Raw genomic sequence first — 288,358 nt, 5'->3', positions numbered from 1 at the left:
ATTGACATAGTGTTGAGTAAACAATATGTTAAAATTACATGTAAGTTCTTAACAACATCCTGTGACTATTTCAATGACATTTTCACAATTGAGGTACAAAACAGTTTTAGGGGGTTGTGCAGAGAAATCTTTTATACCTTGGTGAGGAGTACTTGTTCTTTGTGTTCTACGTAATAGGGTATGTGTGAGTCCATGCTGACCAATCTATCCTTGTTGTTCTCTGCTTATCTATTCCAATTTGTGTGTGTATGTGAGTGTGTGTGTGTGGGTGTGTGTGTTTGGGAGGGGGTCTGGAGCGACCCTGTTGGTCATTGTAGAGGGTGGGGACCATGAGTTGGAACTATATATGGACCAGAGAAAGCTCCTCTCCCTTGTCCTGAAGGAAGTTTACTGTTCTTCTGATTCTGAGGACTGCTCAGGGTTCCTGGCTGTTGTTCTGATGACCTTGGATCCTATGAGGAAGGATTCGGACTTCTTCCATCCCGTGTAGCAGGCCCAAAAGGGGAGATGGATGTCCTCTGAGTTCTCGGCCTCTGAAGGCATTCCAATTCCCCATGGTCTCTTTGGCAGTTGCGATGTAGTCCTTGGTGCCCGTACTGATAGTCCTTGGTGGGAATCCGGAAGTCTCTAGGGTTGGGATACAAGCCTCCTCCTGTCCCGCTGCTCCACTCTGGCCGCCTCCCCTATTCTGTGCATGTGACCTCCTGTTAATAGATTGTTAGGGTCGCTCATGATTCCCCCTGTATGTCTTTGTAGTTTTACTGTTGTCTAATGCTGTTTTGAATCTATTGTCTATAAGTTACCTGTCATGTTCCTGTTAGGTTACACTACACGGCTTCCTCGCACATTCAAAGGAGATGGAAGATTTCTCTGCACTCCCACCCCATTTCTCTCTATATATCTCAATCCTCTTTCTCACTAGTTTTTTTTTTTTTATTGGAAAGGCGGATATACAGAGAGGAGAGACAGAGAGGAAGATCTTCCGTCTGATGATTCACTCCCCAAGTGAGCGCAACGGCCAATACCATGCTGATCTGAAGCCAGGAGCCTCTTCCGGGTCTCCCACGCAGGTGCAGGGTCCCAAAGCTTTGGGCCGTTCTGGACTGCTTTCCCGGGCCACAGGCAGGGAGCTGGATGGGAAGCGGGGCTGCCGGGATAGAACCAGCACCCATATGGGATCCCAGCACGGTGGCACAGTGGTTAAGGTCCTCGCCTTGCATGCCCGGGATCTCACTAGTTTTTTTTTTAAGTTGTATTACATGTTCTATGTAACATGCTCAGTGACATGTAATTATTACTATCTATGTGGTTAATATGCACTAATGACTGCTGTGATCCTGTGTGCTGTAGCAACTCAATCCAGTCTCTATAGAATGAAATGGGGAGGACAGATGTCATTGTGTACTCAGTGAAGCCCTATAACTCACAACTAAATTATTGTGTGAGTGCTGCATAAAGATTAACACTGTAGAAACACAACTTACACAGAAAATCTATTTTTTATAAACAAAAGCTTTCTATTGAGAAGCCAAGAAAAAGTTGGTGTGACAATTTGGACAAATAAGATTGGTAGCTAAGTGCTAGGCTAGAAGCCAGGAGGCTAATTACAGACTTGCAAATTTTATTTTTTTCTACAGTAGGTCAGTTGAATGGGAACAGCAAAGGAGGGAGCGATGGGAAGGAATTGAGAAGAACAAGATTTAGGGCTCTGGACATGTTAGTAAATCGGAAATAGCAGAGAGGAAATAGCTGATGAAGCAGGATCTGGGAGAAGCAAGGACAAAGCAGAACAGGAAATTTCTAGGTTAAAACAGGTTATGCACAATCAGTTTTATGCCTTGCTAAATAAAGCTCAAGAAAGCCATTAAATACAAATAGATGTAAAACCACATGGATGGGGTAATGGAAGTGAAGACAAAAACACAAGATTTTAAATGCTGGAGAGCATTCATGAACAACTGGAAAATTGTCTCAGTGGATCTAAGAAAGTTGAAACCCAAGATAACTTGGATTTATGGAGAGCCAAAAGCTGGGAAACCACCAAGTATGCAAAAGGTCCATGAATTGGCTTCAGTTACCCAGGGAGCTAGGTAAAGACAGCAAAGTAAGATGGACTAGCATGAAAACTGAGAAGTAAGCACCCTGGGTTTCCTTCCTCATTCAGCAAGGTCAATCAGCTGCTCTCCAGCACACAGGCAGAAGTCCCAAGGTTTAAATGCTAGAAACAGCAAAGCCAAAAGAGTGAGTACATTGACTGTAGATAAACCAAAACTTAGATTGTAGTGCTGAATACATGCCCACCCTTTAATGCCATGGGACTCCTAGTGTGCATGCACCAAACCCATTCCTTGCACACTCGAGATTGGTAGAATATTGCTCAGAGAAATTGTAAAATATGCATGCTAGGGATTCCCCAACTAACAGCCTACACAAATCAATTCAAAGATCAAATTGACAAGTCCTGTTCATCTATGCAGAGCTTCCACCAGTGTTTTAATCGGTAAACGCTAGTTACTGGCAGACAGCCAAGGGTCACTAGGTACCTGAAGGAATTGTCTGAATTGGAAAATAAAGTCCAAAACAAACAGAGGAAACAGTGGTTATGCCAGGAAATAATCACTTAAGAAAAAACTCTGGGGTTAGTATTCTCGGAGAAAGATGTACCGCCCGTACTTCCAGAGAGCAGAGCAGAATGTCGTGACAGAAGCGCTCTCAGCAAAGAATGTTAACGGCAACCAAAAGGACCTCCTGGGGCTCAAAATCTTTGGACAGATCATGGAAACTTTGGTGAAGAGTTGAGGAATACATGGAGAAAATGTCCCCCAAAGTAGACCAAAATGACAAGTTGTGAACAAGGGAAATATTTAAAAATGAGCTATTCATCCAAATCTGAACACTCTAAGTCCTCAGAAAGTGTAAACGGAGACATGGAAGGAATCCACAGGGTCCAAGAAAAAGTCAGAGAGCCACAAAGGAGGAGCTGTCAGGTTCAGCAGTCCCTCCCAGCTTACAAAAGAAGGCCCATGCCACGCTATTTTTCAGAGATTTCAAAGCACCGGAAGTAAAGAATTTTTTTTAAAGGTTCTAGAAAGAAAAAACTGGGCATATATGTAGAAATGGGATTCAGAACAGCTTGAGATTTTTCCAACAGTGAAACATAAATTCAATCTAATTACAATAAAAAGTCCAGTATTTTAGAAGCATTTGTGGATGTTAAAGGGTCCAAGAATGGATCCACTCAGTTCTAGATGGATGAGCAAAAGGGGAGAATTGCTCTACGGGCTACAGACATACCACAAAGCTGTAGTAATAATCACAGCAATGACATGATAAAGCACAAAGGGAAGGATACATTGATTACTAGAAGCTTTTGAGGTTAAAGAGACTGTGGTACATCTACTCCATGGAGTATTATTCAGCTATTAAGAAGAATGAAATTATTCTATTTACAACCAGGTGGTTCCAACTAGAGACCATTATGCTCAGTGAAATGGGTCAATCACAAAAAAAAAAAATAAATAACATATATTCTTTCTTATATAAGGAAGCCAACATGGAAAGTGTAACTCCGATAGTCCAATCCATACTGTTGTTTGATTGTTTGTTTGCTCTTTTGGCTGTATCTAATATGTTTTGATGTTTTTATTTGAGTTTGGTTCCTTCTCTTTTTCCTCTAGTGGAATTCATCACATGCTCATGAATTATACGATAGCATCATTTTTCCCAAGAGACTTCTGTGTTTCCTTTTTGTCACTCATGCATTGGTTACTCAGTGGAGCGTTATTTTTTTCAAGGTGCTATAATTTATTGTTGATGTTGTTGTTGATGTGGCAGTTTTAACTCATACCGGTTGTTGACCTTGTTACATGGCTTCTCACTTAGGGTAATGTATAGTGATGGCGTGCTGGGGTCTATCATATACAGACTTGGGGGTACAATGGAGCATGCATCCCTGCATCCAGACAAAAGATGCATTCCCAATGAAACTGTTGGACAAGTGTAGACAATGGGACGTTGGACTGTCTGACATTGTCTGTACCAACAATATCGGGTACACTTAAATAAGAGACTGGTAAAGTTAAAAGGGGAGGAAATTAAGAATATTATAGACACATACATCTAGCTGTTCAAACTAATAACATACACAGAAAAACTCAAATGTATGAAAAATTTGAAGAATATTTTGAAACAAAAAGATAAATTTTCAGTTGTACATACAATAAAAAACTTGGAAATCTACACTCTGTCTTAACAAGTCAATATCTGAACAGACAGAAACATCAACAGCTTTTCTTTGATCTGTAATAGAAGAGAGGACATAGGGCAAACTCCTGCTTCCAAAATTGGAAGAAGAGGCAGACCGGTAAATACTGGCAGTCACAATTTGCCAAAGCAGAGACTCATGAACAAAAACCACCGCGAGAGCTAGTGCCCAGGTAGGAAATCTCAACTGTAATTGACAAATTGCTGCAGGCTCTGAGAATTAAAAATTCTAGTGGGATCCAAGCATAGCAGTTCCCCTTCCACCATATATGAGACTTACCTCTAGGAGCTCAACAAGATCATTACAGTAGTATGAGGCGAAAAGCCCCTGTGCTTCTGGCAGGGCAAAGGGACATTTTGAAATGCATGAGATCCCTCTGTTCTTAGCCAGGCCTGTGTTCACTGGAGCCTAAGCGACTGGAGTATAATCAGAGCCTAACTGACCTAGGGAATGGAAATAAAACTTCAGCCCACTCTAATCATCCTACACACCCAAACAGCTGCGAAACAGTCCAGCATCACAAAGTCCCTCCAAGCCTGAGACCTTCTTGTAGGACTCTGGGATGCTTCCTAAAACACCCTGGTATTACTATTTATTGCAATTATTTTGATCCAGTACATCATGCTTTGGTATCAAGAAAAATTACAAGGCATACTGAAAATCAAAGAAGCATAATGCAAAGACAGAGAAGAGGCATCAAATCTTAATGTTGAAATTATTAGCACAGGAATGTAAAATAGCTATGATTAAGTATGCTAAGGTTTGTAGTGGAGAAAGTAGAGATCAAGACAGAACAGAAAGCTAGTGTAAGAAGAAAGGCCAAAAAACTCAAGAAAGAGGTGAAGAAAGAAGGCTGGAAATAGAAAAGCCTGTACCAGAAATGAAGAATACTTCTGGTGGACCTACTAAAAGTGAGGGAAAAAAAATCTTGAGCTTGAGGTTATATCAATAAATAGATCTCAAATTGTAAAACAAAGAGAACAAAGTTGGAAAACATGCATAATACAATAATCAAAAACTGTGGATTATTACAAAAGTACAATGTGCAAAAAAAAAAACAGAAAAGGGAATATTTGATCTAGTAATGACTGAGAATTTTTCTCAAAATGGTATCAGATCTTAAATCACAGATCCTCAGAGGGCACCAAAAGAGATAAATACCCACTCCTTTTTCTTAGAAAAAGTACACTTAGACATGTTTTAGTAACACTATAGAAAACAAAGAAAATGTTAAAATACTATAGAAAACAAAGAAAATGTTAAAATATACTGTGACAGGCCCAGTGCAGTAGCCTAGTGGCTAAATCCTTGCCTTGCAAGTGCCAGGATCCCATGTGGGTGCTGGTTTGTGTTCCAGCTGTTCTGCTTTCCATCCAGCTCCCTGCTAGTAGCCCGGGAAAGCAGTCGAGCATGGGCCAAAGCTTTGGGACCCTATACCCATGTGGGAGATCTGGAAAAAGCTCCTGTCTTCAGATCAGCTCAGTTCTGGCCATTGCAGACAGTTGGGGAGTGAACCAGCAGATGAAAGATCTTCCCTGTGTTATTCTCCTTCTCTCTGTAAATCTGCCTGTCCAATTAAAAAAAAATTAAGAAGAGAAAAATGTCTACAATATTAGAAACACACATACAAAACAAAACCAAATCCATTGTGACACATTTCAGCAAATGCTCCAGTTGGAACGTAGAATTGTATTGAAAATTCAACATTTCTGCTTCCCCAACTACATGGGTTGCTAAAATCGAGAGAGTGAGTTCTCTGAGCCCTTAGACCGCAGTGCGTGCTCTGAGACCATGAAGCGCTTGCACTATTCAGGGAAAGTTTTGGTGATCCCCAGCTGCCGCCCTGCTCCCTTGAGAAGAATTCTCTTTTGTTCCTCTTTCTGTCTCTTAAGAGACCACCAAAACATCTGTGCCATCTGGTGGGTAGTTCTTAAACCCAGTTTCATTTCATCTTTTGAAGATTATATTTAAAACAGGTTTAAGCCCAGCATGACTGTGCTGTCCCCAACTCCCTTCTAACAAACTTGTCCTTTCCCTACCTAAGGTGAGCCACACACAGGAGTCTACTCTTTGAAGAATAATCTAAACTTTGTGATTAGCCATGAACTAGCTGTGTGTGTGTGTGTGTGTGTGTGTGCACATCATCTAAACAACCATTACAAAGATGCCCCTTGGGAGTGAGCATATGGCTTTGTGGTTAAGACGTTGCCCACATGCCCTAACAAAGTTCCTATTTTAAAGTCCCAGTTGTAGTAACAATTTCACGTTCCTGTTAATACATATCCTGCAAGGCAATGCTGATAGTTTCGGTAGTTAGGCACTGGCCATCCACACCCACACTGGCACCCAGATTGACCTCCCAGGTTCTGGCTTCAGGCTGGCCCGGTTGTGCAGTTATGGGACTCTGGTGCATGAGCCAGGAGATTTGATCTCTGTCCCTCTGTCTCTATGTCTTTATCTCTCTCTTTATATCTTTCAAATACAATACCTTTTTCTTTAAGATTACATATACCTAGATATAATTGGGTAACTGATCTTCAAAGCTGTGTCAAGTGGGTCTCTTTAAAGGTTAATCATGCTATTTCTATGGGAAAAGAAACCAGAGTCTAATTCCAGTTCCTAAAGATTTTTGCTTATGTGTTCTTTTTTTTTTTAAGATTTATTTTTATTATGTTTTATTGGAAAGGCGGATATACAGAGAGGAGAGACAGAGAGGAAGATCTTCCGTCCGATGATTCACTCCCCAAGTGAGCGCAACGGCCGATACCATGCTGATCCGAAGCCAGGAGCCTCTTCCGGGTCTCCCACGCAGGTGCAGGGTCCCAAAGCTTTGGGCTGTCCTCGGCTGCTTTCCCAGGCCACAAGCAGGGAGCTGGAAGGGAAGCGGGGCTGCTGGGATAGAACCGGCGCCCATATGGGATCCCGGGTGTGCAAGGCGAGGACCTTAACCACTTGCGCCACCGCGCAGGGCCCTGCTTATGTGTTCTTATAAGAATTCTTTAGTTTGGGCAAGGCTCAGTTGGCTAATCCTCCCCTTGCCTGTGCCAACATCCCATGTGGGCCCTGGTTCTTGTCACAGCTGCTCTATTTCCCATTTGGCTCTCTGCTTGTGGCCTGGGAAATCAGTGAAGGATGTCTCAAGGCTTGGGACCCTGCACCTACGTGGGAGATCTAGAAGAGGCTCCTGGCTTCAGATTGATTCAGCTATATGAACTGCAGCCATTTGGGGAGTGAACCCGCAGATGGAAGATCTTTCTCTCTCCATCTCCTCTCTATAAAATTGTTTTACTGATAAACATAAATTTTTTTTTAGAAAAATAACAATTATTTAGTTTTAGTGCTTACATTTAGGTCTTTTGAGTTCATTTTTAGAAGTGATGGGAAATAGGGGCTCATTATTTTGTCTCTAACATCAAGTTGTACCAGAACCATTCGTCAAAAGGGCTGTTGAGCAAGTGGGTTAAGCTGCTACTTGCTTTGCTGGGGCATCCCATATTCAGAGTGTCAGTTCTGGCTGCTGTGCTTCTGCTCCATGCTAATACACCTAGGAAAGTAGCGAATTATGGTTCAAGTGATAGGGTCACTGCCACCTATGTGGAATACCAGAATGGAGTTCCAGTCTCCTGGCTTCAGCCTGACCCAACCGAGGCTGTTGTGGGCATTTGGGGAATTAAACAATGGAAGAAATATCTTTCTCTTTTTCTCTCTCTCTTCCTCTGTTTCTTTTACTTTTCCTTCCAATTAACCAAATAAATCTGAGAAGATCATTCTTGCTCTTATTGAATCATCTGGAACAGTTGTTCTAAATCAATTAAACATAAATGTAATGATTTAGTTTTGAAACATAGTGCTATTGAACTACCTGCATATCTTTACCACATTGCCTTGAATAGCGTAGCTCTTCAAGCTTTGACATCGGAAGTCTATAGTCCTTCCATTTTCTTCTTCTTTTGAGATTGTTTTGAATAACAAGTATTTGGTGCAACAGTGACAAAGTGCTGCTCAGGACACCTGCATGCTGTACTGTAGGGTCTTGGTTCCAGCCCCCTTTCGGCTTCTCATTTCAGTTTCCTGCTATCAGATAGCAGGTTATCCACACAGTGGGAAACCTAGATTGGGTTCCAAGTTTCTGCTTTGCCATAGCCCAACTCAGCCCTGTCTCTCTTTGTCTTTCAAATAAGTAAAAATTGGATAATGCAAGAAAGATTGTTCAGTCCCTGGAATTTCTAAATGAATTTTATGGTCATTTTGTCAACTTCTGCAAATATAAAAAGGACAGTGACAATTTTGACAGAGATTTGTTGAGACTACAGATCGGTTTGGGAAATATTGTCATCTAAACAGTATTAAATCTTCCAGTACATGTATTCCACAAGTAAAAATTAGAAAGACCATAGTTCCCCAGGAATATAAACAAGGATTAAAAATAGCAATCAAACCACAAGATGTCTGTTTCATTGCTATACAACTGTATTATATATTGAAAGGTTCTTTAGATGCTTTAGATGTTCTTTACGATAAAAATAGAAGGCATTTAATAGCAGAAGTAATTTAAAATTTCTGTTTTATTTAAGCTGATATACTTTGAGCTGCTGCTATTGTAGCTTAAGCTTTATCCTAATGAATATAAGTATTAAGAAAAATATTAAGATGGGCAAGGGGCTGATAACATCAAACTGAGGATATTGGTGTTTAGGGGAAGAAGGGCAGCGAAGAGCAGCTGGGAACGGGGCACAGAAAGTTTGTAAAATGTTTTTTTCTTCTTTTTTATCTAAATGGTTATCTAATGAGTGTTTAATGTAGTATTCTTCACAATTTTTATGTGTACTGGTAATGCTTTGGAAAAATTAAACTTAGAGACAGAGTGAATAATAGAAATGATTTGGGTGATAAAGTCTAGGGAAGACCAAATATATTCATCTATTAAGTAATTGTAAAGGAAAGCTGTTTGAATACCTTGAGCTCATTGGAACATTCTTTGTTTCATAGAACAAAGGTAAAACTTCCCAGATATCGAGAGTAACAATGTGCCCCTCAAGAAATAACAGGCCTTAAATTCACATATTTCCCACCTTCTAAGGCACTAAAGTGCTTCAGGGAAGGAAATTCCTTCAAAGTAAAGATCAGGAAGTCACACAGTCCACTTGCGTCCATGTTCAGGGGTTTCAAGGGGTTTACCATCCACTTACTGAAACTTAACACTTTTGCTGAACAAATTTGCAGTGGGTCAAGGTCAAGTAAGGAAGGAAATCACATTGACCTCATGTTACAAAGGAGGGTTCTGCCAGAGACGTTCACACAGGCGGAGCGGAGAGGTGAGCTTGCCGGTCCCTCTCTGTGGCCATCCACCACCCGACTCAGCTGCACTCTGCAGGTGGGGATGCGGGGTCGTGTGGCAACTGCAGCTTCTGTGAAGCCTCCATTTGGCACCTGCACTGGCCCAAACTAAGCAGCATGGCTGTCAACTGCATGCCTGTGCTGACCGTCAGCTCATCATAATAAAATCCACGTGACTCAGCTCCAGTTAGATCATCATCTGATACCATGACACTTTTGTGTTTCCTAAAAGAAGGGAAAAATAAATAAAACAGGGTAGTACTTAAGCCCCCTCAAAATCAGCCACTTATGAGTAGTCCATTTAATTACACTCCTGACACCACCCCATACGGCTTCAGAGCGCACATAAGGATGTGTCCAAACTTTGAGTTTGGCTCTCGACCGCGGTTCTCTCTGAACATATACTTCCGTTTTTGTGTGCGTGTAAATCTTGCCTCTCTGCTGCTCTATCTGTGTCTTCCTTGAATTCCTTCTTGCATCAGTGACAACAGCACGGACCCAGCCACCCCACAGCAGCTTCCTCACACGGCGAAGGCAGGCTTGTACACTGAATGAGGGGTGTGGGCTGAACAAAATAACCTCTATGCACTTTTTTTTAAGATTTTTTTATTGTAAAATCAGATATTCGGAGAGAAGGAGAAACAGAGAGGAAGAGCTTCCGTCCTATGATTCACTCCCCAAGTGGCTGCAATGGCTGGAGCTGAGCCAATCTGAAGCCAGGAGCTTCTTCCAGGTCATCCATGCAGGTGCAGGGTCCCAAGACTTTGGGCCATCCCTGACCACTTTCCCAGGCCACAGGCGGGGAGCTGGATGGGAAGCGGAGCTGCCGGGATTAGAATCAGCGACCATATGGGATCCTGGGCATGCAAGGCGAGGACCTTAACCACTATGCTATCACACTGGGCCCCCTCTATCCACTTTTCCCCAGCAAGTAGAGATGAAATGGAAAAGTGGTTCTCTATAAAGAAGTGTTGGCATTCTTGAAGAGTCCAGCTGCACAAAACATTAATAAGATTTTTAGTTGTTTTTGTGGCCTACAGATCAGCATGCACCCTTGGTACAAAGGCAACTCAAGACCAAGAATGAAGAATTCCGCGGAGCACACCTCAGTGCTCTGGAAAGGGCACCTGCAGCTGCGGTGGGAGGAGCAGCTCGTCCTCTGTATTGCTGTCATTCTTCCTTGGCTCTCACAGGCAAAAGCCTGCTCTCTTTGTAAGTGAAGCCACCTGTTTAAAAAACAAATCAGAATAAACAAACAAAAGAAAAGCATCTGCCCGTGTTTTGTAGTCCTGTGTTTGGCATGTTCATACGCAGTGCCCGACCTGGTTCTCTCCTCCCTTCTCTCAATTCCTGCTTGCCAAAGTGAACCGCACAGCACAGGCGTAACTTGAGCTTCTTGTTGCGTCTGACATATTCCGAAGCAGACATTTTGCAGACAAAGCTGTGTCTTCCTTAAATACTGAAACACAGCGAGGTGTACTCCCAACCCTCCAGTTATTACACACAATTTTCTAATTTCTATAAGACTATTTTTAGAATCCCCAGGGTGCTTTCCTCCAGAGTCACGTAGCAAACATGTTTATTGATTATTTTGCAGATTCCCTGGTTATGTAAAAAGTATTTAAAATACAATTTTATTAGAGGAGCATGTTTTATACTCAGGAATTAGTTGGTTTTTACATAGGTACATACATCCCAATCTTTCTTGTGAAATAGTCAATTACAGTAACTATCTGGAATTTTTAACGTGAACACTGACAATGATCAGGCGTTAAGTGAAAAAGAATAAAAATATTTTAATGAACATGTGCCTGATTGAAAGGCATGTTTATTGGAATTTCTCCCAAATTCAAATCTGAAAGAGATTATCTAACCTTTTTTTTTTAAGATTTGTTTATTTTTGTTGGAAAGGCAGATATAAAGAGAGGAGGGGAGATAGAGAGGAAGATCTTTCGTCCTATGGTTCACTCCCCAAGTGGCCGCAAGGGCTGGAGCTGAGTCGATCTGAAGCCAGGAGTCTCTCCCAATGGGTGCAGGGTCCCAAAGCTTTGGGCCATCCTTGACTGCCTTCCTGAGTCACAAGCAGGGAGCTGGATGGGAAATGCAGCCACCAGGATTAGAACCGGCATCCATATGGGATCCCAGGGCATTCAAAGTGATGATTTTAGCTGATAGGCTATCACACCGGGCCCTATCTAAGCCTTTTGACAGTTGAGAAAATGGAGTCCTTGTGGGTATGATAAAATTTGCTCAAAGCTGGCCACCCATCAAAGAGGTGTCCTGTCTCCTCTGTGGGCCTTCTTACATCAGCATGGCCACACTCCATCTATGCGTGCAGTTCACTTTACATGTGAATAAGTCTTACTTCTCTGCTAACTTTACTTACCTCTCACTCTGAATTCTTTCTTGCAGTGGAGACAAGAATGTGTGGACCCAAACAATCCATGATACTTCTATTTGTTCTTAGCATGGTGAGCATTTTGTAGTCCAGCGTGTGGGGGCGTAGGCCAGAGGGAGGCACAGGAACATGGCCAGAAAGTCTGAAGCTGTTTCCTGCCTTGAACTTGGTTTTTGAAAGCTATTGTGGACATTTTTTTTATCACTGTATTTGGAACACTGACTAAACAATAGAAGAAGTAAAAAAATCAGTCTGAGATTTTTCAGACTTGTAGTGCATGAAGAAGAATGTTGTTTGAGCAGAAAGGGGTCTCTTGCTCCCCCTTTTCTGTATCCTGGACACTCCCCTATTCCTAGCTAACTGATTCTTTAGGGAACCATTCCTTCCCGTGGTCTTCCTGTCACAAGTAAATGCAACTTTTGTTTGGACATCTCCCACTTGAGGCTGATCATTTGGTGACATTCCTAGCAAAAGGATCCCTTGTGACTACTAAGAGCTTTCCCTGAAATACTCTGTGAAAACCACCACAAAAGTAAAATACCAACGTAGGCAAGGAGCTGGCCAGCAAGGAGAGATTTTAGGTCATCAATCTCTCTCTACAACCTCACCTCCTCTATCCAAACCAGCATGCCTTCCTGCTTTTTGCTGCTGAAGACTACCCTTTCTGCAAACCCCAGCTCCAAAAACTGGCTGGAGCTGTCCTATGTGGTCCTTCAACTGTGTCACTGAGATGACCTATAATTAATCACAAGAACATTATAATAAAATGATCAAGGCTGACACTCCAACTCCCAAAATGCATTCGATACCATGACATTTTTGAGTTAAAAAAAAAAAAGGCAAGACAACAGTCAGTAGTACTCAAAGTAGCCCATCCCCAACATCACTCGGTATGAATATGCAGTGGCTTCCAGAATATACACAAGAATAATCCTGAACCTCACTGAACACAGCACAATCTTGAGTGTATACCTGCATCTCTTGCATTTCTTCTCAGGTGCATGCTTTTGCTTTGCTAGAAATCTTATGCTTCTGCTAATCTCTATCTGCACCTTGTCCTAGAATTTATTTTTTACAACAGAGACAAGAACCTGGATCCAATCGTCTAACAACAATGCCGGAACACCATGTGTGGATGTTTTGCAGCACTTACCCAAACGCAGTGCTTTGTTGACAAAGCCGAGACCTCTTTAACTGTGTGATGCACGATTTCTCATGGTGCCTGGCATCTAATAGATGCTGTGCCATTATTTAATGAAGGATTAGATCCAGATGCCCTGCTCTTCCAGAGCAACATATACATCTTTATACCAAAATTCTACAAACCTTAAAAAATATGTTTTTAGGTAAGCTTTTCTGAGAAAACTTTAAAAAATTTACAAGTACTTAAAAGGCAGGCCAGGAGAGAGAATGCTCTCTTCCATTGGCTGGTTCACTTTCCAAATATGCACCCTATCCAGGGCTGACAGGCAGCACACAGAAGTGTAGAACTTCACCTAGGTTTTCCACATGGATGGCAGTGGACCAAGAAATGAATCCATCATCTGCCGCCTCCCAGGCTGTCTTCCAGGAAACTGAACTGTGAGTGGAGTAGCTGAGGCATCAAGTGGCGACTTAATCTGCTGGGTCACAATGCTCACACCTGTTCTGAATCATTTCAAGCAGAGATGGATTATTTGTTTTAAAAACCAAAACTTCCCTTGGCTAGGTTAAAAACTCAAGTGTGACCCTATCGATGTTAAGAACAGCTTAAAGACTAGCCCGGTGTCAGACTAAGAGTTGTGCAGTGTTCCAATACTCCATGCACATACTACAGCTAGCACAGAGTCACTTTCATTAGGAACCTTCTCCTTGAGATCTTCAGAGGAAACTCTTTCCTATTGCTTTCCCATCTATGGAGCAAAGAATAAGTTATTTCAAAATCTTTTTCATTTTGTGCTATATTGGTATTTTTTTTTTTTGGCATTTCATCTATGTCACCAACATACGCCAGAGTTTTATACAGAATGGTGTTTTGATGAAATGTTTTATGAGAGATTAACTTCTCTCCTATCCTTAGTTATTAAATAAGTGGTTAATTTATTGCTGTGTTTAGGATCCTCCCAAAATATTCCAACCTGAAAATCCTCCTGTAGTTATTTAACATAACAGTACCGGGGAGGAAATGGAAGTGTGTACCATTGATTTGACTCTGCCCACTGAATTTACTTACTCCTGCCTGCGCTACCCCTGCTGTTGCCTTCTCCGGCACCTACACTCGGCTGTATTTACTCAATCCGAGGACAGTCTGTGTTTCAACTATTGTACATTAGGAGCCCACCAAGAATCCCATACTTAATGCTATTGATTAGTTCCTATCTGATTACCAAAAATATCTTATTCCAGACCACATTACACAGGAGACTACTGATTATTTCCTTTTGTTTCTTCAACATTGCAGTATGGGGGCTACATTTTATGCCAAAGCAATAATAATCCAATCATGAAGATAAAAATCTGGGCGGCTTATTTTTCCTAGCCCAGTAAAATTCGCTTTAACTAAATGCCTGTGACATTCAAGGCCTTGTGAGGGCTCCTTGGAAGCTAAAAGGATGGATACAATAGGGATTATACAAGAGTATTTTTTAAGTTTATGGAAAAGTGAAGTCAAAATATCATCTTATTTTGGTGCAAACATGTTTGCCTGCATGCATAGTTTTTAATAATGCACATTTTCCATGATTTGAAGACCCCTCTATGTGTGAACCTCAACATTTTGAGATATCAAGATAAATCCATCTTTAAATCTCATTTTTTACAAACTTCTTAAAGTGCCTCATATTGCTGATAAGCCATCTGTTGGATTTTCATCTTCAGCATTCCTCTGAATTACTACCTAAAGTTTATGTCAAGAAGCTAATTTTCCAGGAAGGACGTGGCAGGTACTGACTAAAGATGAGCTGATGTATCGTGTAGTCCAGGGAAGCCGATGAAGCAGTAACCACTGCTGTGCTCTGCCCCGTCACAGCCTGGAGGTGTGGACAAGTTGGAAATGCGCCAGAGGTGTGGGACACTATGTAGCTCATTTGTCAAAGACATGTTTCTCCACTTGTCCCCAGAGTCAAGCCATAGCTAAAGCAACTTTCAGAGTCACGTTTTCAGAGTAATCAGTTAAACCAGCTGGCTTCTGAAATCACCACCCAAGCAGAGCAGTGACAATTACACCTCACCAGTCATGGAGGTAGGAATCTGTGGATACTCCAATGCCTCTCAAAGTTCTGAAAGCCCTCAAGAGTCAGAAACTTAGTAAAAATAAACCACAGCATCTTGCCTTGGATCATGGAAGGAAAGAAGGGCTTGCTGGAGGCTACGTTTTCAGGGCCTCTGTGCAATTTCAGGATGTCAAAGGTCAGCGACACTGTTGGCCATAAGTCCTTTAACAATGGGTCCATGGCCCCATTGAACGGCAGACATGTGGCCATATTGTGGAAGATTGCAAATTGGTAACAGAGCAAGTCTCCATGACAAAATCTAGGTTACAGCATTGTAAAATACTCTATCCTCTTGATAAATGTAACTTAGGGTGAATGATTTAGGAGCACATGATAGTGTTAAAAACGAAGAGTGCTGGCAATAGGAGTGAGTTGCATCTTGTGCTTGGGAAACTTCACTCTTGTTCTGAGACACTAGGTGTAATAGAACAGTAAAGTTTGATTGCTATTGATACAGGGAAATCTCACATATGAATAAAGAAATAATGTAGAAAACACAGGACACAATTGCCCCAGAAATCTGATGTTCATAAACAGGTTTTTGGTTTTTTTTAAAGATCTATTTTATTTTTATTGCAAAGTCAGATATGCAGAGAGAAGAAGAGACAGAAAGAAAGATCCTCCATCTAATAATTCACTCTCCAAGTGACCTCAACGACCGGTGGTACTGCGCCGATTCAAAGCCAGGAGCTCTTCTGGGTCTCTCACATGGGTGCAGGGTCCCAAAGCTTTGGGCCGTCCTTGACTGTTTTCCCAGGCCACAAGCAGGGAGCTAGATGGGAAGCGGGGCTGCCGGGATTAGAACCAGCATCCACATGGGATCCCGGGGCTTTCAAGGCAAGTACTTTAGCCGCTAGGTCACCACGCCAGGTTCAAAAATTTTCTTATTATACTGCTTTTCTTTTTACTCATCACACAGCGAATCTAATCCAATCAATGAAATAGAATGTCAGGTGCATTATTTATTCATTCATTTATTTACTTAATAAATGTTTATTGAAAGCTTATTGTGTTAAACATTGTTCTAAACTCTGGATGTGACAAAAAGGTATAAAAGATATTATATTATATTATATTATATTATATTATATTATATTATATTATTAATTTCATGGAATTTGTTGAGCAAATATAAATTCTATTCAACCTTTGAATATTTTCATTTCAGTGTTATCAAGTGGATCTGAGACAGAATAAAGCACAGTACTGATATGTCATTTTGTATCCACAGACTGGTGGAGTTAATTCATTTTCTACAATATACTTAACACACTTTGAAATCTACACAGCTGTTTTTGCAAATGACAAGTCTAGTTGCAACATTTTTATATGATGCAAGGTCATTTTAAAATCCATGAGTATAAGAAAAATATCAAAATTCAAACACTTAAATTCTAAAAGCAATCATGAGACATTTCTTCCAACAACTTCTTTAAGTTTTTCCAGTGATTTTTTTTTAACAGAAAACACTCTCTTAATAATATATGATTTTGCTTATTACTTTATAAATCACAGTTAATATTTTCAAACAATTTCAGGATGATGCATCATTCTAGGCCATATCCCTCAAATATTACATCATGTAAGACTATTCCAGTTTACTGGTTTATAGCTTAGGACCAGGCACAACATTAGAAACCACAGTCTTACAAATATTAGACATCATACTATAATCATTCAATAATATTCTTCATCTATGAGCGAAATGAATAGTCACCTCCATGTATTCATATGGCTTTTACCAAAAGTGAGAAGCTGAGGCAGGCATTTGGATGCAAACGGTTTACCAGCAAAGTGATCCCTCAAAGCATGGTAAGGGAGCGGGGAGCATGCTGGGAAGGCAAGGCTGTACAAAGCCTGCACTAATAAGTGAGGGTCTTCCCTGGACAGCTGAGGTGGTCCCTGCACTGAACCTAGAGGAATATGCACAGTGTATCTAACATCTCCCACAAGAGACAAGCAAGTGACGTTTATCCAGCAATTTCCAACCCTAGTCCGTTAAGAGTTGCTCCTAAAACCTTCACCCCTTAGCTCTTCCTGCCTGTCTTTTGCAAGGGACAAGCAATCTGCTGTAGCCAGAGAAGGCAAGAAAATAGAAAGGGACTCAGTCTTCCTATATGGATGCTGCAGTGTAGCAGAGTGTGGAGGTGGGCAAAAGGAGACATGTGGGTTCAGAGAGTAGAATATGTATCTTGGTAATAACTAATTTAACCACTGCAGTGGCTTAACACAATAACATTCTATTTCTTGTTCACACAAGCTGTTTTTCAGGTGACAAAATATTGCAGAACAGATTCTTCAAAGTTTATTCTCCCTTCTCAGAGAGAAGTGGAAACTGCTCCGGATGTTGGATAGCCCAGTCTGGTAGCAAAGGAAGCTGCTGTGACATACACTCCATTTCCGGAAGTGAATTTCCTCAACAAATGGAAAAAAAATTTCAGAAATGTGTTCTTCCCAAGTGTTCAAGGAGAGGATGAAGGAGTTGATGTGTTTTTCATTTCCTTGTCTGACTTACAGGCGTTCTCTGCATGTCTGATACTGACTGGATACCGTATTTTTTTTTTTTTTTTTGAAAATGGCATTGAGCACTTTATGTGGACTCTTTCAGGAACAAAGGGTCCAATGTAATTGTAAGATTACATAGTACCATTGAGAGATGCAGAAGGGAAAATATAGCATTGTGTGGCGCATGATTCAGCCTGGGTGACAGAACATCCAAGAGTTAATTCTGGCCCAGTTTTACTGAAATATATGAGTTTGAACATATTAACCCATTGATCTGAAATAATCCTTTATAATTACAACATTGTATAATTGTCCAAAAGCAAAGTAGCTAGTTACACCTTTTTTTAAAGAATATACAGGAGTGGATTTTTACACCATGATTAAGATGCCCAGCTAGACTACTGGCATAATTGAAAAACTGGGGTACAATACCTGGTCCTGTTCCCAAACCACTATTCCCACTTGCAGATCCTGGGAGTAGCAGTGATAGCTCAGATAGTCGGTTTGCTGATGTCCTTGTGGGAAACTTGGACTAAAATTCTTATTCCTGGTCCCAGCACCACAGTGTTGCAGCAGTTTTCCTTATGGGTGCTATTTGGAGTCCCAACTGCTCCTCTTCCCATCCAGCTTCCTGCTAACGTGCCTGGAGAGGCAGTAGAGGATAACCCACATCCTTGGACACCTGCAGTCATGTGGAAGATCTAGAGGAAGCCCTAGGCTGTTGTCATCACACTGGCCTGACTTCAACCATTGTGCTCATTTTGAGAGTGAAACAGAAAATGGGAAGTTTCTCTCTTTCTAGCTCCTCCTTCTCTGCAAATAAATATAAATAAATCTTAAAAAAAAAAGAGAGAATGTGTGGTCTATCCTTGGGGGTTGGTTCCAGGACCTCCCTAAGCAAACACTAAAATCCACAGAGGGTCAAATCTCTTACACGTTATGGTGATGCGTTCCTGTATGTGTTAACTCATTTCTAGATTTCTTAAAATTTCTAATACAACTGATACACATCACTTTACTTATACGGATCCGGTGTAGCACTCAGTGTGTGGAAAATTCAATGTCTTTGGAATTATCTAGAATATCTTTTCTGAATATTTTTTTCCCATGGTCAGTTGAATCCACAGAAATGAGTTCATAAATATAGAGGAAGAAATGATAGCATTTGCATAATGATAGCATATATGAGTATTTTTAAACATGTGTAACACATAATACACACCAAAAAATTTTTTTGCAAATATATAACAAGGTCAGAAAGGGTGGAACTGGGACTAGAATTTCTACTCCTAAGTGTTCTGTGCTTGTTCTGTCAATCTTTTATCTTGCTCACTCTTGGTTGAAGAAATAAATCCATATGGGCCTCTCTGGCCAGGGAGGCAAGTATATGTCGTCAGAGGGGAGTGAATGCTGGCAGGACCTGCAGGTTAAATCGCCCCTTAAAAGAGACTGCAGTAGAAGGAACAACATAGGTCTTATTGTGGAACCCAAAGAAAGCACAGACCTGTAGCCAGTCTGCTCTCACCAACAGTGTCATAAGCATTTCTCTATTCTAATGTGTTAAGGCGAGAGCGGCTTTGGCTATTTATTTTACACAAGGGACTAGTAAAGCACAGACCAATTAAAACCTGTATTTTCTAGCTAACAAAACAGTGCATAGAGCAAAACCACAGGGGAGGCTTTTTTTTTTCAAGATTCGCACAAAGACATAGAGTGAAAAATTATAACTTCAAGAAACTCAGCTAAAAGAATTTCACATATTAGAAGCAATTTTCCACCCACAACTTGGTTTATTTCAGAAGAAATTGCTGGATGATGATTTCCTCTAAGTCCAAGGTTATATTGAATGATTTACAAGCCCTTTAAGATGTGTTGAGTACCATTCATACCAAAATTTGTGCTGTGCACTGGATCCCCTCTCTCAGCAACTTCTGTCTGGACAGAGAAATCACATTAGCTCTGGCCAGTCCATAAGAAAGTCTACCCTGGGTTGACCTGTGTTGCTCCCTGAGTAGCAGTTCCACTGGACTCCTGTCCCCAGATATGCTGCTTTCTGAATTGAGGCAGTCATAGTGGATATTATATTTCTGTTTTCTCTCCTCTACATTGCAAATGACTGAAATACCTCTAAGCAATGATTTCCTATATTTATTAAATGTAAGAGGACATAAGATCTGTTGAGGAATTAAGACCCAGCATAGAATTAGCATTTTCCATATATTAACTCATTTAATCCTCCCAATAGCACTAAATGGAAGCACATGAAGATAGATGATTTTCAATCTATCAAATGAAAACTATTTAAATTTCTTTTATGAAAGCACAATTACCACTCCATGTTATTCTGTTAGGAAGAATTATGGAAAATGGGATGGAGAGTTCAGAGCCTTCAAATCTGATCTGCAGTATAAATAATCTACTTAAGGACACACTATTTGACATATCTGAAGACTATTTAGTTAATGTTTTATTCAGTATGCTATTTGTCTACTCTGGCATCTAGTAGCAAAGAATATTCTTCAAGGAGCTCTTAAGCATCATGAAACAAAACTGTGTAAACAAACACTTGCCATGAAATGACACAAAAGCTACACACACACACACACACACACACACACACACACACAAATATGCTAGGATATTTTATGTGTGTACTTATCACTAGCCAATCTGCTAGGTATAAGACAGATTTGAGCATCAGTAGTTATGATGAGCACTTACTGATGACTTATTCTTGGCAGAAGCTGCATCAGAAATGAGCACTTGACCTCTGCATTGCTGCTCTTGTTATCACCTTAGGAAACAGGAAAGATGAGATACCAAGATTATATAATGGAGTTAAGACTATTGGTAGAGGTTTTCCATGCATGCTGAATTTGCTTCAGATTTTTCATGGACACTGCCAGATTGCCCTCTCAGAATTGTGTTTGCAGCAAACAACACTGAGAGATGAGATAACTTCTTCCTATGGTCAGACACTGTTTATTTACTTACAAAAGTGATCATGTCCCCAGGTGTTCTTTTCCTGTGGTGGAGACAACTTCACGTGCAATGGGCCTTTGAATTCCAACAAGAGAGTTAGGGATGGTGAAATTAGCACAAATACCTTTGAAGTGACACCACTGTTACTGAGAGCAATAACATCTTTTATCTATGTACCAGAGTCTCAGGTCCTCTGTGAGTAACTGATCAAGCTGATCAGCTTGATGGATTATAGGTCTTGTAAGTAAGATAAAATATCAGACTTGGCATAGTTTTGTTTTTTAAATTATTTATCTGAAAAATGGAGAGTCAGACAGGAGACATGGGGAAAGAGAGAGAAACTTCACATCTGTTGGTTCACTCCAAAATGTTCATGACAACCCAGGCTAGGCTAAGATGAAACCGGATTCAGGAACTCCACTCTAGTATTCCATGTGGCTGGCAACCATACAAACGCTTGGGCTATCTTCTGCTTCCTTTCCAGTTGCATTCATAGAAAGTTGGATTAGAAGCAAAGAAGCTGGGGCCCAGCACAGTAGCCTAGTAGCTAAAGTCCTTGCTGTGAATCCTCCGGGATCCCATGTGGAAACCGGTTTTATCCCAGCTGTTCCATCCAGCTCCCCGCTTGTGGCCTGGGAAGGTAGTAGAGGATGGCCCAAGGCCTTGGGACTCTGCACCTGCATGGGGGACCTGGAAGAAGCTCCTGACTCCTGGCTTTGGATCAGCTCAGCTCCGGCCATTGCAGCCACTTGTGCAGCGAACCAGTGGATGGAAGGTCTTTCTGTCTCTCCTTCTCTTTGTAAATCTAACTTTCAATAAAAATAAATATATTTTTTTTAAAAAAAAAGAAGAAGAGAAGCTGTCTTCAACTGGCAATCTGATATGGGATGTCAGCACTTCATGTGGCAGCCTCAGCTGCTGTACCATAGTTCTAGGCCTCTGCATAGTTCTTGATAAGCTCATACAAACAAGAAGTGATTAAAACTGCATTTGGACCAGAATGGCTTGACTTTGAAGCCCACAATCTTAAACATTGCTCATATTGAATCAGTGATGAGAGACTGACTTTTCCTTATAGATTAAAGGCACTTAAAAAAAAAAAAAGACAATGGGGTATTTGGATGGGATTTTGAAAGAGAAATGGAGATTTAGCAGAACAATAAGGATGAGAAAACATTACAGATAGAGGGAACAATGACTGAAGATCAGGGTGCAACACAGTGTGCTGGAGACACTGCAAGAATGGCTGTTGTGAGACTGCAGTGCCTAGCATTTTTCTGAGTTATGAGTTGGCAAAATACCCAGAGGAAAGAGCAGAAATGGTAATGGAAACCTGTTTATCTTAGAGAAATCACTTCAAAGGATTACAGGAAGGGTGACACGAACAGATTTTTTTTTTATTTTGAAAATTATTCTAAAACACTGCGGAAAACAGAGTGCAGGAGTCAGGGAAAACAACTGATAAACAGTTGGGATCATCTAAGAAGTGCTGAGGGCTTAAACTTTGTAGCATGTGTAGTTAAAGTGCCAATATTTTAATTTAGTGCCTAATGATGAGAGTAATTAACTTGGAATTATTCCAGCGTGCAGTTGTATATTCAGTTCCTAAATCTTGATCTCTTCATTTTATAAGACTCTAGATGGGGCCAGCACAATGGTGCAGTGACATGCTCCAGGCTCCTATATAGGTGCTGGTTTGTGTCCTGGTTGCTCCATTTCCCATTCAACTCCTTGCTTGTGGCCTGGGAAAACAGTAGAGGGACGGCCCAAGCCCTGGGGACCCTGTACCATGTGGGAGACCAAGAAGAAGCTCCTGGGTCCTGGCTTCAGGTTGGCTCAGCTTTAGTTGTTGTGGCCAGTTGGGGAGTGAACCAGAGAAGATCTTTTTCTCTGTCTGTCCTTATCTCCATAAATCTGATCTTGCCTTTCTAATAAAAATATGTGAATTTTTAAAAATCTAGGGCAAGTCAATTATATAAAGTTAACCATGTTTCTGTGACCAGATAGAAGAGACTAAAGAAGAAATGCTTGGTCTCTGCCACTCTGAGGCAGTCTGTCTAAATGACAAGAAGACAGAGGTTCCATGTGCTGCCTTCATCATGGCAAAGGATGAAGAGACGTTAGCATGAAATTCCTCTCCAGCCCGGAGATAGCAAATCTTTCTGAATACAGCTCTCATAGGCAGAACCACATACCCTGCAAGCATAGGAAATCTCATTTTCTTTTTCCTCTTTTTATAAGATCGACTCCAGTTACAGTGGTTCTTGGAAGAGCAGGTTTGATGGATGTCAGTGACAATGACGAGGACTGGGAATTCTCTGCTTTGGCAGGGAAGTGCGCATGCTTTGTTAAGTTTCTGATGTTCATGGGTCTTTTAGTTGAAGGACAGGGAAGTAATAATACAACACATTGAGGATGGAGCTATGTTTCACTGTATATGTTACAGGCTTAAGAGAAAAAACCCACAAAAATTTAAGATGGTAGTTAAACTAAATAAGAAAATTTGCTGCTAAAGAGCAATAATACCAACATTAGGAACTATGACTTGGATATGATAACACTGAACTGCCAAGCACTCACTAACTGTTTCTACTTGCCAAAAAAGAGGGTTGAGTTTTCGAGAAACAGAACTCCCCCCACCAAAACAAGCACATCAGGAGAGGCGGGTCTGTCTGTAGCTCCAGGTGGTGGATTTCAGTTCCTCTAACTAAGCCAAGTTCTCTTTGCTTGGACTAATCTAAGATAGGTAACAGACATTTTTCTTCTGCGCACTACATGTCTGAGTGCAATGCCTGGAAGTGTTTCCTTGTCTTGCTCCTTTGAGAAGCCTCTGGCTAAGGAAAAACTGATGCAGAGTGGGGAAGAACCGAGAAAGGGCCAGAGAAGCAGAGCTCTCATAATGCATTGTGTGTGTGCATAATGTATTAAGTCCAATCTATCGTGTATGTTTGTAAAAGGACGGTTTAAGAACCAATGGAGGGTTTTAGGCCAGTTTCAGACCAACTCTTGACAGGGGGAATAGTCTAAACAACTATATATTTTTTAAATGGCATAAAAACAATGGGATATCCTACTACTAGAGAGGCAGGTGTCTGGTGTTGTCTACCATGGGATTTTTCAGTAATAGTTCCATTGATATTTGTTGAATACAAGCTACAGATAAATATTGCTAAAACTACAAAGGAAACAGTTTATTATAATTGTAGTTTATAAAAGGGTCTCAACCTATCTTTGATTAGAATGTACATTCCTGCACAAAAAGCCTTTAGCATGCTATCTTGATTGATTTGTATTGACTTTCCCCAGACGGTGTGAACATACTGTGTTCAGTGGCTCTGGGGCACAATGGTAAGTTAAGGCTTACCTTTTGGAACACTATCTTCTCATGCAAGAGGACTGGGCCAAGTGAATGTTCTATTTCTGATCTGGATTCCAGCTGACAGGCGCCCTGAAATGCAGCAAATGATTGCTCAAGTACTTGGGTTCCTGCGACCCATGTGGGAGACCTGGGTAGAATTCCTATATGTGGCTTTGGCTTGATTGAGTTTGGGTTGTTGCTGGGTAAGCCAGGTTTTGGAGAGTGAACCAACAGATGGGGGAATATTTGTTTCCCTTTCTAATTTTGCCTGTTTTTCCCTCTCTATCCCATTCCTTCTCTGTTGCTCTTTCAAACAAACAAACAAACAAACAAAAACTAAACTTAAAAAGAAAATGGATTCCTGGTACAACAACCTAGTAGCTAAATTCTCACCTTGCATCTACTGGAATCCCATATGGAAACTGCTCCACTTCCTATTCAGCTCCCTGCTTGTGGTCTGGAAAATCAGTAGAGAATGGCTCAAACCCTGCACCCATATGGGAGACCCAGAAGATGCTCCTGGTTCCTGACTTTGGTTCAGCTCAGCTCTGTCCATTGTGGCCACTTGAGGAGTGAATGACCGGATGGAAGATATCTCTCTTTACCTCCTTCTCTCTGTGTATCTGTCTTTCTAATTAAAAAAAGAAAAGTCTTTAACAGAAGTTGACTGCCTCATAAAACTTACCAATGTGTTTTTTTTTTCCCTACAGGCCAATATGTAGTATTTCAATCTCTATTGTCAGGGTTTATGACCACTTACATAATTTTAATTGAAAAGCAGTACTCACATGCAACATAAACCTGACTCTGTGGAGGGTTGTGAATCTGGGAAGAAGTCAAGTACTCTTCCTCAGCAGTGACAACTTCTCTTACTTTCAGTACGGATTGTTGGTGGACCTTTAATATTCGCAAATGCTAATGTGCCAAAACCTTGGCTGAGGAGCCTTCTTATCTGGTGGGATTATATTAATTCAGCTCTTCCTATATGCACACCAGAGACTTTTTCTTATTTCAGGTAATGGATTGTCAGTCAAATTAAAAGAATGCAAAACAGCAGAATCAGGAAAATCTATCAGCAAATGAACAGTCACTACTCAAAACAACAACAGCGTCTTATCAGTTGGGACACAGCACCATCATTAATGCCCGGTGGGAATCCGGGCACCAGGCATCTTCTTATGACCTGAGAGTCAGACATCTGTCACTCCTTACTTAGAACTGTCACCTTTGTGATTTTGTGTCTTTTATATCTAGTTTGCCCATCTGCTTCCTCTGAAAGATAGTCACACAACATACAGAATTCTAGATTGATGGTGGGTTTTTTTTCAGTAGTATTTTGAAGTAAAGTCATTTTATTGACCTTTGGCTTACATCACTTCTCATAAGTTAGTCACTATTTATTATTATTGACTGTCCATTTTTTTAAAATCTCTTTAAAAAGTCTCAGTCAAATGGATGCTTTCCATGGACCAGATTCAACTTTATTAATACTTGGTATTGAGAATTCAAACTGGTACTAATGTCATCCAGGGAATTTTTTATTTCAGACATTTTTTTTATGGTTATAGGATTTCCATTTTGTGTTCTTTTAGGGTCCCATTTTCTCTCCTGAAATATCCCTATCTCTCTCCTTTTAAAAAGTTTTTATTTATTTATTCTCATTGGGAAGTTAGATTTACAGAGAGAAGGGGAGACAAAGAGAAAGGTTTTCCGTTAACTGGCTCACTCCCCAAGTGACTGCAATGGCCAGACATGAACCAATTGGAAGCCAGGAGCCAGGAGCTTTTTCCGGGTCTCTCTCGCCGGTGCAGGGTCCCAAGGCTTTGGACCATCCTTGACTGCTTTTCCCGGTCTCAAGCAGGGAGCTGGAAGAGAAATGGAGCAGCTGAGAAAAGAACTGGTGCCCATATGGGATCCTAGCACATGTAAAGTGAGGACTTTATTCACTAAGCTCTCACGCCTGGTCCTATCCCTATCTGTTGTACATTATATTCACACTTTCTTATAAATTCTTAAAAAGTGGCTATAATAATTACTTTAACTTTCTTGTTGCCAATTCCAGCGAACTGAGTTTGATTGGAGCTCTGATTCTATTGACCATGTTTCCTTTTGATTATTGATTTGCATTTTCTGTTTCTTTACATACCTCATTTTAAAAATTCTTTCTAAGATGTGTGTATAAAAATGCAATGATTTTAAAAGTATAATAAGGTTGAATTTTATTTCCCACAGAATGCATACCTTTTCTCTCTGTCTTAGAGTGAAGGGAAGATTATTTAGATTCCCCTTTGTAAATTATTGCTATGGGCATGGGTACAATTCAATTATATTGAGATCGCCTATATGTAGGCCAACCCCCACTTCCATCGAATACCTCTGCTGTCCCTTGGATATCAATATTTGAGTTGATGGATTCCCATTTTGGATTATTTTATAATCACTTAGATTTAGCTCAGTGGCACACAGTAATCCAAACATTGTGAGAATGTGTACAGATCTCTGACTTTTGCACTACCTTTTACCCTTTCTTCAGTGCTACTATTTTGCCAAAGTTTGAGGCATATGTGAGAATGTGAAAATTATTGGCTTGTTTGGATGTGCAGATAGGACAACTTCCAAATGGCAACCCAGCACTCTATCCTGCGCTGACATCTATAAAATAGCTGAATCCCTCTTTGGTTTGCAAAGTTTAGGGCAATGCTGCAATATCGTGTCAACAATGTAAGCTATCCTGCCTTTGGTTTTAGCAATGAAGGGTTCATATCCTAAAATTCACTAAGTCATCTTAGTGATCTCTGCTAGTCCCTTGGGGAAAATCTTTTTATTATTATTATTATTTTTTAATTTTTTCAGGGTTCTTCTTATTACCCTGTGCACAAAGGTTTTTCATGTGCTGAAGTACAAGTTGAAATCAACCATTTAAGTAAAAACTTCACAAGCGCAATGCAAGAGAGCATGGTATAATTTATTTCATAACTTGGGGTACAGCGGGTCCTTTCATAGCAAGTCGCAAACCTCAGAAGCCTTAAAGGCAAAGATTTAACCAATGCTTCTCTCCATTCTGTTTTTATCCTTCATTCTCTCTCATCCTACTTACATGCAAGGTTTGTGTATATGTATAACCTAAGCAGAATTAACATAACAAAATCACATGACATACTAAAGAGAAAATACTATGCAATCTGTAAGGCAAATATTGCTTTAAAAAATACATTAATTGATTTTTATACAGAATAGAGAAGAAGATAATGAGAAAGAGCAGATGATTAACAGAAAAATCACTATAAACAGGGTGCCAACATGAAAAGATTCTCATACTCACAGATTATTGAGAATTATAAATTGAGCTGAGACACTATTTCTACCTATGTTGACAATGCCAGATGATTGCACAAGAGTATGGAAAATCAGCAGTCACCCACACTGTAGAGGAGAGTATAAATTAACACAGCACCTTTGCATCTGTGTGTGTGTGTGTGTTGTGCCATGTTATGGTGTTACTTAATGGTATATAAAAATAGTAGAAACTGAACATGCTCTTTAGTCCACCAGTTTCAGTTCTAGGAACTTGCTTTACGCACATGCTAAAAATGCAAAGAAAAATGTACGTGAAACTTTAATCATTATTGAATTGTTTACCAGAAAGAAAAACTGAAAAACTTTAATAACCATAATAGGATACCAACTAAACATTTATGAGTTAGGATCTCATTGAAATATTCCATAGCAAGAAGAAAATTAAGAGAGCTGTGTGTGCTGACACAGAAAGACCACCGAGGTGTAAAGCGCAAAACTCGTTAGGTAGGATAGCACAATTTTTTAAGACATTTGAACAAAAAGGGAGACACGTCTCTGCACGAACCATTGAGAAGTTTCAAAGATGCAAAGATTACCTTTTCCTTGAATACTGTGTTATTTGCATTGTTAAAAATCAAGAGCTATGTTATTTTCACCCATTAAAGGAAGTGAACAATCATTGTGCGATGGGATGGGGCATTTAGCCAGGTTTCTTGCTAACAGACTTATTCTGCAGTTGAATTATAGACCACATCATGTTGCCTTTTTGAGTATCCCCTATGAGCTTCTTAAGAGGCATTTCAGTAGGAAAAGCGTTGTGTGAACCAAGGAGCAAGTGGAATTGCATTTACATACAATATTGTGAGACATGTGCAACTGAATAATCATAATAAAAAAAAAGCTCGAAGTGCTGCTAAATGTAGTAAGCTTCATTTTTGGAGTTGGTCTGATAATGGCTTTATTGGCTTTTTTTTTCCCAGAGTTTATACGAACTTTTGTTTTCTGAGCTGACCTATTATCCTTCATGAAAAAAAGGGATATCTTGTCTCACAGGAATTGTGACAACATTTTGGAAATCTGGGACTCCAGTGGCTGGCACATTCCATTGTTTCACTTCCGTATTAACTGACATTGCAACCTTATATTTCCTAGCTCAGCCTTATTGACAAAATGTTGTCTGGTTGCTAATTATATCAAACTACATAACTGTGCATGGAAAATGTAAAACAAGTAAAAAATACATAAGCAGTACCCACCACATTTTAGAGTGCTGAAAGTTTTGTTTCTTGTGTGGCAGTCTTAACGCTGATCGCCACTTTCTCAGAAAGTCTGAGCAGTAACGAACATGGCCTCCGTTCCTGTGAGTCCGGGATTTGATGATGCCCGGAAATTTTGGCCAACATTTGGCTTCTTTGATTACTGGAGGTCTGTAAGTGCAAAGAGGGCATTAAATGCATATTTGTGGCTTTACATATGACTGAAGTGAGAAAGGTGTGCACGCATATTTTATGCCAAATTTTATCTCATTCATTTAGGAGGAAAATCTGACCAGGTTCACTTTGGGTCATCATTGAGAAATGCTTGATTCTGAGAAGTGTCTGGCGTAAAACTCCATTTTTTTTCTGAAAACTTCCAACACGGTTCCTCCATTGAGTGCGAGGAGAGCCTCGCCATTCTCAGCAAAGCTCTTCCCCATCCCCATAGCTGATGCTTTCCTCAATTTGCAGCGAATACTCATTGATCGTGGGTCGCGCGGGGCGCTACAACAGAGGATCCGGGTAAGAAGGCAAAGAGCCTTTCATTGCGGGGAGTTATTTCAGCCTTGAAACTAAACAAGGGAGGCCCGTTTATGCGTAGGTGAAACTGCTGCGCTGGCACGGAGCCAACGGGATTTCAATTAGACAGAGACAAATCAGAGCGAGCAGAGAGGACGGTGCTTGCACTAAGCGCGCGCAGTCTCCTTAGAAACAGCCTGGGATCTCCCTGGCTCTACAGAATTGTACCATAAAATTCAAAATTCAAAATAAAAATTGAAAAGAGGAAGAGAGAGAGAGAGAGAGAGGAGAGAGAGAAACAGCCTAGCCTCCTCAGTTAAAACTCGGCTGAGACGGCCCCAGCCCCCAGCCCCAGCGCGCCAACCCAGGGACACAGCCTGTAAACCACCGTGACTTCCTCTGCCAGGGGAGATTAACATGCAGCAACGTGGCGGGACTCAGCGTCTTTCCCCCTTTTACCGCGGAAACGCTGAAGCTGGCTATCCCTAAGGGAGTAGTTTGGGGTTCTTGGTGTGTTTATTTATTTATTTGCCAACAAGTGCAATAAAAAATGCTACTCCTTTCAAACACAAATGATGTTTTATTAGGTCATCTCTCCTTTTTGCTCAATCAGTGGCTTTCAAAAATGGGGATCTTGAATCAAATAAATGGTGGAGGGGATTGCAAACTTGCACTTAATTGTATTTTTCTTGAATTCACTAAACTCGTTCCCTCCAAATTTCACTTTCCCCTTTTTGGGGTGTTTTGTAAGGTACATAGTCTATTAGTACAATAGTGTGTAATTATACTCTAGAAATAAACAGTTATGCATTTACTAGAGATCATAGGGCTGTTTTGTTTTTAGAAGATTTTTTTTTTATTGAAAAGTCAGATATACAGAGAAGAGGAGAGAGGATCTTCTGTCCGATGATTCACTCCCCAAGTAGCTGTAATGGCTGGAACTGAGCCAATCTGAAGCCAGAAACTAGGAGCCTTCTTCAGGTCTCCCACGCAGGCGCAGGATCCCAAGGCTTTGGGCCATCCTCGACTGCCATTCCAGGCCACAAGCGGGGAATTGGATGGGAAGCAGGACCACTGGGATTAAAACCAGAGCTCATATGGAATCCTGGCACATTGGAGGTGAGGACTTTAGCTGCTAGGCTACTGTGCCAGGCCCCTTGTTTTGCTTTTTACAGATAAACTTGTGAGGCAATAAGAAACTGTGGATACTGTTAGTTTAGAGTTTGAATCACAGCTTCTGCCACTCATCCCCTGCTTCTTAAAACGTGGCATTGAGGGGCAAGGCAATGTCGGATGATATGAGAATATGATTTCCTCCAAATCCCAGCCAAGTGTCGTGAAATGTTTTGATTGAAAAATACTCCATTGCATTGAACAAGGTTTTCATACTGAAAGCAGTAGGATGGGTAAGCATGCACAGCCGTTAGATGAGCTGACTCGCAACCCACCAGCAGAGTCAGGGTTTGTCAGATGGCAGCAGCAAGGCTCGGGTGCATCTCCCACCCATGTATCATGGCACTTAGTTCCTCTTCAAAATGTTACTCATCACACTGGAGCATCGAGTTTGATGTCAGGTTGCTTTTTATTCCCAGGGTACACTCTGCTGCTGTTACCCTTCTCCCCAACCCTCTTGTCTTTCACCTTCCAAGTTCAAACACAGCCTAAGCTTCAGATTAATCCAGGATTTACAAGCTTAATGGAGAGAACATTTGATAAGCAGGCACACACATCCTTGCACATACAAGCCTATTAGATATGCTGAAATCAGTGGACTTCGGTTCATGCTAGTATGTAACATAATAACAAATCAAAACATTATTTCCCTAATGTGAGGGTTGACCAACCAGCAAGAATGCCGTCCCCGACAGGTGGCAATGACCATGCCTATCACACAAAGACCATGAGTTGGCTTGCCAGGGCCAGATCAAGCATTTTGGTTTCGTGTTGCTGCTCACACTCCGACTATAATCCTTCTCCATAAATCTCCTTGCAGGCTCAATGCTTGGTTATTGTAGACTGATTGATGATTCCCAGTTGTAGTTATATTTCATTTCCAGCTTGTGACATATTAATATTTTATATGTTAAGGAGATTCCTGGAGTGAGGGTGGTTTTCAGAAAGCAGGAAAGCCACAGCCAGGCTGAAGGGGATGTCCCACCTTTGGGTTCTGACACAATTAAGTGCTCCATGCAGGACAGCTTCCTGAGACAGCAAGTTAGCTTTGCTTTTTGCTTTCAGGTGGGAAGCCATTCTTTCAAACCACTAATTTGAGATATGGTCTGCCTTTTCAATTCCCAAAATGATATCAACCTTAAGCAGAATATCTTAACCCAATCTTCTCTTTCTCCTAGTAGTTAGTAAGGATTCCAAGGAGCACAAGGGAACCCAGAATATCAAGTGCATGATTTGAAAGCAGGAGCAGCAGAGGACTAGCAAGACAATTATTTTTCCTCTCTGCCTTCCCTGTTTTTTCGGGATCTTCCTATAGAGTGAAAGTGCACCTTACACTGGTCAATCCATGATGGAGCATTTCATAATTGGGGAGAAACAGAAGAAGGAAATATACAGTTTTCTTTTTCCAAGCTCTTTTCTACTTTCATTTTTCTGCCGTTTTACAAATCTTCTCTGTCTTCCTATCAATCTCTGTTGTGACTGCTGATAGTGTCTACCACTGTAGAATCAGCCAGGGAATGTGCACTAAGAGACAGAGCAAAGATCTGAGCCGCAGACCTGGAAGTACGTGGGGTGTGTGTCAGGGCAGTGTTCTGTCTTCCTGGTCCCTTGTGTATAGCTGTGTCATCTCACACGCTAAAAGGTATAGACTTTATTGTTGTCATTTCTTCTTTGAATGAGAGGATTGCCAAGTACTGCTTTCACCTTGGGCAGTTTCTGCTTTGAAAGGGAGGGCAGCGCTGCAAAAAGAATGCAGGTTTCCGGCTTTGGATTTCAAGCTCTCTTTCGTATTAGGGGATAAATCATTAAGATTTGGTGAGCCTTAAATTTCTGTTTTCTAAAATGAAGCGTTGCTGAAAGGATTGTGTCAAGGGTGCTGCATATGCAAGTTGGGTTCTTTCAAAATATGTGTTTTTGGAATAGAAGAGTGAGAAAGTCTTACATTTGCTGATTCACTCCCTAAATGGCCACAAGTCTAGGTCAAGCTGAAACCAGTGGACGGGAACCCTGTCCAGAGCTCCCAGATCCCTTGGTGGAGATCCAAATGCTCGGGTTTCCCAGCTAGAGCTTGAATTGGCACTCCTACGTGGGAATGTATGGCACTCCTACATGGGAATGTATGGCATCATGAGCAGCGGTTTAATTTACTGTGCCACAACACTAGCCCTTCTGTTAGGCCCTTAATGTTCAGACTCAAAGAGCTATTTTACAGTTCAGATTTTAAACTGCAGGGGGTCATAAGACAATGAGTCAGATTTCTTGGGGGAGGGCATTCAAACAAAAAAAAAAAGTGGAGCTTATGCATTTTTGCATGAGTCATTTAGGGGCTTAGACACTACTGTAGTTTGAATAGTCAAGTAACAGAGTTTCCTCTTTGCAGGGAACCTCAGAAGTGCCGTGTGCCTTAAGCATATCACCTTTCCTGAGCCTGCTACATTTACCCAGTGCAAAGACAAAGATCCATATCCTGACAAATTAACAAATAAGATCACGTGTGTCCCTGCTACTGCTATCACTATTGCCAATCTTCCCAGCCATACAGCCTGACACACACCTTACCAAAGTTTATCATAAAAATTGGACAGTAGTGGCAGGGAGTTTCCAAACAAGAAATTTCTCTATAATCCAAATTATTTGTGATTTTTTAAAACACAAAATATGGTCCTTACTTGAACCAATTCCCCCGTTAAGCGTCTGCCTTCATCACTCATTTTTATTACCAGTCAAAACACAGGCTGTTTCAATGGAGGCCATTTATAGCATACAATAAAACGGATTCATTACTCATTTTCCTCTTATTATCTTTCAATTGCTTTAGCTCTCAATACTGCTTAAAGTGGACATTAGGCCCCAGTATCCAGTCCATTACAGGAACGCAATTGATGGTAATACTTAACACTCTCAAGCATGCAGACAGGAAAATGTCCCTCCCGAATCCTTACGCTTGTACTGCATTTCATCACACTGCTTCCATTTCCAAACCATGGAATGTTCCATTTTTTTTAAATAGGAATTCTCCCTTTGCTTTGCGATGCCAGGTCTTCCTCTTGGCTTGCAATTGTTACAGACCTCATTCCATTAACTTAAATAATTCTTCCTTTTAACACACACACACACACACACACACACACACACACACTGTTACTCATGTAATTAAACGTAATTTCTTTAGAAACAAATGGATAACAAGTACTAAAAATTTAGTTAGATTCTAAATTCCAGTCGTGCATACAAGTGATATTACATTTGGATGACTGTCAATGGTTAGGTCACAATCCAAATGGAGACAACAGCTCCAAACTATGCGCTGCAGTCATTGCCCGGATGACTACATACTCATCAGCACCTCCATTTCTTTGGGATTGATTCCATTACACTCATTATGCTTCCATAATAGTTTGTTAAGACTGAAATTAATCGGTTCTGGAAAAAATTGTGACTGAAAAAAATAATTGTGACTGAAAAAAAAATCTACTGGCTGTGGTAGTTCCACTTAATATCACTTCTCTCATAGATATAAATATTTACATTTTCACTAACAATAAACATATGACAGGTTTCTCTCTGAAACTCTAAACCATTTATGAATATCATTGTCCCTATGGATTTGTTCTTATGCTTTTAACTAAACTCAACGATCTTATACAAATCAAGATTTGGATCCTCCATCTACTATTTACCGTCTGTCAGACTTGCTGAGAGGGGCACACTTGAAAATGCTTGTAAAACACTTACTGCAGTATCTAAAGTGTTATGGGTGTTTCAGAAATATTTGCTATTGTGTCTGCATCCATGAGTTATTAGTGACTCTTATGTGACAAGTATCTTTATGCATTATCTTCATGGGTCCTTACAATATTCTGGTCACATTATTACTCCTATTTACAGGCAGAGAAAAGAAGTTGCTAGCATGATTCAACACAGAATGTGCAACACAGGTCTGTCAATCCCAATGCCATGAATTTTCCCATTGTACCATTATACATGTAAGACCCTGAACCTACATTCAGAGAAATTTGTGTTTTAAGTTTGGAAGGTACGGGAATCCATGTCATACCTAGCCATATATTTCCCACATTTGTGTCTGTTGTGGTTCCTACACAGGGATTCCTGAGCCCCTTTCCAGGCTGTGGTGGAACAGAACTAATCCACCAAGTATTTCCCTACCGGAATCAAGGGAAGAGGCTCATTCAAGTGGCAACTGCTTCATAGTAATGCAATAAGCAATTGATGCTAACTTGTGAGAGAATAAGCTCAGCTCTTGGATGATTTATGATACCAGAGATAATCAGGGGAAGATTTCACTTCAGATGACATTGATACAAATGATTGCATGTGATTAAAAAAATACAGAAAAAAATACCATTAGTGTCAGATTTAGCCATGTAACTTTTCTGCTTTTTCATGATAGAAGCTAAGCATCAGAAAATATGGTAGAAGTTTAAAATTACTGAAGTATTTACCTTCTTAAGAAGTTGACTTACTGAGTGAAAAAGTTAAACTAGCTTTGATTTCTATCCTTGAATAGATCATTACAGACGAGATCACTTGAAAAAGTCCCAAGTGTGTACAAATGAGCAGCAAGTCAGTTTGAATAAAAAGGGACATCTGGTGGCATTTGGATTCAGAGTATCTCTCTAGAAATGTCAGCGACTCCATGACTCAGCGTATCAAACTTACATGATTGGGTCAAATGGTTTTTGGTAGCTTCCTGAACAGTTGATCTTTTTTATTTTATAGGAAGTAAGAAGCGAAGAACAAAAAAGGGAAATAATCTAGGTTATTTTCCATCACATGAATCACATTATCTTATTTAATTCTTTTAGCTACTGTGCTGACTTCAACAGTCTCATACCCATGATACTCTGGCTTCTGTATGAAAGCTCATGCTTCAGAATAAGCCTCATCACACAAATTTAACAGCTACATAGTTGGTTCTTAGATTACCTAATTCAACCTTCTCTCATCTCAAACACTACTTATTCCACATTGTTTTTTCTTTAACAGGTTTGTGTTTTAGTGGCTTCTCTGAGGCTGGTTATCTTTTTAAAATTTTAATTTTTTAATTTGAAGGGAAGATTTACAGAGATAAGGAGAGACATACACATACACAGAGAGAAAGAGAAATAGATTTTCTATCTGCTGGGTCACTCTCCGATTGGCTGCGACAGCCTGAGCTGAGCTGATCTAGCTAGGGAGCCTGGAGCTTCTTTTGGATCTCCCATGTGGGTGCAGGGGCTCACAGATTAGAACCATCCTCCACTGCTTTCCCAGGCCATTTGCAGGGAACTGAATAGGAAGTGAAACAGCTGGAACACAAACCAGTACCCATATGGAATGCAGTGAAGCAGGCAGAGAATTAGCTATCAACCCACAGTGCCGCCCCTTCAAATTCAATTTACCTGCTTCCCTTCTTTCCTACTCCAATTGGCTATGTCCTAACTAGGAGCTACCTGCACGTCCCACTGCTACCTCCTCTTTTTCAGCCTTGAAAATACTTACTGTGCAACTCAGTGAGGGAACTAAAACTTTGAGGAGTTTAAAACAAAATGTTGCTCAAATTAATTCAAACCATTTTTGAAGCCAAAATTTGAATCTTAAATTCACATGCTCTACTCATTAAACTACCCAACTGACATATAAAATACAAATCTTTTTATTCCAAAATCCGTTCTTTTAAAACTGCAATCCAGAAATTCCAGAAAGCACACACTGGTTAAAACCTCTCCAGTCATTCTGGACCAAGGGTTTTCCATATCATCCACTCTATATACATGTTTTACTTTTGGTAGGTGCTGAGAGAGGTGTCTCTTGAGGATGTGATTGCAATGATGGTGCAGATATTATGTTTCACAATTTAAGAAAAAAAAGTTTCTATCAGCAAAAGTATATTGAGCAAAAAGATGTCAAAAGTAAAGTGTAGAGAAGAAATGCCTTTCAAATACTCTTAAATTGAAAAGAAGATGGACTCCTAATGAATCTGTTAAGTCTGTCTTGAAAAAGATGCTGGACTAACATTAACTATACCTGAAATGCCATGATACACTTACATAGAAGAATGATGGACATGTGACTATTGTTGAAGGACTATATTATTCTAACAATATAGGGGACAACAGTAGTGGGGGGAGAGGGAATGAGAAAGGGTAGAAGGGAAAATTATTGAACATGTTTTAAGAATTAGAATCAATTTCCTTATCTGTTATTCTTACTTCTTGAAACTTAAGCCTTTATTTTTATCATTAAGTTGTAAGATAACTGTAGGCCGCTACAGCTGTGAGCAGCTGCCTAAGTTGTCTTATACTTAGGCAAGTGTTACACCTTTGGGAAAAAAGCAGCCAGTAGCTGGTGGGCATTCTTGGCCTGGGTAATACCAAATTTATGTTAACTGTATCAGTACGACAGCATGACTGCTTCTTCTTTTTTTTTTCTTTGTAGATATGTGGGTGAGGCAGAAAACGATGTGCCAGGACATGCCACCTGGACCCCTAGGCAGGAGTGCTGCAGATTGCCCAGGGAAGGGGATCTGGGGACTTATTGGATGCTGAGGGCATTTTTGACAGAGAGGAATGACTTCTAGTGTCTTCCCCAGACAAGGGTCTCTGCACTTGCAGGTAGGTAAGGGCACTGAGCAGAGTTGTTTAGAAAGGGGAAACCATAGAGCATGTCTAGGTCAGGCCTAGGCACCTGACCACACGGGAGACCTAGTCTTGGCAAAATAGTATCTCCTGTTGCCCACTGGTGCATGCAAAACCTGGGGCTGGGAAGCATGCCTGCCTGGGCTAGGCCATAGTACCAGTCTATGAATGTTAGAGCAAGGAATAGGCCACATTAGGCTGGGCTGCAGCATCTGCCAGATGTGAGAGAACCAGATCCAGGGGCAGATTCTGTGGAGGACTTGTGGACTCATCTCCATGGGACTGCAGCAACCTCCAATTTGCAGGGTTGGTGGTAGTGACAGGCTGACCCAAGCTAGACCACAGAACTCACCTAGTCAGGAATCCACCTGAAACTTGTCAGAGCTAAGGCTGACATGGACGCCAGGCTGAGCCATGCTATGGAACCCACCAGCACACAAACAGACCAGGACTGCGGGCAGATCGTGCTAACCAGGAGGTGTAGCACCCCATGGCATGCATAAATCCGGGACTAAGACCAGACCAAAAAAAAAAAAAAAAGCAAACCAAAAAATTAGGACAGACAGAGAACAACAAGGAATCAGACAGGAAACGAACAGCGGAGATTCACATATACATTACTAAGTAGGACACAAAGATTAGTTACTCCTCACTAGGTTACTGAAGATTTTTCTGCACACCCCTCCTAAAATTGTTATACACCTCAACTGTTGATATATGCCTTGTTAGAGTTATAAGCCAGTTTGGATTATCCTAAAATCTGCCAAGTTCAGCAAACTAATGCTTCAACACTATACACTGCTAAATACTTAAATGAAAATAGACACTGAATAGTACCCTATAGCCATTTTAAGGTGGATAGCAGCCGGTTCTGTATATAAACTAAAATTGAAATGTCAATGAAGTAGTCACAGGATGTGGTTAAGAACTTGCATTTTTTTTCTAACATATTGGTTACTCAACACCATGTCAATTAATTCCATAATGTTGTAAATTGTTGTTGATGTTATGTTGGGGCTTTGAATTGATCGGAATGATGTTCTGCCATCTCTGCCTTCAGACCAGAGATGGTCTCCCCAAGAAACTGTTGAATTGATCTGGACAATAAGATGCTGGGCTCTATGCTTAGTATGTGTTTGCAAAGAAAGAATCTTGACTAAATTTGAACTGTGATACTGCAACAAGGTGAAGGAATCCATCATGGGGGGAGGGGACAGGGAGGGGTTGGGGGAATCCCAGAGCCTATGAAACTGTGTCACATAATGCAATGTAATTAATAATAATTTAAAAAAAGACCAAAAGACCAGACCTGGTAGGGAACCTTGGGGAACTCCCCTACAGGCTGCAGCTCCCAGCTGGAGCTGGGGTCAGGCCAGGCAAGGCTGCAGAATTTGTCAGCATTTGTGTGGGCCAGATGTTGTCATATATGAGAGCCAGGATAAGATGTGAGCTGCACTTGACTGGGATGGGCTACAACACCCACCAGCAAGAGCTGAGACTGGGTAGGCTTTGCCAGGCTGAGTAAAAGCACCCATCAGTATGTGAAAGTCCTGGGGCTTGAAATAGGCTTGGTTGTGAAACTCTGGGGACTCCCCTGCTGGGCTGCAGTTCCTACTGGGGAATATGAGCATGGGGCTGTGGGCTGACCAGGCTAGGCAAGGCTGCAGCACTTACTGGTACGCATGTGGGCTTATTCTCACGGGTGGGCGACACTGGACTAGGCCAGGCTGAGCTAGGCTGTAGCACTCATTGGTGAGAGCTGGAGTGGGTGTGAGCTGGTCATACTAACCCCCAGTGAATGCCAGGACTGGGGTCCAGCCATATCAGTCTGGGTGGCAGCAACCACCAGCACACACTAGACCATTTATTCAGAGTGAATCTGTTAGGAGAACTTGCGGAACTCCCCTGCTAAGCTGCAGCTTCCACTGGTGAGTGTAACAGCCCCCAGGCTGGGTTGCAGCATCCACTGGCATATGTCTGGGGGTGGGCTGGGTAGGGTCAGTCCACAACACACATTGGCACAAGTGAGAGTCAAGATGGGGTACAGGATAGGCTGTGTTGAACCGCAACACCTGCTAGTTAACATGAGGGCTGGAGCTGAGTGGACCAGGCTGGACTAAGCTGGCAAGATCTGGCTTGGGTATACAGAATCAAGTCTGAGGTCACCCCAGATGAGGTTTCTTGAGAGACTCCCCAACTAGACCACTGAACTCAGGCCCTGGCCACAGGGAAAATCACAGGATGTATAGTCTGACCTTGGAGTGCATGTATCAGGACTGGGCCTCTTCAGTTAGTAGCTGCCTGTGAAATGGCAGCATGCTCAGATGAACATGGGGGACATGACAACAAGGTCATCTAGGTCAACAGGGGACCACAACTGCCTCATTAGAGGATGGAAAACAGAACAGGTTGAACCACCTCCTGGCTAAGATTTGCAGCATGTTCCTGGGCCCGTGGATGCACTAAAGTGGACTTTATCAACCATAGACCTTGGAAATATCTTCTCAACCCTGGAGCAATAAAACCAACTACTTTTCAAAACCATGAAAACCAGTTAAGTGGTACTTTCGGAGCACTCTTCACTACATCAGGGTCCCTAATGTATCACCAAATGACTATCCCCATCATTAGGTGCTGATGTGGTTTAGCAACAAGGAGCAGCCTGCTCTCCTTTCTCACCTGTGGAAGCAGGACAAAACAAACAAATAAACAAACAAAACTTGAAACAATTATCCCACTCTCTTTCCTCCATACAGAACTCTCCCCATCCTACTCAGAGGCCCATATGAGCATGCATCCCTCTTCACCCTGTAAGCAATATTAAACAGGAAATTTTAAAAATGTTTAAAAATAAAGCTAATGTGTAGCCCTTAAATTGAGACAAATGTCTGATTCTTTTATTCTGCCAACACTCCTCCCCACCCTTTTGCAAAATAGGAAAAATAGGATGGTATTGGGACAGCCAATAAATAGTATAGTAGATTAAGTTTTGGGAGCCTGGATGGTGGTGGCTGAGGCTGCTCAACAGGCTGGCCCCTGCCTTTTTGGCCATCCTGTCATGTAGCCTTCGCTCTCTCTCCTACTCCTCAGTGCCAGCCTTTCCACAGGGGTTTCCCAGGAGGGGAGTATGTGGCAAGGGGGTTTTAGTTCACACTGACTGTCTTCATATTCCATGCTAACAGCTCATCTGGACTTGACCACAAAGAGACACTAGTTCTGGCAATTCCTTCTACAAGCTGTGTGACTTTGACCGAAAACCTTAACCTCACTCAGTTTGTTTCATTTACTGTAAAAATGTGGAGAAAAGTTGTTTCCCAGGGATTGGGGAAGAATTCAACAAAATAACACATGTAAAAAAAAAATACTCATCACTTTCACAAACAGACATTGTGGGGTTTTAACACATTTACTTACTCCCTCTTTCAAAACCCAACAATGTAGGAGAGACAAACGTTTCCTAATCTGAAAATGAAAACACGGGCTAAAAAAAAAAAAAATCACAAAGCTGTTCCACAGAGTCCAGTCGATATCAGCATCACACCACGTGGTAGCCAGCCCAGTGTCTTTCAGGAATACATTTTCTGCCTAAGTCAGCAAGGGAAACATGGAGACAGGATCAATTTCTCTTTGTGACACTCTCATCAAAGGAGTCCACAGAAACGGGCTAATAGATTTTCCCAAGTGTAATCAGAATGTGGGAACCAGACTGGACAGCGAGGAAGCAAAAGAAAGATGAACAGCAGCCACATGCCTGCTTGCTAGATTTGAGCTGCAACTTTATTAATCAAGTCGTTTTCTGAGTTACACGCTTCATTAGAGGACTCTGGGAGTTACTTATAAAACACTGGGCCTGTGTTTTAATATGGCGTGAATAAGCTTGTAACAGCCGTGTTGGTGTACGTTTTCATGCGACTCGTTGGTTCCCCGGACAAGGAAAGCGTTTGTTCTCGTTCTAAACACGAATTGTGGTGCCGTCTCTTCCTGAGTCTACCTCGTGGCGCAGCGCGGCCGTTCTCTTTGTTTATGCTAATGTAATAAACTGTCCCTAGGGAGCCCTGGCTCCACGTAATATTAAATAGTCAGCAACATAATCAATTATTTTACCAGCAGGAACGGCTTGTTTACTTAATCTCTTTTAAAAACAGTCATTTCTAGAGAGGCATTTAATACCTTACTTATTCTGACAGCGTCAGGACACTCCATTGTTAATCAGAAGCATGTTAAATCAAACAAACATACATAAAAGCAGCAGCCAAGATTTGTCAGCTGGATTGACTTTTACAGCGTAAAGCTGTAAAAACATTTTATAGGAGAGAAAGCCTCATGATGGCCGTGGAAGCGAGCGCCGTGTGATAAAACTCCGCCTGGAGGAATCCAAAATCAGAAATGTGTATTAAATACCCAATCTCATTTTAGCAGACTGCTTTTCCAGGACAGGAGTGGTTGGAAACGAAACGATAATGGTAGGAAAGGTACTAAGAATTCATAAAGGTATAGAAAAAAAAATCAAAAAGGTATAGATTCTGAACTGCGAATGTATGGGTTGATTTATTTTGACAGGTACTGTTTAATTTTAATGATTTCAACTATCACTTCATAGTAGGATACTACAAGTCCTGCTGGGTGTATATTTGTGTGTGGCAATAAATTCTTGACAACATGAATTTTGTTACTTGCCTTAGCGGTTAAATCTCTATTAAGTTGTTTTTCAGCTTTTTTTATCTTCAGTAAGCCAAAATTACAGAGGTGTTCTCTATTTGATGATCTGAGTTTTGGGTCATTATTGATCTTGTGTTCAGAATGCAAGTTCTTTCTAAGGAGAATACTGAGAATTTTATCTGCTGAATAACAATTCAGTCTCTACTGTCAATTTCTTTACGTGACTTGGAGATGTCGCTAAGCATTTTCCTAAGGAAGCAAAAGAAGACACAGCACTGCCTGGTGAAAGAACTAATGAAGATCTCTTTATGGAATAACTTGGTGAGGGAAAAGGTTACACCATAGGAGATAAAACAGCAAAGGCTGCAGAGTTCAAATACTGTGGATATATTTGAGGAATGTAAACATATCAAAGGGTTATAATCTTCAGATTATGTATGTGATGAAAGAGATATTAAAAGGGAGCACAAGGAAACCCTCAGAGATTTGGACCCCATGTCACCAGCCAGACAATGCAGACTCGTATTGTAAGAACCCCGAATCACATACGATTGGAAGGCAAAATGTAATGACATCAGTTGAATCAAAACCTAAAATGCAAGGCCTCTTGTAATTCTTCCTACCCTGTTTGATGACTCATGTTTGGATTTTGGCCTCCAGGACTCATCCCTACACTGTAATTGGTGCTTAATTATTGGCTCAGGTGGCTCTTCATTAATTTGAATAGCCAATTAATTAGGAAATAGATGCTGAACTCCTCTCTTACCCTCCTTGGTAGCAGAAGCAGCTTCCATATGTGACTTTTTACAATACTTCAACTGAAACGCAACTTCCATTCCATCATTTTGTTCTTTGTAACCCTTACGCAGAAAATGGCTGCAGTCCATGGGAGATGCCGTTTAAGACTCTGGCTGCATGTCTAAAACTACAGAGTATTAAATTCTGCATATCAACCTTCTATTTTCTTTTCCTACACACACACACACACACACACACACGTGATGAAATTTCACATATATATTAGGCACAGCAAGAGATGAACAACAATAGAACAGAATGATTATACAATTGGACCTAGGCAAAATAAATGTTATATAAGTGACGTCTTTCAAAATATCTCATTATGCTATAGGTCTTAGCAATCTCAGCATACAACGTGGTTTTTAAAATTTCTTCTCAAGTGGAGAGCTTTTGCCTTTTCACTCAATAAAAATACTTTCACAGCTTCTATTTGGCATATCTGAATTGGCAACATCACTACTCTTGTGCTTTGAGGCCATTGCTAAGCTAAAGAAGAGTTGCTTAAGTCCAAACACCAGGACACATCACAGAATCTAAGAATCCAGAAAGCTATTAAGTGACTAATGGGTACAGTAGTGCACAGAGTGTGCATACACTGGGAAAAAATGATGCTCCCTGCCCCTGATGGGACGGAGTGGAGTGGCACAGGTTTCATCATGTTATTCAGAAAGTAGTGCAGTTTAGAATTTCTGTGAAATGCTGCTGCCAAATTTCCATCTGGAATGTGGGGACTTCAGTGCCCATGAATCACTGTAACTGTGGAAAGTGAAATTGAGGATGAGGGCAGGCTACAGTACACAACCCACTTGGTGAAGAAAGCCTCAAACATTCACAAAGTGGTAGATAGGATTATGTTTCATGTTGTCAATGAACAGATAGCCAAAGCAACAGGGTTCTTCCCAAGAAGACACTGGAGTTCTCCTGAGTGATCATTGCAACACTGATGCTCAGTTCTCAATGTTAGCCAAATATCCTCTTCACATAACTTACACAGTCACTAACAGGGGAGATTTTTATTCTCAAAGGGCTCCAAGTGGTATTGGAAATGCCTAGATTTTGCATTTTCTTTAGTAGTGTTGACCAGTTTTTCAGCCAGATAAAAATAGAAATTGTCTAACAATTTCACTTGAGCAGGAAAAAAAAAAAATGTTTCTATGGAATGAATCTCAGGTGAGGAACATTGTCGAAATTTGAAACTTAGGCCAGGACAAGAGGTAAATTCAACTGAGCAACAATGTAATGAAGTTCAAGTGCTAAGTACAGAGTGAGGACATAAATCCATGGCTCGAGTCAAGAACTCGAAGAGTATCAGCTAAGTCTTTTGTACAGAAGTAAGTGTATTGAGAAAGAAGACCTGACTTACTGTTGCCTAGGGGAAATCCAACAATATCAGACTGTGAATTGAAGATACCAGAATTGGAAGTCAACTGTGGTTTGAAAATTTAGCCTTGAGTCCAAGCCAGCTATTTTACATTATCACTGCCTTTAAGCATTTGGGGAATTATTTTAATTTTCAATTTGCTTCTATATTGAAACCCCTCTCAGAGATGCTGGAATTGAGACTAAATATGTTTAAGTAATCTATAATTACTTGATCTCACTCACAGATGGAAGAACAAATGCTTCTTTTGTTAAAAAAAAAGGCAATTATTTTTCTAATAAATACCTCACTGACTTGAAACTAGAAAATCACTTGAGAAATTAGAATCAGAGTATACAGTTAAGATGTTGCATTTAACATTTATATTTTCAGGGGAGGATTGCAGTTTAAATGTGTAGTAATTATCATATCATAGAGAAGACAACCTAAAAATTTTGAGTGTATTTTTTTTTTTGGTAGTTGCACATGAAAAGTTGGTGGAAAAAATCCCCAATGTTAGGAAAATTACTCTCAGTATGAGAATAAATTTTGCCCAAGATTACTACAAGGTTTGCATGATAAGGGTGGCTAGGGGAATGTCAATTCTTAATTATAAGATTTATCTGGTTCCTATCTTGAATTAGTCCACATTTCAACATCAACCGCAACTCCAAACTCTGCCACAAAATTTATGAATATCCATAGCAGTTAGCATACAACTTACTGTGCAAAACAGCTTTGTATTAGTCCCTTTAACATTCCTTTTCCCATTTATATTTTTCATCTCATCTCTATCATGAGCTAGTTTAATCTATCTATGAATTAAAGACATTAAAGTATGTTGGTGTTTCTCAAACTTTCAGATACATCCAATCCATCTGGGGTTAGGATTCAAGAGGTTCCTGGGGTAGGGAGCTGAGAGCCTGCATTTCTACCTAGCCCCCAAATGATGCCAGTGATGATGTTTTGACAGCTTTTAATGTTCCTTGACTACTTAACACCCCATTAAGTAACAAACATTTGCTATCTTTTTATTTAGCTTCTTGAACTGTAGTTTTCCATCAACAAATGAGACAAATCTTGAAGTTTAGGGGAGAAGGGAGTGTGGTCTAGCTGGCCAGAGGCAGAGCTGAGACCAAAGTACTCCGTTCTGTTAGTGATGTTTGATTTAGACACTCTGACCCTCAGTACTTCTGGAAGACAAGTGAACCACTGTACAAAAATGTGCACAGCAGCTTTTTTTTTTTTTTTGCCAAACTGAGAACAACCCAGATGTTCACCAAAAGGTGAACTAATTTATATTTAGCAAGATAAAATAAATGAATAAAATAAACCAATTATTGTCTTATGTGGGAAAAAAAAAAGAATGATTTTACAAAACCAATGAGAGCAGAATGGTGTGCCTGGTTTGTTTTTACTTATCCATCATAAAACACTTCTTGTTGTTCATTTGGAAAGGTCTGGCTCACTCCAACAATGCACACAGCCCTGGTTCTGGGCTATCTGGGTCTAGAGTCCAGCTCAATCTGTCCTGCATCCCATGTAATGATCTTGGACAAGTTATTGATACTTGTTGTGCCTTGGTTTCCTTATCTGTGAAACAGGGAAGCTTTTTCCTAGGACCATTAAGAAGACTTAAGGAGTTAACCTCTGTCAAGTCCTGATGTATGTGTTTGGTACACAGAGAGCATAAAAGACATATTTGGTGACCTACCACTTGAACCCAATATTTCTTATTTTGGCCCAGGTTCATTTATCTGTGTGTATATATATATGTAGTATATATTCTGTATATAGTATATAGCATATATATATAGTATATAGTATTCTGTATATAGTATATATTCTGTATATAGTATTCTGTGTATATATATATATTCTGTGTATATATATATATATATATATATATGTTGTCTGCCCTATGTTATTCTTCAAGGATCATGATAACCCCAAATATTAATAAAGCCTTATAATTATACAATTTTAATACATTCTAAATAGTAGGAATTAAATATTATTTAATTTAATTTAATTGCATGTGGGTTCTCTAGAGGATACAAAGCTGCATGCCACCAGTTCTGTCCTTAGGGCTTGTAAAGTCTTGGGACTTTAGCCTAGTGGTTATGATGTCCACATTTCACATTAGAGAACCTGAATCAATGCCTGCCTCTGGGTCTCTCACCTGCAGCTTCCTACCTGTAGACCTTGGGAGACAGCAGATGATGGCTCAAGTAGCTGAGTTCCCATCACTCAGATGACAGATCTGGAGCAGGCTCCATGCTTTGACTGGGCTGAGGACTTGCTACTGCAGACATTTCAGGAGTAAACCAACAGGTAACAGCTCTCTCACAGTTCTCTCTGTCTCTGTCAAATAAATTAATCAAAATAATTTTTAAAGCCTTTAAAATGTTCAGGTTTGGGTGGGGACAGCATATACTCACATAACATATTTTTATAATACAGGACCATCACCGACCACAAAGATGGGTAATATCTTATTGCTTCCTGTCCATGGCTCTCCTACAAAGCAAGAAAATCCAAGTGGTTATTTCCCTGCTTTATTGCTTCCATTTTACTTAACTCCTAAAGACTTAATTTTAATCTTGCTGAAATTATTTTTCTTAAAGTAAGATGCGAGTATTATTATTTTCCTGATTATAAAAGCAATATATGAAAAAGCATGGGCTTATCTCAAGGAAGTTCAAGAAGACAGAGGGAACAGTAATTACTTTCTGGAAAGGGACATAAGCGAGGAAGAGTCTTAATTACTATTTTTGTTCTTTTGTATCCTTGAGATTGTGTGCCATGTGCAGCTACTATGTTTTAAAGATTTTTTTCTAAATTAAGATGCATGATATAGAAGGGCATAAATCACTTGTCATATTTCATATTTTGAGCAGTGTGTTTCTAGTTACCATCAGCATCCAGGATTCCTCAAAACAGGATGCACAATTTTTAAAAATATTTTTATGTCCAAAAATACACAGCCAGAACATAATTTTTAATGCCTGTATTGTGTTCTATTCTATGCACATGCCTTGGTTGATTCAATTAACTGCTACAGAAGAAAATTTCCAACAGTTCTGGTAGGAAAACCTTTATGCATGCAAACTTAGGCCACTGGCTCATTATTTTCTTTCATTATGCTTCTAGAAGTTCAATTGCTGGACAAAGGATTCCTGTGTTGGGATTTAAAAGAAGTCAGGGTGTGAGTGAAGACATGAGCCATTTCATTCCAAGTTTCCCCCTCCAGAAGCAAGGGTGTCTGTGCCTTACAGGTAGAAATAAAAGCAACAGGACTCCTCTCACACCCTTAGAAGAGATGGGAGTACTTATCTCCATTGCTAGATGAAATATGCCTGGTAGGAAAATGGTGGAAATGGTGAGATGGCAAATTAGCACCAAATTATAATGGAGATTCCTGGCTGGATTTGATTTTTTATTTCTCTGCTTTTCAAAAGGAAAGTCCTCACTTTGTCCTTGAAGCAGCTTTAGTGTTCTATTAATGCACTCGAAAGTAGTTAGCATTAACGTTGTAGTGGATGTTTCTCTTAATGGCGGTGAAGAGCTACAGTTTGAATGGGAATCATAATCGGATTAGATCTCTAAGCCTGGGTGATGCTTGGGTTAGATCACGTATTCAAGAAAACTCACACAGAAAGTCAAATTAAAAGCTAAATTGTGGTTCAGGGGCATGGGCATTGCACCATACGAGTTCAATTATGATAATGTAGAATTACTCTGGAATAGACATTTGCTAACAGAGAACTTGACATTATTGCATTTTACTAATCTATTTAGTAGTTACCTTTTGGGTAGTCACTACTCCAGTTTCTCGCTAATTATGCTTAGCTTCAGAATAAGAGGATCATGACTTGTGTGGGAATGATGTTAAATTACTAATGCGTTACATATGAGTTGAACAGGAAGCTGATTTCTTGCTGTTCAAGTCTGTAAAGTTTCCATCTTAGGAACTTTGCTGGAAACTGTAACAATTGGAAGACACATACCCCCTGCTGCTGAGCAGTGCCTTACTAACTGAGCAGTGTTACTAGAAAACTTAGGGCAACCGTTCACAGCAGTCCTTGCTTCTGCTAGCCTCCTGCACAGTCCTAACACAGCCAGGAGGCTTTTAGAGGTTCCTCTCCACTCTGCAAGTGCTAGTGTAGAACTGCGGCGTTGTGATCAGAGGGGACTGACCACCAGGGAATCTGATGAAAAAAGGCTTGCATAATGTCTGCTTAGAAATCTGTTTATAAAACTTGTGAGCCAAAAACAAGTTCAATATTTTTTTTCTCCTTAGAAGCACAGGAGCATCAAGAGGAGAAGGAAGACAACAGGAAAGTCTGACCTCAAATCCTTTAAGAGACCCCAACAAGGATCAAACAAATGGGGTTATTTTTCTTTTCTTTTAATTTTTATTGGAAAGTCAGATACACAAAGAAGAGGAGAGACAGAAAGGAAGATATTCTCTCCAATGATTCACTCCCCAAGCAGCCTAGAAGGCCAGAGCTGCGCCGATCTGAAGCCAGAAGCCAGGAGCTTCTTCCAGGTCTCCCACGTGTGGGAGCAAGTTCCTAAGGCTTTGGACCATACTCGACTGCTTTCCTAGACCGCAACCAGGGAGCTGGCTGGGAAACAGGGCTGCTGGAATTAGAACTGGTACCCTTATGGTGCTTGCAAGGTGGGGACTTTAGTAACTAGGCTACTGCACCAGGCCTGTGTTTTTATTTTCTTTATGAAGTAAAGTGGTCAGCTGCAAGGAATCCCTTGGTTTCTTGATTGCTTATGCAAAAGAGCCTTTCTCAATTACAATAAACACACTAACAATCTCACTGAAGATTTCGAGCATCTTGACTGTGTTCCTGCTTTGTGTACGTGTACAGACTTCATGAAATTTATGATTTATGTAAATCATGTTCATGTGAGTCTTAGTCAAAAATATCTTTTTAAAAAAAGATTTATTTTATTTTTATTTGAAAGGCAGAGTTACAGAGAGGAGAGTAGAGGAGGCAGGGGAGAGACAGACATTGACTCCTCCATTCTCTAGCTCACTCCCCAAACGGTTCTAACAGCTAGCCCTGAGCCAATCTGAAGCCAGGAGCTTCTTTCCAGGTTTCCTGCATGGGTGCAGAGTTCCAAGAACTTGAGACCATTCTCTGCTTGCTGTTGCAGCCAGAGAGCTGGACAGGGAGTGGAGGAGCTGAGACTCTAACCAGTACCCAGATGGGATGCAGGAGCCACAAGCAGAGCTTAGCCTACTATGCCAGGTTTGGTGACCTGGGCAAGGAAGGTATAGAGATGAATAGATCAGACTCGGGGCATCTTTTGAAGGTGGGGTCAAAAGCACGCTTAAGGGATTGGTGTGCAGCTGAAACCACTGAATGGGACTCTGGCATCCCATATTAGAGTGCCAATTCAAGTCTTCGCTACTCTGCTGCTCAACCAGCTCCCTGCTAATAAGCCTGGGAAGCAGCAGATGGCGGCTCAAGTATTTGAGTCCCTGCTGTCCAAGTGGGAGGCACAGATGGAGTTCCTAGCTGATGGCCTTGGGCTGTTCTAGACAGTTCTTGAAGGCTTTTGGAAAACAAACTGCAGATGGAAGATCTGTCTGTATCCCCACGTCTCTCTTTCCTTCTCCTCCCCACCCTGTCACTCTGCCTTTCAGAGAAATAATTCTAAAAATCACTCTGCAGTGTATGTTGAATAAGATGTCAATATTCACTCAAATTAATTTTCTAAACTCCATAAAATTAATTATGTAAAATAATAAATCATCAAAAATTGCTAGTAAACCATGGTGGTTACTGTTCTGGCAGTTTACAAATATATTGTTTATTTTTAAAGTCTATGTCTGAGTGTAGTACTTTAAAAAATTAAGAAGTGAAGATATACTCTATCCCCGAATCAAAGATGGCCTTCCAATGAAATTGTTAAACATATCTTGACAATAGGATGCTGGATTTCCTACCATTGTCTACAACTACAATGTCATGATACACTTTACTAGTAGAATGATTTTGAAGAACTATACTATTGTAATGATACAGGGGAAATCAGTAGTGGAAGGGGAGTTGGGGAGGGAGGAGAGAAAAGCCTTGAGCCTATGGAATTATATCATAAAACAAATAAACATATTTTTAAATTAAAAAAAAATACAATAACATGGGCCTGGCACAACAGCTTAGTTGCTAAATCTTCACTTGTACGTACCGGGACTCCATATGGGTTCTGACTCATGTCCTGGTGGCCCTACTTCCCATCCAGCTCCCTTCCTGTGGCCTGGGAAAGCAGTAGAGAATGGTCCAAAGACTCGGGACCCTAAACCTGCATGGGAGATCTGGAAGAAGCTCCTGGCTCCTGGCTCCTGGCTTTGGATCAGCTGAGCTCCAGCCATTGCAGCAACTTGTGGAGCTAACTAGTGGATGGAAGATCTTTCTGTCTCTCCTTCTCTTTATAAATCTGAACTTTCAATAAAAATAAATAAATCTTTAAAATGTAGTCATAGGGTTTTGAAATATAATATGAAGAAGTACCAGAGCAAAACGGTGGAACTAGGGGGCCATAGACCCACTCAGCCCACCCTTTTACAGAGCAGTTGGTCATAGAAGAATCGACATCAGTATCTGCCCAATCATGGCAATGGCAACATGAGGACCATAGCACTGCATGTGGGTTATTGCAGCATCTCCTGACTTCCTTCTACCTGCTTCCCAGAGTGCCATGTCTGTGAAGGAAGAATAAGTATTGAACACTGTGGGCACAGTGTGGGTGTACAGAAATGGGAGAAGGGACTCTTTATAGTTAAAGAGGAGCAATGGAAAATAACTTTCATCAAATATGCTTTGTAACCACCAGTATTAGTCAACCTCTCTGGAGAAACAGTAGGATATGTACATGTCTATGTGTGCATTATTCTGTGCATGTCTTAAGGAATCAAGTCACTCAGCTATAGAGGCTTAATAAGTGTTTCACACAGCAATTGAATTTCCACTTGGTATGCACACTTTCCATGTTGGAGTTACTGTTTCCAGTCCTGGTTACTCTGCATTCAAGCTAGCTTCCTGTTAATGTGCATCCTGGCAGGTAGCATGGGGTGTCTCAGTTAATTAAATCTCTAGCATCAACATGGGAGATCTTAATTGATTTGATGCTTCTGGCTTAGGCCTGGCACAGTTCTGGCTCTTATGGGCATTTGGGAGAGTAAATCAGCAACTGGAAGATCTGTCTTCATTGCTCTATCAGTCTCTATCACTCAAAAACAGTGGGAAAAAGATTACTCCCATTTGCAGATTAACTCACAAATGTCTGAAACAAGTCTAGCTAAGGCTGAAACCAGAAACTGGAAACTCAAACCAGGGCTCCCATGTGAGTGACCAGAAACCAATTACAGGAGCCATCATCACTTCCTCCCAGTGTCAGCAGAAAACAGGACTTAGAACTGAGACTGGAACTCACTCACTCAGATGTGGGACACAGACATCTTCATCTTTTGGCCAAACCTTGTTTTAAAAAGCAATCCAGTCAGGGTTGCTTTGGGGTATAATGTCAGTGCACTAACAAGTATACTCACAATAGCCCAATAAAAAAAATCAATTAGGAACCTAAATATTAGTTTTGAATTGTTCTTTGAACTTGAAAATGTGCTGCTGTGGAGCTGATCATAAGACTAAGAAAGTTAAAGGAAAGACTTTCCTTTAACTCCCAGGGTTCCCTAGTTTGAGAGCCATATTTCAGGCCTCAGCGTTACCAGCTTGTTTTATCACTGAAATTCAGATTGTCAAAAATAGATTGGATATTAAGCAGCCTTAGCAGCCTATTTCTATGACTTGTACACAGCAGGATATCTACTGTGTTCTGGGATGGCAGCCCACCAAAGAATTAAGCCTGGGGAGATACACCAAGGACTCATGGAGCACATGAGTCACTCAGAAGCTAGGTCAACAGCTTCTGCTTTCAAAAAGCAAAACCTGTATTGTCCTCCCTGTTCTAAGATGATGAAATATGACAAATGCTAATGAGTTGCATAGAGTCCAAAAATGTCCTCATGATAACATCACACATTTTTACAGAAGGGAGCAAGAAGCACAGCACTGCAGAATTGACATGCCAAAGCAGCATCTAATCCATTACATGCGTTGCACATAATGGCTGAACAAACTACGGGTCAGATTCAGGTTCTGCGTTTTGCTGCTTTTTTACTACTAAAGATTTGCTAAATCATTTTTGATAGCTGACAAGGGGAATGAGGGAAAGACAATGTATGTATTTTTTTAACCAGAAAATACTGATTCAACATGACTTATACTGTTTAGAATCAAGGGGCAGATGGAGATATTTCCATCGCAAAGACTTTCCAAGTTTCACAAATTTTCTTTCTTCATTTGTGTATGTGCGTGTTTAGCAGTAAAGGTATGCCAACAAAAGACTCACTTAGAAAGATCAGCCACGTTTAAAAGTTTGAAGCTCTGTTCTATCTAAAAGCCAAAAGATCTAAAACCAAATCACAATTGTAAAAACAAATCATGTCTAGGACACTGTGTGGAGTAAAGCAGTTGAAAACTTGCAGTGATGTGGATGTAGCGTTGCCTTACGATACAGCTGAGTTAGGAAGAGACCAGCCTAATAATCTTTATCAATGTTATTTCGCCCAGAGACCATCATTAGACAAGAATATATGGAGTCTCTTTGATCCAAATCTAAGTGAATGAAGACTCAGTTTGAGCCCTGGAATTTTCGTTGGACTATTTCTGAATTCTAGGTTAGGCTGCTGCTATGGTCTCTCTGGTTTGGGCTAGGAGTCAACACTCAGTTTATTATCAGACACAATGAAGAGTGAAGTAAACACATTCTACCCAACTCAAAGCTGCTCACTAGGGGACTTAATTGCTCTCTGTAAAGCAAAACACCATCCCCATTTCACTGACAGTAAATTTGAAAACTGTTTATGATCTATGTAGGTGGGTCTGGCGCAACAGTGTAGCGGTTAAAGTCCTCACTTTGAATGCACCCAGGATCCCTTTTGGGCACTGGCTCTAATCCCTGCTGCCCTGCTTTCCATCCAACACCCTGTTTGTGGCCTGGGAAAGCAGTCAAAGACAGCTCAAAGCCTTGGGACCCTGCACCTCCGTGGAAGATGTGCAAGAGGCTCCTGGCTTCGGATTGGCTCAGCTCCAGTCATTGTGGCCGCTTGGGGCGTGAACCATCAGATGGAAGACCTTCTTCTCTGTCTCTCTCCTCTCTGTATATCTGCCTTTCCAATAAAAATAAAATAAACCTTTAAAAAAATCTATGTAGGCATCCCAATCGTATTTTAATCCAACTCTCTTCATTCTTTATTCTTTTTTTCTCAGCGCTTTGCCCTGCAATATTCTTTTGAGGATTCAGCTTATATGAACTGAAAGCAATTTGTTTAGGATCATACTAATAGTGCAATTGTCTGCCTTTCAAATTGGGCATTAAAATTACTTTTAGGAATTGATTAAGATTTAGCTTCGCTGAAGTAATTCACATCTGTATCTGTGAAGGCTCTGTTTTCAGTGAATGAAGTTTGGCTCAAGGATTTTCTTACCCTATGAATCAGTTGCAAGCCTCATTCTTGTTTTAGAGTATTTTGTGCATTTACAGAGAGATGAAATTAGTGAGTAATAAAACAAGAAAAAAGATAATAACAAAGAAATGAAGAAGAACAAAATCAGAGTCAGATAGGGTGAAAGACCAAGATAACATAGAAAACAAATTTGGAGTATGACATGATTCAATCTTTCCACAATTATTAAATATGAACTTGGCAATAATATAAGTGTGTACTGAAACTTTAGGAACAAGTTGCATTTGGAGTAGGTGGCTGAAGAGCAAATAGGAGACCTGAAGCAGGTGATGTTTCTTAAATCCTGTGTTATGTTCAATCTCTGTATTTCTCTGAAAAGGAAACTTAATCTTCACAATAACTCAAAGGGGCAGAAAGAGGCTTCTCTGTATGATGTTTACATAGAGGAAAGTGAGGGATGGAGGGAGGGGAGTGAAAGCGTGTGAAAGAAAGGAGAAGCAAATTACTAATAGCAGAGCTGAGATTCCAGAGCAAGGTCTGCTGGCATCCAAGTGCAGGTGAACATTCAGCAGAACTGTGCAGTGTCTTCTGAGGCTTCCAGTGAATTTGATATAAAGCTTAACACTAACTTTTAGTATCGCCTTACTTTAGCCCAAGCTTCAATTAGACTGTTTTGTCTCTGAATATAAATCTTAGAATATATATGTACCACGTAATACACTAACTCTGCTACTTACTAGCTAGCTAGATTTGAGCAATTATAAATAGGTTTCTAGTATGTAAAATGGATCTGATGATAGTTACTACCTCACAAGAGTTGATGAGGATTAATTAGGACAAACGTATATATATAAAGCCTCTTAGTACAGAGCCTGGAATGTTATGTGTAGGCAGGAAACTGTAGTTTTTTGTTGTTGTTACTATTCTGACATTTATAACATCCTCATTATTTTTTCTTCTCCAATTTAATTCCATTAAGGTCATGGTCAAAATTCTCATTAAATCCAACTCATTAAAAAAAAATTAACATTAATGTTGCCCCATAAACTTATCGCTGGCCTTGCTTTTCATTTTGGCCTTTTCCCCTGTTGCTGAAGGACCCATTCTATAAATTTTCCTTAGTTTCTGGGATCACTATTCCCATAAACAATGGGCGTGTTGGTTAGGGATGAAGAGACCAGGCCCCACATCTCTACTGCCAGAGTTCATATTCTGGCTCCAATGCTTTCTAACTATGCACCCAAGAGCAGTTTGTTTAATTGTTTTCAGTTTTTTTTTTTTCACATATACAAAGTGCCTACAATAAACTCTTACTGCAGAGTTTGGAAAGAAAGCTTGGCACAGAATAAAGTGTTCAATAAATGTTAACTGTTACTAATTCTCTACCCAAAGCAAGTTTGGCCATAGCAACCTCTACTACATTGTTAGCTTGGATGCATTTGTAACTATGTTATCAAGGTTTTAAAATTTAGGCCAGGCAGGGCAGCCTAATCACTAAAGTCCTAGCCTTTCATGCCCTGGGGATCCCATATGGGTGCTGGTTTGGGTCCTGGTGGCCCCACTTCCCTTCCAGCTCCTTCCTGGGAAAGCAGTTGAGGATGGCCCAAAGGCTTGAGACCCTGCACCCACGTGGGAACCCCAGAGGAGGCTCCTGGCTCCTGGAGTTCAGCTCCTGCAGGGAAAATCTTCCTTGCTTATTTCTCCTCCTCTCTGTATATCTGCCTTTCCAAGAAAAATCAATAAATCTTTACAATTTATGCCATTCAAAGAAATTGATTTCTTATAGCATAAATGAAAGGCAAGAAATGAACACAAGGCCGGTAGTTTAAGAGTCAATGGAGTGAATTACACTATTTCTTTTGGTTTAAAAAAGCCTTGAGAAAACATCAGTAAAATTTCATAGGAAGTAGAGCTGAAAGATAAGGTTAGTTCGGTACATTTTTGAAATTCATGCAGCCTTTTCATTATATATAGTTTTGGATGAACATCTTGACGACCCCTCAAATGCTTGACTTTCAATATTTACTTTTTGTACCAAGACAAACTTATCTTTTGATTTCATGTTTTGCAAACTTTTTGCTGCACTCTTGAACAGCTGCATTGTTATGAGGACAAGATTCAAAACCATTTTGTACTGGAGAAGTTTTAATGTGGGTGAGCTGAGTGACAAATGGTGATGAATGAATGCGTTTCCAGATACAGCACTCCATGAAGGGGTCAGATTCAATTCAACAGGTCCAAGCAAACACGCAGAAGTCCTGGACTTTCACGTGGGGCTTTTGCTCACGAGGGCCAGTTATTAGTGAGGGGGACTAAGAGGGAAACTTGTACCTTCTTCCACTGCCACACAGGTCACTCAAACAGTAGGGAACAGAAATTGTTTCAGTTTCGCATAAGCATAAGTTTGCTAACAGGAGTCACAGGAGTCCAAAGTTGGATTGGGCCATCTCTGGAAGGAATGAATAGGGCCATGTTCAAATACAAATTTGTGTGCGTGTGTGTGTGTGTAGAGAAAGAGAGCGTGCGTGCGAGCGAGTTATCTGCTGATTCATTCTCCAAATGCCTGGGCTGACCCAAGCTGAAACAGGAAACTGGGAATGCAGTCTAGGTATCCCACACTGGGAGCAGGAGCCCATCAACTCTGCCTCTCACATTTTTACTCCCCCACATTCCCTTTAAATTTCATTTCTCACAAACCATCTGAAAGTCCTTTCCTATAGTTTATTTTCTCTTCCAATGGAGCTGGGGCCACCTAAGAGGCTTGTACTGAAGTAGCTTGTTCATGAGTTACAACTCTGATTTCCCTCCCATATTGTCTGCCTCTTCCGCAGTTGCTTTCCATGCTTTCCCCTTTTTTGCTCTCTCTGCTGCTCTAACCGTTACATGACATATGTGTTAGTTTGTTCACCATTAAGCTCTCCTTGGTGAACTGGCAGTGTCATGTTGAAGGGCTCTGGCTGTTTTACTCACTATGCTTCAGCTGTTGGTACATTGTCTGGAATCCAAGAAGATCCTGGTGTATATGTGTTGAATGAATATGTGTCAGCAAAGTTTTGTTTGTTTATTTTGCATTTTATTCTGTATTCAATTGAGAAAGCCGTTATCTATTCCGAAAGTGTTTGGGGTGCCTTGAAAAGTCTTTGAATATTTCACCCTCCAAACCATGTGATTGGAATGGGACTCTGGGCACGGCACCATGGCCTAGCGGCTAAAATCCTCATTGAATGTGCCCTGGGTCCCATATGGGTGCCGGTTCTAGTCCCAGAATTCCCGCGTCCTATCCAGCTCCTTGCTTGTGGCCTGGGAAAGCAGTTGAGGACAGCTCAAAGCCTTGGGATCCTGTACCCACGTGGGAGACTTGGAAACAGCTCCTGGCTCCTGGCTTTGTATCGGCACAGCTCTGGCTGTTGCAATCACTTGGGGAGTGAATTGTCAGATGAAAGATCTTCCTCTCTAGCTCTTCTCCTCTCTGTATATCTGACTCTGCAATAAAAATAAATAAATCTTAAAAAGGAAGAATGGGAACTGTAAGAATTCATCAGCTATATCCATATCAGAGGCATTTATCAGTGAAGAATCACCACTCTTTAAAGGGCCAAGAAGAAAATGCTTAAGTGAATCATTTTTAGAAAGGGATGTGATTTTACTTTTTAAAGAAACATGCAGGCACTCTATATGTCTAACACCTAAAACATGGATGATTTAATGTGAACATATTTCAGTTTATTTATAACTAGAGCTTGTAAGTCTCACTTGCAATCAAATATAATTAGGAACCAGTTCTTCCCCAACCACTGACATCTATACCCCGAACACTCTTTTCATTGAAAAATAAACAAACAAAAGCAAACTAACCGCCCCCCCCCCAAAAAAAAATCACAAAGCAAATCAATATTCATTTCCAGTAGATGGCACTACAAATCAAATCTTTATAGGTATAATTAATTTCTTATTTATTTATTCTGTAGTGATATCATTTAAAGCCACTAGTCACTTATATAGCAAAAACAAATAGGATGAAGATTTCAGTGCTTTGGTAAAGCTGTCATTGGCAGCATCCTCATCACTAAGATCTCTCTTTCTCTGTGGGTGCATACATTTATATTTCAGCTGGGCACCTGTGAAAGTGACTTCTTTTAACAAGAACTGCCCACAGTGCTTACACATGAAATTGGTTATTTTTGATGCAGGATTTTGGTTGCTTATTTTAATTTGTTTGGCCTACGTTATGTTGTACACTCAATAGAAATGTGTACTTCTGTTTTGTGCCAAATTTGAACTAATCTGCCTCAGCTGAAATATGCAGAGGAAATACTATTGTAGAGGCACAAATCACACCCTCAACTTGTTTTGGTTTTCGTGCTGGAGTATGTGTGTGTGTGTGTGTGTGTGTGTGTGTGTGTGCATTTGTCAATAGATCTCATTGGCCATAAAAGCCATTGGATTGGAATATATAAATGGTTTCAGACCATGTTAATTCCAAAATGCACACATGCAAACATGACACAACCTACTTCGTAGTGATGCTGATCGTGGATTAACACTCAGCTTTATGTGTAAAGAAAGGTAGAGTGTGAGCATATTTTTAAAGTCCTTATTGGGAATACAATATCTAATGTAAACTGTAAATGCTATTCTAACATAAGAAGACATAGGATGGTGTCTCACACAAATTAGGTGCTAACTAAATCCTTTCTTTTCTTCTGACTTCAAGAGGATGGAGGGGTAAAAGTTCTCTGACAGCCAGCCGCAACTCTGAAACGAAATAGTCATTTTACCTGTCTGGACTCCAGTTGTCACAAGGATTAGAGGTGAAGCTGCTAAGTTCCAAAATACTATGTCTGATAAAGTAGGATGCATCAGTCAAGTGTGTGGTGCTGTACACCAAGAGGTGTAAGTGAGCACTGCAAGACTGGGCCTGATTTTTGTCAGCATGTTCTTTCTTATTGGAGAAGGAAGCCATTAGTCCAAATTGGCAGATCCAGTAGCAAATCATCTGAGTTCTCTCAAAAATGTCCTGGCTGAGTTCTGACATCATACATATATATATATCTTAAAATTATATAAGAGTAATAGTAATAAAATTTCTTAAACTTCTGGAAACATATGACAAAGTGCTCTACCAGGTGATATTTTTATGTACTACAACACATCACGATACTCTTTGGGAACTTCCTAATAATTTCAACAGCCATTTTAATTAATCAGGCTTTTCTCAGAAGCACTGTTAGAGGTCTGTCACCCATAGTCCATTGCTTTAATGTGTGACCCAAACCCCATGTAGGAATTAGAAAACCCAACAGTTCATCTAAATGAGGCACAAACACAACTTGAACAATATCTTTCCCTTATAGATCTGTGCTCTGACTTTTTTTTTTTTTCCCTGGGAGCCCTGAAGTTTCTGTGACTTTGGAGAAAGAAAGATTGCTAAGCTGACTCTGAAGAGTCTGTGAGGCCTTGCAGGGATCCGGTCCAATCTCATTTTACTCATGAGAAACGAATGGCTCAGCGTGGTCACCAGCGTTACAGAGGTCACACAGATAATTAGTGATGGAGCAGTGACTGCAGTCATGGGGCTCTCATCATCTTAGCCGATGGATTACTTGGAATAGAGAATAAGGACGAAGGGTAAAAACACAAGAGCAGAAGTATGTTTAGATTTACTCTTGGTGACTTTAAGAGACCGGTGGATAACATACTAAGAGGAAATGTTTTGGTTCAAAATCTCTAGTAAAGACAAGACTGCACAAATTCTTCAAATATTTGGTTCCAATCAGCCTCTCTCCCTTTGGGCTAAGTTAAATGTCTTGTTACCTCATTAGAAGATCTCTATATTAAGAAAGCATAACAGATTTTCCTTTTTAGGGTATTTTTTCTAGTGTGAAGTGATAGCTTACTCATGGAGTAAGCAAGAGCAAAGTGTATAAATCTCTACTTTTGGCCTGAAGTTTAATGTAACGAGACCTAAGTGACAAATTTTCAATAAATGAAATCAGCAATACATGAAATTTTTCAACTCTTCTATGATTTTTGTAAAGTAGTATTGAGGAATAACGCAAAATATGTGAGAGAGCTTTCGGCTCTTTCTTTTACATCCTGATGCTGCATCACCAAACAAAAAGGATATGATTTAAATATTTAACACATAGCAAGTGTTAAATAGCAAGTGTAATTTTGATATTTTACACGTTAGTCTCATTTATATAGAAGACTTTCAAAGTCCCTTTGAAGGAACAACTTAGCTCTGGAGCTGCATTTTTTTAAAGTGGTGAAATTCATGGTTAAATAGAGGGGTGTTTGGTAATCAAATAACATCTACAGTCAGTTGATACGATCAAAGGATTTTTTTTTTTTTTTTGCCAACATTTTCAGTCAATGTGAATGACTTGGGGAAAAATTTTGTGTGGAGCTTGAGACTCACATGACTGACTTGCTGAGGTGGAGAATGGTATTTTTGCCTTGAAAAAGCAATCACAATTTTTAGCAGTTCATTATCCTTGGTTAGCTATACAGGATTTTTCTTCTGCTGCTGTTTTAATTGATTTAGGGTGGATTCCACATCTGGCTGCCCATATCCCAGAAGTGTCTGGTTCTAAAATAAAAGCGAAAGTTGGAAGGTATTGGAGTGGGATGAAGGGGCCAACTTCGATTGCCTCAGGGAATCTCCTAACTAATTTGCATTCTCCTCATTGGTGTCCTTGGCTAAATGAGAATAGAAAGAGGTTGTAAAAAAGAGCGCCAAGAAACTTGCCAAAAGTCACGTGCAAAAAGCACCCTAATGGTATAAGAGAATAGGAACTTTAAAAACTTCACCAAGAAAATGTTAAATTTTTCGGACCAATGCAACCACTGTGAACTGTGGTTTCATGGTTCTCTTTCTTAGCCCTATTTGTAGTAAACAAGTTCAACTTCCCTTCTCTATTTCCCTAGATCCACAGGCGAAATTATGCTTGAGGTCTGAGCACTGAACACAGAGTGGAGCTTCAAGGTAACGTATGCAACACGCTTCACATTTGCGATCTGGTGTTCTCTCACATTTGTTTTTATTTTGATGAAATAACCTTCCGTGCATAATAATGTCCTCAATGGGTAAACAAACCTAGTGACTCCACAATGGCTGGCTGTAGCTCGCGTCGCCGCGGCGGTTTCTGGACAAGGACTTCAGGTTCTCTGTGCTAACAGGAACCGGCCGGAAGTCGTGCGGGGGTTGCTAGCTTTTAGTCGTGGAGCTAGGCTTTGAGCTCTGGGACGCAAGTGGGAGGCAGGCACGGCGGAAAGCGCCCGGGGGGGCCGCAGCCACCTACTGGGCGTGGGCGCAGTGGAGGCCCACAACCTGGGGTTTTGAGGAGTTAGGTGAGGGATCCGTGCTCAAGGCCATTCTTGCCTCGGTGCAGTGCCTTTCTGCAGTGCACTTGGAGGTGATCCCCGGTGGAAGAAACCAGTGCGTGGATCGCGTCTCCAGCGCTCCAAGCAATCAACGGACCCTCCGCACGAATGCCATGTATGTGGAAAGGAGCAGAAGGAGTGACTTCGACGCTCAGGACCTGGGGGTCGAGGCCAGGAAATGTCTGAATCTCATATTGGGCTGTTTGGAGCCGAAATTCATCCTTTCATCAGGCTCCACGTGGAGCTGCGTCAGGGCCTAGAAAGGGAGCTCAAAGGGTGCAGGTGTGAGGGTTAAAGTTCAGGGACAGGATATGGTTAATTTGGGGAATCCCGACTTTCTGCTATCTTTGGGAGAAAGCGCAGGGCTCCGGCTCAGTGATCCTGAACATTTTCAGCTTGGGGAGCTGCAAGGGGTTGCAGAGCAGAGCTAAAGCTTAAATTGTGCGACAAGGCGGGTAGCCACAACCCAGTCGCTTGATCTTCCTGACCTCAGGGGACGCCTGCGTCAAACAGGAGTGACAAACTGGGGGACGACGGCGTTTTAGATTTTGCAAAGCATTCTCAGAGGTGTAAGAAAGGATTTCCGTGGACCAACCTCTCGCGTAGTTCCGTGGACGCCAATGCTCTAAATCTTCCGGCCGAGGGACCCTGGCGTGGCCAGGGTTTTCAAAGTCCTTCAGTGTTTGTGGGGGAGTGGACTCGGCTGGGCAGAACCCGGCGAATTCCGTGTGGGGAAAAAAAAAAGCCCTGGTGTTCTTACTCCATCACTAGACCTCAGTAGATCACAGCCCCTTTGTAGAGCCCGGCTGTGCTCCGGGTCCCTTTGGCTCTGGGGTGCAGGTAGGAGTGGAACAGGACAAGTGGAGCTGCTAACTCAGGTCGCAGTTTCAGATGCGGGGCTGGACTTGGGAGGTTGGGGAAATTTTACTCCTTGGGGTTACAAAGCAGAAACTGTGAGAAAGAGGTGTACGCTCTCTATTTTCTAGGCAAATACATGTGATCTTTGCCAGCATCTTTCTCGCTGTTCCGCAGCCAAGGGTGAAGCTTTGTTGCCCTCTGGGTCTTGCTTACCGAGGGGGGCATCCCCAGATTTTCGTTCTGGCTCTGACCCCTCACGTTATCTCTGAGGCTGGGGAGCCTCTTTGGGTCCTCGCCCCAGGTCGGGGACACACGACGCCGGCGGCCTGGAGGACCTGCCAGCTCTGCGCTGCCTTCGGGGCATAGGGCGCGCGGGGTAGCTCAGTGCCAGGTTGTTCTCTGGGTGCGGGAAGGGTTTCTTTCCAAAGACCAGCAGCCCCAGCGAGGTGGTCCCCCTGAAAGCCTTGGCGGGCAGTTACTTGCGTCTCTCCAGGACCGGCAGTTGGCACTGGGTATCTGGCACCCAGCAGCCTCAATTTAACGTCCCTCCCCCGGGGCGCGTTCTCCCCTCCCTCCCCCCACCCTCAAGGAGAGCTCCCCCTCCGCTTAGAGGCCTCCCTAGTGGGGTGAGGGGGAACAGGTAAGGCTTGTATCTTTCCAGAAAGGCGCAATTTCAGCGCCGGCTGGGCGAAACGGGCGAGGCCAACGTTGTCGCTAGTGGGATTGAATTTCTCCTTGTTCCTAAGATCTCGGGAGGATAAAGCGCAACTTGGCGGACAAGAGAAATTGCCAACAGAGAAAACAGCGGCCTGGGAAGCGCAGTTGCGGTGCCCAGTAGTGTCTGCAGATGGGTGTGCGGGAAACGCCTGCGAGGTGAACTTTCTGCAGATCGGGTAAGGAAGGCGGGCAGCGGGGGCCCTAGCGGGCGGTGTGGCGTGGGTTACAGGGCTGTCTGTGTACCCAGGGGCCAAGGGGGGCGTCGCACCGGGGGACACGGGAAGTCGGCCACCTCCCGGCAGGCGGATTGGCTTAAGTTTTGCTAGCGTTGGGAAAGATCGTTGAGGGAGTTCGCTTGCACGCTCACACATACCGAAAAAAAAAAAAAATCTTAAAAAAGAGTGCCGAGCATGCGCAAAGAGAGGATGCCATATTGGAATGAGGCTGTAGTGGGAGCCGGAGGACCAAAGCGGGCGCGCGAGGGAGGCGGCGGCGGGCGGGGAGCGAGTGAGCGAGGCCGGCGCCCTCCCCGGAGGCAGTCGGGGCCAGGGTCCACGCTGAGGGCAGGACAAACTTAAGCAGGTAGGTGGCCCCGTGCTCTGCGGTGCCTGAAGCCCAGCCTAGCCCCGGAGCCGACCTCCGGCTCGCAGGTTGAGTGTGCCGGTCAGCGTCTTTTTACCAGCTTAGAAAAAGAAGAAAAAGGTGTGTGGTTGATGGTGGGGCTGGGGAGGAGAGGGGAGGAGAGGGAAAGGACGAAGCGGGGCTAGCTTTAAGAAACCTGGGGTGAGGGTGGGAGGATTGGAAGCGCTTGGAGCGCGGGGGAAAGAAGGTAGAGAGAAAGGCTGGAGAAGAAAGCGACGGCACTTGAGCGAAGCCCCAAACTCCTCTCTGCGCCTCGGTAGTTCTTTTTCTCTTCTTTTCTTTCTTTTCTTTTTTTTTTCTTTCTTTCTTTTTTTCTGCTTGCCTCGTGCCCTTCCTCCCCGCCGCCCCTTGGCTTTGCGGTCGTCGGTCCGGAGTTGGAAAGTGCCCTGCTCCCCGAGGTGCAGCCAGTGCGTTCCCGGCGCCCACAGCCTTCCGCGTTACCTACCCCCTGGCTGCCGCGTCTCGCCCGCACCCGGGGGTCTCCTTCTTTGGATGTGTGTCTGGAGAGGGGAGGGTGGCGGGCGGTGGTGGGGCTAGTGACTGTGGCGGGAAGATGGTGGGGGCAGAGGGGATTGGACATCCGTGAGGGGTCAAGAACCTCACGGACATTTGGCATCGCCCCCCTTGGAAACGTTTGCCTTTGCAGCTTGAAATGATGCTTGTCACTAGGAGTTTCGGAGGGTGCTTCGGCACGAGTGATTCTTTTTTGTTCATCCCTCCCCCTCCCCGCCCCGCCGAAAGTAATATCCTGTCGCTTGGGGCTTTCCTGTTGTCGACTCTGCCCCGATGTCCTTGCAAATTATTACTGAGCTGATCCGGCCCTGGGAGTGTTATTATTATTATTTTTTATTATTGGATGTGCATGTGTATCTCTCTGAAAATGCGCCCAAAACGCCAACTATAGGGATGGCTCCACGGGTTTATTGATTTTTTTTTGCCCCGGGGTGGGGGGTGGGGGGCTTTCGCTGGGAGAAAGAGGACCCTTGGGTGTGGGAAGCGGTTGATTTGCGGTGGCCGGACGCCCATCAAGAGCCCGCTGTGTACTTGCGCTTTCTTGGAAGCGCTGCCACTGCGGGGAAGCAGTCTTTGAAAACCGTGCCAGTTTCAACATGGCGGGCTAAGGTGGCTGTTTAAAAACTGAAAATAAAGGTTTTGAGATGGGAAAAAACCTAACTGGAGTTACTAGCCCTTAATTTCGACTCTCTTTGGCTACCCCAGCCGTCGCTGCAGCGAATTAAGTGGTAAAACGGGGAAGAAATGAGCTGTCCTAGTTTTTTCCCTGGTTTAGAGTCCTGTCAAGTCCATTGCTAGAGGAATAAGGGACGGAGGGCTGGCGCGGGCCAGGCTGGACAAGGGCACCCCTGTCCAAGTGTGCACGCGCATGTGCGCAGTTCTGGGGGGTGTGGTGTATGTGTTTGTGTGGCTCTCAAAGAGGGCCACCCCGACTGTGCGCGCCGGTGTTCGCACCAGATCCTGCCATCATTTGACGTGACTAACTGCTGACACGCGGTGCATTGCACTGGAGGCAGAGGGAATGATTTATTTTGGCTTTCTAGGAGACAAACTAGCTCTCTCCCACTGTGCTGGATCCAGTGCGGATAAAGCTGCGGGGAGGCGGAGCGAGGAGGTGCTTATTAAAAGAACTAACTGTCCAGGGTATCGGGTGCAATCCAGCTGCAGGCGCCAGAGGGATTTTATGTGTGCAGGGGGCGCGCTGTCCTTACTGCTGAGCTGCTAAGCTTCGTGCTGCCTCGGGTAGGAGACTGGGGGCTGCGGACGAAGCGTGGGGCGGACCAAGGCGGAGCGCCTGAAGGGCGGGGGCGAGCGGACCTTGGCCTCAGAGCGTGTAGGGGGCAGGTCCGGGAGTTAACCCTTTTACTTTGTTGTTCCCAGCTCCTACGAAAGATGGTGGGGGCGGGGGATAGCGTTTGAGGAAAATACTGCCCCTCGCTTGGGTTGGGCCCCCTCGGAGAGGTGCGTCCCTGGGCTGTGGCAAGCCCGCAGGGCTTAGACTGTGGCCTGGGGCTTGAGCGGAGAGTGCCCTGGGGTCAGCGAGGAGGGGCTGGAGGTGGAATCTTAGTGGTGGGAGACTTAGGGTAAGGGAGTGGACTCGGTCAGGGGAGTGTAAGGAAGAGAAGTAAACCCTAGGCTGAGGGAAGCGCCACCCGGAATGAGGGAACGTAATTTTAGCAGCTGGGAACTGGGGTCTCCGACAGGGGTCGCCCGTGGCCAGGACGCAGCCGGCGAGCGGAGATCGCTGCGCGGCGGTGCCCGGAGAGGGACGGCGGTGAGTGGGAACAAGGGCCGCATGGCGGGCGCGTGCGGTTCCCCCTGGGCCCGGCAAGGGGAAATCTGTTCCGGGCCCTCGAATCTGACCGCATAGAGGCCGATTGCCGGGGGTCGTCTTAAAATGATAGGAAAACAGTGTTGGCCAGGGCTGCGGTTACCTCAGCGACGTGGCTTCCCGGCCTTTGAAGACGTCGAGGTTGGGGGTGGGGGACAGAAGCTGGACAGGGTCACTTGGACGGACGCTGTGCGGTCGGAGGGACCTGTCCCTTGTTCAGCGGGTGAGGGCTCAGGACCGGCGGGAACTGGAGACCTGAGGCCGACCTTCCCTTCCGCCTGGGCGCCGCGCGAGTCCGGGTTCGGGTGCCCCCTCGGCCGGTGCGCGCGTCGCGTCTAGCCTGCGCCTCGGGGTGTCCTCGCGGGGCCAGCTCTCCGGTGGGCGCCGCTGGGGTGGTGACCAGCCTAAAATGGCTCTGTGCTGGTAAACTGCAGTTTCAGCCGCGAACCCCTCCCCTCGTCCTCCTGACGTTGCGGCTGACAAGAGCACAATTCACTCCAACGCCCGAAACCCGCGATTTTGCACCAGGCTGTGCGGTGGAAGCGAATCTACAGCCGAGTACAAAGAACATTCCACAGGATTCTCGCAGGGCCAAGTTTTTGTGTTTGCTTTGGTGGGGACGAGTGGGAGAGGAGGCAGGAACTGTGACCTCAAGAGTCCGGCCCCGACTACTGCCCCGCCACGGAGGGAGCTGGGGTGTCTCATCTGCACGGGCTGGACACTTTTATGCATAAAAAAAAAAAAAACCCGGAGGGAGGTTCCCTGGGGACGCGAGTGGCAGCCCTGCAGAGCGATGGCCACTGTCACTGGTGCACGTCCTTGATAGCGTCTGTGGTGTCGGGGAGGACCCCTCCCCACCCCCCGATGACGCCTGGAAGCCTAGAAAACCATTCCCAAACTTCTCATGACCACATTGCAGTTTCGCTTTCGGAATTTTTGGGATCCTCGGGTTTTGAAAGTTGGGTGGGATTTTGGGAAGGACGAGGCGACGCTTGTTGCACTATCGTTTGGTGATCCGACTTCTTGTCCACTCCTGCGGCGCTCTGCCTGGCCTCCCCAGGACCTCGCGGGCAGGCACGAGTTTTGGGGCTCCCTGGGCCGGCGCGCCACTGCCGCTGTCGCTGCCGCGCAGCCGCGACCCAACCGGAGCAGATTGGTGAAAAACCAGTTTTCTGGGAGAGCCATCCAGCTTGTATGTTCTTCGCCTTTGCCCACTACTCTCGCTCACCCTTGCACCCGGTGGCACCCTAAGCCAGGGAACCCGAGGGGCAGGCTGCGGTGTCTGCATCGAGCGAATTGATCCGAATTCTATCAGGTCGGAGAAAAGCAGAAAACTGCCTCTTCTCCTGGAGAGGAGGTTGGGGGTGTGGAGGGAGGAGTGGGAAGATGGTGGGGGAGGGGCGAGGCCTTGGTGGTCGCCAGGGATAGTTAATGCAGGCTCTTTTTTTGATTTGAAGTGATTTCGCTGCCTTTCCCCCTACTGAACATTAAATTTGCAGGCACTCTTGCTTTCTCCCTGCGGTAGATAAATCGTCTCGGGTCTGGATCTTAGCTCCTGGCCGGGATCAGACTGCCTGCCTGGAATGGGGCAGGAGAAACTCATTTTGAAACCCTGTAGGCTGCCACCAAAGCTTTTCTGCCGGCAGTGTGCCCAAAACAGGGTCCTCCCCAGCCCCCATCCTAGGGAAAAGAGTGTTGAGCCGCCCTGTTGTGGTGTGTGTGACTCCGAAAGTGTCACTGAAGACCTCAGTATTGGTCGTCACCGGTTAGGATAAAGGCTCCTCGGAGCCCACTCAGGCAGCTCGTGGGGTCATGCCCTTCACTGCTGCTTGAGCTGTTGGATCTGGAGGGTGTGTCCTTGCAGCAATTATAAACTGTTGTTTTTCTAGCTAACACTGTGCTAGATGCATGTTTCATGATTTTCTTTTTTTACCTTAAAAAAAATAAAAGCCGGAAAAATAAGTTCCTGTTGAGTGTCTGCTGTTCACTTGTTACCATTCAGCTTTCGCTGGGGGCTATTCCACATTTATGTAATCCCATTTCTGCCTGCTGCAGCTGAGGCGGTGGTTCCCACTTCACCCCCCCTCTCCCCTCCCTGTGTCTCCAGAGGAATCAGCCCATCTGAGAGGGACTGCTGAACCTGGGAGGCACTGCAGGGAACCCTGGTAGGAGAGATGCTTCCGAGGCCTGAAGTCCAGGCAGTGAAAACCAAGGCCAAGAGAGGCCTGAAAGTTTTTGTTGGAATATCACACTAAAAAAAGGTGGTTTTGTTTTTGTTTTTGTTTTTTAAAATCTTTTGTTTTCCCTAAGTGACCTGGATGCACTCTGAGATCCGGATGACGTGTACTTCTATAGTCCCTGTGGTTTGGGTGCACTTTTCCTCTGTGAACCTTGTGACTGAGGAGTTTCGGAATTCACATTAATAGTTTGTTTGTCATTCTTCTGTCATGAAGAATTTTGTCTCCCTTTGCTATTGGCTTTTGTAATTCAAGCATTTTTTTGTGATTTTTCTAACTGTACTTACATTGCTTCCGTGTTAACTTATTTTCTCCACTCTTAAGAAAAAACATTAAGGAAACTATATATGCCACAATAAAGCAGAAAGTTAGCCCATGCATTTCGCCTGGTGATTCAGAGCCCCCTGCCTTTTTTTTTTTTTTTTTTTTAAGATTTCTGTATTTTTTATTGGAAAGATTTACAGATTTACAGCGAGAAAGGGAGACAGAGAGAATGATCTTCCATCTGCTAGCCACAACAATTGGAGCTGAGCTGATCTGAAGCCAGGAGTCAGGAGCTTCTTCCAAATCTCCCACGCAGGTGCAGGGTCCCAAGGCTTTGGGCAGTCCTTGACTGCTTTCCCAGGCCGCAGGCAGGAAGCTGGATGGGAAGTGGAGCAGTCAGGATACGAACTGGTGACCACTATGGGCTGCTAGTGCTTACAGGGAGAGGATTAGCCAATTGAGCCATTGTGCTGACTGATCCAGAAATCTGTTAACCTCACATGTAAGGACAATTCCTGACCGATAAAGAAGAGAGAAAGATCAGCAGGCCTGATTTCCGATTTCCAAGATGTTTTGTGTAGCTGTGTGATCTGGGGCAAGTACTGTCATCTTTCCAAGCCTCAGTTTGCTTATCTACATAATAATGCATTGGAATCTCTCTCAACCATCTCTGTTTCTATCTGAGGAAAAACAAAACCTGTGATTTTGGACACATATCCTGCAGTGTCCATGCGACTCAGCTGTGGGATGGTGTGTCCCTAAAGGGTAGTGAAAATTCGACTGACCATTGGGAATAGTTTGTGAAAGCAGGGGTGACTTGTGGTTTGCTATGTGGAAATATTGTTGGGGTGATGTAAGCTCCATGTAGGTTCATAGTTTCATTTGCACTTGGAAGAGGTGTAAGGTAGAGATGATGGAGTGATGTATAAATATAGCCATCACAGCTAACCTCAGACATGGCTTGGATTGGGTCAGCTTACCATGTCTCTGATTCCAAGTCATGAAGAACTATCTAACTGGATTTTGCTTTAAAAACTCCCAAGTCTAGAGAGGTTTACTTTCAGTGGCACTCTGCGTCCTGCTATGTCAGACCAGGTGGGCGTCTGGACCGCTTTGGCTCGTGTTTCTGGTTATGTGGATGCTTGCAGCCAGTGAGTGAGAGTCCATCCTAAAGTTCTGGCCCTCTAGTCCCAGCTGGAGGTTTGGCAGGCACACAGTTCTTGTCGTCTTTGTAAGGGTAAACATGTCTTGTGGCTATTCATGAGAAAGTGATGTTGTTAGCTGAAACAAGTGCTGGCTGTGTTTAAGTCAGCGTAAACCAGAGGTTATTGGACAAGACTGTGTATTGTGAATAAAGAAGATATTCTGCTTCAACTTCTGGCATTGTGAGGAATGTTGTCTAAATTCTACAGGGTGACCAAGTGCTCCAGTGAAACAGTGTCACCAGACTGTGTCCCATCTGGTTGACCTGTGTGGATTTCTGTAGTGTGATCGCTGCTTCACAGTGCACTGCTGGGGAGGACCCTGGGGTTGTCAGTTGGACGACACCAGTTTGCTTCATTCAAGTGATAGAGTAGATCACTCTGACACCAATGAAAGAAAGAAGCCATTGTTTCTACTTCATTCTGTGTGAATTTCTGAAAGATGAAAAGGACACGTTTTGGTAGATCCTGGACTAAGATATTGGATGCATTTTGCAAAGCAGAGAAAATAACATTAGCAATGGTGATTATTGAAGTCGCATAGACTAGGTAGGATAGGGGAAGACAAGGAGTTTTGTTGTTGTTATTGTTAGGATTTACTTATTTGTATTTGAGTTACAGAGAGAGGAATAGAGATAGACTCTTTACTCCACTGATTCACTCCTCAGATGGCTGTAATGGTTGGGGCTGGGCCAGGCCGGAGTCTGGAGCCTGGAGCTTCTTCCCAGTCTCACACATGGGCACAGGGGTCCACATGCTTGAGCCATCCTTTGTGCTGTTTTCCCAGGTGCATTATTAGGGAGCTGAATTGGCAGTAGTGCAGCTTCTGCTGCAGTGCCAGCCCTGGGGAAGATTTTTCTGCAATGGACTTTTCCCCTGTGGTTTTATTGACTGAGAGTATGATATGTTTTAAAAAGACATTAAACTGTATCTTTTCTGATTTCTGTTTAACCGTGGCATTTTTTGGGAAACATTTCAGTCAAAGCTGTTATGTCAATGGGATTGCACCAGGTGGGTTTGGAGATTAAAGATGGAATTGTGGAGTGATCTAATTTGAAATTATTCCAATTATTTTTTAAATCAACGTATAAACTGATTACTTAAACATTATTGTTTGCCAGATACTTTATTATTCCTTCGTGTTTATATTTTATCCATTTGTTATATTTGATCAGCTCCATTTTATTGAGGAGGAGACTAAGTCTTAGAGAGTAACATGCCCATATTTTTAAGTCAGCAAGAAACACAGTTGTGATTTAAATCTTGTTCTTACGTTGTCTTGATGTGCTGACTATGTGTATTGATTATTTACTATATGTAAGACACTACCTACTGCTTTAAATTCATTTCTTTATTTAATCCTTATAGATCAGTGCTGTTATATTTACCTAATCAATAAGAAATTGAGTTTTTGGAGAGGTTGTTATACAGGGTCATGTGCAAAGGATTTGCTTTTAGTATTAAATTTTGACAGGGAGTAAGACTAGAGAATTTTCTTTTTGTGCTTAATTTGGATGGTCACAGGGAACAGAGCTTTAGATGAACTTAAAACCTTGCTTTTCAATGAAGTGCATGTTCTCAGCGTCCCTGGATTAGAATAGAGTGTTTACAGCCGTCACAGCTGACCAGTGCAGAGTTCAAAAGTGTTGAATTGCTGACATTTTTCCTTGATATGAAAAAATATTTGAGTGTAGCATCAGCCAGTTTTCTCCTGTGCTAACAAAGGAAGGCAAGAACAAATTTTAGAAGTGCCCAAGTATTGGGAGAAGTGGAGAGAAGAAATCAAACAGACATTTTTGAAAGAACTAGAAGAAAGCTACGAGAACTTTCCCTTATAGAAGTGTTGGTGCCTGCAGGTGGTGTTTGAGATTCAATCTCATCTTCGGTGTCTTCTTGGTTTGCTTTCCTCCTGTGTAGAACACTAGGACTCGAGTTGGTTGTAGCTCCTTTCCCTGATCTAAAGGGCCTTGCTATGAAACTGATAAGTCAAGGGACCTTTACTCTCTAGTTGTGGACATTAATTTTACTTCTTAAAGGCAGAGAAAAAGTCACATATTGCCACATTGAAGTGACTAATTTTTTTTTCATAGAAATTAAGTTGTCTTGTGACATTTAGCAACAGAACAGGGACTTGATGCTAGGTATCCCACCTGTATGAGATGAGACTATGGCTGAATTATTTGTGCCACTGTGTCCGCACCAGCCAATGACTCTGGCTTGCCACTAACGGCCAGCGTGGGAGGCAGCTGAGGCTGGTCATGTGTGAGCCATGCTAGCCATAGGAGTAACCTGGACGGAGTTCTAAACTCCTGGATTTGGCCTGCCCTAGCCCTGGCGTTTGTGGAAGTAAGTCAACAGAAGCAAGATCTCTCTCTACTAATCTCTCTCTTTCTCTTTCAATGTCTGTTGTTCTGCCTTTCAAATCAATAAAAATGAATAAGGAAATCTTATTAAGAGAAAGGTCAACTAACTGAGGTAGATAAACTACGGTCTGATTGTTAGAGTGAATCAAGTCTTGGAAATTCAGAAGCCCTATTATTTGGCTCAGAAATAGTTATCTGTGTGATTCTGGATCAGTCAGTGTAATTTATTTAAAAAGCATTTATTTCATTTATTTGAAAGGCAGAATTGTAGAGACAGAAAGAGATCTTCCATCTACTGTTTCACTTCCCCAATGATTGCAATGGCCAGGGCTATGCCAGGCTGAAGCTAGGAGTCAGGAAACTTCATCCAGGTCTCCCACGTCGGTGCGGAGGCCCACGTGCTTGGGTCATCTTCTGCTGCGTTCCTCTTTTACATTAGCAGGGAACTGGACTGGAAGCGGAGCGAGCAGGACTCGGACTGGCACCCGTGAGAATCCAGTAGTTGTCAAAATCCTCATGGGTGTCTAACTGGCTTTTTTTTTTTTTTTTTTACAACTTTGGCTCCTAAGTCAGCTTAATCTTAAATTCCCTGTATTTTACATTTATTCCTGCAACGAATGGCTCAATATAATTTTTATTTGGCATTAATATATATATTTTTAAATGTTATTTTATAAGGCAAAAGATGTCTCTGCTCTTCCAGTCTTGTTTTAGTAGAGAAAAAAAATTCTCTTTGACAAGGTGTGTTTGTATTTGCAGTCATTTTTCTTTTTTCTCATATCCGCGTTGGGCAGGATGTTTCCCTCCTGAAGCTATTTATTTATATTTAGTGTTATTTACCCAACAGTCATCATCCTGCCCATGTGTTAAACAAAGCCACTGGCTGGGTATGCCACAACAGAGGGGATCTGTCACTACACATGCATGGTACCAATTGGTGTGTGGCTCGGGCTAGAATTATTCAACTAAAAAGGACAGGCTTTTGTGGGAGACTGTTCTCAACAGCCTTCCAGTCACTGTTCTGTCCGACAGAAGCACACCGGGCATGCTGGGAGCTCGGAGGAATGTCACAGTAGGTGGAACACTTGGAAAAATTTAGCCAGAAGGCTACTGCTGCTATTTAGGTTGTATTAGGGCTATGTTTGCATTTGTTTCTTTTGGGCAGGAAATGAATTTGTCTTTATTATGGCATGAGAAATAGGAAAGAGGGGTCTTATAAAGGAGGTAGCCAGGAGGAAAATGAGGGCTGATTCCATGAAGCTTACCTTGCAGCTGTCAGATGGGGGTGGGGGTGGGACAAGTTATGAATGTTCGTGAGTCTAACATTCACAGGGCAAACATTTACTTTTCCAGGCAGGCTATCTATTGATGAATGTTAACATTAAACCCTCAACTTAAACTTCATATGGAGATTTTAATCACAAATATTTGTGTGGGAAGGTGTATTATTTGTCAACAAACCAACAGAAGGTGCAAAAGCATGTCTCTAGCACTAGCTGTTTGCTGAGAACCCTGGGTTCCATCTCGTGCTTGCTTTGCTTGGATTTTTTGCTCAGATTTCCACTTTCAACCCAGTCTGACTGTCTTGGCTGAGAGGTGAGTGGTGATTTTATTCTGTACCTTTTGTCTTCAGTCATCTCCCTCACAACATAGCCTGTATCTGCCATTTGGGACTATGAGAAGACTTAAAGTTTCAAGGGTGCATAGACAGGGAGGTTTATGCTTAAGAGAACTACTCTTGAGGTTTTATTTTGGGAGGGGTGGTGATTTTTCAGATACTTATTCTGGGTCAGATAAATTCCTTAGTAAGCTGCACTTTCCTTCTGGTATTCCTAAGAAAGGTCTTTTGTCACTGAAAGAGGAAGAGGCAGAGGACAAGGAGGAGGAGGAGGTAGAGGAGGAGGTGATAGCTGTGGCTACAAGCCAGGTCAGTTGTTTTGAGCTCCCACCACCATGCTAATTAAAAAAGAAAAAGGAGTTAAGCAGAATACAGTTGCTGGTAGGTTCCTATTGAAGCTGACAGCTTTCAAGGGCCTTCCAGTCTTCATGCCCAGTGGGGTTTAAACCCCACCCTGCCCAGGGAACCTCAGATAGCTTAGGGTAGGATATGTGAACAGCTGGATGCCATTGTTTTCTTAGGAGCCCAGGGCCCTGGAGTAACTTTCACTTTCCTGGTGTCTTTTGTAATCAACCCTCCACTAGACTATTAGGAAAAAGTAGCCAGGTCTGGACTGAAACACCCATCAATGCTGCCCCCCTCCCACAGACACCTGTGACCTCAGGAGGAGGTGAATGGTTTAATGTGTCAGAGCTTCAGGCCATGAGTTTCTCCTGGTTCATTGTCTTTAAAATGAACTTGATGGTGCTGTATTCTTCCCAGCTTGCTGTCTTTTAGGGCTTGTGGGGATAGTGGTGGAGGTGGGGACAACACATTCTTTTCTGCCTTTGTGTGATTGATCAGATTAACTCGGAGGTGGCCAGTTGGGTATTTAGGGCAAGCTCTTCTTTTGTGACCCTTCCTAGGCTAGGCACTGGAAGTAGGGAGTCTGATCTCATCTCGTGTGCTCCTTGTGGGGCTCTGGGTCCAAAGGACTCGCCACTTCTCTGGCCACTTCAGATTTGAAGTTTTCTCCAGTCTTAGTTTGACACCCTGTCTGTGAATTGTGATCCAGCTCAGAACCATGGTGAATATTCCCATTTTTGAGTTTCTGGTTTTTTTTAGTGGATGCTGTTTTACTGACTCCTCTTTTTATTGTAACAAGGAAGGTAATCAGCCTGATGCATCTGAGTGGGAGGTGAGACATGTGAACGGCGTAGCACTTTGTGGGTTCAAAGGTCAGAAGCATGTTCTTCTGAGTGATAAGTGATATTGGGGATAAGTGCATGTTTTCTGTTGCTCCCTAAGAATATTCTTTCTAGATAGTCAAGTTCCTTATAATCAAAGCAAATTAGGATATTTTTCCTCATTTTGCACAATGATTTGCAGCCAAACTCCAGGAAAAGAGGAAACTTTGCCATGCAATTAAATGATTTAATTTATAGGGTGTGTGCCCCAAGTGGGGAAATATCCATGGCTTTAAAGAAACACCTGGCATGTGCTCCAGTTCTGTGACTCCCCTCTGAATTGCAGGTTGGTCTGGCTGTTCGGAGATGGGCCCTGCTCTTGGGACTGGTATTTTGTTGACTGTGTGGGTCGATTTTTCTGGGATCGAGAATTTGAAGATTTGACAATTGGGGGCATTTCTCAGGCATTGTTTGTGTGCATCTGTCTGGAGTGAAGTGAACAATTTATAACCTCCACCCAGAATCTTAGGTACTGATTATTAGATATTTTTAGTGCCTGTCCAACTTACAAGAAAGCTTGTTTGCTAAACCTCTTATTTTCTGAGTTCTCATGACCATGCAAATAACACATGATTTGTGTGTGTGTGTGTGTGTGTGTGTGTGTGTGTGTGTGTGTGTGTAAAATGTGTAGCAGACATGAATCTATTGGGGATTATGACATTGAGCTTTGTTACAAACTTGGGTAAATGTTGAGATGTATTCCTCTTAATATTTGCAGGGGAGTTCTTGTGCTGGCTGTTTGTAAAACTGATTGCAAAACTTCTTTTACACTCCTTAATGTGATCCCCTACCCAAGCTCCATCATAGATATTAACTGAAGGGCAGCATTTAGCTTTGTGAGTTGGATTTAAATATCTTGTCTGAGAAGTACTACTTCACTCTAATGTGAAGACCGGTTAATATACTATAATATTTGAATTTTATTGAAGATTTATTTTATTGAAAGTCAAATATGCAGAGAGGAAGAGAGGACGATTTTTCATCCATTGATCCACTCCCCAAGTGGCTGCAATGGCAGGGTTGAGCCAATCTGAACTCAGGAGCCAGGAGCTTCTTCTGGGTCTCCTAAGTGGGAGCAGTGTCCCAACGTTTTGGATTGTCCTTAACTGTAGAGAGCTAGATGGGAAACAAGGCCACCCTGATTAGAACCGGAGCCCATATGGGATCCTGAGTGTGCTAGGCAAGGACTTTAGCAGCTAGGCCACCATGCCAGCCTTGCCTTTTTTCTAAGTATCATCCTTCTTCAATGTAGACACACAATTTGAAGGTAAATAGTAAAGAAATAAATGTACATTCAAAATCGTGCATAGCTGGTCTGTACTGTGTTGAACAAGTGACTTGAAAGGCCCATTGGTGAACCTTGCTTTAACTCAGCTGTACTCCTCTGAGTTCTGTATGCTGTGTTCCAGTTCCAGGTTACAAAGTGTCAATGTTGTTGTGGGAGTAGTTGGCTGCTGCCAGCCCTGACATTTACTTCCTGAATGTGTGTTATCCCCAGTGTATCTTATTTCTTACTATTGAGACATGAATATGTCTGTAAAAAGATGAACGTCTCTGATGCTGGGGAGAGCCATTTCAGTGAGGTTTCAATCTCCTTTGGAGTGAAAAACCAGTGAAGCTTGTTGAAAAATGATAAGTGGGGTGCTTTCCTTATGAAGGTAAACCGCATATGGCGGGTGACAAAATTCCAGAAACCTTCTGCCCCACACAATCGTTTCATCTCACTTGATGACGGGCAAAGGCAAGGTGCTTCTCTTAAGAAGGTTGAGGGGTGGTTGGTGAGAGCAGGAGAGAGGTGTACTTAGGCATGATTAACTGAGTAATCTGGGTGACAGGTGAGTATAAATAGAACGAGCTTGTGTTGATAATAGTGCTTGGCACTTAACACCACTTTCCATCTTCAGCGTCATTTACAGATATATGACTTTCCCAGATCCTGTTGTATTCCCAGGCTGTTCTGTATGTTGCTTCTTACAGAAATGGAAGCTGCGCTTTTTCAGATATCAAGTTTTTTTTTTTTTAAATCCAGAATTTGGTTGTATATCCTTCAGAAACCTTGTGTGACTTCCTTGCGATTGAAATATTTTGAAAGGTCTTAGTGTAGATTAGGTTGCCTGTGCTCATTTTGAAATTCCTGGTGTACGAGAGGAGGCTGTTTCTCTGTGGTTCAAAAAAGCTAGGCTTCCAAGGAGCTGTGAGAGCATATCTGGAGTTATGCAAGCTTTTAGCTTTCTTGTTTTCTATCTAGAGGACACTATCTTTTCCGAGTCATGGATGAAAAGGAACAACTTCAGGGTATCAAGCTAGGAATTATATGGTCTTGCATTGATAGTCACAACGTGAGTTTCATAAAGTTCCTTAAGGCAGGTCTACTTGGATGGTCTGATGCTTTGTGTTAATTGTAGTCAGTCCTTCCTGAGTAGGAAGACTTGGGAGCCGGGCATGGTGAAGAGGGGTAGGCATGACTTCAGATGCTAAAGCAGTTTAGAGGTCACAGTGTGAAGTTGCACTATGTTACCTGAGACTGGATAATCCCATGTGCATGGTCATAGTGAAACAACTGAAAAACGTGAATTCCCCACCAGAGAGAAGTCGCTCTGCCCCTGTTTCTTCATGTTGATTACCACTAGACACCACAAGTTTGAGATTTCAGTGTATCTGAAGACCCAGGCCCTCAGTTCTCAGGAGTGGAGGATGGAAGATGGTGGCAAGAAGGCATCCAAATTCTGGAGTAGGGGTCTTGCCCAGTTGGAAGCCACTGGGTCAAGTGAGAGAGAGGGTTAAGGGCATTGTTGGCCAAACAAGATCTTGAAGGTTTTCCTTCCAAGTAAATCATTTCTTAGGAAGCTCAGCTGGGAGAAGATCAAGGAGGAGAAAGACAGAGAGCTTCTGGGAGTTTCAGGAAGGTGAGGCAAGGTCTTCAGGTAATGCTTTTGGTGCCGACATGGATACGGCTGGGAGGGCCCTGGGAGATCAGGCTTCAGGAGGAGGCTTGTGAAATGCCTTAGAGTGTGGAGAGAAGCCTTAGAGTTAAGTCAGTGATCAATATCCAGAATGTCTAGGACCAGGGAATAATAAGACTCTAATTTACCCTGGTGGTGGCATGTTTGTAGAACTGCAATAACGCAGTTATATCTGTGACGAGGGCAGGGCTTTCCACAAGTCAGGAGGGAGGTGCTGGTGTCCAGTGTGTCCTCATGTGATAATAAGAGAAACTGCACTGTAAGGAAGTGACGTTTATTCTGAGAGAGGGAGATGCTTGCTGAAACAATCAGTTGAAGGAGTTCAAGTGGTTGCCTCTGGGATGGGAAAGAGGTGGGAGAGGGGAGAGAAAAGCAGGAGATGATTTTGGGGTATGTGTTTAAGCCTTAAGGTATTATTTGACTTCACCGATTTTATGCAGATTTGACTTGGATATTAGAAAAATCAGCTGCTGGAAATGAGGGGCATGATGAGAAATGTTGTCCTCCTCCATATTCTAGACAGCTGAGGCTTTAGACAAGCTGATTTGTCCAGGCTACTTGGATCTATTAAGAGAAATGCTGAGTGATGAATCACAAGCAGTTGTTACTGTTCGAACTCCTGGGTAACTTTGAGGGGAGACAGGCGTGACTGATACTAAGAAGATGGTCTGGCATAGCTTAATTTTGAAAACAGTTGAGATTATTGGCATGCTGTAAGTAATCTTTTCTTTGTGAACTCATGCTCGTCTCACCAATGTTCAATTTTTAACTTTTTAAAGATGACTTGTTTTGAAAGTAAAGCAAAACAGAAAGAAGAGAAATTGATCTCTGTCTGCTGATTCACTCTTCAAATGACTATAGCATTCACGACGGAGTCACGTTGAAGCCTGGAGTCAGAAACTCCCTCTGGATCTCTTGCATGGATGGCAAGGGGCCCAATCACCTAGTCCATCTTCCATTGCCTTCTTAGGTCCATTAGCAGGGAGTTGGATCTGAAGTTGAGCAACCAGAACTTGAACCCTGGCACTCTGGTGTGGGATTCTGGTGCCACAAGTAGAGGCTTCACCAGTTGCATTACCTTGCACTAGCCACTGTGGATAATTCAAATAGGAACTGAGCATCTATTGAGAATAGCAGTAGCAACCTAATAATGCTACTCACAGAATTATTTATAAAGGAGCACAATATTTGTGAAGATTACAATTGATGTAGTAATCTTGGAGGTGACAGAGGAGACCCATCATTTCGGAGCAACCTAGCCTTATCTTTTGCTTCAGTATTCATGGTTGCTGACTCCTGCAAGAGCTCAGGCGGCTCTGGGAGGTGATCCTATAGGCATATCTCTTCTACCCTGTGATCAACACATTCATTTCAGAAGCTTCCCATTGGCTAGGAGTTTAGTCATATGCCATATCTAACTGCAAGGAATGGTGGGAAATGTCTGTGTTGGTTAACCATTTACTTTTTTCCCCCTATAAGATGTGTACTAATTTATTTGAAAGCATAATCAGAGAGAGAAGGGGGAGAGGGAAGGAATGGGGAAAGAGAAGGAGAGAGATCTCCCATGAACTGGTTCACTTCCTAAAATGCCAACAACAGCTAAATCTTGGGTAAGCTGGAACTGGCAGCCAGGAACTTCATCTGGGTCTCCCTCCTGGGTTGCAAGTTGTTAAGTATTTGGGCCATCTGCCATTGCCTTTCCAGATGCATTGGCAGGAAGCTGGACTGCAAACAGGAAATGGAATTCCAGCATAACAACTGGTGGCTTAAACTGCTGCTCTTCAATGCTAGCCCAACCAGTGGCTCTCAACTGTGGATGAGGGAGAAAAGGGCTGCTTGTGTAGAAGGAATGGAGAGAATCTCTGACATACTGTACTTTCTGGTGGTGTGCACTTGCAGATAAGTTGGATTCATAGTTGAACAGACAGTGGTGGTGGAGGCACAGGAAGTCCCTTATAAATCTACGTTAAATAATCCCAGGTTAGAGCCTATCTTTTAATGTACAGTATCATAGTTTCATTTTTTTCTGACTTTTCTCAAGGTTAAAGGAAACTTCAGTGCACTGAAATGAAGCCGTGTTTGTATGAGAAGGTAATCGCTGATGAAGATAGGCTGTGAACAACCAAGTGGGTAGGAATGGATTATTAGCTGGGACTTAGGGAGAGGAGGATGAACTCAGAGGTGCAGCTCACAAAGCATTAGAGTGTAAATGGCCCAAAAAGTGTTTAGAAAAAGTTAATTCTAAAATTTGAAATCTCATAGTGGTTATACTGTGGTGTTTGCAGCTGGGAGAGGACTTTTTAAGAATGCAGAGTTTAGGGGCTGGCTCTACGGTGTAGTAGGCTGAGCCTCTGTGAAGTCAGTTTGTGCTCCAGCTGGTACACTTCTGATCCAGCTTCCTGTTGGTGGCCTGGGAAAGCAGTGGAGGATGGCTCAAGTGCTGGGCTCCTGCACCCCCTGAGAAACGCAGATGAGGGTACAAGGGTCCCGGCCTCAGATTGGCTTAGCTCTAGTCATTTATGACCCCTTGAGGAGTGGAAGCAGTGAATGGAATATCTCTGTCTCTTCCCTCTGTAACTCTGCCTTTCAAATATAATGCCTAAATCCTAAAGAAAAAAAATGCAGCATTTAGAATAAAGCAAATCAGTTAGACTTCACTAGGTTATAAAAACGCTAACATCTGGCATGTCCAAGAGAAACGGCACTGGGGTAGATCAGGGAAGATATGTGCAGCCGCGTTGTAAGATAAAATATCTGGAACTCACAAAGGTCCATCAAAAGTGAGTTCTGATGTGGGAAGGGTGTGAAAGAGGTATTTTGTGAGGGCTGCAGATTTCAGAGGCACAATCATGTTTAGGAATGTCCCCTTAGAGAAGGTAAAAGGCTACTGGTGCTTATGGCCAAGGAGAAGACTGTGTGGACATCTTCTCTCATACCTGCTCATCCTTGTGTCAATGAGTAGAGTGGCCTGGGAGCACTGTTAATAGCATGCACCATGACTTCTGTATTCCCATATTTGTTCCCAATCATCTCCCTTTTGGGATCCCACCTTAAGGAGACATCAGAGGTGCTGGGTTTCTGTCTGGGGATGAGGACCAGGAGACTGTTTATACTGGTGAGAATTTAAGCAAAACAACTTAATGGTCCTTGGTAGAGACGCAGTAACACTCTAATAAACGTCATGACCCACTTCAAGCCGCTGACTGCCGTCTTCACTTGGAGTAGTGTTCTTGTTACGTAATTTTAGATGATAAATTCACCATTCTTTATGAACTCCCCAAAGCACATACAGAGAAACTATGGGGAGGAGATATAATTAATATCAAAGTGATTGTCCCTAAATATTGGCATTATAAATGATTTTAAATTAATACTATCTATAATTTTCTTCTCCAGTATGTCTGTTGAGACTGTGTTGGTCTCACAGGAAGGTAGAAAGTAACTGTTGGACAAGTCCGTGTGTGTTCCTTTCATCAAGGACAGACATGAACGAAACCTAAGAATGGAATTGACACTCATCTCTGCAGGGTAATGTGAGATTTAACTGCCACTCATTCAGGTGGCTTTCTCACTGGTGGGTTATTGTCACCCTAGAGTTCTATTTAAAATAATGGATTTGATGCCTTTAAATCAATGTCTTATATTATACTCCCAGGTCACCTCCTATAGTGTCTAGCTAAAAGCAAGTGAATTAGGAGTTGAACCACTGTGGATTCCTCAAGATTTTATTTATTTGGGGCAGGTAGAGAGAGCTTTCACATCATCCACTCATTCATTCTGCAAATGTCCGTTCATGGCTGGGGGTGGGCCAGGGTCAAATACGACAGCTGGGAACTTGAACCAGATTTTTCTTAGAGAGGACAGGATCACAGTTACGTGGCCCATCACTGGTGCCTTCTAAGGTCTCCATTAGCGACAAGGTGAAGTCAGGAACTAAAGCCAGGAATTACATTGATACTGTGTGATGTGGGAATGACAACATTAGGCTAAACGCCCACTCCTAGTCCTTAGTCCCATTTTTTTCTCCCATAAGAGTCATATCAGGCACTGATACTTAACTGCTTTATTAATGATTACATTCATGGATTTTGTTTTCCACCTTTGTTGAACTGAAATGATTTTTTCAAATTTATAATTATAAAGGAAAAGAAAATGACCTTGATGTGATACACATAACTTGGCTTCTAAGAATGCTTCTCCTTTGAAATTGCATTGATATCAATGTGGTGTACATTTTCAATAAGAACTGGCTGTATTAGCAAACTTGCCATAAATCATTTGTGGAATACAAGTGAGAAACTGCTAATAAAGTTTATTTAGGTTTTAAGATTCCTACATTCTCTTTTAAGAAGCTTGGCATTATTCAGTTACAACTTTTAAGATAGCCTAGAATTGATGGTTGTTTGGAGCATGTTCCAGACTTTTAAATATGGTTTAGCAGTGCAGCCATTTAACTGGGGCATCTGGTATGATAGCCACTAGCCACATAAGACTGTTTAACGTAAAACTCATTAAAATTAAAATGCATGTCCTCAGTTGCACTAGCTACATTTTAAGGGGTTAATCACAACATGTGGCTGGTGGTTCACTTATTGAACTGTGGAGGTATGGGAAGTTCCATGGGGACAGTGGGCTAGACGTTTGGCTCCAGTGGCTAAGACATGCCCACATTCCATCTCAAGAGTGCCAGGGTTTATATCCGTCTGTGTTCCTGATTCCAGCTTACTGCTAGTGTTCACTGTAGGCCACAGCTGATGATGTCTCAAGTAGCTGGGTCGTTGTTACCCAAATGGCAGACCTACAGTGAGTTCCATCTCCTGCCTTCTGTTTGGCACAGCCCTAGCTGTTGAGGACATTTCGGAAGTGAACCTGTGCGTGGGAATCTTCTTTTTCTCATCTTGCACCTAAATAGATATGAAATAGGTAAATGTAGATTCCATTGGTCAGTGCTAATCTGAAGTCATTCAAAATAGGAAATATGCCCCCAGTAGTTCCGGATAAATGATAAGATAGAATGTTGTGTTTAACACCCTAGCATGACTTTGCTTAGCCTGTGCTGGTTATCTGTATTCTTTGAATGCACTCTAGATGAAAAGAGAAGAAAACATGGAGTTAAGAGAAAAGGATGCTTTTTTTTTTATTATTATTATATTGAATTTGTTCATACAAGAGGATACTCTGAAGACAAGCTATCTTGGTATACAATTAACACTGAAAAAAAAACCCCAAACGATTAACACCTGGTAGAGTCATAGAACTGTCACTTTGAAAAGGGTCACTGATGGCATCTATTAAGCTTTCTTATTTAACTGATGAGAAATTTGAAAAACAGAGAAGTGAAATGATTTGCTTAGGTCACACAGCAAGACAGCAGTGGCCTTATCACTCTTCAAGTTCAAGTTCACTGCTCTCCTCACTGGGCGAAAGGCAACCTTTCTAAGCAGTTCCAGCGCTACACTTCCATTTTCTTGCAGTTTTACTGACAGAAGTTAACTGTAGTAGAATTAACTTTACACAAAAACACAGCATATATTGTGAAATATAAGAAGCTGTCATTTAAAGCCCATTCTCCAAATCTTTTGTATGTATCTTTGGGAAAGAAAAAATGCTATTTTAATTAGTGGATGCTTTTACCTTTGATTTTGACATTCCACATTCTTTTAAAAATGAAAAGGAAATTTGCTTGCTTATGTAAAGAATCATTTAGGGACTCAGGGTGTTGTGGTTATGAAAAATATTTTGTTTTTTAGAATAGTCTTTGATTTTGTAAAGCACATGGATGGATCAGTTCTCACCAGTAATACTGTACCCCTCCAAAAAAAAAAAAACCAAAAAAAAAACCCTCATTGAAAGTAAATGTAAGTCACTGTGAAATGGTTTGTTATTTTCATATTTTATCTTTCCCCCAGAATTATAAGTTTCTATATGCAGTGCCTCAGTTCCATTAGTTGCTGAGAGGTAGCTGGGGAAAGTGAGCTCATTTATCCTAGAAATTGTGAGTGCATGCTGTAGAAGGATTGCATTTTGTTAGGGTTCTGTTCGTTGTGTCCTGCTGCTTCTGCCTTTGCAACTACTGTGTGCACTTGTTTCCTTCGTTTTTCTCTGCTGTGCCTTTATTCTGACCCTCCTCTGCACCCTCTCTGTTTTTAGTCTGTTCCCATCCAGCCTACCCTGGCCTGTCTGTCATGTGGCTAGCGGAGCCATCATTCTTTGAAAACTAATCTGATATTTTGCTTCCTGGAGGGATGCCCAGCAGTGTCCTTCAACCTTTTGCTCAACCAACACTTCCTGCGACCTTACCTGACCCTCACCTAAATGACTATCACCCCTTCCCTTTGCTGTTCTTTCCCGTTTTGTGGTTTTCTGTAGCACTACTGCCTGAGTGTGCTGCATGCAGCCCTGTGGGAGGATGCCACTGGAAGGCACGAGGTGTAGGTGCATGGATGTGCTTCCCTCATGGTGCTTTGAGAGCTGACACTGGGTGTTGGCTGTGTCCACCTGTGCCAGTTTCCAAAATGGGTCCATTTTCATGAGACAGTGATTGGTCTTCATAGATTTGCAAGTCCTTGTCATATGTCATCAGGAGTTCTCTGAAGGAGTTCTCGCAGGCAAAGTCAGGTTTATCCTCCAGTGCCTCAACTGTTTTGTCAAACGGACACCCATAGGGTGAAATGCGGCAGTCTGAGTAGTGACTTGCTGATTTTACTGTACTCCTCCATCTTCTACAGTCTTAGAAGCTACTTACCTGTTGGACAGGTATATTTCTCTGGTGTTGTTTTCAGGAAATAAACTTACTGAATGATCAGGAATTCATATCATTCCTAAGTATGTCCACTTTTCACATGGTCTCTCTCACCTTCTCCGAGGGCTGAAATGAAGACTGTTGCTTTGTCTGTTCTGAGTGAGCCTTTGAGTATGGTATATCCCTATCCTGGGGGTGATTTAGTTATTTTAAAACAAATGGCTACAAGAGCTTTCTGGCTGAGCCAGGCAGAAGCCAGAAGCCAGGAGCTTCTTCTGGGTCTCCTACAAGGATGCAGGGGTTCAAGCCCTTGGACCACCTTCTGCTGCTTTCCTAGGCATGTTAGCAGAGTGCTGGGTTGGAAATGGAGCAGCTGCGACTCCAGCTGGTTTCAGTATGGGGGCATGCATCATAGATATTAACGATATTGGCTACACCACAATGCTGCCCTCTTGCTAGGATTTTTAAACAAATCACAGAAGTCATTCTGCACCCAGCCCTCTGCATTTACCCAGAAGTCCTAATCAGCACTGTTTGAATCCTTGCAGCTGACATCTGTTCCTCAGATTGTGTGTCCTCATCTTCGTTCCAGATTTCTTGCTGGGCACATACACCCATAAATGTTGAATAAATAAAGGATAATCTTGTTGTTTATAGGTGCTTTTTTCTTAAAAAAAAAAAAGTACTCTCTTTTTTTTTTTTACTTATTTTTATCTGAAAGGTGGAGTTTCAGAGAGAGAGGATTTCTATTCACTGGTTCACTTCACAAATGGCTGCAATGGCCAGAACTGAGCCAATCCAAAGCCAGGAGCCAGAAGCTTCTTCTGGATCTCCCACGAGGGTATAACATCCCAAGGACTTGGGCCATCCTCCATGACTTTCCCAGGCCATAAGCAGGGAGCTGGTGGGAAGTAGAGCAGCTGGGACAGTTAATGGCTCCTGTATGGAAGGCTCATGCTTGGCCGGCGGCTTTGCTGAGTTTATGTGTGCTTTCGTGGGTTTGACTGTCACTGCACTAACATGTTGCTGAATGCCTCTTTGTAGTAGCAAGATGTCTACATTGCTGTTTTATGAGCTGATCTAAGTATGTCTATAATTCCTGGTTCTAAAATAGGTGTTTTTTTCTTTGTGTATTGATTGAGAAATAACTTTGCAACCCCTCTCCCCCACCCCCCAGTGGCTGATACAGTAGCTTAGATACAAAAGGTAGATAATTACACATGAGTTGAGTTCATCTTTGGGACCTGGTACTTTTTCAGTCTCCTTCTGGAAGCTATTTCCAGGCCCTCCCCTAGCCAGTCTTCCCTGACACACAGGGATTTTAATGCACTCTTACAAACTTCTTGTTCTGACAAAACCACAAAATTATTTTCAGCAAAGTCGACCAAATAACATTCAAAGGCTGTATGTGTGTGTAGGAGTATGTAGGGATATCAGGTGTTCTCAAATAATATTTTACCACTATGTGAGTCACAGACTAGTCCATTGTTGGGTGTAGGGGCATTGAATCCACATTTTTTTTCTTCCATCTTCATTCTTTGGTGTATTTATTTATTTATTTATTTATTACCTGTATGCACAACAAAATGAGTGCAGGGTTGAAAATACCATGTGGCTGTATCTCCGCCAGAGGTGGGGATGGGTGCTTATTTGTAATGACTGCACCCATCCTGGTATCACTGGGGTCCCTATGTCAGTGAAGTATATAGCGCTATGCTGTGAGAATCAGCTGTCATTCTGCCTCTTTTCCCATCATTGTAACAGAGTAGCTGAGGCATTGCAGAGAATGTCATGTTCTTATTTCCATAGGAGAGCTCATTATTTACGAATAATACTGATATTTTGGTTTTGGTACCATATCACTTGTGACACACAAAGACTTTTTATTTTTTAAATTTATATATATATATTTTATTTGGAAGGCAGAGGGAAGGGGCGGGGACAGAGAGAGAGAGAGAGAGAGAGAGAGAGAGAGAGAGAGAGAGAGATTTCCCATGTACTGGTTCACTTCTGAAATGCTCATAGCAGCCAGGGCTGGGCCAGGCTGAAGTTTGGAGCCTGCAAGTCCATCTGGGTCTCCACCATGAGAGGCAGGGAATTGAGAGGTTGAGCCATCACCTGTTGCATCCCAGGATGCTTAAGCAGGGAGCTGGAGTGGAAAGCAGAAGAGGGATTTCATCCCAGCCATTCTCTTTCAGAAAGTGGATGTCTCCCATTCTGCCTCCCAATACTGCCCTGGAGCTGTTCATGGGGTGTTGAAGTTATGGAGGACTTACTGCTCTACAGGATCAGAGGAGGGGTAGAGAATTTGATTCAGCATCACCATAGGTTGGAGAATGAAATATAGGTTTTATTCTTATGAAGATAATGTCTATACAAAATTAACTTTTTTCTGTTCTTGACCTTTGTTGTTTACCTTATGTGGGGATGTACATTTTAGTCTTTGTTCCAGAATAGTCTGTCATTAGGATTACATTACATGCTAAATGTCATAGTGAGTTGGGAACTGCTTTGATAGATTATGTAACTTTTGGAGAGTGTACAAGTTAATACCATTAATATGTTCTTCTTCTTCTTTTTTTTTTTTGATTGTCCTTAGGTAATTCTTCCTTGCAGGATGAATTAAGACAAGAAGACTCTTATTCAATCAGGAATGGAGAGCAGTTTGTCAGTTTCCAATATGCAAGACTCTGCATCCTCTGCCTTGGAAAAGCATTTGGGCTCAGCTAATGGAGATGGAGATCTTGATTCAGGTAGGGTTTGGTTTTCTAGACCCATGTGATGTTTTAACTTAATGATCAGTATCTTCCAGATAGTACATATCTAGATCACACGTACTGCGTGTTGCATTATGTGCTCTTTAAGGAGATAGCAGCTTTATGCAAGGTTTGGTTCAAAATTAATATGACTGTGCAAGACAGGGTGCACACTGAGTTGACAGTTATTGCCTCAGACTCTTTGTGACTTAAACCTGTAAATACAGCTGATCCATTACCTTTCTCCACCACCCACTGTGATGCTGAATGCCATTGAGCTAGTCTGTGCCATTCTGCAGAAACATGCTTAACAATGGTGCACAGGTTTTGCCATTACAGGCAAAAGCAGAGCTGAGGGGGTTCGGGGGTGGGCGGGTCTCGAGCCAGCAAGCTTGTGCTCTAGCTTAGAAGAGCCAGATTCCATTTTTGTGTAGAATCCCTCAACCAGAAGTTAGTCCTGTGTTCCTGCTGCTACAAGCGATGTAGGAAGATAGAATTCTCTCCGTGTTCCAGAGCGGGGATGGGTAGGAGAATTAGATCTGCTGACACAGGAGATGTTACTGATATGAGATGCTTCCTCATATGTCCATTAAAAAAATTATTATTTTTGTTTGAAAGGCAGATTTACCGAGAGAAGGAGAGCCAGAGAGAGAAATATCTTCCATCTGCTGGTTCAGTCCTCAAATGGCCACAATGGCCAGAGCTGAGCTGATCCAAAGCCAGGAGCCAGAGCTTCCATGTAGATAACAACATCCCAAGGACTTGGACTGTCCTTTGCTGCTTTCTCAGGCTGTAAACAGAGTTGGATTAGAAGTGGAGCAGCTGGGACATGAAGTGGTGCTCATATGGGATGCTGGCACCACAGGGTGGAGGATTAGTTTGCTGTTCCACCATGCCAGCCCCAATTCTTCTTAATAGATGGAGCAATACTCCAGAAAACTACTTATTGTGAAGGAAACTGGGATCATGGGAATTAGTAGTGTATTTCTTTCTTTAAGAAATCAGAAAAACAAAGCAGTAACAAAAACATAAGAACACAGCCTCTGAATTTTAATGTGTAAGTAATGAGTTTATAAATGCATCCTTTTCTGAATACTCAAGGGGTTCATTTAAAAAGGCACTTCAAAAAATTGTGCTCTTTATACGTAACAGTAAATCCAATAGGACAACTTGACTCTCTGACTCAAAAACATTTGCTTGGGAGAATTCATGCAAAATACATTGCTCATTAACTCAGCGGGAGACCTGACCATTACCCAAAGAAGCTGTGTTCACATTTTGATGAGAATAGGCAATGATGGAGATTGCCTGATTGCATTAGGTGTCTCAGATTTTATTTGTATTTGCAAAAAAAAAAAAAAAAATTAAAAAAAAAGCTGGAAACCCTGAAACAACTCAATATATTAACATGTTGAAACATTACACTCTTTGTACCAAAATCAGCTCAGTTTTCCCCAATTTCTGAACTGCATGCAAGTAGGGATGAGAAAAGCCTTCTCCAACCCTTGTCCCCTAATGGAAACATGGAAATAGTCTCGTGGGAGGGCCCCTCCCACAGACTGAACATTCACCTCAATTCTTTTATTGTAGTGCAGATACACCTGCTTAAAAAGTCTCTTTGTTTGCCCAGTGAAGTTCTTTTTCCCGTTTTGGAGTTCCTGAGCTTTCCTTGTACCTTTGCAATGTATCATGTCCACGATACCCTGTGTGTATTACTGTATCAATTTCAATGGTATCTTTTCAAAATTGAGTAAGAGCTAACTACGCACTGGCTTTTCACTTCCATGTTGCTGAGATATGTGTAAGTAGGTTCTGAAGTTCATGAACGACTTGGCGCTGTCCAGACAATTGCTGGTTCTGATGGCTCCTTGTGGATGATGACCACGTGTTGGGTAGGAGTCAGGTCCTGCTGAGAGAGTTCACCTTACTAGCTTACGGCTTCAGCCCCAGCATTGCAGTGATTCCTAGGAGCGGGGCGAGCGAATGTAAGTTCTCTGTTTCTGTTTCTCTGTCTCTTGAGCAAAACAAAAACCAAAAAATCCTTCCAGAAGAGATTGACCTGTCAGATGTACAAGAAAAATCAAGTTCAGTGTGCTGCGGTTTTCACAGTGATGTGTAAGCAGGGGGCTCTGAGATCAGACTTCATGGCACACACTCAGCATTTTGAGTCCTTTACTTGTGTGGGGGAACTTCGACTTTCAAGAGTCCATGGAAGTAGCTGCTGCAGTTAACTGCCATTGCCCACAAGGCAAAGTCATTGAAATGTTGGAAGCAGTTTAAAACCTCGGGCACCCCCTATACGCCAGAGCTAATACATTAGTACGTGAGCACACTGATTTTTTTTTTTTTTGGTCCTTGAGGAATGTGCAAATCATGGATGGATCAATAATTGACACAACTCCCAAGGCTATAAGGAACCATGTTCAGTGTTAGCTTACTTATCCCAGGAACTTTATGTGGCTGGAGCAGGCAGAGGCAGAGGGACTAGCCCAGGAACTGCAGGCCCTCCCCACAGACAAAATGGTTAGTGTCTTCATGCAGTGCACAAAGGACAGTGCACCAAAATGTGATCGTTAGGATTCTGAACATCCTTGGTTACCATGATAAAACACCCAGAACAATACGCTGATGCTGTGAGCAAGAGCTTGTTCGAAATTCTTTCCCTAGGACTGCTAGGTGTAATTTCTGGATGAAACCTGCAGATAAACTGGTGTTGCCTGTTGACACTGGCCAAGCTTCAGAGTAGAATTATGCTGAAATGTGGGCTTGATACTTTTTTCTTTTCTTTTCTTTTCTTTCTTTCTTTTTTTTTTTTTTTGCATTGGGAATATATTAACTAGAGAACCAGAGGCTTTTCTGTTTGGGAAGGAAAGGAGTCAACATTGTTCTTGGACGAATGCAAATCCCACTCTTCATTTTTAGGTGCTCCCCCGCTTAGGTGCTTTTTACATGCTTGCTTTTTCTCTTCTTCTTTAGAAAAACTGGCCAGCTAGGCAACTGGCTCAGCCACAAGAATCTTTGTGTTACGATTAGCACATTTGCTCATGTGTGGCTCTGCAGATCTTGGGTGTGTAGCTGGCCCCACTTCCTTTCTAAGTTGTTGTTATGGTTCTGTCTGTATAACATCCTCGCAGTTGAATCATTTTCTAAAACTTAGGATAAGGTGGACTACAATCAGAGAGGGGGCAGGCTTGTGATGCATTGTTTTAGACACTGCTTTTAAGTGCCTGTGTTTGAACGCCAGCTCTGCTTCCCGTTCCAGCCCCTTGCTCTGTGTGTCCTGGAAGACAGCAGGAGGTGGCTCAAGTACTTGGATCCCAGCCCCCCAAAGAGGAGAGCTGGTTTGAGTTCCTGGCTCCTATCATGAGCCTTTCCCAGCCCCTGTTGCAGGCATTTGGGGAGTGAACCAGCAAGTGGACAATCTCTCTCTCTCTCTCTCTCTCTCTCTCTCTCGGCCATTCAAATAAGTATAAACAAAGCAAATAAGAAAGCTTGAATGTCGTCCTCCTCTCTCATTCCATATTTTATCTATCATATAAGAAGGTACTCAGTAAGATTTTCTTCATTTTTGGAGGGGTGTTAAATAACTAACATGGATGTTTTTAATGATATCATTTTTTAAAGATTTATCTATTTTTATTGAAAAGTCAAATATAGAGAGAGGAGGAGAGACAGAGAGGAAAGAGCTTCCATCTGTTGAGTCACTCCGGCTGCAATGGCCGGAGCTGAGCGGATCTGAAGCCAGGAGCCCAGAGCCTCTCCCAGGTCTCCCATTTGCAGGTGCAGGTTCTAAGGCTTTGGGCCATCCTTCACTGCTTTCCCAGGCCACAGGCAGGGGGGGCTGGGTGGGAAGTGGAGCAGCTGGGATTAAAACTGGCACCCATATTGAATCCTGGCATATGCAAGGCAAAGACTTTAGCCACTAGGCCACAGTGCTGGGCCCTGATCATTTTGTTTTATATCTGTATCTATTTTACATAATTTCTCTCCAATCTACTCAGCTCATTTCAGTTTTGATTTTTTTTTTTTTTCGCAGCATTGTGTCTTCTATGGGTTTAGTGTGTTCTTTTTCTGGCTTCTTAATTTGTACAGTTAGGTTTAAGATTTGAGATGGTTCTCATATATTTTTAAGATTTATTTATTTGAAAGAGTTTCAGAAAGAAAAAAGGAGGGAAGAAGGGAGTGTCTTCCATCTGCTGGTCCACTCGCTAAATGGCTGCAACAACCCAGATTGGACCAGGTGGAAGCTAGGAGTCAGGTGCTTCTTCTGGTTCTCCCACATGGAGAGAAGCCCAGACACTTGGTCCAACTTTTGCTGCTTTCCCAGGCACATTGGCAGGGAGCTGTTTTACCTAATTACTGTCCATATATGTTGCTGAGGTGGCAGGCAGCAGCTTAACCTTGCATACCATAGTGCTGGCCCCAAATACTTTTTAAATTCTAAATCTGCCAATCTTCAGTTCCTTTATTAGTTAGTGGTTCTGGGGTTTAATATCCAGCCGTGTTTGCAAATTTTGCCTCATTTCAGATGGTAAAATTGCACAAGCTAGATTTTATTACTTAAAACAAAAGCTGTATGGGCTATTTGTTTATTCCAGTTTTCCCTCTAAAGTCACCTGTTCTCCAACTTTATAATATAATATTTTATATTTATGTTGATTTTCGTCCTACAAGCAACTCTGTTTTCTAAATGGGGTGGCTGCTAAGGAACATGCTTGCTTTCTTTGGGGTTGTGAAATCTTTGTAATGGCTTTTCACGGTCATTTTCATGATGTCAAGGGGGAAATGCCTGCCGGGGCTCTGTTTACAGGAGAGGGGGATGGTCCACATTTCCTTGATAAAATGTTTATGGGTGTTAGAGGTTTATGCATCGGCTGTAAGTATTGGCTCTGGGTTTACGAGATCACTCCTCGTAAACATTGTGTGTGTTTATCTGCTGCTCTTTGACGAGTCTTTTCAGACTCAGCTGCTTGGGCAAATACATTACATGTGGCCAACTGAAGAAGGCTGCGTTATAACTGACCCTGCATTTTGCAGCTGACTTGGTTGTGAAAACACCACACTGTACAGTTCACTGGGGCTGGGCATAAAGGTTTTATTTTCTAAAATTTCTGTCTGGGGTCTGACTTTAGGGCACTTTTAAAACTGTTTTTTTTTTTTTTTTAGACCAGCAAAGAGTGACAGGGCTTATTGTTCATACTGACTCCTTTAAGTGAAGATGCTCTGACATCATAGCCGGCTTCGCTGAATAAATGAATGTGTACTCAAGAATGAAGAGTTTGTGAAGGCCAGGCAAAATGTGGAAATGTCATACTGGCAACATCCTAAACAGCATGGATGATAATTTTGTAGGCAGAGTTAAGAGTGGCCCCATGGTCTCCAAGTTTGCAGTGGAATCCTTGAAATTTAGCAGTGATGATGGATTGCTCATGGCCTCTGATCTTAGGTATTGGTAAGAACAGGCAATTGATGATGGCTGAGGCTTCATGTCAATGCTTCTGATTCTGATATAGTTTCCAATAGTTGGCATCTTCAGATGGGTTCTACCCAGGAGCCCTGCCTAAAACCCTTTGCCTCTGTAGGCCCGAGACTGAGACATGTAAGTCAGCCATGAAGGTTCCCTTGGACTCCCCATGTAGAGAATGGGAGGGTATGAAGGATTCTGCATGGCAGTTCCAGTGCTGACACCAGGCAACCTGTGTGGGGCTTGTGACTCTGAAGCAGCCGTGACTCTGGGCAGCTCCCAGGTACCCATCTGTCAGGGTTCTTGGAAAGACTGCCAGGTGAGTGTGTGAAGCCCTTGGCTGATTCCCAAACATGGGGTGTTGCATTGGGAAGGTATGTGCTTGCCTTCTGGAGCTGCAGAGGCAGACGCAGGTGAGAGTGGACAGGTTGTTCCATGCAGTGTGATGTGAGCTGATGCCAGACATGTAGTATGAACAAGTACCATGTTTGTTCTCTGAAACAAATGCACTATTCTTAAGCACCATTCAAAGAAACTGTTGAGTAAATCGTGCTTAGTGGCTCCCCAGTAGTGGATAAGAAGCAAATGGATACCTAGTAGCACTGTTGGGGCAAGTTGGAGAGCTGTCAGTGACGCCCTAAGATTTCTGGAAGGTGGATGGTTTCTCTGAGTTTGTTTTACTGTGCCTTAGGCATTCTTGGCCCATCTGGAGTCATCTGTCTCTGGAGAGTGGCTGTGGGACCTGCTGACTTTTTTGGGGGTTGGTGAAAATGAATGCTGGAAGACAAGCAAAGGAAAAACTTTCTCTTTAGATGGCTTTTCTTATCTGTCATCCCATCATGAGTCACTTTATTGGGGAAAATTTTGAGGAGGAAGTTCTAAGCAACTTTGTCTCAAAAGCCAGTATAAATACTACCTTTCAACTTATAACCTTCTTGACTTTTTCTTTCTGTTTTTGACATACTCATTCATTTGAAAGGCAGAGTAAGAGAGAGAGATTGAGAGAGAGAGAGAGTGATTCACTTCCCAAAAAGGTTTTAGTTGCTGGGGTTAGGACGGGTTGAAGGAATAAGGAATAAGGAAGTACATTCTGGTCGTCCACATGAATGGCAGGTGTTCAAAGGCTTGGGTTGTTTTCCCTGGTTTCCCCAGGTGTATCAGCAGGGAGCTGAATTGGAAGCAGACCATCTGGGACTCGAACTGTTCTCTGATACAGGATACTCCTGTTGCAGACAGGAGCTTAACCACTGCACCACAATACTGTCCTCAGAACCTTTTGACTGTGCAATGTTTACCTTCTTCTGACATTTTCTGAGGCTGTACAGAGTGCTTATGAGAGAATTACATACCCTATGCACTATTTACAAGTCTCAATATTTACAAGTCTCAAGTAAGCAAAAAATGTTACAGCTAACACAACATGGTTTTCCTTTCTAGATTGTTCCATCCCTAATTCTCTGCCCTACCTAACAGAATCTTCTAGAATCATTAGCTCATGACTTAAAGTAGTATTTACTTCTTTCCCCCTAAACACAGATTTATTTAGTTTGAAAGGCAGAGTTCCAGAAGGAGAGAGAAAGAGAAATTTTCCATCTGCTGTTTCAGGTCCCTCCCCAGATGACTACAACAGCTGAGGTTGGGCCAGTCCAAAGCTAGGAACTAGGAGCCTCATCTGGAGTTCCCATGTGAATGTCAGGAAACTGAGGCCTTGAACCATCATCTCCTGCTTTTCCTAGGCCATTAGCAGGGAGCTAGATTGGAAGTGAAGCAGCTGGGGCTGGAATCAGCATCTATAAGATGCCAGTGTTGCAGGAGATGGCTTTACCTGCTAAACCACAGGCCAGCCTCACAATTTAACTATTGACATGCCCTTGCTTATAGCATATCTATAGAATGAATATCAATATCCACTGAACATTAGGGTAAAAGCAGAAAGGAGATATATATAGGAGCCAGGAGCCAGGAGCTTCTTCCAGGTCTGCCACTTGGGTTCAGAGGCCCAAGGACTTGAGCAATCCTCTGCTGCTTTCCCCAGGCCATAGACAGGAAGTTGGGTCAGAAATGGAACAGCTGGGACAAAACCTGGCATCCAAATGGGATGCTGGTACTGCAGGTGGAGGTTTACTACTCCATGTTACTGGTCCCAAGGGTAAAAGAAGAGTGTCTGAGCTTTTGACATCCCCCTTTGTCCTTATTTGGACAATCCTTAATACTATATTATTTTCTTATGATTGCTACGTAAACAGCTTAAATTTTTAATACCTTATTATTTTATTTCTGAAACTGTATGATTTGATTTTTTATGTTTATATCTTAAAATACATTATTTGCTGATTTTCAGTTTACAAATGGTATTGGTGGCCTTTGGTATTTTGGGAATAACGTGATTTCCTTCAGAGACTGGGAGTGTGGATCTGTAGAATGAATATCTGTAGATATTCATAGTGTAACGGTGATTTTTCAGAGCCATGTTGTGTGTTTCTCCTTGTTCCCTGTGACAGGAGAAACATACCCTGCTGCTTTTGTTACTGTGCCTTGCCCCAAGAGCTCTATCCTGGCAGGAGGAAGGAGATAGCAACCCAGGACTGGGGGGTAATCAAGAGTAGCTGGCAGCTGCTCTGTTCTTGTTGCCAAGTTGCTGGTGACCTTATACACATGAGCCATGCCTTAGAGTCTCCATATTCCTCCTATCAAAGTGCCATTGGAGTTAATGCTTTCTAAAGCTCCCTATGGTCCTTGTAGCCTTGGAAGCTGTTAGGTCAGTTTCCAGCTACACCAACAGTGAGGGGACAGAGAGCGCCAACACTGTGTACATTTCACCAAGGGGTCCCTTCCCTGTTTTCCTCCAGCTTCCCTAAAAGTTGGTTGTCTCCAAAGGCTAATGTCAAACTAATACATGAATAGGCAACAAATGAGCCTCAAATCACATCTCCTTTCACTTCCCCCAGGAGCACGCAATGTTACTCTTGATTTTGGAAAAATGGTCAGAGCAAAAGCTTTGCATTGTTTCTATCCCAAATCTGCAGTGTTTCTATTCCAAATCAACAAACAGAAGGAGCTCCGTGAGGAATCCAACTTAGTCTTTCCAAACTCTGGATGAATTTGTTTATCATGTTAAGAATTTGCAGGTCTCTATTGAAGGTCAGTGCCTTTCCATTCCTCACATGAGTGTTGACAATTTTTTTTTTTTTCTCTCACAGCAGAAGAAGGTTCAAGCTTGGAGGAAATCGGCTTTAACTGGGGAGAATATTTGGAAGAGATGGGTGCCAGTGCAGCTCCGCACACATCATTCAAACATGTGCGTAAGACAGTTTGTCACTTCTCACCTGCCTTTAGAGGGTGGGATGGGAGGAGGAAGGTCTAGCAAAAAGCCAACGAACTGATCAAATTTAGCGACTGAAAGGAGAAGAGGGAGTGCTGCCAAACTTTCCTAGAAGTGAAGAGATGTGGCAGTTGGTCGAGTTTTCACACATGACAGCTGATCAGATGGGCAGGGCAGGTTGAACTGAGTCAGAGAAGAAGCAGCCAGCGAGGAAAAGAGGTGCCGTGTCCAGGGCCTTCTTGGTGAGTGTAATGCCTCCAGGTTTTGATTTTTGATTGAAGTTTTTGATGGTGAAATTTCATTTCCGGGATTCATAGTCATCTGTAGGTAGAGGAATCAAGAGAACAGGAAATGACCATGCCTATTCTGAAAACATTTGACTCCAACCAAAAAACCCTTCTTATGAATAACATTACTTTGGAGAATGCAAATAAGATGCCCACCAGAGGACAAGTCCCAGAGTGTTTGATCAGATTTTTGCCTAAGTGTTGGTAAGGGTGATCTATCATGAATAATGAAAAGGCTGAATTTCCAGGACCCCAGCTCTTACACAGTTGTGTGCTAATGGAAAAGCAGATATTACTCTGGGAGACTTTTTTTTTTTTTTTTCCTGCTGGGCTACCTAGAACAAGGATTCAGTCTGGTTATCTTTCTTAATATGTCCTTTCTTTTGGCTCTTTGATTGAAGAAGAAAGCCGCAATATTGATTTTTAAAAAAATTTTAATAAAACATTTTACTCTTTTGGAGGTGACGTGTTCTTTGGAAAAGGAACTTAATACCTTATTAAATTTCTGGGATTTTATAAAAGTGGGTTGCCGTCCCCTTCCTCATTTTATGCTCATCACGTTATAATTTTTAGTTTATTATGAACATGACTCTGGGTCATTTAATAAAAATCAAGAACCGCATACTAAGACAAAGCAAAACAAAGCTTTTTCCTGCGTGTAATGGGGCTATGGTCTTGTCAAGCCGAGATGACATGAAAATCCTAAGAAGTCAGGGTGATCTTATAAGTTCTTTAAGGGAATGCAGGAGATAGGTTGGTTGATAACTTTCCCCTGCTTTTCTGTGGGAAAAAGATACTACTTTCACTCTGCATGGAATTTCCTGGGTTCTCTTGGATTCAGCTTTCGTGCCTCCCTTTCACTCACACAGTAGTGCCGCAGAAGGCAGCCTGGGTAGCCATGCTTCATGGTGCAGATTTCCCAGATGGGGGTGCTGGGCTGGAAGGAAAATAGCATTGATCTATGGAAAGGTGGTTTCTAATTCCTTCCTCTCCTTTATGCACCTGCTGCCCATGCACTCCAGAGTTAGTCTATCAATGTTTATCAGGCTCTTTTCTCAGGTCAAAGAAGCTTCTGAGCCTGGGAACTAACTTTTCATTAAGAAAACGAGAAACTCTGTTCTCTAGGACTGTGCTGGTCATTTGACGGCCTCCCCACTTGGACCTGTGGACCACTGGGCAAGTGTGAAGCACGCCTTCTGATGTGCTCTCCATGTGAAATATAATACTGGGTTTTGGACATTATGTTGGGAGAGAAGACTGAACATTTTATTCAGATCTTTTTGTTTGTTACATGTTGAAGTGATAATATGGAGGGTATTCTGGGAAAAATGAAACAGGATTTTAAATGTAATTATTTTTTAAAGATTATTTATTTGAAAGGCTGAATTATAGAAAGAGACATGTCTTTATCCACTGATTCACTTCCCAAATGGCCTTAAAGCTGGAGCTGAGTTGAGTTGATCCAAACACAGGAGCCAGGAACTTCTTCCAGATTTCCCACATGAATGCAGAGACCCAAGGACTTGGGCCACCATCCACTGCCTTTCCAGGCAGATTAGCAGGGAACTGAATTGGACGTGGAGCAGTGGTGATTCAAACTGGCACCCATATGGGATATCAGTGCTGCAGGCGGTAGCTTCACTTGCTTTGCCACAGAGCTGCCCCTGAAGCTTAATTTTATGTTTTTTTTTAAAATATGGCTTCTAGAGAAATTAACATTATATTGGTAATTTGCATTATGTTTATTTTTTTAAGATTTATTTATTTTAAAGATAGAGTGAGTGAGTGAAAGAAAGAGAAAGAGTGAGAGAAATCTTCCATCTGCTGTTTGACCCTCCAAGTCACCCTAGCCAGCAGAGTTGGGGTGGGTTGCAGCCAGGTGCCTGGAGCTCTTCCTTCTGGGTCTCCCACAGGGCTAACCTCGTGTGGAAACTGCTGAGCCACATGGCCCAAGGACTTGTTCTATCTTCTGTTGCTTTTCCAGGCATGTTAACAGGAAGCTGGATGGGAAAGGGAGCAGCTGAGACTTGAACCAGTGCTCACATGGCACACCAGTGTCATGGGCAGCTGCTTATCACACTATCACAATATCAGTCTATTTTCGTTTTCATTTCCTATTTTTTTTTTTTTTGCATTATATTTCTGTGGACAGTATGGTGCTGTTCAAGAGTGGGAGAAATACTTGGTCACTGTTTTTCAGTAGTTCTTGTAACCTTCTTGAGATCTGTGTTCAGTGTGGTGACTGTTTTCTCTGTCTCTGATGTCTTCAAGGTTGAAATCAGTCTGCAGAGCAACTTCCAGCCGGGAATGAAATTGGAAGTGGCCAATAAGAACAACCCAGACACGTACTGGGTGGCCACGATCATCACCACATGTGGGCAGCTGCTGCTTCTACGCTACTGCGGTTATGGCGAGGACCGCAGGGCTGACTTCTGGTGTGATGTGGTCATAGCGGATCTGCACCCCGTGGGGTGGTGCACACAGAACAACAAGGTGTTGATGCCCCCGGACGGTGAGCCCACATTTACATAGTGTTGGTTTCCAGCTGACCATTGTCCTTCCTGATGCCTGAATTGGTGGAGGGACAGGTGGAGTGGGTAGGGAGGTAGCTAGTTGAGAATCTCTGGTGGGTTTAGTAGCAAGGTCTTTGGGCTAACTTAGAATCCATCATTTCTTGGCTTTGATGAGATGGCAGCACTGGAGTGTGGGAGATCGTGCATGTTCATTTGTCAGTGGAGCCAGCCAAGGCCTTTAGGAGATGGAAGTGTTGGAAATGCATCCTCAAGTTAATTTTATGCAGTGGGAAAGGAAGGCTGAGGGCACGATGCCCCTGGGTGATGACTTGTTTTCTGTAGGCATTGTGAGCAGGACTACAGATCCCTTAACCAGAGTTCTCTAACGACTTTTCATCTGTCACCCAGTGATGAGACGATCAGGGTAACAAGCACTTGGAAGCCGAACAACTGAGAAGAAAAGACAGGACCCTCGAAGGGAGGGTTGAAGCATGATTTAGTGGTTCTCCTGCTGTGGTTTTCTGTTGGGGCGGTTCTGTGTCATGGGAGAATGGGAGACGTGAGACAATATGTGGAAGCACTTTTTGTTGTTGGGGGAGGGGTGCCTTAGGTGTCCTGTGGGTGGAGAACACAGATGCTCCCAGATGGCTCCAAAGCTGAGAAGTGGATGTGTTCAACCTGTTAGTGGGGCAGGGGTGGAGACAAAAAGGCATCAGATCAATTTGTGTAAACCTGTATGCATGCAAACTGAGTTCGGCTAAAAACTTACATCTCAATACTCTATTGTGTATGTTTCATTATATGATTGTGACAGCAGTGTGATTGAAGGCTTTTTAAAAATAATATTAATTTATTTGAAAGTCAGAGAGAGAGAGAGAAGGGAGAGAATGTTGTCATCTCTCTGCTTCATGCCCAAATGCCTTTCATGTCTGAGATTGGATCAAGGATGAAGATGGCAGCTGGAACTCAATCTAGGTCTCTCACGTGCATAGCAGGGTCCCAGTTACTTGAGGTTTTCTCTGCTACTTTCCAGCAACTGCACCAGCAGAAAGCTGGAGATGAGTATCAAACCCAGCCACTCTCATGACTGGATACAGACAGCTAACCTGGGGTGGTAACTGCTAAGCCAAACACCTGTTGTTTAGCTGATACTTTCAAATTTGCCTTATCATTGAGTTACCACTGAACCAAGAAGGTACAAAGTAACATTTACTTTAAATTTCCCTTGGTTGGCTCTGATCAGGCATAAAGTGTGTCTTTAATGAATGGTCCTGATGGGACACTGGAACAATGCCAGTTCTATTAGAGAACTCCCAGCACCCCAGCTCTGTGCACAGGTGTCACATGGATACGTCTCCTATACCACACACTCAGAATGTTGAGTCAAGGGCCATGTACATGCCTGGGGACACAGAATAAGGAGGGGTGCAGAAGGAGCTCATCAGATCCCAGCTTCCATAGCAGGGCTGTGCTTATCCTTGCCAGTGTTTTCATCATGGCCTTTGTCACTCCTTCTTCAAGTGACCAGTCGCTAATACACTTGAAAGGGATAGAAGACAGCTTTTCTTTACCATCACTATTTTAGTTTCTTTAGTTAGTGAGAAGATCTCAGGAATGACATTTAACACACTGAGAACCAATGAGTTCATTTGTTAAAAATCTGTGCGGTGGCTCAAGAAACAGGGCATTGCTTATTTAGTTATTTATTAGTTAAATATGTGTTTTCAAAAATTTATTTAATTTTGTTTGAAAGGCAGAGACAGAGATGGAATCTTCTATCCATGCCTGTTCACTCCCCAAGTACCAACAATGGCTGACGCTGGTCCTGTCAGCAGCCAGGATCCAGGATCAGATCTTCTTTCCAGTTTTCCATGTGGGTGCAGGGGCCCAAAGACTTGAGCCATCCATTGCTACTTTCCCAGGCCATGAGCAGGGAGCTGGATGGGGAGTACAGCAGCTGGGACAGGAACCAGTGCCCATAATGGGATGCTAGCATCACAGGCAGAGGTTTAGCTTGCTATGACATAGCACCAGCTTCGTGGTCTAGTTTGTTGATCAATTATTCTTTCTCAGTTGGAAAAAAAAAGGTAGCAGCAGTTACAGTTTCAGAAATATCATTAAATATGTACCTTACCCGCTCTGTGCTGGTAGGCCACACACTGATGTGTATAAGATGACGTGTACACAATGAAAAATGGGAAAAACCATGGAAAAGGGACACTGATTATGTGACTGAAAAATGTAAGATCTGTTCAAACAATAACAAGTGATGTTAATTTGAGGATTTCTTCAGTGCTGTTTTTTCACACAGCTTAAAAAATTCAGTGGCGAATCAATATGACTTGGAAATCTTTAGTGCAGAGAACAAAGTCAGGAAATAGCAGGTTCATGGGGCAAGAGGTTTTATTGATTGCTGTAGGGCAGGATAATTATTGCTTTGTGACCAGAGGCAGCATTCGTTCCAGAGGGAATAGTAGAATCTGTTTTTTGAACAAGGGTTCTTGTTTGTGTGGTTTTCTGTCTCAGAGAGCTAATTCCATTGTAAATTCTGCAGCTGAACTTAGTTGATCTTTGTGGTGGTTAAACTTAAAAGACATCGCAGCATATTAACATGAATTACAGCCATGCGTGACACACAAGGGTTTCTGTTTGGGAGGCCTCCTGGCGATAGAGAGATTTTCTTACTGATCTCAGAAACCACTGAAGTAGCGTAGATGGGGGCAGGGCACCGCTGCTGGAGCCAGAGATCTGAGTTCTTATCTGGCTGTGCTGTTAAAATAGTTCCTCAGTGTTACCAGGCTTGAAATGAGCTGGATTACAAGGTATCATCTCTGAAGAGCTTTCCAGTCTGAAATTGCTTGGTTTGTGATCCTTGTGAAGGAGGAAAGGCTGGAAAGGGGCAGGAAAGACGCTTGGCTAGTTTTCTTCTCCTAGTCACAAGGTATGGAGTTTGCTTTGGAATCTATCCCTAGCACAGAAGGGAAGTTTCTGTGTTACTTGTTGGGAAGGTTAAAGTTTTTGTAACGGATCAGGAAACTCATGAACAACATGAGGAAACATTCAGCGTGCCTCCTCCATAAGGAATCAGGAGGCTCCAGTTCCCTGCTGCAAGTCAGACAACTGGGAGAGCTCCGGTCTGGATGGGAGTGACAGCCCAAGTGAAGTTGAGGGCGTGGGCAAGTGGAGGATGGCCTGGAAGTGTTTGGGGATCTTGCCCAGAATGTTTTGTGGGAGGAGGAAGTTGTCTTTGTCAGTTTGAGGTTGCGAAGCTCAAAATCTTAAAAGCACCTGAAGAAATCTTTTGAAGTCCCTTGTGTTGGAAGACGGTGATTTCATTATTTTTGAGGATTATTGCACAAGGCACAGAGAGCTTTTTATAGTCCATTTATTCCTGCTTCACTATTAATCTTTGAATTCTCACCCTGATTCTGTTAAATGCTGTAGGGAAGGAAACAGCACAGCCGCAAGCAGCAGCTCCGGGATATGTCACTTCAGTGTAATTCTGATTGGCAGTCCCAGAGCTCCATTCATAAGGATGTGTTCGGAGAGACACGGGTCAGCGGGCAGTTGGCCCCTCAGACAGCGGTGTTCCCACTGAGGAGCTAATTGGTGCTAATCTTTCATATTAAAAGTGTTAAGGAATGTAGTACATCAAGGCATCGCTAAATGCAATGGAGGATTATAGCCCTTATTAGCGGAGTAAAATGTCAAACATTTTGGCTTAGCAAATCAATAAGGTGTGATTTATTCCTAAGCACATGAAAAACTCGCAAAGGGCAGCTGCCAAATAATTATTGTTTATGGTGATAATGTATGGAAATCATTTAATCCAGGGATGGTTTCACTGTTGTTTATTGGGAAGCAGCGACATTACTTCCTAATGTTTGGGAGTTTGGAACTGGGGCGTCTGGTGGTCATGGACAGTGCCTGCCAGGTCCCTGTTGGATGCTCCCGTGAGACCGCAGGTGAAAATATTGATGGTGCGTATCCAAATCAAACCCCTCAGCTTATAAACCGGGGAGCATTTATGTGCACTTTCCGCTATTGCAATAAAAGTGTTGGAATTACAGTGCCTTAGGAGTCACGCTGCTAATTTTTATTTTCCTCATTATTAAAATTTCTGTAATTTGAATTGCAAACGCTGCAGTCTTGCCAGAATGACTCTATTTACGATGCAGAGTTGAATCCCGATTACTAGAGTCAGTTAATATATACCTTATTTGAATAAAGGAATGTTTATTCATGACATGTTAGCAGAAAGTGTGAAGCTGGCCTTCTGTGATATGGGAGGGTCCTGCCAAACTCTCCAGCCTGGTCCCAGGACTGTGTCGGGGGTGACTGGTTTTATAGGAGATGGCTGTGAAGGAAGAGTGGTGGGAGGTTCCAGGCAGACTGCGGTAAAGTGATGGGGCAACAACACTTGCCATTAATAGTCCATAGCCACTGTTTAACTGGTGGGGTTTTGTTTGTGTCTTATGAGACTGTTGAGGTTTATGTTGTTGAGGTTTATGTTTCATTATTTAAATGGCATTTTACCAACAGTAATGATATCTTCTCACATTGTTTCTTTTGATGTTTTAAATTGTAACTGGAATTGCATTGGTTTATTAATAACAAAATTCATTGTACATGCTAAAAACTCTGAAACTAAAATTAACTCTAACTGGGCCAGAGCCGAGAGAAAGAGAAAGAAAGAGTGAGAACCTTGTGAAATGTTAGTTTAAGAGGAGGAAGACACATTGGCATAAGAATGGGCAAGTTGTGTTTGGTAGACAAGAAATAAAATAAAAATTCTATATTTTAAAAAAGAGTGTTGGGGCTAGTATTTCAGGTTTAGCCAGCATCCCAGATGGGCTCCAGATGGAGTTCCAGCTGCTCCACTTCTGATCCAGCTCCTTGCTAACATGCCTTTGGGAAGCAGTGGCAGATTGCTCAAGTATTTGCCTCTCGGTACCCATGTGGAAGATCCAGAGAGAGTTCTAGGCTCCTGTTGGCCTTTGCAGCTATTTAGGGAGTGAACATGCAGAGGAAGATCTCTTTCCTCCCCCTCCGCTCCCCGGAACTTTGTCTTTCAAATCAATGATTAAGTCTTTAAAGATGTTTTTGAAAAAGTGAGCTGGCATTTTGTTGTATCTAGTCCTTGATATAAGCCTGTGAAAGAAGGAATATGTAGGAAGGTAATAAATGAGTCTTTTTTCTCTAGGTCCTTAATGGGCTTTTAAAAAATTCACCTTTGGAATTCTATTTTATATTAGAGATCCTGTGTATATGTCCAATGTGACACAGCTCAGGGTGGGCTTGGGTTGTGAGTACCTGGGTCAGCACGTATGTATGTGTTTGTATGTTTTGCTCTAAATGACACTTTGACTGATTTTAGTGTGTATCAGTTGCAATCACATTGTGAAAAAAAATCTGGATTTGTTATGTCTGTTAAAAAGTGAGAAGATGTAGATAGCTGGCTCTGTGCTGCCTGTGGCAGTGGTGACTGTGGCTACTGGAAGGGTGCATTTGTGTGCTCTCTAGCTGTGCCTCCCTGCTTGGGCCCTGTGTCCAAGTGCCAGGAAAGGGACCAGGAGAGCCACTCAGGTCCCTGTGGGGTCTCTAAGCATGTGGACCCCAGTCTCCACCTGACCAGGAAAGCGCCAAAACTCCATCTCACAACACTCCCGATTAGGCCACTGATTGCCAAGGCTGGTATGCTGATTTGATTTGATGAACGTTTTGAGTAAAAGAATTCAAAGAAGAGCCATGAGTGAGATTTATGGAAGGAATTCTGGAAGAAATAAACTCTTAGAAACTGAAGAAATCATGATGGTGTAATCTTTGGAGAGAAAAACAGATTGAAGACCAGAAAAAAAACAAGGCAGATTTAATGGTCTTCATGCAAATAAACGATCTTTTCTAGTAATGATGACTAATTATTTATGAGTCAAAACACAAATAGTCCTTTCTCGTATAAATGCTTGTCTGGGGTTTGTGTTTGTCTTGACCCTCACTGCATCCCCTGCCTTCCGCTTGACTTCACTTTCTATGCTTAAGTGACCCACAGTCAGCTGTGGTCTGAACACAGTAAATGGAAAATTCCATTGATAAACACTGTTGGGTTTCAAATAACATTTAATATAATATATTGTTAGAATTGTTCTTTTTTTCCTGTTACTGTTAATCTAATTTTTTTTTTTTATTATTTATTACTCTTCATCTGTTGCTTTGCCACATTTGTGGGTTGCTCTGTTATAGGTATGAATGTGTAAGAAAAGCACACTGTGTTCAAGGTTTGGTACTGTATGATTTCCGATCTCCACTGGGTTTTTGAACTATTACCCAAAGAAAAGGGGTGGGAAGGGTTGTGTCCTCCCAACCCCCTTATATCTTGCACAGTCAATCATTTTTATCTTACTCATGTCCCAGATCTTGACTTAACAAACAGCGTCTGTCCTCCAGGAAATGTTTTTGTGGTTTGCCTCCTATGGTACCGGGCAATGCATTTAATCCTTTCCTCCAATCAGCCTTGTAAAGTGGCTGGTATTATTTTTGTTTTACATTTGTGGGAAATGCATCTGTTGCCAGGCCAGGCAGCACGATGGAGCTTTCCGGCTAAGAGTGAATCCTTTCCATTCTGACATCAAGGCTTTGGAAGGAGCCTTGGGTCAGTAAATATTTGTTCGCTGATTCCATTACATCAGCAAGGCTTTAGATTAGAACACTCAGACTCCAAATGGTAGACACACATCACTGAGAAGAGCTGTAGAACTCCCTTCTTTGGATTTTTAGGAATAGGAGAGAAAAACTGCTTGTCCAGAATGTTTTTTTTTTTTTCTTCTTTTTTGGCAACAAATAAATGGAAGAGATGAGGTCTGGAACTTTCTTGTCAAATGGTAATCATGAAATTATGTAAAGTTATGTAAATCATATCAGATGCTACTTGGGCTTTTTTGCACTGCTTGAAAACTGTAAGCACTAAGACAGTGCCTGGAAGATTTTCCTTTTTAGTGCCAGTCATAAATGAATTTATTTTCTCCTGCTTCTCAGTCCAGCAGGTATAATTGGGATCCTGCACCTGTTTGTGCATAGAATACAAGGGTGAGTTTGTGGCCTCTCAGCTGCATCTCTTCCTGGAACCTAACACAGTTCAGCCTCATCTGGCTCTCCTCTCCTCATCTCTGCCTTCTTTCATCCAGGGATTCTGGCCTTGCATGTGGGGAGTGCTCGGTCTCCATGCAACCTTAGAGCCTACTCTCAGTGGGCCTTTGGATATCCTGCAGGATCCTTTTTATCAGCCTGCAAGGGAAGTCTTAAGCCATATTTCAACCAAGCAGTCCCCGTGATCACTGCATGGCCTCTGGGGCTTCTGGCTCTGCCAACCTTGATCTGTTCCCTTGACCTCCTTTGTTTTCTTGCTCTGGTCTAGAGCCTCCCAGCTCCGTCTGTCTATTGTCATCATGCAGGTGACCTCTGTCTATTGGCCTAGTGACCCTCTTGCACTGCTATTCCTGCTCTATCCTTCTTACTAAGACCTTGGCTTTCCTAAGGCATCTCATTAAGTCTCCCCACTGTGATAGCTTCTTGTTCCAAGGCCATCCTTCCATTCTGTGCCTCCGGAGTGAGTTCTTGCATGCTGCAGATCCTCGGGGTGTCTACTTATTTGACCACAGCTGTAAAGGCGTGATGGTCTCCTGAGCCTAGAAACTTAGTGAGTATGACTTGCCATTCAGAGTCCTGGGAGCTTGGATTGAGGGTGACTTTGGTGTTGTATGAGAGTTTTACTGAGAGGTAGACCTGGTAGGATATGTAGATTTATTGAAAGAAACAGATTTTAAGAAATAAAATCTTAAAAATAAAAGAAATTAACTGTGGCTATCTGGAGAGTGTACACCCTGATGGCAAGAATCCATAGGCTGTAGCCGTAGGAAAGAACAGGCTGACTATCAGAAGTGAGGCTGTAGATGAAGTTCTAAGGCTACTTGCTGGAGAATTCTCTCTTGCTCAGAGAAGTTCCATCTTTTGTTCTGTTCAGCCCTTGAATTGACCAAGGAAGTCCATCTGCATCAGGGAGGGCCACTTACTTTACTGTAAGTCCACAAATTTCAATGTTCATCCCATCCTTAAATGGCCTCCCAGATACATCTAGAATAATGTTTGGCCATATATCTCAACACTCTAGTCCAACCATGCTGACTCATTTTTGCACTTGACCATTATGGTATGCATCCGGTGATAGAGCAGAATCAACAGATCTGTTCTTTGAGATAATCTTAATATTATTATTTTCACTGCAGTTAGGTGGAACCTCAATGTGGTTTTATTTGCAATTGTCTAATAGTTAAGGAGCTGAGCAATTTTTAAAAATGTATCTCTTAGCCATTTTGAATTTGTTCTTTTGAAAAATGCTTGCTCATTTCTTTTGCTGTTTTCTTACCTGTGTTGTTAATTTTGCTGTTGTTGAGTTTCTGACGCTCTTTGTAAATCCTGGATATTAATCCCCCATCTGTTGCATAGTATGCAGATATTGTCTTCCATTCTGTTTGTTGTCTCTTGGCTTTTTGGATGCTTTCCTTTGCTGTACAAAAGCTTTTTAGTATGATGTATTCCCATTTGTTTATTTTGACTTTTACTGTCTGTGCTTTTGGTAACTTTTCTTTTTTTTTTTTTTAAATATATTTATTTTTATTGGAAGTAAAATTTTCATAGAGGAGGAGAGACAGAATGATTTTTCATCTGCTTGTTCACTCCCTAAATGGCCACAATGACCAGAGCTGAGCTGATCCGAAGCCAGGAGCCAGGAGCTTCTTCCAGGTCTCCTGTGCAGATGCAGAATCCCAAGGCTGTTCTTTGCTTTTGCAGGCCACAAGCAGGGAGCTGGATGAGAAATGGAAAAGCTGGTATACGAACCAGGATACGACCCAGGATAGGAACCAGTGCCCATAAGGATACTGGCGCACGCAAGGCAAAACTTTAGCCAGTATGCTACATGCTAAGCCCTTTGGTGACTTTTCTAACAAGAATTTAGCAATACTTACATCTTGCAGAGTGCTTCTTATGTTTTCCTCTAATAGTTTGATTGTTTCTGAGTGCAGATTTAGGTCCTTGGCCTATTTAGAGCTGATTTTTTTAAAAAGTGAAAGGCGGGGTTGTGCCTTATTCATTCAGCAAACTAATAATATCCAACAGTATTTGTTGAAGAGGCCAAATGTTTTCCCTGGATTATTTTCGTTTCTCTTGCGGAAGATTAGTGGGCTGTACATGTGTGGGCTCACTCTTGGGGGTTTCTATTCTGTTGCATTGATCTTAATCTCTGTCTCTATACCAGTATTAGACTGTTTGATTACCCTTGCCCTGTAGTATGCCTTGAAATCTGGAATTATGATTCTTCCAACTTTGTTTTTATTCTTCAAGTTAGCTTTGGCTATTCATGGTCTCTTGTGTTTTCAAATGAATTTTTGTGACATATTTCCTATTTCTGATGAGAATTGTGTTGGGATTTTGTTTGCGATATACATCGAACCTGTAAGTTCAAGTACCTGCCCTTCCAGTTTCATTTATGTAAGCATAGATTAAGAAGCTGACATTCTGAAAGCTTATATGTTTAATTTATGTGTACATTTTAAAGTTTTGATACTAATTATGTTTATATTTTACCAACTAATTCCATTAGGGACTTTCAGAATTTTAGAATATTAGGATATATGGACCAATGGGACATTTAAAGAAAATAACTTTAGGGAAAGCACATGAAACACATGATATGGTTCTAATTCGATTTTTACATGTTTTCAAGTTACAAAGTAGAACAGGTTGGGTTTAATTATATTTTACATTTTATGCTTTAGTTGATTTCTGTAAGGAGAACATAAATGATATGAAAATGTTGCTTTTTCATAAGGTAATATTTTACTGAGATGATGGCAAGGTAAAGAATTGGCATAGACTAAACATATAATAATTTATACATCATGTAAATGTTTATTTTTATTACTCATTGAAACATTGGTAGCCCATTGGCAGAATATGAATGCAAATGTCATAATTTTTAAACTTAGTCACTTTTGACATTTTGCCAGCTTCCTGGCATCTAGGGACTGTTAACTTTTTTCATTCTCTTTTATAGTCATTGCGAAGATATGGTTGTAAAACAGGATAGAACATATGATATAGACAAACTGTTTTCTTGCTTCATAGCTTGGTAAAGTGTATAGACTACATGGGGACTTTTGCCTCAGACTCTGCACGTGGCCATTTGGGCATGGGTACATTTGGGCAGTTTTCACTTTCTCATGTTCTGTTTCTTCTGTGGAGTTGATCTCTGTAGTGGTATACAGCAATGGGTCTTTTCCTATATCTGATTCCAAGTCCTGCTTTTTCTTGTTGACTATCTGTGACATTTACCCCTTTAAATGTCTTTGTGCCAGGAAACCCAAAGTATCCCTATGTTAGGTGAAAGTTCCTTTATTGTAGGTATCAGACCTATTCTCCCAACCCTCACACTACAGTAGAACCACTTAACCTTTCTGTGGGTTAGCATCACCCTTTGTCACACTATGTTGTTCTGATTGAAGGTAGAAGTAGACTTTTGTTTGTTTATTTTTGTAAAGAGAGAGAAAGAGAGCCTGTGCCCAGGCAGACAGACAGCAAGAAAGAATGCATGCCTCCATTTGCTGGTTCATTCCCCAAATGTCAGCTGTTGCTGCTATTTCTCATTTGGATGGTAGGAACCTGTTTATAGCTGTCTCCCGGGGCTTGTGTTACCAGGAAGTTGTAATCGGAAGCCAGAGTCAATTTTTGAACCTAGGTACTGTGAGAAATGATGAAGGTGTTTTCATTGACAGGCTGTGTGCTTGCCTCCATAATAATTTTAATGGTTATATCCAAAAAATTTGTTTTATGCTCCAAGAAATTAAAGAATTTTTTGATTGTGTACTGAGAGTTATTGGGTATAAAGAAATAGGAAAAGATGATCAATCAAGATTGTAGTGAGGCTCTCATTAGGGAAAGTCTGCAGATGAGATGGTTCTGTGATTTGGAGGTGCAAGGAGAACACTCTGTGGACTGGCTGTTTAAAGTAAAGCTGATTCATGTATGTTTTACAATGCATATTGGAAAGTATCACCATTCTCTGTGGAGTGATCACATGCTATGGAGTGTATTTGTGAGAATGCTGAAGCAGTTTTATTTTTGCGAGTGATACAGCGGATAAATTTAAATTGTCAATGATATCCATTTAGACTGTTTAAATGAATGCAATGCCAGCTTGACAATGTGGTTCTCATTCTTTTGGGAAGAGAGGTTTGGTATTTACTCTTCTGGAAAGGGAGTGTGTGAGCAAGGAGGTTAAAGACTGACTTTCACTAACAGTATTCAACCTTGGTCATTCTCATTCGTTGCTCATTTCCGCTGCCATTTACAGGTTTAGATGTCCCCAGGCCTTTGGAAGGACTTGGCAGAACTGAGCTTTTGCTAAGTCCCTATTGAAATCCTCAGATGGATACAATGTGCTTGTGGCTCTCTGAATGCTTTGCTCAGAGCTACCAGAAGGAAAATCTTGAGTTGATGAGTGAAAAAACCTTCCTGGCTGCCATCAGCTGCTTCCATCCACAGTGTTACTGTTGCTAGAGAAGTGGAAACTTTTTATACCACTTTGTGATTCATCAGTTATTCATTGAGGTCCTGCTATCTGGGAATTTTTTTTTTGAGTGGGAATGTGGTTTGGTTATTATGAAGAATCAGTTATCAAAGCACATTTGTAATGTGATCAGCTTCTGGCAATGGTGTGTCCACGGATGATGAGCTTGTTTTGGGAAATGGATAGTTTGTGTGGCAGATTATATGTGCTTGTTTATTTGTTTGCTTCGTTTCTCAGCTGTCTCACTTTATGTTTTGATAAGAAGGATCAGAGATTGTTCTGGAACTCTCATCTTTGGAGATAAGGGGGCTGTGTTTCTTCTTGCCTGGATGGGAACTTTTCTATTGAATTTTAAAAATAGTTCATTATGCTAAACATTTTTCAAAGTCTGTTCACCTGTTGTGGACGTGTCTAAGAGCTGGAGGCTGATGAGGGGATGGAACCACAGTCCTGACTTCTGTGGTGACCTGTCAATGGTTAGATTGAGATTCCACTGGCATTGAAACAAAACCATGGCCATCTGCAGAACGGAGTTCTGCCCAGGGAGAGTGCCTCTCCAGCTGGAATGGAGGAGGGCTGAGTATCAGTGAGTCAGGCATCCTGGGCCAGGAGCTAAGCTATGCCAGTCCCAGGGGACCTGGAACCTGTTTGTGTCCCCCTGTCCTCTTCGCTGTGATTCAGTATTATTGGACCTTGCTCTCCTGGTGGCAGTGTTCACCTCAACTGGCAGATGCAAATGCTCTGTGTGTCCTGCACAGTGCCAGTAGGTGGAAAGAACCCATATCATCTCCCTGTTTTGCTTTGCTTTGCTTTTTTCAAATGTGAGAGGCCTTAATCCTCTCGGTTGGGCAGTAACAAAGAGTTGTGTGAGCAAACCCCAACATTGTTTTAGGGGAGTTTAGAAATACAGCGGGCAAGGCAAAGTGTCATCTGTTTTGCTGCGACTTTCCACTCAGCCTCATCTGTTGTTCAGGATACTGATAGTCAGATTGGAGTTTCCAGTGAACTCAGAGAAGTTGGGTCATACTGTTTCAGATCAGTTTTCTTTGTCTTCTGTTACAACTCTTTATGGATTCCATGATACTACCATTTGATTATAAAAAGTAAGACCTTGAGGATCTTTTACAACCAGAAATGCATATTTTGGACCCTTTTGTTACCTTTTTATTAAATGTCTCAATGTGGACTAAGCTTTGTGACTTTGGGTCTTCCTGTATGTAAACTAGAGGTAATAATATGGCCTATACCATGAGTATGGAAGGAGATTTGTGCAACTAGCTTTGGGCAATGCCAAACAATGTAGATGGGAAGGATGACAGAGGAAACCAGTTATTTTTTTTCTTCATCCTTCCAGTGAAGGATAGAATTTTATTTACTTTTTAAAATTATAATGCCTTGCATGTGGTTAAAGCTTAGCAATTGTGTGCTTAGCAGTTGTCTAGTGAATAAGCGCAAATAGAGCACCCACCCTACCTGATTTTGAAGTCCAGAACATGTGAGAAGCAGCGGGTGAAAAGTAGAAAGTGATGGCTGTTATTCATGCCTTCTTGTATCACGGGTAAAGTAGAACTGACACCTGATTACAGGGACAAGTGGATGTTGGTATAAGAGTCATCTAGTGCCATTTATGGCAGGTACAAATAGTCCTGTCCATGCATCTGGAGGGCATGGGCATATCCTAGAGTGAAATAATGGCTATTACATAGTAAAGCAGAATAACAGATATATATGACTCTCAATTCTTACAAAGTTCATTTATTTATTTAAAAATATATATTTTTGTAGGAAAGACAGATTAGATTTATGGTCAGGAGACACAGAGATAAAGATCTTCCATCTGTTGGTTCACTTCCCAAATGGTCTCAATGAGCCAAGTTGATATGAAGCCAGGAGTCAGGAGCTTTTTCCAGGACTCCAATGTGGGCACAGGGCCTAAGGCTTTTGACCATCCTCTACTGCTTTCCCAGGATGCAAGCATGAAGCTAGAAGGAAAGTGGAACATTTAGGACAGAAACTAGGGTCAATTTGGGATCCTGGTACTTGCAGGATGGGGTTTTATCCATTGAACAGTTGCATCAGGTCCATAAACTTTACTTTGCAAACGAATTATCAATTTTTTTTAAAAAAATCTTGATTTATTTTTATTGGAAAGGCAAATTTTACAGAGAGAAGGAGAGACAGAGAGAAAGCTCTTCCATCTACTGGTTCACAACCCAAATGTCCACAAAGGCTGGAGGTGAGCCAATCCAAAGCCAGGAGCTTCTTCCTGGTTTTCCATGTGGGTGCAGGTACCCAAGCTTTGGGCCATCTTTCATTACTTTCCCAGGGCATAAGCAGGGATCTCAATGGGAAATGGAGCAGCTGGGACACAAACTGGTACCCATATGGGATGCCAGCATTTTCAGGGGGGAAGATTAGCCAACTGAGCCATTGTAGCTGCTCCAATTCCTAATTCTTTTAAATTAATTAATTAATTATTAATTTTTTTATGATGTCGATTAAGGTGGGAAGGGACGAGGACTGGAGGAAAGTGGGCAAGATCATTTTTTCCAAACTTTTTCCTTCCTTTTCCTGTGTCTGGGGGAGGTGGGGAGACAGGAGGAATAGCTATATACAGCCTCCCAACTGCCTCAATACCTGGGGAACGGCCACCAATGTCATCCCAGGGTTCTCATTGTAGAACTTACTCTGAGGGTTCTGCTCAACTGGTTGCAATAGTTCTGAAATGCTGTTGATCTCATTACTCCAAGGATGAGGTCCACTGGTTGACATAGTCCCCCTAAGAGTCTCCATTCACCCAGATATCCATTGTCAACCCTTTGCTGGGATAGCTGACCAATTTTCTCTGCCTCCATGCTCTGCCAAGGCAGTAAATGTCTTCTGCAGGCCCCAGTGGACTGCCACGTCCTCCACATCTGAGTGTGCTGTCCACTGCTCTGATTCAGCCACTGAGGAGGCCCAGTTCTGCAGGTATAGTGGACACATTCTCTCAGTGGTCCTCCCTCCCACACATACCCCTGCCCCCTTCCCTGCTCAATCCACAGTCCCTGTACCTGGGAGCACATGAGTTCTCCAGCCCAGCTTTCGGGAGCCCAGTCCTCTGGTGGGATGGTGTGCTGCCCTGGAACTCTACCCGCCCACCAGGGTCTCAAACTCCTGGCCCATGCAACAACCTGGGACTCTACACCTCCACCCTGCCCCAATCCAGGCTGAACCAAAGTTCTCTAATCCCGGTCTAGTGGCACACCAGGCTAGTGATCTGGCCCAGGGCTCTTCCCCTAATCCCTCTACCCTGCCAGGGACCAAGCACACAAGAAATCCTCAGGCTTGCTCCACCTGTCTGGATGTGAGCCGTCAGGTCCCTGCATGCCCCTGTTGGTGCCATTCCCCAGGTCTTGCACAAGCCTGCACCTCCAGGCCCCCACAAGTGTGCTGGTGGGTGGCCAGGGGGCTGTATCTGGCCCCAGTGGCACTTGCAGGCAGGGCGATTGAGTTGGGCTGTGCTTGACCCCAGTGGCTCTCATGGGCAGGCCCCCAATTCTTAATCCTTCTAAAATTTATTTTATATCTGCCAAGTATGTGGCAATGACTAAGAGTAACCCTCAGGATACTGGTGTGGAGGAAACAAAAAGATTTCAGAGTTCCCACTGTGTGGTCAGCAGCACGAGCCCTATGAGCAAGCCTGGGATCTGTAACAGGATTGGAGGCAAGGGTGGGAAAGTTAATAGAATACGCTGACTTTGCCTGAGTCCGGTAGAAAGAAGTGGGAAGAGAGGAGGCCCAGTGTGAGGCATGTAATAGCTTCCTAAAGCTTGAAGCTGACACCTACATGAAGCAGGCTTGGAATATGCAGTCTGCCTATGTTGCCACTGGCTTCCTGGCTCTGGTCTGGGCCCAGGTGGCTTATTTGATGACATCAGGATGCACTGTTAAAATGATAATGCAGGCTTCTTGCTTCTTTGGGAAGTAGCTTCCATTTGCAGACTTTTACCTGATAGATTGGGCCATTTTTGCATTGGCAGTAGCAGTTTTCAACTATAATCCTTAAAACACAAGTGTCCTAGGTTAGTGACTGATGGCTTAGACATCTGTGGACTTGATTTAGGGGGTCTGAGAAGGTAAAAATGTGAATGAAAGAGGCAGGGACTGAAGGTAAGAGAATCCTGATAATATCCTGTCTGGCACTGTGTGATCCTGTCCATTTAACAGGGAACTTGTGGTTCTGGAACCAAACTTGATACTGTTTGGGGATTGAACTCTGGGGGCTCAGAGTTACAAGGTCGGTTGACTCAGTGTCATAGAGCGTTTTGACAACTGAGCCACACAGCATTTATGGATAGCTGTTGTTTTGTTTTAGATCATTTTCGCATTTCTGGTCTTTAGGGCCAAGAGAGGCATCTATAATTCTCTTTGTTTTGATTTTATGAGACAGGATTTCAAAAATGGAAAAGGAAGTTTATGAGTTTATGACATGGGTTCTTGAGATTTCAGTCAGAGGGAAAGCTTTGGGTCCGAGAGGTGGGGAGATTGGGCCAACTTCTGTCACTGTGGGAGTCCCAGCATCCCTGGCTCTTTCCATTACAAATTGTGATTGCCTTTCTAGGTAAATCATCTTTTCATGGTGATGAGAGGACTCTGTTCTTCATACTTCTGAGAAGTTGCCAATTTGACCATGTTCAGTGTTCTGCTAATCTCAAGAGTTTGAGTGTATTAAAGAGCTCATTCTCAGATCAAGCTTAACAGTTGATGTGATCATTGAGTAAGTGGCCCTGTACTCAGGGCCGATGTTGGGCTGGCTTGGTGCAGGGAGTTAAACTTCCATCTGCAACTCCAGCATCCACTGTAAGCATCAATTTAACTGCTGGCTGCTCCACTTCCAATCCAGATCCCTGCTAATGCACCTGGCAAAGCAGCCAAAGATGATGACTCAGATGCTTGGTTTTACCTAGCTCTCAGAATTCCTGGCTCCTAATTTCTAACTGACCCTGCTCTGGTCTGTGGCCATTTGGGAAGTGAACCAGCAGATGGAAGATTCCCCCCAACTCCCACTGCCTTCTAGAACTTTTACCTTTTAAATAAATGTATGCTATTTGAAAAGAGGATGATGGTAAGCATTTAATTAATTATTTATAACATACAGTGAGAAAACTTGCCTCTGGTTTGTTCATGGTTACAGTGCCCACAGTGACTGGGGCCATCCATAGCCAAAGCCTGGGGGCCTGGAACTCAGGCCAATTCTCCCATGCTGGTGGCAGGAGCCCAACTGAGCTGCCACCTGTTGCCTCCTAGAGTGATTGTTAGTAGGAAACTGGATCGAGGAGCAGAGCTCCTGGCCAGGCTGCTGTGGTAGGGGTTGTGCGTGTTCCAATCTGTGGCTTAACCCTCACTGGATGCTAAATGCTAAAAATAAAATCTGTTTCTCAAAGATTAGCACACATTCAGTAATTTCTGGTAGCTTCGAGGATCCAGTGATTATACATAAAAAGGACTGTTTGTTTTTAAAAATGCTCTGAGGGTATGCAACAGAACTTAGAGTAGCCACTCTAGAAAGATTTAGTGAAAGGAAATAGTGAAGAATTGAAAAGAAGTTCTATCGGGTTCTGTAATTATATTTCTGATGATTCTCAGCTCACAGAGGTTTTAAACATAGTTGATGAAACAATGTAAAAATCATTTCAGATGCTCATAATGACATTGTGTTAATAACACAATGATTATTGAGAGCCTTTGCAAGGCTATCACGTTGTAGAGCGCAAGTGGTAGCTACCAAGGTGATTTGTAAGTTTTTTTTTTTCAAAAAAGGCGGTCGTGTCAGGCTTTAACATCATCTGTTCAGCTTACTTTTTGAAAAAATTATGTGTGGAGTAATGTGGAGATCATCATAAATGATGGAATAATATCAGCAAGTTGTTCAAGGTTGTAATGGAAGCCTTATTGGAAAATCCGCTCCTGGGCCCCCTTCGCACAGAGGAGAAGGAAGATGGAGGTGACAAGGGCAGCTGAGATACATGTGGAGGAGTTTTATACTCCTATAGACATGTGGGCTGGCAGAGGAGCTGTCTGTGTCCCCAACTATGTAAGAAATGTCCGTTCAGGTGTGCCATTGGTCAGCTGGAATCCCGCCAGGCCTGTGACATAAGTGGCTCCTGTGGCCCCTCCTGTTCCAGGCTGAAGCCTGGGCAATATGCCGGGTCTGGAGCAGACCAGCCCCTTGTCTCCAGTGCCCTGGGCAGCCATCAATAAAGCAAAAACAAAACAACTTCTCAGTCCACATCCACTGCTCCCACCACCCACAAACTTAAGCATACTTACAATTCTCTGAAAACCTCCGAAGAAAATAAACTGTGCTTAAAACTTATATCCTTGTGTAAGTGTTTTATCGTTCTGTTTAGTGGTATTTGGAATGAAATGTAATGTGATTTGTAAAATCTAGACAGCAATACTCATTGCACATTTTTCATCTCTGCATCTAATGTGCAGTTTGTTAGCCTATCAAAATTAATTTTAGCTCCCTGATGTATATGACTCTTTAGATATGTCAGTACTGTTAGTGGTTCCTGTAGTTATGTGTATATATTTATGGGCTCTCCCTGGGTGGATTTCTCTGAAGGATTATGCAGGCAGGATGTTAACATAAATAACCAACCAGCAAATAAATGTCAATTAAAAATCCCATTAACATGGATGGGAGCTGTCCTTTAATGGTTAACTACAGTACTTTTAGATCAAATTTAATTTTTTTTGAGATGCTTGACTGCTTAGTTCCCCAATTTAATTCATCTTTCTGCTAACAAAAGAAACTGTTTTCCATTTAGAGGAGTGCAGATCTACTCTATTCACATGAATAAGAGGTGTTCAAAAGGTATAAAGATCCACTGAGTTGTTTTGCAGAACAAAGAACTTTGATCATTTTTGTGGGCTTTTTTCCCCCTTCCAACTTGAGTGGTTTCCTTTCTCCTTTCTTCCTGTCTCTTCTATTTCTTCTTTCTCAAAATCATTCTTAGCTTGTAGCAGATTAGACGCCATTGCCAGGGCATTGAAAGGCCCTGAAGTACGGAGGCTCAAATTCAGTTAAAACTTCAGTGTTCTTTCCTGCAGCTCCCATATGTGTGTTATAAACCCTTGATTGTCTTCACACTCTCCAACAAGAGCCAGGGAAAGAGAGCCCCCAGGCCAGCTGCAGGGTTTCTGTTGTCAGGTTTTGATCCCCTGCCCTTGAGATTGGCCCCAAGAGACTGGAAAGAGAAACTCCCAGCCGTAGGAGGGTCTTATTCTAGCTACATTCCCCAAGTGGGAAGGCGGCTGTTACTAAAAGAGCAAGACCTTGGGTGCCAGTCTCCGTTATAACTCTTCTAGCTAGTACACTTGCTTTTTAAGGCCAGATATTTTATCCTTGGAAAACATCTTAAGAAAAATGTAAATATTCTTAAAGTTTTGAAATTGTATATATAAGTAATCTTCAGCAAGTTTATTGAGGAACATGTTTTTGGCCCAGCAGTTAAGCTGCTAAGTGAGTCCCCTGCATCTCATGTTGTAACACCAGTGTTTTGATTCCTAACTCTGCTCCCAACTCTAGTTTTCCTGATGACAAGTACCCTGGGGGGCAGCACGTGGTCACTCCTGGCTCCCATGTGAAAGATTGGGCTCCTAATTGCTAGCTTTGGCCTGATCCTGGTTGTTGCAGGCATCTGGGGGATACACCGATAGATGCGAGCTCTGTCTATGCCTGTCTCTCTCTTCCCTCCCTCTCCACCACTCTCTTGCTGGCATTTAGTGAGTGAACCAGCAGAGCAGAGTATCTCATACAATGCTTTGCATAGCTATCTGAGTTTTAAAAACAATTCCGCTAAAGTTAACATTATTATCTTTTCAAGAAAGTGAACAAATTATCTTCCAGTTCCATTCTCCTTGCCCTTCTGCAAGAACCCATGTTATCGGAATAAAAATCCTAAGGGAGTGGAGACCTAATCTGTTAGTACAACATTTTTCCTTGTGTGCCAGGATGAATCCTTGACACTGCAAAACACTGAATAAATCACCTCTACTTATCTAGTCCCTCAGATCTTACCATGTTGAAGGACCACAAAAAGAGACTCACTGGGTTAGGGTGGTTTATCTCTGGGTCTGGAGAGAGGAGAGAACCAAACTTTGTTGTTTGTGGGTTGTTTCCTGCTGGATGTGAACAAGAGTTTTGGAATTATTGTTTTGCTCAGCTTAGCTTTTCTAGTTCTGTTGGAGATAGTGATCTTGTGATAATCAAGAAATGCATACTTGAAGGGACTTCATGATCTTGAGAAAGATCTTTGTAACCTGCAAGCTCTGGAATGTGGAATTTGTCCTTGAGAGACCCTGGCATGTTCTCAGCTATCTCACCTGTTGACAGCTGAAGTGGAGGTAACAGGTTGGTCCCTAAGGGCATTGCACCTCATATCTATATATATCTATATATATCTATATATATAGATATAGATATATAGACTACCCAGAAGCCGTTGTTTCCCAACTTTATTTTTAGAAGTGGAAGATGGAAAATTTTCCTTGGACTTTTGCCTGCTTGTTAGTGGTCAGTTGTTGCAGTTTTCATTCTTACCCTGTTTGCAGAGTCTGTGTACAGTTCAGAATGTCTGGCACATAGTTGTCATCTGGAAGATCATCTGAGTGATGGGAGCCTTTAACTTGGAAAGTAGCACTTTCTGCACTGGCACCTTACTGGGCCCATGTATTTTAGCCCCTACACTGTGAACCCATGTTATAGAAACTGTGACACACTGAGCCGTGGGAGCATGGAGAATTCCCACCGCTTCTGTCTTGCTGCTAAAAGCCAGGAGGCATGTTACATTAATGCAAGTTAGAGATTTACTCAGTGCTCCTTGTCAATGAGAAAGCTTACCTGCAAAAGGGCATCTTGAATGCCAAGGTATGCAATCCCTAGCTGACTTCACTTCTCATAAAACTTATGAGCTGATGACTTTTAAGGGCTCAGTCTGATTTGTGGAGGATGTGAGACAAAGGGTGGGAATGATGAGCACTGGGACACTAACTAAGAGCAGGTTTTAAAGCCGCTAGAGAAAATTCTGTGTGTTGTGGCTATGAAAAGGTAAACTCTATTGGGAAGAAATCTTATTCCATACTCAAAAGTTGCTTGCTTTAAAATAGGAGGAAAATTAATGTCTTGAACTTTTATGCCTTTTCTGAAGGTAATCCTAAAGGGAGCTAACTCCTTGGTATGGAGCTGGTGGAAGTACAGGATAGAGGAGTGTGATAGAAGTCATCATATGGCGTCAAACTCTCAGTGCTGGCATTTGGACTGATCTTTGCATTTTTTAAAGAAGATTTATTTATTTATTTGAAAGACAGAGTTGCAGAGATGGAGTTGGGGAGGGGAATAGAGAGAGAGCATCTATCCCTGTGTTCACTCCACAAAGGGCCACGACAGCCAGGGTTGAGTGAGAATGAAGCCAGGAGCCTGGGACTCCATCTGGGTTTCCCATGCGGGTGTTAGGGGTCCAAGCACTTGGTCTATCGGGAGCTGGATAGGAAGAATTCAAACCAAGGCTCATATGGGGTATTGGCGTCTCTGGTGGTTTCACCTACTGTGCCACAGTTCAGATGCCCCACAACACAATTTTAAATAGGAATGGCTCAGACCAGAGGTGATGGCTCATTGACTAAATCCTCACTTTGCAAGTGCTGGGGTCCCAGATGGGTGCCAATTCAAGTTCCAGCTGCTTCACTTCCCATCCAACCCTCTGGCTTTGAATCAGCTCAGCTCTGGCCATTATGGCTATTTGGGTGTGAACCTGTGGATGGAAAATCTTCTGATCTGCTTTTCCAGTAAAAATAAATAATTAAGAAAATTAAAAAATTTTTTATTTTTGATGATGCTTACATAGTTGATGAGGGTGGGAAGGATCAAAGTTAAGGAAGAGTTGACATGACCAACGCAGCCTCCCAACTGCCCCAGTACCCCAGGGAAAATAAATAAATCCTAAAAAAAAAAAGATGGAACTGGCCCTCTCATTTACTTAGTGTACCTGTGAAGTCATTGTCAGTGAAAACAAAGAGATAATTTTACCCTTTTTGTTGGGTTAAAGCTAGTTGAATCCAGAATTTTCTGTAACAATAGCATACATGTTTGAGTCTAATGGTCAGTTGTCTCTGCTTCCCTGAGTGTTTCTTGTGAATGCCATTTGTTTCCAGTTCTTCTTCACCTGCCTTATTATGTGTGTTCCTCTTCTCTGTCCATTGTTGTGCTAACACTGATCTTTGGGGTGATGAGCAGCTTTCTTAGTGCCAAATGCATTGGTCCTATTTTTTCTGTTAACCTTGTCACTGATTTATTGCGTCTGCCATTGGATTCCTTCCTCTTTTTTGTTTTTTCAAATCTCTTCTTTCTGTTTTCTGGCCATTTACTATTCTGAAATCTATTTACATCTGATTTTCAGCTGTCCTTGCCTTTTCCAAACCAAGAGATGTAATATAGCAATTGCCAAACATAGCTCTGAAGCATGGGGCTGTGCCTCTGCCTTTGTATTGTTTATTTTCTTTTACCGCACAGTTCAAGACTGGTTGGACTAGTAATGTTTGTGTCCTACGACAGACTTTTATAACACTGTATATCCAGCTAAAGCATTGATTAATTCTAGTGTAAAGAAATCAGTGAATGGAAAAGTAAAACACAATAATGCAGGGTAATAGGCTTTTATGATGCGATTAGCATATTTTACACTGTTTTATTATTTTAAGGCAATTTTTAATCTACACATAATTTAGGATTTTTAGCAGAGTCGGAGGTGAAGTAACGATGGGTTCAGCTGTTAAATGCTTCAGTTTTTATGTGTGTTTGCCTGATATGCTATACTACAGGGTAAGGAAGATGCCCCCTTTGTGATCCTTCGAGTTTGTTTAGTGGCTGATTCTATTTCAAAAGCTTAAGGTATCAGAACAAACATGTTCTGAGCAAAGTGTGGAGGGGTGCTACTCACAGTCAGTGGCTGGCTGGTTTTAGGTTTCTTTCTCACTTCACAGTACAAGGACCGTTGTATCTTTTGTCTAATCAGCAAGGGGTGTTGGTTCCGATTTGGTTTTGGTTTTAGCCCCTTGATAGAGCTCCCCGAGTTCTATTTGGTGAGAGTGATGGTCCTTCCCCCAGGACACATGAAATGTTTTGTGTGCTGTACACATATCTGGCTTTTCACTTGTAGCTTTAACTGTGGTGCTGGATAGAGGTTCCAGAACATCACACATGCATGCTTACTTCTGATTCGGGCCTTTCAGAGTCTACCACTGAGCTGGACTCATATTCCATGCCTTCTGGCACAGCATGGCGCAGTTGAAGATACTGCCTTATGGTTTCATTCCTGAAGTTTTACTTATTTATTTATTTATTTGAAACACGCCATAGGGGAAGGGTTCATTCCCTAATTCCTGCAACAACCAGAATTGGGCCAGGCCAAAACAGGGGTCAGGAACTCAGTCCAGGTGTCCCATGAAGGTGGCAGAGGTATTTGAGCCTCTATCACCTGCTGCCGCATAGGGTGCAAATCAGGAGAAAGAATGGAGAGTAAGGCTGAGACTCCAACCCAGGCAATGTGATGGGGTGCAGGTGTTTTAACCATTATATCAGACATGTACCACTATTCCTGATTTCTAGTTGTAAAATGTAATTGATATAAAATTGACCATTTTGATTATGTTCAGTGTGTCTTCTGTGGGGCTAAGTATAATAAGATTGTTACGGTCCATCTCCACAGGTTTTCTGTCTGGGCAGTTGAAATTCTGTATCCATTAAACACAACTCCCCATTTCTCCCTACCAGCCATCTGCTACTCTGCATCTGATTCTGTGAATTTGACTATTCCTGGTTGCAATTCCTTTCTCAACTTTGCCCTGTTCTCAGAAATGCAGTTCCCTTTCCTCCCATTTCCTTGGGACATTTGGGAATGAGTTAGCAATGATTTACCTTCCCACCTCCACAATATACTCATAGCACTTGGGTGGTAATAGTGACACTCCTACTGTTTTTCAGGTTTTTATGTCTCTGCTTATTTCCCTGGGAAACTCCTCAGTGGCAGATTTGGGGTTTTGTTCTTTGGCAATTCACAGTGGTCTGCGATGTGGAGCAGGTAAACAAATCAAACTTAATTGTGTAAGGCAACCCCCTACAGCATGTGGGTTAAGATTTCACAGGGTGGAAAATGGCAAGCCAGGAGAACAGTTCTCAAACTTGCCTCAGTCATTGTTGTGTTTGTGAAGAGCCGTTGAAATCCCTGGATTCGGCCATTGGGAGCATGACACTGTGAGTTCAATTGCATCAGACACGGGTCGGGCTTGTGATTAACAGCTTGCTGTTAACGGTCTGAGTGGGATCACTGGCAGTTAGGAACACATGACTCCAGTCCTAGTGATGGGGTATTAATGATGTGTCTGTGCTCCTCTCTGATTCCGTTTTCTTACCATATCAAGAGGGAGATACTTCCAAAGGCAGCTGCTTTGAGAATGTGTGGCAACAAATAGCAAGTGGTAATTGTAACTGCAAGGGTCAGGTTTCTGGTTGTGGTTTTGGTTTCATTAAGTAGAAGGGTGCACAGTGGTTTTCTGCACCTGGTTTTTCTGGACAGGTGAATGTGATGGTGACCAGCTGTGCCAGCTATGGATGCGTTGGATTATTTTCTCCTTGTCTGTCATGATGTTGATCCTGCTGTCTGTCAATCAAAGGTGGTCTTTTCTAAAGTGAACCACATGTTCCCAGAATCTATAGAAAAAAGGCAGCAGAGTGTGTAGTGTGTGTTTTCTCTGTCTTGTTGAGGTTACCACACAAGATGTGCTGTTAAGTGTGAAGTTTTTCTAAATGAACTATGGTAGTGTGAGTTCTTTTGAATGAGTGCTATCCTGTCATCTATTTGCCAATTGATCTTGAAACTCAGTTGTTCATTTTATTTTTAATGACTTATTTATTTCATTATTATTTGATAGGCTGAGTGGATTGGGGAAGACACAGATAGACATCAATCTTCCATGTGTTGGGTCAAACCTTCCCTCAAACCGCCCCCCTCAAATGCCTATAACAGCCAGGGCTGAGCCAAATTGGAGCCAGGAGTCAAGACTCCAGTTGGGACTCCCATGTAGATGGCAAGAGGTCAGAAACTTGAGATGTCGTTCGTTGCCTTTCCAGGTGCATTAGCCAGCTGCTGGAGTGGAAGTGAAATGACCAGGCCTCCTATGTGGGATCTAGAGGTGAATAGAAGGATTTCATCCACTGTGCCATAGCATCCTCCTCCCCTTTCATCATGGTAAAGTTAAATTTTAAGAAAAAAAGAAAAAGACAGTGACAACAGTAAAAGTGTGTGGGAGAGTGAAGGAAAGAAAGGGGAGAGAGAAAGTAGGAATACACTGGTAAGAAGACCCTGTTGTATTAAAGATGTGAGTTACTGTGGGGAGGTATCTGGAAGTGTTAATTAAAGACATGCAACCCAAGGCTGCCTCTCGACCCTTCTATCCTGGAAACCAAACTCTGCTCTAGGTAAGCCCCAAATTATACATTCATCAGATATTTAATCTTTGCCTGACTTTGTTGTAAGTCCTTAATATGAAGTTTGATTTGAAATAGTTTTTTGGGTCCAGAAGATTATATTTAAATTCTCTCTGTATTTCATTTGTGCTAGTCTTTATTTTCCACACCCATCTCAAATTGATAACATTGTCATAAAACTAGACTAATGCTGCCAGGTTAAGCCACTACTGGTGATGCTGCCATCCTATCCATTTCCGCTCCAGCTTCTTGCTAATGCACCTGGGAAAGCAGCAGAATGTAGGTAAAATACTTGGGCTGCTGCCACTCATGTAGATGGAATTCCAGACTCCTGGCTCCTGTTTCGGTCCAGTCCTGACCATTGTGGACATTTTTGAGCAGTGAACAACTGCATGGAAAATTTTGCTCTCTCTCTTTCTCTCAGACAGAAACATATGCAGTTCCTCCCTTCTGCTTTTAAAATGAATAAGTAAGTCTCGAAAACAAAAACAAAACAAGCCAGAATAGCATCAGAAAAAGTTACTTCCCTTGGTCTGTTTTCTGTTATTCTAAGGACATATCTGAAGCTGGGAACTTAGGAAGGAAAGAACTTCACTTAATTCACAGTTTGGAAGCTGAAGTTCTAAGTTGGGAAGCTTGGTAATAGTTCTTTAAAGGACTAATAGTGGTTGGCATCATGGCAGGAGAACATGCCAGAATAAAAGGTCACATCTTGAGACAGGAAGCCAGACAGTACCTGGAATCCCACGGTCCTTTCCAAGCACTTTCTACCAGCTGACCCAAGGACCACTCATTAAGGCTCCACTTAAAAGTTTCTATTTAGTCCATCATTTCTGGCTCTGTAGGAATCCTTGGGGAACAAACTCAAAATCACATGCCAACCATAGCAGTCTCACTTTGGCCTATTCTGAGTTCTTTTATTTAGGTTTCCAAAGTATTGAAACAGGATGTATGTGATATAACTTCTCAGAAATATGCAGGTTTTAATGAAACAATTAGTTTTTTTCCCCAAGGCAAATTACATCAATGGGCTCAGCAGTCTTGTTTTCCTTGTGGCTTATCTTTAAAAAGGCATTTTTATCATCAGGGGTTAAGTAAAAGTTCTCTCAATTTCTCAAACATTTGCTATTTTAGAAAGGAAAATAAGTAAACGTTAGTTTAATTTTTAAAAAGTGAATTTATTGAACAATACTACCTTTTTCAGTACTTTGCCTTTCTAGATAGCACAATATAAGTGAATACGCTTTTCAGAGTGATGTTTATGTGGGTAATACTGTGTCAAATTTCTTCTGTCTTATGCTTTTAAGTGAACATTATTGTCTTATTAACACAGATATGTGTACTATGCCCCATGAACATTTGAATATGGATTTACATGCCCATGTAGTCCTGTTTTTATTAAAATTCATTCGTTGAAAAAAACTTAGAAGAGAATAAACTGAAAATATCATTTCTACAAACTTACAGTAATGTGTAATTAAACATATTTCAATGCCCACAGTAATAGGAATCACCATGAATCACTTTTGTAGGTGACTACCCCTCCATGGACAAGGTAGGTTATAAGTGACATGTAGTTCTTGGAAGAATGTGGTTTCCTTTTCACTCAAGCTTGCCTGTGGGAGGTGGGTGTTTGGGCATTAAGAATTCAGTTAGGGTGCCCACATTGAATCCAGTTCCTGGCTGCCCTGCTGAGTCTGTCTTGCTGACTCAGACCCTGGGAGGCTCAATTCCCTGAATCCCTCTCCCACTTGTAGGATATTTGTGTTCACTTTCTGGCTTTTGGCTGGGGCTTGACCAATTCCCAGCCACTGAGGTCATTAGGGGAGTGAGACAGTGGAGGATGAGAGTAGCTCTGTCTCTGACTCTGTTTCTTTCTTCATAAATAAATGTTATTAAATCAGCGGGGGGGGGGCAAGTTCTGTGGGAAATGAGGGAGTGGGCAGAGAGAGAGGCTGTGATAGAGATAGGGAAGAGTGAAAGTGAGCAAACTGTGTGTGTGTGTGTGTGTGTGTGTGTGTGTGTAAGCGATATGGAGAGAGGAGAGAGATGATGCTGCTTTACTCACCCCTGCCTCCCACATGCCCACAGTGGCCAGGACTGAAGGCATGGGAGGTTGGTCCAGGTGTCCCATTTGGGATGCAGGGATCCAGTTCTGTGAGCCTCCTGGGTCTACATTATCAGGAGTAGAGTCAAGACTTGAATTAGAAACCCTGGTATGGAACACAGGCCTGTTAACTCGTGTCTTAGCCACTAGCCAATGCCCCTTAGAATGGCTTCAGCCAATACAACTTGATGAAATTTTTTTGTGTGTATGCCATTGTAGTGACCATTAGCATATTTTTCTAGAATGATCCATGTACATCTTCCTGGTGACCCTGTATGGAGGTTGCAGGGTTAAACATATGAAAAGGTGGGTGGTAGATGTTCCTGAACCCAATGGGTGGTGGTTTCAGCTTCCATTTTTCCTCTACGTAGGATTACAATGAATCATGGTGCGCTTTAACAAAGTCAGGTGAAATGATTCCAATGAATTATAAGTTTGTGCGTAAAAGAGGATGGATCTTACGTGTGTATTTAATGGGAATCTCCAAATAGCAATCTGGAAACTGGCTGAAGTAGCTATTTTAAAAAGTAAAGAGGAACCTTTTAAAGTTACCTAGAGGTATTGATTTGTCTTTCAGGTTGTTCAGAATCAGAATCTTGAGAAAGAGGCTGCTGCACAATTGTGAAAGGGATAATAGGGAGAGCCTAAAACACCTTCACAAGTCATTCTTTGGTCAGAATAAGAAGAGATTTTGGATAGCTGAGGGTGGTCCCTGAGGCCTCAAAGACTTCTAAGGAATCTCTTAGCAGTTCCTGACAACCTTGAGAAGTGTTTCTTCACCAGTGCTTCAGAGAGCGCCAAGTGTGACATTGTTAGCCTGTCACTCCAGAATTCTTGACCATTTCTTCTTTTGAGAGGTGAAGATTTTTGTCTGTTGGGTGGGTTGACAGTTTTGGGCCATTAGTCGGAGCCAAGAGAACATGTGTGATTTCCAAGGCCGAGAGATCGAAGGTGAGGCAGCTGTCACTGTATTTGCTGGTACGTTTGCCTTTGGCACTGTGAACCTCTGAACGAGTGTGGCTGTGGGGTGTGCAGACACCGGGCCACACGGGGAGGCTAGAGGTGGGTGTTCGGTCAGCAACCCCCGTCTCCTAGTCCAGCATGAGAATGACGAACCTTTGCGTGATTCCTTGTTTGGCTGCCCCTGGTGTTCTCTCAGCCAGGCTCTCGCCACGGCCAGTCTTTGGTGTGCTGCTGTCATTTCTGACCCAGTACTCTGTGAGCATCAGCCCCTGAGTATTGGAACAGGAATACCCACAGCAACCACAATGCTTCCTGTCCCCTCTGCCTTTTGTTTGTGCTTCCCTGCATGCTGTTTGGTTTCCTTGCCATCCCCGTGCGTGTGTGCAGACAAGCCCTGGGAGCCCATCCTGTGCTGTGGCCAGTACTGCATAAGCAAGACTCCTGAGGATCTCTCTTCAGAAAGGCTCGTCTTGTTGATGATGAATATAAGTACAAGCAGGCATCACCAGTGTTGGCAGTGGTTTCCCTTTCAATCTGTGTTTCATCGTTTCATCTCAGGCATTACGTGTGTAGTCTGTGAAACGCCACTGTGATTGCACTTGCGGTTGAGGTAGTTTCTGGACTTGACTATCCCTATTATATCTGTTAGCCTCAAGGTCAAAAGGGCCATATGATCATTGTATATAAGGGTATATTGTGAAGTACATGGGAGGAATGGAAATCAAGATCTTTGGTTAAAATAATTTTTTAAAATCTGTGCACAAATTTTCCATAATGCATATTTGCATGAGCTTTTTGCAGATCCCTCATCTGCATGGAGCTCAACACTTTTTGACTCCAAAAAGAAAGTTATTTTTTAATTCTTTTTCTAGAAACTTTTTGAAGTACGCAGCAAATATAAGTTATACTCATGTAAATTCAGGAGCTGGCTGGGAGTTTAGGGGAGATGAGATAAGCTTTCTGCTTATCCAAGGCTTGTGGGTCCTTTTGGGCTCGTTTGGCAAACATGTATCCTGGGAGAGATGCTTCAGTGAGGATCCAGGAAGGAGGTCACCTTCCAATTCATGGCTTAGCAAGAAGCTGCTCATTAGACCATAAATCAGCAAGAAAAGTGATATTTGGCTACAGGGTGACCTGATTCTCTGTGTAGTAAAAATGAGCAGGAGGCTTGAGGCACTGCACTTGTAAACTTTTCTTAGTCACCATTTTGTGTGTGTGTGTGTGTGATGTTTATTTTTTCATGTTATTTGAAATAGAGAGAGACTGAGAGGTATATTTGCATCTGACGGATCCCTCCCCACATGGTCACAGTAGCCAGGGGCAGGCCAGGTCAAAAGCAGAAGCCTGGGACTCCATCTGGGTCTGCCAAGTGGGGGGCACAGACCCAAGCGCTTGACCCATCTTCTTCTACTTTCCGAAGTTGTGCTAGCAGAGAGCTGGATCAGAAGTAATGTAGCCAGGACATGAATGAATGCTCTAGTATGGGATATGCACCTCCCAGGAAGCTGCTTAACACAACTCCTGCCCCAGGGACCTGACAGATTTTCTTTTAAAGGTACAGATGAAGGCTTATCAGGAAACTTTTGTATTTCAAGCATAAAGAAAAAATGACCTAGAAAGTGAATTCCTTCTGGGATGATTAGGAGGAGTTCAACCCTGACTTTATTATAGAAGAGATCATTTCACTTTCAGGGCTATAATGAGATGACTGAGTCCAAAAAAAGTGACGCTGGATATAAATCTCACGCAGTGTATGAAAATTAACTCAGAACACACCATCATCATGTTTTCTGCGTGAGATTGCAAAAGAAATGGCAAGATAAGCAACAGAATGGGAGAAAAAATATTTGAAAATCACTTTTCTGACATAGGACTTGCTTCCAAAATGAAAAGAAAACTCTAAGAAGTTAGGGCAGGCATATGGCACCTTGGGTTGAGCCACTGCTTACAGTGGCAGCATTCTATCATGGAGCACTGATTTGAGTCTTGGCTGAACCACTTTCCAGCTACCTACTAATGTGCCTGAGTGGCAGTGCTACTAGGCTACTGTACTGGGCCCTCTTTTTAAAATTTTGTAAAAATGATCTTTCTTATTTTCCATGATACAGTTTCTTTTAGGTTTAGGGATTTCCCCTTTCTCTCCACTTTCTCTCTTCCCTTTTGATCTCTCACCATCTCCTGTGCCCCCATTATTACAGTTAGGAATGACCTTTAGTAGTAGTTACAAGTTTAACATTCTGCTATTTTTAAGTGTTATTACAGCATTATATAGACAAAGGTACACAATCTAGTATCGTACTGTCAAGGTATGTTTAACTAATACATTGAGAGTCTTTCATTCTGGAGTAGAGATGCCTACTGCGACATATCTTCACTCACTGGTGTGCTAGCCTCAGAGGTCATCTATGGGAATATACATGTATATGCTTGTTCACCTATGTGTGCATTTGTTTTTGTGTTTTGCATGAGTGTTGCCCTATATCAGAGAGAACATACAATATCTGTTCTTGTGGGATTGGCTTATTTCTCTGAGCGTAATGATCTCCAGTTGGGACCGTTTTGCTGCAAATGGTAAAATTTCATGCTTTTTCATGACTAATATTCCACGGAGTGGGTTGTTTTCCTGTCTTCACTATTGTGGATTGTGCTGCTATAAATATAGGGCTGCAGGTCACTGTCTCATATGCAGGTTTCATTTCCCTTGGGTATATTCCCAGGAGTGGGATAACTGGGTTGTATGGTAGATCAGTTGTTAGCTGTCAGAGCACGCTGCATACTGACTTCTGTAGTGACTGCGCTAGTCTACACCCCCACCAACAGTGAGTAGGGCATCTCTTTCCCCACATCCATGCCAGCAAGTATTGTTTTTAGATTTCTGAAAGCAGGTCATTTTCACTGCAGTTAGGTGGAACCTCAATGTGGTTTTATTTGCAATTGTCTAATAGTTAAGGAGCTGAGCAATTTTTTTAAATGTATCTCTTAGCCATTTTGAATTTGTTCTTTTGAAAAATGCTTGCTCATTTCTTTTGCTGTTTTCTTACCTGTGTTGTTAATTTTGCTGTTGTTGAGTTTCTGACGCTCTTTGTAAATCCTGGATATTAATCCTCTATCTGTTGTTGGAAGAGAAGTTGCCAAGGGATGAGGAAACAAAGGTTTGGCTTAAAGTGATTATAAAGGGGCGGAGATTTGAGCTTGTCCTTTCCCGGCATGCTTTGCAGAGCTTTAAGGACACAATTCAATAGGGAGGCTCCGCAGAGTTTATTTCCATCTCTGGGGGCTTTCTCATTGGGCCTGCCTCATTTTGGGACAGTGAGCCTTCAGATATAAGCTACATGTTGTTTCACAGAAAGCACCTGTTTAAAATGTTTTTACATTAAAATAACAGAAAGCTGTCCAGTGCAAATATGTTCTGTCTTCTTGTGCAGTTGAACTTGAGCATTTATAGATTAAAGCATGCATGCTTTATTTTTTTTTTTTTGCTATCAGTTGCTTTCTGTTTGTTTTCTTGTTATTTCAAAGTATATGGGCATTAAATCAATAAAAACTTTATATGTGCAGGTGGGATTTGTTTCCTGCACATGTAGTCATCTGAGGATGATAAAGGGGGCTCTGGGAAGTGTTTCTGTGCTGGTTGGGTTGAGATGGCAGCCGGAAGCCAGCAGCATGTGGAATCAGAGTTTAAGCATTGCCGGAATGGCTAGAAGTGTTTTATGCTTCTTCAAGTAAAACTTTTTTTCTACTTTCTTCGTGCAGTGCATTGAATGTTTGTTTTCCCACATTCCTGCGCTGAAGCTCTGTTTCCAATGTGTCTGTTTTTGGAGATGATGATTTTAAAGAAGTAAATAAGATTAAGTGAGACCATATTGGTGGTTTCCCTGATCTTAGAGGCTTGGTGTTATAATGACAGGAGAAAGCAGGGAGTGTGTGCGGTCTACTACCTGACTTTACAAAACTGCCCCCGCCCCTGTCCCAGTGTCCTATGTCACTTTCTCTGGCCAGTTCACACATCAGAGATTAGGTGGGCACTCATGGTATCATCAGCCTTGTCTGCAAACCCGGAGTTGAGACTTGAGAATGAACATCCTTGCATTGGATTCCTTGGTCGTGGGCTTCTGCCTCCTGGACTGCAGGAAATACACTTGTGTTCATTAAATCACCCATGTGTGGTGCTCCGTGACCACAGCGCAAGCTGATGGATAGGCCATTGGGATCATTTAGCTGGTAGTAGCCACGTGCTAGGACATTGTTGAATGGAGTGTAGTGTGGCTGGGCACACTCTGCACTAACTTCGTAACCCAGGTAACCCGGACGCTGTGCTGCAGGTTGAGCTCAGGGTCTCAGTTGCAGTTCCTTGCCTGCACTCCTCTGTTTGTCTTCACTCCTGTCTGTTCCTTCTCGGTTGTTGCATCTTACCATTTTTGGTCCATCATTTCACCACATTGCATTGTTACTAAACTATAGCCATTGGCAAGCACTTATTTTCTAATCAACTGAATATGTTGTAAAGATAGCTTTTGTGTCCCAGACACAAAAGATGTGATTTTATGCGTGTAGCTATAGTAAAGGCCTTGCATTTATAAAACATCCAATTGATTTAAGAAACAACAAAGGGAAAACAAAGTGGTCATGGAGTATCACTGTTTAGGTATAGCCAGTATTAGCATTTTGTGGTTATCTTTCCAGAATGTTCTGCATATGTACACAGGGTCCATACAATTTTACATCCAGAGTGACCTGCCATATGTGCTGTACAGTGACCTTTGGAATAGTTTTTTTTGTGGGTGTCTTTTGCAGCAAGTATGGATAGGAACGTAACATTCTGACCAAGCACACTGGATTCAGTTGTGTGTATATGTATCAGGATAGGTGAGCTGGTCTCTGCTTGCTGGACTTCTGGGAAAAAAGCATACGTGCACACACAGCACACTTTAAAATGTTCATGGGAAAAGTGTGTTAACATTGCTTGGATTTCAAACTCTTTTTGTGCCAAAACAAATTTTTCTTTTAGTTTCATTTTCCACAAACTTTTTGCAGTACTCTGATAATATATTTCAAATATATGTAATAGTGTGTGAGTGTATGCATGTATGTATTTTTTGTGTAAAAGAAAATTATTCCCATGTAAGATTCTTCTACACTTGGATTATCTCTGTGGTATACATTGTTTCAGATAACTTTTTAATCGTTATTTCTTGTTTGAAAAAAAATTTTGGGAGACATAGCAAATACGAAGAAAAAGAACAAATTACAATTTTTATTTTATTTTTTTTTAAAGATTTATTTTTATTATTTTTTCATTGGAAAGGCAGATATACAGAGAGGAGAGACAGAGAGGAAGATCTTCCGTCCGATGATTCACTCCCCAAGTGAGCGCAATGGGCCGATACTATGCCGATCCGAAGCCAGGAGCCTCCTCCGGGTCTCCCACGCGGGTGCAGGGTCCCAAAGCTTTGGGCCGTCCTCGACTGCTTTCCCAGGCCACAGGCAGGGAGCTGGAAGGGAAGCGGGGCTGCCGGGATTAGAACCGGCGCCCATATGGGATCCCGGGCGTGCAAGGCGAGGACCTTTAACCACTTGCGCCACCGCGCTGGGCCCCAAATTACAATTTTTAAAAAATATGGCCCTGAGTTGCCCTACACATGCTAACATTTTGACATAATTTAGATTGAAAAATTAATACAGTGGAGGTTTCTGTCATACCAGTCCCTTGCTTGCACCCTTTCTCTTCAGTGGTAATCTCTTTCATGAATTTGCTGCTCATTTTTGCCATGCATGTTTTAGATTGTATATACTGCCATAAATAATATCTGCTTCTTTATTATAAGATTTTACATAAATTATACCAGTACAAATGGTTTTCTGCTTTCTATGTGCCTAACAAAACTGTATTTCTCTTCTTGGTAGATATTTTACTTTTTTCCAAATTTCCACTGCTATCAGTAGCACCGTGCCTGAGTGGTTATTTTCTCAGACAATATAATAAAAACTTGCTTTGTCATAGTGCTTATATTCTAACTAGAAACACATTGACATTTTTCCACAATCTTGTCAACTTTCAATCGTTGCTTGTTAGATGTGAAATGCTGTATCGTTTTTCAAGGATTTTATTCTGTTGCCCCAATGACTAGTATGGTTCATGTCTTCATCTGTTTCCTGGCCATTTGGATATCCTATGCCCACTCTCCTACTGGTCATCTTCCTACCCCACTTTTATGTAGTCTGTATTATAATATCTGACATTTGTGGGTTTTTTTTTTTAAGGATTATTCATCTGTTGAAAGGCAGAGCGGCAAAAAGGGAGAGATGGAAGGAGAAACCTTTCATCCATTGGTTCACTCTCCAAGTGCCTACATTAGCTAAAACAGGGTCAGGCTAAATCCAGGAGCTAAAACAGCTAAGGGTCAGGCCAGGAGCCTGAAGTTCTACTGGGTCTCCTACATGCGTCTCAGAGACCTGAATACTAAAGCCAGCATCTGCTGTCTTTCTAGGAGCATCAGTAGATACCTAGATGGGAAGTGGAGGAGTTAGAATTGAAATGACACTCCACGTGGTGACTTGACCTACTGCACGAAACAAGCACCTACACTTTGTGTGTAGGTGTATGTGTATTTTATAATCATTCTATTCCTTCTAGGATTTTTAAAATATTAAAGATCTCATCCATGTCTGTATGGGGGACAGTTATTCAGTGCTGATTGCCTGCATCTGGAAGCTTTCTCTTTTAGTACAGTCTAACTACAAATTAACCTCTTCCCAGGTTTGGGATGTGCTGATCCTAGTTATTCCTGACTCTTTGACATTCCATATAAATTCAGTGGTGAAAATTTTCAAGTTCCCTTTAAAAAAACCCACTGGAATTTTGATTAGAGCCTTAAGGAGTTTATGAATTGAGAGATTGGAATTATTATGATATTGAGTTCAGTTTGTTTTTATTTCAAAAAGCATCACAGGTGTAAACGATTGTGCTTTTTGCAAAGTGATTTATTTGAAAGGGGACAGAGGAGCTCCCATGGACTGCCCACTGTATTTAGGGGTGGGCCAGGTGGGACCAGAAGCTAAGAAACAAATCCAGGTCCAGGTTTCCCGTGTGGATGGCAAGGACCCAAATACTTGAGCCATCATTGCTTCTTTCTGTGGTGTATAATAGCAGGAAGCTGGCATCACAAGGTTAGCTGGAACTTCAGTCCAGGTACTCAGATATGAGGTGCAGGGCTCCCAAGTGACATCTTAACAGCTGAGCCAATCACCTGTGCCAGCAGTTCTGCTTATTCATAAAAGACTCGGTGCTACATGTTGAACAACCTATAGCTCATAATTGATAGTTGCATCTCAGGAAGTGGACCAGAGGCACAGTATGCAGAAGGCAGAATTTTGTGATTGCCATAAGAAGTATACAGAAGATGCAGAACGCGTGGCCGCAGTGCTGAGACCCCATGGCTGGTTTCTTTTCTACTGTGGGGCGCGCTAGCGGCGGATATACCCTAGGCGGACTGGAAGTCCTTTGAGAAAGAACTAGCTAGAAGTGAGTCATTAATTAATTTCTAAGAGTCAGCAGCTGCACACTCAGGCATCCGGTTTGATAGGAAAGGAAAACAAGTTCAGTGAGTTTAAATTGCCTTGCATGTATGACAGCATATTAGAGTAATGAGGGCAATTCATCTTGCCAACTTGGGACTGTCAAGCTTTGATTCGCTCTCCCTCTTCCTTCTCTCCGCTTTCTCTCCCTCCTCTCCCTTCCTCTTCCCTGTCCTCGGTTTAATATTTGCAAATTTTCTATTACAAAAGGATGAAACCACAGACACAGCAAAACCTCACCATGTGCTGTAATTGAATACCTGTGACTCTTTCTGCAGATTTCCAGAAACAGGTTTACCTTCGACAATGTTTGTTTTTCCCAAGGTCTAGTTCGCATAAAAAGCAGACCTGTGTTCCATTCAGTTTGAGATAGATGGATTGGCTGTCACGTTCCCTCCGGGACGTTGTGTTTACAGCATTGTGATACATTCAATTTTTTAAAAAAGACTTATTTATTTATTTGAAAGGCACTTACACAGAGCGATGGAGAGTCAGACAGACAGACACACACACACACACACACACACACACACACACACACACACACAGAAAGAGACTCTTCCATCTGTTGATTCACTCCTCATTTAGTTGCAATGACTGGTTCTGTGCCAGGCAGAAGCTGGGTGCCAGGAGCTTCTTCCAGATCTTCTTTGTATGTACCAGGAGCCCATACACTTGGGTCACTTCTGCTGCCTTTCCCAGATAACCGCAGGGAGCTGGAGCAGACGTGGCACAGCCCGCACATGAATGGTGTCCATATGGAATGCCAGCATTTCAGGAAGCAACCTTATCTGCTATGCTACAATGTCGAGCCGGACAGAGTTTAGTTCCGTTTTAAACTTCGGATTTATCTCACCTGAATGAGCATAGATCATATTTTGGCAGATGCTTTGAAGAAAGGTTACTTGGCCCAGTTTGGTCTAACTCTGTGTTCCTCCTAACCTTGGACTGCTGGTTTAGTGTGATGGTTTTGGTTTAGTGACTTGTTTACAAGGAAATGTATTTTTTTCATGTATGTATTACCTTCTGTGCACATAGTTAATGAACACAGCCATGTAGTTTTCCTGCAGTGCTGTTTGAGATCCTGGCCCAGAACCAACCAGTTAAGCCACTCACGGATTCCTGACCTTAGAGACAGCGCGATGCAATGGGCATTTGTTGTTGGAGCCAGTAACGACTTGGGAGTAATTTGTCACTCCATGATAGAGGAACTAGTGCATGACCATAGGCTCTTAGAAACGTGATAGTGCTAGATGGGAGAGTGTTTAGGGATACTGATGTTATAGCTAATGACTGCGGAAGTTAGTATCAGTTACAATAAGAACAGCAAAAACATCCTCACAACCAAGAATTATGTGTTATGTTAACCCTCAAGCACCTGACTCCTTGTTAATCTTGGCATGAAAATATTTAGCTGGGCCTGGTGTGGTGACTTAGTGGCTAAAGTCCTCACCTTGAATGTGCCGGAATCCCATATGGGAGCCAGTTCTCATCCCAGCAGCCCCACTTCCCATCCAACTCCTTGCTTGAGGCCTGGAAAAGCAGTCGAGGATGGCCCAAAGCTGTGGGACCCTGCACCTGTGTGGGAGACTCCGATGAAGCTTGTGGCTCCTGGCTTTGGATCAGCACATCTCCGGCCATGTGGTCACTTGCGGGAGTGAATCGATGGACGAAACATCTTCCTTTTTGTCTCTCCTCCTCTCTGTACATCTGACCTTGCAATAAAAAGTAAAAAAGAACTCTTGAAAAAAAGGATATTTAGCTGTCTGTACAATTACTTAGAGGAGATCTATATTCAGTTCTCATTTCCACTTCGGTTCATCTGTGGATATAACCTTGCCTGTATTTGAAAGTTTTCTTTTTTAGTTAATAAACATTTTTAATTTCATAGAGTTGTTTTTGTTTGTTGTCTGCACTCTAACATTGAGGGGATCTCTTGATGAATGTGTGGTAGATCCAGGGTTCAAACTCACTTTCGGTTGCACTGAAAAGGTTGCAATGTTCATGTGCTTCGTTGGGAATCCTCTTGGTCTTATCTGAACTCTGTATTGTGAACAATAACCCTGTTTTCTGAGCATTTCCTGCTTATACTCTCTAGCCTATCTGTGTCCATTGCTGACTGTTGGCAAGGTTTTTGTTCCTGGAATTTGGGGGCTGAGAGCACCTTGCCCTGGTTGTCTGCCCTCCGACTGCTGTCAGCCCAGCGTGCTAGTTGCATTCCTCGATTGTCACGTCTTCGTTACTGAACTAAGTTTATTCCTGAGCCTCTTTTTGGCTTGCTCTTCCACCCTGTTCTTGGCCTTTCTGCTTTCCATCCCCTAACCCAGCCATAAAAAATGCTGTTTTTTCTTACCGTTCTGATAACAATCCAATAAGACCCATTTATAAATTAGAATAGAAGTTATGTGGAGGGAGGTCATGCGAGTTGATTCTCTCTGAGATTTACCATGTTCTGCCATGTGTCTAAGTTTACCAAGCTCAGCTTCCTGAGTTCCCCAGAACTGAGAAATGCTGGCTTTCCTGGTCCTTCTAGTTTTCCCTGTGCGTCTATTGTCTTTTATGGTGTACTCTCTTCCTGAATGTTTGATTAGTTTGCTGCAGTATTTACATAGGCTTACCATGTGTCAGGCTGTGTTCTAAATGTTTTACATTAAATTTTGCCTGTGAGATAGAGACTATTATTACTGTGATTGCATCAGTGAGAAAAGTGTGGATCAGAAAAGTAAGGGAACTTGTCAGAGGTCACACAGCTGGTAATGTGTGTATCCTGGACCTGAAAGTCTCAGGGTGAAACCATTGGGTGTATGTATTAGTCTGAGTTCTTCAGAGAAATAGAAAAGGGAGGATGGAGATACACAGAGAGATTTACTCAGGGGTTCACTCATGTGATCTCGAACACTGACAAGTCCTAAGGTCTGGCATTGGCAAGCTGGAGACCCAGTAGAGTTTGTAGTGTAAATTCTGGACCAATCCAACAACTACTTACATAGTTCCAGTCTGTTGGCCAGCACACTTGAGACCCTGGGGGAGAAGAGAGAAGGAGACATAGAGAAAGATCTTCCCTCTGCTGAATCACTACCCAAATGACCACAATGGCCGGAGCTGGGCCAATCTGAAGCCAGGAGCCAGGGGCTTCTACTGGGTCTTCCACACAGATACAGGGGCCCAAGGATTTGGGTCATCTTCTGCTGCTTTCCTAGGCCATGAGCAGGGAGCTGGATCAGAAGTGGAGCAGCAGGAACTCAAATGATGCCCATATGGGATGAAGCCACTGCTGAGGTGATTATGTTGGTATGCCACTGCACTGGCCTAGATTTTTACTAAATATTCTGATATATGTGTACTTGAATATATAGTAATTTCAATGAGATTCAGTTCTATGTTTTTGTTATCTTTTTAAAGAGACGAAAGCAAACAATAAGAAAATATTTGATAAACATATGAGGTTCAAAATGAAAGTTTTCCTTCCTTGTCCCCTTCAAAGTCACTTGTATGCTGAAAAGATGTACTTTCTCTAGATGCTATCTCTATAAAGATATTCTGTATAAGATTTTTTTACATTGAAATTTAAATGGGAAAAGTGGGGCCTGGCCATATGCACAGTTCTGAACCTTCTTTGTTTCCACGCTGTGTTGGCTCTCTTAGGACCTGGTGAAGCTGAATGAGCCTCCTCTTCATTGCTGCTGTGTAGTATGGATGTGTCACATCATCTGTTTTGTCAGCATTCAGCATTTGCTCTTCCTATGTTTTATGATACACACGTAGTACTGCAGTGAGAACAGTGGTTTTAAGCTCACTAGCTGTATTTTAGATTTCCGTGTTCTTCATGACTTGCAAGATGTGCAGGTTTAGCAGGGCTGGGCAGCTTGCTTAGAGGTGCTGTGTGCTGGCTGTGGGGGTAGTTGTTTAAGGTATCCTGGCTTTAAGCTGTGCTTGGAATAAAATTTAGCATTTCATTTAGCTTCCTTCTCTGAAGATGGGTGGAGGGCTTCACATCCTTGCTTTTCAGCCTTTTTTTTTTTTTTAAGATTTATTTTTACTGGGTAATCAGATATACAGAGAGGATGAGAGACAGAGAGGAAGATCTTCTGTCCAATGATTCACTCCCCAAGTGGCCACAACAGCTGGAGCTGAGCCAAATTGAAACCAGGAGCCCAGAGCCTCTTCTGGGTCTCCCACGTGAGTGCAGGCTCCCAAGGCATTGGCCTGTCCTCAACTGCTTTCGCAGGCCAAACAGGAAGCTGGTTGGGAAGTGAGGCTGTTGGGATTAGAACTGGCTCCCATGTGGAATCCCGGCATGTTCAAGGCGAGGACTTTAGCTGCTAGGCTACAGCGCCTGGCCCGCGTTTCAGCCTTTTGACAAAGCCACAGGTAGGAACAAACCCCAAATTGTGGAAAGTCTTTCCAGTATTCACTTCTATGGACATGCATCTTTCTAGCCAGCGTTGCGCCTCCACCTGTTGTACAAGCATCTCATATAAGTAGTGATTCAAGACCCAGCTGCTCCACTTCTGATCCATTATGCTAGAGGAAAGCCCAAGTGCTTGGGCACCTGCACCTACATGGGAGACCTGGAAGATGCTTCTGGCTTTGGAACGGCCTGGCTCTGGCTGTTGGGGTCTTTTAGAAAATCTCTCTCCCACTCTTCTCCTTTTCTTTCTCTTTCTGTAACTCTACTTTCAAATAAAAATAAATAAGCCTTAAAAAAAAAAGAAGAAGAAATACCATCTCTCTTCTGAAATTGGGTCATGTAATAAGTTTATCTGGTAAGTAATTAAAGTCTCAGTCTCAAGGCCCTATAATTAATCATCTGGAAAAGAACATAGCTCTAGTGTAAGTTTGTATTTAGGGAGGCTCAACAAACACCATTATGATGATATGTTCACACCTGGTGTAAATAGGTTAACCCTATACATGAAACAGGCCATTAAGCTGAAGAGGAGCTTTCAAAGCAGTTCCAGACTGCAGATTTGCTAATTATTGACCAGTTCTTCCATCAGTATGCCAGCTAAAACCCCACAGTCATTTACACACTGTCTGCCACGTGGGATCTAGGGCAGAGATTCCTGGGTTTTCACGTTCATGTGCTCCACTTTGAGCTTCGCCACTCCTGTCCGTCCTAATCTGTGCTGCTCCATTGTCCCTTATGTATATCTTGTGAGAACGTGGATAATGACCTCCCAGGTTCCTCCAGTACTTCTGTTGTTCTCCAGGAGTAGATTGACTGCTTTGGAAAGTGGTCATAGCCCCGTATGTGTGAATATCATCTCAGTGACCTGAAGGAAATAAGGTCATTTGCCCATGATTTATGCTTTAAGCATAGTCCAGGTTTTTAAGTGGTTATAAATACATTGTGAGTCAGGCAAATGAAAAGATTTTAGCCAGTGATTTATACAGAGAAAATAAATAATTTGAATGAGTTACAAATGATCTTTCCTAGAGTTGTTGTACTAGCCTTTCTTCAACTGTCTGCTAACTCCAGTGCTTAAATAAATCCTTTTTTAAGAGGCATTAAAAAGTGCTGTGACAAGTGTAGTTACAACAGATAAATTTAGCTCATGTATTTTATCTACATAATCTGATTGTAATTTATATAACTCCAGCCTAGATAAAGCAGAGCCATTTCTTATTACTGAATTTTTCTTTTTGTCAACATGATGTGAGTGGGATATTGACTTTAACTGAAGGGTGGTGATGAATCATAGTAGCTTGCCGGGAGATCATTTACTGCTCTGTGTAGCAGAGTGGCTGCTGGTGGAGTTGTGAGCCAATCAAGATAAACCCAAGTGGGTTAGTCACTCTTGGGTGACGATGGATGATGTGACGGATTTATTAGCCAACTTCTCTTCTAAAAAATCATTTAACATTCTTAGCAGGCGGATTTGCAAAGAGAAAAATAACAAGTCACCATCAGCAAAAATATCTGGTAGATTACTAAGTGGAGTTAGGCCAAGTAGAGGTCACAATAAAAGATAAATTACCATGAAATAACCGCTGAAAATGTTTAACACTAGGTTTATCTTGTAAAGTTCCCAGAGGGCAACTGTATCTTTAGAAATTCAGGTGTTTCGTAGACTTGGTAAAGAGGATTGATCTTGTGTACAATTGCACAAATTGTACAGTAGGGTGTTTTTTGGCATTAAATGTTGTTTTTTAAGGGAAACTTTATAAGCCATCTTAAAATTTTGATAGTCTCCATTGACTTTTTTCATCCTTAGTAAAAGGCAATTCTGAAGCACAACTGTCTAAAAGAAAATAAAATCAGATCTTGGCAAAGAGGAATGTCAGTGATTACTGAGCTGTCCGTTCCTTTGGTCTGCTCCTATGGCTATTTTTCTTCATTAGAACAGATTGAGAGTAGACTACCTTATTAACATGTTTAGCATCTCAAGTAACATGTTGTAAATGACTTGTCACTGTCGAAATCTTTCTTTGCTTGAAAATTTAGGCCATCATTAATGTCGGATAGGAAAGTACATTGGAAATGGACTGCATTAATTGAGTGCAGGATTCAGGAGTGTAGCAGCAGTCATCCTCTGGCATCAAGTTCTCAGTGCCTGGAACATTTGTATTGTTCTTTGCATTCTTAAGAAAAGATTTAATTGTGCTCGGCACAGTAGCCTAGTGACTAAAGTTCTCATATTGTATCCCTGGGATTCCATGTGGGTGCTGGTTTGTGTTCCGGCTGCTCCACTTCCCATCCAGCTCCCTGTTTGTGGGCTGGGAAGGAGGACAACCCAAGGCCTTGGGACCCTGCACCCACATGGGAGACATGGAGGAAGTTTCTGGCTCCTGACTTCGGAGAGGTTCAAGAGGCCACAGTGGCCAGAGCTGAATCATCAGGTAGAAGACCTTCCTGTTTCTCTGCTCTCTGTATATCTGACTAGCCTTTTTTTTTTTTTTTTTTTTTTTAAGATTTTTTTATTTGAAAAGCAGAGTTGCAGAGAGAGAAAGGGGCGGAGGGGAGGGGAGAGAGAGAGAGAGAAGAATCTTCTGTCTACTGATTTACTCTTCAAATGCCCACAATGGTCAGGAGTGGACTAGGAATCAGAAGTTTCACTTAAGCCTACCATATAGTTGGTAGGGACTCAAGCACTGAGTCATCCTTTTAGCAGGGAGCTGGATTGGAAGTGGAATGGGTGGGACACAAACTGTCAATCATATTGATACCAGCTTTGCAGGCTGCAGATCTTTGCCTTTTTTTCTTTTCCCCAGCTTGGGCATATACTTCCTGGCATGGGACAGTTTGATGTTCATTTGCTGGGGTACATTTTCAATAAACAAAGAAATCTGTGATGTATGCCAGTTGCATCATTAAATTAGGGACTAGTGTTGTGGAGAAAACCCTATTGCCTGTGTCACCGCTATCCCTTATAGGGGCTGGTCTTGCTTCTGATCCAGATTCCTGCTAATAGCTTAAGAAAAGCAGAGGTGGATGGCCCAAGTGGTTGAGTCCCTGCCACTTATGTGGAAAACTGTGTGAGGCTCCTAGTTCCTGGTACCTGGATTTGACCAGGCCCAGCATTGGCTGTTGGGGTATCAGGAAAGTGAACTAGCAGACATGATCTCTCCACCTTTCTCTGTAACTCTATCATAACAAATAAATAGATATCTTTAAAAGTAGTATAAATATTTTAAACTGTCAAGTGCTCTGTTTAAGCCAATGGTTCCCAAGTAAGGATGATACCCCAAAGGTTACAATTGACAATAGCTGTAAACAATTTTTGTTGTCACATTGGAGAGAGTATTAGTGGAGGGAGCAAGTAGGAGCTGGTGGTAGATGCTGAACTCTACAGTAGATGGAACAGCACAGCAAAGAATAATCTGGGCTAAGATGCTAATAGTGTTGAAACTGAGAAATCTTGGTGTGTATTGTTGATGATACTTCGGGTGTTTTTAGATCTTTCAGTCTTCACTGAATTTCCTGGTTAAATTTTACATTGTTGTAGGCAGATTTCCCCTGCTTTTGCTGAAATTATTATTATGATGTAAGAGATAGTAGGATATTTAAGGAATTATTACTGTAACATCAGTATAAGGTGAGAGGTTCTTTCATGTAAGTGTAGCAAGGTATGTGACTAGACTAAGTCTGTAAAGACAGGACACCTAGTCAGGTGTTGTAATGAATAAACTGAAATCTCTGGTTTGATCCTGTTATATTTCATTGGTTGCATATGTCACAGGATATGGAAAATTGACAGACAGCCTTTGCTATATACTTCCGTTCATGGACCTAGCCAGGTGTCTTCCATTTAGGGCTCTTTATTTTTTGAATGTCATGACCTCTTTCCCATTAGCCAGAGATGGGACAGAGCAAGCTTGGAGAACACTCAGCTTCATGTTTCGTTGGTAAGAAGTCATATGGCACCAGTCTAAATGCATGAGACCCAGGACATACAGACATAGCTCACGACCAGGCACAGAATGTGTTCTGTGTCAACAGAGCTTTATTAGGCACCAGAGTGGTGAACACTGCTGTCCCATCTCAATCAGTCAGGCTCAAGAGTTCCAAAAACGTTGGCCTCTTGTCCTGTTCAGGACTGCAAGTGACAGATTAGGACACACCTGAGTTAGGGAGATTCATATGTTAATCTCTGTCTGAAGCACTATTACAGACACATTATACTTGGCCAGATATTCGGACACCCTAGAGGTCAGTCATATTGACACATAAAACCAGCCATCACATCCATTGAGTTTGAGGATCTTCTCACATATTTTCTATCCGTTTGGATACTCTTCTCTGGGAGGTGGTTGTTCAAGTGCCTTGCCTTCTCTTCTCTTTTTGTGTTTCTTACTGAATTGTTGGAGTTCCGTTCATCCTGCATGAATTGTATGTTGCAAATACACTAGATAGTTTGCAAATACACTAGATAGTTTGCAAATGCACTAGATACATTTCTGTAGTCTCAGAATTAACATGTAACTGGTAGGAAGGGCACTTAGGACCAAATGATGTCAAAGGTGGGTTGTGGACTGGATTGTGCTGCAGGTTCTCCTGTGGGCTGTGTTTACACCAATAGATAGTAGTTGGTCACAGGAAATAATAGTACATCTGCAATGAATGAATGAAGCGGCTGTGGAAGCCAGGGCCATTGTCCATCCATCTTACATTCTTCCTGTTGGTGATGCTGGGCCCTTATTTAGTCCTGGAGATGCCATGTCATCACCCAGTCCATCCCTGAGTACCTATTCTGTCTCTTTTCATGTAGCAGTATCAACCCTTTTTCATGGTCCTCTTTGTAATACAGACTTTACCTTGCAATTTAAAAACATTAAATATTCTATTTTTATTAGATGTACAATATATCTTTTTTAAAAGCTATTTACTTGAGAGGTAGAGAGAGAGAGACAAAGGGAGACATAGAGATCTCCCAGCCTTTGGTCCATTCTCCAAAATGCCTGCATGGCTGGGGCTGGACCAGGGGCCGACGCTGTAACCTGGGAATTCAAGCCAGGTCTCCTGTGTAGGTGGCAGAAACTTGAGCCATCCTTGTGTCGGCTTGGGCAGGGAGCCGGAGCCAGGAATTAATCCCACGTCTGTGATAGGGGACTGGGTTGTTTTAACTGTTACGCCAGACATCCATCCCCTTAACATGTCCTTTAGTAGGTTTTAATATTATGCTTAAGATCATTACTATTTTTAGTATGTTACCTTTGAGAATTCTTTCCCCGAATCTTTATTTCGTTATCTTCGGTACACAATTTTGCAAAATATGAAGCTTTTCAGAAACACATGTGATACCGTAGCAAAAACTCCTGTTTCTTGTAATCTGCGGCTTGTAGTTGCACCATTGAAGGATTGTTTGGTGAGCGAAAAAATATATTTTACTAAGCTGAATTGATTGATCTTTAATGCTTCTGTGACTCTGGTGAGAAACTTTTTCCTCCAGCTGCATGGCATAAATGTGTTCGCCCTTACTGTTCCGCTGCAGCTTCGTCATTATACCTTTTAAGTTCTTGGTTCAGCTGGAATTGATTTCTGTGCAGAATACAGGGCGGAAGACTAATTTCTTTTTCTCCATATGGATAAGCAGTTGTCTCAGCACCATTTATCCAAAAGACTTCTCTCCCCACTGATTTGTGGTGCTAGCTCTTGTTATTAGTCAAGTGTCTCTGTTAGTTTGTTTTTTCTGCATCTCATTGGTTTGTCTCTTGCCTTTACTAATAATATGCCTGTAAAATTATTATAGTATTCTTACTATTGGTAGCTGTGTTGTGAGCTCTCTTTTTAGTTGCTATCCTGTAAGAGTACTTTGACTGTTCATGATATACCATCCTTCCATATTTTTTTTTCCAGAAATATTTACTTATTTGAGAGATAGTGAGTGAAAGATTTTCCTTCCGCTAGCTCACTTCCTCAGTGGCTTCAAAGCTAAGTATGGGCCAAATTGAAGCCGGGAATCAGCAACTTCATGCTAAATGGCAGATGCTGCAGTCATTTTCTGCTGTCTGAAAGGTGGAATTATAGAGGGAAGACATAGAGAGAGAGAGATCTTCTGTATGTTGGTTCACTCCCCAGGTGACCACAACTGCCAGGGCTATTCTTCCTGGAGCCCGGGGCTCCTGAATCCAGGAGCCCAAAGCTTCTTCCTGGTCATCCACATGAGTACAGGGACCCAAGTACTTGGGTCAATTGCTGAAGCCTTAGATGCATTAGTAGGGAGCTGGATTAGAAGTGGAGCGGCTGGGGCTTGGACCAACACCCCAGTGGGATGCTGGCATTGCAGAAGGCGGCTTTTCCCACTGGCCCAAGCTATGAATGAATTGCAGCCACTGGTAATCTGGCTCTGGAGAGGACTGCACAAGATATTATGATGCAGTGACAGTCATTTTTTTTTTTCTTCTTAGTTATTTCTCTTTTTTTCCTTTTTCCATAACTTTTCTTTTCTTCCTCCCTTGCTTGCTGCACTTTAGTTCTTATTTGTGGCACACATTAAAAAAGGGTAATTATTATTTTAAAGCATCTTTTAATTTGACAGAGTCTGATATTATCTAACATTTCATTTCCCCCCTTCTAGTTCCTACATCTTCTGGGTGCTCTTCAGGAGAGGCTTACAAACTTGCTCTGTCCAAGTACTGATGGTAGATGTTTCAGGCTTTGTGGGCCATCCTTTCTTTGCTGCATCTACACCGTTCACTATTGTCACATGAGAGCAGTCCAAAGTGATACATAAATGAACGAGCATGGCTCTGTTCCCAGACTTTATCTATGGACACTAAAATTTTGAATTTCATACGATTTCCAAGTCATGAGATAGTAATTTTTCTGTGTAAAAATGTAGAACCATCCTTAGCTTCTGGGCTATGCAAATACAGGCAGGTGAAAATGATCTGGCTCACAAGCCACGGTCCACTGTCTATAGAATTCTGTATATAATTGTCACTTGAATCTATGTAGGATTAAGGTGCAGCTATACTTTAATAACGGATTGTCTAAGTCATTTGGAAAATGAATTATGTTTACATTGATCTGAGCATTCAGTAAATAAGCAACATATGTTAAATGTATGTAATGGGGAAGAATATTTTCTTTCACATAGTAATGAGAATCATATTTCAATAACTGAGGCAACCCTTACAGATGGTTGTGTTGTTCCCCTTCACACCACCTCTAGTTTATTCTAGGCAAGAAAAGGTTTTCTGGATTTGGAAAGGTTAAGTGATCGAACAACACAGAGTGAAGTAGTATAGAACTTGGAATACCACCTATTATATTCCAGGCTTTTATCACATTGCCTTTCCTGCATCTGCATCTTTAGAATGTTTGAATTTTCCCAAGGATTTGACTTTTGGGAGATCCAGGGTATAGGGTCTGAAGGCTGCCCAAATCTTTTGGTTATACATTGGCTTTTCCTCATGTTCCTTTTACCCATGCCTGCATGATGTTTCTTTGTCTCCAGAGGATGGCTGACTTGACTGTATTCCTCCATGACGCTTCACAGAGTGGAGCATGTAGTAGTGCTTTTTGCTTAGAAACACTTATTGAACACATCGCCTTGGGAGACAGTGTGCTGGGTGCTAAAGATCAGTACCAGTGACATCCCGTGTCTGACAGGAGCTGATAATGCAATGGAGGATGTGCATAGATAGTTTGTAAAAGAGAATGAAGGAGCCTGGGGAAGGAACTACTCTGCAGTATGTGGTAGTCAGTGTAAAAGTAGCTAAATATCACTTATAGAACATGCCACGTGGGCTTCAGCACTGACTGTTGTTTAATAATTATGCTCAGTACTTTGTATGTTGAAAGGGGAAGTTTACAGGTTGCTTCTCTAATTGTGGGTCGTTCTCAAAGATGTATTTTTTTGAGGTTCAGTAACTACCCAAGTTACTACCGTGGGTACAGGTTTTTATTCATTCAATTTTCCATGATTTCCTTTGTCATAATTTCTCCCATGATACCTTGCTCACAAACACAGGCAATCTGTTGGTAGAAATAGTGGGCGGTACTCTGAGCTGGGAGCTGATATCCCAATTTTAATTGCCACAAGCAAAAGCAAGGATGATAACTCTTTCCTTCATGCTTTTGCTGGAGCCTCTCCTTCCTAGGGTGCAACTGACCCATTTTTTCTTTTCATGTATTTAGGACATGAGTGACATGGAGAGATGCCTTCCCTTAGGCGTGTTAAATGGATTAAATGTGGCTTACACTGACCTTGTACTATCGTGATAAAGCTTGGTTCAAAGCAGCTTCCATACTTAAGTGAATTGCCTAGCTTAATATATAACCAGGTTGTAACCTAACTGAAGAACACACTCCTGTAACCAACTACTGAAATTCAATCAGCAGCAAGCCTCCGCCAATCCCAGGCCGAAGGCTGCAGCACTCTGCCCTAATAAGGGCACTGTGGTCTGCATCGTTGACGTAATCTCTGTATGATTTCTAGTTTTTCTGACTATGAATGTAGCTCATGAGATGGGGACTAGATTCTAAACCATCAGACTACTGCCTGATTCTAGAATCTGCTTGTTTACATAAACTTTATTGAAATGTAACTGGTCTTAGGTTCTTTTGTTGTTTTCCAGCAGGCACAGACATAGGCCTTTTTTGTGAATCTGGGTTATTAATACTTTGATTCCTGGGAATGTCTAACTCACTTCCCTGTCCTTTAGGAAAGATTTTCTTCTCTTCTGAACTTATTTCTGACATCTTGCTTGGAATTAGAAGTATTCTTTATGGTAGTTGGCACTAGATTACTTAGGCCTAGTGCAAATACTCTTCTGTAATTTTCTGTATCTACAGACATGATGGGTTGTCCTGGCAATCATTCCACATGGCATTTATTGGTATTACTGAAAATGTGGTAACCAAGATCCTACAACTGATTTATTGAAGCTGCCTTGGAACAACCCCAATGTGAGTTGGGAGTTCCTTTTAACTATAGTGAGAAAATCAAGTTTTGCTGCCTGGCGGAAAAGCCCTTTCTGTAGAGCCAGTGTAAAGGACACTTGCTGACCATGCCTTAGCTGCTAGGCTCCTCAACAGCATGCAGCAGTAAAGACTGATACGCAAGAAGAATGAGATAAATTTGGTTTTCTCTCTCCTCATGGAATCTATTGTCTCCTGATGTTGTGATATCAGTTCCTATCTAGTTTTTGAGATATGACTAGCTTTGTATTATTTTTTTAAAAGAATTTATTTTTATTGGAAAGTCAGATATACAGAGAGGAGGAAAGGCAGAGAAAGGCAGGTCTTCCGTTCAATGATTCACTTCCCAAGTGACTATAATGACTGGAGCTACACTGGTCTGAAGTCAGGAGCCAGGAGCTTTTTCCGTGTCTCCCATGTGAGTGCAAGGTCCCAAAGCTTTGGGCCATCCTTGATTGCCTTCTCAGGCCACAATCAAGGAGCTGGATGGGAAGTGGGGCTGCTGGAATTAGAACTGGCATCCATATGGGATCCTGGCACATTCAAGGCGAGGACTTTAGCTGCTAGGCTACCGAGCTGGGACCTATGTTTGTATTATTGATTTAAAAATCACCCTAAAATGACATTAAAATAGTTCTTCTTTTTTATTCACAAAGGAAGTATTCTACAAGACATCAGAATATTTAAAGAGATATGCTTCTATATTAATGCTATTTGGAGTTGTTTTTAAATCTTGATAATTTACTGTGTTAGATTTATTGGAATCCTGGATAAGCTGACAAAAACTGCCATGAGCTTGTAATTATTGGGCAAGTGAGTTCTAGGTTGTGGTTAGAATGAATGTCTCCACAAGGTCCTGTTGTTTGCTATCATATTTTTCTTATTTTTGTTTTTGAATTTTATTGTGCAATTCTGTGTAGCCTTGGATTCCCCTCCCCCGAATTTTCACCCCCTGACTGATTTTTGCCCATATTGTCACAACAGTACATTTCTTCATATGGTCCTGTTTTATTACCATTCTCTCCCCTCCTAAAAAAACAAAGCAAAATGAAACAAACAAACAAACAAAAACCCTCAAATTATCTTATTTTTCCCTGGTGGAAGAAATAATGATTGCAAAATGAGCAGGAAATTTATTCTTCTTTACTCATCTGGTATGAATTGTTTGCGCCACATATGTTGATGAATTATTGCTTCTAAAGCTGACATAATCGTTGTTGTTTTGTTAGACAACTATAAATCTCAGCTAATATGTTCTTAGTGTTAACAGGAAGAAAACTGTAAGTTAATATTGTTACATTTCGTTGTTTAAAAATAATTGTTAGGTTAGTAAGGGCTCCCTTTTACTAGCATAATTTGGTCTTTTGTAATTGATAAGGGAACATTTAGGGAATTTGTTTAGCTCTGCTTACGGCTGACTTTTTCAAGAACTGCCACATGCAGTAATCCAGACGAATTCTATTGATGTAATAAAGGAGACAGAATTTATAGTCAGCATTCAAAATGAATTACTGATAGCTCAGGAGTAGCATGCTTTTTATATATCCTAGTCATATACTCTGGTAGTGTTTTTGCTTTGTTTTTAGAATCATAGAGGGATTGGACTTTTTGCCTGGTGGCTGAGATGTCCGTATCCCACATCCCGGGTTTGTTTTCTGGCTCTGGTCCCTTGCTTCTCACTTCCTGCCAGTTCAGACCCAGGAAGGCAGTGGTGATGGCTCCAGTCATGGGATTCCTGCCATGCCTGTGGAAGATCTGGATCGTGATCCTGGTGCCCAGATTTGGTCCTGGCCCAACCCTGGCCAATGTAGACATTAACGAGTAAACTGCAGTTATCTCTATCAAATAATTACATAATTAAAGAGTCACAGAGGACAAAACTGTGATGACTAATGTTCTCAAAGCTTACTACTCAGGTGTTGAGAAGAGAAAGATTGCTATAGATGCACTTTGGTGCAATTAGACCTCATTTCATTATTTCTGGTGCTTACAAACTAAATGCATCTGGTGTTTAAGGGTCAGTGATTGCTTGACTTCCCCTAAACGGAAGAGGGCAAGGTTTGCCATGGTTTCTGTTCTTTCCGAACAGCTTTCTTTCGTTAACAACCTGATTTGTAGTCTTGAATCATGATTCTGACACTTTGCAATATTCTTTATAATCATTTGCGTATGCTAGGTCATCTTTCTCTTAACGCAAACCAAACTGGCCAACTTCTTGGATATTCTTGCTTGTGGGATGGCCAAGGAAACTCCTGCTTATCATATTAAGAAACTTTGTCTGCATTACACCATGGACCAAGGGCCAATGTCATAGCCAGCTTTAGCACCTACTCATCAGTCAGTATAACGGACTAAATTTGATGGATGGATAACTAATCAATACTAATCAACTTCCACAACATTCTTGTTGAAGTAAATACTGTACCTGGAGTAATTTAAACTTTTGAAGATTAATTCATACCTTAAGAACTGAGTTTATTACTGAGATATTTCAGCTGGGCAGAAGAAGAAGGTATCTAGAGTCTTATAGCAACAACTAACTGTCTGCTTATAGGTTGCACTTTGGAAAAGGAGGAGATAGAATAAGATGATAGGCAAGCAGTATTAGGATAATAGAAGGTGTGTGATGTGAGTGGAAAGATGTGAGCAAGTTGCAAAGACAGGTCCTGAAATTTTCTTGCTGGGAGATTTCTTTTGTTTCTGTTGGTTTTGAGTAGACTATAAATAATCAGATCTGGAATATCAACATTTTATTCAGGAACTAGTAAATCCTTTAAAAATTATTGTTGCCTCCCCAACAATATTTAGCTCTCCTATTTCTGTGGTCAGAGAATGTGTTAGTCTACACATTTAGATAAGGTTAATACTTGGTGTTCTCTGCGAGGCCCAATTATTCAAGTAAATTCTAAGCTATTGATTGTCTCTCTATTGATAATATTCCATTATAACCCCCTATCATCCATTAGCCTTGGCAAAGATAAGGGGTGAGGACTTCTAGAGTAAGTGGAGAGGCATGACTGAGATGCCTGTTAGCTTCTGAGGAACCTATTTCAAGAAATACCAGATTGAAGGTCTTAGACTACTAAGGCTCAGAATACTAAGGAAGGCAGGCTTCCTCACCTGTCATTACGATCTCTGGCTTGTCCCATTGAAGTGATGCGAGTTCTTCTGGCTTAGGTTCTATGAGTCTACGACTCAACTCTTGCCAGCTCCTGGTGTGTCTCGGGTCCCCAAGTACCATCCCCAACCCTAACCTGTGACACTAATGGGCGAAGAACAGGAATGCCAATAGATGTAGTGTCAGCTTGGTCACTGTATGCCATTCAGACCTGTTGGCTACAGCATGCCTGGACCTCAGGGATGTCTCCCCGTCTGGTTTTGGCCTTGTTGTTGAGTCCACACGTTCTTCATTTCTTCTTGATTGACAGGCCTTTCCCCAGCATTTCCCCTTTCAGAATGATCTCTATAAACCACAAGTAAATTTCGCATGCTGATTTGTACACCGTGTTTACTGTGCCAACTATAGTCTTTCCCCAGCATTTCATTTAATGAACTTCTGTTCCTTCAAGGTTTAGTTTTCCAGGTACCTTATAGGGGAAGCCATCCCTGCACATGCTCCCACAGTATTTGGAGTTCACCCCTTCCTTATCCAGTTCACTTATTTATACAGCAATCTTCCTAATTGCACTCTTCGAGCTTAGTCTTAACTGCTTTTATTTTGCCTTCAAATGTTTGGAATTATGTGTAACAGCAGAGAAACACCTTACCTATGTGTTTAATGAGTGTATTGGATGGATGAAGAATGTATTACAACCCTTCTGATTTTCTAGTGTTAAGTCCCAAAGAATAAGGGTAACCTTCTTACAGTCTGCCATTAATTCTAGAAATGCTTCTGCAAAATCTCTGAACTCCGACTTCAGCGCTGTGGTACAGTAGGTCTTATTATATAACTGTTATGTATTCACTCTGTGTTTAGGGGATGTCTGCTGTGTTCCAGGGCCAGGTTTTGAGAGGAAAGTTTTGACAAAAGCAGTATTTTCCCAGTCTCCTGAAGAAGAGAAGAAATATTCCATTTAACATAGGGCCTGGGTGAACAACTGGGCAGATATTACAAGTAATATGTGTTCAGGTTGGTGGATGGAAGTTGAAAAAAAATTTTTTTAATACGTGTTAAAACACAGAGTAGCAAATCTTAGTGTTCCACAGTTGGTGGCTGTAGTTGACAACGCTTTATTATACACTGAGCTGGGATGTTCTCAACAGAAAAGGTATCAAAATGAAGACTAATGGGCTGGTTTCATGGTTTGCAGTGTGAATATATGTTGAAATGTTGCATTGCAGCCCATAAAAATGTACAAGTATCACATATTATTCAGATATTTTAAAAATGAGATACCAGTGTTGTGGTGCAAAGGGCATCCCAAGGGATACTGGTCTGAGTCTCAGCTGCTCTGTTTCCAATTTAGCTTCCTGCTAATGCACCTGAGGGAGCAGCAGATGGTGGCCCAAGTACATGGGCTCCAAACCTTGTGTGGTAGACCTGAATGGATTTCAGGGCTCTTGACCTTGGCCTGGCTTAGCCTTGGCTGTTGTGGCCATCTGGAAAAGAGGAGGGCTTCTATTTTCCTCAGTAATTCTATTTTTAATAAGTAAATCTTTCTAAAAATAGAATTTTATACATAAAAAGAGAGAGAGAGCACGTTGTAAGATGCAAACACGTGGTATGTGTTACCATACAACTGACCAAGGATACGGTCATAACACCATGAGGCCCCTTGGGAGCTGTTAAAAATGAGGCTCAGTGAGACAAGAGCAAGAGTCTGTGGCTGTTGCACATACACCCCTTGCAACTCACTTGCACATGAACTCTGTGTTGCTCACACAAGTTGAAGTTTGTTTTATTTGCCTGTTATTTGCAAAATGTGGAAGAGTTTAACTAGTCGGTTGTGTTTTTGGAAGCATCAAGGGAGATAGCTAGTTTAGAGTGCTTATGTGGTGTTTGGTTCCTGTTAAACAACTCAGTGGATGACTTTGTAACCAGAATTGTGGCATCTGTGTTTGGGGAAAATACAATGAATTGCTGCTCTTTTGAAATCGGGGGGGGGGGGGAGTGAGAGGGGCACTAGATATTGAATGGGATTTGGAGAAAGTATAAACATTGGTGAAAAAAGAAGAGCGTGACATCTTCAAAGAAATTAGAGTCCAGTGACTTAAATCATAGCCACATTTTTAACAAAAGATTTATTTAATTGGAAAGTCAAATATATAGAGAAGGAGAGACAGAGAGGAAGATCTTCCATCCAATGATTCACTCCCAAGTGAACACAATGGCTGGAACTGAGCCGATCTGAAGCCAGGAGCTTCTTCTGGGTCTCCTGCATGGGTCAGGGTCCCAAGGCTTTGTGCCTTCCTCTACTGCTTTCCCAGGCCACAACCAGGGACTGGATGGGAAGTATGGCTGTAGGGATTAGAACCGGCACCCATATGGGATCCTGGCATGTGCAAGCTGAGAACTTTAGCCTCTAGGCTATCATGCTGGTCCCAGCCACATTTTGATATGAGTATAGTGATATTTTTTTCTATGTAATGAATCTGATCTATTTGGAGTCACAGAGTCCTTTGAGAATCTGATGAATTCACTGGATATTCTTGGAAGAGGTTCTCAATACACAGAAATACATGCAGCTTTGTTGAACTTTGTGAGCTCATAAACCCTGTGAAGCCCATCATACTCCCTTGTCTTCAGAGGATATAACAATTTGCAATAATGAGGCTGAGATTAGGGAGTTGGCCTGGCTCTCCCAGTGCGGTGACATAAAAGATGGGGATCAGAACATGAGTGAGACCAGAATCACATGAAAATGGGGGAAGGGTTTCAGGCTCTGGTTCTTTGCAGAGAGTGCTCAGGACAGGAGTGAGGGCAGCAGAGCCCAGGTTTAGAATCAGAGGTTGAGCTGTAGTAAAAATAGAGAGCATGATGAAGACCTGGGTCCCAGAGCTGTTGGGGCGGTTACAAGGAACCAGATCTTTGGCTCAAGGTCATTGCGATGGAACCAAGAAGAGCTGATGCTGTTGGTGAAGTCCAGTGCCCCTGCACCAGCAAGTTCTTTGTGCTCTGGGGAGATCAGGCTTTTTTTCTATCGAGGTCTTCAACTGGTTAGATGAGACCAACTTACAATACAGAGATCAGGCTACTCCACTCAAAGGCCACAGGTTTAAGTGTAAGGCTCACCTCAAAGCACCCTCACTGAAACATTCAAAATAGTGTCTGACCACATATTTGGTCACTTTGGCACAGCCAAGCTGATGCATACACTTAACCATCTTAGACAGTAATGGGACAGCTGTCTCACAGATGACAATTGGCTTTCTTTGCATTCTGCATCTGTGGCCTCAGCCAACCACAGATCAAAAACACTTGTGAAAACCTGAACATGTACAGACATTTTTCCTTGTCATTATTCCCTAAACAATACACTATAACAACAATTTACAGGGCCTGGTGTGGTAGCTTAGCGACTAAAGTCCTTGCCTTGCACACGTCAGGATCCCATATGGACACCGGTTCTAATCCTGGCAGCCCCACTTCCTATCCAGCTCCCTGTTTGTGACCTGGGAAAGTGGTTGAGAATGGCCCACATCCCTGGTACCCTGCACCTGTGTGGGAGTCCTGGAGGAAGTTTCTGGCTCCTGGCTTCACAGCAGCACAGCTCTGGCCACTGTGGCCTCTTGGGGAGTGAATCATCAGATGGAAGATCTTCCTCTCTCTATATATATATGATTAAAAATACAAAAAATCTGCAGTATGTTATGTATTATAATTCTCCTTAGAGATGTGTCTAGGCTATATACAAATACTATGTCCTGGATATAGGCTCCTGAGGATATCCAGAGCGGACTGGACCCAAGGATCATGTTTGTTGACATTTTCTGTAAGTTTGCCTCTTTTTATTTTTTAAACACATCCAAGGAAACACTAGGAATAATTAGAGTGGAGGCTCTTGCTCCCACAAATAAAAGCACTTAATAGAAAGAAGTAAATCAGAGGGAGAGGGAGGGAGTGAGAAAAGGAGAGAGGTGGGGGGATAGAAGAATGAAAATCTTTGACAAGTGCCTTATTCCATTGAATTTGAAGCCCTGGATGTGTGTGATATGTCAATTGCAACCTGACAGTTTCTCTGCAGCATGAGTTAATATAAAGGAGCTAAAAAAATTTTTTTCCTAGTGGAAAGGTCAAAGAAGTTGTTGCCTCTTAGGAAGGGAGTTCTTTAAATGAAAGAAAATGTTTAAAGCAGTAGCAGAACTGCCTATAAAAGTGAGATATTGGCAGATGGAGAAGAATGAAAAATGTGCAAAAATGAGAAAAGCCCCAAGTGTTATTGGCCAAAAATCTTTAACAGTAATATGCAATGCGATTTAAAATTTCTCCTGAGAGGTTTGCATATTATCTTCTAGGCTCTTTAAGTATAAGCTGCAGAGTAACGTGGTTTATGCTCTGAGAATGTCATAAGTAGTTTCAATCTCCATGGCTTTTCCAATGTTGGTCTTGGTTGTTCCTTGGGCTGGGAGAGTCTGGGGGATTTCAATCGAAGCATTTGGTCCTCCATGGAATATCTTGTGTTTCTTTAATCCCTGCTGCTTCTCTTGTCTGTTGTGTGCAGGTTTGGTTTACCTGATGGGTTGACCAAAAGGAGAGCTCCAGCAAGATGATAAATGACCTTGTGTGCCATAGAAGGCACTAAATGCTATCTTAATCAAATGAACTAACCCCTGACTTTATGGGTTATATATGCTCAAACTATAGTTGTGTGTCTCAGCTCATATGTAAGGAAGTAGTTAAACTAAGCACATGCCAGAAGACCTCCAAAGATAAGGAGGTTTAGTGAATACTTATGATTATTAGATGAAGTCATATTTTAGTGAAAAGTTTTTGCAGTGAATGTTTATGGTTACAGTAGTTCTTCATCTGAGTTCTATCATTTTATCAAAACAGTAAAACAAATACAACTTATCAAGCCGCTTAATCTGACTGTTCTTCCTGTGACCAAAATACTGTCATGTGCCAGGGACACATCCTATAGGGTTAAGTGTTAATGCTTCAGACACAAGTTTCATTGGAAGATTAAAAAGTGTCCTTAGATCAAGAGTTTACGAAAGCTGAGCTCTGTTTTTTATCTCATAATGATACTCGTGGGCATTGAGGTATACATTTTGCTGGGATGATCCTTTCTCCTTATGATTTCTGTTCTGTATGATAAACATAAAGCGGCCAGCACTGCACTGTGGCATAGTTGGCAGAGCCATCGCCTGCAGTGCTCGCCTCCTATGTGGATGCCCACTTGACCCTTGGCTGCTCTACTTCTGTTCCATGTCGTGCTCCCCCAATCCCTGCCCGTTGTGTCTGAGAAAGCAGTGGAGGATGCTTTAACTGCTTGGGCCTTGCACCTGCATGGGAGGTCTGGATGGATCCCCTTGGCTCCTGGCTTCAGCCGAGCCCAGCCCTGGCTGTTGCAGATATTTGGAGAATGAATTCATGAATGGAAGATCTCCCTGTGTCTTTCTCTCTGTGTGTCTCTACATTTCAAATAAATGAATACATTTTTTTAAGCGTAAGTATAGAAAATAGCTTTGATAGTAGGGGAGTCGGCACTTCTACAGCTCCACGATAGCCCAAGCAAGGGAGAAAGTGCCCATTCCACCAGGAATCCACATGACCTTGGGTGTACTGCCCATCTCATGCACCCTGTTCCAACTAATTCCTTGTCAGAGAGAGACCTTCTGCATCACTTTGGGACACACATATTTCTGTCCTACAAGATGGGGCAACACAGGGATGGTGTGGCTCTGTGTCTGTTGAGTAGAACCTCAATGAAAATGATGTTTGTGTTGTGCCTGTAACTGAGGGGACAGAAATTGTCCATCCTTCCTGAAGATTCCCTCTGTAGCCTGGCAGAGGATATTTGAGCCAGCTGTGCCAGGGCCCTCACCTCATATGGCATTTGACAACGCTGAAGGATCCTGTGTTCCTAGCACATCTAATGAAACAGAATCACTGTCACCTGCCTTTGAACTGCTTTGAAAGAGATTACCTTACTCAAATCCCCTTGTACATTGCTGAAGATGTGTACTGAAGCACTTGCCATAAGAGGCAATTAGAATTTGTTTTCAAAGGGATATGACAATTGGCATGAATAGTAAAAGCAAATGAACTGATGAAAAGTAAAGTTGCAGAGTAATTACATATGCCACGTTGGCATACAGATGGATAGGAACTGGATTTAAATTTTGAGCTTTAGGAGTATCTAAAGATGTTTTTCTTTTTTTTTTTTTTTTTGGCTATTGTGTGTTATATATAGAGTAAAAAGAGCTTGGTGTGGAAGTGGAAAAAATCTTGATGGTGAGGACTACAGAATTATCTGTGGTATGAATTTTGAAAATGTAAGTGAATATGTATTTGTATGTGTAAGCCTTTATGCTGATGTGGGCATTGTATATTACCTATTTGCATTTTTTTTTCTTTCTGAGCAACATCAACCTCAATAGGAATCATGCTCATCATGCATAGTGTATTTTACTGAGTAAAGAATATTACTGCTAAGTTTAAAGGGAGATTGCATTTTATTACCTTGTAGCAAATGATCAATTTTATAAGAATGTGAAGACATGGAATTGAATCCAGAAATGAATTTCCATGGCCCCGTCTGTTAGAAGTTATATTTGCTAAATGACTCCGAGATGGTACCAGTTTGCAGATGTTTTAGCAGGTGATCATGATGAAAATATTAACACCGATATCCAAGGTGGGAAGGTGCCAAAGAAGTTAGAGATCTTTTTAGCATCATTCATTCTAGAAAGATTTTTATCCCATTTGTTTTCAAATAAATAAAGTATGAATTGTATACTCATCACAAAAATTGTAGTTACAATTTTGGATTAATGTATTAGTTAATTAGTTCATTTTGAATTGCAACAACCTGTTGAGTTATTATGAAAACCTCAGTTTAAAACATTTTATAATGTTTTTCAAGAAAGGAAGCAGTATGTGATAGAAACATTGGAATAAATTAGTAATGGTTGTTTGATTTGCAGTGAACACTTCACTTTTTACAAGTAGTAATATTGTTCTACCTGATTAAAATATGTCAGGAAGTGTTTATTCATTGAGTTCTTAGACTTGTCATAAGAAGTAGTTGCTATTACAAGTCAAAGAAGACTCTGTAATAAGCCCATTTAAACATAAAACAGCTCTTTTGGCCTCATTTCCACTACTGAGCACAAAGATTAAAAGCTTAGATTATAAAGATTACACTGAGTCTCATCACTTTCTATTTTCTTTTTACCTGAAGCCCTCACGACGTGAGGTGTGTCCTTTGCTTCCAATGGTTTGGAGACATTTGTACCAATGTTATTTTTAGAACAAAGTAATGCAGTTCTTTTTGGTGATCATACATGCATTTTTACAACTAAGGTTTGACCAACTGAATGGGAAAATGTTCCCCCAACAATCCTTTTATGATAATTTTGAAGAAATGTGTGTTTTTGTGTGTGTAGGCACGTGTGCGCATGTACACAGCTTTTGTGACATTTTCCAAAGCTTCTGTCTTCATCTGGTTTATATCTATTATTAAATACAGGATTACTTCTGCATCTGTGTGTTTGAGCTCCAACTGGATATAATGTGATTCATTGTACATAGTAGGAGCTTATCCTGTTGAATCATTCTATAACCTTAGTTTTGTGTGAATCGTCTAGTTTGAACCCTAGATGAAAAAGTAATGTAGATTCTCCTTTAGAAATCTCCAGAGGGAAAGTCTCTTATTTTTCTTCCTAATAGGAGTGCTTCTATTTATGGTTCAGGATCAATTTCCTCTTTTCCTTGCCAAAGGCAGTGTTAGAACACCTTTCCCTGATTGAGTCAAAGGCTGCTGTCTGACATCCTGTTGTAAAGATTCAGCTCTCTTGTGAGCTAGGAGTTTCAGTGGATGGATTACCTTATTTGCCTGTTTCCTTGGGAAACTCTTTACCATGATAGGGATAGAATAGCAAATGCATAGACCCACCATGCCAGGACTGGAAGGAGAAACACTGTAGAAACAGTAGTTTAGAATGTTGTTGACAAACCAAATCCTTACAAAGTGACCCATGTGACTGCCTGGGGGTGGATTCTGGGGGCGCTGCTGCCACCCAGGCACATTTGGGATTCTACTTGAATATCCAGTGGCCCAGGACTTTGAGTTGCATGTGAGTGAGAGTGTCAGGTTTCCTGTAGTAAGGTCACTTCAGGGACTCTCTGCTCTCAGCCATACCCCCTAGGATACAATCTCCCAGGCTCATCTCTGACTGAGTGCACAGAATTGTCTGGGGAGGACTGTGGACCCTAGCTTAAGTCTTCATGAAAAGGGTGCTGCTGCATGTTCACCCTTTGAGCTGAACTTAGCTCTCTCCTCCATGTCTCTCATTGTCTCAAATTTAAATATGGCCGAGGGATTGCCAGGCATGTCTCAGGGCAGTGACTTTAAGAATGTGTCACATCTCAGAGGTGTTATCCCACAGGAGAGTGTGGGTTGGGGCTAAGGGAAAAATGACAGAAAGCTTCGGTGATTTCCCAAAATGTTCACACGTGCATTGGTTTGTTAACCTGAAGAGAAATGTAATGGCTGTAGGGCAAGAATTGAGTTTACTTTGGAGAATAGCTACTCTTGCACTTAAACTTCTTACCTTGATTTTTCAAGATATTCTGCAGAATAAAAAATTACAGATGTTTTTAAAAAGATGTATTTATTCTCATTGGAAATATAATTCAGATTTACAAAAAGAAGGAGAGACAAAGAGAAAGATCTTCCAGCCGCTGGTTCACTCCACATGTGGCGCAATAGCCAGAGCTCAGGCAATTCAAAACTAGGAGCCAGGAGCCTCCTCCAGGTCTGCCATGTAGCATCCCAAGAACCTGAGCTTTCCTCTGTTGCTTTCCCAGGCTATAACAGGGAGCTGGAAGGGAAGTGGGGCATCCAGGATGCACACCATGAGATGTGAGCAACACAGATGGAAATTTAGTTTTCTATGTCCAGCGCCAGATCCTAAAGTTTACAGTTTTAAAATTTCTAGTGTGGTGAGGTTTTGGTGCAGTGGGTTAAGCTACTGCTCGAGATACTATATTCCATTTCAGAGTCCTACTTTTTTCTCCATTCCAACTTCCTAATAATGAAGCAATAGATTTGGTTGCTTAAGTTCTTGGGTCCCTGCCATCCACTTGGGAGGCCTGAATTGAGTTCTGAGCTTCTAACTTCAGCCTGGTCCAGTTATAGCTGTTGTGGAGAGTGAACCAACATATGGATTATTTATGTGTCTGGTCTGCTTGGCAAATAAAATAAAACATGTGAACATGTGGAACACTGCTAATCACCTTCAGTTGCAGTGAATTCTAATCCCAGGCAACTTTTATTATTCTACAATTTAGTCAGAATTGACTGTGTGTTAAAAATAAGTCTGTTGAATGTGAGTTATGACTTTATTATGCTTAGATTTTATTTTATAATAATGTTCACTATGTTTGTTTTATATTTGAGAACTTAGGCCTTGAGGTGTGAATGTTTATTGAAACAATTCTTCATTTATAATGAACAAAGTCTGGGGCTGGTGCCATGGTATAATAGGCTAAGTCTGTGCCTGCAATTCCAGGATCCCATATGGGTACCAGTTCATATCCTGACTTCTGATCTAGCTCCTTGCCTATTTCTTGGGAAAGCAGCAGGATATGGCTCAAGTCCTTGGGGCTCTGTGCCACATGGGACACCTGAAGGAAGCTCTTGGTTCCTGGCTTTGGATGCATTCAGCTGTGGCCATTGCAGCCATTTCGGGAGTGAACAAGTGGATGGGAGATATCTCTGCTTTTGGCTCTTTCTCTGTAAATCTATCTTTCAAATGAAATAATTTTAAAAATAGCAAAAGTCCTGAGAGCGGTCTTTCTGTTTCTTTTACAATGATCTCTGCATTTTTACGGTTTTGAAGATACATTTTCTCTGGAGAGCAGTTTGTCTAAATATTCTGTGACACATGAAAGATGACTTCAGAATCTACAGAAATATGTCAGCAGAAAGTTACAGGATCTGTGGACTGTGAGGCTTAGAAGATATGAATTTCAGGGCCAGCTTCAGTGATTTGGACAATTTTTATTTCAATATTGCGTAGTGTCTACAGAGGTTATTTGCATATATAAAATTTAAATTTAAAGGTTAACTTAAATTGGTCTCATGTAATAAATAACATGTAAGTAAGAGAACCAACTTCTCATATGACGTGTACACAAAGATTCTGTGTAGAACAAAGTCATTTACTGCTCAACTGTGATAATTTTTACACTTTTGTAATGGGTTATAAAATACATACTTATTGGTGTAGCTGTGTTTTTTTATCCTGATTTTGAAACTTTTATCTTATAATCTGGAATCATTTTATAATGTATCCATCATGCTTGCAATTTAAATCATTTGTTTCTTTGCAAAAACTTTGAAGAGTCACAGAGCTTAGTGTGGAAGACTGTACCATAAGATTGAATTCTAAATACTTAGGAGTATGAGGCCAGCTTTTCCCCTAGTGTCTGTAAACTTTGGCAAGAGTTAAGAGTGTTTCTTCACAGCATTTGGGGTAGGGGTGGGAGCGATGGATGAGGGGAGGAGGGTGAAAAAGGAAAAAGTAGAACAAAAGTTTTTATAAATCATAAGGTGAATACAAATTATATCTAATTTTTCTAATCTTTTTTGCCTCAGTAACCTTAATCATTGCAGGTGGACTAACTTAAAAAGAGTCTAACAGTCAAAATAATATTAAATTTACTAATGATGGGTGAAGACATCAAAACAATTTTTACCCCAGATCTATGTATTTCCATGTGTGTATGTATAAAATAAGAAAGTAGTACTTTATCTGAGACAAATGTAGTGGACAAAGGTGAATGGATGAGTTGTTGTCACAGCTGCGGCAGGGACTAGTATATTGTTTTGGTGTGCTGGAATTCCCAGCCTTACTAGCCTGAACACTTTTGCTGTTGGATTTTCTCTTGGGCTTGTGATCTTTCATGGGGAATGGAAGATAACTGACTTAAGGGGCCATTAGTGATGAGACTAACTGATGCTGCTACTGTTGCTCATTCTATCTACAATTTTGCCAGAACTTATTGGGCATTCCAGTTTTGAGATTGTAGGAATGGTTAGATTACTGGTGGAAATATGTTATAATTGAGCAAATATTTACTAGTTGCTTAGTGTATATCCTGTCTAGCTATTCTCTCTCTCTTTTAAAAATTTTTAAATTATTTTTTATTGGCTATTTTTTCTTAATAAATGTTTCTTATTTATCTTTGTAGTACCCCCCATTAACAAAATACTATTAGTACTATTTCATTAATGAAGGATATTCTAGAGAAACTGAATGATATATTTAAAATCAGACATCCAGGGAGGTGACAGAACCTACCATGGAACCCAGATCTACCCCACACCTATGGTCATCTTCCCTTTGAGCTAGAAGGGTTGCATCCGGAGAATTGCCACAATGCAAAATCCGCCTGGGTCTTGGACCTTAAGAAAAGTTAAGTGCCCATTCAATCTCCGGCCACTCTGCATGCCGCTGGCTTTCTACTGTGCTGTGAAAGTCAGCATCAATGTGTGCGTGAGTGGAATCTGGGGCAAATGTGCTGCTGACTTTGCCAATCTTCTGGTGTCCTGGGAAGGTTCTGACCCTCAGGCACATGAGTGAATCCTAAGGGAACCTTTGGAGAGCTGTAGATTGGGAAATATGCCAAGAAGGTAGGTTTTCCTTGGATCTCAAGGACTAAGTATGTATGGAATGGTGGTCTCCAGGGTCTGTTCTTTAATGAATCCATTCTCAAGTTCATCCTTTCCTTGTTCTCTTCCTCTACTTTGGGCCTTATTGCTTTTATACTTGTCAGGCTTATTTTATGTAATAATATTGTCTTTATTAAACCTCTTTGGTGACTTCTCTGGGTGTCCATGGTTATAGTCCTACTCCTAAACATTTTTTAATGTTGTGTGCATGGACACTGTAGTGGTCTTGCCAGTTGAATGTGGTCTTTCTCCATCTCTCAGCTTTTCTTTCACACTCTCATGCTGGTTAGCAAAAGCGTCATTTCCTATCAGTCTGAAAATCTCTTCTTCTCTACCTGTACAAACCTTTTCTAATTTAGGATCTGGTTTTATTTTTCCGTCTTAAAAACGTCTTTGATTTCTCTAGCCATCCTTGATCTCTTTGGAACTTCTTTGAAATCTTGGAAACTCCTAGATAGAAGTGAGTTCTACACTTACTTGTTATTAGTGAAAACTTTCTAACTAGGCTGGAAGGCTTTAGGATCCCAGATTCTTTAATTTCTGGCACACGGTAGGTGTGAAATCACCACTTGTGGATGGGATTGTGGTCTCGATTTTGGTATCAAATACAGTACTTAAAATTCAGTAACACATTCACATTAACACCTTCCTACAAAAACCTGTGATTTTAAGTTTATTTGATATCTCATTGCTGTGTTGAAGTGTTTTGTTTTGTTTTGTTTTTTCTTCTCCTTTTCTTCCCAGCCATCAAAGAAAAGTACACAGACTGGACAGAATTTCTCATCCGTGATTTGACTGGTTCACGGACAGCACCTGCCAACCTGCTGGAAGGAGTATGTATTGCTATTATACATCTATGTTATTTCTGAAGCATCCAGTTGTGTGAAAACAGACTTAACAGCACCTTGCATATATCCTTCTGCAGATACATGCATATGCACAGTTATCTGTGCAAAGAGTCTAACTTCCTGTTTTGTCCTGGATTATTTAGGTGACTAATTCAAATGGCATTGGTATATCTTCTACTTAGATATCAACAGAAGATGGAAAATTTGCTTTGAGTGCATTTTCCCAGTAATAATTTATTAGGATCTCTTCCCAGAGTTCCTAAGGTTGAGCCATTCTCTGGTGTTAGTGAATACACTTAAAATCATGTAACTGCTTTGAGCATTTGATAACTAAATATCTGTATATGCGTTTATGTGATATAAGTAGTTTTAGTAAGCGTTCCATGTCAGATACATAAGTGCAAGATTTGAACACACCTGTGTTAACTAATCATTGAATTAACATTCCGTGTAAAAACAATGGAGGAGAAATGGCTGACCATACTTGAGTGTAGTTTCAAGCAATTTAAAGGCATTAAAGAGAAAAACAATTTTACCTGAAACGTTGATGCTTCATTTGAAAATAAGTTTGGGCTGAAGCATTTTGACACTTAGTATATATGGCAGAACAGAAAGAGAAAGGCACTGTGTTAAACGTAATTGGTGAATTGTAAGATCTGTTGCTTAAAAGTACCACTCAGAAGGGGAAAACTAAATGAGTAACGGGAAAAGGTGTGACTTTTGACCGTGTCATTATTGTCTTAACTTTCCTTCTTCTCAAAAGTATAATATTGATATTTCATAGCACCATAGTCTAACAAACAGTTATGGGTTTTGTTTTGTGAACATCTTGCCTGCTGTATATGTTATATATCTTTGTTATAGATATTAAGTTAATTGTTTGCTTAACAAATCTACATGATGATTGTTCACTCTTCCAAAGGGACAAATTGTCTTATTATGTTAATTTCTTTGAACATATTTGCCTAAGGGGCTGGCTGAACAAACATCCTTTTCATATGCTAACATATGCTAAGAAGGCTCCTTAGAAAGAGCTGTAATTGTATATTCTCTAAAACCAATTACCAGGTTAAGTGTGGAAATAACTTGGCATAATAGTCTAATTTAGCTCATCATTAATGTGTGTTAGATTTGTCATCCACATGGACTCATGCTTTGCTCCCATAATCAAAGTATGAAATGGTCTTGGTTAATAACCTAGTGACCATTGTAGAATGGATGTCAGTTCAATACTCTTGGTATAAATTTATGTCCCTGGAGTAGCTATATGTATTTGAAGAGTATAGACAATTTGCTATCGTATGGTTTTAGGTCCAGATAAACTGGATATAACTGTCCTAGGCACATTAATTTCAAACAAATGCAATTTTACCTGGGAAGGGTGATTTGTTTGGTGAGAGTTTAGCATAAACTGTTAATTTCTACTTATTTGTGATTTTGTTGTTGGATGCAGAATTGGATACATGAGTGTGTATGAGGATTCGGGTGGGCGATGGCTGTGTTATGGATGGGGGTGGAGGGAAACACCAGACTGTTTGCCAATAGCTTGGATGATGGTGTGAAAAATATTATCTTCTGCTGTCAGCTGTTTCCATGAGAACCTTAAAATAAAGTTTAAAATAAGGAGTTTTGCTTCTGTTTAAACAGCCTCTGCGAGGGAAAGGCCCTATAGACCTCATTACAGTTGATTCCTTAATAGAACTTCAGGATTCTCAGAACCCTTTTCAGTACTGGATAGTTAGTGTGATTGAAAATGTTGGAGGAAGATTACGCCTTCGCTATGTGGGATTGGAGGACACTGAATCCTATGACCAGTGGTTGTTTTACTTGGATTACAGACTTCGACCAGTTGGTTGGTGTCAAGAGAATAAATACAGAATGGACCCACCTTCAGGTAAGGGTCAAAGCTTTTGCTGGTATAAAGTGTTTTGGAAAAAAATATTTTTAAAAAGGTGATATTTTCTGGATGTATCTCTGGAGTTTATTATCACTGTGGTATCTTTTACATATGAAAATATGAGTACAAAGCCCATTAACTTCCGAATTCTTTCTACAGAGTTTTAGCAACAGTTATTTTCAGATGGGAAAGTATTGTGGGAACATTAACAAAATTGACCCAGTTCCTTTGAGAACATGGACTCAGAAATGAAAGGTGTTATAGATCAGAATTTTTGTGTGTTTTCCATTTTTTTCTTTAGGATTTCTGAGAATCTGGCAACGAAATTCCAGAACCTTCATCCATCCTTTCTTTCGTTCATCCATTCATCCATCTCTGAACTTCGTGTCATCCATTTGTTTGAAATATCCAAACCATGTGGTTATTGTTACATTAACCATTCTGACCATGACAAAATCATCGTGCATATTTTCCTGGCACATCGTAGATTTTAGCTATCTTCAAACAATTTTGCCCCATGAATGTTTGCTTTCTGACAAAAACTTCAATATTTATAGAATAATCATTCTTGAATATTTACTAGGTTTCAGGTGGTTTTGCATGTGTGCTTGTTTATTTTGATTTTAATAAAGCATTGCCTGTTTAGTGTAGTTTTGTTTCATGTTAGAGAAAATTGATACAGTGGTAAACAGTTTACCCAAGGTCAGTGAGCTCATGAGTGACAGATGCTGCAATTCAAATTCCTAAGTTGTAAATCTTTTCTACTCCATTCCCCCTGCTTTCCCATACTGCTATTACACAAACTGGTTTACTGGCTTTTGCATACTGGTCTTACCAACATTTGGATGGGAATTCTCAGAATAGAAAATATTGAATTCTTGTGGAATTAAGCTGCCAAGAAAGAAATTCTCATTGCTTTCTGAAATTGCTGATTTCTATTCCGGACAGTTTTCTGGGTGTATTTGAAGTAAAGACTTGATTCTTTATTTAGATTCAAGCCTTCTCTTTCTATGTGAGTTGCCAAGGTTAGTCTAGAGTTCCTGAAGGTGTTGGGTTCTGTTTACCTTTTCTGTTACTCAGAGGTATCAATTGAAACAGTTCCCTGATGCTGTATCCTCTGCATTTGCATCTGTGTAAAAGTTGACAGGTGTTAGGGCATGTAATATAATATTATATCACACTAGTATTATTATTGTCAACATTTTGAGAAGAAGCCAAAAAATCCTTTTATATTCTGAGTAATTGGAGACTAAGGTGAGAAACAAAGGGCCTGTCAGTGTCAGGAGAAAAGGCCAGAGTTGCTTCCGTATGCATAAGCTAGCAGGGACAGTTTACCTTATGGGAATGTTAAGTCTATAAGTCACCTTTACAAATTTTAGGAGAATCAGATACTTGCCAGCATAACAGTGGATGGCCAAAGAAAGAATTCCTGGTGATATTTGTTTCCTGAAAAATCACAGGACTCACATTCAAAAACAGGAATGAAAAAGTACCCCTATATACTCCTTTTCTCTAATTTATTTTTTTTATTGGAAAGGCAGATTTGCAAAGAGAAGGAGAGACAGAGTGAGAGATCTTCATCTGCTGGTTCACTCCCCAAGCGACCACAATGGCCAGAGCTGAGTTGATCTGAAGCCATGAGCCAGGAGCTTCTTCTGGGTCCCCCATGTGGGTAGAGGGAAACCCTGCTGGTTTCCCAGGCCAAAAGCAGGAAACTGGAAGGGAAGTGGAGCAGCTGGGATATGAACTGGCACCCATATAGGATCCCAGCACATACAAGGCGAGGACTTTAGCCACTGGGCTACTGCACCTGAACCCCCTTAGACTCTTAAAGTGTTTGCTCATCATCTCTCTTCCTCCTTAGATAATTTGGTCTTTTTATATAAGAATCAATTATGTTTTAAATTTAGAATTTTGTGGGCATGAATCATCTTTTATTAATGAGCTTTGAGGGTCTCTGAAGATTGAAATAAGTATCCATTGTTAAGAATGCAACATAGAAAATAGATTTGCTTTTGTGAAAAGAAGAGACACAGAGGAGAAGAGAGAAACAGAAACAGATGGCCACACACACACACACACACACACACACAACACAGTCAGTGTTACATCATCACTGGTTCATTCCCTAATGGTTACAATGGCCAGCACTGCAGCAGACTAAGTCAGGAGCAAGGAAAGCCCTGTTGGTCTCCCACAGGGGTGGCAGGGGCCATGTACGTGGACCATGTTCTGATGTTTTCCCAGTGCATTAGCAAGGAAGTCTTGTGAGAGGAGGAGCATCTAGGCACTCCTACATGGGATGCCAAACTTGCAAGCCATGACTTAATGTGCTGTGCCAGAACGCTGCCTTCCTTCCCCAACATTTAACCTATCAATGATAAGGTTATGTATGAGAAGAAGAAAATAGAGGCACTCATCATGTGACTTTCTGTATGCCTTTGTTCTTCATACTCAGTAGTTTCCATATGGATACTGCATTCTCCACCTCACTTAGTGGCATAACAATACTGAGATGTAAGGCAGTGTCTCTTGAGAGTTTTACACATGGGAACAGAATCTGGTATTTCAGGTTTATGTGCATTAATCCCTAATCTGTGTCTGACTTGTGCAACTTACATGGCAGCACCATTCTTGTTAATGAATTGTGAGCAGGAACAAAATGTCAGACTTATGTAGAAAGTGTCCGGCTGATATATTCATAAATACTGCTCAATCAATGAGAGCTGGTCAGCACTGATTATTGGTGAGGAGTTGGAAGGATGGTGTTAAAAGAGAGAAAATATAGCATGAATAGGCTTTTGCAATGCATGCCTGCTGATGCTAGCACATTGTTGAACAGGATCATAATTCTTAGCTTTACTTGTTCTTTTGACGGTTTTAAAGGGCAAATTGTTTCTCAACTGTCCAGAACAAATAGACAGATATAATAGAAATAGCTAATAGAAAGTAGCTGGGAGGTTAGTTTTTCACAAACTGTAGGAAAAGACACAGGGTTTTATACATGTGTAGTCATTGAGCCTTTCAGTGCGTGGTCCATGTGAGGATGCGGCGGTTTGGTGCTTGGGTTGAGAGGAAAGGAAAGAGAAGCAGCCACCTCATCCTGTGAAGTGGAGGGAAATTACACCTTTATAGGGCTGCTGAGTATATAATGTATGTCAAGTGATTGGCATTTCTTAGGCATTCAGTCTGTGACCAGAGTGTTACAGAATAGTTTGGTTTTCTAAGAAATGTAAGTAGGCCCTTAGAGGAAGGGTCACTGAAGATGACCCACTTGCTTTCCTACTTCTACATGTTTGGAAGGGAAATAATTCTTAGATAGCTTTTTAGAGCCATGAGACCTGCTAAGATTTTTTCCCCCTCTTCCCTGTTTCTAGTAAATTTTTCCTCCATTTTTCCTTTCCAAATGTCCCTTGGCTTTTGAAAAATCTATTTAAAAATTTGTTTTTGGGTAGTTCCTGGAGTCAGGGAGCTTCTGAATCTGACTTCAGTGCTTTCTGCTTAAGTGTCTCACAGTTCCAGTTCATAGTTGCTGCTTTCTGTGGAGGCGGCCCTACCAAAATGCTGCTGTCAACTCTAAGGCTTCACCTGCTGACGGGGACTTTCTCACAGTTCTGGGGGCTCATGTTTGCAATCAGAGGGGCAGCACATTTGGATTCTGGTGAAGATTAACCTCCTGATTGGTAGATGGCTGCCTTCTTCCTATGCCCTCTCCTATGTATGGACTGAGAGAGAGAGCATCCTGTTGTCTCCCTCTAGGATGATCATCTTGTGGGTAACCTGTAATCTCATTAAGCTCTAATTTCCAAACTCTTCCAGATTCTCTCCTGCCACCCCTGTGGGGTAAGTTCTAACAAAGAAATTCAGTTCATAAAAATTCCCAATGCGTACTGTCTCTTACCAGTCTCAATCTTCCTGCTGACAAGGACCTGCTGGAGAGGAGAGGAGGGGAGATTTGGGGTGAGGGAACATGCAAGAAGGGACCACTGTCTTTATTTGTGATTAGTTTATACATTCCTGCCTCCTGTGTCACTGACCATGATAAAACCTGCCAAACACTTGTGCAAGAGGCGATTGCTTCATTTTGCTTTTATGTTTCTAGTTACAAATAAGTCAGGTTGCATCCTTATTGCTTCTGATGTCCTCACCAACAGAATGTGACATGATGCCCTCTGTCAAATTATAACTGTACCACAGTTGTTTTAAGCAAATGTTTTATGTCCTTCTAAAGGTGCTGCTTGTAATCCATAAACTTGTCAGTACAACCAGAGCACCTCTCTGTTCTGACATGCACGTGGGGAGTACTGTTTGGTGGTGATGGTGACATTGTTCAGGTATTTAGCCTATTACAAGGTGGTCACACTGACTGTAGGTTTCAGCTTTACAGAGGGAGGCATGTCTCGCCTTTGGAGGATTATGTCCCAGTTTGGAAAGAAGACACAGGGCAGAGGCAGGAGTCATATGGAGACTGGGTTCCTTGGTGTGACTGTGGCTGAGCTGGAGGCCCAGGAAGGCAGCATCTCCTGGATGGAGTAGTCAGCCATAGAGATGAATCTGGCTGTGCCAGGTGTCTGGCTGGGGTCAAGAGGACATTGCCAGGTCTGCTGGGATCTGCATGTCACTGCCCAGTGTTCTTATAGTGTGACCCTGACCTGGACTGTTTTCATTTTTACCACTCGTTTACCCTCATTTCCTGTCTCATGGGTTCCCTCGCTCAGTGACCCCAGACAAGGATGTAATTCCTTGTGATTATGGACTCTATTCTTTCTGTTTCTCTCTCTCTTTGTGTCTTCAGATCCTGTCTTTAGTCTTGGCTTTGGAGATTTGCATCATTTTTCACAAGTTGGTCCTTTTGTTACATATCTGAGGTTGAACTCTCCCAGATGGCAGGAAAAGAGAACTAGTTCATGTCTGGTCATGTCCTGAGGTCTGGCCTCCTGGGTGCTGTTTCTTCCTGGCCTCCTTTGAACAGCTGCATCAGAATCCTCTGGCATTTGCACACTGTGGTCCTGTGAACTGCCTCTCTCTTCATTAAGGTCTCCAGACAGTGCCCTTGAACTTGAGCCAACAGTGCCTTCTGGGATAGCCTCACATCTCCAAGACCTGGGTCCTTTGCTTACAGAGAGGGAACTTTATGACAAATAGTACCTTCTTTTCAGTCTGAAGAAGTGTTGCCTGAAGCTCTATTGTATGCCTGAACGTGTTACATACTATTAGAAGGAATCACATTCTGTTTTTCTTCTGGCATGGAAATACTACATAGGAAAATTAAAGATTCTTCCGAGATAGCAGAGTCTACAAGAAATGCTAGCAACCAGGAAGGGTTGTAGACAATATGTACACACAGAAGTAGTTTGTTGTGACTAACCCTTTATATACAAGCAATGCCTGTGGGCAGTGTGTTGAAAATTTGACTAGTTCTGGTAAACCTTAACGTCTGCTATTATGGCCAGAAAAGCCTAAAGAATTGGCTGAAACAGAGGGAATTTGAAGCTTAAGGTCAGTTCAGAAGCTGTGAGGATGAAAATATATAGCTGCTTGCTAGCAAGCAGACGTGCAAGAAATTAAAAATACAACCCCAAAGGTTGAATGTTACCTTTAAACTGTGCTTAAATTCATATTCATATCCTAACTATCTGTCTGAAGTAGCCTGAGTTGATATAGGGAGGGTATAAGCAGATCCACTTCCTCTGAGTGCTTCAGCAAAACCCATTTTGATAAAGTCTTAAATCTGTTGAGATCAGGCCATAAAATTCCCCCGCAATTTCAGCAATAGGTGAAAACAATGATCAACATTTTTTTTTCTTTTAGTTTTGCATGCAGACTGTGTCAGCTCCATTCATAAATCTCATTTGCCCTAACCACTTGGGAAAAAATATGGGCAACATGTAGTGTTAGCAACGTTTCAAGTGTAAATAAGAGTTAGTTGCTAAATTTTAATTTACTTTTTTAATAATTTTCTGATTTATGCTGACTATTTTGGGCTTAGAAGTGCTTGGAGATTTAGTGAGAACTATGTTGTAATAACTGCAAACATCAGGCAAGAGTTGTTTGTAGTTTAGGAAGTTACCAGATAATAAGTTCTTCATCAGTCGTTTTTGCTGCCGGGGTGATATGTGGATGTGTGCGAACCATGGGTGGCTGAGTATTTTGCTTATATGATTAATACCATTAAATTACTTACAGAATACCAGCAAAATGTATACAAATGTTCCCTGAAGAAGAGTGCTATTAAGGTTATTCTTCATATCTGATAGCAGGAATCCCAAGTTGCTACTTAATTTCAGAAAATTCATTTAGCAGGTGGCCTTTATGGTGGGCACAGTAAACTTCGATGGTTCCTCAATGTGCTGACGTGGGCTGGAAGACTGGGAAGAGAAATTTCAAGAAGGAACTGTCCTGAAGATCATTTTAGTCCTTAAACTCTTATGTGCTTTGCTGTTGATACAGAAATCTATCCTTTGAAGATGACCTCTGAATGGAAATGTGCTCTGGAAAAATCCCTTATTGATGCGGCAAAGTTTCCCCTTCCAATGGAAGTGTTTAAGGTAAGATGTGAGCTCTTCTCATTTGATCTACTGTGTTCAAGTGCAACCCAGTCACAAAGTCTTAAACATCCCATCCTTTCACACTGAAGAATAAAGTTACTTTTTGGCAACTTTCCTCTTGGCATGTTACACATGATCTCCTGTGTTATGCTGTGGTTTGTTTTCCACAGTCTCAGATAAGAAGGTGCTGATGAAGCTTTTAGAGGTCATTGTTTTCCTCCAACGTCAGTTACCTTGGGGAGCTACGTGTTCACCTTCTCCCTTCCTGCCAAGGAAGCAAAACAGAGCGAGTCTCATTTTGTGTTTTGTTTGGTAAAAATGACAGCCCATGATGCTTCATGTGATTACTCAGCATTCTTGCTGGCTCGGGATGCTTGTGCTGGGCATCTGCTGAGTATCAAACCTTTTTACCAAAATGTAGGGCTTCTTGAAACCTATCTCAACTGAAACGGATTGCTGCCTCTTAACACTTTCAGACCTTTGCCTCTTCAAGGTTGGTTCTGTAGAGTGGGCTTGGAAGAAGCCATGTGGGGTCTCCCTGGTATTTTGTGAGCCCTGATTCCCCCTTACTTCCCTGACCTCCACGTTCAGGCACGCTTGATGTCCTCTGCAGTAGGTTCTAGGCTGATTCTTGGCTTTTCTGATGAGTGCTTTCATTTGGCTCTGCTGAATGTGTAGTTCCTGTTCATTAGTCTCCTTTTTGAAGCTTCCATACCACTGTTGCTGCTAAGTAAATTTGTGTCCATAAAATCTTTTGACTACCTTTTTGTTTATAGGTAGAACCAAAATTAATTTGTCTGACAACCCGGCATTGTTATTTTAAAATTTCTTGTTCTTTGGATTCCACGGTAAAATAAACCTTGTGTATCTCTCTGTGAGATGCTCAGGCTGGTGCAGGTCAGCTCTGCTTCTGCCTGTGGTCTGGTCTTGTGCAGCGTCCATCCGTGGGATACCAGATGGTAGCCACACTGGCCTTTTTACTTGCAATGCCTTGTGTATCTGAAATTCTTATTCATCCTTCAAATTCAGGCGTCAATATGCAGCAGTTTTCTAAAGGAATCTTTTCTGGAGCCCTGGCCGCTGCCCCAGCCCAGTTGAGCATGTGGCCCCAGAGGTGCCCTCACAGCGCTCCTACTGGGTTCCAGTAGGTTCCATCACAGTTGTGCATGGTCATTTGGTGATTCTTTGCATGACAATCATCTTCTTTGCCTTAATGTTGAAGCTCCAGATAAGGACCACATCTTTCTTATCCACATTGGAAATGTGATTCCTTGCCTATAGTAGCACTCCATAAATATTTGTTAAATAAATGGACTAATTGTTGAACATAATAAATGTTTTAACTCATGGTTTTAACAATTATAGATGAAATGGATATGCAAGTTTATTATTTACAACTCTGAATGCTCACACTTAAAAGGTTAATACATAAACATTAATAACCCTATTATACTTCTAATTAAAACTTAACAAATCCATTAAACATTTGTGAAGCAGTTATTCTTTGACCTGATCCTAGAATTTAATGCTTTATTTATATTTTCCAAAATGCAGTCACTTTCTGTCCTAACTTTAATTTCTTCCTGTGAGAAAGACAATTATTTTTATAGAGTACCCAAACATTATAATCTTATTTAATATTTGTTCATAAGTGCTATTTTAAGAGCAGATGTTGACTGTTACCTTGGGGCCCAACACAGGACAGGGTGGATAGCCTGGCACTTCATAAATACTACTTGGCTGCACTGACTTGCATGTATTTTTAAAGCAGGTGAGGTAATTCTGTAAAGGTTTTCTTATTGCAGTTCTATGGGAGAGGATTGGGCAGATTGTTAGCCATATTTTGTATTGAGTATATGTTTATATACTTAATTATAAGAGTATGAGAATAAGCAGTTTATTCATTTCCTAGGCTGTTGAAGTAAGTCGCTATGGACTGAGCTGGGTGGCTTGAAACAACAGAAGTGTGTTCTCCCATATTTCTGGGGCCTGGGATTTGTAACCAGGATATGGCTATGTATGACCACTCTCTTTCTGGGGCCCTTTGTGACATAAAAATTTCCTTCCTGCCTGCCTGCTTGCCTGCCTGCCTGCCTGCCTGTCTTCCTCCCTCCCCTCTTCCCTCCCTCCCTCCCTCTCTCCCTCTATTCCTTCTTTTCTTTCTTTGAAAAGTATAGTGACAGACAGAAGGGAAGACAGAGTGAGAGGATCTTCCATCCAAGGGTTTGGGTTCATTCTCCAGAAGGATTCAATGACCAGGGCTGGACCAGGCCACAGCCAAGAACCAGAAACTCCATATTGGTCTCTCATGTGGATGCAAGGGTGTCACACATCTTGATCAAGTGCTTGGGTCATCTTTGCTGCTTAAAGGCACATTAGCAAGGTACTGGATTGTTGTGGAGCAGCCATAACTTGAGCTGATACCCATATGGGATGTGAGTGTCGCAGGTGGTAGGTTAACTTGCTATACCACATTGCCTTTTTTACTATGCAGTGGTTTGTCATTCCCTGGCTTGTGGCAGTATTGCTTCAGTCTTCACCTGAATTTTTCTTCTCTGTGTATTTGTCCAAATTTATCTCTTCTTAGAGGACATTGGCCATTTGATTAAGACTCATCCTGGCTAAGCATGACCTCATCTTGACTCCACTGCATCCACAATGACCCTACATCCAAATGAAGTGACCTTTATGAGTTCAGGTAGATAGGGTTTCGTACAGGACACTCTTCAACCCAGTGCTACCATGTTGCATGTGTGTTTGATAATCTATGGAGTAAATACTATAGTTTTACTGAGAATTTCTCCACTTTAGAGAAATAACATGGGCATAGGGAAGGAGAATCAAAATATCTTACCAGGTGCTTCATTTATCTTTAAAAAAAAACAAGAAATTTTCTCTCTAAATTTGAATTCAAGCAAGTGATATTGCCTTGCAGAGTTCAAAGAAAGAGCTCTCTCTGTCACACACACACAGTGGTTTTTCTCTCTTAGCACTGTTTGTTCCTCACACACACACAGTGGTTTTTCCCTCTTAGCACTGTTTGTTCATCACTGTTTCATAGCAGCAGACTTATTTCTAGTTTCTTTCATTATGGAATATATGCCCTAATTCAGCAGTGAATCACCCTGAGATGCATTTTATTATAGAAATAGCCACAATGTTTGCTATTACAAGACAGAAGTCAAAGTGAACATTTAGTGGCCAGAGATGAGCATATTTCCAAGCAATTTTTTTTTATTATTTTTGCACTTTAGACAAAATGAGTGCTTTGATGGAATGAATTTCATTATGTGGTTTCTCACTTTGGGGGATGTGTCTACCACCTGTGTTGTTGGTGGTGTGTGTCCATGTCTATGCATGCAGTTGGATCAAGCTCATGTTTGGTTTTCCTGACTTGAATTCCAACAGAAGAACTACAAAAATAAGTCTTGCCTATTTTGTTGTTTGCTCGTTACTTGAGTAGCATTTTGATATTGTAGTTCACTGGAAATCTAATTTAATTTGGAAAATAAATATAATATTCAATGCATATACGTTGTTGAAAGATAAGTAATCAATGAAATGATTAAAAAGTTGGGGGGAAAGCTGTTGGAGGTATGTGTCTGACCTGGTAGTCAAGGCACCAGTTCAGACACTTCTCTCCTACATTTGAGTACCTGTAGTTGACTCCCAGCTCCATCCTGATTCCACTTACCTTCCCTCTGGAAGCAGCAATGTTGACATCAAGTAGCTGAATTTACCACTCACTTGGGAAGCTTGTATTGAGTGTGTGGCTCCTGGTTTTGGTCTTGGCCCAGTCCTGGCAACGGTGACTATTTGAGGGGTGAAGCAGTGGGTAAGCACTGTCTGTCTATGTCTCAAGAAGCAGAGGGAAATTTGAAATTTCATTTATTTGAAAATTAATGAAAATTTCTTTCCTGAAAATCAGCCTCATTATTTAGAGTTACAGTGATTCCTCAAACTTTTTATATCTTAACATTAACTTGTCAAAAATAATCCTGATAGGCAGGTGATTATACTGTACACCTTTGGATTTTAGGTTAGGTCTGCCTGCATCACACATCTGGGTAATTGTCAGCTTTCAGGAGGAAAACAAATCTGATTTGTAAGAATCAACTTAGAAAGATAGCTTAACAAATAGATAAAAGCTTATTCACTACTGTAGTATTTATCTGTTTTTGCAACCTCTGCAAGCTGTCACCATTAACTTCAACTGTCAACCAAAGAAAAATGTCCCAATTTCAGTAAAAGCTTTTCATCTTATCATCACAGAGTAGCATTAGAATAGGTATGCCTGAGTTTGTTTCTGCCATAGAACGGCAAAATTATCACAGTATTGATTCAGTGTTTGGGGCCCGTGAAGCCTTTCCTATCCCCCAATGAAAAGACCAATGTCTGCCTAGATGTGATTAAATGCTATCTGGGGATATTAGATATTTCCAAAAAAGGAGGTTAGAAATGACTGTTGATTCTTAGCATAATGCTGCATGTGGCCTACATTCATGCGGCTTCTGTAATTAGTGTTGCTTTTCATTCTCTTCAGGTCTTGTAAATTTTACTTTACATCTGTGATCCCACTGGTTTGCACATGTGGAAATTAGAGAAGCTTCACTCACAAGTCATATATCCATCAAAAAGCTGTACACAGAAGAAACAGCAGTTCCCAATTTTCCAGTTCGTGGAAATGAAGTGTCTTTTCCTTAGAGGAATGCGAAACTACAGCCTGGGGAGCACAAGTGTTCTCCTGCTAACTTTATTCATGACCACACTTTAGAGTAGTAAGGGAAAACACATTTAAAATGTTGTTAACATATGTGATCCATTTTATCCAATAAAGAAGGAAAAATTGCCAGATCCTTTTATTTTCATTGAGTAGATGTTAAAAATCTCAGAGTATTTAACATTCTGAATAAACTCCTTAGAGATTTGCAGTAGAGTGAAGGGATTTACAGTTAAAGACAATCAAGCTCAGTGCCTATATCCTCCTTACATTTCTGTGTTAGGGTCCCTCCTCCAACCCAGGTTTGGTCATTCAGAGGACTTTGCAGTTGCTGTCTTCATGCATGGGTGCAGTTTCTTCCAGTGAAGGGATAAGGTACAGTCAGAAAGGGTAGGTTTTAACAGGGCAGTGCCTCTGAGGCTTGGTGCTTAGAGTTGCCCTATGCCCAGTACCTGCCCAGATGCCAGACTTCTAGAAGGAAACTAGGTACCTAGTAGACACCTGGTCATTGATATGAGCAATTCAGGATGACGAGCCACTACTATATTCCAAAAACATTTTGAGTCTGTCTTGTCTACTTGGAAAGTAAGTCCAGCTTCCTACATGATTCCTTTCCTTTCTACAGGTTGCTGCTTAAAATCAGAATCACTGCACTCTAGGGCCATCTTCCCATCGCATGCTGTACCTACCACTTTGCTTTGCTTTACTGTTTATTACTAATAGATGGGCTTCTTAGTGGAATATTAGCTCTAGAGAACACAGTGTTTATCTGTATGACTGTTTTTCCCTCAGTGCCTTCAACAGTATCTGGAACAAGCGAAGTTCTTTCCAGTAACTTTTCATGAGTAGATTAATGAATAAAGAAGTCCCAAAAGTTAACTCAGAAATGGCCTTATAGTACTACTTTAAATGAGCCTCCCAGTTGTGGTTCTTAAAATAATGGCTCTGACTGTATAAGAGAAGAGGGAGTGATTTCCCTGGTATGGTGGGTCATTTTATGGTCAATTAATAATACTTCGAGGAAGTTTCCAGCTGAAAGTAGGAAGACATTCATGGTGCCAAGGATATTACAGATGCATTGAAATTAAGAGAACAACTCAATTTTAAACACAACAAAGCATCATGTTCTACAAATTCTCATTGTTCACAAGGTGAACTGCCAACATTTGCTTCTTGCTGAAAGTGAGCACAGATTAGGCGTAGTTTTTTTTTTTTTTTTTTAAAGATTTATTTTTATTATTTTTTCATTGGAAAGGCGGATATACAGAGAGAGGAGAGACAGAGAGAAAGATCTTCCGTCCGATGATTCACTCCCCAAGTGAGCGCAACGGGCCGATACTATGCCGATCCGAAGCCAGGAGCCTCTTCCGGGTCTCCCACGCGGGTGCAGGTTCCCAAAGCTTTGGGCTTTCCTCGACTGCTTTCCCAGGCCACAGGCAGGGAGCTGGAAGGGAAGCGGGGCTGCCGGGATTAGAACCGGCGCCCATATGGGATCCCGGGCGTGCTAGGCGAGGACCTTTAACCACTTGCGCCACCGCTCCGGGCCCCAGATTAGGCGTAGTTTTGACTCACCTGTATCATGTGGAGGCTGGAATTTTTTCCTTTTAAAATCTTGTTGCCATTTTTGATCTTATAGTAACCTGCTGCAATGCTATTATATGTCGTTTCCTCATTAAACAAATGGATCAATGGAAAGGCAATGAACTTGAAGAATAAGCTCAAGAGAACCGTTTGGAGCTATGACGGAGCTGGCACTCAAATGGCTGGTTTCTGCTTTGTTGTATGTTTCTTCTGTATTGCAATGCTGCTCCAAGATGGCACATTTCTTAGCTATGCATTATATCTGAACAGATGTGATGTGACTGGGTGAAAAACCACATATTTCTTCTAGATTATTTTCTCTGATTTGAAGCTGAGAAAAAGTGTGATTTTGGAGGTGATGTGTACACTCACTACTGTAGCTACTGTTTATTGCATTATTGCGTCCCTAATCAATCCCCAGTCAATATCTGTGGCTATGGTGTTTAAAATGAGTCAAGACTGTGTAACCGAGGCTTGACTGAATTTAACTCACAGCTGATTAGAGGTATGCTTGATCATGTGCCATGTAGAGACAATTCATTCAATGAGACGGCATATGCAGGCTAGCGCTCCTGTAAGATTATAACAGCACTGAAAATTCCCCATACTGAAGTGACTTTGTAGCCATCATAAGATCATAGTACAATGCATTGCTTGTGTTCCTTGGGAAACTGGTATAGCCAAACTTGCATGACTAGTGTCTAGAAGGACCACAATATAATTGACTATGATACCAAATGCTTCATCCTGATGGCAAACAACTGTTACATATTCTGCATTTATTGTACTGAATTCTTACCATGATTTTAGACTGTACTCCTAATTATAAACAGCAAATCAGTGGTAAGTGTTTGGCGTAGCAGTTAGAGGAGCCACTTGGAACACCTGCATCCATACTGAAGTGTCTGAGTTTGAGTCCTAGCTATGCTCCTGCTTCCCACTCCTACTACTGCGCACTCATGCACACAGAGGTGATGACTCAAGTAGGCGAATTTCTGCTACTCGAGTGGGACACCTGGATTGAATTCCTGATTCCTGGTGTCTTTGGCCTGACCCAACCTCTACTGTTAGGGTCATTTGGAGGGTGAGCTAGCAGATGGGAGGTTTCTTTGTCTCACAAATAAATGGAATGTGTATTGTAAATGAGGATGTCACAATACAGCAGCAACACTCCCATACATCTCATGTTTACCATAGTTTTGATTGCATGGAGAGGCCACATCATGTAACCAATCTACTTATAGGATCCAGATTTGTTTATGTGTACTGTGTCACATATGTATAGTGATAAAGTTGTGTAACAACATTAGTGAGAAAAGAGGCTTGGTTTTATGTTTATATGATTGACATAGATATCTGCTACGTAGATCCACAATTGTGTGTGTGCGTGTGCGTGTGCGCAGAATTTATATGAGTTAAACACTTTTGCAATCTGTAAATAAAGGGCTGGGAGTGGTGGCAAGTCAGTAAGTTTGTTCTACTTTTCCCTGTTTTTAAGCTGCACCTGCAATGCTCTTTTTTGTATCTTGCTTTTCCTGTTTGTTAGTGCCTTATGCACCAAAGGAAAGAACAATAGAGACAAGGCTGATGAAAGCAAGTACTGCATAATGCCATTAGTTATTCTTTATACAAATAAAGGAGAAATAAAGACATTCAGTACATGTATTTCCTTTCCTCTAAGGGTGTTCAGTCTGCTCATAACACATGAGAACTCTGCGCCTTGCAATGTCTCCAACTTTGGTGTAACTGTGTGTGTGGTGGTAGGTTTAACTGTTAGGAGGAAATGTCTTCTGTATTTTACTATCTCAGAGTGAGGTAAAAGATAGAGAGAAGATGGAGTGTGGTGAACAGAGAAAATGTTTAATTTGTCCTTCCATCTAGCACAACCAAAGGAGTAAGAAAGGCAGTGGGCTGCTCCCTTCCGATTGTGAGGCTGCAGTTTCTGTGGTGACTGATTTCCTTTTCTCTCTTAGCGGCTAATTATAGACATAATAAAGCACTTGTAGCTCAGTCTGGCCTTTCAGGTGGGATGTTTAATTTTCTAGCATTTTCTTGAAGATGTTGTTGTAGAGAAAGAATGCATTATTTTTGTCCAGGTCATTTGGTAGTAAATATTAGCTCCTTTTCATCAAGTTACAAATGATTCTTTTAAAGAATGTTTTAATAGTCATTCCTATTGTTATCAGATGGATTACTGACTGCCCCGTTGTGATCCCTTTTGTGGAATTTGAACTTGTGGGTTTTCTTTTCAATTTTATTTATTTGGGAGGGAAGGAGAGAGGGCAGAAGAAGAGGGAGAGAGGAAGAGTCCTATTTGCTGATTAACTCCCCAAATACTCACAGAAACCGGAGCATCAACACTGGGAGAACAGAACCTAATGCAGGTCTCCCATTTGGATGGCAGGGATCCAGTTACTGGAGGTTCGAATCAGTAATTGACTATTGAACCAACACGTTCAACTCCAACTCCTGCTTGTGAGTTTCCTCCAGTGGTCTGTATGGACCATCCTCCTCCTGAAGCTTGCAAGCACAACTTCTACAGTGCCTGTGTTATGTGATCTCCTTGTGATGGACTCGTGTTTGCAAATTTGAAGAGGATTGCTTTGGGAAGGCAAAGGGAAGTTCCTTTTACTTAATGCCCGCTCCTTGCTGCTTATAGAAGTGACAGGTAGAGCTTCCCGTGGCCACTGTGTATGTGTCATGGATCCTTGAACTGCACCTCATAAATTACATGACTAGAAAGGACTATAGAGGCCATCTGGTTTTTATGAGTATTGGAGAAAATCTTGTAAGAGATGTAATAAAGAGGGCAGCTTTGGTCAACCAGTAAATGTTAACTGTAAAAAAAAATCCAGACATATATAAAGAGCTTGCTGCAACAATTGCTTGATTGTACGGGTGAATGCTACTGCCTGCAGTTTGCTATACAGTGGCTTGCTTTTAATTCTGGACATTAGGAACCTAACAATATTAACAACTTCCAGTTATATGTTCTGGGAATTATCACTCCCAAGTGGCTTCTGTTTACCACTGTTAGTACTGGCTTCTTCCAGTTACTACAGAGGAAGAAGATAATATTAGCCTGAAGTCAATATCAACAGTAATTGAGGTGTTGGTGGGTGTGAGGGGACTGGATTTCTTGTTTTTCAAACCTAGAAACATTTCAAAGTGCTTACTGTACCCTATCTTAATTATTTTAGATTTTGAATTCTCTTGGTCAATAAGAATCATTGAGCATAGATTATAATTCTCTCATCTATGTAGGATTCTCTTTTGAGTTTTTATACTAAATATTATTACTCAGACTATTATAACATCATATGGAGTAATTTCATCCACCCCTGCCCACCCTCTTCCAAATACGGAAAAATCTATTGCAAGTTAGGCCATCCTTCAAAGTCTGCAATGCCTTTTATGAAAGGATGGTTTGCAAGTAGCAGTGTCTTAGGTGGGAAAATCATGGTGAAGTGATATCTGAGTCATTTGCAAGATTATCTAGATTGCAACAGGTTTAAATCTTTTCCCTGCAATCCAGATTTTCCTTAGAGTAACTGCATAACATCTTTGTGTGCTCATGTAACTCCAGTATGCAAAGGTTAATATCTATTAAGCCTTTCATCCCTTGGGACAGCATCAGAAGGCAGAGAAAGAAGCCGAAGAAAGAGAAATGAGAGCATGAAGAATTCCCATGCATACCACCATTTGTTCACTAGTTGGAAGTGGTGGAACAGGAGTAATGATTGCTTGTAATTATTGGGCACCAGCAGAGTGGCAGACATTGTGCTAAGTATTCTTCTTATGCCATTGCATTACATGGATGGTAATCTGATTCAGCAAGTGTTTTAGTCTTCCTGATAAGGCTAAGAAAACTCAAATAAATCAGGTTCATATTGTGACAAAGTGCAAGTGTCAAGCGGGGACTTCCAGGTCTTGCTGAGATAGTCTCAAGCTGAGTCAAGATCAAAAGAGGTGTTTTGCGTGGTTGACAAACTAGAAGACTAAAGGATGAACCACAGCTGGTGATAGAGTCTCAGAGAAATCTAGTGATGGGAGCAAGCTCACTGATATGGGGAGGGCAGAAATTACACCTCAGGTATCTTAACAAGACTTGCCATTTCTCTTTTGTGTGGGATGCAGGGAAATTTGCCCCTTAGGGCACATGCGGCAATTTCTAAACACACTTTGCTACCACTGGAAGGTGCTGTTAGCATCTAATGGAAAGCAGCTGGCTATGTGGCTCAATATTCTGCAATGCACAAGACAGCTTCCCTGACCCTAAGCAAAATCCCTACATGTCAGTGATGCTGGGGTTGAGTAACTGTTCTAAGCAATGAACACTTTCTCATCTGGAAGCAGATTGGTTGATTAGAGCCAAGGGCAGCTGTGATTGGACATGGGCTCTGGAAATTGGAGCTGTCTGCTGCAGGCATAATGACAGTTGGTGCCTTCCAGTGTGGAGTGTTTGCCACTCTGGGCTGATCATAGGGACTTTTTTTAAAATGAAAGATTTATTTTATTTTTATTGGAAAGGCGGATATACAGAGAGGAGGAGAGACAGAGGAAGATCTTCCATCTGATGGTTCACTCCCCAAGTGACCACAATGGCTGGAGCTGAGCCAATCCAAAGCCAAGAGCCTCTTCCTGGTCTCCCACGTGGGTGCAGGGTCCCAAGGCTTTGGGCTGTCCTCAACTGCTTTCCCAGGCCACAAGCAGGGAACTGTATGGAAAGTGGAGCTGCCAGGATTAGAACCGGTGCTCATATGGGATCCTGGGCATGCAAGGCAAGGTCTTTAACCACTACACTGTTGCACTGCGTCCATAGGGACTTTTGAGTTCCCTGGGTTCAGTAACTAGAGCATCAGTACCTACTGAGGGCCAAACCCAAGGTGGAGAAGATTTGCACTGTGCCTGCTCATCTTCCTTTCTCTGGAGGGTGATATCTGTAAGCTTAGGGATATTTCAGGGACCTTCAGGGCCCTGTGTCATGTTTCCATAACAACAGTTGACTCATTCATTTAGGAGCAGAGAGATGCCTCTTAGTCATTGTGTCTGCCCCATTCTGCTCATGGTTGTGAAGCTGGAAGGAAAGGTGACCAACAGAGCTGTTGCCAGAGCCTTCTGCAAGCCTGCAGGCTACCCACAGCATTACCATGGAAACAGGAGAAGCCGTTTTTACATGCAGCAAAAGTGAACTGAACAAGGAGAAAGAGGAGAGTACAATGCTGTTTATACTGCTACGTTATCTCTGGGTTTCTCATGGAGGTGCTGTAAGGAAAGTTGAACTTTTTACCACTTGCTTAACATTTTTATGGTGCTAAGTGTTGGACAGTGAAATAAATTTTCATTGCCCTTGAGTTTTCACAACTTAGTGCCAGTTTTCAGACTTTCTGTGAAATAGACCTGGTACCACCTTCTGTTACATATTGTGCAGTGATTAATAATATGGTCCTACTTTTTCCTCACTGGTATTTTTTTAACTGGATTGAATGCACCAGCAGCAGATCAAATTACTATTTTCAGCTATTAGTAAAGCATGGAAATATGTATTAGTGGTTCATCTTATAGATTTTTTTCACTACTTTTTTGTGTTAGAAATATTTCACTCGATATATTTAGATGATGTGGTAAAATTGAAGTGTAATTATACTATTGATTTAATAAACAGTGGCATCCAGTGTCTGTTTTTAGATGCAGCCCATACTACCAGAATAATTTCCTAATGAGTTTATGAGCAGTGGGTCATTGGTTCGATGGAAAGATGAACCATTTGATACATGACACGGGGCTGTTTTCTTTAGCATGGCAGATCATGCTAATATGAATACAGAAATTAAAGTGCATTTTATTTTATATCAATTCAAATAGAATACTAATTAAAACTCCTCATTGACTTCACTGAAGCCTAGTCTTAGAAATTATACAAATTAATTTGGACCTTGACAAGGAGCTTATGAATGTTTTGAGCTCCCTGTAGGCCAAAGAAACTGGCATATTGGAACTGAGAAAATTAAACTATGCAGTTGTATTTTGTAAGTGTAAGACACAACAAGGTTTTTTTTTACCTTGGTAAAATTGTGGAGGGAGGAGTTGGATATCTGGCTTCCCTATTTTATTTCTTATCAACATAAGGAAAAAGGAAGAGGCCAAGTTAAAAGATTGAAGTTCAGATTCCTGCTACGTGGCAGAAGTTCCTATTCCTTTCCACTGTGGGACTCAGATTAAGAGTTGATTTTTTAAAATTGATTTTCTTACAATAAAATCCTCGCCAAGAACATTGCAATTTTGTTGTCTTAATTAGTTTGAATGTATTCTTCTTTATTGGATTTAGGGCAGAGTCACTGTTGGTTGGTAGAATGTGAGAGCTGCTTGGGTTCTGGGCGAAGTGTAGCTGATGAGAGCTGAACAGAAATATGAAGTTGGTGTGCATAGAGTCTCGTTTCCCATGTCAGTTGATTGAAAATAAGATTCCCTGAAGAGATTGTTGTTGTAGCCTCTGAAGATAGACCTTCAACAGAATGAATAGCATTTTACATTTGATCAATATAAAACTACTTTAAGGCAAAAATAAAAATGGATAGAGACAAATGTGCTTGGGAATGGCAGTGCTGACATTTATTAAGGAGAATATTTTCTGTAAGCCATTTACCTGGCTCTCTACCCCATTTCATTAAGTGGCATTTCCTGCATGTGGTAGCAGTGTTTGCAAGTACACTTAGGGTATACACTAATCTGGCCTGGTACCAGAAATGAGCTCATTCTTGACCCAACATTTGTGATCTAGTTTGGCAAAGGCCAGAATATCTTTTGAATCACAGCAATTTCCCTTTTTCTGTCAGTAGATAACCAGTTGTAAATCATCTTCAGGAATCTTAAACTCCCTCTTCTGAACATTGAGTATAAGTAGCAGAGTGTTTGTATAAGCAACTACATATACCATAACTGCTTTATCAGCTCCAAGTAGATGGTCTTAGCGAAAACATGTAGTTCTTGATGAGGTTATTCAAACTATTCCTTATATGCTAGTGTGAATGTATATTTGAATTCACAGAACCTAACAAATGTGTCCATTGTCTTGTTTGGAATTTGTGGGTGTTGAAGTCTTGCATTGTCTTAAAAACTTGACTTTTCTTAGTATTGTTAGATATCTTCTTTTGTCCTTAGATCATACTCAGATGCCTCCAATCAGCATTTAAGGCCCAGCCTTCCTTACTGGGTTTACTGTGCCCCCTTTCCAGAATCTTCTGTTTATCACTCTTATATACTTAATATTGAAAGTAAGATCTACTCCTATCAGATGTCTGACTGCCATGATCAAACTGATAGTTTACTCTATATTAGAAGTAAGAGAATTCATTCAGAAATTTATTTGGGCCATGTTTCTTGTCTTTCCATTCTTTCCCTTGAGAAATGTAGATATTCGCATGTATTTCATGCAGCTCCTGGAATCCTACTGTACAATATCTCTGTAGTTTCTAATGAAAGTTTCTTGAATGAATCAGGGAACACAGAATTGGAATGAATGTCAAGAAAGTGTCTAGTTTTGTTTTCTTCTTCAGTTTAATGGAATAAATATTTATGGAGGTCTTTCTTGGATGAACCATTTAATGTAAACAAGTGAGTTTGGCATTTGCTGGAAAGTGACGCACAGACAACATGGCTATTTTCCATGTGTCTCAGAGTCTTCCGAGATCTGAGGCTCCAGCTACAATCTCCATTGGAAAATATTGTCCTGCTCTTATAGTAAAAAGTTCTTGACATCATTGCTCATGAATAACATAAACATTAAAGTAGCAGTCTTAGTCAAACCCTTGATCATTAAACATTTTTGCTCTTATATCTGAAATCCCTACGAGGTTCATTTACCCTGGAAACAGATGGAGGTATCTACATGGTTAGAGAAAAATGCTTTTTAAAATGAAGATTAAAAAGTAATCTGAAGAAAGTAGAAATTAGCACTGGAAGATAAATGCCTTTTACAATTTCAAGACTCATTTCTAAGATTTTAAGTTCAAATTGAATAGGATGGTATACAGTTATACAGATATAGCGTATCTGTGCTTGTTTGAATGCTACCACCTCTTCAAATGCTCGACTTGCTTTTTTTTTTTTTTTTTTAGTATATTAAATGAGTAGTCTTGGGGGTTTTGCATAGTTTGAAACAAAGTCAGATCTGTTTCTATAAGTAAGAAGTTTTTCTGTCAACTGCTTCCTCTTCTCTCTCTCCCCTCCCTCCCAAATATTTCTGAGGGTGCTGTATGAATCTTTTCCATTCCCTGACTTTGAACACCATCATTGTCCTATGGTTCAGTTTAGTTCTGACACAAATTACACCCTGGGTATCACAGACCCCAGCAGTTAAGTATGGAGTCCTAAAAGACTTCCCCTATTTTCTAAACCAAAGAAAAATGCTTGGCCATGTATACGTCTTGTCGTTTCTAAAATGTTTATTTATGTACTTGAGAATCAAGATGACAGAGAAAGGGATAAAGACAGAAAGAGATCACCCATCTGCTGGTTTATTCCCCAAATATCTGTAACAACTAGGATTTGACCAGGACAAATTCAGGGACTCCATGTGAGTCTCCCCAATGGGTGCCCTGGTCCCAAGCATTTGAACTATCCCCCGCTACTTTCCCAGGCACAGTAAAAGAACACTGGATGGAGCTGGCAGTACTTGGAACTGCAGCTCCAATATGGGCTGCCAGTGTCGCAAGTGGCAGCTTAAACCTGTGCATCACAACACCAGCCCCCACTTTCCACTGTTATTTTTCGATACCTTTTGCTATTATAATTTTAAAAATGATATAATTCCATAGCCTTGGGGATTTCCCTTTCTCCCTTCTCATGATTATAATTCAGGCTTTTCATCACTTCTTCTTTGAGCTTTGTAATTGGCTCACAGAACTGAAGGAAAATGGTTTACTTATAGCTACTGCTTTATCCTAAAAAATTTTACAAAGATACAGATGAGCAGCCAAATGTAAGAGGTATACACGATAAAGCCAAGAAAAGTTTTAGACATTGGAATTTCTGTTCCCATGGATTTGGGGTACACTACCCTTGAGAGCATGTTGACTAAATGGGAAATTCTCCTCCATGGTTAAAGTGGCTTGACTATACAGGCATAATTAATTGAATCATTGGGTATTGATATTTAACTTCATCTCCAGCTTCTCTTTCCTCTCCATATTCTGGGAGCTGGGGGAGAACTGACCATTGTAATTGTCACATCTTGGCTCATTGTTTGTCATCTGCCCTCATCCTGAAGCTATCTAGGTGTTTCCCACGAATGACCTCATTAGAATAAAAGATGCTTCTATCATCCAAAGAATTACACGTGATTTAGGAACCAGGTGCCAGGAACCAGAAACAAGGACCAAATAAAGATTTCTCACACAATGAAAACTTGGTGCAGGTTGAATATCCTTCCTCTAACATGCTTGAAAATAGGCTTGGGAATAATTGTATCAATACTACAAGGTGAACATCTCTAACCTCAAACACTTTGAAGTCAGAACTACATTAAAACCTGCAATTCACTGAATGTCCTGTTGGCTTCTTGGCAACTCTGACTCACAAAGCAACAGATGAAGGACAGCTTGTAGTATAGAGCTCATGGAGCCACAGCGTGTTCAGCATGTCTGGTAGAGAGTCTTGGCAGTAGACCTTGAAAAACAGGATATAGAGTGGATGTGGATTTCACTCAGTTAGTAGTCAAAGTCAAGGAAAAGGTCTGCGGCTGTGTGTCAAGCCTGTTTGGACAGCTGGCTGTGCTCAGAAAGGGATGAACAGAGCAATTGCTTATGCAACAAATTGGGCACATGGACTACAAGGGAGGTGATGAAGACGGGAGGTAGCCCAGAGGCTCAGATTATTTTCAGGTCATACCTCCAGCACACAAGGAGAGGTAAATTATGAGGGATACACATTTCTCTGAGAGTTGTAGCAGTGCAGGCAGCGAGGGAGAAGTGGCCCATGGCCCATTTCCTTTGGTCACTGAGCCAGATCTCAAAACTCTTTGGCCTTTCATCCATGGTTGGTGAGAGGGAATGCTGTAGTATGGAAGGATAGTAGAGAAAAAAAATTCTGGGTAATGCTTTCATTCAACCAGGCTATTGATGATGATTACAAATATGTCATTGGTTCCCGAACCATTTCCATATTACCAAATACCTTAATAATGAGGGCTTAGACTTATTGAATACATTTAGGGTGTTTATAATCTCATAATTTAAAAGTAATTCCCATTTTCAAATGTTAAAGGATTTTGTGCTTTAAAAGGAGGAATATATTTACCTGCAAAATCCACAAATGTGACTTTCTTCCCACTGAGAGATACAAGAGGCTTTGGTTGCTGACAAAAGCATTAATTAATATAAATGTCAATTAGTCATTTCTGGTTTAGTTTTTCTCTCATCACATTTGTGGATTATAGCATTGGAATGCTGGTTGGTATGTGTTAATATGCCTTAGCTTTCTGTGCTATTGCATTTTATTTTTTTTTCCTGACTCACCTCCCCCCGCCAAATTTAAAAGTAAATGCTCTATGTACAGCATAAACAATGGAAATCATCACCTACACCTAAGAGTTTGCCTGTGCTTTTCTTTAGGCATGTAATTTTTTATGAAGTGTTGATGGTGAGTTCTTACAGAATCTATGCAAAATGTGGTATGAACAAAGAAAGTCATCACTTGCACCTCAAGATATTTCCTTGTGTTTTTGTTTATGCCTATAATTTTTATAAAGTGTTGATGGTAAGTTCTTACGGAATTTATACAGGCTGCAACATGAACCATCAAAGTCATGTCTTTCACCCAAGAATATTTCCTTGTGCATATAATTTTTATAAAGTGTTGATTGTAAGTTCTTCAGGAATTTATGAAGATTGAGAATGGTCCTGTCCCTTTGATACGTTCCTTCCTAGGATGTGACATTGTTTGCTCCACTCAAACCCAGCATGTGTCGTACAACACTGCGGATGTGAACATTGGAAGAGTCCTTGTGGCTTGGAGGTGTGGTGTGACAGCAGTGGTGTGACAGAGTTTTCTTGAGAGTTCCTTGTTTTGAGTCTTGTATTGGACACTGATGTGACCAGCTCTGGGATTGAGGGTTGTGTGAGCAGACACAGCTCTGCATTACCGTCAGAGTTGGATACAGAATATCATCATGGAAATGATTAAAACTCCTCAGATTTGCAGAGAAAGCAAAGTATTTCGTCTCTGTATGTGTGTAATTTTTTTCTGCATCCTTCACACTCAGTTGATGCCTTTGGAAAGACTAAAGTTGATTTGCAGCTATCACTTTTGCGGGAATAGACTTCAAATCCGTTTATTGATCCACTACTGTTGATACAGACTGGGAGTTATGGGGTCACCTCCATTTGAGCAAGATCAGTTCTGGGATCCCAAGACCAGCCAAACTCATCTACTGTTGTTGAGATAACATGCTTATTGACATTTATTTTCCTGAAGAGGCAGGAAAGTCCAAGTTATCCACCTGCAAGGTGTGAATTCAGAATGGGGTGTTTCTCTTGATGCAGCAAGAGTTGGGTTCTGATTGCCTTGAGAGAGGTTCTGGATTCTTATGTGCACACTTTCTTAGATCATGGATTCACTGCCTTGGCTGGTAAGCCATAGACTCTCAGACACTGAGGGCTGTGGAGAGACAGTCACCCAGAGGGTACACACAGAAGCCCTGTGTTGTAATTCCAGCAGCAGGGGGTCACTGTTTCTTAAACAACAGCCCTGCTGTTTGGAAAATAACTGACCAGCTCCGTTTCTCCACTGTGTCTCTGTTGATAGCATCTGGGAAGATCAAAGCAATATAATTGGAATCTTTTTGCGTAGTGCAGATGTAAGCATGGGCACAAAGGCTGGTTGCTGCTTCCTTGGAAAAGCAATTTAGCCTGCAGAAAATAATTACATCTGCAGTATTTTACAATAATTAGAAATTTAAAGGGGGGGGAGGGTTAACAATTTCCATCCGTTGCTGAAGAAAATACTCAAGGACAGTTACCAAGTTAATTCAGAGCAACATCACCTTTATTATTATTCTCTTCCTCCTTTCAGGATCATGCAGATTTGAGAAGCCATTTCTTCACAGTTGGGATGAAGCTAGAAACTGTGAATATAAGTGAGCCCTTTCATATCTGTCCTGCATCAGTGACCAAGGTGGGTTTTCTTTCCATTGCACATTTTCTATGACCCTCGCAGTGAGGGCAGATGACATGTGTTCCTGCAAGGACTCATAGCCAATGCAAAGTAAGGCATAGGAACATGGCTCTCTCCAGCACTGTTTTGAGTTCTGTTTTTAGTCCTGGATAGCTTTAAGGGTGAGTCTTAACTAGATGCCACCTCTGCTAATGGAGAGGGTGAATTTTCCTTATCTTATGGAAATGCTGAATCGTTGTAAGAATGGCTTGTTCCTCCTGCACAGGTTGTAGTGATTAGCATCTCTTTTTGAAAATTCCTGAAAATAGTGAGAATCATATTCTGTTTTCTGTGAATTATCAGTTCCATATTCGTTTTCTCATCTACTTTTGAAGAGTAAGGAGAAACTCATGTACCTTAGCTTGCCAGTCAGAATAAAATTACCTATTCAAGTACGGACATTTTCTGGATGATCCAATAATATTTTATAGGGTTATAATATCCTTTCCCCATAAAAGAAGTCTCAGTGAACTCACTTATGGTAAAAATCAAAATTGCTTGTTTCTATTTTAAATATCTTATAAATGGTGGGAGAAGCCTGAAAATCTAGTATTATGAGCCTACATATATTTTGGTTATTGACCTTTTGTGAATTTTAGTAGGAGAATTTAATTAAATATTTAAAAGTCAATTTCATTTTACTTTGTTTTTCTGATGGCAACTGTTCATGCAGTGTCTAATGTTTTAATCTTCTTGTCATTTAAAATTTCATGAGTGGAAAAAATTTGAAAAATGAAGTAGTGATGTCTTACAGGGTATGAAAAATGGTTACAGAAACATGCTTTTGTCTTCTTTTCAATGTACTTTTTCCTTTTTACAAAGCATAAGGTATATAAATTATTCTGTTTCATATATACTTTTCTCTTACTGACTGTGTGGTATAATGATGCTATTGGAAATGTGTACTTGTATCTCATTGAACCTAGGTAAGTACCTCTCCAAGTTACAACTCATTTTCGTGTAATGAAACATCACATGATTCTTATTGTGGCAGATATTTATGATTGAAAATATTTCTCCAAACCTTGAAAAGTATTTTAGAGTAGTGTGTTTGAGAATGAGATAGCAAACTGTGCTGTCATTGTACATCACAAGGAAGATCATATCTTTCTCCCTTTGAGGTTTTTCTTTGTGATACAACTATTCAAGACATAAATAAAAAGATAATGAAAGGAAGCAGGTAAGAATGTAGACAAGCATATTGTGAATCTAGTGTTAAATGAGTAAACTTAAGTTGTATAGCAAGATTATATCTTTGTTATTCCAAAATGGAATGAGATGTAGACATATGACAGTAATGATGATGACATCATCCATGCATTTAATATGCATTGTGTTATTTTAATGATTGACTAAGGAATGAGATGTTTTGGGTTCTATTTCTGTGTCTGCCAACTCTAAGAAGCCGTGCTGTCTTGGATTACGTGGTTACCTGCTTTTGGATTCCTGTCTCTGAGCTGGGGGTTCTGTATCATTTAGGAACAGGAACCCTGGAGGATTTAATGAGCTTCTTAAAGTTTTCTTCTCAAGTGTGTCCAAATTAATGTATATTTTAATGAGTTTTAGAGATTCCACTCAGCTCATGTTCCCAGGGTCCTGAGGTGCTTAGGGAGGATGCCACCTGCCAGTATTACATTCTTTTTGTGTACTTATCTGTGCGTGTCTCTGTGCCTCTGTATGCCTGACAGAATAGGTTACAACAATGTAGCAAATATCTCTGGAGCATTCAACCTTGATTCTCGACCCTGAGAACACAGAGAAAGTCCTTACTCAATATTAGAGCATGCATTTTAACTGAGGGGACATGACCATTTTGCGTGTGACATTGTAAGTGCTAAGCAGACAAATACAACGACAAGGGTAATCGAACACTAGGTTGGAGGAAGGAAAGGATTTTTCTATATGGCTGTGAAGGATGGCCTCCTTGTAAAGGCCGTATTTGACCCTTTGGTTTCTGAAGTTGACTTTCAAAGGCAAAAGCTCCCAGACTGGAATCAACATAGAGAATAGAAGTACCTTTCTACTCCTTGGCTTAGAACGAAGGTGCTTCGTTGTGGATGAAGGAGCTAGGGATCATAGTTTTGTAGGTTATGGGGTTTCCTAAGGAAGACTGGTTTAAGTCTGAGGAAATGGGAAAGTTGTCTTTTTCTTTCAGATTTGTTATACCTAGTAGGTTTCTAAAATCCATCATTCTCTTCAGTGTTGTGTTCCATTTGATTTTGTTACGTTTTTCCCCCTTAAATTGAGTCTTTTTTTTTTCCTGCTCTTATTTCTTCATTGATTTTTTTTCTTAAGTACATTTGATATTTATCCAGTTTCTATATAAAGTCTTTTTCTGAGTATTTGGGAAGACTTTGTTGCATACAAAAGAAGCCACTGTCCTCGAAGTACTTACTATTTGTTGCGGGAGGCATCTGTGTTATCAGTTCATGGGAAAGCATGAGAATTTTGATAGTTTTGAGTCTGGTGCTTTGAGAACATGGAGTAAGGTGCTTTATTCCAACTAGAACACATTTTGAAAAATGCGATCTTTTGATAAAGTGGCAGTGGAATCAGATGTTGTCTGTCAAACACTGAGTAACGGTATGCTTGGTATGAATGATTTCCTCTTGGGCAGAATGGAGTGTCTGAGGGATATGCTGTAGGAAGAGGTAAGCATCTTCCAAGCCAGATCTTGGAGGATCTGAAATGATCTTATCTGTGGAGTTCGATGCTTGCAGTGGATACCAGTAAATGATTTTGACCAGTCACTGTACATCTTGGCTTTTATCTAGGCTGGGGCTTGTCTGTCTATCTTTGTCAGTTGGCTTTTCTTCAAGCTGTGGTTATTGATTTACTTCTCTACATCTTTGATTTTTTAAAACTTCTTTCTCTTCTAATTATTCATTTACCTTTTCCAGTAAATTGACCACAGTGGCAAACATTCTGCAGCCATGTTGTGTCAGTTGTGTTAGATCATTTTGATGAAATGTATCAATTGTCTGTATAAGTCGTGCTAATATTTCATACTAGTAGAATTAATGCTTAGCTCTGTTTTTTTTTCTTTTAGGTTTTTAACAATCATTTTTTTCAAGTAACTATTGATGATCTAAGACCGGAACCTAGTAAGCTCTCAATGTTGTGCCATGCGGATTCTTTGGGGATTTTGCCAGTACAATGGTGCCTTAAAAATGGAGTCAACCTCACTCCTCCCAAAGGTTTGTACTGTGAAAGTTGGTTGGACTTAGATGAATCAGGAGATGTTTTAAATACATTTTTCAGATTTTTAAAATGGGTTCAATATTGTTCATAGGTATAGTTCTGAAAATAATTAACTTTCTCCCTTCCTCTCCTTACCCTGCAAGAGTACCTAAGATTAGGGGACATTTGTCAAACTGAGGATCTTATGTTGTAAACAATTCAGATGTGATAGTAGTATAGTCACCTTCTTAGCTTGACATTGGAATCGAGTCTAGCTCTATCCCCCAGTGAAGTATATAACCTTGGATGTCTCAACTCACTTTGTCAACCTTAGTTTCCTCATCAGTTATTTCATTATTGGCAGGAAACTCTGCTGCTTTTGTGTAGTGACAGAGTTGCAGTGTTATTAATTGGTTGAGTCTAAATGGCTTTAAAATTGCAACAAAGTGCTGTTGATATATTGCTTTAGGTTTCAAGATTGTTTTCCTCCATAAATAAATCATATTTTCTCCACAGTCCAGTTACTCTTAGATATATAACAATATGTTGTTATGTTGCACTAAAATAAATTGTGTAACTGCTGTACTTACAATTTAGTGATCTTTTTTCGTCACCTCTAAGAGTAAGGTTTATTTAGCAAGGAGAGCAGAAAAATGAAAGGTGAAATAATGTTAGGAGGGTGTTACTAGACACCTGAAATAATAAGGAGTTTTGCATTAAGCTTTCCAGTTGAGATTTAGTTACTTATGGTGTTAGCCTTGTTGAAAGAGCAATTTAATACCCACAGGTTAAATTCCTGTTTTCCTGGTGGCTGTCTTACACTGAATGCATTACTTGGCTGTAGGATGTCTAGCTCATCTGTACCCAGCTGTACTCCCTTGGGCCTTTATCTCCATCTTTCCTCCATGTTCATCTCTGGTGGCAGGTGCATTAGACTATTTTCATGTCCACTGCTGTTGATTCTTGTGCTTGAAGTCATGGCATGCACCTAATGACAATAAGGTGAACTTTCACATACTCTGTTGCAAGTGTCTAACTAAATCAGTTCTCACAATCATGCTGTGAGGAGATGTAGTTGCAGGCCCTCTTCCTTTGTCTGTGTTTGATCACAGTGGGGAGGATGTGGTTACTAAGCCCTAGGTGTTTGTTACTCCTTAGCACTCTGACCTAAGCCATTCTGCTTTACTTTTCAAGACTGTTCCAATGGAAACACCTGTGGATGTGATGTGACGCTGCTTAGAATCCTCCAATAAGAGAAATCTCCATGATGATTCTTGTTAGAATCATAAAGCTTCCTAAAAGTAATAAATGTTATTAGTTGAAGTTCCACTGGTAATCTGCAGGGGTTATCCAATTGCCACAGAATTATTTTCTTGAAATTAATGAGTTTTAACTGATATATACCAGAAAAATAGATGACCAGGAACTTACAGAAAAATGCACAAGGTATATGAACAGAGCAGTACACAAATCAATGCAGTAACTATTATGTAAGTTCATTGTAATAAGTGAATTACCAATTAAAATCATTTTGAAATGCCACATATTTAGTAGTTGAAGCAGATATTCAGAGAAGGAAAGAAGAAATTAATATTGTTAAGTGTGGAGGAGCAAAGATTTTCAGATTCCCCTGATGAGATTGAAGATGGGAAAAACTCGGTAGAGGGCATTTTTAGTAAAATCACAGATACAGTAGCCCTTGACTCAGCAATTCTGCTTCTGGAAATTTCTCCTAAAGGCATATGCATGCAACATGCATAAAAATTTGTGTCTTTCTGCAGTGTTATTTATAACTGCAGAGGGCTAAAAAAACTCTAAAGGAATTGGATTGGGTTCCATCTGTTGATTTCAATATCCATCTATTGCAAACTGTACAACTGTTGAAAAGAAAGAGTGGGGGAGCTCTATAAACTGACTTGGAAGCTCTCCAAAATATGCTAAATAGTAGAGAACAGTAGGTGTGGTATATCTTTTTATTATTTTTATTATTAGAGGTAAGGTACATAAGAGTGTGTGATTGGTCATATTTTTGCAAGGAATTTCAGGAACATGGCGTAGTAAATGAACAAGAATGATTCTTCCTGTAAGGAAGTAGAGCGAGTAAGGCAGAAGAAGAAACTTAGAACACTTTTTAAATTGCTCATTTTTCTCCCCTTTACTCTAAGTGAATATATTATATATTAAAAAATAAACATGCATTGCTCCGAGTAAAAGGCTTTGTTACTGAGAAGGATCTTAAAGATGATCTTATCAGCCCCAATTATCTTGCCTCTGAGAAGCTGAGGCTTAGCTGTATTACAGGGTCTTTCAAATCCTGCAGCATAGGTTGGCTTTTAAAACCACAGTCTTAGAACCCTTTATTTAATGCTTTTTGTGCATAGTTATATCCACACTTCATGACTGTTTTCTCTCACCAGTATTTCTATCAGGGCCATCCTTCTGGGTAGTTCTGGAAAGTTTTGGTGACCTTAAGCACTGCACCTGACTTCTTACATGCTTGGCGCTGTCTGAATGTCCAGGCAGGTGAAGAGTTCCAATGCTCTCAAGTGTCACTTGTTATCAACACTCCGGGTTCTATTATTGGTCTTTCTTACCATCTTGTGAGAGTGCAGTATGTTTATTTTTTAATTGGAGGTGGTAGGGTTTTGATAGTAGTGATTTATTTGATAAATCTAAGGCAGTTCATTGCATTTCATATCATACCACAAGGGCAGGGAATCATGTTATGGGAGATTTTAAAAAACCAGTTTTTGCTTTATGAATGTGTGAAAGTTCTTTTTGGGAGTTTGTTGCTTGTAACACTAATTTGAAGATTTCTTTATGGAATTTATAGCATTTACTACACAGATTGCCAGGTTATTTTAGATGCTTTCATGTCTGTATGACTTCAACAAATGCATCACGTTGCTTAAAACTTTTTGTTAAAACCATGAATATTGCTTGCAGTAATGTGTTCACTGATCCCCAAAAAGCTATCACATGGGAAATAGCTTATGAAGCCCAAGACGTTTGGTGGTATGAGAGTGTGTTTACATGTTTTTAACTCTACTTTCACTTAAAAAAAAAAGTGTGTCTCAACCCCTTAAAGAAAAGAAGTTTAAAGTCATATGGATAAAGATTTTTTCAGAGTAGCTGTGTATGTAAATGTTTTTCTGGTCAGCAAAGGATGGAACCTTAGAGATTTTACCCCATTCCTTTAAGCACAAAACCAAGTCAATGTTAACAAGAACTATAAAATGCAACGCAACAAGAAAGTACTAAGCACAAGGGTGTATATGATATCAACCATAGGTCGCCACTTAAATTCTTTGATTAACCTTCCTGACGTGTAACATCAAAGAGGAGTGAACTGTAGAATTGTAGGAGCAGAAGTGCCTGTCCTAGAGGGTCTTTTATGGAAATTGTTAAACCTCTAAATCCCATTTTTGTCTTGTGGATCATTGCTCATCCCCATTTCTTAGCATAATGGGTAGCACATGGCTGATATTCACAGCTTGTTGGATGGCATCAGGCTGGATCCTATCCCCTTCCTCAAGAACCCTTCACTGCCCCCTTCTTCCAAAAGGGAGCCCACGCCCATCCTGCTCATATTAACTGATTACTTTCTCTGTCTATCCCTGTACCAATCTCATATTATTCCACTATCTTCTATAGTTCAGAATCTTTTTGTCTAAAATGTTCCCATATTCTTTGTCCTTGCTTGTGGTTGTGGATTGGATTCTCTTGTTCTTTCAATTCAATATCTTATTCATTTTGACTGGTTAATGTGGTATGATTGACTTTTGTGTACTTACCTCACATCCAGTAACCTTTCTAAGTTGTCTCTCTTAAAAATAGTTTGTATAAGATACAAATAATCTGATTCTTGAAGGTTTGGTGAAAGAAACGATAAAGCCTAGCATCAGCACCATCATACTTAGCATTTTCTTAAGGATGAACTTATTGCCTTTAGTGACTATAAGTTTTTTCACTGTTATCCTTTCAGTTTTGGTAATGTATGTATACTTCCAATATTATCTGTTTTTGCTGTATTTAAAATTTTTATTGTCAGATCACATGGTCAGATTTTGCTTGTTGATTATGCAAATTTCTATGGCAGCATTATATTTTTATTTTTTTTAATAAATTTTCAAAAGCAAAATGCTTGAGATTTTCTATCCACTGGTTCTCTCCTCACATGCCCATAAGAGGCAGGATTTTGCCAGTCAAAGCCAAGAGCTGGGAATTCAGCTGGGTCTCTTGTGTGGGTTGTAGGGAGTGAGCAACTAGAATCATCATGTTTGCCTTCCAAGATGCACCTTGACAGAAAGCTGGAATGGAGAGTTGAGCTGGAACTTGAGCTCTTTACTGTGCTATGGATCTGAATGTCCCATGCATGCCTTAACCACTGCACCAAACATTCGCTCCTGTGAACTGGTTTTCAGTGGTTGCTATTATTTCTGCAGTAGTTGCATTTGTCCTGAATTGGTGTAATTCCATCCACCTAGTTTTACATCTCATGTGTATCTTCAGTCTTCGTTTGCAAATTATTGCTGTTCCCACTGGAAAGGAACCTCTGTAGGACTAAGGATTTTGATATCTTTGATCCACTGTCATAGACTAACCACTAAAAACAGTGTCTAGTCCCTGCAAGAATCTGGTATGAATTTCTTGGTGCATCTCATGCAGAATTATGAAGTTGGACTCAACCTCCATGCGTCTCTTTGACATTGAGGAGTGCACAATTTCTTGTGGCGTTCTTCCCTGATCCAGTTCTAAGCAGGTGGCAACCCGCTTTGCTCTTTCTTTGTTTCAGTACACTCAGTTTCTCAGTTTGTCTGGTCTCTTGTTCACAGATTGGACAGCTACCTGGATCAGGTATCCTGTGGTAGTCTCCAGTGATTCAGATTGTCTTGTTATTATTAGATTATTATTAGATTATTCAGATTGTCTTGGTATTGTTCTCAGCACTGACTTTTAAGGACCTTTTTTTTTTTATTTTGGGGATTTTCTTCTGAGTTTGGCTATGTAATTGCTAAGATTTATTCTGTCTAGTGTCCAAGCAGAGTCCATCACCTGGCTTCTGAACTTTGAAAATATGGTCCCATTTCTAGCTCCTTGTTTAATTCTGGAACAAAATGGTTGGTTTTGATTTTTTTTAAAGATTTATTTTATTTATTTTCATTACAAAGTCAGATATACAGAGAGGAGGAGAGATAGAGAGACGATCTTCCGTCCAATGATTCACTCCCCAAGTGACCGCAACAGCCGGTGCTGCACAGATCCAAAGCTGGGAACCAGGAACCTCTTCTGGGTATCCCACGCGGGTGTAGGGTCCCAAACTTTTGGGCCGTCCTCGACTGTTTTCCCAGGCCACAAGCAGGGAGCTGGATGGGAAGTGGAGCTGCTGGGATTAGAACTGGCGACCATATGGGATCCCAGTGGGTTCAAGGTGAGGACTTTAGCTGCAGGCCACACTACTGGGCCCTTTTGATTGATTTTTTAAAAAGGCTGAAATAGATCTTTCTAAATCATTTTTAGTATCTGAAAAACTATGTTTATTGTTGAAAAGTAAGAATTCCACCTGCTCAGCTTTCCCTAAATCACTCATCATTTTCTAGGTTACAAGATTTTTTTTGAATATTTGACATTTATATGGTGTTAAGTCTTGAAATATCATTGTCCTGGTATATGATATTTATAATTCAAAAATAACATGTTGAACATGACCCCAGAGAAGGAAATATGTTTTGTCACACTATACGTGATGTTAAATCCCATATAATTCTTATTCTAGAAGATAGGAAGTGTGGCCAGGTTGGGTTTAAACAAAATTGACATCTTTGTTTATTTTTTATTTTTTTCCTATACAATCCCTTGAATGCAAAAAGAGAGAATTAAGAATGAGTGAAGGTATAAAATTTGAAGATCTCTACCCGATAGATAATAAAACCGAACTTCAGTTGAGGATGTGGAAGTAGCTGGAGATTTAAAAAAAGGGAGCATTTTAACAAATACTATGAATGAGAGGAAATGCTTTCGTCTGTAACTGTTTTTTCTGCCCTGCTTGTGAGCTTCTGGAGCGCCAATACCCCTTCCTAAAGCAGAGAGCCCTGAGGAAGACTGGCTTCAGAATAGATAGACCGAGTCCTGGTGCAAGCAATGCCAAGTGAAGTCTTTGTAATGTTGCTTCATCACCAATGCCTTGAGCTGATGTCATTGACTGTATGACCTCTGTGGGTATACAGGGAGTTTTGATTGTTTTAAAATCAGTTTTGGTTTGAGGGGAGAGAGATGAACTTCTGATCAGAACAGTAGAGCCTGGCACAAGAGCCTGATAGAGCTGCTCAATGAGCTACGGAATTTTCTGCTAAAGGAGTGAGAGCCTACTCATAGAACATGAGATCTGTTGTGCCATAAATCCTAGATACATCAGGATCCTGGTTTTGCTGATCTTTGAAGATTATTGTATCATGTTTCCTTTCCAAGAGGCGTTGAGCTAAAAGCTAAATAAGCTTCTTATTTACACATGCTGTTTCAATATTTAATAAAGTAAATGTTCTCTGAAGCAAAGAACATCTCTGTTTGCTCTCCAGTAATTCCTGAAATGATTCTTTGTTAATTCCTGCATCTCTCCCCATCCTTGCCTTTGTCATACTGTGTTGAGTTTCAGGTTACTGCTCTAGAAGCTAGAACTCAATAAAGGTGTGCCAGGAATGAGTGTTTGGCACAGTGGCTTAAGTTTGTACATGAGATCAGAATGTGTGGTTTGAATGCCAGCTTTGAATTCAGCTTTCTGCAAATGTATCCTGGAAGGCATCACACAATGATCCAAACACTCGAATCTCTTTCATCCACATGGAAGATCTAGATGGAATTCTGGACGACAACCTTAGAAAACGTGGGCATTTGGGGAAGCTGCTAGTGGGTGCAAAATCTCTTGTCTCCATCTTTCTGCCTTTCAAATAAAATTAAAAATAATTTTAAAAGTTGAATCACTGCCTTGTCTATCTTTTATTGTCCCAAAAAGAAGCCCAAAGGTTCAGGAAACTGGAGACAGAACAGTGAGTTATTTTTGGCTAAATTTCCCTTCCTTGTTTTAGAAAGTGTCATTGCCTTATTAGTGACATTAGTTTAATTGTTAAACAATAATTTGTTAAGGGCTGAGTGTTGGCACAGTTTTTAAGGCCCTTGCTTGAAATGGTTCCATCTGACATGAGAGTACCTCGGTTAGAGGCCTGGCTGTGCTCCAAGATTCAGCTTTCTGCTAGTGTGTTTTCTGGGGTATGGCAATAGTGTCTCAGGCGATTTGGATCCCTTCCAGCCACATGGGTACATATAAGCAGGAAGTTGGAATTAGAAGTAGAGCTAAGACCAGGACCAAAGCACTCTTATATCAATGCGGACAACCCAAGTGGAGTCTTAACAACTGACCCAAGTACCTGCCATATGTGTAAAATTCCTTAAAGGAATTCCACCCCACGTGAAAGAAGAGCCTTTATTCCTGTGTGTCTTATAAGAGAGAAATACTTGTATAAATTGTTCCCTTATCCCATGCCACAGGCATGCCCATCAAACCACCGTGTTTATTTCTTCTTGCTGAAAAGAGGCCCAGCTGCTTCTAGAAGCTAGATTAAATCAGGATTCTGATGGCAGAAGAGGGCACATGACTGTGGGAAAGTCTCCCACATGCTAAAGAGAGTGATATTTGGGTAATTACCCATTTACTTGATTTTGTCTTAAAATATGGCAAAGATGCTATGTTTTCCAATAATGGTTACTGAAATAATTTCATGACCATGGTCAAAACCATGGAAAGTTCAAAAATACCCTAAGAAAAGTGTAGTAGTGAGTCTCATTTTGGTATTTTTGATTTTGTTGTATTTCTTCTTATCTTGCATGTTTTATTCAAATTTTGGGGGGTATCTTTTTGGTTATCTTTTCATCTAAAGCCCTAGATGTTATTGTTTTCCATTACTTTTTTTTTTTTAACATACTGTACACAATGGCATGCCTACATAGCATTCCATGAACTTGGCCGTGTTTCATGTCATTTTCTGTTGGTGGATGGTAGGTTGTTTTGTTTTTCTTTTCTTCCCATAATTATTAGCAGTCATCGTGCTACAAGTCTCAATATTAACAGTTTTCAAGTTTCTAGGGTCATTTTTATGGGATAGCTTCCCAGAATGAAATCGTGTCAAAAGACGTGAAAATTTTACTGCCAAAAGGTTTTCCAAATAGTTGTCTCTTTGCACTGCCAATTGTCATGTTTTCAAGTGGAGCTGCTTTATGTCAATTCATTTTTGTTGTAAAGAAATGAGTGCTCAGCCTCTTTCCTTTTGGGCCTGTAACAGTTGGAAGTTCTTTGAGAATAAACCCCATTAAAAGCTTAAATAATTCTAGCAGTTGTGGTTTGACGATCTCCCGTGGCAGCTTGTTGCACATTTTAACAGCCTAAGGGGTGTTGTTTCTTTTTGTTTTCTTCTCCTCTCTCCTGTTTCTCTCCAGATTTAAAATGTGTTTTCCTGGCTACAGTTAAACCTGGGTTTTTGTTGTTCTGTCTTTGTTGATTAATGAGTATAATTGACCCCTGTTGTGTCTATTGTATATTCCACAGCAATTTGTTTTTGTGTTGAAGTTGTTTTCTGAGCTGTCACAAAGCCTCCTTACAAAGAGAGCTCATTATCCGCCCAAAGGAAAAGAATTTTAAGTAATGCAGTGAATAAAGGTCCCTAAGAGTAGTAGGAGGAGAAGTCTATATTGTTGCAGTGTTCAAGCAATGAGTGAGTTCTGAGGGCTGAGTGCTTAATGATAGTTTAGAGATACCCAACTAGAAATCATCATATTAAAAATGGCTCTCCTGAGCCTAAGAACTGGATCCATAGAAGGGTTGGGAATGATACTTTCTGACAAAAATTGGTTATGAAAAACCCAGTGACACACCTTTGTGTCAGGGAAGGAAAGAGGAAAGGTTTGTCAGAGCAGATACTGATCATAAAGAATATCCAAATGCCATGCTGTTCTGAAAATACTTTGTTGTTGTTCATCCCTCTGGAATTTTCCTTTCTCTGTCCTCTTTCCATGATCTTACGAAGTCTTCCATAGCTCACATTTGCTAAGGAAGGAAGCAACACAGATCTGGACAGGGAAATCTCGACTTTGATATCAATCACGATATCTGGACTTTGATATCAGTTGGCCAAAAATGAGAGACAATTGTGATCTTTGTGTTGCAGGCATTTAGCTTGTCTTCCAGAGGCGTAACTTGAAAATGGCATCTCTTTGTCTTCTTAGTTCTTCTTGAAGAGAGAAAGGGATGAACCACAGAAAGAAGAAAACCTTGAGTAGCAGCTTTAAACTCATTAGTAGTTAAGGCTCTGAATTACTGCATGCGTCAGAAGGAAGCCTTAAAACTTTTCTATTTATTTTTGGATTTTGTAGCTGAGAAAAATTGGGCACTGAGGATTTAGCTTACTTTTCCTTGGTCCATCCAGGTACCCACAGAGCTGGGTCTGAGTCTCAATGGCCTCTTCGGTTTCAGTTACCTGTGCACTGTTAGGTAACCTCTCACCAACCCGAGGTGAGGCATCTAAAGACAAGAGTCTTCTATTTTATACAGGTGAGCATGAGGACACAGAAACTGCACCCAAAGTGCAGGATCCTGTTAATTGTGATGAAACTCACCTTCTGTTAACTTGTTGGGAACTTGCTTTGTTATTTTGGGGGGAAATAGTCAGAGGAAACTTAATTTGTTTGTTTCAAAAAACATGTGATGTAAGAGCCATTTAGCTTGGGTACAATGCTGGGGTAAAGATTAAGGGAGAAAGGTTGGTTAGAAAAATTGAAGTATTGGAATCTCACAGCTTGGTGGCTTCTTTCTGCAAGGAAATGAGTCTTTTGACTTGGGGACATAAGTGCTTGGGCCATCCTCTGCTGCTTTTCCAGGCACATTTCCCAGGAGCTGGATGGGAAGTAGAACAGCCAAGACAGGTGGCAGGCTCACCCAGGATGCCACAGCACTGGCCCCTAGAATGCAAGTCTTATGAAAGAAAGAGGCCATCGCTGGTGCTCAGAACAGGTCAGAGATCAGTCTCTGGGCTTGGGGAGACAGCTGCTTTCTTTGTTAAATGTCCCCCTTCCATTTTGCTTACTTAATTATAATGATACAGTTATGTCCTTCAGCACACACATGGAGGTAGAAAGCAACTAGTGTCTTGAGACTGTTTTGTGAAGAGTTTTAGTTGCTCTGTAACTGTGAGGTTTCCTGAAAATGTCTCCATGTCAGGAGAAGTTGCAATTGCAGAATTTGTGACAATACAGAGAGAAAAAGTCGGGGGACTTGGATCAAAAATAGTCTTAAGAATCCCATAGAGATTTATTTTACATACACATCAACCCATAAAGAGTACACAAGATAAAGATTATGAGTGACAGTTTGCACTTTTTTGGTTCATCATCATTAGATGGTAGGTTTCAGAATATTTTTAACATCTCACTCCCCTTCTCCTGGCATGCTTGTTCAGTGCAGCTGTTCCCCTGTCAAGGAATATTCTTGTGCCTAGGTCAGACCTCCCTTGTTTAATGACTCAGAACTGTTTGTTCCCATCTCCTCCCAAATCTTAATATGTTGGAGAAATGTTTATTGCATAATCCATCCTACCTCAAAAATGAAGAATGGGAGGGAGAGAAGAAGGGAAGGAATGAAACAAATCGCCTGGCTAGGATATGTATCAAATTGAACTCGTCTTATAGAAATAGTTGTTTTTCCTCCCCTTCCTTCCCATCTTTAGGGGCTGCTTCATCTCCAAACCTCTACTCTTCATTTGCCCTGTGCTACACCTGTTGTTTATCTTCTAAAAATCATTTCTCATGCTGGTTTTTCCAGTAAAATCTGACCATGCTCAAAAACACTGAGGACAAACTTTCCACCATCTCAGAGAATTTACTCGAAGGAGGGTACTCTTTATCCATTTCCTGTGAAACGGATTGTGGGACTGTGTTTTGTGTACACTCCCAACCTCAGTTCTTCTCTCCTGAAGCTAGTCTCCCCACTGACAGGTGCCACCGGGGCTCTACAAGGAAGTTGGACCCTTCATCTAGTCTCAGGAATGTCGTTATGATAATTGATGGTATCCCTTATCTAAGCGTAGTGCTTTACATTTTCCAAAACACTTCATTTGACTCTCATGAAATTGGAAGTGCTGGTAGATACACTTGGGCTCATTCTCTACGTACCTGGAGTTGTGTCTCTTTTCTTAATCACTGACACGCTTGGACCTTGCTTGTTTGTCTTGGATTTAGCTTAACTCATGGGGTTTTTTTTTTTTCTTTTGCAGGTTTCTCTGGCCAGGACTTTGACTGGGCAGATTATCACAAGCAACTTGGGGCAGAAGAAGCCCCTCCCTTCTGCTTCAGAAATGTAAGACACTTCCTCCCTTCTGCTTTCTTTTATTGTATGCAAATTCTTTGCCATAAGTTTTATAAATTGCTTCTGTTTATGGAGCTTGTATGGAGAACTGCCGAGTTCCTTGTGGGATCAGAAAGCTTCCATTGTTTTTATAAAGTCCTTCTTTCAGATGGTGTTTCTGTAAGGGTGATGCTGGGATAAGGCTGACAAGATGACCAGTTGATCAACTGTTACAGGTGTATTATCTGCAACCAGTTAAAAAATTGTTTTCTGTTTTCTGAATGAGTCCAAGATGTTCCTGATTAGTGGGTGGTTCTCATTGCAGAGATTGTTGGGTTGACTTCATCATGAGTGAGCCAGTAGATGGACAAGAGATCCAGGTTCTACACTCTGTTGTCCGATAGTGACACACACTCCTTTTCACCTCCCATTTGTGATAATTAGTCTCTCAGCAGCCGTTGTGTGGTCAGCAAGTCGATCCCACAACAAGTGTGGACTTCTGGTTCCTAGCTGTGAGTCTTCATTAAGGAAGAGAGAACAAATTTTGGTGCAGTAGTAGCCACAGATATATATTGTATTGCTATGTGCTCTAATATTGACAAACCTGTTGGTAGAAGATGTTTTGTTCCTCAAGTTTTCTGTTTAAATACAGTCTTTTTTTTTTTTTTTTTACTTTAGCAATAATTGATTTCTAGTAAAGCATTCCTTAGTTACTGTCACCTATCTGATTTGGAATAATTTATTGGCATAGTAATAACATTTTTGTGATGCATAAATAGCAATGAGTGTGTGAGTGTATAGTTTTAGGAGGTGAATTTTAGAAAAAATTATAAAATTATTGCTTTAAGCTTCATCAATTCTACGAATTATAAAAGAGGATATGAATTATAATCTCTGCTTCAGAATGAGGCAGAATGGCAGACCTATGCGTGTTTGACACACTTTTCTGTACTGAAAATCAATTTCTTAAGCTGTAGGTAGGATTTTCCAAAGCACCCCTAAATCAAAAGCTTGTTTTCTGAACATGGGCTCCTAGAGCTGCTGATTCATTGGGACCCCCTTAGCTGATCTGTATTGCAGGAGTAACAACTTGGCTTCGTGGTGAGAAGCTCAACACTGCTTTAAGGTCAGAATCCAATGTTGGAGAATTAGGGAGGTTGATTTCTGGGCCAGTTTGCTCTCACGACTTCAGAAATGATTCAGTGGGAACGTTGGACATTGGGACTCTATAAATGATTAAATGGCCCTTCTGCTGGATGACATGCTATGTGCACAAATGCAGTTTCCTAGCATTGAAGAGCATGTGATGTGTGTTCTGGTCATCTGACAAGGAGACCCGAGGGTGACCAAGCTCCTGCAAGGATAAAGGCTGTTTGCTCTTAAGGCTCATTAAGTTCAGTGTGCCTTCCTTGACTCTTCACTATGTTGGGATCAACATCGCAGAATCTACACACCTGCCTGTCTTCCATTTAGGGTCGTTGAATTTCTTTGCAGTATCCTCAAATCAGTTTGCAAGTGTGCTTTCTACCTGAAGAGAGATATTCCTTCCTTCATCCTTTAGCCTTGGAGGGAAAAATCCTCGCATCTCCCTTTGCTTCTGTGTTTCAGGAGTTATTTCATTCAGGACAAGACAGTTGCACTAAAGCTTCTGTTCTGTAGGTTCCGGATGCCCCTGAATCCCCTTCCTGAGTCTCAAATGACTTTTAACTGTGGAGCAAGTAGTCAAGTCCCCCGGTGGCCTAGGGCCTTTCTGGATTTCGCTGCCAAGATCAAGTCTGTTTTAATGACTTTGCTGGTGTATTTATCAGGAACGCCTTTGTTTCTGGCTGGCTGTTTATTGAATAGGAAGGATTGCTGTTGTTTGCCTGTTGGCATATGCATTGCATTACTGGTTCTTTCCTGAATCGTTAGCTGGCTCCAAATGCTGTTTAATGGGATGCTTATTATGAATTCATTTTTAAATCACACATCTCATGTGTACCAGAGGAGAGCCAGTGTGGAATTGGATGTGTGGAAGACATTTCCCCAGGGCTGTTTAACAATCAGAGGCAGTTAGGAAGTGGATTGACACAGGCAAATGCTCAGTAAAATAAACTCACAGGTAACAGTTTTGCTATTGATCCTTTATGAATTACCCTCAAGCAGTGAACTGAAACAGAAATACGTTATGTGGTTGTAGCTTTCCCTTATTAAATAGGATAAAATGTGTTTTAACTTACTTAGAGGTTTTTCATGCTGCCTTTTGAGTGGTATTACCAGCAAGACGCTCAATATATAATATGCTTGGATGAGGCAGAGTGGCTTGCAGAAGACATAACCACTTGGAATATCGTGGGTTCTTATTTCCAAAGAAATCTAATGGAGTAGAGAAAATGGACTCTTTATGTGTATGGATAATTTTTTTCTGGGCTATCTAATATTGTTTTTTTAAGTTATGTGAATATCCAGGGTACTTTCCGTGAGTCGCGTAATGATGTAACCTCTATTACTTACACGATACTGTTTGTTTTGGTATGTGTGTGTGTGTTTATTATTAATTGCATTGCATTATGTGACACAGTGTTATGGGCACTGGGATTCCCCCCACCCCTCCCTGAACCCTCTCCCCATGGTGGATTTCTCCACCTTGTTGCATCACCACAGTTCAAATTCAGTTGAGGTTCTTTCATTGGAAGTATTTACCAAGTATAAAGTCCAGCATCTTATTTTAAAGTACATATACTCATGTAGTAACACATGAAATTATAATATGCAACTGTCAGTGATTTGGGAAAATTTTCTTTTTATTTTAAAATAATATTAGAAGGGACTTTTGTGTCCAGTCCTGGCTAGTAAGAACATGTTGAATTCATCTTCCAGGATTTGATAGCTTTAAACTCTATCAACATAAAAGCTGCTGAGAATGAACAAAAGCAGGTGCCTCCTGAAGGGGAGAGGACTATTATAATGAAGCAAAGCAAGGGGATGATTGTTGCAGTTTTTAACCTGTGGGCAACTAGATTTGACCACTTATGGGTCAACTCATAGTTTATGTCACTGAGTGAGTGATAAAACTTAGTCTTTCTGGCCTGATGAACCAGATTATACAATTTTGGTAAACGACAGGTATTGAAAAATGAGGAAGATAGGCAGGAGAGTGCCTGGAGCACGATTCTAAATTCATTCATAAACTCTGCCTAGCTTTGTGCCATGTGTGCCACATAAATTCTAATCAACTAGATAAGAATGAAAGAACTGAATGAGGTTTGAGCTGTTCCCCAAGGCTGAGTTTTCACCTTGAGATTAACCATGTTACCGATTTCCTAAAATAAATACATTTATTCTGTTGGTTGGACTATTATACAATCAGGAATCTGACAATACAGCATTATAATGTCAAGATTTTAATCCAAAGTTACTGAATATATAAATAAATTGGAAAATCATGCATTCTCTAAAGGAAAAACAATCAATAGAATCCATACGCAGCATGAGCCAGATGTTGGATTCCCCTGACAGTTCGTATGTAGAAGGACTTGTTACAACTAACCTCGATGATTAGAACAGGACTTCTTAAAGAGCAATGAATAGATCAACATCTTCAGCCTCATCTGGAAACTTGTTGGAAATACAGATTCTCTTTTCACCAATAATCAGCTTTGGAGTATAGCCAAGCAGGTTGATTTTAAAAGACTTGTAGGTGATTCTAGTATAGCTCCCAAATTGGGAACTCTAGATTTAAATGAAAATGTTCACATAATGAACAAGACAGATAAGAAGAACTAGAAACTAGAAAAAAGAAATTTTAGAACTGAAAAATACAATGTAAAACAAATTTACTGGAGTAGCTTGATAGCAGGATGAAAATGACAGAATGTGATCTTAAATGTAGCAAAAGGGTGTTTGAGCAGCAAAAAAAAGAGTTGGCTTCTTAGTAATATGAAAGACAATATCATTTATAGTTGGAGACCTACTAGGTAAAAACTGACAGTTCATCAAAGACTATAGTTGACAAAGAAACACAGGAATAGTGTTTGGTGTCATTTGTCAGCAGTCAATAGTTAAATGACAGAAGCGCAATGCAAGTAAAAGACATGGAGATATAGCTAGCTTCCTATTAGGATGGCTAAATTTTCAGAAACTGGCAATACTGAGCACCGATGAACTGAGACTCTAGTAACCGCTAGTTGGAAGGCAAAATACCTTAGCTTCTTAGGAGACTAGACATCCTCTAAGCATATGCTCCAGCAGTCCACTTCTTAGGGCAATGAAAACTAAGCATTACAAGTCGAATTGTATTTCTCTAGATTTGTATCTTCAAGCCATAAACCACCTCCCTTCCTGCATCAGAATGTTAAAGCATGATTGTATTTGGGGATACTATTTTCCAAGATACAGTTAAAATAAAATGAGTAGGGTAGGGCCTTATCCCAAATCACATGTGTCCTTTTAAGAGGATGAGATTTAGACTCAAACACACACCAGAAACACCATGCGACACAGAAATTTGATCTCCATCTATATTCCAAGTGCAGAGGTGTTAGAAAGAGCCAGACGTGTCACATGTTGATCATTTCTATCTCCAGGACTGGGAGAAAATAAATTTCTGTTGTTAAAGTTGCCAGGCATGTGATATTTTATTATGGTAGCCTAAGAACATTAATATACCTAGGTGCACACACGAGCACACTTATACCTGAATGTTTATGGCACGACACTGACAATAGTTCTTTGTCTTTTTACCTGTCAGTATATAAATTGTATAACTAGAGAAACTACTCAGAAACAGAACAGAAGAAATTATTTATTCACGCTATGACACTGGGAAAGCTCAATGTATTATGGTAAATGAAAGGAGCTACATATAGAAAATTGAATTTATGTGACAACACAGAGTAAGAAGACAGTATTGTGGGAACAGAAAGCAAATGGATGCTTGCCAGGAACTGGGTGTCAGGGAAGGCCTAACTTCTGAAGGGCCAGTGCAAGGGATGTTGGGAGTGAAGGAGCTGGTTAGTATCTTCATTGTGGTTATGGGCACTTGGCCAGTCTAATGGTCTCATACTCTTGGAACCCCCAAGAGTACAGTTTACTTGTAAAACATTTAAAAGCAGATTTTAAAAATACAGATAAACAAAAAGAAAAAAAACATAACACAGAAGGGAAACAGATTCTCATTGAGACTTCAGATTCCAGCAGACATGGAGTATAAGAAATGCTGAAGAATGTCCCTCGAATATCTTTTGAAAGGAAAGTGATGACCCATAGAGACTTGATCCACTCACATTTGTACCCTCAAATATGCCTAAGTATAATGTTAGCAATGGATACAGAAGAAATGATGCGTATTTGAGTAAACCTGTAGAAGGAAGAATGAGAATGAAACCAAAATTGGAGAATGTACTCCTGGTAACCACCATGTGTCCAGCATTGTGCTATTTTGGGTATACAGAAATGAAGACTGCACACTACTTTCCTCATGACTGGTGAGGAGGACGAACATTACTGCTAGGTTAAACGTGCATTCCTCTGCACATGGCGTGTGAGCACATGACTGTTGATGCTCATGGCCAGGCCTGTTGCTTCTTGGTATCTTGTTGTGATGGCTGCTGGCTCATAGTTCTCTTTCTCTTTCAGACATCATTCAGTCGTGGATTTACAAAGAACATGAAACTGGAAGCTGTGAATCCCAGGAATCCAGGAGAGCTCTGCGTGGCTTCCGTAGTCAGTGTGAAGGGCAGGTTGATGTGGCTTCACCTGGAAGGTATGCACCGCCAGTTATCCTTGGGAAGAAATGTGGGTGCATCTGAGAATGGCAGGCTATCTCTTGGAAGTGCTCCTCTGACTTCCCTTTTATTTCAACCAATTTTAAATTATTCAGTGTTCTTAAATAAGTGAAACTAATCAAATGTGAATTCATTCAGAGGCTCTTAACTAATAATTTCATGAAACGAGATGCTGGTGAGATAATTATGTTTGGAACACAGTGGTCTTTTTTTTTTCACATCTGTGATTATAAAAGCTAATGTCACAATTAAATTAATGTGAGTCATTATAACTGGTATTTGAGGTCTTGGTTATCATGGAAATAAAATTACATATTTACATTCCAATGTGAATAATATCCTCCAGTTTGAGTTCTTTTGTAGGTATTTCATTTTTCCTTAAAATATCGAGGATGTCTTTCTCTCCATAGTAAACAGAATTTCAGCTTGTTTGTTAAGTGATGTGAATGCTATTCTTTGCAGCTTTGTTTTATTTACAAGAGTAAACAAAATTCACAAAACAAATTACTCTGTCAGCAGAACCTTGATCGTATTTTGGATTTAAGTGAAGATCCTATTTTCCAGATGTTGTGTTTCGATTGAGAAGAAATGAAAATGTACTTGATCTCCTAGTTCTTCCTTTATTTCCTTGGCCTATGACACTGTAGCTTTTTATTGTGCTAGTTAGTTCAAGTGTATATGCAAAAGAGGGAGAGGGATATGCATGTTAACTCTCCCAGTCTGTAATTTAAATCTTACAACAATTGCTCATATCACTATTGGAATCAAAAGTGTGCACAGCAGGTCGAAGAGCTGATAGCAGTAGCTTCCTGATCCTTACTCTCTTAGCAGACAAATTCCTGGGGAGGTCTTAGAGCAGCATGCAATTAATACTACAGTCCATGAGTGTGGGAGAGATAGACAACAGGTCACTCAGCTGATCCCATTGTGTTGTTTATGCCTATCAAATCATGTGAAATGCTACTGTGGTTTTGTGTTTCAATGAAACAAGTGGAGAATCTCAAAAAGTTGATTGGTAGTTTTTGTTTGTTTTAGTAATAGAATAACCTCTGTGTGGAATTAATCAGTAAAAAAAGCAAAAGCAAGCGCTGGTATTTTTTACAGTGACAGAAATAGAACATGGCTTTTTTTTTCTTCACTACATATAGAATTGAGTTAACTGTGGTATTATAAACAACACCCCGTTACCTTCAATGTCATGATACATGTGAATAGCAGAATGTTGGAATTGTGACTATCTACTATTATAAAATACAGAGGGAAAGGTGTGAGGAGTATAGGGAGGGAGGAAAGAGAGGAGTAGGGGGAAGCCTTATACCTTCAAAGCTGTAGAATGGAAAACAAAACAAAACAACATGTGATTTCTAATCACTAGATTGATATCCAACATTGTCCTAAGCTGTGTTAATAAAGTTGGACTCTTGCTTATATTATTAATTCAGAAACAAAAAGATAAAGTTAGAAGCCCATGTTTTATCATGATTGTTTACTGCATTATGATTAAAATTCTTCGGTAGTCATTATTTATTTAGCAGTTTGTACTTTCAGTGTGTTTTACAGCTGTTAATTACCTAACACAAACATCAGTAAGAGTGTCCCGGATTTTATAGACAGAGAAACTAGCTATGCCATTAAGATCTGCCTGGGGTTCAATTTCATTACTCTTGACATTTTCTCTGCTACTTAATTCAGCAGGCCCTGCAGCCTCCCACTTGTTAAAAAGAGTAATGAGCAACACTTAGTGTATATTCAACATTTTTGACAGTACTTCCGAATGCTTGCATAGAAATCGAAGTCAGCTCACATCAGTTCTGTTTTCTGTGCCCGAGATTGCTTTCATCATATGGTAACAAAAATTCATTAGTATTAGGAAACAGCAGAAAGCACGTTGTCCTTTTTCTCCAGACCATACTTATTTAGGAAATGTGTTATTGTCAGTCTGTGGAGTAGTATCTACCAAATATTATGCATGCTATGTTGAATATTGTAATATCATGTATCATATAATACATATGCTATGTATGTTGAATATTATCTGATGTACTTCACCATCAATTCTGTCACTTAAAAAAAGAGTAGATTACAGTCAAAGGAAAATTCTAGCCTCCTTTGTCTTTGGTTTGTTTTTGAACATTACTGACATTTATTAAAGTGACTATTTTATTGCACTTAATTCTAGAGTTTTACCGTATTAAATACATTGTTTCTTTGGTCTAAGCTGTGCAACAGTAAGGTAACTCTATGGCTGTTAAATTATTTTATATGGTGATGATTATTCTAACTGTAGGCCATTTACTCAGCACTGAAAATTTATAAAGTGCTTTATAACAATTTCATTAGTTATTTTTAAGCATTAAGTTGATTTAAAGTCCCTTAAACACATCACTCACTGACCACTTTTAGGTAATTAAAATGATCGTTTCTAGTTAGTGTTTGACCCATCTTCAAGTCAGAGCATCCTTTCCAATGTCTAAAAAGGGGGCTTTTGTTGAAAAAAGAGCAAGAAATAAAATATATGAGATTCATGATATTTTAGGTGTGTGTTTGTAAAAAATCTTAAGCTTTCACAAACTGGTGTTAGGGCAATTATGTGATGGGGTATAGCGTTCTGGGATTGATGCTGTGCTTTCAGTTTTGTGGCAAGGGCCATCAGTCATCTCTGTGGTTATGAACGTTAGGAAGTCACTTTCAGCTGCAGTGTCCGAAGCACTGTTGCCTCACACACTGGTTCAGGCATTTCATAGGGCCGCCTTCTCAGAAACCAAGGACTGCATTCACGTTAGCCATTCTGCTTGCTCTCCCAACTCTTTCATTCCCAGGAGGGTTTACATCTTCCTTGGCTTCTCTTGTGAAGTTCACTTGCTCAAATGCCTTTTCCCTGGGCATTTTGCTAAACATAAATGCATGCATAACTTTATTTTGCACCTCAAATGAGACCCACTAGAATTCCAGCTTGCATTTCCATAATGAGTTAAGTGAACTGGAAAGAGTTGTGTTTTGTTTTGTTTTTTCACATGACAGGAGATTTTACTGGAAAAAAAAGATCGTCAGAAGATTTGTAAAATAGATGCAACATAACATTTAGCATCTCAGTTAAGCCTTTTTAACTGTGCCATTCTGTGACTTTAGTGTGTTCACACAGTTGTGCAACAATCGTCACCATCTGTTTCCAGAACATTTTTCTTCTGCAAAATTGAAACTTTGAACTTCCCATTCTTTGTGCCCCTTCCCCCCGCCCCCCCCCCCCGCCCGCTCAGTCCCTAGCCACTTCTTTAGGATGTCCTGCCTAAATGACTGACACTGTTAGGTATCTCATATGAGTGGGATTATGCTGTGTTTTATGAAAATTAGAGTTTCTTAAAAATAAGCTTTTGTGGAATTTGTTAATAATCATGATGCCTTTATGTCTTATACAGTGATGTGTTTATATACAGTTTGCAAATTACCTTTCTGATCCTCCCAACTCTGGCCACTTCATCAACAAGAATATTAAGACACATAAATCTTATAGTTTTTTTCTAGAAAAAATAGTTGTTAAGTAGTAACACCTGTTTTTTTTTTCTTTGAAACGCCAGCGTTTTGCTGTGCATACACTCTGATTTTTTCTTTCTAGTTTACTTTCTTTTATGAAACTTTTTGATTGCCAGTATTAGATGATGCTAGAAATATGCATGTACTTGTTGGTCATCTGAACTGAAAATAGGAACCAGAAAAGAGAAATCTGTGGTTCTCCCAGGCTTTACAGATATTAGAATTTTGTTGAATAGAAAGTAAGAAGATAATTAATTATGGTGCAAGCCAGTGCTTTTCAAACTTGCTGCACATATGAATTACCTGGGAATCTTATTAAAATTACAGTATGATTAAGTATGAAGTACAACTCAAGAGCCTTTCTTTCTATAATAAAATTCCTATGTGATGTATATGCTGGCTTATCTGACATCAGGTGGCAAGGGATCAAATAATTTCTTTTTTTAAGTTAAAAAAAAAATTCTGCGGGTAGTCATTGTCATCAGAGAACAGTTGGTTACTGACTAGAGGACTTTATTCAACAGCCAGGCACTAGCTTCCCACTCCATCATCCTTTTAGCTGGCAGCATTTGTCCTGATTACCAGATAACTGTACCTCGTGGCAGTCTCAGTGTTGCAGGAGGGTTAAGCCGCATCCAGGCTGTCTGGTTTTGAAGGCTTGCTCACAAGTTTCTCCAATGACACGTGCTTCCATCTTCATTGACTAAAAGGAGTAACACAGCCAAAGAAATTGAGCAGCGTTGTTGCCCAGCCTCTGCACAAAAAAGTGGATAATTGACTTTGGAGCAACCAATCTAGAGTGTCTGCCACATTTTTCAACATTTGTGTTACAAGTCACAGGAGTCACCATAGTCTTGGAGGACATGCAAGGAAGTAATAACAGCAGAGGGTGGGGAGAACAGAGCTGACCAGCCGGTTCAGTGAAAAGATTCTGTCAATTCAGGCATGCATACAGAGACAGAAGGAACTTCGCACACTGGAAACTTTGTAAGTAGAGTGTTTCTGTGCCTTCTAGCTGACAGCTCTCCTTCAGCTGCCTCTCCTCATGTAGGAAGCTTCTGTCCTTGATTATATGCTTGGTTATGATCTTGATTATAATGCTACTGTGTCTTGATTGTAATGCTGTGTTGTAGTAGCAGAGTACAAAAAGTGCTTAGACAGAATGTTGGCCATTGACTGCTCCAGCAGTTCTGAATGCCAGCTGAAGGCCCGTGTGCTCCGTGAGAGCCTATGAGACCACTTGGTTCCTGGGGTGCCCATCTGGACACAGTGTTCTGATCCTGTGAAGAAAGGATCACCTTAAAATAAGAGTCAAGAAAGTGAAAAGTGACCTTGAAATAGTCAAGGAATCTTTACATAGTTCTTAACTTACAAAGGTGCTGGAAAATGGAATGAAATATGATTCTTTTTAAAAAGATTTATTTATTTGCTTCAAAGAGTTACCGAAAGAGTGAGCTCTGGCATTTGCTGACATTCCTCCCAGGAGCTTCATCTAAATCCCCCATATGGGTTCAGGGGTCCATCCTTTTCTGCTTTGCCCAGACCACCAACAGGGACTATATTGGGAGCGGAGCAACCAGGTCCCAGCACCCATATGGCATGCCAGTATCCCGGTGGCAACTTTACACACCACAATGCCAGCATAAAACCGTGACTCTTACTGCTGCTATTTATTTCTGGCCAATATAAATTTATCTAAATTCGTTCAACTAGAATTGCTGGAAGCCTTGAGTAGTTGGCTGATGGGTATAGCCTCTAATTTTCTTTCCGTGAGAATAGTCCCCGTACCCTCTCTAGGAAGAAGGGGAAACACTGCATGTCAAGTAGGTGCCCATGTAAGTATGTCGAGCGGCACTCTATTAGCTACCTATGGTTTAAGCTGGTTTGGAAATCTACAAACATAATAAGACTTAAAGGGCCTGGAGAATTTCTATCTACATTAGTTAACAAAAGATTTTTTTAAAGTGCATTCGATTACCTCTCACTTCTGTCAGTTAACACCTCATCATGCTTTTTAGGAAATGAAAGCTAAAAAACACTGGTAGTCCTTGGAGAAAAAGATAGTATAATCAAATTTTCTTCATCTCTGTGATTTGCTCAAAAGAGATATTTCATATGCTCAATTTGATGCTTGCTGAATGACTTGGTACCTCAGAGGATGCCATGGCAAGAGTCATTAAGCCGGATGAACTCTTAGCTGAGAGATTTTTATAAGACAGACCTATGTTCTGCCTGTGTTACTGTAGGGACACTTCCTTCAGAGACTCTGCTTGGCTGCTGCAGAGAAAGCAGAAATGAGCAGACACAGTTGCTTCAAATGATAATGTTTAGACTGGATGTGAGCTTTCAGTAAGTGATAGGAGGCTACAGAGTTATACAATGTGAATGGAATTTATGGATTGCATCCAGAGAGAGAGAGAAAGAATGGCTCTATCCAGAAGGTAGAATCTTGAAGACTGGAAGACATAGCATTTGTATCAAGACTTAAAGGTTGGATACTTACAGGAGAAAGGTGACACTTCAGTTCTTGGTGCCTGGAGGGAGATGAGGCCTCTTTAAAAGAATCAGGGAAATGGGTTTAGAAGAGAATAGGGAATTGAATTAGAAAATTGCATTTTTAAACTGTAGATAGCATTCTAGGTGAAGATAGTTAGCTGTTAGCTAGAAATTTGGCACTGGATTCCTAATCTGAAGCTACAAAATATATGGACCCAGGACCATAAGCATGGTTTAAATAATGCTTTTAAGCGTAAAAAGTATACTAGACCATGTGCTTGGCCTGGAATATGAGAATATTTTCAAGGCATTTCAGAAAACCCTGGCAGTGGAGGATATGAATAGTGATAAAGAGTTGGTGCTTCCTAGGCCAGGGGCAGAGGCAAGCCCCTTGAAGACCCTGTAACCTCCAGCAAAGATTGCATCTTCCTGGACACTGGTTTCTTTGTTTCTAAAATGGCAATTGTTTCATTGGTTAGTATAATCTAGTTAACTTATAGCAGTGAGATCCATTCCCAATTAGAATTTATCAGAAGCAGAAGTGAAGGGCAAATAGAAGATCAAAGAAGGGCACTGTGGAATTCTGGCTCCTCCAGCGTATGCTAGCCAGGCTGCTGGGATTAGTCAACTGAGCCAAGGGCTATGCTGCTGTGTATAGCTTTGGGAAGTGAATGTGTAGAGTTTTTGACAAGCTGTTTTGTACAGAGTCCCAAATCTGCGTATTTCCTCATTTCTGCAGGTGCATTAGGAACGACGGGAAGGGGGTGCTGTCTGTGTAGGTATTTTGAAGCAAGGAGTAGGCACATAAGGACCTTTCCAAAAAGAAATATGAGCTCTCATTTTCCCGTTTTGAGGAATGCATTGCACATTGGAATTTTCCACTGGTTAATTTTCTGGTTAATCTGGCTTGCTGTCTGGTGGTGGCTACTAGGAGATGATCTTGGAGCATGTGGTGATCTGTCAGCTTCCTTTTCTGCGTTTATGTTTTACCTGCCCTTCAAGTTTGGAGTGTAGCATGAGTTGCTCTCACATGCTGCCTTGTCTGTGTTCTGGACAGGGATGGTGGGACAGCACTGTACAATTTCTTTGTCCTCAGTGAAGAAGGTTAGTACGTACACACTCCCCATCTCTTGTTTTGATTGGTTATTTCTTTTTCATTACTTATGGTCGAACATCTCTAGTAGTTTGTAATTCTCACCTCCAGGTTGTTTCCCAGTTTTGCCCCATTTGACTTGCATTGACCTCACCTTCAGAATCTTCCTTCACTAACTTCAGGAGCCTGGGCCTGGGTCACTCTTCCAGCGGGTAACTTCTTTCTCCTTGAATTCTCTTAGTATCGCCTATTCTCATGGAAAAGCTATTGTTTTTGAAGGTTTTTCTTTCCTAGTTCTCTGAGACTTCAGAGGGCAGTGACCCACAGTCACAATAAATACACCCATTGCTTCCATTGTAAAACTACTTAGAAAAGACCTGCAATGTGGATGCCAGAGTTCCCCAAACTGAGTTCAAGAATATACTAGCTACTTCTGCTCTGCTTTTTTGAATGTCCTTGACTTAATGATGCCATCCATGATTTTACCCACGATAGAAACTCTAAGTCATCTGAATTAGAAGCTCTAAAATCATTTCTTCATGCTCTTCACCTGCTCACCTAACCACTTGTTGCTTCTGTTCTCGTTGCCATTGCCTTCTTCCCCCTTTTCAGTGAATCTGTATTTCTTTTGGAGTAAGTTCTGGAACATAGCATTCAGCTGCTATGCCTCCTGGCTATGGGATCTTAATGAATTTTACTTTATGAATTTTAGGCCTCTTTGTATATTCTGTACAATGTATTTAATAAGGAAATCCACCTTGCAGAATGGTTGAGATTGGCTGGGTGAATTAGCATCTGCACATTGCTCAGGGTCATGGTTGGCACCTGGTAGGGGCTCATTAAACGGAGGTTGTAGATTATCTTATTACAAGGTAGCACCCTGCCACCCTGCAGGAGCCTGTGCTGTATCCAGTGAGGCCCACACATTGTGTGTATAAACATCTCAGTGTTGTTACTGGGGCTAAAAGCCATTGTGCAGAACTCTGCTACTATCTGAACATCTCACAGAGAACAATATTTATACAAGAATTTATGTGTACTTTGCTTGCTAATAAATATTTGCTGAATAGACAGGAGAAATAAACAAAATATGTGTTCCTGAACAAAATAGCAATTGTACTGCAGCCCTTGAAGGACCCCCATTTTGCTAACCAGATTTAAAAACCTTGATATTTATACTTGTAATCTAACATTCAAAAATCCTTTAATCAGTTTTGTGGGTGATTATGTTTGGCTTACTATCAAAAAAAAATCTGCTCTCCACAATTTAATCTAATAGAAGTCTACCGAAATACGTATTCCTGGGGCCCACCCACAAACTCAGTGCATCTAATTCCCTGGTAGGAAACCTTGAGTACCTGCATTTTTAAGTCCTGTTCTAGAAGTGGTTCTTCTACTCACTTGAATTTGCACACTGTTCAAACAGACAAATGGGCAAGTTGTATGTGGCTCACCTATTCAGGTCAGCCTTGTGGGCTTTGGAGATCAGGTGCAGAAAAAGACCCCTTAAGCCTTCCCTTGCTTTGTGGGAAAGCCGTGTGGCTAATAAGCCTTTTGCAGGCACTTACAAAAACAAAACAAGGGAAACTACCAATGTAAAAATATTTCAGAGCTCTGTGGGTCCTTTGCAGATCTTGAAAAAGGGGCATGGCCTGCATGCAACCTTTGTGGGAGAAGTTCTTTCAGCAAATTAGCATTAGGGAGCAGTAATTCTTGAACAGATAGAGGAGGTGGCTGTCTGGCGGGGGCAGATACGTGCTCCACAGAAAGTTGGTTCCTGGTAGGTTCTTTCTGGCTGGCCGCAGAAACGAGCCAGACTCTCTTAAGTGAAATGGAAATTGTTTGGGGAGTCTTTTGATGAAGGGATGGGAAATCCCCTCTGCAGAGGGATGGCAGAGGGTCCAAAGCAAAGCTTGAGATTTTTAGCTCCCACTGAGATGGGAGCAACTTCTGAGTGACCTGTCAGGTTCTCATTCAGGAGGCCAAACTCCAGGGGAGAAAGCCTGAGCTGGCTTATCTATCTACAGAGCCAGAGGTGGTTTAGCTCCTCATCCTTTGGTGGTAGGAGGTGAAAGCTGCCTCCTAAGTGGGGATTCTGCAAAAGGGATGTGGCTCCCTAATAGGAAGGAGTGAGCAGTTCCTTGCCCTCCTAAGGTAACAATGATAGTAATAGTGAAGAGGAGGACAAAAGAGAAGGAAGGAGGATTCCACAAAAGAAAACAAAACAAAACAAAACAAAAAAAGCATCACCAACAACAACAACAAAAAATCTGCTCAGGTGCTCAGTGAGGCTCTGGAACTAGATTGCCCACACTCAGATCCTGCATCTTCCACTTATGAGCTGGTGGACATTTTCTTGTAACCTCAGCTTACTCATCTCTGAAATAGGGATAAAAATATTCCCTCTCTTTGAGGGTTGTTGCAATTAAATGTTTAGGTACTACAAGTTGACTCTGTTGTTTCCTTTCAGGCTATTTTCTGGGATATCCCGGTCTGACTGGTCATAATTTTGCTTGATTCCTTAGGAATTTGGCTCAGGAGCTGACCCTAGAATACTTTGAGGGCTTGCCTTGTAAATAAATGTCTGCAGAGGGAACAAGGTGGTGGCCAGAGTTTTCTAGCATCCAGTTCTTGTTTACTCTGGGTAATCAGACTTAACTTTTCTTCTGGTGTTTTCCCTTTTCAGTTCGCACTAGAGCCTGCCAGTGCTTGGTGCACGTTTTAATTTCCAATGGGGATATTAAACACAGTTAACTTGTTTCCTCAGATAACTTGCTTTCCATTTTAGCTTTTAACTGACATTATTTCAATTCTGTTCCCATCCCAGCTTTTAACTAAGGTTGTTTCAATTCTATTATTGAAGTAAATGAAAATCATTTACCAACCTTCTGGTTGAGTTAGCTTAATTCTTTTCACATCCCACCTGCCTTTGCCTTCTGTAACTTCTCCCGCTCTCCGGCTCCTCCATGCTTGTTCTCTGCTAAGAGTGAAGGGATTGTGTGTCTTTAGGAGTCTCATAGGATTGCAGTCCTGGCTAGACACTGAAGCGCCCTCCTATGTCATCCCCTTTTTCATCCTGACATCTTGGGTAGAACGGGTTACCAACTGCTGCAATTCAATGCCCTGTATCGTTCGTGGGAAGGAGCCGTGATCCAACCTCTGCAACTAGAAGGTCAAGCAGAACTTGGTAATCTGCTGGTCTCATGACCAGGTCTTTGGGAGACGGCAAGTTGCCTCAGTGTGATTCTCAATGATTTCTATGCACATAAATAAGCTTTGTGAGTTTGGAAAGAATCTCTCATCTTTTGGCAGCAATGAAATGAATCATCATGGTTTAGTTTCATTTTCTCTAATGGTGACTTGCCCTTTGTTAACCTGACCTCTTGGCAAGGCTTTATTTATTTAAGAAATTCTTTCTTTTCTGGATCTTTTTCGTTGTGCTATTATTGTGGAGCTTGTGGAGATTGCAAAATGGGCTACTTATGTAAAACTGGACAAAAATCCATAAAAGTATCTTTAACCAAATTGTTCATTCCACTTCTGCTGTTTCCTAAGTCATAGCACCTGATTGTTTTCCTAATAGGTGCCTCTGTTGTAATATTCTTATTTCCTTTCCTATGTTTTATGTACATATTGATGTTATTTTCCCCTTTAAAACAGGTGGTAGTATTTTCTATTTGCACAATGTTTTGCCTACCTTTTCATTACCTTTTCATTAACAATCTGTCTTGGAGAAGTTTACATGTATTGTTAAAGAAATGGCAAATTCATTTTCAGAGTTGCCCAATATTCCATCATTGGTGGTTACATATTCTCTATGAGTATTCTCTGTAAATGGAGACTTAAGCTTTTGGTTTTTTTTTTTAAGATTTATTTATTTTTATTAGAAAGTCAGATAGAGAGGAGGAGAGGCAGAGAGGAAGATCTTCCATCCGATGATTCACTCCCCAAGTGAGTGCATCGGCCACAACAGTGCTGCGCCAATCCGAAGCCGGGAACCAGGAAATTCTTCCAGGTCTCCCACGTGGGTGCAGGGTCCCAAAGCTTTGGGCCACCCTAGAGTGCTTTCCCAGGCCACCAGCAGGGAGCTGGAAGGGAAGTGGAGCTGCCGGGATTAGAACCAGCTCCCATATGGGATCCCAGCACGTTCAAGGTGAGGACTTTAGCCACTAGGCCACACTGCCGGGCCCGAGACTTAAGCTTCTTGAAGGTGTTTGAGGGAATGGGGTCTAGATGAAAATAGACAAGTAGAATGCATACTAACTGAAGGCCACTTGCGCAGACTGAGCATGGTTTTTGGATGGTCATCAGAAACTTGTCTATAAAATGATAACATTGTAATGGTCTTTAATGGCACATTCAGCTTTGCTGTGTTCTTTGGAAATTGTTGAAGAATTAATAAGAATTGTAAACTTTTTAATGGGAAATTTTGTAAGCGATTGGGCCTTTACTCTTGGAAAATAAAGAGTTTCTCATAAATAATTATTCCAAGTCTCAGTAGATGCATATAGATTCATAAGGTTGCTGAAATAAAGAACTGGAGCTTGAAATGTTTAGGAGTCAGGAAAACTCAGTGGTAAATAACCCACTTTCCCATTCGTTTTTTTTTTAAGACTTATTTATTTTTATTGGAAAGGCAAGTATACAGAGAGAAGATGGAGAGAGAAAGATCCTCGGATTTCTGGTTCACTCCTCAAGTGGCCACAACAGCCAGAGCTAAGCTAATCTGAAGCTGGGAGCCAGGAATTTCTTCCAGGTCTCCCACGCAGTTGCAGGGTCCCAAGGCTTAGGGCTGTCCTCTACTGCTTTTCCCTGTCGCAGACAGGGAACTGGAAGGGAAATGGAGCATCCAGGACACAAATGGGATTCTGCCTATATGGGATTCTGGTGCGTGCAAGCCAGAATCCAACAGGTTTCTGCACCAGGCCCTCCCATTAGTGTTAAATAATAGATGTCTTAATGGGCTGGATTTGGGGTGGGAAGAAGATAGCAAACACTTTCTTTAGGAAAAAAAGTGTTTGACCCATCTTAGCTCATAAATATTTCTTTAATTGAATGTGTGATTCAAGATTTTAAAGGATGTGGTGTTTGACAGAAAATTGGAAGATGAAAGTCATAATTTAGGAAGTAATAAGCTGTAAAGCTCATTTTGTTCCTTCTTTTGAAGTACTGTTTTTTAATGACCTTTAAAAATCTTATTTGAGGCTAAATATAAATCTAGAAATTCAACTGTGTTTAGGAGATCAATTCAACCTGTTAGCGGAATCTCTGAGAAGCCAACAGATAATTGTCACTAAGTCTGAAGAGGAGATGACCCGATATGAAAGGAAGCAGTTTTTCATATGTGCCAAGAGCCCCATCTGTATTCATCAAGATGTAGGTGTGTCACTCAGTTAGGAGTTGACACTGTTGAACTAACTTTTCATGAAATCTGCTCTATGTTAAGAAGTACAATGGGCCTGGCATAGTAGCATAGTGGCTAAGGTCTTCACCTTGCACTGTGGTATGGGCAATGGTTCGTGTCCAGGTGGCCCCACTTCCCATCCAGCTCCCTGCTTGTGGCCTGGGAAAGCAGTAGAAGATAGCCCAAAGCCTTGGGACCCTGCACCCATGTGGGAGACCCAGAAGAAGCTCCTGGCTCTGGCTTTGGAGCAGCTCAGCTCCAGCTGTTGTGGCCACTTGGGGAGTGAATCATTGGATGATATTCTTCCTTTTCGTTTCTTTTCCTCTCCTCTCTGTATATCTATTTTTTCAACAAAAACAAATAAATCTTTTTGGAAAAAGTGAGAAATAGGGAGGCAGTGAAGCAACGTTGGTTGTAGGACCATTCTGTTTAGTTGTTGGTACTTTGCGTCAGGAAGGGAGGTTAGGATTCAGACTGTATCAGATGTTATGTGATGAACTGAATGCATTAGAGGGTCTACTGTGTTAATTTAATGCTGGTTCCCGGTGAGGAAGACCAAGCAAAACAGGAACGAGCGGTCAGAGTCATTATCTCTTATTAGAGCTCTTATCTTGACTCTTGATTCAGGGATGTTGTCTCTGGAAGTGTTTTGTCCTAAGAAGTAAGCATTTGGTGTAGAATCTTGTTGGAGCCTATTTGCTGATCTTCATGTTTTTATAATCACCAATTTGTCCATTTTTTTTTTTTATGTCTCCAAAATCCTCAGCTGTGATGCTGGTTTACTATAAGGCATTAATAGTCATGTTTACAAAAGAATGTGAGAGGCAGACTCCACTAAAAACAAGATTTACCAATGTTAATGGTGTGTGTGTGTGTGTGTGTGTGTGTGTGTGAGAATCGATCAAAGTCTGCATGCCACAAACTGAATCCAAAATAAGTGACTCTGCTCAAGCTGATGAGTCACGGAGTTCCTTAGAGGATTGCCTGATCTCCTTTCTCCACTGCGTGTAACTGTCTACCACTTTGACTAGAGGCTGTTAGCCATAACGTTGATTTAGTTCAGGGTCGATCTTTGGTGTGCTTGGTCATGTCAGTTGCTTGTGCCTTCCACTCCAGGTTCTGTTATGTATCATCAGAGCTGCTCCGCGGATGGCGACTGTCTTCCCTTTACGGCATATCTGCTCAGGATTTGTCTCCGCCCCCATTTGCAGAGGAGAATCCATACTGGTTTTGAATGTTCTTGTATTCACACTTCATATTTTGAGTACTTGTTTCTGTTACAGACTGCAGATAAATTTGATGTCTTACTTTCTATGCTACTATTTCCTGTTTTTTTCCTAATGTTTCAGAAGGTATTTTTAAAATGTGAGGGTGGCTGTTTTGCTTGTTTTCTGTTTCTGTGTTTGTATCCATGACCGTGTCTCTTTGCAATGCAGGTCTGCAGACTCCTGTTCCAGAGGTCATTGTTGATGTAGACTCCATGGACATCTTCCCAGTGGGCTGGTGTGAAGCAAATGCTTACCCCTTGACTACGCCACATAAGACAGTCTGTAAGTGATTAGAGGCAGCTGTATTATTTTTTCCATCAAAGGTTTAAACAAATTATAGCAAAATTAAAAAAGAAAAGGTTGTGGAGTTTTCCATAGGACAGCGTTCCCTTTGTTGTCTCGGTTACCCTTTAAATGTGTAATGTGTTTCCTAGGCTGACAAAGGCAGCCACACCTAGGAGGCATTGGCGGTCACAGAGAAGCCGCAGAGAGACAGATGGAGTCCTAACCTTGGATATTTTTATATAGCCCATTATCTTGAAGGGAATGCACTTAGGTTATAAATTGTATTTTCTTCCTATTAATTCTTAGAACTAATTTTTCTTGTGAGGCTTTCCCTAGAGTTCAAAGAATCGTAATTGGTCCCAACAGTCTATTAAACTTACAAGCATTTTACCTACTCTTAGTACTAACTAATTGGCGAGATTTCAGCTGACGCTTAAGAAACTTCACATCTTTTTGATCCAGAAAATACCACACAAAACCAAAATTGAAAGTTAAATAATCCAGTACACTCACATCATAAGTTTAAATGATACAACATGCTTAGTACATTACAGATTGTTATCATGAAGTTGTACATTTGTTATTTCGTTCTAATGTCCATCGAAATATTATTTTAAATTGTGAATATTTGAAGTCAGTAGCGTGGCACAGTGAATTAAACCACAGCCTGTGATGCCAGCATCCTGTATGAGCTCAGAATCAAGTGCCAGCTATTTCACTTCTGATACAGCTCCCTGTTAATAGTCTTGAAAAAGCAGCAGAAGATGGCATGCGTGTTTGAGCACCTAGCACCCACTTGGAAGACCAAGATGGAGCTCCAAGCTCCTGCCTTTGGCCTGACCCAGCCCCAGCCATTGCTGCCATTTGGAGAGTAAACCAGCAGATGGAAGAGTCCTCTGTTTCTCCTCTCTATCTCTAACTTTTCTTCTCAAATAAATAAAGAACTTTTTTTAAAAGATTGTGAGTACACAATGGGTTTTCACTAATTGTTTAAGACTGTGTTTTTAATACTCTTTGGAATTTATGGTCCAGCTTTGCTTCTTCACTGCAGCCTGTTCTGTGGCACACTTCTGAGGATTCCCAGAGCACGGTTATAAACCAAGTTTCATCGCTCTTGGCTGCACGTTCCCAAAGTCAAACATTTCAAAGCATTGCCCACTTGGTGTTCACTAAGACTGGGATAGGACATGATGGGCATGAAATGGAGTTTAAGTCCTGGAGAGGAGGATTATAGAAAAGCATTTTTTTTCTCCCTGATAATATCCTATGCAATACACCTGACCCAGTTACAGGAATGTCTTCTCATTTTAACGGATTCTTACAAATTTGTGCATAGAATGTTAATTGTGATATGAGGAACATACCCTTTTCCCCAGTGCTGCATTTTCTTGTCTCTCCTAGCTAGCATGCCCAGCACTCCTATCCACGACCCTCTTCATCCTTCTTGTCCCTCTCATCGGTCCTGCAGTCCTGTATCCTCTTCCTCCCTTGTTCACGTGGATCTGAGAGAGTGCAAGTGCTTTTGGCTTTCCTAGTGCCAAAGCACATATGGGTAAGGGTGAATGCAGTAATCTTTCTCCTATTATTGCTTATTTTTTAAACACCCATTTAGTATTTACTTATTTATTTAGAATAGAGAGGAAAAAGACGAGGCAGATGGACAGTCAGACAGATGGACAGAGATTTCCCACTAGCTGGTTCATTCTCCAGTTGCCCACACCAGCCACAGCTGAACCAGGCAGGGAGCCTGGAACTCAATCTGGGACTCCCACCCAGATGTCAGGTGTCAGGACCCAAGTACTGTTAACCCCAGTGTGTGCAGCAGCAGGTGCTGGAATCCCAAGCAGAGCTGAGACTCAGTCTCAGATTCTCTGCAACAGGATACCCAAGGGATATATCTCAGTCACCGTGCCAAACACCCACCTGTGATGTTTGCTCTTTATCTTGCATTTTGCTTCTAGGTCTGTTGTGCTTGGCTCCCTACAGGATATCCAGTAGCCAGACCATATCACCCTTAGCAATAAAGACTGAGTTAAACAACATTGTCTATAACCCTTTTTCATCTTGAGAACAGTAAAGTTTTTACTTCCTTATAGGTATAGCTAGAATTAAATAACACATAAAGCTCAGAGTATTGGGAACTTTGTTGATTCTCTTAATTATTCTTGTAAGCATTTCCTGTCTGTACATACTGCTTAAAAGAGACTGTGACTCTTCTCCTGCCAAACTGTTAACACTTTGGAAGTTTGTACTTATGTAGGAAGATGTAGGTTTATCTGGGCCAATTTTAAAAGGTGCCAAATGCTCTGGTGTTTTTTTTTTTTTTAAAAGTTGATCCTGGTCAATTATAACCTAGAATATTCTAATTCAAAAAATCATTGCCTGTTGGATTATTTTAGGCCATAGTTACTAGTTACCAAATCTCCTTTCAGTTCAGTGCAAGCTTGTGATATACTTTGGGAGTGTGATGTTATGGTAAAATTTTTATCCTATGACAGTTTCTATGGTGGAAAAGAAAATCACCCTGGATAACTGCACATGCTACAGTTTGCCTTAATGTGTGCCTTCATTCCAGGTACAGCATGTATGCTTCTTCTTTGTTAAAACACATTTTAAGATAAAGTAGCCAGAATAGTGATAAGATTAAGGGTGCTAAATTCTATTCAGATCTTCTGTTTGATGGCTCACCTTGTTTTCTATTCTAGAAGAAATTAATATGAAATGGGTACTGAGTAAAACAACTTCAGTGTTTTAAATTGTTCCTATTCAACAGGTGCATTTTTGTACTAAACCTGCTTTTAAAAAATGTATCTGCCCCATGGACTAACAAAGCTAATTTCTCCCTCTCCTTTTCTTTTTCTCTTTGCCCACTATGCAGCACAAAAGAAGAGAAAGATTGCTGTTGTCCAACCAGAAAAACAGTACGTTTTTTTTTCTCTTTTTCTCAAAGGTATCTGACAAATTATAGAATGACTCTATGAAGGGTGAGAAGCATGACATTTTTATTAGGGGGTTAGCTGACAATTAGCTTAGTAATAAAGGTGACAGTAAAATACAGCTAATGTTATTTTTTGTGTACCTGTGAGGTGGAAGCTATCTTGCCTGCTGCCCAGGGGATTCTGCAGTTTAGACTGTCATTTCTCTAATAGCCCAAACTCAAATATCGGTGGTAGTGGCTAAGATGTTATTGCCCATGCACTTCGTGTGGCCAGTATAGTTCAGATGTGCAGTGCCTACCTGCCCCTAGAGGGGGCATTGTGTTTCATCTGCCTCTCTTACCATGCTTGGGCCTGTGAGATGGAAGACATCCGCCAAAACCCAGCCCTGCCATTCTCCAGTGCTTAAGCCCTCTTCATCTCAATGCCCTTACTGGAAGAATATTTGCTTCTAAGTGATTTTTGTGATGATTAATTTAGATTAGATTATGCAGTAAAGAAAACCCATGTGGTCCCCATCCTGCATTTCTATTGTAAGGGAAAAAGCCAGTGTTGGAACAGAGTGTGTACATGAAGGTGTGTGTTTTTCGACAAGTTGGAACTTCCAGTAGCATCTTCATAGATTGAAAGATGCTTAAAAGAGACTAAAATATACCTTCCGTGTCAAGTGATTCTGTTTTCTTAATCAACAAACTTATATTGATGGAAAAGGAATGGAAAACCACATTTCTGATGTTTTCAGGTTTGGATTTTAAGTGGAATTGAACAGTCCTTGTTTGCAGTTTGAGTATTTGAGTGGGCATGATTGTTTTGTGGATAATTTCTGTGCATTCATTTCTAAATGTAGTATATCAGGTTAATAAACTGACTGCCTTGCCCTGGCATCACACTGAAGTAGAAAATTAACTATAGACTCATGAGAGTAGTCACTTTTACATCCACTATCTGAGGATTAACAGTTCTCACCGTTTCTGCTTCCCACCAGTCACCAGCTTGCTGGTCTCTTCCCCCAAATTCAGCAAGTCTGAGAATCTGCATTTGTGACAAGTTCCCTGTTTTAACTCTTGAGGGATCATAATTAAGAACTGTTTCTATAGCTGAACTCCCCTGAAATTTCTTGGAGTCACTCAATTTGAGTTTATCCAACCTTCTGGTTATGTGGTTTCTGGGCAGCCACAGATTCCATCTATGGAAAAACCCAAGTTATCTTTGTGTCCACAAAGACCACATTCTAACTGTAATTTTTCAGCAACTTTTTAAAAAATTCAACTAGAACAGATTTCTGTCCTGGAATAAGCCTACTTCACATTTTAGGATTCAAAATTCATTTGTTTTAAGATCTTTTTAGTATAGCCATGACCCACAGAAGCACAAGGACCAGAAATCGAAGGTTAGTAGAAAATGGTTTTCAATTAGCCACTGAAGTGAAAAAGTGCGACTTTAAGTGTAAGGTAATGTTTCTGCACGTCTGGAATATAATGGACGGTGTATTTCAATTCTCTGACAAGCGAGCAGCTCAGCATTGCCCACAGCCATTGAACAGTGATGCCTACGGTGTTCTATGGGCGCTCTTGGGTCATCCCAAGTGAGTGAGAGTCATTTCCCTGATGTAATTGTTTCTTAGCTGGTCTTATTGCTGGTACTTGTATCCACAAATGCTGTCTTATGATGCTCTTACCTTAGATTTCTGAAATGGTCGCTTTGAATGATAAGCAGACTTTGGGAAGTGGTCGTTTTGGTTATAGTGTGTGACCTTTGATAGTTTTGTTTTCTCTGTTGACAGATTACCATCCGCAGTGCCTGTTGAGAAAATACCTCATGACCTGTGTTTATTCCCTCACCTGGACACTACAGGTAAATGAGTTCTTTTGTCTTTTTCTAACTTGTATCTCTCTCTGTGTGTGTACACATTATTTTTAGTTCATTCTGAGATTATCATGTAATTGAGCACAATCTCCTTTGCTATACATCAATAAATATCTACATCTTAAAATTAGTTTTAAGCTAAAATTTCTGAGCTTTTCCCCTCTGTGTCTTAGCCAATATCTTTAAATAGTTCTGCTGGTCTGTAGGAAAAAGGGTGCTGTTGCTTTGAGATTCCAAGCCATATTAGGTCTGTGTATCATGAGATACCATGTGGGAAAGAATTGGAAATATCATCACTAGGTTTTAAAAAAGATATTTTGCCATGTTAATGCCAAGTCCACTTCTGTTTTTACATTAGTGATTAATACCTACATCCCTACTGGTTTTTTACTTGCTCCTTAAAATCCCTCTGAATTTGAATAGCTAGTTATGAACTGTTTGTTTCTTAATGAGTACAAGCTTGTCTTTTACAACCTTTGAAAATACAGTTATGAGTAGACCACTGACTCTGACAACACATGCTTATGCATTAACTAGTACTTAAGAATTTTATTTTCTAAGGCAAAAAAAAAAGAAAAACCTGTCTTGAATTCTAGAAATAAAAGCAATGGGAGGCTCCTGTCAGTTGCAAATTTTTGGTAGTAGAAAAAGCACCTTTATGCATTGACTTGGGTAAATTTTTCTTTTTTGCTAAAGAAATGCACAAAGTAATCCTACCAAGAGAATTTTCATGTAAATTATTTTGCCTGTTGTATCAAAGTGAAACTTTCAGAATGGTTTCAGCTACCCTTTGTAGCGTGCCATTGCTATTTTGCTCCTTTTCTCTTGCAGCTGTTGGTTCTTTGAAGTCCTTATGAGAATAAAGCCTTCCTAGACTGTTAAATTAATAACCATATTTATACAGAAATAAAATACTGGTGGTGTATTTTAGCTTGGAGTAGGTGCTAGCTGGGAGTAGTCATTTTGGGAATGACTCCTTAGCCAAAAGTGAAACCTCATTCTGTTTATAGATATTAGGAAATTTCAGCGTGAAAACCTGTCATTTAATTTACCCATGATAGCTTGAGATACAGCTAGAAGAACAATTTCCTCTGTTCACTTTCTAAGTTGAAAGAAAACTAAGGGCAATGCAAATTTAAGGCATGGTGAGGTACATTTTACCTTCACCAGATTGGTGAAATAGAGATGTCTGGCAGTACCTACTGTTGGCTGTGGGGTAGTGGAGGTGACAGCTCGGTGTTGGTGCAGTTGTCGATGGGGATAGGTGCTGAGGAAACAGCTCAGCCATGACTGGTAAAGCTGAAGAGACTAAACCTATGGCCAAGCAGCTCCATTTCTGTTGTACGCTTGAACAAATCTCATGCCTGCGTGTGGCAGATCTTTGTAGCCATACTCCTTAGAGCACTGCACGCGATTCCAATAAAGTAGAACCAACCAAATATCCACCAGTGAGAGAATAGGTAACTAAAGTGTGTTCCATTAATTCAAAGGAGTAATACTCATAAAATAAAAATACACCAATGTTCTGGATGTATATTTACCAACTTGGGTGTGTGTCAGAAATTTCATGTTGATCAAATTAACAAAATGTTGTAGAAAACTGAGTTTAGACTATTTTTTAACTATCATGTGTTGTTCACCTGTATTTATAACATATATATGGGGAGTGGGGTTATAAAGTTGCACGGGAGTGACAAACACCAGATTCAGGGAAGCTGTTTCCTTGAAGAGGAGAGATGGAAAAAGGAAGCCACTGGAGCATGTGGGCAGCTTGCCTGGAGGTTCAGTGTTTCTGTTTCAAGGTGCACTATTGCCAGTGTCTTGAACATGGTGTGATTTGCAGAATGGCCTGCATATTTGGAGAAAAATAATAAATAAAAGTTCTAAAGTATTATGATGGATATAAAATATCCTGATATTAAGATCCAATGCACCTTCCCCCAAAGAAGGAAATCCTGTCTGCCTCTCCATCTCTGTCACAATTTGGAGTCCAAGCAAGACTTCCCTATCTGAGGCTCAGCAACACTGGCCTCCACAGTTGCTATGAACATCAGTCAAGTCATCTGTACCTCCCAGAGGTAGTTTTGCTGATGAAGTGAAATAAAGCACGCATGTGGGTTGTGGGAGTTGTGACCTTAAGTGTTTGCTGTTGGCGCTTTGCCTGCAGGAACCGTGAATGGGAAGTACTGCTGTCCTCAGCTCTTCATCAACCACAGGTGTTTCTCAGGCCCTTACCTGAACAAAGGAAGGATCGCAGAGCTACCTCAGTCTGTGGGACCGGGCAAATGTGTGCTGGTTCTTAAAGAGGTAAGACGGCTTCCCAGTTGCTATCTGAAGCAGCATGTGTAAACACAGTTTCCAAAGGAGATGGGAGACATGTGCATCCATTCAACACATGGTTCCCAAGCTCCCTCTTTTATGGAATCCTGGGACTGGAAGTAGAGGTGTCAAGATGGAAATCTGCTACTTGGGTCTATGACTGACCTACACATCCCAGCGCAAAGGGGGAACCTGTTGTCCTAGATGGGATAGAAATGCTTTGGGAAGGCAGAGGAGTGACTGTGGGGCGACAGCTTAGAGTTCAGGAAGTCAGATTTTCCCAAAGAGGGGAGCAGCCCAGAAGTGGAATGGGGACCTGAGGAAGCAGTGTAGGGTGCTGTTGAGAACAGGTGTTCCTGGGCCAGATTGGGGGCAGCACCCTGTTTTCTCTCAGGCCTTCCTAATCCTCATTTGTGGGTGGCAGTGGGCAGTATTCTCCAAGCAGCACCCATGAAGTTCCTGCCTGGGTTTCTCGGAGAAGCCTAAGGCACATGAATCCCTTGCAGAGGATTTATCATTCCTGCCTGCTGGGGCACCGTTGCAGGAGTGGTGAATCCTGAAGATGCTAATGTAGGCCTTTGTCTCTGTTGCTTTTATGTAACTGAACCTCAGAAGGTCCTTGGAGACAGACTAGAATTTGGGAACAGTTTCTGAATTGTTCTTGGAACTCTTCTCTTGCTATTTCTTTTACACACAGCAGTGAGGTTCTTTCTCGTGAGATAGAAGACACCAGATAGATCTTCTTTATTGCTACTGTACGATGATGAATGTGTTTTTAATTCTGTGGGCACTACACTCCATGTATCCAAGGAATGAGTGTGTGTTGGGCCTGTTTGAGGAGCCAAGTACTGACTAAGTCCTTGGATCAGAAAATAAACAGTCTGGCTTCTGCTTGCTTGAGCTTAACATTTGTGTTGGGGTGATAGATGAATCCAAAGTTCAATGTCCAGTGTCCTAACAGAAGCTTGGAGTGGAGGGAAGGAAGTGCAAATATATGGTAAGTGATCTGAACTGGCTTAGGCAAAGCGAGTGGAGCTGACTGCACAGCCTGTGGTGGTCACACACAGGTGGGCAATCAATATGTATTTTGAAAAGGACAGTGGTTATGTAGGTATAGCTGGAGCATAGAATTGGAGCTGCAAGTAAATAGTGGGTTCACAGGGGTATGCTGTATTTTGGAAAGAAAAGTAGAAAGGAATTCAGCCTGCCTGGTGCTTCAGTAGACTCCGTCCAATGCTGCCTTCTGAACCACTCGCACTTAGAGTTCTGCTTGATAGGGAGCACTTAAGAGCAGCACAAGGCTTAAACTTGTCCCTCAACATAAGAATTTCTGAGTGGGTTCAGATGGCATATTACTCAAAGAGGTCACAAAATAATAATGGCAGAGGATGTCTCCTTTTTGTAGGCCATTAGGATATTAGTAAACATTTTCCTGCATTCAGCAGGGAAATGTCTGCTTTTAAAGAGAGAAACTTGAATGGACTGACTAGGCCAGGGATCTTATGTCTTACTCAGAAGCAGTTACCACAGAGAATGTTCACAGCTTCCAGCCAAGTGGGAAAGAGGAGCACACAGATAGACTAGACGCCTTGGCTGCTACTGGCACAGATACTAAATGACATAGAGACAGTGCACAGTCTGTGTGGATGCTGAGCAGGCACCTGCTCCAGGTACAGGGTCAAGTGTCCAAGAGGCAAGAGCATCAAGCAGGCAAGGAGGGAAGGTAAGGGCCAGAAAATGCTCACAGCGCCTTCAACATAAGGATTGCAAAGCTCAGTCACATTAAGGGTCCAAATCTACATCTACATCGACAGTATCTGCAGACCTGGCCATTGCACTGAGATACTTAGCTTACTTTCTCATGTAGTCACAGATTTTCAGGTAACTCACTTTGAAACAGCTTGGTATTATGTCCTGAAATTAGCACAGACCTCATTCAGTTTGAGTGGCCTATAGAATCCATAGATGACAAATATGATGCCTAAAAAAAAGTAAGGGTCAGTGGCATTGTGGCTTAGCAGGCCAAGCCTGACCTGTGACACCAACATCCTGCATGGTTACCAGTTTGAGTCCCAGCTGCTTTACTTCCAATCCAGCTTCCTGCTAAGGCACCTTGGAAAATGGCAGAGGATGGCCCAAGTGCTTGGGCATCTACATCAGGGTGGAAGACCCATCAGCAGCTCTTAGGCTCCTGGTTTCCTAGCCTATCTTAGCCTTGGCCTTGTCAACATGTCTATAGCAGACATATTTCCAGCAGCCCAGGCAGGGGAAAGCAACTCTTATCCTGCGTTCTCTAAACATAGCAACCTGGCTAAATTTCTGATGCCACCAACGGCCTAGAAAACCCATGTACTGTACCCTGGCTCTGATTACCTCCTCGTCCTCCTTAAGTAAAGTCAGTCCTGAAGGCATACAGAGGTTCCGCTGCTGAAGGAAAATTATTAGTAGAAATATTGGCCAGTCGAACTTCAATTTTTCTTGCACTCACAAAACTGAAGCACTAGCTTTCTGTCTTTTTTTCTCCTTCCTTCCTGCCGCATGCATTTTTCAAATATTAGGAAAAAAAAAGTTTTGTCATCACAAAACTGCTCTGGTCTGGCTTTTAGATTTGGCTGCTGGATCCTGTCAGAGAATGGATCAGCGATAACTCTTTGTGACTTAAAAATAAAACATTTAATAGAGTAAAACAGCCAACTCCTATAGCAAGGGAAAGCCAAACATCCCAGTTGTGAACAGCTGGCAGACTAAGGAGGCCCTGGTCTTCATCAGAGGAACCTGCCATGTGAAACAGTCTTTCTGGCTGCCTCAGAGAAACAGCAGCTCCCTGCAGCTTTGTCAGTTTCGGCATCCTCATCATAGCACTCCCAACACACAGAGGCACTGGGATGGGCTGACGCCATCACTGCAGCAGAACCCCTCCTCGGGCTCAGAGCTGTGGTGGCACAGAGCAAGCCCATTCTCACAATAGGGCCTTACTTATAGACAGGTTGCTATGTTTGGAGAATGTATGATAAGAGTTGCTTTCCCCTGTCTGCGCTGCTGGAAATATGTCTATAGAGCCAGATTCTGGAAAGTTCACAGGCTGCCTGAGACCTGAGGTCCTAAGCTCTAGGAAGCCCATGTATTGGAGAGGAGGAGGACTACGTTCAATGTGGTCACGTGTCTGTGTCTGCACTCACTTGCTGGGCTTTAGACCTGAGGAGCCTTGGAGGAACTGAGAGAACCATGCCTGGCCTCAGCTCCAGAGGGGACACAGTGAGGGAAGAGAGACAGCCTGGAAAAAAAAACCAAAAAACAAATCAGAGTCAGTAGGTGGTTAGTTCAGGACCCCGCTGAGAATGGGGTGGATCAGACTGGACAATGATCCCTTCCTGTGCTTTGGCATTTACAAGGTGCCCAGAGTCACAGCTATGGAGAGTTGAACCTATTAGGGACAAACAATTACCCTGGTGTTCATCATAAAGCAAGCCCAGACACCTGGCAGGATCCTTGCCAATCAAGATCATCCTTTCCCTTTTCCCAAATGCTTCTGTCTTCATGTCTCTTGTCCCAGATCCCAGGGTCTGCAAGAGAGAAAGTTACAGATCTCTGTATGATCACGAGATTGTTAGCATCCTGCAGCAAAGCTTGTGTTCCTTTATGCAGTGTCAAAATGTGTCCAGGGAAGTTTTCCTTAATGAATTATGTAGCATCTTGTGATTCAGCAGGCCTGTGGTGCTCTATTGACAGAGCGTCAGCATGCTGTGTGGGTGCTCCTGTTTGTGTGTGAAGTCAGCTAATCAGTGAGCTAGCACGGGCACAAGAGGTCAAAGTGCAGAGGACTCTAGGCCTCGTGTATTCACTCAAAGCAGTGTAGCATATGATGGGGCTTTCAGCTCCTGTAACAGACACATGACAAAAACGAAGAGAAAATGAGCCGTGCGCCACTGGCGAGACTGACTATTAAATCGCCCACTGGGGAGGCGAGACAGAGCCTCTGTCTTTAAAGATAAGACTCCCAAGGCCATGGTGGCAGGATCCCAGGAGAACGTGCCAGAGTGGCTTCCAGGATTGGGGGAACACCAGTGGTTATTCTTAGAAATCATTTGGCTTAAATTATCTGCCAGTACATAACTTCTGGGTTTTGTTTTAGCTAAAAAGAAAAAAAATAATGTCATTTCTAAGCCTTTGGAAATGACTTTTTATATTTTTATATTGATCACATCACTTTCAAATCTATTAGCTGGCAGCTGCTGCCTGGTTACATTACCTCCACAGCAGACAGGACCCATGCTTTTTGGCAGCCCAGGTCAGCAGATTAAGAGGGGAACCTTTATGCAGGGGATATCAGCATGTTACATATTTTCTGTTGGAAGGCAAAAATAGAACATGTGATGTTTTACTGCCTCCTCCCCCGAGCCCTCACTATCTTCTGCTTCAAAAGAAAGCTTAGGAGAAAACTACATGAAGTCTAGGCACACAGGGGACTTCTTGGACTTCCCATGTCAGGGCCTGGTTGCAGCTACTCTGCCTTGGATCTAAGGAAGGAAGGAAGGAAGTTGGCCAACCACGAGCACCTGACTGAGAACCTCCTGTGGAGCGTGGCGAGTGTCAGCTGGTCCTGTGAGGTACCATTTTAACCCTCATGGCACAAGTCTGCAACATTCCATGTGGGATCCATGTCAAACTGAGGTGCAAGCTGGCTCCGAGGGGTCTGGGTCCTGTGTGCACCCTGTACAGCTTCACCAGAAAGAAGTGTGAGCGGAACATGCCAGAAAAACCTTTGGAGTTCCATAAGGTTGGAGCCCTGGGTGCCATCTGAGCCTCAGAGGTTGCTCTCAGCTGGAATTTGGTGGCCCATTCATTGGAGAAGCTCAGCTGCAGGCAGTGCCCCAGGCCCACAGTTTAGGATTTGTCTCCAGTTGTCATTAATAGTTTAATTTTCTACTGGGTGGCTGGCCCAATTAAACTATTTTTCTTCATCTCTTTGTTTTTATTTTTAATTTTTTTAAGGATTTATCTTAGAACTGTCTCTTTCTTTGTTGTTTTTGTTTTAAGATTTATTTATCTGAAAAGCAGGGATTGCAGAGAGGGAGAGAGGAAGCAGAGCTCTTCCAGCTGTTCATTCGATCTCCATTTGGCTGAAATGGCCAGAGCAGGGCCAGTGTGAAGCCAGGAGCTTCCTCCAGTTCTCCCATGTGGAAGCAGGAGCCCGAGGACTTGCATGATCTTCTTGTGCTTTGCTCAGGCACATCAGCAGGGAACTGGATCAGAAGTGAAGCAGCCAGGATATAAAACTGCTGCCAAATGGAATGTCCAGCATTTCAGGTTGCAGCTTAACTCACTACGCCACACCACCAGCTCCTTGCTCTTTATTTTGGTTAAAATGTTTCCCACAATTGGAGAATTCTGGTTTATTTTTTAAAAAATTTCTCTTTCTTATATACCTCTGAGTAATTTTTTTTCCTAGGCTTTCTGCCTCTTATAACTTTATTTAGAGACTAGCAGACTCTCCATGGAGGAAGGCAGAGTCAGCAATTCTGAGCAGCCCTTGCATTGGTTCTGCAAGTGAGGATTAAGCAAGACACACTTTTAGAACTTTTTTGCCTTACCTCAGGATAAGATTTTTCTAAAGATTTATTTATTTTTATTGGGAATGCAGATATATATATATATAGAGAGAGAGAAAAAGAGACAGAGAGGAACATCTTCTGTTTGGTGATTCACTCCCCAAGTGACCACAACAGCTGCTGCTGCACCGATTCAAAGCCAGGAGCTAGGAACTTCCTCCAGGTCTCCCACATGGGTGCAGTGTCCCAAGGTTTTGACCGATCCTCGACTGCTTTCCCAGACCACAAGCAAGAAGCTGAATGGGAAGTGGGGCTTCCAGGATTAGAACTGCCGCCCATATGGGATCCCAGTGCATATAAGGCAATGACTTTAGCTTCTTGGCTGTGGCACCGGGTCCAGGATAAGATTTTTTTAAGCAGTGAAAATCAGTAGTAAATGACATCTCCTGGACCTGCATTCTCATAGACTATATGCTATCAAATAAATTCTTGCGATGAATCTGTCATTCAGTTGTAGGTGACTATACTGAACAATTAAAAAATAAGATCTATTCAGTATCTCACAATGCTAGCTGTTTTTAGATACTCTGAATGTAGCAACCAACAATAACTAGGCCTTGAGTTTTTAGTGCTTAGATTCTTGAGAGAGTGGACAGCAAACAGATAAACCACTAAATGATTAATATATTGCTAATGAGGTATCAGTGATGTGTGGGACAATGATAGGACGCAGGTGCTATTGTAAAAGAGGGTAATTGTGGGAGGTCTCACCTGAGAATGGGCTTCTAATGAAAGACCCAGGTCTGGACATTGAGGCTATTTGGAAAGTGAACCAAATGGATGGAAGCTCTCTGTGTCTCTAACTCTGCCTAAATACATCTTGAGAATAGTCATATGTATTTGGTAGACGAGAATAAAAATAAAAGCAGAGATCAGAGTTAGCCTAAGTAATCAAGTTCTGGATTTGGATACTTCAAACTATTTCTGTTATTACCAAAATGTTGTGTAACTAGGATGCACACAGTGGTTGCTATAAGATCATATTTTGGGACTGTACTCATTGTTGCCATGGCACTGATATGGGGACATCTACAAAGCAGATTTTGAGAAGAAAAAAATGAAAACACCCACCTCGAAGGGCTTTCTTTTCAAAGCCAGCTGTTTGCTTTTCTCTGGCTTCCTTAGAAGGTTCAGTGTGCAAGAATAGAGTTCCTCTTTCATCTTGCAGATACGTCTTCTTTGATTTGATTTCATGTCCGTGTTTGAGGGTTTTCAGCAGTCATGCCACCACAGTGCACTAGACAAATTTGAACTTTGGTGTGTAGGGTAAACACGTTGTGACCCATAAAGAAGAGGTTTGACTTGTCACCATTCTTTTGAAGACCAAATTCTTTCCTCTTGCAAGGAGCCATTTTAGAGTTTGAAATATAGACTCGGTCCTGCCACTCAGCATTGCTGTAGTTGTGATGGGAACACCAAGTGCTGAAGTCTGTGCTTGGTCTCATTTTACTGCTTTCACAACTTTCCGTGTAAGAGAAGCCCTACTGATAAACGATTGAGTAAGCAAGAAAAATACTTGAGGGAAAAAAGGATTGTATAAACCTAGCTTCATTCCCTCTGAGTTTAAAATGGAGAAGAGAACATCCTTTAGCTTTTGAGAACCTTCGACATGCCTGGATTTCTAGGAAAAGCTTATGATGGTGGCTTTGGTTCTTGAATATCCCCTGAAGCAGATGTATCTGTTAGAAAAGAGCAAATACACACAGGACATGCCTTTTGCCCAGGGCCTTTTTTGCAACCCCTCAAGATTATTCCCATCTGTGTTCTGGGCTGAGCTATGTTGGAACATGTACCTCAAAGAGGTCTTGGTACAAGATCACCAGAGTTCCACTGGTTACACATCTAGAAGGTCCAGAGTCTTTTGCTCATTCTGTGAGGGGAAGCCTAAGGTAGCAAAGCCCTGCTTGTCCGAGGAATGGTCACCTGTGCGTCCACATCATGGCAGAGTCAGTCATGGCTTACAGTTGAGATTGGGAATCTCTACACATCAGTGTTTCGTGAGAAGTGTTCATTTGGAAGAATAGCAAAGCACAGAAGGAAAACATCCATCCCATTTGTGTAACAATCGCTTGGGTGTCCAGGTGTTACTCTGCGTGAAAGGGAAGGAGGAAAGAAAGTTCATGTCCAGTGAGTCAAGGAGCTGTGATGTTCGATCCTTTCTCTGCTAAATTATCCGTGACAGCACCCATGCTCTTTTTGTTTGTTTGTTTCTTCCTCCCTTTCCATACCCTTCTCTCTGCTCTCAAGTCCTCATCTACCTGCTCCTGAGCATATTTTTGTGCCTGAAAAAGCAGAGACAGCAGAAGGCATTGTACAATCACTCCGGGTACCTCTGGGACCAAGTGCTGATTGGATTTGAGAATTAGGTCACTGTGTAATGGTTGGACGGGAAACAAGATTTGAGTAGGTTGAGAATTCCAGGCAAAGATGAAGAATAAAAGGATTAACTACTTTTTTTTTTTTTACAACTCAGGTGTTTGAAAAGTGCAGAATAACTGGAAAGTTAGACAGCTTCTAAGGAGAGTTAATTTTCAAAGGCGCAAAACAAATCCAGATACAAGCCAGTGGGGATGGAGAGGTTAAAGATATAGGGAAGATTTATGTCACTGTTCGAGAGGACTACATTGTTAGTGAGAACAAGGGGATTTTTGAATATTCTTTTTAGACCAAGATGTTATCTTATATATTTCCTGTAATATATAGTAAACCAGATAAATAACAGTACAAATATGAACAGTGATTAAGCATCTTGCCTAAGCACCCATAGCTTTTAATGAATGGGACTGGGATTTGTACCCAGAGCTCTCCAGCTAGAAACGTAGTACCTTTCTGCTCATAATACGCCATCGAATTTGTATGTAGAAGTATGTTTTCGACAGTGATTTTTTTCAAATTCCAAGAAGTCCAGGAAGGCATTGGTCTTTAGTGTGAGTTTTTTCCTGAGTCACTCAAAGGCTGCTGTGCCAGTGTATTGGGGCTGCTCTTCACTGATTCATACCTAAGATTCTGGTAGTTAGTTGGGGGCTGCACTCACAGATCTGGACTAATGAATTCAGTCTGGATGTTTTGCACAGGATGGCAGTTCAGTTTAACTCTGGGTTGTGTTAGCAGCTGCTTACTTAATTTTTCTCGCGGAGTTATTATAATACACTTGTGCCATGTACAGAGAAATCATTCTGCTTATAATTCTAGAATTGTATAGAGAGCCTGTTAAATTTGGAGGTGAATGGTGTGGCATTGGGAAAAGCCGTGGGAAAAAAAATATTCAGTATTGGATGCTTTTTATAATTTAATTGCTGCCTGTTCCCAGCCTGAATTAAACTCTGGAAGGCATTTTCTTTCTAAAGTCACAAAAATGCATTTAGATATGCAGCAAATAACATGCAGCTCTGGGCTTTTCTCAGCTAAACACAATAAAAAGAATCTGCTGAAATGTTATTGTCTGTTGATAAATACTTTGCGCATAATTGCAGCCAGTTCTAATTAGATTTATTTTAAACTCGGTTTCTGTGAATTGTTCTGACAGTAAACAATAAAATAAGATGATTATTCTAATACAGAAAACATAAAAGCACCAAAACATCTTATTACTACCTTTTGTGTGTTTAAGAGCCTTGACTGAAGCATATGTCTTGTTTTGGGTCGTTAGGGTACCCTTGAAACATAGCAGAAATGCTATGCAGGCCAGGAATAGCAGTTGCCACACGGACAGCATAGCGTACAATATGTTAAGATTGGTTAAGTTTTGACGTTTTCAGAAGTAAAGCACAAACAGTAAACACAAATAGCATCCATGAAGATTATGGCGTGTAGATTCTCCCACCATGCTTCCATCCCCTTCATACCATTACTTCATACCAGGCTCCATCCGAAACAGGAAGTGCTTTGCTATCTATCTCAGTGGCATTTTGCTCTGAAACTTGAAATGTGAGCTTTCAGCCTGGTGCACCACTTCCCCCTCTTTCTGAAGGGGAAGGCACATACAGGAGCCTTAGCAGCAGGTCATTTCATGAAAGTCAACACCGTAGGTCTAAGTTCTATTCTGAACAGCAGCAGCCAAGAGACTTGTTGGAACTCAATAAATGATCATATCTGGTGAATGCTTATTGAAAGGTGAGTAGTCCAGGTTTCTACCTTTTTATTCTGTCCATTAAAGAAGTCCTTGACAAGCACTTTCATCATCCTAGAAATATCCATTTGGTATCTCAGAGTGAGACTGCATGGTCTTTCTGGAAGCCCCACTCTGAACAGTGACTATGTGCTTACTGTGATAAAGTTTGGTTTGGGAGTGAGGAAGCAGTTTTAGGAAATCTGATGTTAGATAGTGTCAGGTGTTGCAGACTGCCTGTTCAAACACTCAAGTCTCTGAGAAAGTTGTCCTGGTATTAAATGTCCATGGATAGATGTCCATTGATTAAATGGACATCCATAGACTAAATGACATAGAAAAATGATTTACAAATAAATTGCTACCCTTCTTTACAAGGATCTAAAATCTCTCCAGTCATATTTCATGAATACAGTCTCAGCATCAGTCGTTCCTTATGAAATGTAACTTTTAAGAATAAAATGGAATTCTCAGTAGCCTGTCCTTGGGTAAGCCCACTGAAGAGTACTGAGTTGGTCACCAGTGGAAATGCTCAAGTTTTGTTTAGCTGGAAGAATTACTGAGATTCTCCAGCAGGCAATTCTCACTTTCCCAGCCAGGGGGATCAGATTTTATAATAAATTTTAATGGTGACTAAAGTCAGTGCTGACTTGGAAAGCTCTTTATCAAGCTTAATGACAGCCTTTCCCTTAAGGAGTGTGTGTAGCAAACACTCCGTAAGTGTCAGCGGTGTGGTTTACATTCTTATTTCAGCAGGAATGAATGCTGACTGAATACAAGTGTTGTTCATTGTGGTTATTTTTCTCCAACAGGTTCTTAGCATGATCATCAATGCAGCCTATAAGCCTGGAAGGGTTTTAAGAGAGTTACAGCTGGTGGAAGATCCACATTGGAATTTCCAGGAGGAGACCCTGAAGGCAAAGTAAGTGTTTTCAGTTCTGGGAATCAGGGTTTTTATCACATTCTTCAGCTACTGTTTTAAAGCTTGGCATGCCTCTGTTCTGATGTGGTGCAGAACAAAGTGGAAGCAAACTGGAAGACAAGTATTCTGCAGTTCGAACATTCCACAGGATTGCTTCAAAAAGTCTGTGAGAAGGGGTAATTAAGAGATAAACTTATAATGGTCCATGCAGTGGCATTATGACCATTGGATTAAGCCATTCGTTGGGTGCCCAAGTCTGATACTAGAGTACCTAAAGTCAAGTCCTGCCTCAGCTCGTGATCCAGTTTCCTGCTAGTGCTCATCTGGGGAAGCAGATCTGGTGACTTAACTACTTGGGTCTCTGCCACCCAGGGGGTTGATCCAGATGGAGTTCCTGGTTCCTGGCTTATGCCTGGCCCAGCTCCATTGGTCTGCTGGAGTTATTTGGGGAGTGAACTAATGTATGAAAGATCTTTCTATCATCATTCCTTTCAAAAACAATAAAAATCAATATAAAGAAACTTTTAAAAAGAGAAAAACTCATGCCTAACTTGACAGTACAAGGAAGAAAAGAAGTGACTTAAAGAAACAACTTTTAAAAGCACAATGGGGGCCCGGCGCCATGGCGCAGTGGTTAAGGTCCTCGCCTTGCACACCCGGGATCCCATATGGGTGCCAATTCTAATCCCAGAAGCCCCGCTTCCCATCCAGCTCCCTGCCTGTGGCCCAGGAAAGCAGTCGAGGATGGCCCAAAGCTTTGGGACCCTGAACCCGTGTGGGAGACCTGGAAGAAGCTCCTGGCTCCGGATCCGCGTAGCATCGGCTGTTGCGCTCACTTGGGGAGTGACTCATCAGACGGAAGATCTTCCTCTCTGTCTCTCTCTGTACATCTGCCTTTCAATAAAAATGAAATTTTTTTTTTTTTTAAAAAAAAGCATAATGGTACAAAAAGGATATCTGTGTAAATTTTTCCTGATATTTTCATGATGTTTTTACAAACATCTCATTTACATGAGATTTCAAAAATCTTTTGTACAAAAATAACCTTCTGATTCCATTTTCCACACATTTTTTGAAGTACCTCCTGGAGTTATATTAACTCTTATATTTCTAAAATCAAGTCGTAGTTCACTTCATACATTATTATATTAAACATTCAGAGTGAAAACTTACTGTCTTTTAAAGATAATAGATTCAAATAATACATAAATAGATGGTAAAAAATTATAAGGAAATGATATCTTTACCACTGTTAAACTATATCCACGCTGCACTGTTAATTTTTGATGTTATGAAGAATTTGTGCCAAATACAAAGATTTCCTAGTTTTTAAAACCTGTGTAATCTGAGGTAAACTAAGCAGCCAGAACTCTGGATTGATGTGTACTTTGGAACTTTTCTCTTTTACTCTTTTACAGTCTCATCAGAAAAGTTGACATATTGCCTTGCATTAAGTCTCTGGACCTCTGTAATTGAAAGCAGGAATTGCATTAGTGTGCTTGAACCTGGTTGTTTAGGAAGTGCATAGAAAAAAAGATATTTCTCAAGCTAATTTTCTGTTTAATAGTTGGTGTTCTGGGAAAGCTTTTGATAACATTTGTAGTTTTCAAATAGAGATTATATTGGTTGAATTCTTTTATGACATGCCTTAAAATATCATTGAGATGTAATGCCTTAGAAAGAATGCTGTTTTTAAAAGAGTGAACTACTTCTTACTGGCTACAGTATATCTAAATTCCTCTTTAAAGCAGGTACCCTTCCCACTAGTTGTGAAAACTGAGGAATATTAAATTAATTGTGTATGACCAGTAGTATTTTCCTCTACAGTTAACTCATCTGAGACTGAGTGAATATTTCATGCTTCTTCTCAAACTTCACTGTATTTTTTAAAGTGATTTGTTCACTGGAGCCAGTGCTGTGGTACAGCAAACTAAGCTGTCACCTGCAGTGCCAACATCCCAGTTCAAGTCCTCACTGCATCACTTCTGATCCACCTCACCTTGCTAATGCTTCTAGGAAAGCAGCAGAAGATGGCCCAAGTGCTTGGTCCCTGCCACCCACATGGGAAGCCCATCTTAGGCTCCTGGCTCTGGGTTTTGACCAGGCCCAACCCCAACTGTTACAGACATTTGGGGAACTAACCAATAGATGAAAGATGTGTGTGTGTGTGTGTGTGTGTGTGTGTGTGTGTGTCCCTCTCTATTTGGAAGGCAGAGAAACAGAGGGAAAGAGGGGGAAAAGAAGAGAGAGAGAGATCTTTTGGTCTACTTGTTCACTCACCAAATGTGCTCAGTAGCAGAAGCTGGGCTAGGCTGAAACTAGGAGCCAGGAACTCCATCCAAGTTTTCCACATGGATGACAGGAACTCAAATACCTAAGCTATTATCAGCAGTCTCCCAGGTGCATGAGCCAGAAACTTTACCAGAAGTGAAGGCTGGACCCAGTCCCGTGGACTCTGACCTGGAATGAGAGGCTGGCCTGAGTCCCATGCACTATGACCTGAGATGAGAGGCTGGCCTGAGTCCCATACACTCTGACCTGGGATGGAATGGGGTATTCCAAGCAGTGGGTACTCTGCTGCATCAAGCACCCACCCCTTTTGTGTGTTTTGGAACTCTGTAAAAGTTGCTTGCATTCTAATCATGTCCTGCCAAACCACAAAAGTAAACAAATGTATGTAAGAAAAGAGAAAGTCTGTTAGTATACAGTGATGTGCCATTGGAAAGCAACTCTGGGTTTCATCTTGTCCTTCTTTCCCAGGAAATCTTGAAGTGAACTTCATCTGTAACGCAGAAGTTTTCTCTGATCTAATATTCCATGTTTTGCTACAGTCAGTGGAGATCAGAAAAAAGAGTGGATGGAACATTTTCTTATAATATCCCTGTTAGCAGTGAAAACAGAAAATGTGTGTGTGTAGAGGGAATTGTTCTTGTTTAAAGCTATTTCTTTACCAACTTATACAATCCAAATATGCCTCATGGATGTGGAAATAATGAAAGTACAAAATGTACTTCTTTTAAAATCTTGTCTACTCCTAAATCAGCCAGAAATTCGCTCCCAATACCAACTCAACAAGGAGAGTTCTTTCGGCAAGTGTTTGCACTCATTTTCTTGTTATGAAGTCTATCTATGCTTCTATTAAATCCTGCCTGATGCAGTCAAAACAGACACAGTGAAATCTAACCTTGCGGAATTGTAAAGGCAATGCATTGCCTTTTATGTCAGATATTATGTCAAAGATGGCAATCAATTCCATGGCAAAACCTTACACAGCAACTTTTAATGAGAGGATGTCTATGTGATTTGGGTTTCAGCCGTGCCAGATCATAGCAGTGTCTTAGAGCAAGTGCTAATGAGACAGCTCTACAATCAGCAGAGGCTTTCTCTTAGAGCACCCTGTGTTGAGTCACCTGTCCTTCTAATGCAGAATGACAATGGTTAAGATTTGACAACTTTGCTCTTTGATACAAATGGGAAGAGAAAGAGCTGCCTTCTTCCCTTTGAGCTGAAATGCAACAGTGTTTTCTGACATGAATACATTAGCTTAGCAGAGAGAAGACCTACATGGAAGGCATTCAGTTGTCTTGATTGGTTATGAGAGTTGGATTCAGCTACAGTGAATGTTCTCAGAAGAGGGTGTGGAGCTGTCTGTGAGGTGGTTTTAACCTGCTGTCACTTAACCCCTGGAATTTCTGTTTGAGTTTTTCCCAGATCCAAAGAATAAAGACCCATCTTCTTGACAGGATGAAGTACCTATGAAAAAGGCTTGACTTGTAAATATAATGAAAGCTAACTCTGTCATCTACAGCTGTCCGTTAGTAATTTTTTTTGCTATTATTGCAACAGAAACACATTTTATACTATTTTTAAAAGCTGCATCAATTTGAAAAGTATGTTATTTTTTCACTTTATTGGGGAGACAGAAAGTTGGATATAGTGACAGGCAGACAAGTGGAGATTGATTCTTCAATTGCTGGTTCACTTCCCACTTAAAACAGCCAGGGCTGGGCCAGATTGAGGCCACAAGTCTCCAGTGTGTGTGCCAGGGACCCAAACGTTTGAGCCATCACCTACTGCCTCCCAGGTGTGCATTAGTGGGAGCTGTATCAAAATCAGAAGAGCTAAAACTTAACAAGGCACTTCCATATGGGACTCAGCCATCTCGTTTGTATCTTTGCCACTGTGCATAGGCGATATTAGAGCATAGGATTATTTAACATCTATCATGTTATCAGTCCTAAATATACATTGAAAAGCAAAAATGTACTAGCTATAGTGCCAAAGAAAAAATGGATTCAGCTGTTCTGAAAGGAAAAATATCTTTCTTTATGAGGAATGTAAATATGTATATTGAATTAGCCAAACGTATTTCAGAATTCAGGAAGACTAATTTAAGTCATTACCTTCCAGAGATTATTAAGAGAAAAGAAAAGAACCTCTAATTTTGGGTATCCAGGGACATTTAAATGCTTTTCCACACGTTATAGAATTTTCTGGAGGAAAATAAAATACTAGGTTAAATCTTCTTTGAGTGATTTTTTTATAATGTTTGTAAAAGCAAGGTAGAGACTTAATGGCTTTCCAGTCTTTTATTAAAGAATATTTAAGGTGGAAATGTCCTGGAATAATTTTATGTAAATTAGACTTCATTGCAATTTATTCAGAAACAAGGAGATAAAATCAAGTTTACTTTTAAATGAATTGTGCACAGCTCTTTGGAAATCTTTTGGTTTTTTCTTTTTTTTTTTCTTTTCATAAACAGTGGCTAATTTGTAAGTGTTTTTACACATTGGATATTATCTTTTTACTCAATCCCGTGTTTCATGAACAGTATAGAGTAGCTATCAAATGACTTCTGTTAAAAGGATTCCAAAACCCAGAGACTTTTCACTAAAAAGGGTTTTGTCTGTTCATTTGTTACTATTTGTTTACCTTGCTCTCATGTGTGCAGTTGGTTCTCCGGAAAACGAATGCATTGAACTCTGCATTAAGCCAGCAGATATGTGTATGAAGTTAATTAAATTCATCAGTTGATGGCATGTGTTTTTTGTTCCAAACACAAACTTCTGGGTGTTGCAAGTGAGGAAAGGAGGTATTCTTTACTAAAAGAAGCACATACAAAAATCATTTGTTAACAGAGTTCCTGTTGTTTAAAATGCAGGAGGCAGAAGAAGAGAGGAAAAAATTTTGAGCAATGTTGCAGTCTAGTGAGCTGGGGCAGGATATTGGCTAGTAATTAAGGCATTACTTGGGACTCCACAATCCATATCAAAGTGCCTGTGTTCAGTCCCAGCTCTGCTCACAATTCTATTTTCCTGCTGGTACATTCTGTAGGAAACAGCAAATTTTGGCTCCAATGGTTGGGCCCCTGATACCCATGTGTGAGAAACTGATTGATTTCTGGGCTCCTCATCCAGCCACAACTGGTATATATGCATTTGGGATTGGAACCAACGGATGAGTGATGGATCTTTCTCTTTCTCTGCCTTTCAAACGAATATACGCTAAGAAAAATTTTAAACAATTACTCAAAAGTTAGTGACCCATTGTAACAGCCCTAGTAGTAAAAGCTTATTTTGCTGATTTTTTTTAAAAGAATATTTACTTCTTTGAAAGGCAGAATTATGGAGAGGAGGAGGAACACATCTGTCAATTGAATCTCACAAAAGGCTACAAGGGCTAGGACTGGATCAGACAAAAGCCTAGAATCCCGTTTGGGTGTTCCATGTGACTGGCTTCCTCACATCCTCCGTTGTCTCCCCAGGCACTTTAACTGGGAACTGGGTGGGAAGTGGAGCCACCAGGACCCTATTGGCACTCATTGGGGATGCTTCCATCTCAGGGATGGCTTAACGTGCTATGCCACAACACCAACCTGAAAACTTTGTTTACATAAAAGCAAGACCATACTTTACACTGCTAATGAAAAGAGTGGCTTTCAGGTAGTATAAAGCTTCCCTGTTCCCACATGGCTATCAGAATGATGTGTCCCTGTTTGTAAGTTGCCCTTCAGTATTTATGGATGTGAATTTGGCCTGGTGCCTGGAATTTTGTCTTCCACACTCCTGTCATAATCCGGCAAGATTTCATTCACAAGTCCTGATATTGCTCATTTTGAAGATGAATGACGCAACTTTGGCCCAGTGGAAGCAATTTTGCTTTAGCTGTCTCTTTAGCTATGAATGGATCATTACACCAGTGTTGGGTTTTTCACCCTCTGTATTTTTTTTTTACTCAAAATTTATTTTGATTTTTTTTTCACTTGTAACTAGCAAAGTGACCATTTCCCCCCTGCACTCCTATTGCTCCATCTTGCTGTTTCTGTTCACCCCTTACATATGTACTCATCTGTATGAATAAATCCCTACTTGCTGAGTACATTGGGAGTTCATACATACTTCTTTACTGTTCCTAAGAAGAAAAACGTTTTTCTCAACACTTCTACATTCTATAATGAGGATCTTGCAAATTAAAGGGGCGGAAGACAAATTAAAAAGATGAAAAGCTAAGTGTGCTTATGTATCGATTACACATGCCATGGGAGTACTTAGCAATGGACAATTCAAAGGGATGGGAGGAATGTGGGGTGTATAGACCTAATGAGTAAAGGGGAGGAAGGAAAAAAGTCTTCCATGAGGAGAAACTAGATTTCTTTGGGAAAGATAAAATGGTTTCTAGGAGAACAAGTGGAAGATAAGAAAGTCTGCGATAATGCTTGTTTATGCAGAAGTGAGTGGTATTTCCGGCTTCTGCTTGGCATGAGACTTTCCTTGAGAGGGGATTTATGGCAGGTATTACTCTTCATCTTTCTTCTGGGAGTTGGAGCTGCCCCAGAGGGAATTTATGCCAGGCCTGTTTTCTCAGACGTTTCTACTTCCAATGAAATAACAGTGGCACCCTGGGTGCTTCCTTTTTGCTTCTGTTGAATTTCAACTGCCTTCAGCTTAAAATAGTCTTAATTCCAACTATGGATTCTAGAGGGGTTCCCACAATGACAGACTAGAAGAGCACCACCTTCTCCCACGTGAGCCTTCAACTTTGTTTCTGAAAGTGCACCTCTTCTGCTTGTCCTTGTGTGTCCAACTCGTAAAGACAAGATGACAAGTCAGACAAGTCCTCTCTGAGGACTGCCAGTTCATTCTCGGCGTTTTGGCTAAGATCAAGTGTGGAGAGAGAATTCCTGCTTGTAAAGGTCCATATGTCACCAACCTATCAACTCATTCATTCCCTTATTTATATTTGTACAAATCAATAGATTCCCGTGTTATTCCATGAGTTGTCATCCATTCCCTCCATTCTTATTTTGCTGCTTAGATTGTCCTGGATTTGGTCAGTGGAAGTTGCTTAAGCTGACTACTGTGTCCCATTGACATTTCTTCATCATTCTTTCATGGGTTTTTACTTGTGTCCTAACAGGAATTTCTAGCCCATTTTCTGCTGTCCCAGCACTAGTCCTGGAAGAAAGCCATTTCCTCAAGGTGCTTTGACCTTTCCCTCTTATTTTGTGGCCATTTTGTGTCTGATAGAGAATGACATTTAAGAACTAAGACCTGGCATTAGATAGGTTTACTGCTGGCTGGGGTCATTCATTGCTGTCAGATTCTTTCAGTGGATGGAATGAGGCTGTCTGTGTGTGTCTCCCTGTACATATGTGCCTGTGTAGTTGCATATAAAAATGCAGGGATGGTGCTGATGTTTAGAGTCTGCGGTTGTACCTGTGGCTGACGTTGGCTACAGCAATGGGGTGAGATCCCAAGAAAAACCAACCCGGATGAAGTTTGGAAGCACCTTGGTGCACAGGCATCCTCACGTGCTGTCCCTTCCCATGACAGTTCACACAGAGCACACTCTTTCCTCAGCAACAAAAGTGCAGTGACACATAGAGATGATGTGTGTGCCCAGAGAAGCCCTGGCCTCCGACATTAGTTGGCGTCTGGCCCGTTAGAGACTTTCTTGCCTCTCAAGGTTCTGGAATCAAGAGTCTTTAAAGGAAAGCATGTATCTAGCTTGGATCATGATGCTTGTGCTATTTAGACCTAGTAATGAGCTCAAAATCCAGCTGTCTGCCAAGAGCATATCCTGTGTAGAGACATTACTTGTAACCCTTCCCCATATCCTCCCGGTCAAGTCCAGGCTCCAACCCCAGTGGAATCTGCCTGGCTTTTTCCCAGCCTGCTCCTCCCCCATATCTGCAGCTTCTTTTGACAGTGAAAACCTGGCTCAAGCTCTCCATCTCCTCATTGTAACCCTAGCCATAACCTCTGCCCTGGCCTTGGCCTAATCCTAACTGTACCCTTGACCCTAACCCTACTCTAACACTAGCCAGCCATAAATCTAGCCTTAAGCCTAACCGTAACCCTAACATAATTGGTGAGTACCCAGTATCTTCACTCTCGTGTTCCCTACTCTGAAGATGGGTGATCATATTCCTTCTCACTGCCCTGTTTGTTTGGCCTGTTTAAGGTGCAGTTCCTCTCAGATGGATTTCACTAAGGAGTGCCCTTGTCCCTGGCAACTTTGGAAGGCAGCCAAAGACATCAGGACTTGGCACAGGAAGTATTCTGTTGGGCAGCTCTGGAGCTGCCAAGACCCTTCATGATTGACTCAAGTTGGGCCCACTTAGCCAGAACCTTTCACTTCTGTTATGGTCACTTGCTGGGTGGGGGCCATCATGGAAAAGTGCAGGAAAAGCAGTTTTTCAAGGTTGAGACAGATACCACAAAGTCTACGGCTGCAGATTTTCTGCCTGCCTCCCATCTAGCAGCTGAAGCAACGAACCTTTTCTCTAAAGGGTTCTCAGCAGTCCACCTGGGTCTCATATAGCCTTACTCGCTCAGTTCCTCCCCAGCACTGCTGTGGCTTTTACATGGAATTTTGCAGAAATGGCAAGGAAAGGGAGCATAGTTCATTCTGTTAGGTAATGTAAAAGCTGTAATTCCCGCTTTCACACATTTTGGATGGACATTTCCTAACTGAAGCACTTACTTGTAGAGAACCAGCTTAACCTACGAATTTTAATTAAATGAAGAAGGTCATTTTTGCCCCCCCCCTTTGACACAAGGAAACTGTTTCCCAATCTCGCTCAGCTATGTCAGCTATGTCAAATTACCTATGTTGATAATTTGAAGGTTAACACACATAAATATCTTTTCTTGGTACTCTGGATTCACAGTTTACTGTCTACTCAGGTTTTTATGTTTTTCCTGCATTTTCATGTCTTGCTATTTCATTTTTAAAAGGAGTTTAAAAATCTTAATGTTGAGCTCAAAATTGCCTTGGATCACCAAATTTGTAAAGAATGAAGCTGCCAGGGAAGCTGTATCAGGAAAGACTTTTTATTTTACATTGCTCATCTTGTGAGGGATGTGCTGTTTTCCTGACACTGTTTGTGTCAGGAAATTGCAAAGCAAGTGAGCAGGAACCATCCAGAAGCAAATCCTAAGGTCCTTCTCCCGGAACAAGCAGAGGGAAGCAGCTACATGTAGGATCAGTAGGGGTCTTAGAAAAACCCACAGTTGTGCAAGACTGTAAGATTTAAAGCATGAATTTATCTACAAAGGATTGCTTTGTAGTTCTTATGACACAGAAAGTCAAGCTTGCTACATCAGAGACATGGAGGAAAAAAAAAGTCCAAGGGGCTGAAATAGGAAAGACTGGTGAGTAAATACAAAATAAAGTTGTTCAGGTTAGAATCTAATGTTTTTGCTTTCAAAATGACTCATTAGGGGGGATTGCATTTTTCCCATTCCATAGATATTGTTAAAAGGATAGACTCTGTTTTCTATTGATTTCTAGCACCCTGTTATTCTTTGTAAATCAGATTGAGGTTTTGAATTTGGTGTTGTATTTGCAAGTGGCAAAAATGACGGGCTCCCTGTTTTGTATTCATATTTGCACACATTAACTGTCTGATGTTCCCGTTGTATTTTATAGTAGATTGTTGGAGACTTGAATAAATGGTTCAGGAAAAACACTTTAGACAAATTACAAATTTTCAGTTCTTTAGCTTTCTGCTTAGCCGTGTCAGCTTACCTTGCAAGTTCATTCCTTTTGATCTGGGTTGGATATTCAAAACCTAGTGCAAAAATTACCTGCCACGGCTACCACTACCTACTCTATTTCTGTCAAATAAATTATTTAAGGTTTCAATTTGAAAAGCAGGTGATATATTGACAAGGAGAGCTTCAAAGGTAAAGCTGGGCTTTATTTTATTTGAGATGTGGGAAGAAAGGGAGAAAGTGCCCCAATCCATTGGTTCACTCCTCACCAGCAACATCTGATACTAGGCCAGGCCACAGGCTAGACCCAGTTTGAGTCTCTCTCATGGGTGGCAGGGAGTCAAGAGCCAGACCCAGCTATCAGACACAGGCTGTGGATGTCCTAAGTGGTGTGGTAACCACTAAGCCAAATACCTACCCCTGTACAGCTGTTTTGATGTGGTCACGTGTGAGTCGTCTCTTAAGTTGTCGTAAGATTAGAGGATTTATCATTGCTGTGCACTTGTGATAACCATCGATCATATTCTAGAAGGTGATTAAGGTGATTGGAACTAATTTCAAAGTGCTTGGGTTTTCAGCCAGGCGTTATTTAGATTGAGTTATCGTAACTCTTTGATTAAAGGTACCAGGACCTGTCTTGAAACAAGACTCATTCAATCTGCTATGTGCCTCTCTGGTTCCAAGTTGCATGTTGATAACTTCATTGTGTATGCTTTTTCTTGGATAGGAGGACATTTTCTTTTTCTTTCAAAAGTGACAAACTAGCAACAAATGACAATAGCCAAATTCCAGAAGCATTCTCACTTTAAATTCTTTGTCACATCAGAGGACAAAAGGATATTAAATTTTCATTTTTTACAGAATAACTTTTCATGAAAGCAATAACACACTCTCTTCTGTTGCTACAAGTTCGCAATTATTAATATTTAAGTACCAAGACAATAAAGCATCCATTTCTGTAAGCAATATTCACTGTATTTTTTTTACCATGAAATATTGATGTGGGTAAGTATAAAATGTAGAATTTCTATTTTTTAGTTTTCTGGTGTAATAGTTTCTTATGCTCTTTATAGATTCTGGATATTAATCCTCTATTAGTTGCATGATTTGCAAATATTTTCTCCCATTTTGTCAGTGACCTCTTCAGTTTACTGTTTTTTTTACAGTGCAGTCTTAGTTTGATGCAATTCCATTTGTTTTTTTTTTTTTTGCTGTAATTACTTGTGCTTCTGGAAGCAAGTTTTAATGCACTGAGCAGCTTGTCGTTGTCCCAACCTAGACAGTAAGAAAGGCTACTGAGATGGACAGAGTGTGATTGATGGTGTCGCTATTTCACATTGCTTCTTTAGTAACTGAGATATGCAGAAATCTTTTTCTTAAAAAATTTTTGTTTGTATACTTGAAAGGCATAGTGACACAGAGAGAGAGACAGAGACACAGAAGACAGAGAGAAGGAGAGAGATCTTCCATCTGCTCTTTCACTCACCAGGTGGCTGCAATAGCCTGAACTGAGCCCAGAGTTAGGAACCAGGAACACCACTGTGTCAAGCATGTGGGTGGCAGAGAGCCAAACACTTAGGGCATCATCTGCATTTAAAGCTCGAAGTAGCACAGGGTAGAGTGCCTCAAAGCTGACACTGTAGTATGGATGTGAGCGCCTCTAACAGTGACCTAACCCACTATCCCATGACACTTACCCCAGAAGTCTTTTCTTGAATTGTTGATGAGTTGTCCCTCTGAGGCCTGTGGGGTTCCAGGGTCGCTGTGATGCCAGAATCCTTTTTCAGTCTGCCTATCTTATATGGTCATTTTGTATTTTCTGGTTTTGTTTTGGTTTTCTTTTCGCTTTTCCCTTATGCAATTTTAATGTCACCTTGTTTACCTACCACTACTCTGCAATATGCCATTTATGGATAATGGGAATTGTCCCTATTTCAACAACATGATTTGCTGCCTTAACAGAGATTACATTTCTGTTGTCTGAATGTGTGTGGCTTTCAAAGGAGAATTATGATTCCATATACACTCATTTTTTTTTCAGAAATGAAATATTATAGCCACCGGAAAATGGCTATTATATTTCATGAACATCATCTGGAGGAGCGTACCCATTAGTGCTGCTTCATACAGTATTCGCCTTTGGTATGAGTTATATGGAGCACAGCAAGAATGTGCTAAATGGGTGTCTTCATTCGGCAGCTTCAGCTTAGTGCTGTTATCATGCATTTTGTGCATTAAAGTGGGATCATTTTTTTAAGATTATTTTTGTGGAATCCTAAAGGAAGTCTAAAAACAAATGGATGAGAACTACACTCAATAATATCTGCTCTTAGAAAATAAACTGCTTCTTCTGGAATTCTCCATTCTCCCTAGTTCTTAGTAGTAATACACACTTCACATTGCTTTTCTATGCTTGTTTTCTAGGTATAGAGGCAAAACATACAGGGCTGTGGTGAAGATTGTACGAACATCTGACCAAGTAGCCAATTTTTGCCGACGAGTTTGTGCCAAGCTAGAGTGCTGTCCAAACTTATTTAGTCCTGTGCTGGTTTCTGAAAACTGCCCTGAGAATTGCTCCATCCATACCAAAACAAAATACAGTGAGTACAAATAATGAAAAAAAGAAAAACATGTTTTAGACCATGGTGGGGTTTGAACCATGGGTTATGTTTTATAGTTTTCTGGACAGTTTATGCTGTGCAATGTTTCCATAAGGTTTGCTGCCTGACACACATAGAAAGGACAGGGATGATTAAAAAATGGAGGAGTTATCATTGGTAGGCTTTGGAAAACATGAAAACGTGTGTACTGACATGACTGGTAGTAGATTTCATTGATTTGATAACTGTGTGGCTGAAAGACAAACACAGCAAAACTGATAGTGATGGTGGGTTGCTTTTCGGAGTTAACTTTTTTGGTGGTTACACTGGGAGATTGTATGGATCCTTTCATGACCTACTTTGCACAGGGGCTGCATCTTGTTATAGCCTGTATCTCCTCTGCTTTGATGCATGCCTCGTCCCTCTGTTGAGCAGAGTAACTGGGGGGTTCTGAAGGAACTGTTTCTTGGCTGCCAAGTGCTTTCGCTGTCCACTGGGAAACGCGATGAAGTTCTTGCCTGTTACCATTTTCTGACCATTCACTTTTACCCTTGCCTCTTTCACCAGCTCTCCTCAAATCAGCCTTTTAGAAGGTTGATGAGAGCATTGGACTCTCCAGAGCAGGTGTACTCACTGAAATTATAGAGCAGCTGCTGTGTGGGGTTTCAGTGTCATCCTTATGACCCAAATGGAAGTAAGATGTGTAGGAATTGGATAATGTCAGACCCATGAGAGACCTATACTAGTTAGTTTTGACAGTCTCACTTTGAAGATTAGAAAATTGAGGTACAGAGAGATGAGGTGAGGTGCTGGGAAGCTAGGTGCACAGCAGCATTGTGATTAACCTGATCTTATGCCACTGCACCATGGGACAGCGGCCAAGACAAAGCCGGGAACTAGGAGCTTCTTCTGGGTATTCTGTAGGGGATGCAGTGGCCCAAATACTTGGGCCAACTTTCTCTGCCTTTCCCAGGCCATTAGTATGGAGCGAGATTGGAAATGGAGCTGCCAAGATAGGAGCCAACACTCAAACAGGATGTCATTTTGGCTAAGCAGCAGTTTTACCTTCTACTCCACAACACTGGTCCCTTAAAAGTTTTTCATCCTCTTTCTGTAGCCTACTATTATGGAAAGAGAAAGAAGATCATAAAGCCCCCAATTGGGGAAAGCACCATTGAGAGCAGCCACCCTAAACCAGCCAGACGAAGGAAGCGCCGAAAATCCATTTTTGTGCAGAAGAAACGGAGATCTTCCGCCGTGGACTATACAGCAGGTTCAGGGGAGGTATGCTCTGCCCCGAAGCACATTCCAGTGTGCATCCCTGATGCACGGCCCGGCTAGCAGGTGTCACTGCCTTTCAGTAAGTGCTGCATCACGTTTGCTACAAGATGGTTAGAAACGCAAAATAAGAGGCAGTGTCCCAAGTTGATGATGGCAGAGTTAGCTCTCAGCTGCTTTTGCTGAGAAAGAGCTGCACAGGGATCCTCATCATTCCTGGTACAGTGGGCTTCCCTGAGCCATCCTGGAAGGAAAATGCCAGAATCGGGGCCCAGCCAGTGGCTGGTATTGCCTGTCACTCCAGTGTCTCCACATTAGTCCCTTTTTGCCTGTTGCCTTTAAGCACATTTTCCTTCTTTCCAGGAGAGTGAAGAAGAGGAAGCAGATGCAATGGACGATGACACTGCCAGTGAGGAGACCGGCTCTGAGCTCCGAGATGACCAGACGGACACCTCATCTGCAGAGGTGCCCTCCACCCGACCCCGCAGGGCCATTACCCTGCGGAGCAGCTCAGAGCCTGTGCGCCGGCTCCCAGTGGAACGGGCACGGAGGAGCCGCCAGGGCCCAGCCTCCTCCTCAGCAGAGGAAGGGGAGAAGGGCCTTCCTGCCAAGCCAGAGGGGGCAGAGGTAAAGCATGGGGGGCACAGGGTGTATCACTTGTCTTAAGGGAGAGCATGCAGTATAGTTTAGAGCCAGGATTGGTGTGAGGGACTGTTTAAAATGTCAGGCACAGCAGCAGATGCTCTGGTGACATTTGGGAGTGCCTCACCTGCTGGCAGAGCAGGTTGTGACATGTCAACCTGGGAGCTTGAGGCAGGAATAACATTTCCTTTTCCAGTGGTTTTAACATCATCAGGGATTTCTTCAGAGGTTTCCAAAATGCTGTATCTGCCTGTTTCATCGCTGCCCTTGCCCTTGGATTTGACAGGACCCCTCTGTGATGCCAGGAAATAATGAATGGTTCAGGCCTCCCTAAACCTGCAAGGTGCATGTGATCTTCTGGAGCGGTGCCTGGCACCATCATCACAGGATGAGGGAGGACAGCTGGCTCTCTCGGGCATGCACTGGGCATGCCCCTTAGCTGTTCCTCTGAAAAGTGCTTCCTCCAAAAGCAGGCTCAAGGTTTGCTATGTGGGGATTCAGAAACAGCTGTCCCTGCAGCGTAGTCATTACTAAGGAGAAGTGTAAGACACTCCCTAGAAACTGCAAGTTTCTGCAGTTTGTTCTGGTGCCCAGCAAGAGACCAAAGGAGGCACTCAGTCTGCTGCTGGTCTAAGAACGTGTCCTGGGCCCAGCAGGTGTTAGAAATGAGCCAGCTGACCCTGCAAGTGTGCAGTGACTGTCATCTCCCTGCCTTTCCTCTGCAGGAAACGAAACAAGAGGAGGAAGAGAGACTTGTTCTGGAGAGCAACCCATTAGAATGGACAGTCACAGATGTGGTGAGGTTCATCAAGCTGACAGACTGTGCACCCTTGGCCAAGATATTTCAGGAACAGGTACAGTGGCTTGCTCTGCATTTAGACTGTTTTACATGATGATTCTCTGGATTTTTAATGAATCTCCCTTTCCTACTTGGCTTCTTTGTGATTGCCCAAGAGGGAGTTGATGTTCAAGTGCTGTTGACACCTGAGTGAGGGGGACTTCCCTGGCTTGCTTGGCAATGTGACACCAGGCTCCATATGAAACCCGCACTAAGAGCCTCCAACCGGTTAAGGGTGAAGGAGCCTTGTTCCTGCTCCTCGCTAGCCCCCATGACACTGTTGCAGGGATTGGTGTTTCTCTATTAGGCTTTTGTGATATTTCCAAGATGGGATGGGACCAGGAGAGGATGGGGGATAGGATATGGCTACACCCATGGTTTGCACCAACCTTGGAATGGGAGTGAAAGTCCCAATCTCCTATTTGGCCTTCTAGGATTCCTCATTGTTGGAGGGATTCAGGCACTTGATTACCGCCTAACAAGGTTGGAAGCCAGGGCTGCCTGCTGCACCTTGGCTGGCCTGAATAGGGCTGGGACAGATTCTTCTGGGATGTTTGGCTGTAGTGGAGCCACTGGGGTCTAAAAGATTTGGTTCTTATTAGCTTACCTGTAGGCTGGACCTGTGTCTAGAGAGAGCAGGGTTTGTAGAGGTGGAGTAGTTTTATCAGTGCCCAAAGACTGGTCAGACTGCCAGCTATTTCAGCTCCAAGCCTGGGCATATGAGGCACACAAATTAACAACATGAACAGTGGCCATAGAATTCAATACCCTGACACTGACACAGGTCCCAATGTCCCCCACTGATCTATCTTTTTGCCAACATTCAGAATTTACCTGATTTGTTGATAGATGATATCTATTGTTTGTTTTGCCACACTTCATGGAGAAAATAGGATAGCGGTGTCTTTCTTCTAAAAATACTTTAAAATCTATGGCACTGTAATGGATCAGTGCCATCATGGTTGGTACAATACACAATGTAATGAAACTTATGTAATAAAGCAGCTGAAGTTACTATACTTAGCTAAGATATAAGATACATGATAATGGGATAAGAGGGGGAGAGGGATTTTATTTACATTTTCTCTAAAATTCATATGAAAACATATTTCTCCTCTCTACACACATGCAACTTTGCATCTTTCTTCACTTACCATGTAAAGAAATTCCCATGTTTAAGCCCAGTACTCTTACTAGATTCTAAAAGCTCAACTTACTGAAATTTGTTGCAAAACTCCATAATGTACAATATCTGTCTTTGAAGACTTTGTGCTAAAAATATATTTTTGAAGTAATGAAGGTATATTATTCAGTCTTGTATAAACTGTACAAACTAAGTAGTCTAAAATGGCTGTATTTCAAGTGGTAATAACTTAGGGGAAGGAACAAAGTTTCTGATTTTCCCATGCACTCAGGGAATTTCCTAGTTCTAGTGTTTCCCAAGGCAGTATAGTAGTCACCGTGAAAAGTAAAGGTAATGCAGCCCTCACCATAACATCCCAGCACAGTCATTCTTTAACGATTCAGACGTCTCCTGTGTCCTGGGGGTGAAGTGGCTCCTCTGAGTAACCTCTAGACTCCTTCAGACACCTGATAAATTCATGCTGTAGGGATGAGTGAAGGCCAGAGGCCAAGGTCATCTGTTAGCTTTCTAATGTTCGCTGCGTTTCCTCTCTGGGCAACACTATGAAGCAAACAGGAAGCAGCTCAGTGAGAGCTGAAGAACATGGGCAATGATATGGTGCCTTCATCAGAACTCGCAAACAGGAAAAAAAAATTGTCAGAAATGTTTGAGTTTATTGATGAGCCACATCTCCTACTTGAAAATGAAAACAAGTGGTGGGCATTTGATGCAGCAGTTCAGGTACTTGCTTGGAATGCTCATATACTGTATCAGAATTCTTAGGATCAAATTCTGGCTCTAGTTTCCTGCCAGTATGCATCCATGGAGGCAGTAAGTAATGGCTTAAGTATTTGAGTTCTGCCATCCACATTGGAAACCCAGCTTAAGTTCCCAGATAGATCTTAGCTTTCATCTGGCTCCATCCTAGTTGCTAAGGATGTTTAGGGAGTGAACCAGCAGACAGAAGATTGGTGTGTGTGTGCGTGTGTGTGTGTGTGAGAGAGAGAGAGGGAGAGTCTGCCTTTCAAATGAAATGAGAATAATTAAGTAAAAATTCATAAATAAATAAGTAAGGTGTTGTGTTGAAATGCTATTTAAAGCATTTTTTTCAGCCTGGTGTTTATTGATATGCTGCAAAAACATTGTATCCTCATCCATGACTGATGCTAATAATGCAGACCTTAATATGCTAATGTGCATCTCTTGGTTAAAGTGTTTGTTTAGCAAAATCGATCCAGTCGTGCCGCTAGGTACCTTGTGTCCAAAATATGAATATGCAATTTGGAACCTTATATCAGACTGACTTTTTTAAAAAAAAATTATTTTGTTTCCAGGCTCAAATACTGTATTTTAGCTTAAAAAGATTTTTTTTTCAATTGAGACAAAACAGAGAAAAAATTTTCTCACTTCTGCACTCCAAGTTAGGTACAGGAACTCAAGACCATATGCACCAAGCAGGGTTGTCAGGCTTGTGTTTTAAGCACGGAAGGAAGCAAAGCTGATTTGGGGAGAAGGTGGGAATGCTGCTTGTACCAAGTCTTCCTTTCTTGTATACCTAAGGCCCAGTTGGTAACAATATTGCAGACCTTGTCATGACTTGACACATCCTGATTTCTAAAATATGCCATGCTATTGGCTCATTCCTATTGGTCAAATCAGATCTCCCTCTAGGTGCCTCCTAAATTCAGGGTAAGCTTGATCCTTCCTACTACTCATTTCTCCTTTTAGAGAGAAAAATAGGTAGGCTTCAATTGTTAACAGTCTTATACCTATTTAATTCTGCATTTCACATTGGGCAATTTCACCTGTTGTATTAAAGAAAGCGTTGCCTGTGGGACTGTCTGAAGTGCATGAGTACTTGGATCCTTCTCTGTTCCATCAGACCTCTAATTACTAACTTGCACTAATTTGTTCTCTCATCTTCGAGCCCAAAAGCCACAGCCCTGGGCTGAGAGGCCTCCACTGGGGTCACTGCAGGCATTCTCTGAGCTTGGAGAAGAGCTGGAAGGAGCCTCCAGGCTTTATTCTGCAGTGTGAGAGTGAGATCACAGGGCACAGAGTCACGCTAGCTGTGTGCATACGTGCCTCCAGATGTTGGAAAATCAGAGATGGTTATAATCACTAGGAGCATTTGTAAAATATTGTAACTTCTCATGACTAACATACACTTTTTATTTCTCATATGTCATGACAGCTGCTTAAAATCTATATTCTCTAATTTTATGCAGCAAAATTCACACATCACAAAACTAATGGGAAAATCACCTATTCATTCTCCTTTTTTGAGTCAGTCTGTTCATATGTGGTAAGCAGACTGTCCAAGTTAATAATTGGTTTTAAGTTTACGATTTCAGAATAGCTCATAAGTTTAGGTCAAATTCAGAGTTTTCCTTCCACTAGTAAACTTGGACCAATATACTCCCATGAAAGAACTCTTCAATTCTTAACTGAACTTGCTGTCAAAATCCAATGAATTTTGCCATTTGCTAAGCATAACTTCCATATTGCTTGTTTATCACATTTTATCTTTTTGAAGTTAGTAACCATGTAGAGTTAAACTAGATATAGTCTATCTTTGACATGACCATTCTGAATTCTATAGGAGCACATTTATAAAATTTAATCAGTTGTGATGTCTAGTATGTCATCTGTATAATCCTGGGGAAAAAAATAATAGTAAATTCAGAACAAAACAGAGACATCATTGGGGAGGGATAGTAAGGTGGAACTTATCCCTTGCTCCTCCACATTGATGCTGTCCTGCCTGTTTATCCCAAACTTGCTCTCACGTCCCCATCTCTTTCTGCTACCCTGCTCACTCCTAGGTACAGTGGGTGTAGCTTGCAAAGTCTGCAGCATGAGTGAGCAGGTAGAGCTGGGTGGGGCTGCCAGGACACCATGCCAGTGTCCCTGCAGGTTTCCCACTGTCCTTCCATAGCAGCAGCAGCCTAACAGATGGTAACCCTGGTGGTTTTTGGCAGGTGGAGACCTGACTGTGTCATTGGTAGCATGGTGTTCTCAAAATAGTAAGACCTAGGGCTTCTATTTCACTTGTCACTTGAGTAGTACAGAAAATGGATTGAGAACCCAAAGGTGGCAGCCGCAAACTTTTAGGTGGCTCAGAGGTGGACAAGCTGTGTTTTAACCGCTGCTGTCCTTAGGGTCTTAGTGAATTTACAGATAGAAAACAAGGTGAAAAGTCCTTATAATGAGTCAAGTTAATTTCACATGGCACCCATCTTCTGGGCTGTACTGTCCTATTGATAGGCATCGCCTTGCAGACAAAGCTCACTCCCTTAAGTTCCACACGTTCAAGGGCCTCCACCCGGGATATGATAGGACCCAGGAGAATAGGGATCAAACAGCTCCTCAAGGGAAAGAGTAAAACGTATGAACTGCATGTGTTTCCATTTCACATGGTCCCCGATGGACACTGACACCAAGGAATGTAAACTTTCCCTCTCCCCACCCACATAGCCACTGAACCCTCAGAACGGAGATGCCTTTGAAACGTCAAGGCTCTCACCTTCCTGCTGGCTGTGCAGGAAGAAGTCTGTCTGCAAGGCACTCTCCCATTGAGTTGCCTTTTTGGAGAAGTCTGAAGGCAGGAAGAGAGATTTCTGGGCTGGGGCAAGAAGGGGAGCCTGTTGTGGTATGGTCCAGGCACCCATTTCAGGGCCCCCAGTCATGACATAGTTTTCTGTAACTGGAATGTCTGATCACCTGAATAGCTTTCGTAAATGAAAAAGAAAACTAATGCAGTGTGTCTGGGTAGATGGTATGTACTTGCTTTTGCTGCTGTTTTTGTTGTTGTTAATCTTCCTTTCAACAATGCCATTCTAAATTCTTCAGTGAACACGTTTTTAACCTTGCTCGGTTAGTTGGCTTTTGACGGGCATAGCCCTGCTGTGTAAATAGGTACTACTGAGCCTAGTCTGCTTTGCAGTTCTCATCCATGGTTTCTGAAAGAGAAACCTCAAATGTATGCATGGTGATAAAGTTTTCCACTCTGCCGTCGCCAGTTGGAGGAGGTGTGGGAACGTGCTCTGCTGCTTCTGGTGGAATTATCTTTGCTTTAGATGTTGCTTCCAGATTTCCCACCCTTGCCCTCTTCTTTCTTGCCCTTCAGCAACCATTGTTTGAGCACACGTTTCTTGACCCTTGTTTTGCCTATGTTAGAATGAGTCCCTCTGATGATCAGTGTTGTTTCAGTCTAGAAAGGACTGGTCATTCTGAGAAAGTTCTGATGTGTCTCTAGCTGATTGTGAGAATTCTCATTTCTCTAAGAATTAGGAGTAAGCTCTGTCAGCAAGGAGCTTTGTTCAAAGCAGGCTAAACACAAAGCAGAGGAGAGAGCCCTCAGTTTTAAATGCTCACACACCACAGGGTATGTTGGGCAACACAATTGACAAAGGCATGGACGAGAATGAACAGTGGTGACAAAGCAAAGGTGAAGTTGTAATTTAAGCATAGAAATCAAGAAGACACAGTGATAAAGGAGGCCACTGAAGAGGATGCCATGCGGAGGTCCTCTTGAGTCCAGTAAAAGTGGGTGAAGGGTCTATAGATTGTAGAGAATTAAGTGAGTTAAATCTGAGGCTCCTGGAGCAGGTGCCTGTGAGGATGGGGGTTGGGGGGTAACTACAACAGCAGGGGCACAGAAGGCATAGCCTTTGATGGTGATGACAACACAGGCTAGAGTACTGCATCTTCCTAGAAAATGTCAGCAGGTTTCAGTCCCTGGAGAAGGGATCAAGTCTCTAGTGTGCATTTGTATAAAATAACCCAGGCAGTTCTGGCACACAATCTCCGTTTCTGACTTTACTTCAAGTATGTTCTTTGACTTCTGTGCACTGAGAAAATACATGCATGCCTGTTGTATGCAGAACACTGTACCAGAGACTGGTAGGTACATTTCTGGATGGCTCACAGTCATGGTTTACCCTTTTAGTGCGGTGAGAACTTAACAGTAGTAGTTACTCTGGTTGAGCCTGTATAACTCTCTGCAGGATCAGTTACCTGGCATATTTCAACAGACATGTAGTTAATGTTCCAGAAGAGTTGAACTTTCAAAAGGATGGAAACTGAGTGAGCAGGAGGGCAATTGAGGTCCTGTAGCATCCCAGGAAAGTGATGTTGGCTTCAAAGCTGTGTGACCACAGTATTCCAATCAGGGGACCAGGATGATGTTCCAAGCTTCTGGATGCAGCCTTATCCACACCTGGATCTTGTAGCCATTTGGGGGTATGGATGAGCAAATGGAAGATCTCTGCCTCTCTTTGAGTACCCACCCCACCCCCTGCCAGCTTGCTCTATCAAATAAAAAGAATAAGTTTATTTGTTTACAAAAAAATTTTAGGAGCAGGTGTTTAGTTTTGTAGTTAAGATAGCTGTAATCCACATTACAGTATCTGGATCCAGTTGCCTTTGTCGGCTCCTGACTCCAGCTTCCTGCCACTGTAGATCTTGATTGGGAGGCCGCACTGATGAGTAGTTGGGTTTGCATCCCTCACCCGGGAGACCTGGGTTGATTTACCAGTTAGTGGGGGTGTCTGTCTTTGCCAATCCATCTCTCTGCCATGCAAATAAATAAGCATTTTAAATCCATGCATGGGTTTTTTTTAAATAATATGCATTTTATGTGAAATTTTGAATAAGTGAAAACAACCTTCAAATGTGTAGATTTTGATTTAGAGAGGAATTCCTTGTTTTCCTACCTCCTTAGCCACAGTGGGTCATAAGGACAAGGAAGTTTAAAAGCATTTGAGGAAGAAAACCAGGGAGAAAAATCTTCTGCAATGTGGATGCATTACAATGTTTTCATTAAGAAATGGTTTGTGAAGGTAGACATTGAAGGGCATCCAGGGCCTCTGTGACAATGGAGAGTGCTAATGAAGCGCCCTGGTGGGGACGCCATCGCCCACGCTGGAAGTACCTTGCCTGCTTCTCCCTGAGGGCTCCTTTCCTCAAACTTCGCCTTTGTCCCTTCCAGAGGTGGATATTCTTGTGCATGTTATGTGTATTGTGTTCTTGTTCATTCCCATTTTTATATCATTTGTGAAATGCCCACTTATGCCATTTGCCTCCTCTTTTATAGGTTGTCATTCTTGTGTAGATTTGTCAGTGTTCTTTGTCTATACCAAATACTGCTGCCATTGGTGCTAGTGACATATGGGGCGGTTTCTTTTCTCCCAGTTTGAAGTCGGTTTATACATTTTATAGTGCTCTTTGATAAATCTACCTGAAATACTCTAATTCTGGCCAATATCTCTTAAACGGCTGTTTTACAACCCCCTCATAAATCTCCCTTCCTTTAGCCTCTCATACCTTTCCCATCAGGACTCGTAATTCACTCTAATACATTGAGGCAAATATTAACTTTCAGACATTCACATTTGATAACATCCATTTACCTCAAGTCACTTGAGTGTGATTTCTTCTTTCATACCTCAGAAGGAGCTCTAAGTTCCTTAGTGGTTATTAGAACCCATCACAAATTTCAACTTTGGTGTCTTTCCATGTTGCTGGAATTCTGTGTTGTGAATAAACTACTGATGTTAGTTCCATCATCTTACCTGAATTGTTCCCATTGATTCCTCAGTTTAGGCATTGTCAATCTCTGGGGTTTGTCTTGGTGTCCCTGTAAGACTGCATTAGTTTGGCCTGGTGGTGTGGCCTAGTGGCTTAAGTCCTCAAATTGAACGCCCCGGGATTCAATCCCGGCAGTTCCACTTCCCTACCAGCTCCCTGCTTGTGGCCTGGGAAAGCAGTCGAGGACGGCTGTTGCGCTCACTTGGGGAGTGAATCATCGGATGGAAGTCTTCCTCTCTGTCTCTTCTCCTCTCTGTATATCTGACTTCCCAATAAGTAAATAAATCCTTTTAAAAAAAAAAAAGACTGCGTTAGTTATTAGTCTTGTCTGAACCCCTAATTATGTGTCCTTGTGGTACTTCCCAGTATCATCATAGTCTTTTTAGTGTTCTGCCTCCCATAGATTCCTGAGGTCTCTTGGGAGGGAATTCTTTTTTCTCAGTGTGATTTTTTGCTAGGACCACCCCCTCAGAGTGCCTGGTGCTTAGTGGATGCTAAATAAATGTTTATGGAATAAATAAAGGAGCTGTGGCTTCCCTTCCAATGTGTGACATGCATCAATTTGCTACCCTCCCTGAGACTGTGGAGAAAGAGTTAAAGGAATACTTCAGGGATGTGTGTGTGTGTGTGTGTGTGTGTGTGTGTGTGTGATTGTTGAATCTCTATGTTCATGGATAGCCTTTCTGACCAAGTATAACTGTTGAGAATTGAGGTATAACTTTCATTCCAAAGTTCAGTATCAGAAAATCACTATTTTAGCTCCAATGCTATCTCTAATCATACTATCTTAAAATACCTCATTTTTTCCAGGTGTTAATTTCCATCTCAAAAATAGGGCTTTTCTCTCCTAAAATAAGTTTCAGTTGTATTCTGTCATATTCTGTTGATTTCATTCCACATAATAGTTAAGCCACCTGCACCATAGCTTCAGAACATTACCCTGCAACCCACTTATAAGTATTTCTGTGAGGTCCCATAATACTTAGGAGATCTGATGCTTATAGGCTCACAGCTTTTCTTTCCATTTCATACACCATGTGGATATTTGGCCCTGAGAATAGACTTAGCTAACAGGCCCCAGAGTAGGAGGTTCCCCTTGTTTTACTTTATGATTTTGAGCCCAAAATACTCATTATGTCCAATCTCTGCCTGATGCAGTTAGCCTTATCAGTATTACCTGAAAACAAAGTAAACTATAAAAAGCACCGTAGAAAGCTGGGAAGTGATACAAATAATCATTGGGACACAGCACAGTAGACTAGTGGTTAGGGTCCTCACCTTGCATGCAACAGGAACCCATATGGGCACCAGTTTAGGGGAGCAGAGCTGAGTATCAGCAGTACCTCCTTCCGGGTGATGCAAGTGTGTAGATGGAGGGGTCTGTGCGTGTGTGTTTTCCTCCAGGGAAAACCATGCTGTGTAGTTGGCATATCTGTCTTTAGCATCTTCTCACCCCTCCTGATGGTGAAATGTCAAACCTTGGCAGAGAAGTGAGAGAGCTGCTGCTTTTAGGCAACAGCCCTATTCTTGTGCCTCATTCCATTGCAGGAAAGCACAGAAAGGAGCTGCCTGGTGGACTGGGCGGGGTAGGGAGGGGGTTATTTCCTGGCTTGGACTGATAATCTTGAAAAACAATTCCTGCAGCAGGTCACATGTTCCAAGGTTTGTACTCAAGAGGGTAGGTGTGTGAATTTCAGAGTAGCTAGAATATTCCCAGCACAAAGATTCAGTTAACGGAGAGTTTGGACAGTCATAAAGCCAAGCTGGTGTTACCAGCATTGTTCTAAATTAGACCGTACCAGAGTAGCATCTGCACATATTTGACCCACAGTGAAACCTTATGGGACACATGCATTCCCGGGGTGCACAAGGCCGCTTCTCTAACCTGCCTTTGTTTTCCCACAGGACATCGATGGCCAGGCGCTCCTGCTGCTGACTCTCCCGACGGTGCAGGAGTGCATGGAGCTGAAGTTGGGACCCGCTATCAAACTGTGCCATCAGATCGAAAGAGTTAAAGTAGCTTTCTACGCGCAATATGCCAACTGACTCTCAGTCTAGGAAGGTGGCCCATGACCTGTGTATGGCAGTGTTTGTGAAGGTTTTCAGGACTGAAATTCCCACCACCACCACCCCTCCTAGCCGCCCAGGAGCTGTGAAATGCCACTTAGATACATATCACCAAAAGCCAGGACTTCCTTCATCCACCAGCTTGTTGAATATGTTCATGTTTTTAAAGCACACCGGAGTCCCACCGCAGAAGCTTCTGGAGCAAGTGAATTTGGATTCTGATTTGGACTCAACAGGGATATGGGGAGCTTCATTATATAGCTACATCTTTGCCTTTATCCACCCCAAATCAGGCAGCTTTTTTTACAAGGTTTCCTAAACTGAGCCCCACGTTCTTTGAAAACCAAGGGGACTGCAGGTCACAGCTTTTCTATCATGACCAAGGATACCTTGCTGGTAGTTTTTGCTATCATCATTCTCAGGCACATTTGTAGGTACACCTTTCTTATCAGCACGCGTGTGACTGTAGGTTTGCGCTACATGCTGTCACTGCAATTTGATCTTGTGGCGGCAGCTCCTTTCTTAGACACAACCCAGTGGAGTTTCAGGCTGTCATGGTCCAGAGATGTGCCAAATCTTCATCGTCTGTCGGAGGTGCCTTTCTGGAAGGCTGGGCAGTGAAGGAAGGTTGCTTTTCATTGCCATCACATGATCTGCATGAGTCTTGGGAGCCTAGTACCTGTGGAGAGACAATGCTTTTCACAGTCTTACCTGCAAGCCTGGATGTTTCAACTTTCTAACTTAATTGCTGCGGCGAGTGACTACTTGAGAGACATGTTCAATTACACATAGAAGGGAAAGTTTCATTTCAGAGCACAAGAATGGGAAGAGATTTGGGAACAAGTGGATCACCATAGCAACAGGAAGTCCTTGGCAGCATCCTTCCATTCAGTTTCACTTTGTCCTGCCACATATAATATGGTGGACATGGAGAGGAGGTGAAGGTGCCTGGCATGGAGAGTTGGATCTGCCACCTCTTACCCCATCTTAGCTAATGGCTGACTCTGTGGTCTCTCATTCTGTGAGGAAAAAGTCCAGATGGGCTGAAGTGAGAAAAAGAAGGAAGAAGAGTTAAGGAGTATACAGCAACTGCTCTGCATCTCACCCTGGCTATGAGGTTGCTTTGAAAGGTCTCTTGGGGGTAGTTTTGCGACATCAGCTAAGTCATTTTCAGACAAAATTTGTAGTTCAAGAATTGACTGAACTTCGGCATCAAGCACTTCATCTGGGGATTCTCATGAGTGGCCTCAGTATGCTTGTTGAGATCAAGAGGGACTGCTCGGTTGTGCAACATAGTTGCTCAAATGACTTTGTAAATGCTAAGCAAGCAAAGTTGACTTTGTAAATGCTAAGCAAGCAAAGTAACCTTCTCGCTGTTGAGGAGCAGGTGGGCCCTCAAAGACCACCTTCTGTTGCCCTTGACCATAGTGATCCTGATGGTTTTCTCTGGCTGGAGTCTCCGCAGTTCCTGCCACATGATGTGCTGGCTTGTCCGCTGCTTCTCTCCCTTGGGACATGAAAAGACTTGCTGATTCCTAATCCTCACTTTTCTTAACATGCCACAGTAGCTGCAGATAAGAATAGAAAAGGAGCATTTTGTGATGGAGCCTTTCTAGTGTTCCTGGCAGCTCTATTGTTATTAGTGATTTAGAATGGGCAAGTTTTAGCCATTTGGTGAATGGATCTGCCCGGGGACCTGTGATAGCAAGTTGTTCTGTGTGGCACCTGCCAGTTGATTCATGGTGAGCTCACAATTGAATGCCTGTCTCCTAAGCTACAGTTCTGAGCTCCCCTGGGTTTCCCGCCCCTGCCTTCTCAGCCACTCGCTTTTGGGCCTTGAGAGTCCAGTTTTGTGGCATTGAACTCTGTCAGACAACTGCAAAGGGTATCCATTTCAAGATCTGTGGCATTTTTTTCCCTGCACTGACTCTTTTCATGATCCTTCACTGTGGCCTTTTGAAGCTGAGCTGTTTCTGTTGCATTTGAAACAGAACTGAGGAAAAGTGGTGGCTACAACGTGATGTGGGACTTGCTGAGTGAATGTCACCTCCTCGTGCCTTTTCCCAGAAGTGGCATGGAGGAGGAGGTGCTACCTCAGCCTGGGAAGACCTTCTGAGAATCTCTGCAGTCCACCCAGAGAGTGGGAGGACCACCTGCTGGGAGGCCTAGACTGGGCAGAGCACCATTTCTAGCAGTCACTCTTGCTTCCCAAAGGGCAACGTGCCCATGACCATCGTGACCCTTCGGTTGTAAGGTTTGTGGCTCTGTGAGGTCTGTCACATCAGCTCTTTGTTGAGCTGGTATGGAAGAGGTAGGGGACAAGGAAGCTGGATTGCAGGCAGAAGAGGACCTGGCTCTTTGGAGCTATTGTCATGGCTACCCTCTGCCCATTCCCCAGAGGGAGTCTGAGGTTGGCTGGTGTCCTCCTGAACTTGAATTTCTGGCCAATGCACTCGCAGTAGATAGGTTTCCTCCCCAGCCACAGCCCTATGACGGAAATATCAGGGGTTTGCATGTTTCTGTTGGCTTCATCCCTCACCAGCTCTGTGTCAAAGACAAGGCCACTGCAAGGAGCACCTTGCTGATGGCCAAAAACACGAATTTTTACACCTGTGCTCCAGGACACCCATAGCCCTAAGCCAAACACTTTTTTTGGTCTCAGCACCGACAAGTGCTGCCCTCCATTTGTTTCTCCGGACAGCACCGTTCATTCCTCTCCCATCATACTTTATAATCAGGGTCCTCTTCCTCTGTGCTCTCGGGCTGTGTACGTGCTGCTCATTACCTCCCAAAACTGGCCAAGCAGACACCTGCCATCTGTCCCTTGTATGTCTTCCGAAATACTGAAATGCTCCCTTGTGTTTACTGCTAAGAACCAGTCACTCCTTCCCACCTTCCTCTAGCTCACCGAGCTTGCCTCACCACCCAGTCACTCAACTACGTCCACACTGTGTTGTAAATTAACCTGTCCATGAAAGTGTTAGCACAAACCTGAAAAGAGCAGGCTACTGCTGGCATTCTAGAACTTCTTTGCTTTTCCAAAATAACATCAGCTTCCCTCTTCACCGTGCTCCACTACACGGAGAATTCAGCTGACACTTGCAAGATGAGCTCAACCATTGATTCACATGGTATTTGAACCGTACCACTGTTAGGTTCTTTGATCCTGTTTTGAAGGTGCATTCCCTGGGTTTGCTTTGATTCGATCCTCAACAAAGTAAAATAATGCAAATCTTTGACACTGCCACCTCTGACCCTCACTGTGGTCTCCAAACAGTTGGTTTTGATCAGTCATTTTGAAGACTGGTCTCACTCTACTAATTGATCTTGTGGAATTTAGAGTATTGTGGAAGACGAGTGCCAGATTTGCCTTCTTTTAGCCAGAAACGCCCCCGTACTCCCCACTTCTCAGAGCTCTCCTACCTTGGTTTTAGAAGCACTAGGGATTTTCATACTTACTTTGTAGAGCACCCATTTATATTTATTTCTGTATATAGAACTTAAAACCAGTAGTGTGAGAAATCTTTGTGGTCTGCGCATCATTGCTGCTTCTGGGTGAAGATGGTGAGTCTAGGTTTTAGTTACTCTATAAAATGTCTGTAGAAAGCTGTGATTGAGCATGCAATTATTTGAGAGGAAAAATAGTAAATTAAGATATCTGTAGTTTGTAAGAAGGAATCCTTGGAGAGAGAAAATAACTGCCCTTGTCTTTTTGGTGCAATAATTAAATAGCAGTGGAAAAGTACCAGAGCAACTATATTATGTATAACGATTCTTCTATTTGTTCCCTATTGTTTCCTAAAAATGACTCCATTGAACTTGGTTGAATTAAGTTGCTTTATCTTCATGGCTTTTACTAGTAGAGTAGTTGACAGATAGCTAAAATATACGATACAACTGAATTGTCCCACTTGAACCCACTTGATTTGCTTAAAAACAGCCATTGCTGACACTTGATGCCGCCTAGAGTGTTAGTTAAAAGCCTATCTAGCTTAATGATACATAACATTCAGAGCTTTATTCTTTCCACCTTACTGGTTTTGTTTTAAGTGGCTGGGGCACAGTACCCATGCATATACGAGTCAGGCCACATTACCAAGGTGGAGCAGTGTTCCATGTGCTCCGAAGAGACACGCTAAAGGAAAAGGGACATTCTGGGACTGTCATTTGCAGGAGATCACCTTGTGGTGGAAGCGCTGAGGAAAATTATAAAGTGACAGGAGAAAAATCATCTCACCTGTTGAAAACATGAGATCGCATGAACCGTCCTCTGTTGTGAACCTTGGAAGCCCTGTTGCTGTTTGCATTCTGGTTTGGATAGTTTGTATTGGGATTTGATTCATATCTTGTGTCTGTTTTGGTGCATAAAAGGGAAAAATTGGTGTCTTTGATTTTGAAATTGGCAGGACAAAGGGCATGCTGTTAGTTCGCTGTATGATTGTATTCTGTATATATGTTTTCATGTACATAAATGAAAATCTATATCAGAGTTATATTTTAATTTTTATTCTAAATGAAAAAGCCCTTTTTACTTGAAAACAAATTGTAAGCCACATTGTTAATAAAGTGAAAATAAATTATTTGGTGGTCTTTGTGTTGGATGTTATTAGCTCGAGTTTGCAGTAGGTTTTGTTTTGCTCTTGTACTTTAATATTGGTTGTTACCCTCTACTGCAGAGCATCAGTTTCTAGGTGGTAAATGGTTGTGGCTTTTGGTCTCTGGGTGACTTTTCAATGTCATCTCCCAGCTCTGCAGCTTTCTGCTGGAACACTTGTATTTATTCTTTTTGTTTGTTTGCTTCAAAAACACCATTTACTTAAATACTTGCATAGCTGCCTCTACTCGCCTTCCCATTTTTCAATCCTTTTAGTTGTCCTTCAGTTACTCGACAGCTTTAGTAAGAAGGACTGCTTTGTTTCTATGAGAGATGAAGTACTCTCACCTGCTTTTATTCCTTCCCTGTGTCACTGATCTTACACACTGGAGCTAAAAAGGGAAACAATCCCTTTGCCATCGTACTTCATGGTCGCACTGGCATCTCTCCTGGGTAGAACATGCTTCTTTCCCCTCCTACACGACAAGTAACATTACCGAGAGACAGAGAGAAGGCCAGCGGGGAGAAAAAAATACACAGGTGACAAAGGTGGAGGAATGCTGAACAGTTTATGTCGTCTGCAGTCCCAGACATTATAAAGCATCTTTACTTCAAAGATGAAGATTCTTCTGCAAATTAGTGGAGAAAAAATGGAATTCAATGAGTAGTGTACTTGGGTGCAAAGTTTTAATTCTATGCATTTTTTCATGATCAGCGTTCTTCATTAAGTTTTGGAGAGTCCTTTTATTGCTTTTTTATCCTGCTGACAATAAAATTTTGTGTACAGAAGTTTTGTTTTAGTTTTGGAAACTTTTCCTAACAGCAAACCTTTGATAATGGAATCAAAACTTAATGCCATTTATTTTCACAAAATACACCACAAGTAAAAATTACAAGGTTGCATGACTGAGAAAACATTATCATTATACTGCCATTTGTACTGGAAGTCTTTGGAAAAAAAAAGTTAAAGATCGAATATATAACAGAGTAGAAACTGAGCACCATTATGACATTTAAATTGAATTCAAGAAGTGTGTGTGTGTGTGTGCGCGCACATATGTGTTTTCATATTGCCTCTAAAAACCTTTTATCTGTCATCTGGTAAGGCTGTTTACAACTTTCAGGCTCACTAGATGCTTCTTCCCTTTTGTACTCAGATGTGTGCTGTGACTATTTTAAGTCTGTTGAGAGAACATAATGTTTACTGCAGGTTTCAAAGGCTCCATTTAAAAAATACTATTTACCTGGGCATGACCTTGGGTGATTTCATGTGAAGATTGGATATTTTATCAGGGAAGTGAAAATAGTACATCAAGAACAGAGGGGCTGCAGAGGTTTTCCAGGAAATTATTTCCAGAGGATTTTATGATGTCAACCCAAGCATGGGATATAACTACACACCATTTAATGTAATTCACAGCTGTGTTGAAATACATCACTGAGATGCTTATTCTTTAGTATTCTCCTTTCACCAATGTGTATGTTTTACAGTAGATAAAAAGAGAACTCTGGTTATTCAGAAATCAGGTCAATAAGCAATGGTCACTGCCACTGTATCCTCCCACACAGCCACCAAGTTTCTTCCGTGACCACAATTTTTTTTTAAATATTGTGATAATCATTTAGTTAGAAAGTTTTGGAGTGGTAGCTGAAATGTGGTTCGTCCATGGAGAGTATGAAGTTCAAAGATGAGTTTACTTTGATACAAAACTTTTAAAATCCATGTTTAATATGTACTTGTCATTCACTTTTTAAGGACCTCTTATCCATTTGATTTCAATATATTTTGGACCAACGTAAACATATAGATCGAATTCATTGTCTTGGGTCAACATTGTGTCTCATGGATTAAGTCACTGCTTGTGATGCCAGCATTTCCTAAGGAGTGCTGTTCAAATCCAGGCTACGCTGCTCCCAACCCAACTACCTCTTTATGTGCCTGGGGAGGAAGCAGGCGGTACCCCAGTCTTGGACCTTTATTACCCATGTGCAAAACTAACAGAGTTTTTTGCTTCTGTTTTCAGCTTGGCCTATGCCTGGCTGCTGATGCCATTTGGGAGTGAACCAGTGCACAAAGAGAATCTCTAATTTCTCTCTCTACTTTATCTTTCTCTCTCTGTCTCTCTCCCTTGTCCTTCTTCCTTTCCTCCCTCTCCCCCCGCCCCCCGTCTCTCTTTAGTTTGCCTCCCAAGTAAATATTTTTTACATAACCTCATTTTCTCCAAACTTTTGGAATACTCTTAAGGGAGAGAAGAAGACAAACAGGATCAACTAGGAAAAAGGAGAAATATTGCACACTTTACTGGATTCATACACGTGTTTTACTGCTTGCCAGGTAACAGAATCTTCATTGTCTTTTCTCTACAAGGTAGGTAATAAGCATCCATACATGACTGATGGGAAGATTATCTCTGGGATGAATATTGCATGAGTCTAGGCAGACTATCAATTCTGTAACACATATTGTATTAGTTAAACAATCAGAAAGAATATCTTTTTTTTAAAGATTTATTTTTATTATTTTTGTATTGGAAAGGTGGATATACAGAGAGGAGAGACAGAGAGGAAGATCTTCAGTCCGATGATTCACTCCCCAAGTGAGCGCAATGGCCGATGCTATGCCGATCCGAAGCCAGGAGACTCTTCATCAGGGGCAAGCCTTGTGGTATAATGAGCCAAGCTACTGCCTAAAACACTAGCATGTAATATCAGAGTGTCAATTCATGTCCTGGCTGCTGTGCTTCTAGTGCAACTCCCTGCTAACCTGCCAATGTGCTTGGGAAGGCAGCAACTGATGGTCCCAAGTGATCACCCTGATGGGAGAGCAGGCTGTAGTCAGTCTAAAGCTTTTGAATTGGGCTTGATCCAGCTCGTGCTATGACGGCACTTGAAATGTGAACCAGTGGATGGGATATTTCTCATTCTGTCTTTCAAATTAATAGGTAAATCTTTAAAAAAATCTTTCATTGGCTTATTAACTAATTTTTTTCCATTATAAATTGTTTGTCCTTAAATTTTGTTCACTTTCAATTTCTCTTTTCTGATCTCTCCCTCACCTCTTCTTTTCCATTAAGAAAAATATTTGAAAAGTAATTCCTTGGCATTTATCCCGTGTCAATGGTTAGTATTGCAAATTAGCTTCTCCATATTTTTTATTTTTGTCCATTATAATAAAAATATTTTCCATATTTCAATCTATCAACTTCTTTATGATTTTCGGTTTCATTCTGTTAAAATAAAATCTTCGGGCCTGGAGGTGTGGCCTAGCGGCTAAACTCCTCGCCTTGAACGCACCAGGATCCTATATAGGCGCCGGTTCTAATCCCGGTGGCCCCGCTTCCCATCCAGCTCCCTGCTTGTGGCCTGGGAAAGCAGACAAGGATAGCCCAAAGCTTTGGGACCCTGCACCCATGTGGGAGACCCAGAAGAGGTTCCTGGTTCCCGGCTTCGTATCGGCGCAGCACCGGCCATTGCGCTCACTTGGGGAGTGAATCATCGGACGGAAGATCTTCCTCTCTGTCTCTCTTCCTCTTTGTATATCTGACTTTGTAATAAAAAATGAATAAATCTTTAAAAGTAAATAAATAAAATAAAATCTTCTACATCCCTCGAACATAAAGATTTTCTCTTCTTTTAAATATTCACTAGTGGTTACCACAATTTACTCTCCTACCATATAGATTGTTCCCTGCTGGACAGCCTTGCCAGCCAATGGCAGTGATTTTAATTCTTGCCAGTTTGCTGAGTGTGGAAGTGATACATTAATGAAAGGTGTGAGGCAGCAAACTGCACTGTCCTGGGGCTAGTGTTGTGGCACAGTGAGTTATGTCACTGTTAATAACTCCAGCGCCTCATAGGAGCTCAACTTTCCGTCTTAGCTGCTTCCTGTCGAGCTCCTCGCTGGCATATTTAGGAAGACAAGGGATAGCCCAAGTACTTGGGCTTCGTCTAGCCCTGTGGGAAGATGCCCACCATGCACAAGAGAGACTTGGATGGATTTCTTCGTGCCTGGCTTTAGCCTGGCCCTGCCCTGACTGTTCCGATCTCTTGCGTAGAGAGAGAACAAGCAAATGGTGGATTTTCTCTGCCTTCTTCCATTCTTCCTCCTTCCCGTTTTTTCTCTCTCTTGTCTCTATCCTTTTACCTTTCAGATGTACAAATAAGTCTTTCTTAAAAATTGCCTATTCCTGTCTGAATTTCCTGAAGTTTATCTTTTCCACAGTAGTTGACTTCCTCCCTAGCCACATATTGAGCTGTGCAGGTCTGTGCCTCGTCCCAATATACTCTTACTGGCCAAGTTTTTTGTCCTTGTGTCATTACCACACTGTGTAAGTATCATAGATTTGTAATAATCTCTATTATTGCCAAGAGAACTTTTTCTATCTTACTTCATTTAGTTGTAAACTTTTCTTGGTTGTTCTTTTTTTGTTGTTCTTCATTATGAGTTTTGTATTTGAAGCATTCAATTCCACAGAAGACACTATTAGGCTATAGATGCAATTGCACTGAGTTTGAGGAAAAAAATTGAGGGGCAAACTGAAGGCTTATAGGTTGCTGAATCGTTCTATCCTAAACATCACTTAGATTTTGTTTACTGATGTCTCTTGTAATTTTTAACCACATTTTGTAGGTCCTAGCATACTGTAGAAGTTCATGGAAAGATAAAGTTATTTTTGGCGCAATTTTTAAAAATTCATGCAGTTTTTTATAATATGAATTTCCCATGAACTTTTTGAGGCACCCTCAAATTGTGTTAAATATATTTCTTAAATATTTTATGATTTTTGAGTTACATATTTCTATTATGCTTGATTACCTAGCACTAAAGCTCCTGATTTTTCTATGTTAATATTCTATCTAGTAGTATCAATGAACTCAACAGGAAGTAATTGGCATACTGAGATTTTTGGTCTCTGTTTTTTAGGATGAGATGATTCTTTGGTCTTTAAAAATTTATTTTGCCAGCCAGAATGGGTGTGGACCAGCTGGGCAACAACACTGCACCTGCCGGAATGAGAGGTAGACAAAATCAACCTGGGCCAAGGACCCACCAGTGTGCACAAAATCTGGTGCTGGAAGGAGACCTGCTAGAGGATCGTGGGAAATTCCTTTATCAGGACACAGTCCCTGCAGTGAGCACAAGGCAAGGAGAGCCCAGACCATGCCAGGATACTGTTCCTGCCAGCATATATATGAGACAGGTCTGGGGCTGGGCCAGGTTAGGCCAGTTTATAACATCCACTAGCAGATCTGAGAACCAGGACAGGCTGTGGGATGGGCTGGGTTGGACTACAACTTCAGCCAGTCAACATTAGAGCTGGGACTGAGTGCTGGCTGGGCCAGGCTAAGCTGCATCAACCACCAGCAAGAGTAGGAACTGGGTACAAGCTGCTACACCCACTGGTGGATGCTGAGGTGAGGCAATTCATGCCAGTCTGGGCGTGGTAGGTACCAGTTCCCTGAGCTCTAGAAGTGGGGCCTGGGTCCTTTGGCCATCTGCACAGTGAGTGACAGGTCCATGATCCCCAAGGACTGGGTGTCTCATGGGGTCCAGGTCTCATGGGGTCCGTGTGCCCATCTGCAAAAGCTGGTCCTCCTCAGTGGAAAAGATGAAGCAGTGTACAGCAGGCCCTGATGCATATGGAGGATATGGCAGTCCATTGGGGACCTGTAGAAGACATCTGGTGCCACAGTAGAAGAAAAAGAACAGAACAAATTGGACAACTACCCCAGCCAAATGATGATAGTGAAAATCTGGTAGAATGGAGAATATAAGGCCGACTATGTCAACCAATGAACATTGGAAGGGAGTCTTCATCCTTACATTGGCGAGATCGAGAGCACCACAGAACTATCGAAACCACCTGGGTAGAACCCTTGGAGTATGTGCCACAGTAGAGCCCTGGGTTGATATCGGGTGGCTATTCCCCATCTTCAGGTACTGGAGCAGTTGGAAAGCTGGGTATGGCTCCTCCCCTTATCTCCTCAGTTGCCCCAGAAAAAGGAAGAAACAGAACATTTAAATTTTTTTTAAAAAGTGTTTTTCAATGTCCAATTTAATGAGAGATATTTGAAATTATATTTCTCCTCCATTTTTCTTTTTTTAAAGGACTTGTTTATTTTTATTGGAAAGGTAGATTTATAAAGAGAAGAAGAGACAGAGAGAAGGATCGCTCCTCAAATGGCTGCAGTGTCTGGAGCTGAGTTGATCTGAAGCCAGGAGGCAACAGCCAGGAGCCAGGAGCCATTTCCTGGTCCCCCATGTGGGTACAGGGTCCCAAGAACTTTGGCCATCCTTCCACTTTTCCAGGTCATAAACAAAGAGCTGAAGCAAAAATGGAGTAGCTGGGACACAAATTGGTGCCCATATGGGATGCTGATGCTTACATCTGCTTCCCTTTTCTGATTATTGAATCAGTTTGGGATTTGTTTTTTTGCTTCTTGAAAGCCAAGTAAGTAGAGCCTAGTCTAGGCTGTTGGAGAGGGACCATTCCTGCCAGTGGAGCTGTTGATTATCCAGGCACTGGGCTAATAGAGTGCTCAGCTTGATTCACTTTCCAGTGTGTAAGCCTTGTCCTCATCCTTTTGTTCCCCTAACTCAGTCCACCAGGCTTCTCAATTTTGAGTAACATGCCTTTCAGATTTATATTTTGGGAATTCTCATTTCAGCTTTTGGCTCCAACTCTGCCCCATCTCTAAGGAGATTCACAAAAATGGAGCTTCCAATGGCAACTGTTTGGGTCTTCCCCCAGCAAGCATTTGATTTTGGTCTTATGCAACACTTTGTGTTTCTGTACGTTTTCTCATTCAGGAAGATGTTTACCTTGTTTTTTAGTTTCTAACAGATTTTCTTTCTTTTTTTTAATCTGTCATTTTTCCATGTCTAGAACAGAAGGGATGTGTGCAAATTTAAGCTTACAGAGCCATCCTGATTAAAAGAATGTTCACGTTACCTATTAAAAGATTTCTCCCAAGCAGCAGGTGGTATTAGAACTATCCGGAAATGAAATTTTTAGCTTGTGTGGAAATTCATGTCGGCATGTCGTTCATTTAAGTTACAATTTCCAAAATGCTCAGCTAGTTGACATTTCTAAATGTCTTTTCTGCATAGTTTAACTCTTAGCAAAACCTCATGTTTTGTTTGTTTTTTGTCTCTTTTTACAAAGGGTTTGGAAAAAAAATTACTCTGTAAATTGCTCCTTTGACATCTTTCCGTAAATTCCTATAAGTATGAAATGGGCCTGTCTGGTTCTGTACCTACCACAGCTTGAGCACACTGGTCCATTCTTGCTCCTTGTTGGCTCACCGATTACATAATGACTATAAATGCAGACATTGTACATCATGCCAGCCAACAACTGGACCCACTCAAACATGCAGCCTTATCTGTAAATGGACCAATTATACTTAAATTAGTCCCTTTGGTACCTAGTCTCGTATAGTCTGTTCAAATGAAGTGAAATGAAAACAGTTTGTTAACATTTAATAAGCATATTTAAACGAATTTGTCTTGAGATAAACCTAAGAAAATAAGAATTCATATAGCAAAAATACATCTTTAACATTAGCTATACTGCGCAATCATAAGCAGGGGAAATCTTCATATTAGTGACTCATAAAAAGGACACAAACTACTTGGGAACGAAGGCAGACCATGCAGAAACAGCTGTCAAGTTAAACAAGAGCTGATGTGTGTGTGGTAAAAGTTGAGCCTGCAGCCAAAGGAGAGAAATGATACTTAAGGGCTGTTTTCAAACTTCCTTGGCACAAGATCCCCACCCCTGATACTGGCCTTAAGTCTGGAATTGAAAGCTCAAATGCCTTTAGGTGTCAACCAGTAAATATATCTTACTGCAGTGGATGGGTGTTGACCATTGGCCCACCAGAGGATGCACCTGCCCGCTTAAAAAGGAGCGTTTCCCCAGCTACCCTCCAAATAATGTGATGCACCAGCTGCTGCCTTCTGCTCTGATTTTGAAAAAAAAAAAATCCTAAAAATCCCAACTTCTGTGCAGAATCACCACATTTTTTTTCATGCTGGCAATAAATTCAAACATTATACAAATGATGATGGCTGTAGAAAATATCTACAGCTAAATCCTGAGTCCCGGGGTCAGGACCTTCAGCTTGTTTAAGCCCTTGAAGTTCTTGTTATGGAAGCAGAGCATATAATAAAAGTGACACATTTACCTTCGAGATTCTTTTAATTGCGACTTTTGTCAAAGCAGTTTCACTGTGCTTTGACAGTCATGCCTACTTTTTTTTTGAGATATGCATTTTTTTCTTGACTGGAGTTGAGCTGATCCAAAGCCAGGAGCCAGGAACTTCCTCCAGGTCTCCCATGCATGCGCAGGGTCCCCAACGTTTTGGGCCATCCTCCACTGTTTTCCCAGTGCATAAGCAGAGAGCTGAAAGGGAATGGAGCAACCGAGATTTGGTGAGATTGGCACCCCAGTGATATCCTGGCTTATGCAAGGCTAGGGCTTAAGCCATTAGGCTACCGCGCTGGGCCTAATACTTCTGTTTTTAAAAGAAAAGTAGCAACTGATGCTGGGATGTAGTGAATGAAAATCTCACCTGCACTGCTGGCATCCTGTACAGGTACCAGTTTGTGTCCTGGCTGTTCCACTTCTGATCCAGCTCCCTGTTGACACACCTTAAAAGGCAGTGGGTTCTTGTACCCACATGGGAGACCCAGAGGAGGCTCCTGGTTCCTGTTTTCAAACTCACCCAACTCCTGCCATTTTGGCCTTCTAGGGAGTGAACTAGCAGACACAGGATCTCTTTGTCTCTCCATCTTTCAGTTTGTGTGTGTAACTTTTGGTTTAAATAAAGTAAGGCTTTAAAATAAACCCACAAAAATAAGAGGATCTTGTTAATCCTCAACACTGTTTTCTCCCTCATGACCCCCTCGTGTACTGACAACTTCATATGTCATTGTGATACCAAGAAGGCATCCACTTTGGAAGCATTGCTCTCCTTACACCTTAGCGACGGCTTGCATGGTCTTCTGTCTCCTTCCACATAACTACGTTGTCTCTCTAGCTATCCCAGAAGCCCTTTAGAGCTGGTTCTAGATGTCATCAAATCTTTGCTCAGCTTACAATCTTTCATCACAGCATCCCAGGTTCCATTTGGATAGAAGTTCTTATACCTATTTTACAGAAAAACAACTGAGGCATGAATAAATTGAGTGACTTGTCCAAGTCAACCCAGTTGGAGTCCACCTTCAGCAATTGGGCGTTTAATTAACACTTGTTGACTAAAGCTGGAAGGAGGGTGGGCAAAAGCTTGAACATCCTGAGGAAGGGAGGGGAGGCTGCAGAAAGTTTGTTCCTTCCTAAGAATTTGGGGATTTGGTTGGCTGCAATTAATGAGAGAGGAATTTTCTCTTTTCATCATCTTCACGCTAGTTTCAAATGCACTCTCCAACCCTGCTGATTATCGTGTGGTGTTAAGTCAGTAACCAAGTATGTTGACACTGAATATTTCTGTCTGGAATCCCTTCTCATTTTCACTGTCAACTTACATGACAGGCTAAAGATCCTCGTTCTCCAACCAAATGGTACAAATCCCATTAGCAACACTAACCACATTTGAGCCAATGGCTCCCAGCGCTCCACTGGAAACTTGACACCCTTTCATGTCATCTAGCTTCTGATGAGAAACAATTGTAGGAAACAACGAAGTCTCTTTATGAGTACATGCCCCGTCCCTCTGAAAGATGCAAAAATAAATGCTTTCTGCAGTTCTCTAGTGGCAGGATTGCTCCAGAAGAGATCATTTGTGTTTCCTTTGAGAAAAATACCAGAAGCAATTAGCCCTGCATAACAGGGAAAGAATAGCAGTAGTCAGTGGCAGAGAGGAGACATCTGGGTAATGAGGATATCTGACCACATGTGCCAGATGTGACAAGTTCAGGTCAACTTCTTGAATCAGAATTCTCTTTGATGTGTGGACCACAATGTGGCTCAACTCCAGAGAAGTAGCACAAAACGGGGCACTAACAACATGCCTAAAATCCACCAGATATTTCCTTCTGCCACACACATCCTTTGTGGTAGTCAACCTATATGAAGTTCAGCTCCCTTTCTGAAACATTGTTCTCTCCCTCTTTGCTTTTTTTTCCCTTTTTCTTTTTAAACTCTTCTGACTTTCTAACATACTACAAATTATACTTACTTATACCTTGTAAATCTCTGTCACTGAAGTGTAAGTTCCAGAACAAGCCATGTAGCACTGTAATTGTGCTTTCCTCTGTTCTTTTGTTAGCATCCATGCAAGCATGTGCTCAAATGACACCTGTGGCATGAATAACGAAGGAGAAATCATTGCATTGCTTTCTTATATCATCCCAGGCCTCTGAAGTGGCCTCCCTGAATACCCTCACCCTGTTTCCAGCTGAGGAAAGGAAAGTTTAAGAAATAATTGGACCATGATTAGAGAAAGATTAGATGTCAGAATCAGGATTAGAACTAAATTCTCCCTAAATCCAGTGTTCTTAGCCACTCCCTTAAGAGGTATAAAATTGAAGAACAAGATCTTGTGTTGGGATAATAGATCTTTTTGCAGAGGGGTGTTTTCAGCCCATTTTTAGGACAGTTGAACATCAAAGGTAGGCTATCAGCTAAGATAATAGCACATTTTTGTCCTAAAAATATCACCAGAGTCACACCTATCAGGGCTCATAAAATAGATTCTGCTAAGAAAATGGATTATCTTGGGTTCTAGTAACAGAGTCCTTTGAAGCAATGCTTGATGTAAAGAAAGGTTCATGGATCAACACATATGGAGCAGGAGTCCCACGGCAGATGGTTTGTGTTTATTTTGTTCGTTGTCCAGTACTGGCAACAGCTCTATGAGGCTTTGACGTGAGCACTTTTCCTCTTCCATGTTCACACGGAACCTTTGGTTTATCTATGTATTTTCTAGTTCTGACTCCTTATTTTGTTAACATGGTGATTTTCTTAAACCTCTATTTTGTTTCTGGTTGAACCGCTCCAACCCCCCCATGCCCCTTTTTCTCTCTCTCTCTCTCTCTCTCTCTCATTCTCTCTCTTTCTTGATTATTTGCTTACCGGGACCCAGTGCAATAGCCTAGTGACTAAATCCTCACCTTGTACATCTGGGATCCCATATGAGTGCCGGTTCATATCCCAGCTCCTCCACTTCCCATCCAGCTCCCTACTTGTGGCCTGGGAAAGCAGTAGAGGATGGCCCAAAAGCCTTGGGACACTGCACCCACGTAGGAGACCTGGAAGAAGCTCCTGGCTTTGGATCAGCTCAGCTCTGATTGTTGTCACTTGGGAAGTGAATCAGTGGATGGAAGAACTTTCTCTTGGTATCTCCTTCTCTCTGTAAATTTGCCTTTTCAATAAAAATAAATACAACTTGGGCCCGGCGCGGTGGCACAGCGGTTAAGATCCTCGCCTTGCATGCCCGGGATTCCATATGGGCGCCGGTTCTAATCCTGGCCACTCCACTTCCCATCCAGCTCCCTGCCTGTGGCCCAGGAAAGCAGTCGAGGACAGCCCAAAGTTTTGGGACCCTGCACCCTCATGGGAGACCCAGAAGAGGCTCCCAGCTTCGGATCGGCATAGTATTGGCTGTTGCGCTCACTTGGGGAGTGAATCATCGGACAGAAGATCTTCTTCTCTGTTTCTCCTCTCTGTATATCCACCTTTCCAATAAAAATAAAATAAATCTTAAAAAAAAAATAAATACAACTTAAAAGAATAATAAAGCTTTTCTGTTCCCCCAGCTGTGTAGCTACAGCCAGGGGTACTCGGGCTGGGTCATGGTTGAGGCTGGGGATCTAGCTTTGTCCACTGCCACCATGCAGTGAACAAATTTTGAGCTAGTCTGGGTTTGAGAGTCAGGAATTTTCTCTGTCCATGGCCACCATGCTGAAGCATATCTAAAGCAGGTCAAAGCTTCAGACTCAAGATTTTGGCTCTGCGCACTGCTGCCATGCTAGAACATGGAACCCACCAGCAAGTGTCAGAAACGGGAACAGGTACTGTGAGGCTAGGTCATAAGGCTGATAAACATGGGGATGAATCAGTTCTGGAGGTAGGATTTGTAGGGGAGTATGTGGGCTTACCATGTGGAACAGCAATGTCCATTGGCACACACAAGATCTGTGGCTAGGAATAGGCCTGTTTGAGGAGCTAAGTGGATGTCCCGGCTGGGTTTAGAATTCTCATTTGTGAATGTGAGAGCTGGAATAGGGGCAGCAGGCTGGGCTGGACATGGCTGCAGTCTTCTTCGGCATAGGTGTGAACCGGGTCTGGGAGTGCCAGACTGGGCTAGACTCCAGCACCCACTGGTAGTATTGAGAGTCAGGGTGGGTGTAGAACAGGCTGGCTAGATCTTGTCTTCCGCTGAACCACGTGAGAGCTGTGTTTGGGTGTAGACTAGGTATGGCTGAGCTGCAACACCCGACAGTAAGAACTGGAAAGGATGTGGGTCGATTCGGCAGGGACAGTGTACCTGCCAGGTCAAAAGGCTGACAAAGTCAGCCTGGGCCAGGACCCCCCTGGTATGTACAAGATCTGCCACTGGGATGAAATCAGATAGAGGAGCTTGGTGAACTCCTTTGTCAGGTTGTAGTCCCTGCAGGTAAGTGCAAGGACCAAGGCAAGGCGCAGCCCAAATCAGGCCAGGTTACAGTACTGGCCAGCAAACATGTGGGTCAGATCAGGGGTGTGGGTCAGGCTGGGCTAGTTCATAGCATCCACTGGCAGATCCTGGATCTAGGATGGGGTGCAGGAAGGGCCAGGTCAGGCTGAAACACGAGTCAATTTACATTAGGACTGGGACAGGGGACTGACTGGGCAAGGCTAAGCTGCAGCACCAGTCAGCATAAGCTGGAATTGGGTGCAGGTTGGATTGAATTAGGCTGAAGCACCTGCTGGTGGATGCCAAGATGAGATGAGCCAGGTAAGTTTGGGCAGTGAGTGTTGAGTCTGTGAGCCCCAGGGACGGAGGGTTCTTTTGGCCACCTGCACGGTGAGTGCTGGATCTGTGTGAGCCCCAGGAGTGAAGGATCTGGTGGGGCTTGGGTCTCCAGGTCCTGGGGCTCACCTGCATGGTGGGTATTGGGGCTGTGAGCCCCAGGGACAGGGTTTCTGTGAGGCCTGGGTTATCTGCCCCAGGACTTTCAATCTACCTGTGAGATAACTGCGGGATTCGTGAGCCCCACGGGTGGAGAGCCCATAGAGGACTGCATCTCCTGCCTTAGATCCCTAGGCCCACATGTGCAGTGAGTGCCATCCATAAGCCCTGGAGACAAGGGTCCAGTGGGTCCTGGATCTCCTGGCTTGGGTCCTTGGGCCCACCTATGGACATGTGCTGGGTCCCAGAGTTCCAGGGTTGGGGATTCTGGTGGGTCCCGGGTGATTCCAGAAAATCTGAAACAGGAGGCAGAGGGACTGAAATCTGTGCTGCAATGGCCTAGGCTGGGCCAGTGGCATGTGACTCCATCTCCCCATGAGAGTAACAGGCATATGAGATGCGGCATAACAGGCAATGACTTAACTCACTGTGCCACAATTCTGGGTCCAAAAGACAGTTTTTACAACTTGATCTAATGTACATTAGAGGGCAATCCTTTGTCCTTGTCACTGGATATTTTTCAGCTGTCTTGTATAATTAAGCATTATTTTTAGCAACTTACTTTTAAAACAACATGCATTTATTTTATTTATTAACAGAAAAAGTTAGTTGCTAAGAATTGAATTTAGGATACCAGTGTCCCAAGCGGCATCTTAATGGTTGCATCAAAACACCTTCCTCCACAATTACTCATTCAAGTCTGTCAAGGATGAACAATTTGCATTAGAATCTCTGGCAGATAAAAATTGTGCCAAAGAAATCTTTAAGTTGGGGATTAGCAAAGTGTGTACCGAGAATTACTGTCTCAGGAGAGCAGGAAGAGAGAAGAATCTGTCTTCAAAGAAGTTTTTAAAATATCCTACAGCACATTCCAGATATTAGCAGTTACAATAAAGAAATCATCTCAGCGGACTCAATCTAATGGATATGAAATTTATTTAATCGTGGAACCCTATTTCATGCAAAATATGCCAGCACTACATAAATAGTTCTGAAGAAAGCTTGTGGAGAATTTCTGAACTAGGCTAACTCCTTCATCTGACCAATGTGTTTTTGGACAAAATCTCTAAAGAGTACATTTCTCTACAGCTGGGAAATGTCCCAGGACCTGAGGATGCAAATTAATACTCATATTCCCAATGTTGGAGGAATTCTTGAGGGTCTCGAAGGCAGAGGTCAGCCCAGAGACAAGGAGAGAGCAGACGTTAAATGCTTTAACAGGTCACACACAGGGGAGAGTATTTGAGGGCCACAGAGGGCACCCAGTTCCTGGAGAGGGCAGTGCCCTGTGCTCTGCAATCACAAGGGAGTGAAGGCTTGAGCTAGGCCCTATAGGTTGAAGAGGAATCAACCTGATGCTGCCCTCTGCTCAGCTTGTAACGAATATTCTTCACATCCTTTGAGAACCAACTGGGACATCTACTGTCTCTTTATACTCTCATTCCTTGGCTCATACCTTCTATTTTTCATTATAATTTCCTTTTTTATTTTAGAGTCAGAGATACAGAAGAGAGAAGGAGGGAGAGAGAGCAAGCTCCTGCGTATTGGTTCACTTAGCAGATGTCTGACTAAGCTAGATCTGGGCTAGAGCCTGGGACTCCTCCCATGTCTCCCAGGTGAGTGGCAGGGATTCAGCTGCTGAAGCGTCACTCATTCTCACAGTTTGCATTAGCAGGAAGCTGGGGTCAACTATCAAATCCAGGTACTTTCTTTTTTAAAAATAGTATTTACTATTTATTGGAAGACAGATTTAGGCACACACACACACACGCGCGCGCACACACACACACAGGGAGAGAGAGAAAGAGAGAGAGAGACCCTATCCTCTAGTTCACTCCTGAGATGGTGACAAAGGCTGGAGCTGAGCCAGTCTAAAACCAGGAACCCCCCACTTCCCTTTGTGGGTACAGGGGCCCAATTACACTGCCTTCCTGAGTGCATAGTAAGGAACTGGATCAGAAATGGAACATCAGAGAGTTGAACCAGTGCCCATATGGGATGCTAGCATCATAGATGAGGGCTTAGTCTCTTAGACCACAAAGTGAGCTCCAAATACAGTTACTTAACAAGTGTCTTAACTGCTGGGCTCCCTGCCCTAGTTCATACTATCTTGATACTCTTTCAAACATAACTTGAGGTTATCTGTATTATTGTTGGTGTCCTTGCTGTGCTGTGAAAGTGTGAAAGCTACAGGACCACTTCAAGAAGTCATCTTGTCTAAATCATCTGCGTTCCTTGGTTCCCAAATTGCCTGGTACCTGGTTCACACACACTTATTAAACTGAATGGTGCAGAGTAACACAATGGACAGTGTTTTTCTCATAATCCATTCCTTCAAGAAGTGCCTCCCAGTGTGTATTTCAATTTTGATTGTCTACATATTGCATAACCATGTGTTCAGTAAACTGGTCTATATTTCCTGCAGTAAAGAAACCGAAGTGGATTAGTGAACTAGAGGTATGGAAATTGAAATGTGAATTTGAACCTGAGGAGTTAGTGCTACTTCTCAGTTTTAGCTTGGGAATCTAAGACACAGGGAGATAAATATAATGTTCAGATATGAGTTGAGACTAGAACAACTTTCATAAAATTATAGGGCTCCATATTCAGTATAAAAATAGCAAACTGGTCATTTTTGTAAAAAAGAAAGTTTCTATTTTACAACATCAGCATCCAAATAATTTAACATGCTTAAGTATTATAAGTGTGTTTGAATTCTGTATATGCCATAGATGGACTCTCCATCTCCAGTCTCAGAATAAGACATTAAGGGACCAGTTGATATCCTAGCTGTTCTGCTTCTGATCCAGCTTCTTGTTAATGTTCTCGGTGAGCAGCAGAGGATGTCTGAATAATTTGGGTCCCTTCCATCCATACTTAGATGGAGTTTGACTTTGGCCTAGCCTAGCTCCAGTCATTGTAGCCATTTGGGAACTAGCAGATGGAAGATACTACCTCCTTCCCTTCTAACTTACCTTCCTCTCTCTTTTACTTCTTCTTTTCCTTCTCCCATCTCTCTACTACTATGCATTTCAAGTAACTATAATTGTTTTTCAATGGACAAACTGGAGCTTAACATCGTCATTAGCAACACCACCACCATCTATTGAACATTTAACATGTGTTCTATCTTCTTGTTGGACTCAAAGATGACAAACAAATGCCAGTAGCACATTGTGATGTAAACATAGAAAGGGTTTAACTTATCAGCAAAGAAAAAAAAAATCTGGCAGAAACCATCTGACTGCTTCTTACCCTATAGTTGAAACCAAGTACAGG

At 41.6% G+C, this 288,358-nt stretch overlaps 1 protein-coding gene and 1 long non-coding RNA gene across 6 annotated transcripts; both read left to right on the top strand.

The window, feature by feature from the left end:
* The first annotated feature begins 62,344 nt into the window (after positions 1 to 62,344).
* SFMBT2 (Scm like with four mbt domains 2) lies at positions 62,345 to 268,048 on the top strand. Of its 5 annotated transcripts, XM_040968193.1 has the most exons (21): positions 62,753 to 62,891; positions 86,510 to 86,663; positions 95,331 to 95,428; positions 98,011 to 98,251; positions 163,005 to 163,093; positions 164,756 to 165,002; positions 171,456 to 171,553; positions 189,924 to 190,025; positions 193,114 to 193,261; positions 204,560 to 204,642; positions 210,247 to 210,373; positions 224,356 to 224,469; positions 227,351 to 227,393; positions 229,192 to 229,262; positions 231,442 to 231,581; positions 242,123 to 242,232; positions 254,655 to 254,830; positions 255,948 to 256,114; positions 256,472 to 256,735; positions 257,476 to 257,604; positions 267,208 to 268,048. In XM_040968193.1, exons 2-21 carry the CDS (start codon positions 86,564 to 86,566, stop codon positions 267,346 to 267,348), a joined length of 2,688 nt encoding a protein of 895 aa, XP_040824127.1. In that variant the 5' UTR covers positions 62,753 to 62,891; positions 86,510 to 86,563; the 3' UTR covers positions 267,349 to 268,048. The 5 variants fall into 5 exon arrangements, with proteins under 5 accessions (XP_040824129.1, XP_040824127.1, XP_040824128.1 ...); XM_040968194.1 differs by lacking the exon at positions 62,753 to 62,891 and having other exon boundaries at positions 86,010 to 86,663; positions 95,334 to 95,428; XM_040968191.1 differs by lacking the exons at positions 62,753 to 62,891; positions 86,510 to 86,663; positions 95,331 to 95,428 and having other exon boundaries at positions 97,323 to 98,251.
* LOC121148137 lies at positions 231,985 to 232,514 on the top strand. Its single transcript, XR_005882514.1, has 2 exons — positions 231,985 to 232,023; positions 232,141 to 232,514. It is a non-coding gene; the product is annotated as an uncharacterized LOC121148137 (long non-coding RNA).
* Positions 268,049 to 288,358: the final 20,310 nt, after the last annotated feature.

This window comes from Ochotona curzoniae, unplaced genomic scaffold (genome assembly GCF_017591425.1).
Source record: "Ochotona curzoniae isolate NIBS_2020 unplaced genomic scaffold, NIBS_Ocur_1.0 scaffold_4683, whole genome shotgun sequence".
Classification (NCBI taxonomy): Eukaryota; Metazoa; Chordata; class Mammalia; order Lagomorpha; family Ochotonidae; genus Ochotona; species Ochotona curzoniae.
This window is presented reverse-complemented; position numbering and strand designations above follow the sequence as displayed.

Excerpts from the sequence above, each read along its gene's own strand:
- SFMBT2 (XM_040968191.1), top strand. The coding sequence starts at position 97,783 with ATGGCACACCAGTGTCATGGGCAGCTGCTTATCACACTATCACAATAT. Across the intron at positions 254,831-255,947 it reads CCATACCAAAACAAAATACA|CCTACTATTATGGAAAGAGA; the intron begins GTGAGTACAAAT and ends CTCTTTCTGTAG. Across the intron at positions 257,605-267,207 it reads CCAAGATATTTCAGGAACAG|GACATCGATGGCCAGGCGCT; the intron begins GTACAGTGGCTT and ends GTTTTCCCACAG.